General features: G+C 36.3%; 2 protein-coding genes and 1 pseudogene across 5 annotated transcripts; 1 reads left to right on the plus strand and 2 right to left on the minus strand.

Moving 5' to 3' along the window:
- The first annotated feature begins 11,001 nt into the window (after positions 1-11,001).
- COL3A1 (collagen type III alpha 1 chain) lies at positions 11,002-65,592 on the plus strand. Of its 4 annotated transcripts, none has more exons than XM_043577272.1 (51): positions 11,002-11,391; positions 21,669-21,871; positions 22,133-22,183; positions 22,561-22,674; positions 23,990-24,070; positions 26,085-26,138; positions 26,777-26,830; positions 27,624-27,677; positions 28,327-28,380; positions 28,548-28,601; positions 29,295-29,348; positions 29,765-29,809; positions 29,948-30,001; positions 30,466-30,510; positions 31,076-31,129; positions 31,531-31,629; positions 32,174-32,218; positions 32,374-32,472; positions 32,668-32,721; positions 32,811-32,918; positions 33,132-33,185; positions 33,788-33,886; positions 34,198-34,251; positions 34,410-34,508; positions 34,891-34,944; positions 35,053-35,106; positions 35,438-35,491; positions 36,271-36,324; positions 36,653-36,697; positions 37,285-37,383; positions 37,471-37,578; positions 37,838-37,891; positions 39,625-39,678; positions 39,765-39,818; positions 40,511-40,564; positions 41,137-41,244; positions 41,677-41,730; positions 41,957-42,010; positions 42,186-42,347; positions 42,462-42,569; positions 43,495-43,602; positions 44,757-44,810; positions 44,906-45,013; positions 45,448-45,501; positions 45,872-45,979; positions 46,279-46,332; positions 46,429-46,536; positions 47,399-47,693; positions 48,752-48,939; positions 49,435-49,677; positions 50,431-51,528. In XM_043577272.1, exons 1-51 carry the CDS (start codon positions 11,310-11,312, stop codon positions 50,575-50,577), a joined length of 4,401 nt encoding a protein of 1,466 aa, XP_043433207.1. In that variant the 5' UTR covers positions 11,002-11,309; the 3' UTR covers positions 50,578-51,528. The 4 variants fall into 4 exon arrangements, with proteins under 4 accessions (XP_043433207.1, XP_043433209.1, XP_043433211.1 ...); XM_043577274.1 differs by lacking the exon at positions 50,431-51,528 and adding an exon at positions 65,548-65,592 and having other exon boundaries at positions 11,123-11,391; XM_043577276.1 differs by lacking the exons at positions 40,511-40,564; positions 41,137-41,244; positions 41,677-41,730; ... (1 more) ...; positions 42,186-42,347; positions 42,462-42,569 and having other exon boundaries at positions 11,123-11,391.
- Positions 65,593-72,904: 7,312 nt separating this feature from the next.
- Positions 72,905-219,811, minus strand: COL5A2 (collagen type V alpha 2 chain). The gene is made up of 54 exons (XM_043577277.1): positions 219,495-219,811; positions 147,371-147,595; positions 144,129-144,142; positions 139,760-139,792; positions 138,405-138,437; positions 137,390-137,443; positions 132,156-132,266; positions 130,512-130,589; positions 128,116-128,160; positions 127,113-127,166; positions 126,420-126,473; positions 125,293-125,346; positions 122,349-122,402; positions 119,140-119,193; positions 117,923-117,967; positions 117,431-117,484; positions 114,450-114,494; positions 113,303-113,356; positions 110,729-110,827; positions 110,184-110,228; positions 109,968-110,066; positions 108,694-108,747; positions 108,289-108,396; positions 107,159-107,212; positions 106,499-106,597; positions 104,804-104,857; positions 103,992-104,090; positions 103,830-103,883; positions 103,666-103,719; positions 102,220-102,273; positions 101,397-101,450; positions 99,048-99,092; positions 98,393-98,491; positions 97,277-97,384; positions 96,879-96,932; positions 94,392-94,445; positions 94,120-94,173; positions 93,647-93,700; positions 93,131-93,238; positions 92,960-93,013; positions 92,374-92,427; positions 91,492-91,653; positions 90,505-90,612; positions 88,842-88,949; positions 87,322-87,375; positions 85,325-85,432; positions 84,774-84,827; positions 82,595-82,702; positions 82,172-82,225; positions 81,046-81,153; positions 78,864-79,155; positions 77,959-78,146; positions 75,445-75,684; positions 72,905-74,605 (listed from the first exon to the last, which is right to left on the minus strand). Exons 1-54 carry the CDS (start codon positions 219,589-219,591, stop codon positions 74,459-74,461), a joined length of 4,500 nt encoding a protein of 1,499 aa, XP_043433212.1. The 5' UTR covers positions 219,592-219,811; the 3' UTR covers positions 72,905-74,458.
- LOC122481556 lies at positions 120,146-122,342 on the minus strand (annotated as a pseudogene).
- Positions 219,812-251,303: the final 31,492 nt, after the last annotated feature.

Below are 251,303 nucleotides of genomic sequence, written 5' to 3' on the forward strand. Positions count from 1 at the left end.
TTCACTTGCTTCTTGTCACTAATAAACATGTAAATCAAAATGAAAATTTCTCTGAAGAAAAAATTTTCTTTGAAGAAATTGAAAATTAAGCAAGCTCTTTTTTGAAAAAATGATCAAGAAAGAAAGTGATAAAGAGAAGGTCTTGAGAAATGCTGGAAAAGTCTAGGGAATTCTGTTGTAAAGAAAAACCTATGATCCTTTGGAAATATTTGTCTAAGTATGTCATTTCGGGACAGCTCCTGCCACATATGTAAGTTTGCTGGAAACTGTTCATTTCTGCACTGTCAGGATGGGATCATCTTGTACAGTTTACAACGTGGACAGGGCCCGAGGGGAGGAAAGGCCTAATTTTTCACTTTCTGGTTTTGCTTGGCTAATCCTAGCTTAATATTGACTACAATAAACTTGGACTGTCCTAGCAGATTCGGAGAAAAACAGAAATGGGATTAAAAATATATCATTTGGTAGAGGAGTGAGACTCTTCGCACAAACAGACCGCTCATTTTACAGACGTCCTCATTCCGACGTAGATTCACACCATCTCAATACAAGACAGTAGGTTCAAAGAACTATTAGACTGACTTAAATTCCACAGAGCACTGAGATTTTTTTTATCCTTTCTCTCCTTTTCTTTTTACTAACACAACAGAAAGGATACATCTTTGACTATATCCTCACATTATTTTTTAGAAAAAACACTTTTGGATCTACTCTATGGGATTATCTTTGGAATAATTTTAGGAGACACGCAAGAAAGTTGGAACTATTACCTTATATTCACATTAAAACAAGGTTTTTAAGGTTTATTTATTTTTGAAAGAGAGAGAGAGAGAGAGCATGAGCAGGGTAAGGAGCAGAGAGAGAGGAAGACACAGAACCTGAATCAGGCTCCAGGCTCTGAACTGTCAGTACAGAGCCTGACACAGGGCTCGAATTCATGAATCGTGAGATCATGACCCTAGTCGAAGTCAGATGCTTAACCGACTGAGCCCCCAAGGCGCCCCTCACATTTTGTTTTTTGGTGCAATTTCACTTAACTTGTTTACTCCCATTTACTCATCAGAAATTGCAGCAAATTGTTTTTGGTAGTCTAAAAAACAGAAAAAAAAAATAAGCCTGCCCTTAATGGATCCGCCAATGGAAATATTCAAAATAATATATTTCTAACAAGTATGCAATTGAGAAAAAAAGCTGAACTAAATATAGTTACCCAAAATATTTCATTGAAGATGAAAACACTCATTTCAAGTTTCTGATCTCTTTCAAAGAAATTAATACTACTCAATTCAATATAATATATGGGGATAAAAAGAAGGCATTCCAGAACCAGACTTCACAGGTTTGAATCTTGCCTTTGTGTTCACTAACCGGGTGATCTTTGGCAGGCTATTGTACTACTCATCTGTAAAACAGGTATAAAAGTATATGCTCATAAGGTGGTAGTAAGGATTAAATGAAATATATATAATATTTTTATATATTATATCTGAAATAATTTAAATATAAATACAGTAAAACCTTAGAATGCAAGTACCTTGTTCTGTGAGAGTTCTGCAAGATGAGCAAACATTGCTAATTTTAACTTGATGAACAAGGGATGTCCTACAAAATGAGTGGTACATGACGCCAGAAGGCAGATGACAACTGAGCCAATGGTTCTTGAAATTTACTTTGATACACAAGTGCTTTGGATGACAAAAATGTTTCCATAATGAATATGCCTGCAAACCAAGGTTTTACTGTATAAGAATTGATATTATTATTTTTATTAAGAAAGGCTTTGTTTATTGTTTTAATTACAGACAACCATCCACAATTATTTTTCCCTGACAATACCCTCCTTCGTACTAATAAAATAAAAACGTGTAAACCTGCTTTATAAGTCATTCATTAAACAGATATTTACTGAGCACCTACATGCCAGGAACTGCATTAGGCATTAGACATTTAATATTTTTCAGATTTTATTATGAGATGTTTGGAGCTCTCTGCTTAGTACTTTTTGGGGCTAAGTGCTTAGACGACACTGTCAACAACAATTTCTGAGAATATTTTCATTGTGGGAGACTTTCTTCCTCTTCTTCACTCAACCCCATTCTTGCCTTTAACTGTGCAAACCAGCACTAAAGGGCCAAGCTTTTTCTTATAAGGCTTTAGAAAAATTATCTCTTGGATACAGATCCAAAATAAACAGTTCAAATAAGATATGCTTTGGGAAAATGTTAATAAACTTGCCTCAGGCAAATTATTTGAGTTTCCTTCATTTCTTCCATTTGGCAGAGATTTTACTTGGGATTAAAAAAAGAAGAAGAAGAAATGAAGAAAAATGTCACTAGATTTTATAGATGAATACTTTTATGCTAAAGTGATGACTTTCTTCTAAAACCACTATTCAAGGTTGAGAATTGGGAGGTCTTTAATTTAAATTTAAATTTAAATTATATAAATGAGGCCGGAAAAACAGTGAAATCACCAAAAAGCTTAGAGTCATTGGCATTGGACTAGATTCTCAGCATCTCCTCAGTGTACAGGTTCTTAGGGAGAGCCTTCCCTGTGAGGCTGTGTGCCAGGTGCTAGAGAAATGATGACCACAAGAACAGGCACAATCCTTTCCCCATGGAGCTTGGTTTTGCAGGAAATATAAAATAATAACTATGAGTGATCAAGTAAATTACCATAATAAATAAACAAATACCAGAAAATAAATTAAGCAGTTTTGGAATGTGATCATTCAATATGGCACATCCTTTGGGATTCTTTCTCAATACCTCAAAATCCTGTGTCTTACAATTTCTTTACCCCAAACTTTTGATGCCGATTTCCCCCCAATTCTAAGTTGTTGAAAAGAGAAAACAAGAAGTGTTGCCCTTATCTTTTTTAGCTGAAGATGAGAAAATTTAACTGCACCAATGTAGTGCTAGGAAGAACAATAAAGAAAGGGAACACCATGATGGGTACACAGAGACACTAGAGATGGCTGACATGACTGCTGTTGTTCCTTTCAGTTCACTTGTCACCCTTTCTTCTTGTGAACAGCAAGGAAGGATTTTGCTAACTAGTATTGGCCTCAATCATTAACAATTTGGTGAGGTTCCAAAATCCACAGCCCCTAGAAATTTTCCTGGATCCCCTACTTGGAGAAGCACTGCAAGCAACTTACAGCACACTAAATCAGAAAGGTTGGCCTGGAAAACCATTTATGTAATTTCTCTGCCTTTGTTTTGGGGAATCTTCCAAAAGAAGTGTCTAGAGAATCAGATATAATTTTGAGCAGGGTATGCTAACGTGGCTTCAGCAATGATTTTACTTTTCTTGTAATTTTGCACTCGACATCATTTTTTCCAGTGGTGTGTCCCAAATGCTGTCCCAACTGACTGTCTGGCCATATTTTGCTCCATTGTTTGCTACAGCAAAAAGTGCAGATATACAATTGCCTTCTTCAACCTGATGTTAATTTCAGTGAAATCTCCCAAGATGTATCCTCTCCCCTTTTCCCCTACTAAATTTACATGATTTCAAAGAGCCCATCCGTTTTTTATTATATTTTGAATAGGAAATAATAACTCTTTGGTATTTTAAAACAATCCAAGAGACTTATTTTAGCTATGGATTTCTTCTTATTAACTAATCATCGTAACTAGCAAACATATTTTTTTCTTTTTTCTTCCTTTCTCCAGCATAAATGTATGTTGCTTACACCACTTCAAGCCCGGAGATGGAGAGAGTCAGGGAATTGTCACACAACCCTACTCAGTTTAATCACATACTGACTCCAGCTACTAACCATTAGCTGCTGGCTTCCCATTGCCAGTCACACCCTAAATGGAGTTTTAGGAGTGACTGCCTCAGTTCATACCACCAAGAGTGATACAACGCTGACGCGGAATCTAGGTCAAAGAAGGTGCCCACTTGTGAGTTAACCTTGCCCCTAACGACCAAGAACTGGATTCCAGTTCCCACACACAAGGGACCTCTTGAGAATACCATTATCTGACTTCTAGCTATTTTTCGGCGTGCTCAACTAACCATACTGAAGTTTCCACACTGCTCCATGGAATTTAAACCAATAGAGCAAGCAATATAAAACAAAGAATTAAACAGTTGTGTTACATTTTGTGTGGGTGTTTGGATTTGTGGCAGGAAAGGGAAATTTCAGTATTTTGATTTGATATTTTACACTTTTTTTTTCCTTTTTAAAATTTCAATTGCAAGGAAATTGAGTCAAGGGAAGTAAAACAGCTCAAACAAAAAAGTGTGAGAACTTCTTTTTCAAGTATTTTGTTCTTATGATACTCATTTATATGCCATTTTTTTTTGTTTTTACACCTCCCCCCAAAAAAACACGTTAAAATTGTGATGAATTTCTACTTCAATTATTTAAATTCATTGTGAAATGACGTATGGATTTTCTGTCATTTTCTCTTACAATCCTTGGTAAATTACCTGTGTTTCTTTCCATTGTACAAATTACTTTTTTTTAGTGGTCTCTTACTTGTAATACTTTTGGTAAACACAGAGTTTGACTGCTTTCCATTTGTTTGCTAACCACTTCTATTGTTTATTTTTTCTTATTCTAGAAATAAATTAATAACATCTGGAAGTTTTAAAAATCCATTATAAATCCAAAGACTTCCTTTGCTGGAAAGAGTGACCTTTCTTCTTTCAGAGTGATAGAAATACTGGGAGTTATTAGCTTTTTGAAAATTACATGAATTCTAAAAAATACAAAGGAAATAGAGTATTTCATATGTATTTTGTTGAATTAAGTGTTTCCTATTTTAAATCACATGTCACTTGATATTTATTAATCACCTACTGTATGCAAGATTCTATAACAACTGCTATGGGGTATAAAAAGATGAACAAACCTAAATCTTACCCTAGAGTAGCTTTTCATTTAATAAGGAAGATAAAAAGCTGTAAATCAAAAGAAACTAACAACCATGGGAAAGATCAGGGAAGTTAGGGGAAGAGGAAAATATTTCAACAGGGTGTATCAGAGAGATTTCCTATATTAGGTGATCTGTGGGTTGAGTCTTAAAAATGTGGTAGAGGAAAGATCATACAGAGATGCATATACAGATATAGGAAAGATCATGTCAGACAGAAAGGCAACACAAGAAAAAGCATGGAAACAAATAAACATAGGTTAGGTATTAGAGAAAGAGAGCTATTTGATCTAAGAAGGTAGTGCCTAAATCAAGATAAATTGCAGATTGGAAACTATCTAAGAGAATTTGCCTCTTGTTGGGGTGGGGATGGGAAATGGAAAGGGTAGATGGACTTGAAAGAATAGAAATAAAGTAACAGTAATCTATTCAGTATCATCATCCAAAGATTAGCGCTTTGCATAATCATGATGGCATAATTTTTATGTGGAAACTTTTTACTTGGAGTGGTTATTTTCATTAGTCAGATGTTTTGATTTAATCACATCATGAAATGTATCTAACATCTGTAAAACGGTGAAGGGTGGAAGCAAATTCTTAATATGATTCCTATAAATTTTAAGAAATACTTACATTATTAAACACCTAAAATTTTTCCACACTTTTATTTATTTACTTTTCAATAAGTTTAAATCCTTGAGGGGTGCACCATCATACAGATTCTGTGTCCAATGACCTTAGCAGGAAGATTGCTTCAGAATTTGGCAGGAACTATGCCTCTGTTTTTACTGGCACCTCTCCCCAGATTACTTTGATTTTGTTTGGTTGGCCACCAGAAGTCACTGTGTTGTCCTTTGTGTGCCTAAGAACATTTCTTGTCCAAATAGAATTCAGTTTTATCTCAGGGATAAGTGCCTTCAATTTAAGAAGAGCTATGTGCACCTTCTGGTTCTGGAGACTCCACTTAAGCCATCTAAAATGGTCTTGGACCATACTCTTGCAACCATACTTTCATTTTAGAAATCCTGTTCCCAGCAGGCTTCCATAGGCCCCAAAATGGCAGGAAGAGAATGCCTAATATTTTAAATACTTCATTCCAATCCCATAAATTTTTTTCACATTTCCCAATACCTATTATGTTCAAGGGACTGTGCTTGCTGTTGTGTACGATTTTAAAAAGAAGATGGGGTAATAAATAAGAATGACCTATACGTAGGAATAAAATAAATACATAAATAAATGTAAATATAAAGCAAAGCTATTAAAATAGTGTTGCCACATGAAAGCTAAGATTCCAGAGGGCTGAACTTGGATCCTTGAAAACAAAAGGAGCCCATTTGCCATAGCTCCCTCCCACCAAGAATTTAATGTTGGTATTATTTTATAGACCAATAACATACCTAAATACAGAGCTTTTTAAAACTTGATTTAAGGCACAGTCAAAAATAAAGTCTTTAGACAATTAAAACAGGATATTTTTTACGTGAACACTATAACCTGAAGACAGGTTAGCTGTATAAAGTAATAGTCACAAAGTTAAACAGAGAAAGGCCACATTTTCATTCATTTTGGGAGAGGGAGGCCAATGGCTGAAAATCTCTGTGTCCTAAAGAAGAATTATTTGGATTAAAAGATCCTAAATCTGGGCCCCATCTCCCCTAGTGAATATCTTAATATAAAAATATTGATAAGAATTAAAGTTAGTCTGCATTTGAAGCATGCAAATCCAACAAGTTCAGCTTTGGCCTATCTAATGCTTCTATCTGTAGATCGTGATTTGGGCCTCCTTTTTTTTATCTGTAGACAGAATTGGCTACGTTTAAAAAGCTATTGCAGCTGTGTTGGATATTGCTGAAAATTCCTAAGTATGACTCAAATGACAAATTATATTTGATATAGAGTCTAGTGGGATTTGCAGAGAAGAGCTTCAATCATGAGAATGATTAAGTTAACTGAAGACCCAACAGGGAACTCCTAAACTACAAGATGTTGCATCCAAGCCTCTGTCACCTTTGTGGCAAAATTTATAAAGTAATCACACTGTTTGGATGAGTCAGTGTGTTAGGTAATGAGATGAATTTCAGTTTTCTATGAATTTTCAAATATAGTTACTATAATAATTATGATGGCAAATGAATCATCACTGAAACACAAGTATATAAAGACTTCATTCAAGAGGACATACTGACAATGCTTCAGAAACTTTCACCTGAATTAAAATATGTATATTAAGGCAATTTCCAGGAAATTGCACTTGCTCAAATTTTTGTCAATCCTTAAAAGTGTGTGTGCATATATATATACATATATATGTGTGTGTGTATATATATATACGTATATATATAAACATACACACAGACACACATGTAAACACACTCAGACACACGTGTGAATTCTCCTGCATGTCCTAAAATTGGACCCCATCATTCAGTGTAATGGGGTTATACTGAATATAGTATACAATATTTACTCAAAAATTTTTAAATTATAGCAATGCTGGAAATTACATAAAATTACATAAAAGTTAATGACAAGCCAGAAATCAGAAGAATAGCAGTTTTTAGATTGGCTATTAACTCTCCAACTTCATTCTTTCTCTTCTTTCCAAACTTTTACAATCCTCCATTAGAAAACATACAAAATTAAGTGCCAAATTTGTGTTCACCCAATTCTTAAATTGCATAAAAATATCTTTACCACAATCAGTGACTAATCCAAGTGGAAAACATTTGAAAAAAAATTGGAAATTGTGCTATTTAATTCCAATCCCAATGAGTAATTTTGAGAGTCGTGTAACCTCTTTGAACTTGGGATGATTTTCAGTAGAAAAACATAAGGATAGAAATGCAGAACCTCAGTCAGACCAACAAAGGATATAAAAATAATAGATTTGAATAAAGCTATTTAGTGTTTCCAAAATGAGCGTGTGGTAGCACACTTCATTTTACTAAACGGCAAGGAAATCTGAGTCTTGTCCAAAAGTAAAACTTCAAGGCTAGAAAGAACAGGTTATCAATATAGTTCAATGGGAACAAGAATAAGAAGACAAATAATTCTACGTTGTGCACTAACAAGAAATTAAAGAAAGGAATCTCAAAGAATTAGTCTTAGTAAATCACTCAAATATTTGTCTGTCATGTGCCCTACCAATATCATTGCTTCAATCTTGGATTTATCTATGGTTAGATATGCCCAAATTCTTTATCTACAACATGACATTTTTTTTAACATTTATTTATTTTTGAGAGAGAGAGACACACAGAGACAGCGTGCGAGTGGGGGAGGGCAGAGAGAGAGGGAGACACAGAATCCAAAGCAGATTCCAGGCTCTGAGCTGTCATCACAGAGCCCAACACGGGGCTCAAACTCATCAACAGTGAGATCTTGACCTGAGACGAAGTCGGACGCCAACCGACTGAGCCACCCAGGCGCCCCACGACATGACATTTTTCAACCATATTTCTAGCTCAACTACACACATAGTGTGTATTTGTCCAAAAATTTTTTAAAGGGAACATAACTCTCCAAATGTGTTTTCACACAGGTAAACTAAATGAACTGATCCATCTCTCCATAAATAGCAAAGAAAATCTGCATTGTGTTTTACAATTGGATTACAAATTACCCTATCGTAGGGTGCAATTCTGCTATGGATTCGGTATGTTTTTAAGTGAATCCCAACATAGATACATTTTAAAGGACCTTACAGTGATTTGAAAGCACATAGAAAATGTCCATAAAAATCATGTATCTCCTTGGCTTAGAAAAGAAAATCACACAATGAAGCAGTACAAGTAGGAGACAGAGTTCTCCTCCATGTGTTTCTCATGATGGAGATAATTGATTTTCTTATTGCAATTGTAGAGAGCACTGCTGACATTCACTGGTCTACTGAGTTCATCACAGCTGTGTTGATGCATCTCTCCCAGGCTGCCTTTTCCACTGAACTGGAAAAGATTTGAATTTTTGGTTGATAATTTGCCACACCCTCCTTTTGCCTCATCTTTCCAGTCTCTTTGTTAAAGGAGAGCCACACTAATCAGTGCTTTGAAGGGTACAGGTGTTTAGATTTGTGTTAAAGCTCCAAATGTAATCCGGAGAACAAAATGACATGTCTGTGTGAGCTGGTTAATATCAGTGGATCCAGGGATGTATGGAAAAGAATGATAAAATACAATAGAAAGGGTACATATAATACCTGAAATAAAGCATAAAAAGCATTATTTAAAAAAATAATATAGGGGCGCCTGGGTGGCACAGTCGGTTAAGCGTCCGACTTCAGCCAGGTCACGATCTCACGGTCCGTGAGTTCGAGCCCCGCATCAGGCTCTGGGCTGATGGCTCAGAGCCTGGAGCCTGTTTCCGATTCTGTGTCTCCCTCTCTCTCTGCCCCTCCCCCGTTCATGCTCTGTCTCTCTCTGTCCCAAAAATAAATAAACGTTGAAAAAAAATTAAAAAAAAAATAAAAAAATAAAAAAATAATAATGATATAATTTTTCACACCGCAAAACGATTTTAATGAAGAAATTAAACAAATTTCAACTTTTATTGACCAAAGCAGTAAGATAATAAATATAGATACATGAATTTTTTTTCTGCAAGTGTCAGGGGCACCTAGAGAAAGATGAATCACATTTCTGGCTTAGTTTGAATGCAAGGTCTTTTTTGTTCTGTTTTGTTTTTATTTTTTAAGTATAGGGTGAAGGTTATTGGAAGACACGAAGATGTATGTAATAGTCTTTTCCCCAACATCTTCACAGTGATCCAGTAAAACAACTTATTTTTTTTCCCTGTTTACTTTTTTTTTCCCCTCAAGTGGTGATTCTCCAATCTAAAATCAGAAGACTCACAAGAGATTGGTCCAACCGGTTCTCTTTTCCTGTCATCAGATTATGTCATCTACACTGGGACATCTCTGTGCTTTTTGTAACTGGGCCTGGGATTCAAGCCTACCACTCTTCATCCTTACAGAATAGATACATACCTGGGAATATACATATAGCATGCAAATTGAATAAAAATTGGGCAACATGAATCGAGAGAAAGAAAGAGATGAAGGCAAGTTTAAAGAAGGACAGTTTTGAGCTGGGTCGTAGAGAAGTGACTTCCATGAATTGGTGTGAGATGGAGAGAATTTTCTGGGCACATGCACACATGGAAATGGCCACAGTTGAGTTAACATGGAAAAAATAAAATTAATACAGAGGACCGTGACTAGAATTGAAGAACCAAGATAGAATATACAGGTGACTGGTGATTAAGGTGTAAATAAATGTCCTTCTTACTAAAAATATCTGGATACTGCAGACATGCATGTTTTTCTGGCAAAGATTTATCAAAGACTTGCGGATGGTATTTACACCTCTTTCAAATATGACCCAGAAATCACTCTTTAGATCCAGAACTGCATTGAAAAGCTATGTTAATGTGGCCTGGAAATTGTACGTATGAACATCTAAATTTAGAAACTTATGCCCATCTAGATAAAATGAGAACTTCTACTGGTACTCTTTTGATATTCCATGAGATAAGCCCTTTCCCTTCCTTTTTCTTACAAAGTCAAATCATGAAAAAGCTAAATGTTTCTCTAGAAAACTCTGTTCTGGCTTTCACAAGCAGCATGAAAATTTGAAATCTCACCAGAAATCACTCTTTGGCTTGCCAGAGACATTTGTGAGAAATAGAAACAGCTATTGGTAAGTATCTTTTAAGATGCCACGCAAACATAGCTCAGATACTTAGTCTTTTGACATTCGCCTGAAACTGAACTTCTAGGACCCAGAGTGGGTGGATGAGAAGGGACAAACAGAGGCTTTTCTTCCAGTTAATCTCTTACAGTTCCCTATTTAAATTGAATGAGGGTGGATTCTGGCAAAATCCCAGTATAAAAAACTTCTAGGAAGATAAGATTTGCAAATTAGCCATGCCCAAGAAAAGGGCATCAAGCAATTTCTCAAAATCAACCAGTTGTTAATGTTGTCAGGGGAAATGAAAAATATATACATTTAATTCTTTCATCAAAACACAGGGCAGAGCATGTGGACATACATTCTTAAGTTATACAAACATATATGTATATGAATAAAATATGTAGCAAACTTGTACACAAACTGATGCACACAAACTCCAGATGTATTCTTTTTCTTACTTTGTGGGTTGTGTCTTCTATAAGGGGAAAAAGACATATTAATCACTTCTTTTACTGCTAAGGGGATGGGTGCTGCTCTCATATTTCAGAAAGGGGCTGGAAAGTGAGGGAAGCCAAACTTTTTCCTATTTAAGGCCAAAGCAAAGGAATCTCAGTGGCTGAGTTTTATGACGGGCCCGGTGCTGAAGGGCAGGGAACATCTGATGGTGCTACTTTGAACTGCTTTTCTTTTCTCCTTTTTGCACAAAGAGTCTCATGTCTGATATTTAGACATGACGAGCTTTGTGCAAAAGGGGACCTGGTTACTTCTTGCTCTGCTTCATCCCACTGTTATTTTGGCACAACAACAGGAAGGTGAGTAGGTACTGCTTTCAAGAAACTTCATGCGGTTTTTGTCTTTACTTCTCCGTACAAACAGGTATAAAGGGGAAATTAATCTCCGAGAAGTTAATTGCCTCTGTAAGCTCCTAATTGGAGAATGTAGAACGGACTGTGATGGTGCTTTTTTAGACTTGCTTAGAAAGAATGTTGTCATTTTTGTATTTAAAAGTTTTCTGGTTGTCTAAGATAAAGATGTTCTGGTACTAACTCATTTTCATGTCAGCGGCACTGGAAACTTTTTAAATGGCTTTTAAAAAAGTGCCCCTCCTGGATTGTTAACATCTTGGAATGCTTCCTTAGGCAGTCTGGAAGTTATTGGTCTCTTGTAACACTTTTACACTCTTTTGTATGCTGGATTCTTTGTAAGGATAGAATACTGAGCATTGTTTTCTAAATAAGATAATGCATTTTAAGGACAGCATGCATTCAGAATAATTTAAAGGAAAATAGGCACTATTAAAGTTATTGAATATATTTCTGTAAAATGGCAACAAGTGAGTATCTTCAGTGTTCTTTAAATGGACTCAAACGGCTAAAAATGTTTCATCATTCCTAGATTTATTCTGTTTCAAGCACTTACACGGTCGATTAATACATGTTTTCTAATAATTTATTGCTAAGGGTCTGGTGTTTTCCACACGTCCTACATTTTAACTGCATTTGCATTAATGAAGAGAATATTTAAAAAAATGTTTTCAACAGGAATGTTTGACTTTTCTGCAAACAAGGTAAAAAGATACTGGTACTGTTTGACTGCAAAAAGTTGATTTGTTTTATTTTCTAACAATTGCAAACAATGGTTTTTCTGCTCTAATTCCCCCCAAATCACATTTGTTTTCATTATTTGATTGTGTGAAAATATTGCTTTCAATTCACGTTTCTCATAGTCATGAAAATACTGGACGCATTGGGATACAAACTTCCACAGAAATAAATATTTAAATGCTAAATTTAAAGATGTTAGAAGAAATTATTACACATCAATTTCTGTTTGCACGTAATCAAAAGGATTAGTATTTCAATCTAGTTTTTGCAAACATGTGTCTGAAAATAGTTTTTGTGTTTAATTTCAAATCTTTGATGTCCGTGAAAGTCATATATAAGTGGGGGAGGGGGCTGGGGGAGGGGGGGGGGAGACACCCAATGACATCTCTTCAGTTACAATCAGCCTGTGGCCACAAAAGAAAAGAAACATCCATATTGCTTGTTCCTCTCATTTCCTCTCCCCCTTATTCCTCTTTTCCCTTTCTGTCCCCTCCTTCTTCATCTCTCCACCCCTTTGGCTCTTTTGCACCTCCTCCCCCTTTTCATTCCTTCACTAGTCACCCCTCTTTCCTAGGCAAGCCCATGTTTCCTCATCTCTCCTCCCTCTCTTCCTCTAGCACTTCCTCCCTGGTCCCCATGTGTCCTCCCTGTGCCTCCATCTCTCCTGTTTCTTCTTTCCTCTTGCCCCCTCCCACTGTCTTTCCCAGGACTCTAAGTCCTCCTTCCTTCCTCATTCTTCTCTCCTCCTCCTTCCCACTTTGTCCCTCCCAGAACCTGCTTCAGCTCCTAGTCCTTGGTGAGGGTACCAAAATGCCTACTGCCACATCCCTAGCCCAATAAAGACATTTATCTCTTTTAAAGCTCTTAAGTTCTCCTGATTTGGTGGGGGGAGGTAGGTAAAAATCACAGAGTTGCCATTTATTGGAAAGACTAACAAACCTTTGGTGTTTAGTTCAAAAGACTGACAAAATATTTGCAGTTGCCCGGTAGTGACAATCTTATATCAGCACTATGGCTGTTTTTCTTCTCCATCCAACTTTAGAGGGAAAATAAGTGTTTAATACCTTTGTTATCTCTACATCACACAAGTTCTTTGCATTTTTCCTTTTCTCTTTAGCTACAGAAAACAACAAATTGTTATGAAATTTGCCATTATATTTGTGTGCTTTTAAGCTCAAAAGAAGTTGAGAGGGATTTTGGTCAGCTTACGATTTTTATTTGTCATGAAAAAAAGTTTAAGTATTTTAAGATAGTAAGTACTTTTTGCATTCCCTATAAATTTAACAAGAAAATTCTGCTGGTAGATTAGCTTTGGGGACAGTACAGACGGTGGCTGAATATACAGCAGGCTGAGAACAGAAAAATACGGTTCTGGGATATAGGTTTCTTATATCTGCTCTGAGAATTTCAGAGACAAATAGCCCAACCCGAAAGAATACTAACTTCTAGTCCACTCACACACGTTTTCTGGAGCATAAAACATGTCCCTCCCAAAGAATTTTGGTCCCTTTGCAAATTATAAAGTTCTATTTAATTCATGTATTTTATTCCACCAATGGAGAAATGTGGTCTGTTTTATATTTCCTGTAGTTTATAAACATGCCAAATTTGTAGCAAAAAGACTCGCCACCTAGTGGCTGACAGTGTTACCATTTACACAACCAATGCCAACATAAATGTTACACAGCTGGATTCCATATTTTAGAATGAGATTTAAAAATATTACATGTGCGAATTTTAAATATGAAACATTACTTTCCTAAGGAAATAGTGTATCACTGATAAAATATTGCCAAACACACATACACACAAACACATGGTAGCAATAGTCAAAGACTGGAAATGAGCTTGAATGTTATGGCCATTTTCAAAATTCCATATGTAACTATTCCACATATAACATATAACTATTTTTTTAATATTTGTCAAGTTTTTTATGTAGTCCTTATTTTACATAAGTATTTTAGTCACTTATTAGATGGATAAATTAATAGATATTATTAAGTAATATTGCTTCTTTAGGGTAAGGAGATAAACTTTATTTTAATTAAAAAGGTTCTAATGATTGAACTTATATTTTGCTACCCTGATAATTCCACTGTGATAATGAACTGTGGGACTTTAATTATTTTAGGATTACAAAATAAATGGACTTAAGAGAACCAGTTCCTCATTACAGGTTATGAGAGTCTATTTTCCATTATGCTTAAGGAGAGAATTTGGAACCCATAAAGTAGCAATCAAGTTTTCTGGTTGGTGCTGCTCCCCAAGTTAAACCTATCTAATAAATAAAATATGGCATAAAATCACAAGAAACACTTCTCCCTTTAAGAGGAGAGAAAGCATAACTGCTCATGCATTTCAGGGTCAGTAATCTCACATGAATTTAGTGCTTTAGTTGAGATTATACAACTAGGAAATGACAGGGTTAAGACTAGGATCAAAACTCTGTTAAATCTTAGGCAATTAGAGAACACAAAACATACATTAATTCTAGAGCATCTGACTTTGCTCATTCTTGTAACTTTGTCATTGAAAGGGAATACTAAAAAATTGTATATTATCCTAGAAAATATATGAGAGAATGCATTTCTAAAGGGGAAAAACAGTAGATTTTTCTCTATTTAACACTCAACGTTGAATTGGTAACCCTATTTTTAAACAAGAGAAGCAAAATCTCAGTTATGATTTAACCAGAAATTATCTTCCGTTCTGTAATAATATAAATTTTAAGTAAATAAAGTATTGATACAAAATTTTGTGTTTTTCATTCATGATACCTTGCATTTTTTACCATCCACAGAGTATTCAACATGAGATGATCTAAAGACCTATGGGTAATTAGATATTCTGATTAAATTCTGGAATTAAACAACTCAGTGTCATAAGCAGAAAGAGCAAAGCTGCTGGAACAATTCTGGGAAAGAAGGAAATACTGTGATAATGTGCCTAATTTAACTAATTTAGGTTCCTGGTTTGATGTCTTACCTACAGGCTTATATTAAAAGGTTAAGAACTGTTGGCTCCAGGAGTTTTCCAGGAGTAGAGTTGAGACAAAATAAAAGAAAAAGCCCCTGTTTTACACCTACAGAGTCACTTGCCAGACCTTGAGTAGTCATTCAGAGAAGAGTGCCATCTACTGAAACCTCATGGTTTTCATTGCCGATGACTGGTGCAGAGTTCCAAAGGTTTTGTAGCCCAGTCTTGTATTTTGTAACATCAAATGATATCACCGCCTTGAAGTCATTAAAGTGGATTGCTTAAGAGTTAAAGTTTTAAAGATGAAAGATGTTATTGCCTTTGCTGGACATGAAGAACATTTGTAAGGTTTCCAGGTCTGCAATAACCTTCTGGAAACGTCTCAGTGGACTGTTTCTTGTAAAACAGTCTTCCCTGGAAAAAAGCTCAGTCCCATTGTTTTCCACACTCAAAAAAGAAAAAAAGAAGAAGAAGAAGAAGAAGAAGGAGAGGGAGGTGTAGTGTAAAAAAAAATCCAGAGTTTTCAAAGGGGAAACTGCCTGTTTCATATCAAAATGACAACGGAAAAAATGAGATAGTTACTCTTACACAAATCATTTGTTAACTGCAGCTTGAGGAGTTACATGAACCACTAGAATGTCTGTTTGTGTCTAATGAAAACACAGCAGAAGTGGATTCCTTTCAGATTAACTAATAAAACCCTTGTATTTTCCATGGCTGAGGTCAAGAACTGCCATTTAAAATGTAAATTAATGAACAAAATGAAAAGTTCAAAGAAGAAGGCAAAAGTTAAAATGCCCAAAAGATCTAAAAATCAAAGACAAAGGATCCAGAACCTATTAAAAGTTAAATTTGCTTTAAAAACTTGCATTGAGAAATTCCTGTTTCAGTGAAATGGCATTTATTTTTCTGAAACTATGCTTTCTATCGTATTTGGTGTGGAGGATGACAAACAGGGAATGTGTTTCTCAAAATTAATTTAAATCAGAGGAACGTTCTTTGGAGCTGAAGAATATGTTCATAATGTTTAAGCTTAGAAGGGAAGCTCTAACGAAGTTAGGAGTTCATCAATATGAAACATTTAGAAAAAATAGATTTGCAGAATCATTATCTTAGTGAGACACCCTAATTATGATTTTTTTTTTTTGCACTGGATACTTAAACCTTATCTGTTTGTGGCTTTTGCTGTGAGGATAAGGCTTCTCTGTATACAGTAAAACGTATGCTGGGTTTCCCAATCACACATTAATCGTGTTGGTGGTCTGCATGTCATTAGGGTGGCCTTGGAGATATATCTCTTTTTCCTAAGGTCAGGAGAAAATAAACATCAGAATCGAACTCCAGATGCTATCTTCTTGTTTTGAGACCAGATAGAAAAATATTCTGCAGAAGAATGTTATCCCTTAAAAAAAAGAAAAACAAAAACAAAAACACTGTCTTGTTAGACTCTGCTTTTAAGCGTGCAGGGCTTAGAAACCATAATGGGATAGGGTTTGGAAGTTGCCCTTGAAATTGCAGGAAGAGTTAAGAGTATCAAATTTAGAGATAGCTTTTCCAGTTTCAACTCTTAGCTTTGCTTCTACCATGTAACCTGGGAAAATCACTCAGCTTCTCTGGGTCTCAGATCCCTTATCTGTAAAATGAAGATTATAACAGCACTCAGCCACAGGGTCTTGGGAAGATTAAGTAAAATAGATGTGTAAAGCACTCAGAACAGTGTCAGTGACATAGGCAATACTATACCCGCACTGCCTAGTATTAGTTTTACTGGTAGTGCAAAATAAAATTACTGTAAGGAATTAAAGCACTTAGTGACTTAGTGATAAGTAAAGTAAGATATAAAATCTTGGTGATGAGATGCAAAATTTGAAGATGTTTGGCAACTGTAATAAAATAAGTAGAATATATTTTCTTCAGTATTGCTATAATTTGTCACTAATCAGTTTATATTATGATGAGATTGCTGATTGTTAGATACTTTTAATTCTAATTCTCTAATTATTTTTATTTTTCACAGGACAAAGTGTTAATCACCTTAAAGGAAATTTCTAATGGGAGACATAAAAACTCATATATCTATAAAGAATAAAACAAGGAAACATCTAGAAATGATGATTCATAAAGCTTTTTGTTTTGTGGTTTTTCTGATGGGGACAAGAATAATCAGGATCCACCTTGGCCATGTAAAACAACATTTTGAAATTGAAGTTACCCACCTATATAGGTGTATAGATATTTCCTTGAAGATCTTTTTGTTAACTCATCTAACATATTTTAAAATATTTTGGTAGATGTAAGCAGCAGAAACATATTTAATAAAAATGTGTGCTTTCCAAAAAGTATCATTTAATAACAGTTGGAACATTTAATAACATATTTCAGTTGGAAACTATATAAACTTTATATATTCACACCATCTTCAACTTTCTCAAGTAACAGGGAAATAATGTTATGATAATTTGCATATCACATCTGCTAATTTTCAGATTAAAGAACACCTTTTCACAGAAAAGAATTCAGTAAGAAGAGAAGAGAAAAAAAATGAAATCTATCATTCAGGCTAAATTAACAATTTGATTGGATGCTTTGGGACATATTACTTTTACTCCAAAAGTGGAATTAAGACAAACATAGTTTACCTTATTTTTTTAGTTACAACAATAAAACTCTAGCAAATCATCATAAATTAATGTTTACAGAATGGAAACAAATATAATAAAAAGGAAAGTGTTACACATATCTAAAAATATTAGATTATGTTACTTGATTTTTTTTTCCTCTGGAGTTTTGAAACAGAGAGCTAAGCAATAAAAGAAGCTAAGAGTGGATTATGTCGTTTACTAACTTCATTTTGTTTTATAATTTTGATCCCAATAAGGAGATGGCTTAGTCTAATGCACTGCGTGTGTGGCCACAAATGAATTTATTTGAAGACTGTGCTTTGTAATAAGGAACAGAAACATCAAGTGACATGAGAGGTGGAGTTTAAAATTAATTACATATTGAAACAGGGAGACTTAGTTCAAGCAATAGCAATAAAGGAAGTAACTGGAAAATCTATTACTTGTTCAGTAGAAAAATGAGATTATTTGTCTTTGATTTACCACTTTGAATTTCTGAGTCCCATTTTCTAAATGCTGCAAGTGACAAACTAGAATATTTTATTCCTCTTGAAAACAAAACATTCTTTTTCCTGACTCTCCCATACTTTCCCCACATACAATTAAAAAAAGGTACTAACATTGAGGGTCTTGAGTCATCTGTGTAAGAGGTTTAGCTTCTGGGAGAACATATTGCCAACCATATTTTGTCATGCACGGAACAAGAAATTAAAGGAAACTGCACAAAAGTCTCCATTCTTTCAACAAAGGTGATTGAGCTAGAGCAACAGAGAAAGGTCTTTCAACCACGTTTCTATAGAAACTGACTTCAGGAGAGCCAAGTTTCTTTTAAACAGATGTGAAATAAGTTATGGCAATAAACAAATTGCATTAATTCTTATTTTTCAAACATCCCAACTTTCTTCTTTTTCCTTAGAACAATATCACTTATAAAAAAAAAAGAGATGTACAGTAAGGTAACTCAACCTTTATATTGAGACCTCTGTGTTTTAAAAAGCATAATAAGCATAGTTTCTAATAAAATTTGGAAAAAAGAGGCAAAGTAATAATTTTCATTTAGATAGCATTGGGTTTAACCTAATTCTAGCAAATTCATATATACAATTTTAAGAAGTCAATATTGTGCTTAATAGTTTACAGAGCAAAAGGAAAACACTGTATTTTTAGTGATGTGATGATACTTTCTTTCAATGAGACATAAACATGGGAGGATGAATACACAGGGAAATTTTACGTTAATTTTAGGGCAGATTAAGAACATAAGAAAAGATATTCAAAATATGAGATGCTTGACTCTCACTTTAACTGTTATCATTTGTGTTTAATAAATCATTAGTATTCAATATCTATGTTTTGTAACATAGGTCCTGTGTTACATGTAGAAAGATATTCCTGATCCAGAGACAAAGACTTGAAAGAATCATTTGAATAAATTAGTAGTATTCTTTTTTTTCTCCCCCGCAGTTTTATTGAAGTATTATTGACAAATAAAATTGTATGTATTTAAAGTGTACAACATGAAGATTTGATAAAAAATATACACTGTGAAAAATTACCACAATCGAGTTAACTGATAGTCACCCACATAGTTAGCTTTTTTGTGTGTGTTGGGTGTAAACGCTTAAAATCTACTCTCTTAGGAAATTTCGAGTATACAATACACTATTATTACCTGTAGTCAACATAGTGTTCTACACTATGTGGCATTTTCAAGAAGGCTGGGGAGCCTGAAGTCCACATTATTAAAAGGGAAATCTTGAGCTAAAACTAATCTTTTGGAATGTGACACATAATGTTAATTTAGAGAAAGTTTTAAAATGATTCATGTGAAGAATGAGAAGCCAATGCTAAAACCGAAGAATGCATTTCATGCAATTTTGCTAAACAATCTTCCATCTCATTAAAACATTCAGACTTTTTCTGAAAAATAGTGAACTTAGTCCCTAAATATAAAATGTCAGTTCCACTTAGAGAAAAATGAGTTTGATACCTCTATCCTTTAATATTATTATTGTTCACAATAATATGAAAAGGATTATGCTTTTCTGAAGCATATCTTTCATAACACCATTTAAATAGACCTACTTCATTTGCATTAGGTAAGCATTTTGGCATTCAGCTTTTATGCTCACTAAGTAGAAAAGAATGTTCCTCCAAAAGCTTAGACAATATTTCTTTCCAATATTCTCATATATCTGCTTCAAACATGGAGGAAGAACTAGAATAACTTTTTAAAATAAACAGATTCTTGCCTTCTTAAAATTGCAATTAAACAAACGTGCTTTCTTTTATTAGCTGTAGACCACGTTGGGTAATTGTAACACATTGAGAACAGACTTTTACACTTCCTAAATTGATCAAGGATATTGCGCAAGATCATGAAAGTTGTATCTGCACACAAAAATGGAAAGGAGGCATGGAGGCAATTTCAGTATTCTATAGAATCTATAGGTTCTGCGAGGACCGTTTTTTGTGCGTGAACTTTTGCTAAATCAGCTAAACCTCTGAGCCCAAAGTATTTAGCATGAACCTAAATCAATATTACTTCAGATATGAGAGGATGTAGAAATGGGAACTTATCAAGGTGATCTTCATGGCTGTATGCAATATCCAGATGGAAAAACTTCAGCAGCCCCTCAAAGGCCTCTGGGCCACAAGGCAGCAAAAAATATGGTTGTTAAACCACTTGCTTCCTCCCAAGCGGGCCTCTTTCAGCAGACATTTTAAAGCTCTTGGCTCTCAGAAAATAAAATTTCACCGTTTTACAAAAATATAAATCCTGAACAGTACATCATTTGTTGTTTGCAAAAATTTTTGCAGATGTTTAGAAACTTCTTACTTATTTACTCAAGTACTGGCAAGCTATCACAGTAATCCTCAAGAAGTGAAGTTGTATTTAACCACAATCCACAGCTAATGCTTTAAGAATTGAGAGCAGGTTTTGTTTTGGCAATCCCTGAGCTGATTCATTGTTAATGGCTGCTGAAATGTGAGTACCTTACATATAATTAGGAAATAAGTTTAAAACTTTGGTTGAAGCAAATTTTTGACCATGTTAAGCCACAAATACACATGGTCATGATTCATATGTTTCGCTATTATTCTTACTCATTCCTTGCCCATATTTATTTTTTAAAAACGCTATTTATTTTTAGTGATTTGGAAATCTCTTTACATTCATATGGGATATACGATATATTATGTCATATCATCTTGACCTACTAATGCCCAGTGGAGTGGCAGTGATAGTCAATACATACAATAAGCTTTGCTAGAGCTTTCCCAGGAATCTGGAAGAGTGTTGTGAAGCCAGGAGTATCTGTTTTCCCCTGGATTTCCTAATTAGCTTAATAAAATCCAGAAAGTTTTCAGAGTTAGTGACAAAATCATCATTATAGTTTAATACTCTTATCTACTGTTAAAGCAAAGGATAGTGATGGCTAGAAAGGCTTGTTTTCAATCACACAAGGAATAAATAAATGTTTAAGTGCTTGGTGTGATTTCCATTGGTATTAAATTCTTAACTCTAATTGAAATTGAAACACTTATTGGCCTTAAGGAGAATTTACTATGATGTACCATTTTGAGATTAATAAGCAGATTTGGTATTTTAAGCAATCTCTTACCAGTTAGCAAATTATGTAGAGAGAATGTGATGCTCTTGGTAATTTAATGTGTGGATTTTCGTGTTTTTTTGTTTTTTTGTGTGTGTTTTTGTTTTGCAAAGGCATGCTTATAAGAACATACAAGTTAGTTTACTAAAAGGAAGAAATCCTTTGTTTCAAACTCTCTCCACTTTGGTTATTGGAAAATCATGATAGTGTAACAAAAATCATATTTCAGCAAAACATAAGATAACAACACACCATCTAACTTATTTTCCAGCTGTTGATGGAGGATGCTCCCATCTTGGTCAGTCCTATGCGGATAGAGATGTCTGGAAGCCAGAACCTTGCCAAATATGCGTCTGTGACTCAGGATCTGTTCTCTGCGATGACATAATATGTGACGAACAAGAATTAGACTGTCCCAACCCAGAGATCCCTTTTGGAGAATGTTGTGCAGTTTGCCCACAGCCTCCAACAGCTGTGAGTTTACCAAAAATCTGTACATCTTCAAGATTCGTGTTTTAATATATGAATAGTTCTTATATCATAGGAGCCTGAAAAGAAAAGAAAGTAATGTCTGCCAAACAATCATGTTGGTATTACAAGTAAAAGGTGAACATTCTGGCTTAAAACTAGGGATTGGATGTGATTGGGATAAGAAATTAATATGCAAATTGGGGCACACTTCGTGGCAAAGATGTTCTTATGTCTTATTTAATATATATCTTTTCCATTTATTAGCCTCCTCGCCCTCCTAATGGTCATGGACCTCAAGGCCCTAAGGGAGATCCAGTAAGTAAACATTCTTCAGGGGATTGAAATGAGTTCCTTAAGTAGTTTGCTTTTTTTCTTCTTCTTCTTCTAACAGCCTTTTCATATTTGAGCTTTCATCATTCAGATATTTCCTTTACTACCATATATTTAAATGACACAAAAGAAGGCAAACAGAGAATCCATAATTGTACATGTGAATATTTAAGTTTCCCAAACTTTAATAATGTCTTCATCCCCAATATCAGTTTAGATAAAAGTGTATGAATTCGCAAGAAAATATGTATCACGTATATTGATTCCTCATCTTATAAAGTAGAGAGGCTACAATTCGATAATGATTCTGAATCACTAGAATTTTGCACTGTTTTATGAGTTTTTGTCTCTGATTCTTTTAGGGCCCTCCTGGTATTCCTGGGAGAAATGGTGATCCTGGTATTCCAGGACAGCCAGGTTCCCCTGGTTCTCCTGGCCCCCCTGGAATCTGTGAATCATGCCCTACTGGTCCTCAGGTAATAAATTCCAGGACAAAAAGATCCTCCCCTCTTTCCCCCTTTAAAACTACCTACTTCATTTTCTTTTCTTTAGCCTATGTTACATCTCACTTTTGTGGATTCCTTATATCTATTCTCTGACTTTATGTATTTAACAAATCCTTATTTACTGTTTATGAGTGAGGAGCAGTATTTTAAGTGCTTCATAGATTTTACTTTTCCTCATAATGTCAATGCTGCTGCTATTATCTTTGCAAAATTTCCCAACTTCTCAGCAGGCATATAATATATCACTATGGTTGTGAAATGAGCCATTAACTCCCAAAATAATTAACCTAGAGTATTTAGGAATTGCTGCAACTGTGCCTTATTCTATTCATAACCTCAATGGTGAAGCCTCTGAAAGTTTGGACAAAAAGCAGTTGAAGAGCTGCAAACACTCCTTGTTGACTTCAACAGGATTATTCAAGCTTATGCAGCTACTCTTGCCAAGGCTTCAGAGCACATCCTGCTCCTCCTGAAAAACATGGCAACCAACTACCTCTGCATTTAAAGCATCTAACCAAAACAAATAAATAAGACAAGATTTCTGCTACATGGGGTTAGGAGAAATAAGAAACCACATATGCACAAATCACTCTGAGTGCAAAAAAAAAAATGCTGTACAAAAGTCAATTCAAAAGAAAGCAAAGCATACCATCTAACTTATTCTTATCCTGGTACCAAACATAACCCATTTGTAGGCCTGGGATTCAAAACAAAATAATCTGCAAAGAAATCCAATAAGCACATGAGCTTTTCTATTATTCTTGTGCCTATTTTCTATGGGGATGTTTACTTGGGGAGTAAATTTGTTAGGCATACTAACCAGAAGCCAGGCAACACAAATTTTACTTGCATCATTAAATGTTGGTAAAGTAATTTGACTTCTCCATTTTTTCTGCTCAAAATGAGAAGATCAGACTATATGATCTCAAGACTCTTTCAGCTTTCAAATAGTCTGTGATCCTATGTTTCTAATGCTGCAGATATCACTTAGAAATAATAATTTGAGTAAGACCATATAGAAACAAGTTATTTGGAATTAACATTGCATAGAGTTAGTTGAAAGATTTGTGCATTACATAAGCAAGTATTTCTGTAGGGTATCTACTATCTGAAGCTACAGACAGACAGGATAAGCAAGATAATTAAATAATGCATACCACATCCTCTGGCATGCAGAAACTTTTTATCAGTGAATAATAGATGTTACATGCACCTCTTCTAAATGCTTTTGGAAACAACTATAATCTATATGTCAAAATGATCATATCTGTTCTCTTTGCTGCAGAACTATTCTCCCCAGTTTGAATCATACGATGTCAAGTCTGGAGTAGTAGGACCAGGAATTGCAGGCTACCCCGGGCCACCTGTATGTACAAATGTTTCTCAGCATTTTAGAGCATTATTTCGCTTCCAGTTTGTTAATTCTTGAATGGTTGTTTTTCCAGTAATACATTATTATTGCATACTTGTACAAAATAGCTCATTTTCCAATAAGGCTGGGAATGCACATGGTAGGATTATCACAATCCTTCCATCCTCGCTCTTTTTTCCTCACTCCCTTTCATCCCGTGCCTGTTTTGCCACCCTTCCTTCTTTACACAAGCACTCCTACCAGGGGCCCACCTGCCTTCACGATTAGGTCTCAGACTCATGTATTTCCTCATTTTAACCCAGTTTTGTTATTTTTCCCTTTCATTTTCCCTTTTTCTCCCTAAATTGTTCAGAATCTTCTTTTCATGAGCTTTCATCAGTTAAATGCTCCCTTCTAGATGACAATCCGAGTGATGAATTGCCCAAGATTACAATCTGCCTCACCTCAAACCCTAAAATCTAATACAAATATTTCCAGAATGTATTGAGCCTTTAAGTTCTTCTATTACAAATGGTAGCTATTCACATTGAACCCAAATGGTTTCCCTGAATGTAAATGACCTAGAGTTTTAACAGAAGAAAATAGAAAAAAATCACTGAAACCTGGGCACCTTGACATGATGCATAGTGTCCCGGGTAAATGACCCTTATAGTAGAACAGGCTGTCAGGAAAAGCAACGTGGGGAAGATTATGGTTTTACTGCCAGTAACAGGTATGTAAGTGTAAATGAAACATGGCACTGGATTTTCAGGGATTATGGAAGATTGCCCACCGGATCATTAGACACCACGTTTGTGACTTCCAAAACTACAGAAGACAAAATTTTAACTAATAGATCCAAATGACCGGTTTGGAAAGACCCTTAAATTTGATATAAGTTATAAAAAGAGAATTTTACAAATCTCTGGAGTTTTGAGGAATGTGAATTTTGTTTTTGGTTTTCAAAGCCAGAAGGAGACCTATTTTTTTTTAAGTTTATTTACTTATTTATTATTGAGAGAGGGAGAGAGAGAGAGAGAGAGAACACAAGAGGGGCAGAAAGAGAAAGGGGGAGACACAGAATCCCAAGTAGGCTCCAGGCTCTGAGCTGACAGCAGAGAGCCCAATGCAGGGTTTGAACTCACAAATCTTGAGATCATGACCTGAGCTGAAGTTGGATTCTTAACCAACTGAGCCGCCCAGATGCCCCAAGATGGAGAACTATATTAACAATATAAATACCTGGTCTTTCTCAGCTACATTGAAATTATGAATTCATTTTTCAATCCTATATACAGTTTTTACTAAAAAACAAAAACTAAAAAGAGAACACTACTTATTAACATTCCAGAAAAGCGGTTACAAGAGAAAGTTTAATTATAGCCTGTAGTTTTATATCTTTAGTGTCAGTATTTAGATACAGCATGCTACAAAACTGAAGGTTTTCTAGTGTAAACTATATTTCTGAGAAATGATACATCGATTGGTTATAATTGTAATGTGTCATTGTCCCATGTATGATGATTCTCAAATACACATTTAGACCTTCATATCAATATAATTCAGTGACGTAGTTAAGAACTTCTGGGTTGATTTACATCATTAGTTTTAGAAACTTGGATTTACAGTATGCAGATAAATATTTTTCCACAGGGAGTTGGGCTGGCAGGCAAAAAAAAAATGCTTCTTTCACCAGTACCAGTTTAATCTTAATATTGCAGGGACTCTCTTAGCATTTTACATGGATTTTTCCAGATTTTGAATCCCCTTTTGGAGGGATTAGCAATAATTTTGGCAATGATTTTTATTGATTCTGTGGAAATTCCATTTAGAGTGATGTTTCTAGTGATATCTTTACTGTAAACCTAATAAAATTAATCATATCCTTGAATAGTTACCATATAACAAGGTATGCTATTCTCATTGTTTTAAATGTATCATTTCTAAACAGAGGCATCTCTTTAATGCCTGAATAAAGTGTATTTCAGATGCATTTATTTTGTATTTATCCCTCAAATTTACATTCCAGGGTCCCCCTGGCCCTCCTGGTCCTCCTGGGACATCTGGTCATCCTGGCTCTCCAGTAAGTATAGCCATTAGTGGTGCTTTCTATTTTCAAGCATATTATACAAATCAAGGTAACACGGATCTTGCTGTAATTTCACCATTCCAGCATGCATAGTCACAATTAAGTACAGATATCACATCCAAAAGACTATCATTTCTTCAAAGATGTTGGAATTTCATATTTAATTCCGTTCTACCAATACCTACGAGCAATTAAAACCTTTGTAAAATTAAGCCATAGGCTTTTCAAAGCCAGAAAGAGAATTATATGTTTTTTTTAAGTTTATTTATTTATTTATTTATTTATTTTTGAGAGAGAGAGAGAGAGATTGAGAGAGAGAGAAAGCGCACAAGTGGGAAAGGGACAGAGAGAGAGAGAGAGAGGGAAACACAGAATCCAAAGTCATAGGCTTAATGTGCATGTGTTATGGCTCCAAGTTCAAAACAATTCAATTTCAATGGAATGGAGTGGATAGAATGGAATAAATATGCTTTATTCTAATCTGAAAAATTTTGGTTTCAGTATTTATAAAATGGAATAAAATTCACTGAATGCCTACACGAATTCTGATTTCACACTGTCTTCAAGATATAAATGTCTGGTATGAATATTACATTACTTTTAAAATATTTACACATTATTCTACTCATTAGGGTTCTCCAGGATACCAAGGTCCCCCTGGTGAACCTGGGCAAGCTGGTCCTGCAGTAAGTAACAATTATATCTACATTTAAGAAATTGACAATTCTACATAGAAACCAGCTTCATTTTCTGAAACATAATCACTATAATGTCCTATAATGTATAGATTGAATTTAAGCTCAAATTTTAAAATAATAACTGATATTTTCTTATGAGAGTTGAACTGGTTTCAAAGATCTTTTGGACTCATTTAATGGTTTAGATTTCTTAAGGATACTTGCTATTTATCTAAGAATTCCCTGGCTAATTAGCCACCACAATAGTTCCCCTCCTAGTGTGGATGCAAATCCTCTATCTCTTAAATATAGATTTAATTTTTCTGTAGCCACTCAGTTCACCTTAATATCTACTCAGATATGTCAGAAGACATATAATTTTTAAAAGAAATTTTTAAAAGAAATAAGCACAATCTAATAGAGCCCTGTGAAAAAACATGCTGTGTAAACAAGCAAGTGAGGTGAAGTTAGTTTAATACTTCAAAATATTTGGAAATACCTAGATATCAAAAATTCAATCTCTTACAAAATGTAAAAGTGCACATTGGTGTATAAATACTTACATGTGATGTAAAATACAGGTATGTGATATTTTTAATTCCTATTAAAAGTAAGTTCATTAGAGAGTAAAAACTTGATATAATATAGGTGTAATATTAACTCAATGTGTCATTATCATAATGAAAACTGTTGAGAGAATTTCCTAAAAGGAGGTTCCTTTGAGGAAAACGCATAATATATAATCATAAATTGTAACAGAACAACCTACAGATATATTTGTATTTTATTTCCTTATTTTCAGGGCCCCCCAGGACCCTCTGGTGCTATAGGCCCATCTGGTCCTGCTGGAAAAGATGTAAGTTTTTATAGATTGAATGGGGATATGGCAAAATTCAAGGTGGCATATCGTAAGTGGCATATGGTGTGTACTAGGCTCAGAAAAACCTCACTCAAAAAATCATTGCTATCCTAGTGACATTTTAGCTCATATTAATCTTTGGACGTATAGTATTTGTATAGCTATATATACATCATATTTTGAATTCCAAACTAACAGAACCCCTACATGTGCTTCTTCACTGTCAAGAGGGCCCATCCAGTGAATATATCACTCAACTGGAGGAGAAACAAGTATCTTCTCTCTGCCTCTTGTAATGGAGAAACTGATATCAATACTTTATGAACGTGGAAACTTAAAAGCACCTTCAATATTGTGCCATTCTTCCTTTCCCATTTCATTTCCAATGGCAAATTTTTCTCAGTGGATTGAGAGAGAGTCATAATGTTTCAACGAAGAGTAATGCCTGCATTACTCACAAGTTCATATGGAGACAGGAGAAGCCCTCCCCGTTCCTTCTACCAGGAAAGCTGTCCTAACAACATATGCTTAGCTTCACTTTCATGAGTCTTTGGGGAGAAAAAAAGCTAAGCAATTGGTTTGCTACTTGGCTACAATGTGTTTACTCTTACACAAGCACCTATGTATTTTTTATTTCTCCACCTAGGGGGAATCAGGAAGACCTGGGCGACCTGGAGAGCGAGGGTTGCCCGGACCTCCAGTAAGTCTTCAGCATCTAAAGAAATAGTTGGAGTAATCACAGTGATCTTAGCTTGAAAATTATGATATAATTAAATGGCATTAAACTTAAAAATAGAAGACATCTTACTACTTCATTGTGATTCTATTTGAAAATTCCTTAATAACTTTTCTATTCCTTATTTTTAGGGTATGAAGGGTCCAGCTGGCATGCCTGGATTCCCTGGTATGAAAGGACATAGAGTAAGTAGAATTTCCAAATTGACTATAAACTGCTTCATTTCTCTGTGTTTACTTGCTTAACCAATTTTATTGGGCAATTGAATATGTGTCATATATATATATATATGTGTGTGTGTGTGTGTGTGTGTGTGTGTGTATGTTTGACGACCAGTTGATTAGATTTTGTAAGTCCATCAACTTTGTTGACCAAACCAACTAATTATTTTACAGATAGTAATGGGACCAATTTTAAATGTGTGAAAAGGCTTGGGAAATAAATATTTAATTTTCTTATCATCACTGTCAGAAAAAAATGAAAATATATTATTGAGAACTATATGTTATTCATGGACTTGGTAAATGTAATTTACACTTGAATCAAGCAACTTTATTCTATGCAAGCATTAGGTACATTCAACCAACCGACTCCCAAATCTAACAACTTAATAGAATTAAATCTATGAAGCTGATATTTGTTATAGTTAAGGCAACTTCCTAATTGAACTAAATTGTACTTGCTAATTAGTTCAGATTTTTTACTATAAAATCAATGTCAAATGTCTTCAATCAATTTAAAAGAGCTTTAAATTATTTATGTCAGTGTTGAAAATAGTGCTGAGTGGTAAAAACTAGTTATGAAAAATTCAATGGTTTTCAACCATTCTGGATAGTTAACAGATCTTAATATTTTTACTACTTTTATACATTTCCTAGGGCTTTGATGGACGAAATGGAGAAAAAGGTGAAACAGGTGCTCCTGGATTAAAGGTAAATCAAAACAAAATCACATTTTCATAAGCAAATTCATTTAAATGTTATAGCTATAATTAAGATTTAGATTTTGGGGTAAACTTTTTCGAAATTTACCTGAATTTTGTATTTTAGGAGCTGAATAACAGTGACTAGTTCAGATGGTCTGTTCAAGCTTCCATTAAAGCAGATAACTTGAACTGTCTAGATTAGAAATGAATGTGCATCTCTGAGTAACTCATTGATTACTTCTGTTTCATCCTCAAGTTTTCAAAATGCTGACTGGGATTTATGATAAATAAAATGCTAACAAAAGTTTGATACTGCTAAAACATACATCTTTTTCTTAGGTTCTGTAATATTCTTTTTAATACTTCATAAAACTATAAATTCCCTGTTCTACAAAATGGTAACATATTTTTACATATTTCTAGGGGGAAAATGGCCTGCCTGGTGAAAACGGAGCTCCTGGACCCATGGTAATTGTATTTCTCATGTAATTTTCAGTTTTATTTTCTTAACCTCCATCTAAAACTAAACTCGCCTTACTCCTTCTCCAGCTGTTCTTACACAGGTCAGGTTTAAAGTACCACCATTGTTTCTGTCTTATTCTATAGGGTCCAAGAGGAGCTCCTGGTGAAAGAGGACGGCCAGGACTTCCCGGAGCCGCAGTGAGTATAGCCACCCACATTGCACAGTTCCAGCCCAGAGTCACAGATAAGGGTCTCAGCCAAGTTTTCAGGCTGTGACAATCTTCAGGAAAATCTTTTCTATAAAATAGCACTTAAAGACGCCTCCGTAAAATTTTAGTCTTAATGGTAGGGAAACAAACAAAGGTTTTATAGTTATTCTCTCTTTTGAAAAAAAAAATTTAAGGGTTATCTTTGCATATGTTGTTAGAACCATTAATTCACATTCAGTTCTGTTAAATGCAGAATCCAGTTCTTCCACATCAGATCATCTCTGTAGGCATCAGAATTTTAAAAATTTGACTCTAAACATATATAATTGGTAAGCAGATTTGAATACACTGGAGGAAAAGTCAACACAATGGAGTCAGCATTTTAGTCAGAACATTATCTGTGACTAGCTTTTCAGAATTAAGAAGATATTTGAGACAAACTTCTCTTTTTAGGGGGCTCGAGGTAATGATGGTGCTCGCGGAAGTGATGGACAACCAGTAAGTAACTTTTGATCTAACCCTGAGTTGCCTCAGGGTAATGACAGATTACATGGTATGGAATGTTGGAATAATATGAACCGTAGACTCAAAGCTCAACACTGTTTATAAACATTTCACTCAAACTGACACTAACTCCATAAACAAAATCTAGACACAATGTAAAGAGACTGAACCCATAAATAGAATTCTGATACTTTCTATTATACTTGGCCAATTACTAACATCTGTATAGTGCATACACAGTTAATAGCCAGTACTGGACATGACAATTAAAAGGGCCCTGCAGAACAGATAATAGTGTTACCTCTATTTTATAAACAAGAGGACGAGAGCCGAGGGCTAAGAAAATTGCACAAAGTCACAGAATTTGTGGCAGAAAGATTTTACTCTCTAGTTTACCACATTGTTTCTCCACATCATATTCATCCAAGAGTGACAAATACTATTTTGTCTGCATAATTGTCTTCTGTACTGTGTATGTGCTAACTTATTACTTACTAGTTGGTATAGTGTTAGATTTTGTTTACTCAAGAGCTCTTGAAATTGTATTTAATTTTTTCAGGGTCCCCCTGGTCCCCCTGGAACTGCAGGATTCCCTGGTTCCCCTGGTGCTAAGGTAAACATGTATTTCTATAATAGAATATAAAATAGATCTTGGAGAGGACAACAGAAAATCATTGGATTGCTTCTTGAAAATAATATTTTCTTTGTTACCCATCAAGTAGATATATTTTTACCAATTCAGCTTTTTAAAGCCTTATGTTTTTATTCCAAAAAGGGTTATCCCTGGCATTCAACTATTCTGATATTTCTTTTCTCTTTCCCCAGCCTCTTTCTAGAAAGCAGATAACATAGTCACACACATAGTTACCATTTTTCTCCGCCTTTGTGATTCAGGATTCTTTGCTTGTGATAAAGTGTATTGTCCTGCTACCCCAGCCTTTGGGAGATGGGTTTGAACTAGCTTAGTGATTAGAAATGGCAAGAGAAAATGACTACTCGGGGTTTATCCCCTAGGGTGAAATTGGACCTGCAGGATCTCCTGGTTCAAGTGGCTCCCCTGGACAAAGAGGAGAACCAGGACCTCAGGGACACGCTGGTGCTCCAGGTCCTCCTGTAAGTAACAAATACAGCCATTGCGAAGAGTTGCTACACTCATTTCATGGAACCATATGTTTTAATGTTGCTATCAATTAAAATATTTTTTTGAGAAAAAAATGTTGCTTGGTCCTCTGAAATGACTTTACTGTGATAAATACTGATTGGATCAGTGCTAAAAAACCATGTCTTCTGAGGTTTAAGCTCTTCTAGAATTTATGAATTATCTGTTTATACGACTAAGTGAAGTTGAGGATGTCGAGTTATCAGATACTTCAAAGAATGTGCCCCAACTAATCACCAATTACAGAACTGCAGAGAAGAAACAGCATTAAAAACCGCTTCTATGTATTATTTAATAATTTAGACCATATACATATGATCTTTAATTTATTCAGATTATGATAATTCTTTTGCCTACATTTTATGTGTTGTGCTGTAGTTGGAAGAATCACGAGGAATCACCGAGTCTCTATAAAGCACAACACCCACCAATATATTTACTTTACAAATGTATATTCACTATTTGCATTATTTTTAATATGCTATTTTTCCCCTCTAGGGCCCTCCTGGGACCAATGGTAGTCCCGGTGGTAAAGGCGAAATGGTAAGGTGCCCTCACCCCTCACTCTCCTTTCGTCCGCACACATTATTGGCCTCCCTTTGCATTTTGCATGAGAAGACATTTGCGATGTTTAAGTTAGCTATTCAGAAAAGAAAGTTCAAGTTTGACTAATATTAGTGTCCCTCGGCTATTTTTAGGGTCCTGCTGGCATCCCTGGGGCTCCTGGACTGATAGGACCCCGGGGTCCTCCTGGACCATCTGGAACCAATGGTGCTCCTGGACAGCGAGGGGCTGCGGTAAGTTGCCTATTTTTCCTTCATTGCCTGACAGGTTTAACTCCCCCAACAAAAATACAAACAGCAGACTTTTTGTACTTGTTCAGCTGAATTTATGTTGGTTTCACGCCGCTTTTATAATTGGATCAGCCGTTGCTGCTGCTGACTTGGTTAGTCTACTCTCCCTGTTTTTACACCAAGATTTTGTTTCACTAGGGTGAACCTGGTAAAAACGGTGCCAAAGGAGAGCCAGGGCCACGTGGTGAACGTGTAAGTATTTCCCCAACGGAACTGGTTATTTCTTACTTCGGATGAAAATTGAGCAACCAAATTATCCCTTTGGTGATATCCCTTCATAGGGTGAAGCTGGTTCTCCAGGTATCCCAGGGCCTAAAGGTGAAGACGGCAAAGATGGTTCGCCTGGAGAACCTGGTGCAAATGGACTTCCGGGAGCAGCAGGAGAAAGGGTATGTTTCCCAGGAACATCTAAAAGGAGAACAACATCAGTATCATCCACATAGAATTTCACCTTCATGGTGAGACAACCGTGATTTTTCTCAGTACTCTATCTCAAATACTGGTTTTGAAGCATTGTGTGATATGGGAAGATATCGCTACTCAAAAACTGTGAAAAATGTTTAATGCTTTGGGCTGAAACATTTGCCTGTCACTATTTCCAGGGTGTTCCTGGGTTCCGAGGACCTGCTGGAGCGAACGGCCTTCCAGGAGAAAAGGTAGATAATTTATTTTCTATTTTGTAAGTGCTGCTACTACAAATAGTTATATTCTTCCGTACAGTTCCCCATTAACTGAAACCTAAATATCTGAAAGAAATATATTAGAGTTTAAAAATAATAAAAATTCCCAATATAAAACAATGATTGCAGCCCGGCTCAGCCGTTCTCCTAGCTTTGTAACTAAAGCAAATCACTTAACTTCTATGAGAATTCTTGAGGTTATCTGAGAATCATTTATTTCAGTATGATTGCAAGAATAAGAGAAATTAAAATGCCTGAAAGTTCTTTGAAAACCCTAAAGTGCTATACAAATATGACTTTACAACATCAAAGATATTTGACTTTATATGCACAGAAATATGTCGCTATGCCCACTGAATATTGCTGGCATGTGATGTGCATCAAAGTTGCCTCCAAATATTCCCACTATGATCATCCAAGCTAATAGATAACAGTGATTTTATACAGGGCATATAAGCAGCATACCAACTCTCTTTAAGAGACAAAAGGAAGTGTTCTAGTTATAACACCTAAATATGGTCAATGTCCAGGTCAATAAAAGTTCTTTTACATATTTGCTGATTTATCTCACCTCTTAGGGCCCCCCTGGGGAGCGTGGTAGTCCAGGCCCTGCAGGGCCCCGAGGAGCTCCTGGAGAACCTGGCCGAGATGGTGTCCCTGGAGGTCCAGGAATAAGGGTACAGAGAAACACTCATTTGATTGATACAGCCATTTAGTAAGAAGAAAGGCAAAGAAAGGATTAAAGGCAAATCAAAGCAAACTGTACTTTTATAGCCTCAAAACAAAGCAAAGTACTCTTAAGATAACTTAAGGTTAGAATTGATGGAAGAAAAACGGAAAATAGAACACTTGACTGAGACATTTTATAGGCAGAAAAATGTGTGTGAATAAAAGGCTGCACATGAAATCTCAGAATTTTACAGGTGGTTATATATATTTTTTAATTATCCTTTTAAAATCACCTGACTGACTGACTTCTTCAATTTAGGGCATGCCTGGAAGCCCAGGAGGACCAGGCAGTGATGGGAAACCAGGACCTCCCGTATGTACATTTTGACATCTCGTTTTATAAGCCCAGTGAATAATGCAATGCACAGTTTGGCCTAGCCTTGATGTATATTGTATAGCCTTTATATGTATATTGTGTATTTTGATGAGATCTTTATCAAACCTCTATTAATGTAATTTTTTTCTCATTAGGGAAGTCAAGGAGAAAGTGGCCGACCAGGTCCTCCAGGCCCATCTGGTCCCCGAGGTCAGCCTGGTGTCATGGGTTTCCCTGGTCCTAAAGGAAATGATGTGAGTTCCTTCCTTTATTTCTTCAATAAATATTTGACAGAAGGCTTTTACTTTCCATATGGGAGTGTGGAGATGGCCAAAATGTGATCTTCACTTCAAAGCACAGAAGAATATATGAAAATCAAAATACCATGTGAGACAGGGAGCTTTGTGGGGTTTTCTTTCTTTCTTTCTTTCTTTCTTTCTTTTTTTCTTTCTTTCTTTTGGGGGGGAGGGGGTTCTGGGGGAAGAGTGGCAAATTTATGGAAATCAAGTTCTGGAAAGTTGATTTTGGTTATGGATGTATGTATGTGTGTGTGGAAGAGGCAGATCGAAAATAAAAGGGAACAAGACAATGAATGATTTCTTTTTGAGAATTATTAACACCTGGCCACTTCTTTAGGGTGCACCAGGCAAGAATGGAGAACGAGGTGGTCCTGGAGGTCCTGGCCCTCAGGTATGTAGCTTTCATTAACTTCTTTCCAACTTTCTATCGATGCATTCATCTCCAACCTATGAGTTCTATTATCTTTGTGACCTCTTCCCTAACTGCTTGATTTTTTAGGGTCCTGCTGGGAAAAATGGTGAAACTGGACCTCAGGGCCCCCCAGGACCTACCGTAAGTTCACTCGCAGAAGGTGAAGGAAGTGAGTGGGAGTGGGGCGGGAAAAAGACCGCGGGAATTGTATAATCTTTGACACTAACTACATCATTCCAGTTCACCAGAGCAGTTATGAAGTTTGGTTACTTAGCTAGCTGGATGCTGAGGGACTAGAAGTAAAGATTAGATAACATGTCTCCTTTGCATCAGTTCCGCAGAGCAGACTCTGGCCTGCTTCCCTCCATTAAGTTTTAAATTAAGTAACGAGCCTGTTGAAAGGAAAACTGTGTCCGTTAAATATGAAAGGGTATTTTGTAATAGAGCTTCTCATTATATCTTTCTACATTAGGGGCCAGCTGGTGACAAAGGAGATGTAGGACCCCCTGGTCCACAAGGATTACAAGTAAGAACTTGTTATTTAAATATCACTGGGCTCCTGCTTTAACCAGACAATTCAGTACTTTCCCTTGAGAGCTATATCTTTGTTGAGCTAATTGAGCTATTTTTTTGTGACACTACTAGATTGTAATACATCTGAAGATGTGTGGGTCTGTTTTCCACCTTGAAATAAAATGACAGCCAATGTTAATAGACAGGCAAAACTTCCATGTCTATTCCAGAATTATTTTTTTTAATTACGAATGCATAATTCTTTTTTAAAATATTTTTTTAATGTTTACTTATTTTTGAGAGAGAGAGAGAGAGACAGAGTGTGACGGGAGAGGGGCAGAGAGAGAGGGAGACACAGAATCTGAAGCAGGCCCCAGGCTCTGAGCTGTCAGCACAGACCCCAACGTGGGGCTTAAACTCATGAACCGTGAGATCATGACCTGAGCCAAAGTCAGATGCTTAACCGACTGAGCCACCCAGGTGCCCCTAAGTATGCATAATCCTTTATGCTTATACTTAATTTTATCATAATTTAAGTTCACATAGCTAAATCCATTTCACCATACTCATTAATTCATTTTTATATGCAGGGAAAAATTAGAGGGAGATAAACATAAGTTTGGAAGATATGATTGTCACATCTCTGCCATTGAATTTTGAGAGCCACAAATATCCTAGTCTTAAAAAGATTGCTAAAGCCATTTTGAATACCTTGCAGAAGCATACATATGAGAAGCTTTTCTGTAAGCAGTGTTTGAAGTGATTACACAATACAAATATGATCCCTTGTAGGGCTTACCAGGAACCAGTGGACCTCCAGGAGAAAATGGAAAACCTGGAGAACCAGTAAGTTGCATGCCTTTTTTTCAAAACTCAGAAACCAAAAGAATAAATCATAATCATTTATCAGTTATTAACTTTTGCATTTTCTCATGCCACGGTTTCTGAGTTTTAACATTAAGCTTTTAAATATTCATTAACAAAACAAACACAAATTACTTAATCATAGCTATCACATGGAAAGTTTCAATTTTACCATAAAATAAAAGAAAGACTACATAGCTCAAGATTTAACAAATTGTACAAAATGCAAACAAATCAAATGCGTACTTTACTTACATTCATGTAACATGCATTCTGATATAGGCCTAATCATATAATGCCAATCTTCTAGGGTCCAAAGGGTGAAGCTGGTTCACCCGGAACTCCAGGAGGCAAGGTAAATATCTCTATTTACTTTCTAATTTCGTCAGCCTGTTATAGAGCAATTGATTAGTGATTCATTTTTAGTATATCAAGTGAAATAGTCTTTTTTTTTTTTAGAAGCACAACATTGCAAATATTTGGTGAATACATTCTGGGTAACTCAAGACATTTCTAGTATATTAGATTTGCTTCATCTGGAAAATCAAATTTTCTGACATGAATAAATGCTACAGAAGCAACTAAGGGCCTGAAGTTGCAAAAGAAAAATCTTTCCAGTGCATTGATTCTGCAGAGGAAAACTGTTTTGGTAGAAAAACTTTATTAAATATTCGCCCTTGTGAATAAAGTAATAAGAACATTTTTAGAGCAAGCTCATCAGATCAGGAATCAAAGTTACCTCGTTGACACAGACTCTTTTTTGGTTTCCATTTCTCATTCAGTTGATCAAATGTCTTTTTGTAACTATAAAAATTTCCATATTGTTCAAAAATATACAGTAAGAAGCGAGCGGTGTGCATCAGAATAATACAATTCGGGGTGGTTTGGTTTGGTTTTTAGCATTGGGCTTTCTAACAGAGCTATTCCATTTTCCTCCCACAGGGTGATTCCGGTGCCCCCGGTGAACGTGGGCCCCCTGGAGCCTTGGGGCCCGCTGGACCGAGAGGTGGAGCTGGCCCCCCTGGTCCCGAAGGAGGAAAGGTAACTCCACATCGTTCATTTTACCTAGATTTCACAAAATGCACTCGATCTCCTTCTTCTGGTTTACTATTTGTCCCTTAATTTCAGGGGCCTGCTGGTCCCCCTGGGCCACCTGGCCTTGCTGGGACTCCTGGTCTGCAAGGGATGCCTGGAGAAAGAGGAGGTCCTGGAGGCCCTGGTCCCAAGGGTGACAAGGTACCGACATATCTGCTGTTAATTATGTCATGAAACAGACTTCATAGTTTGAAGGAAAGAAACATTGTTGTAAAGTAACCTCTTTTCAAAACTAATGTTACCGTTTTAATAGTAAATGAAAATTGAGATGTATTGCCAGGGCAACTATTAATCGGAACACCTACTATACATCACAGCAGACCATAAGGGTTGCTCTTCTTCTTGACAGATTTTCATTGAGGATGATTCTAATGGGATGACATTGGCTTTTATTTGACAGGGTGAACCAGGCAGTTCAGGTACTGATGGTGCTCCAGGGAAAGATGGTCCAAGGGTGAGTATTCGCACTGGGGAAAAATAAGACTTACCCGTATGTGACAAGGAATAGTTCCTCTCCTCAACCTGTATTTGCTCTAAGAACTCATCATGATAACTTATACCATGTTTTGCCATTTTCTGGCCATTAGGAAGGCCCAAATGACTTGACTGTTAAAATTCCTGTTTTATATCTATCATTAGCTGATAGTTCAATAGTGACCTGAGAATAGAAAAATCTCAAAATTGTGATAAAGGTTACTTACAAACTAAAGTCATAGTGACTCACTAAAATCCAAGATAATCAATACTGCTCATGATTTTATGAAAATTATAATTCTGTGGTATAGTCATACCATGGAATACTACTTAGCAATAAAAAGGAATGAACTAGTCATCCATGCAACAACTTATACAGACCTCAAGGACACCATGGTGAGTGAAAAAAAGTCAACCTCAAATGGATACACGCTGTGTGATTCCATCCATGTAACACTTATGAAATGACATAATCAGTGATTGCCAGCAGTTAAGAATAGGGGAGAGGAAGATGGGCGTGACTAAAAGAGGTGATGTGAGGGAGTTTTGCAGTGATGGTACGTTTGAGTATCTTGATTATGGTGGTAGTCGTATAAGGCTGCACTTCATAAAGTTGTGTAGAGCTTAGGCACACCCACCCTCACAAGTGAGTGCATATAAAACTGCTGAAACCTGGGGGTGCCTGGGTGGCTCATCCGGTTGAGCATCAGACTTCAGCTCAGGTCATGATCTCACCACTTGCGGGTTCAAGCCCTGCGTCAGACTCTGTGCTGACAGCTCAGAGCCTGGAGCCTGCTTCAGATTCTGTGTCCCGCTCTCTCTCTGCCCCTCCCTCGCTCGTGATCTGTCTCTCTCTCTCTCACACAAATAAATAAAACATTAAAAAAAAAAACTGCTGAAACCTGAATAAGCTCTATAGATCATACCAACATCAGTTTCTTGGTTTTGATATTGTATGATGATTGTGTAAGATGTTAACATTGAGGGATGCTGGGAGACAAGTGCACAGGATTTTCCTGTAAATTCTTTTGCAACCTCCCAGGAATCTATAACTACTTCAAAATAGGGGTTAAAAACAAACAAAATGAAAAAAAGTTACCATCAATTATATTCACATTAACAAACACATTGTAGAAGACTGCAGCAAATAAGCACCATAATTAAGTCATTGCATAGATGTTACATTTACTATAGTTGCCTTAAAGAAGTTCATAAAAATTTCACTTTTAATAGACTTGGGTAAACCATCATCCAATTAAGAAAAAACTAGTGTCTCATTTATGTAACATGAGTAAAACTTCCATATTTGAAAATGTCAATCTGAAAACTTTAATATGTGTATTTATACTCTGAGTAGTTAAATTAAACATTTTGTATTATCAAGCAGTTGTATAAGGCAATGTACCTTAATTTTAAAAAGAGATTACTGTAAGATCTTACAGCACATCATTTATCTTCTGCAGTGGAAAGAAAAATGAATCAATAAATGGTCACTGAATCTTACAGTCTTTTAGAGGCATCTCCAGAGAATCTTATATTTATTAAGGTCTGCAGTATTTACACTCCAAGTGAAGCATATCATTGGAGTCATAAAAAAAGTCCTACTATCTAGTTCAGTAGATGAATGTTATGTCTATATTCTCTCTGTTTGATTAACAGGAAAAAGGATGCTTTTTATCTTTAAAATTAAAAATGTATTTCTATTTTCTCCAGGGTCCTACTGGTCCCATTGGTCCTCCTGGCCCAGCTGGCCAGCCTGGAGATAAGGTAACACTTAATACTTGCTATAAACAAAAAGAAACTATCCTTGGCTTTTTGGATGCAAGGCAATATTTTTTCCCTCTTGTTTTCAGGGTGAAGGTGGTGCCCCTGGACTTCCGGGTATAGCTGGTCCTCGTGGTGGCCCTGTAAGTGTTAAAGACATCTTCAGTGTGCTTGTTAACCCCACACGGCCAGGCAGCTATGTGGGCTTGCTTCTTTGGCAATTCTGCCCCGGGCCCCTGAATCTCAATGGCGGGATACCGTTTTCTTAGGAATCATACGACATGCCAAGGCCAAAGTCCTTAAATCTAAAATTCACAAGAGACAGTTTTAAATCACACTTTCTCTCCGAAATAATCCTGGAAAAAATATAAAAAACTCACAAGTAATATACATTTGTAAATAAGTATTTCTCAAGCCTACAGGATTGTTGCCTGAGGCACCTTCTAGATCTAAAATTCTCTACCTTCAGAGTTTGCAACTCAGGACAGATATATACTAAATGGTTTTAATTAATTAATCGATTTATCAATTAACTCTTTTACTACATTTTTAAATACTTCCATTGTTTAGAAGTTCTGTGATTACACTTCAAAATTCTCAAATTATTTTTCTTGCAAATAGTAGAACAATCAGAGGCAGAAAGAATCCAAGGTTTTGGTGTTGTCCACTCCTAATGTTGTTGAGAAATGGAAAAGTCTTCACAAGTTAAACCATGTCAGCTAGCTTGGCATACTTCCTGCTTGAAGGAAAGATAAGATGGTACAGAGGGTGATATAGCATTGTCCCTTTGGAAAGATGTCTTCACTGTGACCAATGAGAATATTTTTCACTTCAGGGTGAGAGAGGTGAACATGGGCCTCCAGGACCTGCTGGCTTCCCTGGTGCTCCTGTAAGTATGAACACATATGAGTCACACAGCCCAGAATCACTCTCTTGCTGGAAAACACACGTTTGAATCTGGATTCTAGTCAAGCCTCAGCTGGTCCTTCCCTATAGCGTTATTTTGCACCGCTTTTTGTTTTTCACTTCATTCATACTCTTTAAAAGATGGAGATAAAAATACCTTCCCTGCCTTTATGCCTCATCAAGGAGGCTCCCAAGATACCCTAGATTTTAAAACACTCTGAAAATTGTTAAAGTTATTCTGTTATAAAATGATACTAATTAAAATTCACTCTAAACCTTATCTTTCTCAAATGAATTTAGGGGTGCTTATTTATAAAGCATAATCCTTGGAAAGACTTTCTCCCTTAGGACAATAACATACATCTTAACATTTTCTTGATACTTTTATCATGGAAGTATTTTGATCGGCTTTGTTTTGCCATGTCTTCAAAAAACCTGCTCTTCCAATTCTATTTCACCATCTCTTCCAATTCTATTTTCTGAAGAAAGAGTATGATAGTCCAAGTGTATTGTGAAGGGTGTCAGCTCACAAGTGCTTGTCATTTCTGAATGCAGGGACAGAATGGTGAGCCCGGTGCTAAAGGAGAAAGAGGTGCTCCTGGTGAGAAAGGTGAAGGAGGCCCCCCTGGAGTCGCAGGGCCCCCCGGAGGTTCTGGGCCTGCTGTGAGTATTCTCCTTCAGTGAGCTTTTGAATAGAAAACCCTCGGGTTCCTGGATAGTCTAATACTTCGTACTGAAGGAGATTCTCATGGTGACAAGCTTATAGTCTTCCTTGGAATATAGTTCGGAGTTTGAAGCTTGGCTCCAACAGCCTCAATCAAGTTGCTTTAACCACCTCGTGGTTACTGTCTTGTTGATTTGCGTTTGTTCATTTGTAGGTCTGCTGTAGCTTTTTCCCCCAGTTTTATTTAGATATAATTGACAAATAGCAGTGGGCCAGTTTAAGGTGTACCACACAATGATTTGATACGGGTTCACGCTGCAAAGTGATTATCATTATAAGTAGAGTTAGTGTTTTTCAAAGACCTAATGCTTCTGTGAAATTTTGATTTTGGTGCTATTCTGATCAACCGTGTCTACCTCTATTCTATATAGGGTCCCCCTGGTCCCCAGGGTGTCAAAGGTGAACGTGGCAGTCCTGGTGGTCCCGTAAGTATTGATTCTCTTAAACTGGCATTCTCTAAACTCTTATTGAAAAGCAAGAATTAATATCAATCTGTATAAAAACTGCATTGAAAACACTAGATCCCTGTAGAGGGTGTAAAAACTATAATGCAGAACCTAGCACGTTTCTCACACTTGATATTTGTTTTTAGCAGTTTGTTAGTCATTCTCCTTAACTTCTGAAATTCACAAAAATATTCTCATTTCCCAGGGTTCTGCTGGCTTCCCCGGTGGTCGTGGTCCTCCTGGTCCTCCTGGTAATAATGTAAGTATTTTTTAAAATATTTTTTCTTTATTCCATGAAGAATATTCATATATGCCCAGAATGAGAAACCCACCCTTTGCAACTTTTCTATATTAAGTCCCATATAAAATGTGAGAGGGAAGACAAATCTACTTTTTCATTAGAAAATACTCAAGTTTCAAAATTTTCTTTGTAGGGGAACCCAGGCCCCCCAGGCCCCACCGGTGCTCCAGGCAAGGATGGGCCCCCTGGTCCACCTGGTAGCAGTGGTGCTCCTGGAAGCCCTGGAGTGTCTGGACCCAAAGGTGATGCTGGCCAGCCTGGTGAGAAGGGATCTCCTGGCGCCCAGGGCCCCCCGGTGAGTGGTTTCATTGCTTTCTTGATTGAAAATACTGTTTTCTTTGTAATGACGAATTCAGTAGAGGAAAACATAGTCACACAAAGAACTAAGGCTTTATTATTTGCTCAACAGGGAGCTCCAGGCCCACTTGGCATTGCCGGGATTACGGGAGCAAGGGGTCTTGCAGGACCACCAGGCATACCAGGTCCCAGGGGAAGCCCAGGCCCGCAGGGCGTCAAGGTGAGTGTGGCCATCTCTCACACGACTCTGGTTTCCTTTGGTAGCCTTTGGAGATCGCGTAACCATAATAAGTATGTAATGAGCAAATTTTCCTCTCATAGAAGCAAATTCTTGATCTTTTCATATTATTAAAAGGCTGCAGAACACAAAACCAACACACATCATAGGGCAGCCTTGAACGTTAACACAAATAAGTTGATATCACAGAAAATATCTTGCCATCTTAAATACTTCTATCAGATTTGTGAGCATTCTTTCGTTTGCTGACTGTCAGTTTTGAAGAGGGAAATAGTTTATAGATCTATGAAAGCCTTTAATTAATGCCATTTTTCCATCAACTCAATTTATTTTGCACTCCTAGTGCTTAGCATCTTAAATACCCATTTAAAAATGGGGTAATATAATTCAGTATTATTAGGGCTCACATTTTGACACTTTGAGTACCTCTTCAAGTAAAATGTCATATAATATTGTAATGAAGTTCAGATATAACATTTAAGCGGATTCAATTTATAAGAACATATCTGATAAATGTATATTCTTTAGATAGAGCAAATGTCCAAAATAACCTAATTCTAATGGTTGTTATAAACCTATAATTTCATGATGGTTAATCATTATTTTTTTCTTACAATGGTTATGTCTATTTATACATCTCATATTGGGATGTATTCGGAATAATATAACCATGTAATTACTTAGCTGTTTGGTATCCAGAGTCACTGGGCAATGTGGAAAATGCAGGAAACTTGCTTCCCCACGGCTTTTCCTCAATGGTGGGGATAGTTTTAGGAAAAAAAAATCAATAGAATTTTAATAAAACAAAGTTTTTCCTTGAAAAATAAGGACATCTCATAACATTATATTGATCGATTGCTTAAGATAAAATAAGAAAACAAAATGTCTTTGATTTCTTTGTGCACAGGGTGAAAGTGGGAAACCAGGATCTCCTGGGCACAATGGAGAACGTGGTGCTCCTGGACCCCAGGGTCTTCCTGGTCTGGCTGGTGCAGCTGGTGAACCTGGAAGGGATGTAAGTGCTCTTAGTAAATATCCAATTATCCAGATAGTATTTGGCAATCTATTTAAGCAAGGGTCGAATTGTGCCTTAATGTCTAAGAGTGTAAATATTGCCAAATTCCAGAGTTCTCCTTTCCTTAATAACAATATAACCTTTCTATTACAATTTAGAATAATCTTAAATGCTCATGTTCATTAATATTTACCTGATGAATGATCATTAGTGTAGCAGCATATGAATGCTAGCCAAATAAAGAAACAAGTTGAGGATGGGGAGACCCCAATTTACAGCATCCCTCCTGTGTGAAAACGTGCTGCGTGTTATCCGTGATTAAGGTTCTTCTTAAATTGTAGATTTCCATTATCAGCTTAAATTACTATTTCTCAAGCTTTTTAAAAACAATTTATTTATTTTGAGAGAAAGAGAGAGAGAGTGAGAGAATGTGAGTGAGGAGGGACAGAGAGAGAAAGTGAGAGAGAGAATCCCAAGCAAGCTCTGCACTTGTCAGCGCAGAGCCTGATGCAGGGCTTGAACTCACAAACCATGGGATCATGACCTGAGCTACAATCAAAAGTCAGATATTTAACCGACTGAGCCACACAGGTACATCAGCTTCTCAAGCTTTCTCTATTATCTCTTTCCTAGGGATCCCTTTTAGACATTTTTTTCCCTAATCACTTCTCCCCTTCTCATCTGTGAAATTTTAGTGACATAGGTATACTGCTTATCTATTTACACATTGTGACCCTTTGAAGCATCATAGCCATTGGAATATCTAAGATTTTTCAGTCCTAAGCAAGAACCAGGTTTAAAACAATTTTTTTTTACTGTTTATTCAGTCTTGAGAGACAGAGAGAGAAAGAGGGTGAGCGGGAGAGTGGCAGAGAGAGAGGGAGACACAGAATCCGAAGCAGGGTCCAGGCTCTGAGCTGTCAGCACAGAGCTCAGTGTGGGGATGAACTCATGGACCTTGAGATCATGACCTGAGTCGAAGTGGACCACTTAACCAACTGAGCCACCCAAGCACCCTGCTGGGAACTAGTTTTTATGCTCTTTGGATGCTGTTGCTACCATTGAGCAGCAACTATCCATGGCTTGGATAGTATTTGAATGGTTCCAAAGAGTTTGATTTCTTTTCTCCTTTTTTTGTTCTTTTTTTAAATCAGGGAAACCCAGGATCAGATGGTCTGCCAGGCCGAGATGGAGCTCCTGGTGGCAAGGTATAATAAACCCATAACCCAGGTAATCCAAGTTTGTGTACTTAAAGCAATAACTACTGATCATATTTATTTGGGGTCTGTGAATTTGTCCTCAGGGTGACCGTGGAGAAAACGGCTCTCCTGGTCCTCCTGGTGCTCCTGGTCATCCAGGCCCACCTGGCCCCGTCGGTCCGGCTGGAAAGAATGGTGACAGAGGAGAAACCGTGAGTTCTAATGAGCACTCTCTTTCTTTGCTTACCTCCTTTCCTCCAGATCTGCCAACCAAACGACCTACTATCATTCATTTCAGTTTTTATCCTAGTTGTTCCTTAGGTAACTGTGGTAATAAAGGTGTCTGATAAGTTTCTGGCAGTAGTCAATGAGGAATTCATTAGTAAATTCAAAGCAGCTTTAATCAGACCAATTGTATATTCACTGGGTGAATGCAAGGCTGAATTAACAAGCCTTTCTTGGATTTCCTGTTTGGAGCCCTTGGTAAAGATATACATAGGGAAAGCTCTTTGAAGGAGAAAATGGCACTAACTTTCAATGCTAGTGTGCATACTATTCTTCCATCACTGTGAAACTATTCACTTTTAAAGGAAAGAAACCTATATCAATTAATAAACAATTCCCTGTGTGTTTGGTTTTATTTCAGGGCCCTGCTGGTCCTTCTGGGGCTCCAGGTCCTGCTGGCTCCCGAGGTGCTCCTGTGAGTTTTTTTTTTAACTCATTCCATGGTATAAGAAGTGTTCTATTTTCCAGCCTGTTCAGAAAAGGAGATGACAAAACACGTCACTATGGGACAGAATTTTAAGTTTCCTTTCATGATACAGAAAGCAGTTCAGGATCTAAAAGTTTCTTGGGGCCAAGGACTTATATATCAGACACTGGAGTTTCATGCCATTATCCATCCAGAAATGAAAGTTACAAGAACAATCTTTATTGTTGCATGTATGCAGTGTCGATGGGATCTGTAGCTAATAGAATGTCATCAAATAGACTTAATTGCTATAAATTCTGTTTTGTGTTACTAATATGTATGTGTGTTTATGACCTTAATTTGAAATGTGTTTGTAAAGGGTCCCCAAGGCCCACGTGGTGACAAAGGTGAAACAGGTGAACGTGGTTCTAATGGCATCAAAGGACATCGAGGATTCCCTGGTAATCCAGGAGCCCCAGGTGCTCCAGTAAGTGCATCCATTTTGTTAGAAAATCCCCTTCGGTGTGTGTTAACTGATGAGATAGGCAAATGGTAGAGACCAAAAGTAGAAAAATGCCCATCTTTAAGAGAAGATGCTAACAGAGAGGTGAGAAAGGGTTCAAGGGCTTATCTGAAATAGTAGTTGGCATGAGACAGTGGGGAGATTAAGGAAAGAGAAAACCGTATTCCACCATGATCCCCATGTTTCTTGATTTGATCGTGAGTGTACAGTTTCATAAATCTTTCAGAAGTCTTCATTAATATCCACCCTTCTCTTCCTTGCAGGGTCCTGCTGGTCACCAAGGTGCAGTTGGTAGTCCAGGACCCGCAGGCCCCAGAGTAAGTGCCACAGAATGATATTGGAAAATCAGTGTTTTTAAAATGTTAGCACTGGAGAAAGATATTCTAGCACTGTGATATCATGACATTTTTTAGGGACCTGTTGGACCCAGTGGGCCCCCCGGCAAAGATGGAACAAGTGGACATCCAGGTCCCATTGGACCCCCGGGGCCTCGAGGTAACAGAGGTGAAAGAGGATCTGAGGTAAGACATCTCTTACAAATATGTGCATTTAATGTGCTGCAATCTTCATGTTTCCAGAAACACTTTGCAAGACTTTAAAACTGAGAGAGTGAGTTAAACACAATGTAAGCATCCAGTTTAATTTAGAAAATGAGCAATGGCTTTAAGACATTCTCTACCGCATTAAGACTTTCTCCAGCACACGATAGCCACAAGAGAAAAAACCTTTTTGCAGTTCGATCGGAGAGCAGTTGTTTCAGAATAAAGGCAAAAGCCCAAGTAACCAAATGAACTCTGCCAGTGTTGATTTCACACTAGAGATCTCACAATCACGATAATCATAATAATTTGCAAGCGTGTGGTACATCTCACTTCTCAAACAGCTGCCATGACTCCTGTTTTGCTACTGGTACCGTCATTCCTACTGCCTTCCTATCCTACGTCTTTGGCATAAGTGGAATGAAACCCTTATCCCCCCAAGTTAACACATGTGGTAATTGAAACGCAAATAAGTCATCAGCCCAAAGACACAAAGTTAATGACAAATCCGGGGTCAGAATCTAGGTTTCTGGTCATATTTCCTCTGTCATGTCAGAATTAGAGTTGTTTACATCATTTATTCAGAAGGAAACATGATAGAGTAAAATTTGTGCTCTAACTCCACTGATTCGTATACAGGGGAGCACAATAAATCTCATGGCAACAAATTGAATGTATTATAATTCGGTTATCATTTGATTATAAAACAACTCAAATAAATCTTTCTTAAAATAATTTTGATGACATAACATGACTGTTTTTAATGCATTTTATTGGCCTAACAACATGTTCTTTCAGCAAAGACCAAGTACACCTCAATGATGCCTGTTCTTACCCATCCTAGGGCTCCCCAGGTCACCCAGGACAACCGGGTCCTCCTGGACCTCCTGGTGCCCCTGGTCCATGCTGTGGTGCTGGTGGGGGTGTCTTCCCTAGTATTGGAGGTGAAAAAGCTGGCGGATTTGCCCCATATTATGGAGATGAACCAATGGATTTCAAAATCAACACCGAGGAGATTATGACCTCACTCAAATCAGTCAATGGACAGATAGAGAGCCTCATTAGTCCTGATGGGTCCCGTAAACACCCAGCTCGGAACTGCCGAGACCTGAAGTTCTGCCATCCTGAACTCCAGAGTGGTATGTTGGGGAGTCTTTTGTATTCATGGCAACAGGACTCCAGAGAAAGCTGCTTATATTAGAATTGGGGGAAAAGAAAACTTTCACTGAAAATAGAAAAAATGTTATAGCCAAAACAGTACTTAAAGAATGTTAGTTGAATTGAAACTGCTTGATATTTTAAGAAAATAGAAACTGAAGGTGTACTTTGGCTGTAACATAAATGCCTTCAAAATATTCCAAATGTGGGAAAATTTAAAGACAGTTTTGCAGAAATTTTAATATAAGTCATAGTCTGGTATGTTTCTGCATATCATTCCAAAGTTATTTGAATGATAAAGCAACATATATCACAGTGTTTTCAGGATAAAATTTATATAGCTTGATAACAGACATCATTTGCAATTTAATTTTGCAGTATTTATTTAATGCAATTAATTTTTAATAAATCTAATTATTAGATTTTTCATATTAAGAAACAATGAAATGAAAAATCCCAGACTTATATAAAATAAAATCAAATATTGTAATATTATAAGGTTTTGCATATATTGGGTTAATTCTTTCTGAGAGGCAAAGATTATTTCAGGCTTTCAAGTATCTCGGCAATGGAACATTGTCTTTGTTAGGAGTCATTTCTGAAAATTACTTAAAATGGAGACTAACCATCAGTGGGTTAAACCTACTGGCATAGATCTAGATTAGACCAAAAGCTTACATTAGTTAGTAAACCCACATTAAATAGATAATCATCTTAAAAGAGAGGGAGAGAGTTCAATAAATACAAAATACCAATCAAAATGTCTTGGCTTACTATATCATTATTTTTCAATATCAAGACGCTATATTGTACATCAGTGCTTTTTAATTATCATAGCTAACTCTTTACCTCAAGAATTTCAATCTAAAATTTTCTATATTATATTGTACTATAAAATACAAATACATTAGCAAGTAACATTTTGCATGCCTTACCAGGTAAACAAACAAAATCATTCTGGCCTAAACTTCATTACTGGATTTTATAACCAATTCCCATTCTTTTGTGTGTGTGTGTGTGTGTGTGTGTGACCATTCAGGAGAATATTGGATTGATCCTAACCAAGGCTGCAAGTTGGATGCTATTAAAGTATTCTGTAATATGGAAACTGGGGAAACATGCATAAATGCCAGTCCTGTGAATGTTCCACGTAAGAACTGGTGGATAGATTCTGGTGCTGAGAAGAAACATGTTTGGTTTGGAGAAACCATGGATGGTGGTTTTCAGGTAATAAAGGATATATTTTTTTAACTAAATCATTCCTACTTACCTGACTTTTCTGGTTCCATCTACTTGTTTATCACAAAGCTAAGTTAGTTAATAAATAGAAGAGCCCAAATGATTTTATGTATTCAGGTGACTAATTTTATAACTTTTATAACTTCTCTCCCAAAGTTAGGTTAGACTGAATTATGCTTTTTTAAATTTTAATTTTATTTTTTTAAAGTTACATCCAAATTAGTTAGCATATAGTGCAACAATGATTTCAGGAGTAGATTCCTTATTCTTGTATGCAACCCCCTTTCTTTCAATTCTTAACACCCTTTTTTACTCTAGCGTTATATGTTATACATGCAATAAAACATATTTGTATATAAAATATTCATTCATAAAATATACGAATAACCTACATTATAATGACCATATTATACTGCATGAATCCCTTAGGAAATACGGTTGCAACTAAGATATTCAAGCAGTTTTGTTTGTTCCCTTCCACAGTTTAGCTATGGCAATCCTGACCTTCCTGAAGATATCCTCGATGTCCAGCTGGCATTCCTCCGACTTCTCTCCAGCCGGGCCTCCCAAAACATCACGTATCACTGCAAGAATAGCATTGCATACATGGATCAGGCCAGTGGGAATGTAAAGAAAGCCCTGAGGCTGATGGGTTCAAATGAAGGTGAATTCAAGGCTGAAGGGAATAGCAAATTCACATACACAGTTCTGGAGGATGGTTGCACTGTAAGTAATAACATTTTTATAAGCAAGGGTCACAATGATCTCAGCATTTTTAGTTTAATCATGCTATTTTGAAAAGCAGAAAGGAAAATAATGAGGGTGAACAAAAGATAGCATTTGGTGCAAGTCCCATAGAATCTACTGATTCATTGCAGGGAATGTTCAATACTACACAAAAAAATATATCTTCCCAACCTCCAGGTGAAATCAGTTGAAATGAAAGCAATTGAAAAATTTAAATCCATAATATAAACTTTATCAGATAATCTGGATGCTTACTATACATTCTGCATAATAGCCCTCATATGGACTCAAATCTAAAATCTCTGCTTTCTTCTCAATTTTCAAGGTTAACTTTAAATCTATTCTTTGTTTTTACCATTTATGACCAAAGGGAGAAAACACTTCTAGAATTACAAATTCCATTACGAGAGACCTATCCACTTCTAGTAAACCTGTCATCTACTTGGTAGCTGTGACCAGACAGAACCAGGCCTCCTGAGAATGCACTGGCCTGTAGCGATCTCTCTGCTGGGTTTTCTTTGAAGTTCTATAAGGCTTTTGATGAACAATATGGTTTATTATCTCGTATGATTATAGCTTTAAAATGGAACAGGTCTCATATGCATGGAAGATAACATGGAAAGTTAGCAATTCCCTTAGAGCAAACTATTTTTTTTAACCTGGTCAGTCAGAGGAAGTGTCTGAGTAATTATAATGTCATAATCACTTACATTGTTTTGCTCTTTTTTACAGAAACACACTGGGGAATGGGGCAAAACAGTCTTCGAATATCGAACACGCAAGGCCGTGAGATTACCTATTGTAGATATTGCACCCTATGATGTTGGTGGTCCTGATCAAGAATTTGGTGTGGACATTGGGCCCGTTTGCTTTTTATAAACCAAACTCTATCTGAAACCCCAGCAAAAAAATTCACACCCCATATGTGTTCCTCTCGTTCTAACCTTGTCAACCAGTACAAGTGACCAACTCGATTCCAGTTATTTATTTCCAAAAGTTTTGGAAAAAGTATAATTTGGCAAAAAAGGATACTTTTTTTTTTTGCTGTTACACCAAATACAGTTCAAATGCTTTTTGTTCTATTTTTTTACCAATTCCAATTTCAAAATGTCTCAATGGTGCTATAATAAATAAACTTCAACACTCTTAAAATAACACTGTGTTACATTCTTTGAATCCTAGCCCATTTGCAGAGCAATGACTAGGCTTACCATTAAAAGATAACCTTTCTTTCTGAAATAGTCAAACATGAAATTAGGAAAGACCTCCCTGTTTCAACTACCTCAACCTGGTCAGAAATACAGATGAATTCTAGAAGTCCCGGAAGACGAGAAAAATTATATAAATCGGCAAAACTTATGAATTTCATTCATTCACTTCCCAAAAAAGTGATAGCGTAAGAAAAAAGTATAGCATAAGAATTTAAGGAAATATTTTAAAATCCACATTTGAATCTTGGATACCAACTGCTTTTAAAGGTGCTTTTCTCTTTTCTTGTCATTGCTGAAACGATCAAGATTACTGATATTTGGGAAGGCTTTGAAGACACATATTATGGTGCTAATGTACTTTCACTTTAAAAACTCTAGGTCAGAGTTGTTGCCTTGCCTTCAAAACATAAATGCACACCATCTGTACATGTCTCCTGTCAAAAAGATTTATTGGCGTGTCTCTCCCTTGATCCTGTAAAAGTCAACAACAAGAAACAAATGAGGCTGCTGTTGTCACAGTAACACAGAGAATGTGTTGAAACTTAACTTTGTAAACTTGTATGTGGTTGTTGATCTTTTTTTCTTACAGACACCCATAATAAAATATCATAATAAAACACTCCTGGTTTTTGTCACTTTTCATAGCTACAAGAAATGCATGTGTACACTCATGAACTCTGGAGCATATTGAATTCTTTAAGCATACTTGAAAAAAGGCATATTGAATTCTAACTCTCTAGCTTAGTAATGTAACGAGCTCAGGAATATGAGATAATAATCTCTGTTCAGAAGAGAGATAATGCTCAGTGGGGAATCTCGCAGATTTTTACATCAGATTTTTACATCAGTGAAACTCCTGGGGCATATTGAAAACTGAGGATGTTCTATTTGAGTCATCCTTGGAAATAATAACATTGTAAATTCGACGGTCCCCAAAGTGGGAGTAATCAAGAAGGAAGATGCTGGTAATTTAGCGGAAGAAAGCAGGGTCTGGCAAAACAGACGTTAATATTAAGAATAATTGGAGGTTGAGGCTTCTCTACCACATTTTTACTGCACACTGCCTCATTGCCCTCTTGAGTCAGGTCCTTTTCTACCATCAAATTCTTATTCTTTTAGTTACCATAAGTATAGTCTTGCACATTTGACTTTATAGTTTGAAGTTTGCTTAGTCTATATGATTTATTTATTTAAAAAAATTTTTTTAAAGTTTATTCATTTTGAGAGAGAGCAGGGGAGGGACAGAGAAAGAGGGAGACAGAATCCCAAGCAGGTTCTTCACTGTCAATGCAGAGCCAAATATGGGGCTCGAACCCACAAACCGTGCATATATATATATATATATATATTTGTGACAAAGAGACAGAGACCGAGAGAGAGAGACAGAGAGAAAGCTGAGTTTGCATTATGCATTAAAATTAAATGATGTGGAGTTTTAAATTTAGGCATCTTCGAAGCCAGAAATATTTGGCTAAGTCTTCTTCACATTGCATCACTCTGGCATTGACTCTCCTCCCTCTTTTATTTATACGGATTCTTATAATTACACTGGGTGCAACTTTGACAATTTCTGATAATCTCCCCATCTCAGGGTCAGTTGATTAGCAACCTTAATTCCACCTGCAGCCTTATGCCCAAAATAGCATCTAATGTGCAGTACTATGATGGTTTCACCAGGCTGCTTTTGGGGTATGATTTTGAATACAGCACTGAATGTCAGCATTCTCTTCATTTCTGTTTATTTATGAGCCTGGCTTCTATAGCTTTCTCTGAATTTCCTTGAACTTTGGACAAAATCTATAAATTACATTTCTACTTAAAACAACCAAGTTGATTTACGTTGTTTGTAACACAGAACCCCGACTAGGTCAGCAATTGATAACAGCGGTGATGGTGGTGAACAGAAATTCAGGAAAATGGAAAAACTCTGGGATCAAATGTTTGAGCTGGTTAGGGGTAAATATAGGAAAATCCAATGTGAATGCAGAGATGAGAACTTGGCAGCCTAGGGAGATAAGACTCACATCTGTCATCACCAGGAATAATTTGCACTTTGAAGCTAAGGCTGAAGAGGATGAATGACATCTGCTACACAGCAGGACATTTAAATTTCATGAGAAATTGCAGTCCTGCAAGTGGGTGTGTCTGCTTTATTGGCGATGCACAGGAAGAGAATGACAAGTTCAAACCCCTAACTTCTTGGCTCAAGGTGCAGGAGGAAAGTTTTGGCCTTTCTCTGACTGTGCTGAAATAAGTATATAAATGTGAAAAAACACATTTTAAAACTCATCTATTTGCACAGGTTTGAGATTACCAAAAAGCAAATATAAACCTTAATTTTGCAGATCAGCAAACTTCAACATAAATCTAAATGGATTTTCAAATTCCTTGTTTGACTGATACATAAGTGGGAAATAATAGGACCCAAAAATCCGCATGGGATTTTTGAAAGAACTCTCTTCAAATATTCCTGTTTCATATTAAATTACTCTAACCATGTAAAATAGGACCCTTTATTTTCTGCCTGGTAATATTTTTGCCTTTCTTGAGATGAAAAGATGTCTATAAGAGAACAATTCTTCTCATACTTCACTCCCACCACCGCTTATTGTCTACAGATTTGTAAATAAAGCCAGATCCCAGAATGCATTGAAGAGCAATTATAACAACTAAAAAGTCAATCTCAGGAGGAGGCTTACACATAAAAAGAAAGAAAAAATTTAATTAAACAATTTGTTCTAAAATCTGGACAATATGTGTGGAAGTGGGTTCTGAGGTACTAGACAAAGAAGAATTGTGCAATTCAGATTCGACAAAATGTACCAATATGTGAAAGTTAACAGAAAATTCTAGGTTATAATTATTAACATGGTTGGTTGACTGAACCAGGCCTCTAAGGCAGCCCAAATTAAATGAACAAAATGATTTGAGACATCGCAAAATTCCTACCAGATGGAGAATTAAAGAACTTAAGATAGAAATGTTGGAATGGCTTATCCTATGTGAGACAAGACATACCTTCTAACTATAGTCTCAGGATGGACCACCAAGATCTCGAGAGATACACAGTGAAGTATTGCCAGTGCTTTTGAAAGCCTCCACATAAATGTGTCTTTAGTCTGGAGATGGAAGTGGAAAACAGACTAGCTGAAATAAACTCCTTGCTTCAGTGGAGATGACAGGAGTGAGCAAAGGCCAAAGAGCATCTCTAGATCTCACCAGATCACCAGAAACAAAGTGAGAATAACTGTTGAAAGCTGTTAAGAGACAATAGGGTTAGAATGGTTAAAAAAAAAAAAGCCTAACTGTGAAATATAATATCTTTGGTGATGAGTAATTGATAAAGGGCCTACTATTTGGGCCCTATTAGATGGGCTGACTGTGAGAGCTGGGCTTAGTTTTTTCTAAACAATAATGACAAAAAATTCCAGTGCAGCCCATGTAGAAAGAGAGCTTGGTTGAACAATCATGTAAGACATGACTTTCCACCCAGTTTCCAGACCATGAGACACTTCATACAGCCAGAACCTTGAATGAAATAGAAGTTCAGAACTTTTCAGAAGTTCAGAGGAATTCTCCTACAATAACAACATAACCAATGAGCCAAGCATTGTGAATATGGCCAAACATTGTTCTAGTCACCTTAGACTTATCAATTAATGTACAATTCAATTCTATGAGTATTATTATCTTCATTTTACAAAAAAGAAAAAAAGAAGAAAGAAAAACATCATGAAAGATTAGGTAAATTGCCAAAGGTCACCTAGCTAGTAAGAGGTTAAGATTTGGGGTTAATTTAACACAAGCAATTTGAATTTGTAGCTAATACTACAAATCATGACAGCAGTTTAAAAGTTACCATGCTAGTGGTACACTGGAGAAAGGGTAAATGCATGTCTTGGGGGAAATTCCTTCTCCATCTCTATCATCTTCCTCTCATCAGTCATTACACTGTCATTAGTCTTTCTAATATCTCCCCTGCACAATCTTATCTATGTCCAAAACTTCAGTCAGCACTTTCACTGAAGATAACTCACAAATTTACATCTGCATTTAGTAGAACAAATGAGCCATGTATTCGGTGGTCTAACTGAGATCCCCACTAAAGTTTCCAAATATCTTTCAGGAAGCAAGCAATATGGAGACCTTGAAGAAGATTGCTTCAGACAGAGGGAACAGTGATTGCAAAGGTCTTGAGAGTGGGATGTTCTTGGTGTGTTCAAGGGACAGCAAAGGTAGCATGGTAGGAGCAGTTAGCATGTGGGAGAGTAATACAAGAAAAGACCACGGAAATAGACAGGGAAGCAGATAGTATGGACTCTTAGAGGAAGGGTGACCATGGGTCCGTAGTTCAGCTTTGCCTAGGAAAGCACTAATTGTAAGTATTTTCTGGATGTCTCATGACATTCAGCATCTTAGAACTCTTGTAAGTATTCTGATTTGATGATATTATATGGCCACTCTACTTCTATTTGGCCACTGCAAGGATCTTGGCCTTTGCCCTCAGTAAGATAAGAAGTCATTGAGCAAATGGACAGCATGATCTGATGAACAGTTTTAGCATGTCGCTGTAGTTGCTCTTTTGAGATAACAGTGTGTTGGAGCAGAATCTATGAGAATGATTAGGAGTCCATCACAATAATCTGGACCAAAGATCATGGTAGCTTCCACCAGGATGGTAATAGTGGAAGTGATGAAAAGTAGTTGAGCTTTAGATATATGTTGAATATGGAGGCAAAAGGAATTGCTAATAACTTGGATGTGTGATCTAAGAGAAAAGGAGATGTCAAGCATGAATCCAAAGCTTTTGGCCTGAGTAACTGGAGGAAGAGAGTCGCTAATAGCTGAGATGGAGGAGACTGTCAAGGTTAGAGATTTGAGGGGTTCAAGATTCTAGGCTGGATAGGCTACATTTGAATGCCTATCAATTATCTAAATAGACTTGCTGAGTTGATGGTTAGACAAATTCGGAGGTCAGAGGGGAGGTCCAGGTTAGAGAAACACACTTAGGAGTTTCAGCATATGTATGGTATGGTCTTTACATTCATGGAAGGAGATGCAATCATGAAGTAACTGAGTGTAGAAAGATAAGAGAAAGTGAATAAAAACTGAACTCTGGAGTATTCCAATATTTACAAGTGGGAAAAATGAAGAGGAAGCAGCAAAGAAGATAGAGAAGTAATGAAAGTAAACCAGCCAAGTACCTAGGCAGCAAGATGAAAAAAAGTTTGTTGTTTCAATTTTAAAATCATAGCATACTATGAGGATATTGTAAGCTTAGAATATGTATTCGAAGGTCACTAATCACAGATTTTAAAAAGTGAGATCAAGTGAAGTTCTATCAGTTTTCCGGTGTCTTATAGATTACAGTGATGTGGGGAGTTGCGGCAAGATGGCGGCTTAGGAGGACGCTGGGCTCACCGCACATCCTGCTGATCACTTAGATTCCATCTACACCTGCCTAAATAACCCAGAAAACCGCCAGAGGATTAGCAGAACGGAGTCGCCGGAGCCAAACGCAGACGAGAGGCCCACGGAAGAGGGTAGGAAGGGCGGCGAGGCGGTGCGCGCTCCACGGACTGGCGGGAGGGAGCCGGGGCGGAGGGGCGGCTCGCCGGCCAAGCAGAGCCCCCGAGTCTGGCTTGCAAAAGCGGAAGGGCCCGACGGACTGTGTTCCCACAACAAGCGCGACTTAGCGTCTGGGAGGTCATAAGTGAACAGCTCTGCTCGGAAAGCGGGAAGGCTGGAGGACAAAGGGAGGGAGAGCTGCTGAGCCTCCTGACAACAGAGCTCAGTTTGGTGGGGAACAAAGGCGCTCGCCAGCGCCATCTCCCCCGCCCATCCCCCAGCCGAAATCCCAAAGGGAACCGGTCCCTGCCAGGGAACTTGCTCACTCCGCGCAAACACCCAACTCTGTGCTTCTGCGGAGCCAAACCTCCGGCAGCGGATCTGACTCCCTCCCGCTGTCACAGGGCCCCTCCTGAAGTGGATCACCTAAGGAGAAGCTATCTAAGCCTGCCCCTCCTGCCCCCGAGCACCTTGCCTACCCACCCCAGCTAATACGCCAGATCCCCAGCATCACAAGCCTGGCAGGGTGCAAGTAGCCCAGACGAGCCACACCACCCCACAGTGAATCCCACCCCTAGGAGAGGGGAAGAGAAGGCACACACCAGTCTGACTGTGGCCCCAGCGGTGGGCTGGGGGCAGACATCAGGTCTGACTGCGGCCCCGCCCACCAACTCCAGTTATACACCACAGCACAGGGGAAGTGCCCTGCAGGTCCCCACCACGCCAGGGACTATCCAAAATGACCAAGCGGAAGAACTCCCCTCAGAAGAATCTCCAGGAAATAACAACAGCTAATGAGCTGATCAAAAAGGACTTAAATAACATAACAGAAAGTGAATTTAGAATAATAGTCATAAAATTAATCGCTGGGCTTGAAAACAGTATACAGGACAGCAGAGAATCTCTTGCTACAGAGATCAAGGGACTAAGGAACAGTCACGAGGAGCTGAAAAACGCTTTAAACGAAATGCATAACAAAATGGAAACCACCACAGCTCGGCTTGAAGAGGCAGAGGAGAGAATAGGTGAACTAGAAGATAAAGTTATGGAAAAAGAGGAAGCTGAGAAAAAGAGAGATAAAAAAATCCAGGAGTATGAGGGGAAAATTAGAGAACTAAGTGATACACTAAAAAGAAATAATATACGCATAATTGGTATCCCAGAGGAGGAAGAGAGAGGGAAAGGTGCTGAAGGGGTCCTTGAAGAAATAATAGCTGAGAACTTCCCTGAACTGGGGAAGGAAAAAGGCATTGAAATCCAAGAGGCACAGAGAACTCCCTTCAGACGTAACTTGAATCGATCTTCTGCACGACATATCATAGTGAAACTGGCAAAATACAAGGATAAAGAGAAAATTCTGAAAGCAGCAAGGGGTAAACGTGCCCTCACATATAAAGGGAGACCTATAAGACTCGTGACTGATCTCTCTTTTGAAACTTGGCAGGCCAGAAAGAATTGGCACGAGATTTTCAGGGTGCTAGACAGAAAAAATATGCAGCCAAGAATCCTCTATCCAGCAAGTCTGTCATTTAGAATAGAAGGAGAGATAAAGGTCTTCCCAAACAAACAAAACCTGAAGGAATTTGTCACCACTAAACCAGCCCTACAAGAGATCCTAAGGGGGACCCTGTGAGACAAAGTCCCAGAGACATCACTATAAGCATAAAACATACAGACATCACAATGACTCTAAACCCGTATCTTTCTATAATAACACTGAATGTAAATGGGTTAAATGCGCCAACCAAAAGACACAGGGTATCAGAATGGATAAAAAAACAAGACTCATCTATTTGCTGTCTACAAGAGACTCATTTTAGACCTGAGGACACCTTTAGATTGAGAGTGAGGGGATGGAGAACTATTTATCATGCGACTGGAAGCCAAAAGAAAGCTGGAGTAGCCATACTTATATCAGACAAACTAGACTTTAAATTAAAGGCTGTAACAAGAGATGAAGAAGGACATTATATAATAGTTACAGGGTCTATCCATCAGGAAGAGCTAACAATTATAAATGTCTATGCACCGAATAATGGAGCCCCCAAATATATAAAACAATTACTCATAAACACAAGCAACCTTATTGATAAGAATGTGGTAATTGCAGGGGACTTTAATACACCACTTACAGAAATGGATAGATCATCTAGACACATGGTAAATAAAGAAACAAGGGCCCTGAATGAGACATTGGATCAGATGGACTTGACAGATATATTTAGAACTCTGCATCCCAAAGCAACAGAATATACTTTCTTCTCGAGTGCACATGGAACATTCTCCAAGATAGATCATATACTGGGTCACAAAACAGCCCTTCATAAGTTTACAAGAATTGAAATTATACCATGCTTACTTTCAGACCACAATGCTATGAAGCTTGAAATCAACCACAGAAAAAAGTCTGGAAAACCTCCAAAAGCATGGAGGTTAAAGAACACCCTACTAACGAATGAGTGGGTCAACCAGACAATTAGAGAAGAAATTAAAAAATATATGGAAACAAACGAAAATGAAAATACAACAATCCAAACGCTTTGGGATGCAGCAAAGGCAGTCCTGAGAGGAAAATACATTGCAATCCAGGCCTATCTCAAGAAACAAGAAAAATCCCAAATACAAAATCTAACAGCACACCTAAAGGAACTAGAAGCAGAACAGCAAAGGCAGCCTAAGCCCAGCAGAAGAAGAGAAATAATAAAGATCAGAGCAGAAATAAACAATATAGAAACTAAAAAAACTGTAGAGCAGATCAACGAAACCAAGAGTTGGTTTTTTGAAAAAATAAACAAAATTGACAAACCTCTAGCCAGGCTTCTCAAAAAGAAAAGGGAGATGACCCAAATAGATAAAATCATGAATGAAAATGGAATTATTACAACCAATACCTCAGAGATACAAACAATTATCAGGGAATACTATGAAAAATTATATGCCAACAAATTGGACAACCTGGAAGAAATGGACAAATTCCTGAACACCCACACTCTTCCAAAACTCAATCAGGAGGAAATAGAAAGCTTGAACAGACCCATAACCAGCGAAGAAATTGAATCGGTTATCAAAAATCTCCCAACAAATAAGAGTCCAGGACCAGATGGCTTCCCAGGGGAGTTCTACCAGACGTTTAAAGCAGAGATAATACCTATCCTTCTCAAGCTATTCCAAGAAATAGAAAGGGAAGGAAAACTTCCAGACTCATTCTATGAAGCCAGTATTACTTTGATTCCTAAACCAGACAGAGACCCAGTAAAAAAAGAGAACTACAGGCCAATATCCCTGATGAATATGGATGCAAAAATTCTCAATAAGATACTAGCAAATCGAATTCAACGGCATATAAAAAGAATTATTCACCATGATCAAGTGGGATTCATTCCTGGGATGCAGGGCTGGTTCAACATTCGCAAATCAATCAACGTGATACATCACATTAACAAAAAAAAAGAGAAGAACCATATGATCCTGTCAATCGATGCAGAAAAGGCCTTCGACAAAATCCAGCACCCTTTCTTAATAAAAACCCTTGAGAAAGTTGGGATAGAAGGAACATACTTAAGGATCATAAAAGCCATTTATGAAAAGCCCACAGCTAACATCATCCTCAACGGGGAAAAACTGAGAGCTTTTTCCCTGAGATCAGGAACACGACAAGGATGCCCACTCTCACCGCTGCTGTTTAACATAGTGCTGGAAGTTCTAGCATCAGCAATCAGACAACAAAAGGAAATCAAAGGCATCAAAATTGGCAAAGATGAAGTCAAGCTTTCGCTTTTTGCAGATGACATGGTATTATACATGGAAAATCCGATAGACTCCACCAAAAGTCTGCTAGAACTGATACAGGAATTCAGCAAAGTTGCAGGATACAAAATCAATGTACAGAAATCAGTTGCATTCTTATACACTAACAATGGAGCAACAGAAAGACAAATAAAGAAACTGATCCCATTCACAATTGCACCAAGAAGCATAAAATACCTAGGAATAAATCTAACCAAAGATGTAAAGGATCTGTATGCTGAAAACTATAGAAAGCTTATGAAGGTAATTGAAGAAGATTTAAAGAAATGGAAAGACATTCCCTGCTCATGGATTGGAAGAATAAATATTGTCAAAATGTCAATACTACCCAAAGCTATCTACACATTCAATGCAATCCCAATCAAAATTGCACCAGCATTCTTCTCGAAATTAGAACAAGCAATCCTAAAATTCATATGGAACCACAAAAGGCCCCGAATAGCCAAAGGAATTTTGAAGAAGAAGACCAAAGCGGGAGGCATCACAATCCCAGACTTTAGCCTCTACTACAAAGCTGTCATCATCAAGACAGCATGGTATTGGCACAAAAACAGACACATAGACCAATGGAATAGAATAGAAAACCCAGAACTAGACCCACAAACGTATGGCCAACTCATCTTTGACAAAGCAGGAAAGAACATACAATGGAAAAAAGACAGCCTCTTTAACAAATGGTGCTGGGAAAACTGGACAGCAACATGCAGAAGGTTGAAACTAGACCACTTTCTCACACCATTCACAAAAATAAACTCAAAATGGATAAAGGACCTGAATGTGAGACAGGAAACCATCAAAACCTTAGAGGAGAAAGCAGGAAAAGACCTCTCTGACCTCAGCCGTAGCAATCTCTTACTCGACACATCCCCAAAGGCAAGGGAATTAAAAGCAAAAGTGAATTACTGGGACCTTATGAAGATAAAAAGCTTCTGCACAGCAAAGGAAACAACCAACAAAACTAAAAGGCAACCAACGGAATGGGAAAAGATATTCGCAAATGACATATCAGACAAAGGGCTAGTATCCAAAATCTATAAAGAGCTCACCAAACTCCACACCCGAAAAACAAATAACCCAGTGAAGAAATGGGCAGAAAACATGAATAGACACTTCTCTAAAGAAGACATCCGGATGGCCAACAGGCACATGAAAAGATGTTCAGCGTCGCTCCTTATCAGGGAAATACAAATCAAAACCACACTCAGGTATCACCTCACGCCAGTCAGAGTGGCCAAAATGAACAAATCAGGAGACTATAGATGCTGGAGAGGCTGTGGAGAAACGGGAACCCTCTTGCACTGTTGGTGGGAATGCAAACTGGTGCAGCCGCTCTGGAAAGCAGTGTGGAGGTTCCTCAAAAAATTAAAAATAGACCTACCCTATGACCCAGCAATAGCACTGCTAGGAATTTATCCAAGGGATACAGGAGCACGGATGCATAGGGCCACTTGTACACCAATGTTCATAGCAGCACTCTCAACAATAGCCAAATTATGGAAAGAGCCTAAATGTCCATCAACTGATGAATGGATAAAGAAATTGTGGGTTATATACACAATGGAATATTACGTGGCAATGAGAAAAAATGAAATATGGCCTTTTGTAGCAACATGGATGGAACTGGAGAGTGTGATGCTAAGTGAAATAAGCCATACAGAGAAAGACAGATACCATATGGTTTCACTCTTATGTGGATCCTGAGAAACTGGACAGGAACCCATGGGGGAGGGGAAGGAAAAAAAAAAAAGAGGTTAGAATGGGAGAGAGCCAAAGCATAAGAGACTGTTAAAAACTGAGAACAAACTGAGGGTTGATGGGGGGTGGGAGGGAGGAGAGGGTGGGTGATGGGTATTGAGGAGGGCACCTTTTGGGATGAGCACTGGGTGTTGTATGGAAACCAATTTGTCAATAAATTTCATAAAAAAAAAAATAAAATAAAATAAATAAAAAAATAAAAAAATAAAAAAATAAAAAAAAATAGATTACAGTGATGTGATACAATCCCCCAATTCATATTATCATTTTAAAACCATACTATCACTTTATTATCTCTTACTCGTTGAAGGATTGAATACAACTCTCTTTACCTTCACACTGGCATTTAACAACAACTTTATTATTTGAAGTCAAATTCATTTTATAAGTCCTGAGGATGAAATTTATATGGTCATTGTAACACATTGGGAACATGCAGACAAGTAAGAAGGAAAATCGATTATCCTTGTCCCATACCAGTGGATATTTCCTTAAAATATTTTATGTATATTCTAACATAACTGTGACAATATCACAGAGGCAATTTTGTATTCCACTTATTTCATTTAATTTGATACCACTTTATATAAAAATATTTTTTTGATTTTGGGAATAATTAGGAAAAACACAAAGGCAATTATTTTTAATGAGTAATGGCTTCAAAGTTAGAAATCACACCAAAATGTCTTTACTTTTATCTAGTTTATGCTAAAATTTTACTTGTCTGGGTTCTATCTTAGAGGAATGTGCTTATTTTTAAGAGTGAGTCATAAACTGTGAAAAATGTTTTCCTTTCAGACACAATTCTCCATTGAGTCATAACTCACTGAGTTTGATATAATATTAAGGAAACATTCTACATGATAGAACATAGACAAAAGCTCTCACCAAATCTTTGTGTTTCCCAGTCTGCCACACTATGGTTTTCACAGCCCTTATAAAGAATCACTTGTTGAATTCATGTCATAAAGAAAAAAATATATATATCATCTATGGCCAACATTTTTTTAAACAAATTCTTCTCTGATGATAATTTTGCTTCTCTTTTTTCTTCTCATCTCTTTAAATACTGTCCTAAAACATACTTCCTTTTAAAACTCCTAAATGTTTTACTAAAATGTACAGAATTACTTGGCATCTTTTAATCATATCTGATATGATTCTTATTAACAGAAATCAGACTACCTATTGTGGTCCATAAAACTTATTTCACATCAGTTTAATGATGATCTGAAAACAATGATATGCTTGTTGCAATGTTGAAAATGAGATACTTCATAATTAAATAGGAAGAGGAAACCCCCCCCCCAAAAAAAAAAAACGATTTAAGCTCATTCTTAGATTGAGTTCTCTGGAAACAGACTCTAAACTGGCAAAGTGTGACCAGAAGATTTATTAAGGAATCATTTCAAGAGACACAGAAAAGCAGGTTTGGACAGAAGAAGCTGACCCACATGCAATTGACACTGAGGTTTCAGACAACCCTGTAATAAATTCTGGAACTGAGATGTCCTTTCAGAGTTGTTATAATTCACAGTAAGAGGGATGGGTCTGTGCATCCTTGAGTTAGTCATTGACTGGACCCAGAGGGAATGGAACTTCCCTTCAGTAAGGCAGTCCTGGTGACTAAAAGCAATTCTCAATGAGGGGCATGGTTGTGAATTCTCAGTAACAGGTACAGGTATTCCCAGGTGCCATTGATGCTTTGGCTTTGAAGAGAAAGTATGAGTGGAGCAATGTATTATCTACAATAAGCTCCTACTCTGTGCTCAGCACTCTGCTAAACACTATAGGGGGATATAACAAATAATTGCTTCTCCTTAGGAATATGTTGTCTAGAATTGGTAAGTTGAACTCATATGAAATAATGCAAAAGCATTCATGGTGGTGAACAATTAAGTGCCAAGATGTGTGGGTTCAACTAAGGAGATACAGATATTACATGAGAAAAAGAAATGGTCAGTGATGATTATATTGTCAGTACAGTCTTCAAGAAGATAAAACTTGAGTTGTGCAATAAAAAAGGAGTATGATTTGGGCAAATGGTGGAGAAAAGGGAAGTGATTTCAGACTAAGAAACAAAAGAAGAAGAGAAATAGAGGCAGGAACAATTATTCTATGCCCAAGGAATAGTGAAGAATCCATACTACCTAAATCCATTCATTTGAATTCAGAAACATTATTGAGCAATTATTTAATGCAAGGCCCAGAACCAAATGCTCAAGAAGGCTCAAGGAGAATGAGAGACCATGAAGTTTAGAAAACACAAGACTCAACATAATAAGTTGTGTTAGAGAGACATGAGGTACTAGAAAGGCACAGGACGGAACAATCATGTCCACTTAGCAGAGCTCATGAAAGGTTATATACAGAGGGTGGCCTTTGAGTCAGACTTTAAGTAACAGAATGTTTTCAGGGAGAGAGAGAAAAGAAGTTCACAGGAAATACTGTAAAGAAACAGGTGCAGAGTTATGGGGTGTATTTGTTGTTTAAATTCATCCAGTTTCAGATGGAGCATGGGTTTCTTGTGATGCTGTAATAAGATAAGGCTGAAAGTATAGTCTGGACCAAAGAACTTAGAAAGGTAAGGGGCCAGGGTTTTTGTTTTTGTTTTTGTTTTTGCTTTTTATTTGATTCTTAATGTAGAGACTTATAAAGGTTTTAATTATTGGAAGACTATTGCCTGAAGAGAGTACAAGACCAAAGGAGGTGTGGGGGGACAGGATCAGATTTACAGGCAATTAAGGAATATCTGTTTTGAAGAAGGAAGAATGAATCACCATTTTAGGGAAGAAGTGGATAAGACTAAAAAAATTTGACAAAAAAAACCAGAGTACTTTTTTTTTTCAAAGACTAGACAAACGAGTCACAGAGAGTAGACATACTTGATGGGAAAACTGGGTTAAGAGGAGAAAAAGGGGTCAGCAAAAGGAGGACATCAAAAGTCATGCATGAGATGTTTCTGTTTAATAAGGGAGGACTAAGTGGAAAGTTACACAACTTTCTACGTGGCAGTTCAACATAACAGTGATTCATCTGGAAGAGTGGTTGAACGTGATAAAATGTGTGACTGATTGGAGAATACTAGGTCAGGGGCGGCTAAGTAGATTTGGAAATTATCCTTCTACAGATGGTCGATGAAATCATCTGGCTCCAGATGAAATCATTAGGGAGCAAAACTTCCAAAGGAAAGGGGAAAAGGTCAGCATGGTGTATACGTGGTGGGAGGGAGGCTGTGGAGAGAGCATCAGCAAGAGTCTCATTTGGCATCCTGTAGCTTTTAATGGTTGAAGAAAAGGAGGATTTAATTTTAAGAGCTAAGATGAATTCAAGGGCTATGAGCACAGAAAGGAAACTGAACAGAAGGCAGGTATTGTTAGTGTTGTTGATAAAAATGATTTGGGCCTGATTTTCAAATTTGTCTTGAATTTAAGCCACCTGGAGACTATTCTCTGTGGAGGCAACGAGAGCACATATTTGAAGGAATTAAGGCATTCACTGCCTGGAGGAACCCACAGAGCACAGCATTATGTAGCGAAACACGTCAGATGTCCCAGAGAGGAGCGTGGACTGCATTGCACCTTCCTATCTGAATCTTTGGGGCTTACATTTTCATTACAGATGTCTTCCATTTCTGTTATTAGTGGCTAATAATTGTTATCATTCTGTATCTCCAGCTGCCTTCCCTTGTATGATCTATCTTAGAACAGCTTCAACTGTTGGGAAAATTGTTCACATTGACATTGCTGTTCTACCTTCCTCTGTTTATTACCATTGAATCTGTATTTTTTATTTCACATACATGCAGACAGATCTCTTATGATACCTGTGGCATTTAAGCATAATTGCTTATATGCATAGGCTTTTGGTGTGCTGTCCTTGAATGGTGGTAAATCATATTCTTTGATTCAAAGAAATGCAGTTTGGGTTTTTGGTTTTTTGCCTTGTAAGATAGTCACGTGGTAAGGCATTAATATGAATTAAATATCATTTGAAATGCTTCTTGGTGGCATCAAAATAAAATTCATCAAAGACTTATAAGCATAATTTAAATAGAATTTTTGGGGCTCCTGGGTGGCTCAGTCTGTTGAGCATCTGACTTCAGCTCAAGTCATGATCCCAAGGTCAGTGAGTTCAAGCCCTGCATCGGGTTCTGTGCCGACAGCTCAGAGCCTGGAGCCTGCTTCAGATTCTGTGTCTCCCTCTGTCTCTGCTCCTCCCCTGCTAACACTCTGTCCCTCTCTGTCTCTCAAAAAAAAATAATAATAAAACATTAAAAAATTTAAAAAATTATATAGAATTATGCTGAATTTCATCTTTAGGGCTTCATATTGTAACAGCCTCACTGGTGTCTTTGCCTACATTGATTTTCAACCAGAATTTTCATCCACATATTTTCTTCTGTTGGGCCTTCATGGTTTTAGTCATGAAAGTGTAAAAATGAGAACAAGAACTGCATTACAGCATCAGAGGTGGCTTCAAGCTCTCTTTTCCAAAGTTTGTGGTTACTTTTAACAACTAAGTTTCAGGATGCTGTAATTAAAAAATAATACTGGTGGTAATAGGAATATAACTTTCCTCTTTCTCTTTTTTCCCCCTTAAACATCAGTGTTCCCAGTGATCTGTCCTAGTTCACTGCTCTCCTTTTAATTCCTTCTTGAGTGATCCAAAGCTTTAACAGCTCGTTGATGGGAAGGCTCAAATATCGTTAAGTATAATACCAGCCTACGTCCAGCTGGATGTTCCGCAGGCACAGTGCATGTGTCCTCGGCCTGTCCCCTTAACTACTCCCCATCTTAGTAAATGCCACCATCTTCCATCCAGCTACCGAGCCTAGAAACTTGAGAATTATCTGAAATTGCTTGCTGCCTCACCCCCTTCTTTTTCATCATATTCTATTGATTCTATTTCTTAAATATCTCCCAAATCCATCCCTCTTTCTCCATCCTCAGTGGCCTTGACTTATTCCTTGTTTCTTTTTCTCCAACATTGTTCTAACTAATCTCTCTATTTTCAGTCTCACTCATTTTGAAATTTCTCCCTTAAGTATTGTTTCCAAGGTGATGTTTCTAATATGCAAATCACAATATGTGTCTTCCTTTCATTCAGTACTTTTCAATAAGCATTCTATTTATATTTTGGATGGTTTCGATTTTGTTCAAAGGGATTGGCCTGCATGCAGGATATTCAGCATCTTTGGCCTATCCACAAAACACCTAGAATATCTCCCAATTTTTATGCTGAGCACAAACACCCTCCTCACACACTTCCAAGGGCCTTCTAGACGGTATGCTTACACTCTCCGCTGAAAACCAAAAATAGTTTCCTAAAAGAAACTCCTCCAGGATAATTTTCATTCTCTTTAGCTTGACACGCAAGCTTCTTCAGGATACCTCTTTCTGCTGCTTTTATTTATTTCCCAACAACTGCTCTCATGCAGCCTATGGCCATGCCAGCTCACTTGGGGCTCCCCACACAGGCCACATCTTTTAAGAACTCCGTGCCTTGATCTATGTTGTTCTCTATTTCTGGTCCCTTGCTCAAGACAGTTCTTATCCTTCAAGACTCAGGTATCCCTCGGGGTGCCTGGGTGGCGCAGTCGGTTAAGCGTCCGACTTCAGCCAGGTCACGATCTCGTGGTCCGTGGGTTCGAGACCCGCGTCGGGCTCTGGGCTGATGGCTCAGAGCCTGGAGCCTGCTTCCGATTCTGTGTCTCCCTCTCTCTCTGTCCCTCCCCCGTTCATGCTCTGTCTCTCTCTGTCCCAAAAATAAATAAAAAACGTTGAAAACAAAAAAAAAAAATTAAAAAAAAAGACTCAGGTATCCCTCTCTGCTTTCCCTTCTTTGCAAATTCCTGCCTAGTTTAGATGGCTCAGTTCTGTGGTTCCACTGTGAATACTTGCTTCATCAAGATCAGCTGTCACCACATATTTATCCAATTCAGTTGCTGGGTTGTTCTGTTTCACCCACTTAACGGTAAATATAAAGCTTGAAGTGGCTTCCTGTAGCATCGGCTGGATAATCGTTTCACATTCCAAATTTAAAAAGTGCCAATATCCTTACATGAAATACACATGCAAATCATGCACCCACAACCAATTCCTAGGCTATAGCCTAAATCAGTCTGCCACCATTGTAAAATTGCTTTTGTCATGTGGATTTTAAGTTCCACTCTGTTCGATATCTGTTCTTGTAATTTTTACAAATGATGCTTTAAGTTACTTGTCATCCTGTAAAATTGATGGTCCTGGAAGATACCCCATTGTACACCTGCTCTTTCTCTTCCCTGCAGATCACATCTGGCCACAGCAACTCTTCACATTAATAGGAATCCAGATAAACCAATTTGAGAAAATGACTTCCACATTCAGTTAAAAAAAAAACAGACAAAAAGTATGTTTTCCTGCATCTTCTTTTACACCTACTACAATCAGACATTTTAAAATTTGTCACATTCTGATAGAATTTAGTATCTTACTGTTTTCATTGCATCTTTATTTCTAATAATATGAAATATCTTCCACATATTTGTTGGCCTTTATATTATGGACTCTGTGAATTATCTAGATAGGATTTTGCATATTTTATTTGCTTTTTTCTTATTGATACCTAAAAACTTTCTGTAAGTAAATCTATTAAGCCCTTTCTGTCACGTTAATTACAAAAATTTTCTGGACACCTGGGTGGCACAAGTGGTTAAACATCCAACTAGATTTTGGCTCGGGTCATGATCTCACGGTTTGTGAGTCTGAGCCCTGCATCGGGCTCTGCCCTGACAGTGCAGAGCCTGCTTGAGATTTTCTCTCTCCCTCCCTCATTCCCTCTCCCTCTGCCCCTCCCTTGTTTGTGCACTCTTCTTTCTCTCAAAATACATTGTTCTAATAAATGTTCTAATGTTAAATATATATATACATATTTATATATATAACATTAAATATAAATATATATAAGTATATATATATAATTATAAAACTTTTCCAGTTTGAACATGCATGTAAGGTTTTATAATCTAGATGTAAAATGTCTTTGAGAATCTGATCTTCCAATAGTTTATTATTTATATATTTGTTTTCACTCCCATTCCAAGATTATTAAGCTGCTCAAAATATTTTATTCTAATATATTTAGAGGTTTTTCTTTTCAAATGGAAATATGCAGTTCATTTGGGAAATTTCTTGGTATGAGGATTAGAGAAGGAAACATGCTTTAAAATTATAAATGTATATTGGGTGCCTGGGTGGCAATCATGATCCCAGGGTCAGCGGGTTGAGCCCTACGTTGTCCCCTGCACTGAATGCTGTGTAGCCTGCTTAAGATTCTCTCTCTCTCTACCTCTGTCACTTCTCCCCCACCTGAACTTTTTCTCTAAAATAAAAGAAAAATAAAATAAAATGATAAATGTCTATCAAGTGCCTGTAATATCTTTTAGTAAATGAGAATTTAATTATGTGTTAAATTCTAATATAGATACATAGATTCATTTCTGAATACTCTTCTTCCACTGTGGCCAGTAGCTTTTTTTCTATATTTTTCATCTAATTTTATCTAGTAGAGCCAGTGACCCATCTTTACTCATTTCTGTTTTGAGAGGGATTCCTCATCATTTTCTTGCATATTTTTTATTCCAATGAACTTTAGAATGATTTTATCATGTTCCACGTTTTTAAGATTCTATAGGGATTTTGAGTGGGGTTGTAATTAATTTAGACATGAATTTAGGAAAAACAATTACATTTCTCAAATACTGAGCTTCTCTATGTCAGAATAAGTCACATTGATTCCCATTTTAACCTTATTTTACATATCTTAGTCAAATGTTATAGTTTTTCTAGTCAGGTTCAACAAATTTATCATCAGGTTTAGTTTTTAGTGTTATATGCTGCTATTGCCATTGGAGATAGAATCATTTATTTTTTTGTGTGTTTCCTATCCAGTAATACTAATAGAAGCAGTAACAATAATACATAGTAATAATTATATATACTTCACACCAGTAAATCAAGTATTAATACTCTCTAAATGTACTTTTCCAATTACACAGTATATAATTTATCATCATTCAATGAATATATTTTGGATAAACACAAATACCAGGCAGTATGTTAGATCCTTATAAACAGCCCCTGCCCTTGTAACAATGAATAGAGAAGACTGACACTAACTGAATAATCATACAACTGTATAAAGCATTGTAGTTGTGCTACAAGGAAAAGTACAGAGTGCCAAGAGAATTTATAACAGGGACTTTATTTAACCAGGGTGATAGTGAAGGGTGAGGATGTATCTAAACAGAATCTAAAAGATGAGTACAAGTAAACTGAGCAGAAGGAATACATATCCAATTAGATTTTGACAGGCTGGGGAATCAGCCTTTCAGGAAATGGACATAAATCCATTGTGTGTGGAGCAGAGAGTAAGGCTGATAGTGGCAACATGAAGCTTCAAAAGTCAGGTGTCAGGTCATGGAAGAGTCTCAGAGTTTAAGGATTTTTATCTTTATCCTAAAAGTTTCTACTAAAGTTTTTTTAAGGGGTGTGTGTGTGTGTGCATGCACGCATGCACGTTGGAAGGAGCAAGGGAGAATGAAGTGACATATTCAGATCAGTATTTCAAATTGACCATTCTGGCTCTTTGGGAAGAATGGATCAGAAAAACACAACAATGAATACCTGAAAACCTATTGGAAGGCTACTGAAGGAGCCCAGGTGAGAGATAATGATAATGTGGACTAGCATAGTGGCAGGGGACGCAGAGAGAAGAATATGGTTTTAAGAAACATTAGGCTGACTTAAAAAAAATACAAAAGCACCAGTTATTTTACTCAAAATGAGTTTATTTGGAAATAGCAGAGGAATTGCAATTCGGAACCAGCAAACTACTGTGAACCCATAAGCCATAGCAAGTCTGGAGTCTTGTTTTTATAGCTGAAGGGAGGAAGCTGGGAGGGACTGTTTCACTGAATTCTCATTGGTTGTGCTGTTGCTAGGCAAAGAGAAATTCTTCCTTCCACCTGCTGGGGTACATAAATTATGCTTCTTTCCTGCTGGGAAATTCAAGATATACTTCTTACAACAAGTGGTAGTTTGTAAGAGCTCTCCCTTCAGGGCTTCCCAACTCTGTTATAAATTAAGTTTCCTTTATTTTCACAAGGCAAAATTGAAAATACTTAACAATGCCAGAATTCTGGCTTGGTGAGGGAGGGAGGTGACAAGAACAACTCCCAGGTTTCTAGCCTGACTAAATGGATGGATGGTGAGGCTATTGTCTGAGATAGGGAACACAGAATATAAAACCAGCTTTGAGATAGAAATATCAAGAATTTTTTTTTAAGATGCTGAGCTACACGTACTTCTGAACACTGAATGAAGATGGTGAGTTAAACATTTATGTACGCATTTCTCGAACTCCAAGGGATTTGTGCTGTGTATATGCATTTTGGAGCTACTGACACATGGTAATTAAAACTGTGAGCATAGATAATGGCCAGTGATGACAGAATATTGTGTGTGAAGGTAAAGAGAAAAAGACTGATCCTTGGGGAATGCCAACAATTAAATTTGGATAAAATGATGCAAAATGGGAAGAAAAGCTGTTCTTGGGTAATCCAGCCATTTGATTAAAAAAAATCAGCTTATGGACATGCCTTGTGCTCCACAGGTTTTTGGTTGTCATGTGGTATCATTGCCTTGGTTTACCATTGTTGGAACTCTGCCCCCAAAATTACCTTTTAAGAGATTATTCTTAGTCTTTCCTGAAATCTTCATAATTTCAAAGAAAAATGTTATTTTAAGATGCTCTTTTCCATGGTGTGATAGGGACTCTGAGGTAGTTCTAATCAGTGTTCTTTTTCTCCTCCAGTATATTCTTGCATCTGCTTTCTGCCATATAATACCACTCTATTGAGAAGGAATTTTGACTATAATTTCTCTGAATCTCATTTCAATTGGGAATAAATTATTCAACTTGGCCATAATTTAACACATTTTATGAGTTTGGGACTTTTTCAGCATTCTTTATGCTTTCTTTGCTATTTTTTTTTCATTTCTGTTAATTAGGCAAATTTTCACTTGTATTTTTAATAAATTAATATTAAATTAATGTCACCATCCTCCCCAGCTATAGATTAGTTCACTTTTGATCATGTAGAGTTTGAAATATCATTTAGAAAGGTAAAGAGGTCCATGAGTCTAGTGGGACCTATCGATCTAGAACTCAGGCAAGTAATTTGAGGGCTTTTGGAATTGTCTGGGGCAAACTTTAATTCCTGAGCTCCAAATAAGAGCTGGTATTTCTATAGCTAGAGATTATTTAGTGTTTTCGACTTAAGAGAATCACCACATATTTCTGGTTTATCTATCTAAACTTGTACAAGCTTTATAGGTTGGATTTGAAGGAAGTTTTAATACAAACAAAACTCACAAATGTCCTTAGGTATATAAATATTCAAATGTAAGATGTAGAGCTCAAATAATAACCAACTTGGGGAAAAATAAAGTTGTGAAATAAATACTGAAAATAAAACTCTGAAAACATTTAGGCTAAATTCATATGTGTTATACTTTGAAACAGACATTTTATTACCACAGTTTATTCAACCATGAAAAACCAGTTGCATTTCTCTTTTTATCAATAATACTACCCGAGATTTTTAAGGGCAAAGACAGTGATAATTAGTGTCGTGTTGCCTTTGTGGGTGATTTTAAAATTGATTTTCATTTCTAAGCCAGTATGTACACAATGGGAGGTATTTGTTGTTTTATCCTTTAAATAAATGGCAAGTAAAGAATACCACAACACTTTACTTTTCACTATTGGAAATAAAATGGATCTAATATGTTCAAAGGAATTTCACAAAACGAAAACCATTGACATGACAAAAGCGTGCATTTAATTTGATGCTTTGCAGAGATACATGACTAAAGTTGCGTGCATGGCTTGTCCTTTGGGATGGTCCCAGCTGTTTATTTTTAAAGAAAAAATAAAAATGGAGCCAACAAATGCATTTAAGGGGGAAAAAAACCTTGAGACACAAGGGGACCTACATGTTCTGGTCTAAGAAACATGCAAGTATCACAAAACATTCCAGATACAGTATGACAGAGGAACAATGAAAAGGCACTGGAACAATGCTCCTTCTTTCAGAAATGGGAAGTCTAACAGTTATTTTTTCACAAATGGTATTGGTGAAACCATCTTTATTTTAAAAAAAAAATTATAAAAGGAATTTTAGCACCATCATTAGAGGAAAAAAAATAATACATTTTAGCCCTGCCTATCTCCAGTCTTGGAATAATAACAGAAGCATAGCACCTTTTAGTATCTAAAATATAAACAAGAATAGTAAGTCCATCCCAGCTTCTAGAGATGAGGTAGCTCATGCTAAGAAATGTTGGGTCACTTTTCCTATGAGAGTTCAAAGGCCAAATGTTCTACTTCCAATCATCACATTTGATTAGAGTCAGCTCCACCACTTGAGTTTCTAAATCTTTTTCTTCATTATAGCCTTCAGGATGATGAGATTGTACATGTGGAAGACTCTCGACTTTGGGTCCTGGACATATGTTTATAAAGTTGTACATGTAAATTATTTTTCATTCAATGTCTTCTTAAACAAGAAAGTGCAAATGTATTCAATGGTATATTGATGGTAACTTCTATCTATATTGATAGACTGAGTCAAGAGGGAAAGGTACCTTTAAATTTGAATGAGAAAAAGTCTGAACTTACCACCCTTTACAAAAATTTCAGATCACTTTGTTTTCCAGAAATTCCAATGAATGTATAGTATTTAAAAATTCCATTTAATACAGTGAGAAATTGATGGGGTTTTTTTCAAGTTCTCTTTGAAGAGTCCCTATGGTAGTTACACAATCTCTAGACATGCATGCGGGTTTCAATCACAAGGGTAAACATTCTGATTTCATTTTTAATTGATAATTTGGGAATGAGAGGTCACAAAAGGGCACTACTTTGTATTTTTCAAACTACAGTCAAGTGAAACAAACATGTGTTGTGGTTTTACATACCCCACTCTTTAAGCTACCTGCCAGGAAGAAGAATTTTCTCATAAATACTAAGCAACTTTGTCATTACATTGAAATAAATTGAAGAAAACGGAGATTCATTTTATTCAATCAGTTTACTTTTTTAAAAGGTGGTCAATGTCATTGGTCGTCTTAAACCTAAACTGCTGTATTGAAAAATATTTTAAATCAATTAAAACTTGAGGATTGTAAGTAAAATAAATATTCTGAAGGATAAGGAGGCCAGGCACTTAAGACCATATATACAATGCTGATGCAGGATCAGCCATTACTTCAAGAGTCTCAGGATCAGCTTCAAACAGTCAAAATTCTTGTGAATGGTGGTGGTCATTGATGGCGGGGGTGGTGCTCATTGTCGATGTATCTTGGCTTGCTTTACACAAAACAAACTGGCCCAATTTCGATGCCAAATTCTTGGTCTGTGCTGCCAACATCCACAGGGGCAAGATCTATGATGGGCAAGCGTGCCACATTCTGTGTTCTATATTCAAAGATGGTCTTGCCCACATTTCCATTTCGTTTCTAGAATTAAATGGTGCAACAGGTTAATAGTATATACAAATTATTCCAAAGATGTTAGGCATAAATTTCCAAGCCAAACTTGATAATGTGAAAGCAATTTCTTTTAGTGCACTACTTGAAATTAAGAGCACTGTTAATATCAAGCTGTACTGGCATAGCTGGAGGCATTTCTTACATACTTTAAATTGAGAAAATGCCTTTTGTTCTTTTGCAGCTTCCCAAATGGTCACTAACAACATAAACTGTGAAAGCCTTTTTTGCTTTTCACAAAGGAAATAATTCACCATGAAATATTTTCCTTTTTTATATCTATATATACAAATGGGGAGACATACAAATCAGTGAAAAATACAAGGAGTATCTCAGATTGATTATCTGTTTTAGAATCAAGGAATTTTAAGCATGTAACTGAGCTGAAATAAAGTGACTTGCAGGAGAACCAAAGTGAGTTTGCAGAAGAGCTGGGTTGAATCCCAAGGATCCGGTCCTTTGTTAATTATCGTATTAAAACTTCTACCATGCTTCATGTACTAATACACATTCACATTTATGCTAAAGAGTATAAGTGAAGCTTCACTAAGCTATAAGCTTCACTAAGTATATATATATATATATATAAGTATATATATATAAGTATATAAGTATATATAGTGAAGTATAAGTTTCACTAAGCTATACTATACTATTCACTATAGCTATACTAACTATAAAAAGTATAAGTGAAGCTATTATGCATAATCATATACTGGGTAAAATTGCCCCCACTTCTGCCAATGCAGCATTTTTAACAAAATACATTTTTACTCAACCAGATCAATAGATAGATTAAAAGTACTTACAGAGCAAGTATCTTGAAGAACTATGTATCTGAATCTAACATTTCCCTCTGCTTTGATTTCCAAGTCATTTGACCCTTTGAGAACCACAGCTTTCTTGAGGTTTTTGGCTTGATCATCCATGTATCCTACACTGTTTTTACAGATGTAAGTAATGTTCTGGGAAGCTTCTTTTGATAAAAGGCGCAAGAAGGTCATTTGAGTAATGGCTGCATTAGGTGACCGATGGTCTCCATAAACAAACTAGAGAAACAAAGAGTCTTTGTTATAGGAAACACTGAAAGGTTTTAATAAGTGCTGTGTGTGTGTGTGTGTGTGTGTGTGTGTCTGCGTCTCTGTGTGCATGTGTGATTTCAGACATCAATTTCGAAGAGTATTACTTTTATTCTTTCATATAACAACATACTCTACCTATATATAAAAATATTTTAAAACTTCTATGAATACTTACAAGGGAGAACCTCTGTCTTTATTACTCCAAACAAAAGGTAATGAAATCAATGACAATTACAACTCAGTAGAGAAAATATAAGTATTTTAGAAATCTGCTTCTGTTTAAAAAAATCTTGCGTATTGCTTTTTAGCAGTTATACCTGAGCACTAGCTCAATCATGTATCAAAAATAACTCACTGTCCTTATTGCTAATTATAATAAGAATTGGAACTTAATTCTTTAAACCCACTGTTACATACTTACAGGAAATATGAATTACAAGCTTTCTATCAGCTAACAAAAACAGATAATCAAAAAAATTTGAAACATAAAGAACCTTCTTTTCTGCTCCTCTTCTCTTTTAAGCTCTATTTTCAATGCTCCTATTTAAGCCTTTTACATAATATATTGACTAAATTACATTTCAATTGGGTGTATTTAAATGTTAAAATTTCCTACCCATTAAATAATTGTAGATTCTAGTATATCCTGTACATACCTATAATATCTCATTATGTTTACTAGTAACATGAATTCTGAGGAAAGGTCAGAAGCAGAGTTGAGAAGAAAGTTTCAGAGTTAGGCTGCCATAAAGAGATCCAGAATGAAATATTCTTATTATAATAGGAAATGGCAAGGCTGGTTGAGAATCTAAATACAGGACCATGAAAGAAACATAAAGGAAAAATATTAATAAATTCATATGCAGTTGACCATGAATAATATGGGTTTGAACTGCATGGGTCCACTTACACATAGAATTTTTTCAACATACACAGTACAGTGCTGTGAATGTATTTGCTCCTCCTCCTGAGTTACATTTTCTTTTCTCTAGCTTACTTTATTGTGAGAATAGAGTATATAATCCATATAACATACAAAATATGTGTTGATCAACTGTTTATGTTATTGGTAAGTCTTCCAGTCAACAGTAGGCAATTAGTTGTTACGTTTTGGGGGACTCAAAAGTTGTATGCAGATTTCTGACTGCACAGATTTTTGACTGGTTTTTGTCCCTAACCCCTGTGTTGTTCAAGGTTCAAGTGTAATTACAAAGACACCTTAAGTTTAAATAATACTACAAAGCTTACAAAGTGATTTAATTATTAAAAATACTATTACAGTGATTATCTAATATTTATTTATAGCTTATCATGTACCAGATATACACAGAGACTGCAATATATTATCACTTTCACTTTAAAATTGCAAAACTGGGGGCACCTGGGTGGCTCAGTCAGTTAAGTGGCTGACTTCGACTCAGGTCATGATCTCACAGTTTATGAGTTTGAGCCCCAAGTTGGGCTCTGTGCTGACAGCTCAGAGCCTGGAGCCTGCTCCGGATTCTGTGTCTCCCTGTCTCTCTCTCCTCCCTTCCCCAGCTTGTGCACTCACTCTCTCTCTCTCTCTCTCTCTCTTTCTCTTTCAAAAATAAATAGACACATAAAAAAATAAAACAAAATAAAATAAAATGAAATGAAATAAAATAAAATAAAATAAAATAAAATAAAATGGCAAAACTGGGGCACCTGGTGGCTCAGTAGGATGAGCAACCAAGTCTTAATTTCGGCTCAGGTTATGATCTTAATGGTTCATAGGATCAAGCCCTGTGCTGCGCTGTGAGCATGGAGGGATTCTTTCTCTCTCTCTTTCTCTCTTCCCCTCCCCGTTCATCCTCTGTCTCTCTCACAAAATAAATAAATAAAACTTTTTTTAAAATGCCAAAACTGAGGCTCCAAAAGGTTAAGTGACTTCCTGAGGTCACAATGTCAGCAAGAGATGCAGGTACTTGTCACCAAGGTCTCCTGACACTAAGGATAATCCCTGTCTTTCAACTCTGGCAAGATCCCTTTAGATATACTCCACAATCAGTGTCACATGCATTAAAGGAACTAATATTAAAAATAGTTACTTTTCCACATTCCATGCAAAATTTGTCATGCAAAATTTATGTTAATGTAATTTATAGTAAAATTTGTTTATGCAATAATAAATTTGGTCAAAAATAATAGCATAATCCTAAATAAAGTACAATAAATAATGAAAAGCAAAGAATACAATTTTAGGTAAGCATATTAAATTACCTGAGATCCTCTATTCATATCAAGACCATACCAAACAGGCTTATGGTCAGAAGATTTGCTGGCCCACCAGGTTTTACGAGGCACACTGGATGGGTTTGCTGAAATACATGTTTCTCCTGTTTCCATGTTGCAGTAAACTTTGATTGCATCTTCAGCAGATCCCTGGTTAGGATCAATCCAGTACTCACCTATTTTCCAAAATAAAAATATTTGCCACATAAAGAGAATTTCAAGCATGATTACGAGTCTCTAGAAGAATTAACAGAGGGTTTGAAAATATGAATTCACTGATTAAGGACTTTTTTAAGAGAGAGTATCTCAGTTAAGAAAATACTCTGCAGTTAAGGAAAAAGTAACTGGTACACATTTGAGTCCTTTCTACACAGGAAGCACTGTTCTAAGGCACTTTGCCAAATCATGTGCTAAAGGCTCAACATATACATGGGAAGGAAACACCATAATCCTCATTTTATAAATGAGAAACCTCTACCAAAAAGAGATAATCCACCATAATTAAGTGGCTTTGCCAAAATGGATGTGTTCTCATGAAATTTACAAGGATAATATTTTAAAGCAAACTATAATTGGAATGTAATAAAATAACATATTGTGAAAACTATGAATAAAATAAGTAAGTGAGTTGAAATACAATTAGAATGCTATAAATTATCTCTGTAACTACATGAAAATGGATCAATAGAATATGTCCTCTTTTGTAATACTTATCATCTTATCTTATAATTTTTCATGTCACTGACTGTCCCCACCACTAAAGCATAAATTCTGTGATGTCTGCCATTTTGCCTTTTGTGTCTAAGTAGAGAGTCAATCAAATATTTTGGGATGCAGTCGAGAACATAATGGGAAACAATGGACTTTGCTCAAATGGGCACGTGTGTACTCACCGCTCTGCTTTGCAGAATGGCAAAGCTTTAAATCATCACAAGTCCGGGCTGGATGCTTTTTAGAGCCATCAGGGCTGCGCATAGTTTCAATCTGACTACTGAGTGACTTCAGGGTAGCATGGACCCCTGGGTCAGTTTTGTTTTTGTCATCAGGTGCTGCCTGATCTTCAGTAAACTCTGGAAGTGGATCTGGCATGCTCTCATCGTAGTGACCCATGATATCCCCAAGAGCAGCAGTAAGGTGGCCGGGGGGACCCGGGGGACCAGGTGGACCAGGCTCACCAGGAGGACCCTAATTTTTAAAAAAACATCAGAAATACAGTTAATATGTTTTTCTGGTTTTTGTTTTTCAGCTGGACACAATGGCACTGATGGGACTTGGTGCATAGGGAGTTACATGGCTATACTGCAGTCTGATGGCACTGACCGATCTATGACCTCATGACGTTTTAATAAAACTAGATGGCTCTGGCCTGCCAACCTCTAACTTCCTAAGGATGAGAAATGATGTGTAACTTTTATCAGACAACATTATCTGCAAGTCAGCATCTGAGATCAATAAAAATCAAAGTGCAAAACATTTGCTCTTAAAGATGCAATATATTTTGTGTTAAGAATGTATAGATATGTATATTCATTTCCACACTATTTGGGGCAAAGCACAACTAAAACGTTTTAAAAGGATTTATGGACACAAGCTGAAAAAAGGAGATGTAAAAGAGTTGTGGGTGCTAGTTCTTTAAGACCTCACATCTCTATCAAGGACATACCCACAAGAAACACTCACAGAAGAATTCTCCCCATCTTCCAATTACAGGGGAAAGTATAGAAAGTCGTTTTATGTGCATTAATTGGTGTGTAGATCAAAATTCTCTGTACTAAACAAAACTGGAGGAAGTTCTCCTTAGCCTTTTTATCAACAAAAGTAAACAGCTCTCTCTTTCTCTCTCTCTCTTTTTTTTTTTTTCCAAACAAGAACTATTGGAATAGTAGGGAGATAAGCACAAAAAGTTTCAGGGGCTTGGAAGTGGATCCTCGCCATCAATCCTTTCTGCAATTTCCCAAGGAAGAGCTCAGTGACTTGAGAGAATCAGCTGACAACCAGAAGAGATGTGGCATCCATGTCTCCTGTGGGGAGCACAGTCCTGGCAGTCAGAGGGCTGGAGCTCTGAACTTGCCATGCCACTCGTCAAGTGGCTCTGGACAAGTTGCTTCACCCTTCAGTGCCAACCCTGCTTCATCCTCAACAGACTGTTAAACCGTTTTTTCTTTCTTTCTTTCTTTCTTTTTTTTCCCCCAGTAAGGTCATATCATGATTCTATGCATTCCTTTCTGATAATGAGGGGAAGAGTTTTTTGTTTTTTTTGTTGTTTGTTTGTTTGTTTGCTGTTTTTTCTATTAAGGACTGCTGACCCACAGAATAAAGTCAAACAAGAGCCACATAAGTCAGAGGTATTACAAATCTGTAGCTGTTCTCCATGCACAGAGAAATAATTAGGAAATATTCCTCTTGACCATAGAAAAAATAAGGCTATTCCATTCATATAATAAATAATAAATATTTAATTTAATGATAATACCAGTAAAAGGAAGAGACAGGATAAGGAGGGAAAGGTAAATAAGACCAGAGAGGAAGAAACACCAGAGAGGGATGCAAAACTCGTATACATACATGCACACACATATACATGTGCATGGCAGATATATGAGGATGTTTCCCGAATTCCTGCTGTTTCCCAACTTCATATTGTTGGAAATTTTTTCAAAAAAGTTTTAATTTAAATTCTTTCTAAATGTCATTTTCAATAGAGAATAACTTTTAATTTCATACTTTCCCCTTTCTAACATTTCCATGAATGACTATATTTATCAAATCTCACATTTAGCATATTGCCATTGAAAGCAAAGCAACATTTTCATAATTTTAATTATAATTGCTCTTTTCTCTCCTTGATGTCACATGAAGTCAAGTTACATTTGGTAGCTTGGACTCTAATTTTACATACCCTGAATAATCGGTATTAAAATATTTGAGTTACTTAGACAAGCTCTTGTGTGACTTTTAGGTTTGTTTTCAGAGTTCCTTAAATCTCTCGTCCATCATGCTGCACAGATGTTCCCTGGATAGAATCTAAGCAATGGGAACCAATAGCGTCACCTGCATGCAAACCCCTGTGATTACCTCAGGTCCTGCTTCTCCGACACTGCCCCGCACACCAGGAGGCCCTATAGGCCCCAGTGGCCCAGGGTTTCCTTCTTTACCTGAAGGACCAACTGGGCCTGGAGGACCCTGCCAGAAACAAAGACTGTATTTTAGATTCTATGAAGAAAACGTTTACAATGACCATCTAATCAAAGAATTATTTTCCTTATGGAGTTGTCACAAAGGCTTCTCATGCATATTCCTAACGACTAGTCAATAGAGTTCTGGCTCTCTAATATTCCCTGTTTCATCATACATGAACTCCCCATCATACAAACTGCTCAAAGCATTCAGCTTTGGTTTTAACCAGCATTCAGTTAAAAACTTTAATGGACTGGTTATCTACTTTTTTTGGAAGAAGACTGTTTCATCAAATCTCATATATTGGAAAGTTAATTAAAAACTTAATTAACTTAGGACTAAGAAAATGACAGAAGTTATAGGGATTGATATAAGTTAAATTTGTGTGTATCCCCCAGGATCTCATCACATCTCAGTGTTATGTATGATTTGTTTACACTGTATTTAGACATAGCAGAAATTTTTTCCAATGATTTTTTAAAATAATTATGTATCAATTGTCTTATGACATTAATTGGAGGCATATTGGAGGCCTATTGGAGGCAGGATTAACACTAATGTAGAATTTTTAAAAGCTTCAAATATTGGTTTCATTTTATGATTTGCTTCCAAATTAGGCTTATGCAAACTCATACTTTCTGGGAAAGTATCTCACTTACTTAAAGAAAAAAAAAACATATCCAGCCTCAAAATCTGTTTCTACTTCATGGTAAGTCCTATTATATATTCCCAAAGAGTACAAATGTAATGGAAATTTCTATGAACACAGAGTAAGAAAATGAAGTAACAGATGAGTATATGCACACTAGGTACTTCATGGTTCCATGAAGTAATATGTCATATTTCAGAATATTTCTACGTAAAGGTAATTGCTGAATGGTTTGTCTCATGTATTTGCTTCCAACTGCAGACAGCCTGGGCCTGACTCCTGCTTCAATGCCATGAAATGATACTGAAGGCCAGGCATTTTGTTACCAACAGCATTATTATTTACACCAGCAACCTACTAGGCTTCGTTACTTACTCTAGGGCCAAATGGTCCAGGAATTCCAGCACTGCCTTGTTCACCATTTGGACCCTAAGTAGGAAAAAGTAAAAAATGTTGCCAAAATATTTACACCTACATTTTGCCATTCTCACCTTTTAAAAAATGTGCTCTCATTGACTTTAGCAGCATATGCTAATTTCTTAAAGTCTTCAGTCTCTATGATGTATACATAAGTTGACAAATACTAAACTGTAGGAGTAAGGGAACATATATCCTGACATATATACATATTGGCAAATTATAATGGGCAACTGGGTAATTAAATATTCATCAAGATATGCTTCAAAATGAAAATAAGATACAAAAAGTCCAACCATTTTATAGACAAATAAATATTCATGTCAAGATACCTGTGTATTTTCATATAGCAGGCAAATAATACTTCAAGGAATAACTTACAGGAGGTCCAGGAAGACCTTGAAGACCAGTGAAACCTCTGTGACCCTTCTGACCTCGGTCACCTCGGTCTCCATGATCACCTTTGTCACCTCGAGGTCCTTGAGGTCCCTAGAAATAGGGTCATGGAATGGATATTGCTTGTTAAGATTACAATTTACTACAATTTTAATTTTTACAATTGTATTTAGTACAATCTTACAGTAGTCCCCCCTTATCTATGGGGGATAAGTTCTACGATCCACAGTGGATACCTGAGCACTATATATACTATATTTGTTCCTATACATACATACCTATGATAAAATTTAATTTATAAATTAGGCATGAATTAAGAGATTAACGATAACTAATAATAAAATAGAACAATTACAACAATATACTATAATAACAGTTATATGAATGTGGTCCTTCTGTCTCAAAATATCTTATTGTACTATATTCGCTGTTCTTCCTGTGATAATGTGAGATGATAAAATGCCTATGTGATGAGATGAGCCAGGTGAATGATGTAGGCCTTGTGACGTAGTATTAGGCTGCTATTGACCTTCTAATAATATGTCAGGAGGATTAATTGCTTCCTGACTGCAGTTAACTATGGGTAACTGAAAACCCACAGAGCAAAATAGGGGAGGAGGGACTACTGTATGAACTAACATAGTTACTTATAGAATTAGACCTAGAAGTTTTTGTCCTTTTTTCTCAAAAAATGAAGGTGATCGCTAAAAACATAAGATATATAATACTGCTTTCCTAATGATTCAGTTTTTTCAATGTTTATCCTGCATTACACTAAAATGATGTATTTTTTAAAAATTTAATGTTTATTTTATTTTTTAGGGAGAGAGAGACAGAGTGAGAGCCAGGGAGGGTCAGCAAGAGAGGGAGACACAGAATCCAAAGCAGGCTCCAGGCTCTGAACTGTCAGCACAGAACTGTGCTGAGAAGCTGTGCCTAGAGAAGAGGTGGGAATGAACAGATCAGTCTGATCAGTCTTGGGCCTCCCTTTTATTTGGTTGTTTTTGTTTGTTTGTTTGTTTTTTAAGTCTTAGGAAATAGAAACAGCTCCAGGGGTCCAGTGGTTCATGGTAAATGGCCAAGAAGCATAGGGTCACGTACTATATAGCAACAGCTTCTGCTCTCTTTAGTTTTCCTAAAGACCATTCAAACTGTCAGTCTGACTTCAGAGAATGAAAAATATCATCAAATAGACTGGCTCTCAGGTTAATTTTTCTCTGAATATTTCTTGTTCTTATTTTTTTGGTTCTCCCCCTGCCCTTTTTTAAATTTGTACATCCTAATTGTCAAACAGTATGTGAATCTTTTTATAATAAAATTAGTTCTCACTTTTACATATTCTATATAACAATACAAATTTAAATACTAAAATCAGCCTGAATACTTTCATGTTAGAGAGGTTCTTTTATTTTGGGAATGCCCTAAAATTTTTAAAATGAAAATAAACTAAACCAGAAAACACCTACTTAAATTATTAGCTAAAATTCATTTAATCATGAAAAATAAATCATGTTGTTTTTGTAACTAGTTAGAAAATCGTTCACTTGACACGCTATGTAACTATGAAATTTCCAGTCAGGCTCAAATCAAAGCTGAGAAATATGAGTTAATAACATATCATGAATTTATTCTATAATTTTTCTTCATCGATATAGAGATTAATTCATATAATGAGTGTCAAAGGAACATGGCCTATTAGACTGCCCATCAGACATGATTCATTCATTGTAAAACATTTATATAATAATCATTAACCTGGAGGCAACTGCAAATAGCAAAAAGATCAGAACATGGGCAGGGTAGTCTAGCTGAAATTAAAACATATTTGGCTAGCACATCTCAAGTTTACAAAGAGATTTCAAACCCGTTTTCTATGTGATTCTCAGAAAATCTCTGAAAAAAGGGCACTATTATTCCTATTATTTTGGGAGAAAACTGTGACTCTAAAAGTCTTCATTGACCACTGAAAGAATTAACAGTGAAACTCAGAGGACATATGTTTGAATTATAGAAACAAATACAAATTCCTGGGTATTAAATTAATATTTTTGTCCAAAGTTTGAAGAACTCGCTGATTTTCATTGATGAATCTTAAATTGTGCTTCTTCGGCAGTGTATTTTGTGTGAGATGACTTTTATTTTTAAAGAAAAACAGAGAACTTACAAGTAAACCACGTTTTCCAGTTCGACCAGGTGGTCCTATAGGACCCCGAGAACCCTAGAAGAAATTTTCACAAAAAATGGTATGTAAAAAAATATGCGTATACTATATAGATATAGGATTCACAAATATGTAAATTGTATATCTATGTGTATACTCTTATGGCTAATTGATTAAAATCAAGCTAATGTCCTTAGGTATACAATGACACTTACTTAGTCCATTTATTAATTGACTTCACTGAATGAAGATCACCTTAGTCGACTATGGTAGGACATTACTTGCTTAAATTTAACACAATGCATACTTACTACATTTCCTATACATCACAACATTTTTAGATGTTGAAACTCAAAACATCAGGATTTTTGAATATCTATTAGAAACCAAATGTTTTCCATTAAGATTTAAAAAATTAAATCATAATTGGCTGTCATTCTTTGTATAGAGTGCTTAATCAAGTGCACGTGTATGATTGTATGCAGGCGTACCTGTCGCTCACAATATGGCCTCCTGATATTTATAACTGTCAGTATGAAATTGACTCTCCTTACCGGATCTCCTCTTTGTCCTGCATCTCCTGGAGCACCGACAGGACCAGGAGTTCCAGGGGCACCCTGAGAGCCTGGCAGACCTGCAGGCCCAGGGTCTCCACGATCACCCTGATGAGAAGATCCATGGCATTATTCTTTCGATATTTATTCTAAAATAATGGCATTCTATATGCTCATGCTATTCATGAAAATAAAATATATACCTCTTTTAAAACTCATTTTTACTATTCAACTTATACTTTACTTAAATATTTTACTTACATTGACTTGTTAACCCCAATTTCAGATGTCCTCCCCCCCCTCACTCTCACCCTACTCCTCCTATAGTCAGGACTGCTGGAGCATAGCAGCGTCAGCTCCCGAATTTACGTGTTTCTTACACCAGCAGTCTTCAAGTGTATCCATTAACTTGGGGTAAACAGAGACTTTCCAGAGTGTGAAAGCTGAGAAAATTTTAAGGAAACCACTTTCTAGATTTTCATCTCCATAAGTGATATCTCAGAAAACTGATCTGAAGCATCCTTCCCTACTTCCTCTTTAATAATTACTCCTCTCCCATTTTATGAAAGAAAAAACAGACATTAATATCTGTCTGCAATCTTTTTATGATGCAATGCCCCCAAGGAGTAAACACCTCAGGGCACAAAACTAAAGACTTTTCCAGAATTCATAGTTCTCTTGAGAATAAAGCAGGGATATTTGGAAAGAAAGAGGATGTTGCTTATTTTATCCAGGTGACCCAACTATGACAAGGCTCCAAATCTTATTGTCTCCTTAAGAAAGTCAGAGATGAGATTATTATTATTATATAAACAATGTTATATCATAATTATTTGACTTGAAAAATGGAGTCAGACCTATTTTGCTGACAGAAATTAAGTCTTATTGGACTGATTAGTCTGGCAACAGGGATAAACCTTGGCCGTTAGGTTAGAGAATGGACATATAATACATTGAATAAGCTAAATCGGCAAATACAAGATTTTGAAAAAAAAATACTGAAAGCACATAAACATTTAGAATTTACCAGGAATTACTCCTTTTGCAACTATTTAAATTTAGAATTAAAATAAAATGTGATGACAACTTAAATTGTGCATAGGGTTTCACAGACTATCGAAATTAAACCAGGGAATGCATCAGAAAAATCTTTGAAGATTATTGCACTGCATAATGTATACTGACCAAGGGAAAAACCCAGTTGCCAAGAGAATTTGCATTCTCTGGCTTTATGGTAGATGAGGGGAGGGGCTTACTCCAAGAGTCCTCAAAGCTCCATACTCTAAACATGTTATTTAAAGCACAAATGTCCAGTGGAATAGGTATTGATCATATTTAAAGCATTTGAAAACTGTCGTTCCAAAGATTTGTTCAAGACCTCATTGCCAGTAACTTAAGGAACTAAGATTCTACTTGAGGTCTGTCTGACTGCAGACCCCATTCTGCTACATGATGAGGTCTCAGAATGAAAAGAGCCGTTGTGTCATAATAGACGTTAGAGGAGGGATTGGAACTTCAAATAAAGTTGGTGATATTTTCAGCTCAGCAGTCATGGGATTTCAAATACATCATGAGATATATAAATATTTAGGTAGCCACATGGCTTATTTCCTCATGGGGTATTCACTTTAGGAGATGAGTAGAGAAATTTAGATGTCACGCAACTCTATTTCTGCGTCCATACTTTTGTGAATGAGTTTGCAATTTAGACTACTTTATCTGTATCCTCATCCAGAACCTTCATTTTGCACCAACTATGAAAGCAATTTGCTTTCCCATAGTTAATAAGAAATGCCATCTCACTTTGTTGCATATTCAAATCTCATTTCATTTACAAGATCTATCTAAATTATGACATTAAAAAAAAAGTAGCTACTATCAGAAAAATCAGGGCTGCCCCGAAGCTATGAAAGAAAAGGCAGATTTTACTCTTTAGTATTACAAAAATTTTAAAAATACATGACTGCAGATTTTCTAATTAGTGAAAATGCCCTTACACGTTCTCCAACAGCACCATCCCGTCCCGGAGTGCCATCATTACCAGCTGGACCCTATAAAGAATCATATTTAAAAAATGAGTTAACTGAGTAATGCAAAAAAAAATAATAATAATAACCCACCAATTCCAATTGCCAGAAAAATTACAGCATGTTTTCCACTTCTCTTCTATAAACTATAAATTAGCACTTATGGAAATTTTAGTCAAAGAAAGTCTTCTGACATCTTTTCTATTACTTGGAATTGCTTGTAAAATTATTAACACATTCTTACTTTTTTGTGCCAACTTTAATACAGTTTTATTGAAGACATTGCATTTTCCACTTACAATACAGTGCTTATAAAGTGTAATGTTATTACCTTCCCTGTGCACATATTCCATATTGAAGCATGAAGAATGCCCAGTTATTTACCATGGCAGCTAAACTTTAAAACTACCATGGAATTTGTTACAAATTTGGGTCCTTCAGTGTCTTGTGTGGAACAATACTTAATCTATGCTCAGGTTGGCTTAATGATCTTCTTCAATAGTGGGGCTAGAGGGGGGAGTGCCAGAAGGAGGGAGGAACTCTACCAGCAGGAACCACCCACCCCCTCCAGACACTCCTGGCATGCCTCCTGCACTTAATCTAAATTCTTGATGTCTATTTTTTATTTTAAAACAGGGCAAGGGGGATCCTCAAATCCTTTGAAATACATAGGCAACAATTATATTCTTGCCATTTTATGTTTTGTCTGTATTGCCAGTGAATGGTTTTCCTTACTTTCATATCTTAAGTTTATCCAAACAATACCCTTAGAGTTTTAAAATAAAACAACTACGTTTAGATATTAAATAACTTGGTGAAATATATGTTCTTTATTTTTTTTTCAGAAGTCTGTTTTTATCATTTGACCAAAAACTGCTCTGAAAGGCATTGACTTTTTCAAGACAATGCAACACTGTCCAGGAATGACTCATTAAAGCACTGTACAGAGGGGATTCCAACCTATAACTTCTCAAATCACCTTTCAAAAATTGAGTTCCTCTCAAATGACACTTGGGGATCAGGACATGCATCATGTTACTTTAGAATGATAATTAAATAAAATTCTCTTACTTCTCTGTTTTTGCAAGCTGCAATAGTTATATTAATCCTATCACCACAGAACTTGGCAATTTTGACAAATATGCCATTATAGAATGAAATAACAAGGAAAGAGATTAATGAACATGTCCTTTCCCCTTCAAAATAATTTGGCAACAACCTAAATCAACTAAAACACTTGGCTCTAGACTAGATGAAGGGTCAGTGCAAAGTACCAGTCTTATTACTTTCTGTTTTTGTCATCATTTAGTCTACTTTCCTGAGAAATAAAGGACATCAAATAACAACACTAAGAAACTTCCTTCACATCACATGTGCAATCAATTTCTAAATTTCTAAATTGATTTCTAAAACAAACAAACAAACAAACACACAAAAAATTGTCCCCATGACACCCAGATAAGGAGAGTTATTTTCATTGCAGCACTCACTTCCGGTCCAGGTTCCCCTACGGGGCCATTTGAGCCTGGGGGTCCCACAGGTCCAGGTGGACCTTTATCTCCGGGTGCACCAGTAGGTCCTACTTTTCCTGGTGTGCCCTGAAATCAAAGTATAAACATGTCAATGGCTTCTGAATAAATGTAAAAATGCCAGTTCACACAAAGGCTGTGTTTTTTTTTCAAATGGCACTTCAGTCCCTCCTTCTCCACAGTGATTGTCCATTATCCCACAACATCCACATCATTGTAGTACCTCCTTAGAGGCATGCTCGCTTATTATCACAGTCATTCTGACATATCCCAGTGACTAAAAAGCATCCTTTGCCATCAGTTCAGGTGTGTGGTTTGGATTCAAATGTGTTATATAGTCAGTTCTGGCTGCTCTAAAGGAATCTGCATTGCTGGTAAGACATGCTCATCCACATTCACTTCCACTTTGTTTACTCACTTTATTTCTGTATCCTGGCACTTTGATCTCACTATGAGGAGATTTTACTTCTGGGCTTGGCTCACTTCTTTTTTTTTTTTTTTTTTTTTTTTTTTTTTTTTAGGGAGGGAGAGAGGGAATGAGCTGCGGAGGGGCATAGGGAGAGGGAGAGAGAGAATCTTAAGCAGGCTCCACGCACAGCGTAGAGCCTGACTCTGGGCTTGATCTCACAACCTGAGATCGTGATCTGAGCCATAATCAAAAGTCAGACAACTTTTTTTCTTTTTTTTTTTTTAGAAAGAGAGCACATATGTGCATGAGTAGGGTGGCGGGCAGAGAGAGAGAGAGGGAGAGGGAGAGACAGAATCCCAAGCAGGCTCCATACTGTCAGCTCAGAGCCCAACACAGACTTGATCTCACCAACCATGAGATCATGACCTGAGCTGAAATCAAGAGTCAGAAGCTTAACCAACTAAGCCACCCAGGCGCCCCTCCTTGGCTTACTTCTGAAACAAAAAAATATCCCCTAACTCCTAGTTTGCTGGATTCAGACCTCTATCCACATTCCCCCAGTTCCAAGGTCTCAGCAGTACATCTCCCTGTCTACATTCCATATAAAAAACATTATTTCTTTTCCACAAGCATGTAAGCTTTCAGCAGTAAAATTTAGTTTCTTCAAAGCTAACAGTGAGGCAAACTTTTATCCACATCCCAGGGAATATGAAGTTCTTAGCACCCTCCAGGGAAGAGGAGATTACTTTCAGAGTCCACCTTTATAGCTCACCCCACTTTCACCTCCAATATTACTTTAGCTCAACTACTCTTCCCTTTGATGATTTATGAAAACTTACCCTCTGAACTGTGAAGTATGAATGTTTTTGTCAGGCATGTTTATTCAAAAAGCAGCTACCTACTCACCAGAGGAGATTATCCCCCTTCCTTAGCTCCGTGGATATTTTTAATCTTTGAAGAAAGCTTTAGAGTCATCAAAAATCCAGATCCTTATTTGTCTACTTCTCTAGTCCCAGGGTTAAGTAAATATATTTTTCAAAATTGTTGTAAGGTACTTAAGTAAAGAATTTGACATTCAAAGTCAAAGGTTTTTAAGATAGTCAGAATGTGTGTCTAAAAAAGACTTTAAATCTACTAAGCACACACTCACACCAATAAATTCTCTCTTCACAAATTATATAATCAGATAAAATACTGACCAACACAACCACTCACCGCTGGGCCTGGCAGGCCGGGCATGCCTCGCTCTCCACGCTGCCCTGGCATTCCGACAATTCCTCTTTGCCCAGTAGTTCCGGCTGGACCAGGGGGACCATCCGGACCCTAATTGTGAGGATAAACTATAATTAGAAATTCTCTGGGACTTCATAATAGATCACGGCTTTATAAATTTTTCAGTAGAAGAAAAAAATTCTCTGTTTCATAAAACCATATGATACATGAGTAGTCCTAATTTATACTTCACACAGAGCCTCTAACATTGTTTCGAGGTGAAAATGGCTCATTAGTTGCAAAGAAACATGAAGAGTGATGTGAATATTAATGGAATAAAAGAGATGCTATTCACGCAAATATTCTTCCTCTTTTTAAAAAGATAAAGAAAATTTTAAAAATAAAATAAATAATGACCTATCTAAACACATTAGTGTTGAGACATATAGATATTAAATAAAATAATGTACTTTTAAAAAGTTTATTTATTTATTTTTGAGAGAGAGAGAGAGAGACACAGAGAGACAGACAGAGAGAGTGCACAGCACGTGGGGGAGGGGCAGAGAGAGACAGAATCCCAGGCAGGCTCCACATTGCCAGCACAGAGCCCTATGCGGGGCTCGAATTCACAAACCGTAAGATCATGACCCGAGCAGAAATCAAATCAAGAGTTGGATGCTTAACCGACTGAGCCACCAAGGTACCCCTAAAATAATGTACTTTTTAAAAATTTACCTTATCCAGTTCAGATATTTAACAAAGAATGTTTTCTTGTTTGGTTTTTGAACACCACATCCATTACTGTTATATTTTATACTTACACTTTTTTTCTAGAGCTGAGAATTGTAAATTAAAAACATATAGGGCATAAGGATTTATGAAAGGACCCAGGCCAATGTATAAATAGCTTCCTTGTGGCAGTGAATATTATGGATTTCTATTGTAAATATCTCTATTCGAGGTGGCCTCGAACAAAGATGCGAAACTTACAGGTTGCCCATCTTCTCCTGGGTCTCCTTTGTCTCCTGGGCCACCAGGGGGACCTGCTGGTCCTCGATCTCCCACTCGCCCATGAGAGCCAGGGTCTCCACGAAGACCTGGGGGTCCCTCCTTCCCAGGTTCCCCTAAGGGCCCTGCAGGTCCTGGAGCTCCCTAGTATAAGACAGAAAGAAACCCGGGGCGGGGGGGGGCAAAGTGGAAGTCACATTAGAGGACTTGATGCTTGATGCAAAGGCCTCTCGGGTCCATTTTTCCTGTTAGATAATCAGTCATCCACTGGATTTAAATAAAATTAAACCAAACACAGCTGCAGATTCATTTCCCAGGATGAAATCTAAATTATTTGCAGACAATTACCTTTGAGTCAATACCAAAAGTGTGCTGAAATTAACTTGACTTTTCAAACTTCTTAAGGTTCTGCTCCATTAATAAATATATAACATTTAATTCTATCTGGTCTAATCTTATAATGAAATAATATCATTTATTTAACTAAATTCCAGAGATGCCGCCTAACTTAAGGAAATGATTATTAGCACACCATACTGTTAGTATTTAGTACCCAAACGGAATAATGGTAAAACATTGGGGCTAAAAAGGACTTTTAAATGAGCTTTTCATTTAAAGATGATTAAAGATGAATTTACTTTGACAAGATACCAGTATGTATGAATTCTTAGGATAAGGGTTGTTTACATGGGTTAATCATTAAGAGATTAAATAAAAGAATGAAAAATAACTCAATATATATATATTTCTATATAATGTGTACATATATGTGTGTTTGTGTGTATTATCGTGTGTGTGTGTGTGTGTGTGTGTGTGTGTGTGATGGCTTCACTACTAATGATCTGAATTACTGAAGTGACTTACAGGAGGGCCTGGAGGTCCAACTCTGCCGGCAGAACCAGGAAACCCTGTAGCACCCTAGAAATATAATATCATATAAGACATTTTAAAATAACTATTAATTCCATATTCTTTCTGGGATCTAGTTTTTCACAGGGATACTTAGGCCTTTAGATTCCCTTTCTTGTTGTAAACAATAAATTTATTCTTTATCCTATACAAGAATGGATCAGAATTAATCGGTTGGAAAGATGCTATTTTTCTCTTTCCACCTTCCATTTATCTTGAACGTATACAAATGTGCGCAAGACTAGAACTAGAATCACATTAATATTTTGCATAACAGAGTTCTGTAAAGCAATTCCCTGTTATTCATTACCTACGTCTTCAATAGGTAATATATTATTTATGTTACATATGAGGTGGCTGGGTCTCCAAGATCATAAAACTAACTATAACCCAGATCTCCATTTAAGTGCCCTTTCCATTATAGTTTGTTATCCAAGTAAAAATTTGTTGTTACAGCTTCAGATGAACTTTTATATGGTCACAAAGTGCCACGTATCTGTGACTAGCTGCGTGTAATTCCCAGAGCTTCAAAGCAACTTACAGGTGGACCCTGAGTTCCTCGACCACCTTTTAGTCCAGGAACACCATTAGGACCCTATATAGAAAGACAGAAACAAAAGATCACTATAGTAAAGCAAAATGGGCTAAAGACAAAGTCTAAACATTGGGTACTTCACTCAAGTTTTTGGTTTTTATTTTTCTTTTAACTTACATGAGGGCCTGGGGATCCTGCTAGACCTTGTGGTCCAGGTGAGCCGGCATCTCCCTTCTGCCCTGGCTCTCCAGGTTCACCTTTTACTCCAGGCTGCCCATCAGGACCCTATATCAGTTGTATAAATAAGCAACTGATTATAATACTTGTAGACAAGTTATTTCACAGTAATTATTACTAACATATCACTTAACCTTATATTGTAAAATGGTGCTTTGTGATCGGTATTAAAGCACAGAAGGAATAATGTCCTCGTGGGATCTTTGAAGACAGTCTGAAAAAATAAGTTATCCCACCACATTTTTATTAAAACAAATAAGTATAGAATTTTAAATAGTGCATTTTAGTGCCACTCATGAGAAAAATGTATTGAAAATGAGAATATTGCCCAGAAACCTGTAAACTTCCCAGAATCTTTAATATATCTTCAGTACATATCACAATGATGATTAATTAAATTTATTGCTATAGCAAGAGGAGTGCCCACTGTAAATTAGAGATATTTGGAAATTATACCTGAGGTCCAGCAAAACCAACAGCCCCAGTTGGGCCATTTTCACCACGAGAACCCTAGGATAAGAGAAGTGTTATTGTCGTTTTCACACGTTATTCTAAATGGGAACAGTATTTAAAAATATAATTATATAAACTTGTAGGATCTTGAAATGTATATGTAGATGAATTAGACTTATTTCTTAAGGAAGACTTTTAAGGGTGAGATAGAGATAAGGGCCATATAGCAAAATTTCCAATGTCTGAAGTCTCAAAAAAGCTTAATTATTTGGTAAATGAACTGCTTAGTTGGATTTAATAGATTGCATAAAAATTACAGACTGTTAAGTTTTTGAGTCTCCTGTAAACACTGAAAACTAGGAAGTTCTAAGTAGCCTGACCCAACAAGCAAGGTTTTATATAAACATCAATACAAAATGATGAATTGTTTTTCTGCTTAACCCCATTCTAAAGAACATCAAAATACTGTCACTTACAGGATTGCCACGGGAGCCGGGAGGCCCAACTAAACCTCGAGGGCCAGGTTCACCCTAGAAAGCAGATGTCAGATGGTTATGGTCCAAAGCAGGAACAAAACATAATACACCTGGGGGAAGCTGAGCCCTGTGTGTAGGGCAGACAGTGGGGGAGAACTCTGAGATGATCTGGCCCAACTACTACATATTAGGAAAGAGAAAACATTATGAGAAAGAGCTATCATCCAGACTCCATGATTCTGAGTCCACAAAATACCAATTTATGATACTACCTTTTCTCCAGTGGGACCTGCAGGACCTGGAGGGCCCAAGGGACCTGGAAGACCCTGTTAATGAATAGAACATAGGTATGTTGAGGAAAAGAATGCATGGAATTTCCCACGATTATACAAACATTCAAAGAATGTATTATTTTGTGATTGCTTTAGTTGCCTTTGCAAAATATTGTCTACAACAAGTCATATAATCTGTATATTGTTAAGATTTTTCTAGTTACTCTAAAACAACTTCTGGAATTTTCTCCACAAAGTGTCTTAATCTCTTTCATCCATACATAATACAATACTGTGTTCAAACATTAGCTCTAAATTAATGTTATTTTTCCACAATATTTCTACGTTTCTTAGCCTATTTAATATTGAAATTTGCGAACAGATTGAAAAAAACTTTTCTTCTTTTGTATAGAATACTATATTCTTAAATTATACAAACAAAATATCACTCTATTTTATTTTTTTAAGTGAAATTCTGATAAAGCATTGAGTTTTCTACACTCTCCTAAGACCACAAGGAGTGTAACTACCCAGCCACACTGAGGCTGAGTCCTTTAGGCTCAGAGCTTAGGGCGCTATCACATGGGGGTTCAAACCATGTCTTCTTGGTATGTGGTCACAATCTTTAAACTGCTTGACTGTATTGGAGGCTTTTCTAAAATGGGTTTTCTGGGGCACCTGGGTGGCTCAGTCGGTTAAGCGTCCGACTTCGGCAAGGGTCATGATCTCGCGGTCCATGAGTTCGAGCCCCGCGTCGGGCTCTGTGCTGACCGCTCAGAGCCTGGAGCCTGTTTCAGATTCTGTGTCTCCCTCTCTCTCTGACCCTCCCCTGTTCATGCTCTGTCTCTCTCTGTCTCAAAAATAAATAAACGTTAAAAAAAAAATAAAATAAAATGGGTTTTCTATCTGATATTTGTGCATTGCCTCTACATATGCAGACTAAATATTCTTTTGTCTTTTAATTTTTGTATGTATTATGGAAGAAATTTAAAAAACAAAAAATTACTTCATGTTTTTATGCTCTTATAAAGACATAAGAAAACTGTGATCACATGTTCTCTAGATCTATAATGGAACAATAATCTTTCAATAATCTCCCTAATCTATTTCCTTAAAGAATTGGATTAAATATGAGGATCACTTCATTAAATTCATTTTTTTTTCATGCAGAGAAAGCATGTTATTCATTTTTCCCCTTTACTATGAGATTACAATAAATGGTCTGCTCTGCTTCCTCCCTAAAGCAATGTATTGTCATTACTAAAAATAAACCAGTCATTGCTTAAGTCCTGTTCCTATCACACTGCATTTTCAAAGTTAGTTCATAGAAACAATAGATATGTATTTCAGAATTCACCTTAAAATACAGTCAATGCAACATGCCTTCAAACAGTACTGCACTACTTTACTATGCACTATAGAACATCTATGACATAAAATACAAACAATATGCCAGATTTACCTAGACCATTTTTGAAATATGAAGTTAAACATTAGAGTTAACTAAAAGGGAAGAAATATCTCGTGTTTGTAATTCGTTAAATTAAGCGTGTCACGCTTAAGTAGATAGTTAGAAAAAGAAAAAAGGGTTAAATTACCACTAAGACTAAAACTTGTCTGTATTTTACTTTTTTTTATTAAAAGTTAATGTAAACAATGTATTAACAGTGGCTCAATGTGCAGCATCAATATGTTAATGATGGTTCGATGTGAGCTCTTTCTGTATGACACAACTGCTCTTGCCAGGGCACAGCGTGACAACTAATAGCAAACCATGTCATCAAATATCAGGAATTACTCCAGGGACTGTTGAATGTCTGAGCTCTATCTTACATGAGAGAATCATGTCATTAATGTCTAAAAAATCATATTCAGTCTGTCCTGAGAATTGCAAATGCATTCTATTTTTGAGGACCTAAAGCTTATTAAAGGTCAATTTCTCACATGACATTAAACAATGCCTTGGTATCAACCATCTTTCTTTACATTTCACTTCTTCATCCTCTTTATTGATGAAAGAATTAATTCATTGGGCAGTAATTTTGTAATCCTTAAATATACAGTATATCGGGAAATATTTATCTCAACTTGGCTGCTGTGCAAAACTCTAAGTGCCTGCCCTGGAATGAGGTCTAGAACAGCTCATTAGATCAACACTTTAACAAAAATAAACACTGCATGAGAAATAAAAAGATGATAGAAAAAGATAAAGAGGGCCCCCCTGCTTAAAGCACTGGTCTCAGATGCACAGGAAAATGTGTTTTATTTCATTCCCTCAACAATGACTGCTTTTTGGCTTGCTCTAATTCAAAGTAAGCAAAATGAGTATCCATGATTTTTCAACATCAAATCTCAAAATTCATCATTTTCCAAATCCTGACTATTATAGAAACACAATGAACTTTATTTTGGAGAGTTCAGGCAAATTCACATAATAACGATAATATTGATTCCTTGCTTAGCTGGGAAAGGAGAGATTTCACTTACTCTTGCTCCGTCATTTCCAGCTGTGCCTTCAGCACCTTTCTCTCCTATGCCACCCTGGGAAAACACACAAAACACCATTATTCATTTAATTGTGTTTTTTCTCTCATTTGCATGGATGCTTCATGAGGGCAGGGGCTTATCCCTCCTGTTCATAGATAAATCCCCTTGAACCTAGAAAAGTGCCTGGCATTCTGCGTTCTGCATTCTGAAAGAAAGAAAGAAAGAAAGAAAGAAAGAAAGAAAGAAAGAAAGAAAGAAAGAAAAGAAAGAAAGAAAAGAAGTAAGGAAGACTGATTGACTTGTGACCAGGATGGTAGAAGTAAAAGCCTGCCCAGGAAATCATTTTCAGTAGAAACGTAGAAAGTCTAAATGAATGAACTAAAAAAAAACAGACTTACCCTGTCACCCTTGGGGCCAGGAGTTCCTGCGATTCCTCTTTCTCCTGGCATACCTTGAAGACCTGGTGGGCCTGTATCTCCAGGGGTCCCAGATGGGCCTGGACTGCCCTAAATAAACCAACAATAAGTGACCTCATCACTATAACATTAAAATTCAGCCACATTAAATTCCTCTTCTGGTAGGCCCAAAATAGTTGCATGTCAGCAATTTCATATGGTTCAACTTAGGCCTTACATTTTTCATTTGTGAAAATTGTCTCTGAAGTGATATTTTGAAATAAAAAAAAGATTTTGCTGTTTTGATTTTTGGTTTATATATTCAAGTTTTTTCTTTGGGGAAATTGAGCATCGATTCAAATAAAAATAATGGTTGCCTTTCTTTTTCTTTTTTTGACAACATCATGGGGATCCTAATAAAGAATGAAGACATTACATTTAGAGAGTATTTCACTCTCTCTCTAATGAACCCCCGATATTAAGCTTGCTTACAAGCTAATTCAGTGATTAAATTGAAGCAGATCCTATGTAATCACTCTGGACCTTGAAGATGATAAAGGATCTAATGTTATATGAACATGAAAAATTCTACTTTAATTGTTTACACTTAAGTTGTCTTCTTGTCTTCTACCAATCTTAATATGGCACCCAAACCAAATAGTACTGATTTTTGCCTTATGATGTATTCTACTTTCATAATTAAAATACAACATCCTTGCATATGATTAGTAAGCAGAACTATGGAACCTGAGACAGAAAAACAATGGAACACATAATTAGGAATACCTCTTAATAAATTATGCAATTTTCTATTTATTGCTTCTGCTTATTAATGGAAGTCACTAGTTAAAGTTACACAAACACATATTAGGAATGGATTTCTAGATGAGAATGTATTACCATGTACACTAGACCATAATTTGCATCACAGAAAAGAGGCTTCTTTTCAACTGATTCTTTAGCGCCAAGGAAAAAGCCTAGTAGATATTCACTCAATATTTGTTGAAGAGGAAAATCATATAATCAAATTATGTTGGAACCATAAGGGAAACACATTCTAGTTCTGTCATGTGTTTACAGAGCAGTAGTCTTGGGACATTTGGTCAGGGCCATACTTACTTTTGGGCCATCAGGGCCATGTCCTCCAGCCATTCCCTTCTCACCAGGGAGTCCGGTTATTCCTGGTTCTCCTCTTTCCCCTGGATTTCCGCGTTCTCCCTAGTGCAACATTGGGATGTCAGACAGTCTTAGCAACTGATCTGAAAGTAGGTTAAAAAGGTTTCTGGAAATCTGCAAAACTGCTTCTACTGGAGAAAAATTGAGAAATGAGCAACTATTGAGGCTCAATTTTCCTTAAAAAATTTTTTTAATGTATATTTATTTTTGAGAGAGAGAGGCCGAACACAAGCAGAGGAGGGGCAGAGAGAGATGAAGACAGAATTCAAAGCAGGATCCAGGCACCGAGCTGTCAGCACAGAGCCTGATGGTGGGGCTCGAATTCACAAACCATAAGATCATGACTTTCGCCGAAGTCAGACGCTTAACTGACTGAGCCACACAGGAGTCCCGGGGCTCAATTTTCTAATTTAGTGTTAAGAAATGAACCTGGAATAAGGATGTGCTAGTTTCACAGCACAAGATTTTCTCATAAGACTGATTTTCATCAGGTTAAAGAAGCTGCATGCTTAAAATAAAGCCCAGTTTATGATGAAAGATGCTTTTTAAAACTAAAGCCAATGGAAACAAAGTTAATGACGAAGGAGAAAATACTTACTCTAGGTCCTAATGGGCCAACTGCTCCAGGATCTCCAGGAACACCCTATAAGATATAATTTTAAAAACCGGAAGAATTGCTTTGAGCTAAATTTTAGGTATTTATTACAAATCTTTCCATATCACATGCCTAATTTCTTTTAATTTAATATTAGAAGTTTTGACTAAGCCCATACATTAGATGGAAATATTTTTCTAAAAAAAAATGTTTATTATACTTGAACATTTGATTTTGGGCAATGAAACATGCAAAATATTATCTCAGAAATATAATGCATTGGTTTTTTTAGAGACAACAAAATACACAGTAATTTTATTTCCTAACGTGAACAAATTTTAACAGATGAAACTGAAATAAAAAGCAATAAAGAGACTGATCTTTTAAACAGAACCAATTCAATTTAATAAATATTTTTTGACTATACACTATGGACAATGTACTGGGAACTGTGGGTTCAAACTAGTGCAGTCATGATATATTACAAGTTTCAGTTTGTTCTTAACTAAAGAAAATTTTGTCATGAAGTTCAAAACTTTTCTCTTTGATTGAAAATAATAACTAATGACAAGGAAAGATGTTGTGTAGAAAATCATGGTTGTCAAAGAGTGAGATGAAAAGTAATTTAGAAGTTGGGTTGGTTCTGAATGAAGTTTTAAGGATAATTTAATCAAATTATTTTTCTTTCATTTTCTTTTTAGGTATGCTAATGAGTGATATATGGTTTAAAAGAAAATCTAAATATAAACAAATCTGAGGGTTCTTTCAATAATATTTTATCTTATAAGAAAAATATTTTATCTCATAGTTTAATCAGCTTTATGTGGTATTTTTTAGTGATATGTAGTTAATGGTACATCTTGCAATTACTAAATATAATATTGCTTACAATTTTGTGGTAGATAGTGCACTATTCATAGTGTCTTGATTTATACCATTACACCCTGCAATATTTTGAATAGAGTACTTTTTGTCAAAGTAGCATATTTCTGGCAGTTTGGAAGGTGACAGATAACTATGGTCACTACAACCTCTACCGTCTATGTTTACAAAATCACAAATGTTAATCTCAATATATTCAGTTATGTTTGCTTCCATCATAATCCTCCATCATGAGAAATTTTCATTTGTCTGCTAGAAGAATTCTCTTGGGCATATGGATATGTCCTAACTTTAGATAAGGCATCAGTGTCCACCTTCCGTCCCCAACCCAGGACCTTGCCAGGCAAAGTGAAACATGAAGAAGCGTAAGCTGTCCTTGGATGGTAACTTCGCATCCTCTGAAATGGAGGGCTGGCATTTCCTGTGCATTTAGCACCAGCACATAGGCTGGTAGCAGCCACACTAGAACGTCACTGCTACTACTGACTTAGGGACCTGCCTCTTATGTAAATTCCTCAAAAAAACTTTGCCTTTTTCTAAAAACATGAAACAAAACAAAAACTGTATCAAGTGGGCCGCCAATCTGAAATGTATTGTTCTTCATGTGGTGTGGTCTTCATAAAACCCAAATCTAGTCATACTACTCCCTACTTAAAAGCCTTTCATCATCTTCCATTAGAAGAATAAGAGCAAATAATATTCAAATTCAGACTTTCTATAATCTGGCTCCTGATTCACCCACCAGCCTCGTCTCTACCTCAAGTTATACTCTGCATTCCTGACTTACCAAATTTATTCAGTGCCTTAATTTGATCAGCAAAACCTTTGCACCTGCTGTTCCCATTTCCCGGAGTATTTTATTACCTTCCCTTCTCCTCCCTTACCATCACTCATCCTTCAGATCTCATAAAATATATTACCTGGTCTGGGAGACTTTCCCTAAATCCCCAAGTCTGAATTAGGTGCACCCATACACACAGTGCCTCCCCAGAAACTCTATCTCATGTCCATCTTGTTCAACTGGTGGGGGCCAGGTATGATAAATATTTGTTGAAAGGTTAAGTGAATGAGTGAATCACTCACAGAAAAATAAATTAAACTGATGTCTTAATAAAATAATAGAAATAAAATGGTCAGTATCTGTTCATAACCATTTATAAAGCCTCCAGTAAACTTCTGTAGATATGACAAGACATAGACTTAGGGATTAAGAACAGTCTTGGGAAGCACACTACCAGGATTCAAATCATATCAGCTGTGTCACTTTGGGAAAGTTACATAACATCTGTGTGCCTCATTTGCCTCATCTGAAAAATGGTTATAATAATTATATGGATACCTAGATATATAGGGTTGCTTTGAGGATTAAGAGAGATAAGGCAAACCAGAACAGAACCTCAAATACAATAAGTGATATTATGAACCTACAATTTTTAGTATTGTTATTGTTACTATTACCTTAAAACTTACCTGATCACCTGGCTTTCCACCTTCCCCAGGAGGCCCTGGAGGACCAGGAAGCCCCTAAAAAAAGAAAAAAAAATTGTAGATTTGTAAAAGTTTAATAGGCCACTAGCATTAACAAGTTACCTTTTATATATCATGGAGTCTCCATGACTATACTTTTAAGCAAAATATATTGTTTAAACACAAGCAAAACAGAATGAGAAAACCATTATCTTCTATGATAATGCAGCAGCCAGTCAGCTTCTAGGTTTAGATTTTCATTTGCACACCACTTAGCAAAAAAAAAAAAAAAAAAAAAAAAAGAGCTAAGACTCTAACAGGAGATTCTTAACATTGGTCCAGTTTTTATGGGTCAGAAAGCAATATTTTAGGCTGCTAGAATAATAATGATAATAATAATATTAAGTCATTCCTAAAGGTTTTTTTTGCCAAATTATGATTATCCATGCTATTAAATAATAAACAATTTCCCACACCAAATATATTTAAATAAATCATGAAAATTTGTTCAAGAAAAATTTTAAGACATTTTGTCAATAAAACTAGATAAACCTTAAAATAGTTCAATAAAACTTCTTGAGGTATCAAGAACACCTAAAAATTTTAATTTGTTAATAATTTTGGATTTTGATCCATTTTGCAGGGGAAATCTATTCCTTCCCTTTGAACAAAAATGTTGGGTTTTATCCAAATCTTTATTTACTAAAAGAGGGATGACTTTTTTAAAAAATTGTGGAATTTCACATCATTTGACCATATCTTTTTATATTAAAAAAAATCAGTTTAATTAATGGTAGAATACATGGAAAACTGAATTATTACATACCTGAAAGCCAGTGGGTCCTGGGGGTCCCTGTTCTCCTCTCTCCCCAGCTAGACCCTAAGTCATAAAGGAAAGAAAATCACGAAGAGAGACAGATCTTAACACCTGCTTCCTGTTTATGTGACCCACTGGAAGTATTGATATTTGCTTTTTTTCCAATCACATGCTTTTCACTTTAGCCAGATTATAAACTAGCATTACAAATAGTTTAATGAGATTCTTTGAGGTCCCTGCTGGTAAGAAAATGTCTTCTAAAGCCAGAAAAGAGACTGAGGACATATGTTTATTTTTTGATCCAAACATAAAATTGTCTGGAACCAAACACAAACTTCTGAGGAAATTGGAGAAATTGAACATGGAAAAATTCATTACTTTCATACATCGAATAGAAATAGGTAATACAAGTGTCCCCTGCTCTTCCAAAGTTGGCATTATGTCACTTTGCTTTCATGAAAGACCTGTATTAGTACCTCTTTGTGCTAACTCAAAGGACTCCGAAGAGAATTTTTGCCTTTATGAAAAAAAGGCAAAAGGCATTCAGAGTTTGTTTTGCAGTGAGCTGTTATAGAGGCAGTGCACACCCAACTCTTTCTGGGGAACTAGACTTAGCATCTCAGCGTCATCTGTGTCTGTGAGCATCTGTGCTTTATCTGGATTTATTTTGCGCATCTGTTAGAGCAAGATATAGCCTGAGATATGTCCTAGGATATGCCAGAAAAGCCTAAAAGACGTTATTTTGGGATTCTGGGAATCTTAAGAAATTTTTCACATAAATTAATAATTGCTTCTTTGCTTTACACCATTTTGGCTTACAAAAATTTTCACAGGGACGCTCTAATTTCTGTTCCAATTTAGTTCGCAGTGTTAGAAGAACTATTAATCAGGCCTTCAACACTAGAGCAGCTGAAGAAAGCAAAGCTAACATTTTAGAAAGATATTTAAATTGCCCCATCATAAACAAATAAATATGCCAAAATATTTCTGATAAATATTTAATTTTAGAATCCTAGGATGCAGATGGACCTCAAAGGACAAAATACTTTCTTTTTTAGTCCCTCTAAATAAAAATCAGCTAGCTTAGACAAATTTATATGAGACATTATCAGAAGAATGTAAGTATAGTTCAGTACTTATATTTTTCAATAAGAGACAGAACAAAGTATTTGTCAAACATGATTCTGTTCAGTTGATATGTTCCTTAACTGTGACACATAAGGACAATGAGGTTGCTTCTGCCATCAGCATTTTAAAGAAGTTTAAAATGAAAAGTCCAATCGCTCCATTTAAAAAGGCAGAAGGTGCTGGCACAGGGGTCAGAAGAAAAGATTAGAATTCTTCAATCTTGCACTTTCTCATTACTTCCCCTGAAACTTACTCATAAGTAAAGTCTTAAACAAACATCATCGAAAAGTGCAATGTGAATGTAATTATCGCTAAAAGATCACATACCGGGGGGCCCACAGGACCAGAAGGACCAACTTCACCATCTTTTCCAGGAGCTCCCTAATATCACACAGAGATAATATGTGAAGTAAGGCCGTGAGACATTTGGGTCATTTCATATATATTTATATATATTTCCTCCCTTTTGGCAGAAACGTTTGTATAGTTACCCTCTGCCCAGGAACACCAGCATTTCCTGCTTCTCCAGGTTTCCCAGGGTCACCCTAAAAGAAAGAATAGAAAACTATCTTAAAATTCAATCAGTTTGCTCATAACATGCCTACTTCAGGTGAGGATGATGATGAGATAGCAAACATATGCACTGTACTCACACTGCTACCTTTGGGGCCTGGAAGACCCATACTCCCGGGCTGCCCTCTGATTCCTATGGAGCCTGGAGGACCTGGCCGGCCATCCTCCCCCGGAGCACCCTACAAAATTGACAGGCGCAATGTAAGTTTTACGTAAATTCTCTCTGAATATCAGGTCACCCAAATTGTCACTTGCCTTTCTTTGCTTACTTATGAAAGTTATATAAGTTTTAAATTATCCTTCATCTTTTTCTCAGTGAATCAGAACAGTTGAGTGTTTTAAAAAAAAGTGCTGAAGGATGCTGAGTATTTAGAACAGAGATTTTACTCTGGTTCTACACATGACCCTCATCTTCACGGCTCCTTACGCTCTTCTATTCCTAGGGGAAATTATCCTTTTACTCTTTAATTTACTCTAGCTTGCGGTAATGAAAATTTGGGACTTCATTTCACATTTTTTGGTATAAAGGAAGGGCCTAGAATACATAAGTTACCAAAAGTCATACCTACTTATCTCTTAAACCTATAAAGTTGGGAGGACACTTATGAAATGAGAATGTTTCCAGTAGACAAATTTCACCAATACTGGAAGAATACATAATTTCGACTTTTTCCCCAGATGTTAGAGAAGCAACTTCAATCTCAAACATTTATATCAATTAAACTTGATCAATTTTTAGTGAATTTTAAAATATGAAGATCCTATGAATTTGCTTCGGCATTTTAAACATGTAAATATGATCAGCACTCACATGATTAAAAACATTAACCTCAAATAAACATCTTACGTTATATGTCTATCATGGCTATGGATTTCTGTTTATGTCACTTACCAAAGGCCCAAGCTTTCCTTCAGGACCTTGAACACCAGGATTTCCTGTCAGACCCTGAAAATTAAAAGTGATTGTCATTTTGTTGCTGACCTGCAACTGAGGTAAAGATTCTAGAGAGTAGGGACACCTGGGTGGCTCAGTCCGTTAAACATCCAACTCTCGATTTCGGCTCAGGTCATGATCTCAGAGTTTGTGAGTTTGAGCCCCATGTCAAGCTCTGCGCTGACAGTGTGGAGCCTGCTTAGGATTTGCTCTCTCCCTCTCTCTCTCTGCCCCTCCCCTGCTCACTCTCTCTCTCTCTATCAAAATAAATAAATAAATAAGCTTTTTAAAAAAAGATTCTAGAGAGTAAAAATAGCACTTCATTAAAAGGATCCAGTTCCACTATGCAATGCCCATTCTCAGTGGCCTTAGGCTCCTCTAGACAAACTTCACAGGCTAATCATGGGCCTCCCCCAGCCTGGTTTTGGAAGGATACAGGGCAGAAAACACAGCATGCCAACAGGCAGCATCACGTGGGACTCTCCACTGGGGTCAGCCCTCACAGCATGGCCTCCAAGGGCATCATCTAAGCCTTCTACAATGGACAGGCCAGATGTCAGGAAATGAGTCTACATGGCGGGGACAGGAGCCATTTTGGCTTAGAAATCTCAGGTAACCAGTATTTGTAACAGCACCTCGAACGCAGTATACTGATCCTGGCAAGGTGAATGTGCAGGTACCAGTTTCTCCAAACTCAGGATGCCCAAAGTCATGCTCCCCTACAAGGTTTTTATAATTCATAGTCCTCCCAGGTCCAGATGTGGTCTACAGTCGGGCATCATTTTTACTATAAGCAATGCTGACTGCTCATTCACCTGGCATTCCAACTTTATTAGGTATCTAGGGAAGAAGTTCTAAGAAAGTTCCAGTTTCCTACATAGAAGGAGAAAGGGCTGTAGTAGACTTTTATTCATATATTTAAAAACACTGGGTATGGGGTACCTGGGTGGCTCAGACAGTTAAGGGTCTGACTTTGGCTCAGATCATAATCTCAGTTTGTGAGTTCGAGCCTTGCGTCGGGCTCTGTGCTGACAGCTCAGAGCCTGGAACCTGCTTCAGATTCTGTGTCTCCCTCTCTCTTTGCCCCTCCCCTGCTCACACTGTCTCTCTCTGTCTCTCAAAAAATGAATAAATGTTAATAAATAAATAAATAAATAAATAAATAAAAGTGTTGGGTTCAAGATTATGTGGAGCCAAATGTATATTTCCATCCAACAACTTTTTGTATAATTCTTTTCTTTTTAAGGAGCATTGTGGACAACTGAATGTAACAGCAATTACACACTTCAAATGAATTTTCAAGTAACATTTTGTTCAGGATGAAATTTATCAGGAATTCTCTCTGCCAGAAGCCAAACAGGTTTTTGTTAGCAAGTAAAGAAAAATAAAAATTGGCAAACAGGATTTTTTTTTCCATGTCAAGTGGCAAAACTATTAATGCATACTCCTTTGAGAAAGGGAGACTAGCAATTACCATGTTTTTCTATATGTCATGAAAATAACAAAGCAGTTTTTTTAAAAATAGTAAATCAGGTCAAAATCGTAAAAGCAAAAGAAATGATCCAACTTGTAAAAGCTAGCTTAATTAAAAAACACTTCACTGAGTACCGACGAGCTGTTCTGGGTCGATGTAGCAAACTGCTGTGTTCTTACCCGAGCACCTGGAAGGCCAGGTTCACCTGGACGTCCTGGGTCCCCCTGGCCTCCTTTAGGTCCTGAAGAACCTACAGGACCCCTCTCTCCTTGAGCCCCCTGTTCCAATGCAAAGCAGAATGTGTCAGAAAACAGAAACAGTGCAGGAAGATAAAAGCAAGTGAATATCAAAATTGCCCGTTACAAATCAAAGCACTAGAATAACATACAAATACTTTGTCAAAGTGATTACAAAGTTACAAAAACTATCACTACATATTTTGTTCTAACTCCTAGTTCTTGTAGAATAATGGCTTTTCATTATTAATAAAAATTGTATTTAGATTATCACTCCAATAATCTAGATTTGGGTGAGGGGGAACACCAAAATTCTAGAGTCTAAATTTCTAGATAAAGGAAAGGTCTGTGACCTTTTGTTCTCAGCTGGGTCTCCAGGAAGTCGAAAACAAACTCCTACATACTTGCAACCATTATCCTTCTCCCCTAGCTATCTATAATACATAAATTGCACAAGAGGGATTTGGCATTAGGCTTGACATCTGTGTCTGACTCTTTTCTGGATCTGAAGCCATGTGGACCAAAGCTAGATCACCATTCTGGACAACGGCATCTTTTGGGGCACCACCCACATGAATGTCAACATGGATGGGATAACCTCACCTTTGGTCCAGGTAAACCATCAGAGCCTGGAAAACCACGATTGCCAGGAGCACCCTACAAATGACCAAAATGAGATTCTTAATTGTTGTTGATGTTTTTGTAATATATAATGAGTGGGTAATTTTTATTTTTGGCATTACAAGGTATTAGGAGTTGTGATCAAGCCAACATGGCAAAAGATAAAGTGTAAGGGACAAAACCCTAACTACATAGAAATATTTAAAGATTTTAAATTTTTGAGAATATGTAAGTATCAAGCCAAAAAATTATTCAAATTAAGAACTATCCTAACAATTAATTGTAAAATAAACATAGAGCAAAATGGTATCTAGATAAGCAGCAAAGGAATGGCACCATCTACCATGATCAAAACGTCAGTGATGACATACATTAGTATTGTCTTGTATGTGAAGTACTGTGCATTCTTTGAACGTCTCTACAAATGTAAGGTGATATTATCATTGTCCCCTACAGACCTGTTTCATTATACTCCAGTCACAGCAACCTCTTCTAATCTCTAAAATCACCAAGCCCTTGCTGGCTTTGCGCTAACCATTTCCTCTGCTGACAGTGTTCTTATTCTTATAAGGTCTCTTGCTGGTTTGTCCTCATCTTCAGGTATCAGCTAAAATGCCATCTTCCCAAAGAATCCACTTCTTAACCACCTAATTTAATGTCACACTACTATCACATACTCAAAGCTACTCTCTACCACATCACCCTGTAATTTCCTAAGTGTATATGGAGCTCATTAAAATGTATAATTATATTTTTGTTTGCCTGTTGACTTGTTTATTGCTTACCTCCCCACTAGAATAAACTGTTGCTTACTAGCCCCCACATGAAGGCTGGGACCATAGCCTTCTTGTTCACTGATGTATCCTACGTACCAATATATCGAATTGGCACAGTGTCAGTGTTGGCTGAATGAATGAATGAATGAATGGGCAATAATTATTAGACAGTTGGTTCCTTTAATACACAGTTAACCATACTTAACTGTGCAATGCATTTGCAAGCAATTCTTTCAATGACTCTAGCTTTCCTTATTATCCCCAAAGCTCCCCACATAATCCGCCCCCCACACACACACACAACTCTAAGAATTTATCTTATTATTCAAATTTTACCCTTTCTCCCATTGGGCCTGGAGGACCAACTGTTCCTGGATCACCTCGGGGACCTCTTTTGCCTTCTTCACCAGGTGGACCTATTGGACCCTGAATACCATGTGGCCCCTATTAAAAACAGAAGGACAGTTACCAGCAACAGCCATTTGACAACTGAATTATAATCAAAAGCTTCATTTAAATAAGTCAATTACAAATTTTAAACTATATTAAACTATTTCCATCCAAAGTAATGAAGTCAGTTACAAGTTTAAACTAAAGTATTGCCACTCAAAGTTATATTTCTCATTGATATTATTTTAAACACTTGAGCATTTTGACCTGTGCACTGCTGGACAATATTCATGGTCTTCTTATCATTGAAACAAACAAACAAACAAACAAACAAACAAAACGAAGACTTACTGGTTCCCCTTTGGGGCCAGCTTCTCCTTTGAAACCTGGAACTCCTGGATCACCCTAAAATAAAAGTATCAATAGTTATAAAACCCAGGACTTTTAGCCAGTCCAACTTGCTTTAATTAATTACAGTTAACAGGCCCTAAAAACTTTCTGCAGCTGAGTCTGTATTAACATTTTTTCTAATTTTGCAAATCTTGTAGAATGTATGTGAAATTTTATAAAACCCAGTATAAGTAGTTTATAGAAGTCTGTCTATTTTACAGTGGTCTTCAAAGGACTTATTTTTAAAATCTTGTGTGTTTTATCATGCATACTAGGAAAATTAGAATTATTCAGTTATTCCAATTTTATAATTAAAATTAGAACTAACAGTGACAACTTTTACAGATAAATCTATTTAGGGTATATTTTAGGAAGTAGAGTTATTTACCCAGAATCAAAATAACTTTATATTTATGTTCTACTTATTGAGAGTTTGACAAGTTCAAATTCAGCATTTCATCTTCGGAGTGTTCTAGGGTTTTGGTGTGTATGTGTCTTTAAATACCAGTTAAACCTGTGGGAACCAGGTGGCTAAGAGAACATGATAAAATCAAATGTGAAATATCAGCAACACTCATGTTTTAATAAATCTGCCACCAGGATTTAAAGGGATTTATTAGCATAACTAAGTTACTTGGAACAGAATCTAAAATATTTGTTTTAGGTAGTGCTAAGAAAGAAAGTTTTAATTTTTATACAGAAGCTAAAAATATATAAGCACAACTTCTCAATGTGTTTATTTCTTATGGGTTTAGCATAACATTTTTTCTAATAAATAATTTCACAAAATACGGAAATTTCATTCAATATGAATAATATGGTGGAACCACTCTTCAAGATAACTCTCAAGAAATAGCTGGTGAACCCATTTTTAACCAAATCGTCATTATAACCTCCACATTTCTTCACACTGGCTTGGAAAATATTTTTATAATGTGTACTATTCAACCACTCATAAATATCTATGAGATAGACTATAAAGTTATGACCTTATTATTTTAAATTTTAAAAAACCACTAAAATTTAACACAATGTAATAATGTTCCCTTTTGAATTTAAACACCTAAATTGTACATTAACATGTGGCTTCCACTTTACAAAGATTCCTATCTTCACTTGCCTCACTCAGATATGTCCCATTATCCATGTTTCATTGGCTCTCACTGAATATTATTTTGCGTGGTGATCTTAGTTGGATTATACTAATGGATGATAGTTATTTGAAAGGACATTACCGGTTGGCCTCGAATTCCTGGAGGTCCTGTGCTACCCTGAGGTCCTGGAGATCCAGGGGGCCCTGCTAAGCCAGGAGGACCAGAGGTACCTGGAGAGCCCTGTCAGAGTAGAAGAGTGACATGATGAGCAGAGAACCCAGTAGAAGTCTACTGTCAATGTCCAAAGGATTGCACCCATTTGAACTTCACGTGGCATTGATGCAGTTAGTTACTCACCGTTGGGCCTTTGGCACCAGGTGTACCATCAGTTCCTACTGCACCCTAAAAGATCCATGAAAAGTTTACAAAATATTAAGCCATATCTAGGATGCTATCCAGATGTCCACCCACATTCCAAAAGGAGGCAGAAAAATTATTGTAAAAACAACCACCGTGGGGAACCTGAGTTCGAGCACCATGCCAGGCTCTACGCTGACAGACAGCTCTAAGCCTGGAGTCTGCTTCAGATTTTGTCTCTGTTTCTCTCTGCCCCTCTCTAACTCACACACACACACACACTCTCTCTCTCTCTCTCTCTCTTTCTCAAAAATAAACATTAAAAAAATCAACCACCATTATATCATAAAACTCACTTTATGACTAATTCCCTCTTCCATAAAATAGATAAAATTTTGCAGAGTTGACAAGAGAAATAGGTTTCTTTAATCAGTTGGAAACACTCATTCAGAATTCAAAGAGGATATATTAAAACTGTTCTGACGTTATAAAAGATGTCAAGCTTTCTGTCAAGAACACAATTCTTAAATGTACTGGGAACTTACGGGAAGACCTTGAGAGCCCACTGGACCTGGTGGCCCAGTTTCACCTCTTTGTCCCTGGGGACCTTCAGGGCCTCTTGCCCCAGTGGGACCCGCTTCTCCCTAAATGGGTACAAAAAGAAATGTTATAAGAAAAATATAAATGTGGTGTCATTCAAAGTTTATTGCTTATTTGGAGCCCTACATGCTATACTCAAGTATTTTTAAAGGGTGATGAGCACTAATCAGTTTATAAGGGTTGTGTATGGAGTAGCTTAAGGAGTAGCTTAAGGAGTAGACTCATTTTCCAACCCATCAAGTATGATAATATCTTCAGTATTAACAGCAGAGTAAAGTGGTCAAGGTAACCTGATATCTACCCTTATTTCAACCCATGAAAGTAGTCCAGATAGTAAATAAAAATAGATGCCTCGTTAAGTTTTAATTCAGATAAATAACAAATAATTTAAGTGTAAGTTTGTCCCAGGCAATATTTGGAACATATCTATATGAAAAGTTTATTCTTTACTTATCTGAAGTTTAAACCTAAGTGGGTTTCTGTATTTTATCCAACATATTAGGTCCCAATGTAGATCTAATCCTAGAGAAATCTGGACCTAGAATTTCAGAACTAAAATTCTAAGCCTGAGGAGGTTCATTAGTGCTAATAAATATATAAAATCCCTACTGACTCTCTGAAATTCGAAGAACTGGATATGGAAGTTTATTTTTCATCCAGAGAAACAGAGACCATGGAAGTACTTTATAGGTATAGCAGAATCGTGGCCAAAAATGAAGATCTGGAAACTTTATGCTTGGCAGGGGAGGATGGTAGGATAGGCAAACAATTTCTGAGAAAACCAGTTTTGCTAAGCATTTGACTTTATTAAACAGTCTTTAGTAGCCAAAAGCCAGTACTAGAAAAACCCAGGAGGAGAAGGAATTATGCAGAGTGAGCTGTTATATAAATTGCCATTGCTAATGAGGTCTTCACTAGATGCCATAGTAGGAGCAGAAACTACTTTCTGCCAAGTCTTAGTCCTGGGCATTGTGAGTATTCTTTCCTTAATTCTCTGGCCAAAGCTCAGTTTGAGGGTAGAGGGTCTCACAGGAAGGAGAGAAGGAGTTTTGTATATTTTGATGGGAACATGGGAGGTTGGGCCCTCCATGGCCAGAGTCAGTGGTGGTAGGATTAGCACTTCAGGGAGATCAGAAACAGAGGGATCTCAAGAAAGTCTTATCTGCTTGAGTGCACAGTGAGCTCTCAGTGAAACAAGGGACTGGTTGATGAAATGACTTAGGGACAGCATCATTTTAAAGTAGCAGCATTCCTGTGGCACAGAGTTTAAAGACAGTGTTAGAGAGAGCCCGAAGAATAATTTAACCCGATGACTCACATTTGAGAGTATTTGAAATGTTAGCTATGGACTTTTTGTTGTTTTTGTTTCACAGTTCAAAGCCCATTTGTGTAGCACTACCAACGAGAAGCAAGGACCTATATTGAGGGCATCCTCTGCATCAGGCAGTATTAGAGTTTGCATTGCTCTCTCATGTAATCTTCAACAAAATCCCATGAGAAAACAAGACTTACAGAAGGAAAGTGACTGCCATGGCCACAATCATTTTTGTACAGCAGAATCTTGTGAGTAAATCCCTTTGAGATGAAGAAAATTATGGCCAAGGGAAACTGGGCGTGAGGGGTAATCCAATGTACTGTGTTGTTTACAGTGTGAAAACAGTGTTCTGAATGTATTCACTAATTTAGCTAATATAATCTTAATAACCTCTTACTGTAATCCTTGAATTTATCACCCAAAATACTGAAAGAACACATTGTGACTCACTACAGATGTAAATCATCCCAGCAGAATGCTTTAATCCAGTCCCCTGTGGAAAGCCAAATAGCCTCCCTGCCTATTCCTTTCATGGTTGTGTAAATGGTAGGGGGCCTGGGTTGGAGTGAAAGCCAGCATTGTGTGAAAGAACAGCCTTTTGACAACCTTTGATTTATTTTAACCTCCTATTGTTTAGAACACTCTGCTATTTATTACTGCCAGGCACTGTATCCAAGAGCAGAGTTCCAATTCAGATTAATCTCTTACTCTTTGCAGCTGTTACAATTGTCTATTTTAGAGTTCTAATGCAGTGGAATCTTTGATATTACAATTGTATGATTAGCAGTAATTCTCCTTTAACTACATATTGCATAGTAATCTCATTTTTAAATTTATTTCTTTTCCTACCATTATACACACTGAGAATGCTCTAGGTTTTTTCCTTTGTTAAGAGTGACTTCCAGGGGCGCCTGGGTGGCGCAGTCGGTTAAGCGTCCGACTTCAGCCAGGTCACGATCTCGCGGTCCGGGAGTTCGAGCCCCGCGTCAGGCTCTGGGCGGATGGCTCAGAGCCTGGAGCCTGTTTCTGATTCTGTGTCTCCCTCTCTCTATGCCCCTCCCCCGCTCATGCTCTGTCTCTCTCTGTCCCAAAAATAAATAAACGTTGAAAAAAAAAAAAAAAGAGTGACTTCCATACAATTAATGACATTCTCATATCATCAAGTAATTCTTATAATCAAGAGCTAAATATATTAACATTTTACCTTCATTCCAGGATTTCCTGGAAAACCGGAAGATCCAGGAATCCCAAGAGGACCCTATTAAATGAAACCAGAAAAGTGATCAGATTTTTAAATTAATATCTAATTAAGTCATCTTTTATTCTTTGACAACATTCTGTATTTTGACACATGAGAATAATCCACTTAGTACTTTAACATCACAAAGATAATGTAATTTTATTATAGAATCTTCCAACATTGATATGAAATAGTGCTAAAAAACTTGTCCAGTGGTATTAAACACAATAGAATTTCTTAGTTGTACTATATGAGAGTAAGTCCATCAAAACACAAATTGTTTGAAATAACTGCTTCTTGAGAGATGTACTTTCTTTGTATTAACCAAGTAATACAGTTTTGAGAAAGTTATGTTTTATACCATAATCTAGGTCTCTTTAAAAAAATGATGCTTAAGAATCATTAGGATATTTCAAAGTGATTTTTGAAGGGCTAATATGTGGATATTTGTCACCATCCTACATTTGGGAAGACATGCGCAGAGTTTAAGCCATTGACTTAAAGGTCAGATTTAAAGGAAATGAGTATAAGAGGAATTCCATTCTAGGTTATCCTGATTCTTCTCTGAGGATTTGTTTTAATTCCATCAGTTTTTCAGTAACAAAATCTCTTTTAAACTATAGTCATTCTTTTTCTCCCTTCTTTTGTTTCCTTTTTATGAATAACGAGGGAGAAAATATCCTAAGGGCAAATAATTCAAATCTGATTTACCCTCCTAGTATTCCCCTGAACTCATGTTTTTTTCATCTATCCATCCTATATACCATGCTATATTCCTGTTCATTTTATACACTCATCTTTCAAATCTTAGCTTGAAAGTTACTCCTTTTAAAGTCTTCCTTGATATATTTATCTCACTATAAACGTAGGTGCAGGTACTCCATACCATGTTGCACTCTATAGCATAGCAGTTAGCAACAGCATTATGATACATTATTAATCGATATATCTCTCTTCCTTGATAGATAAGGCAGTTCCCAAAGATAAATTCTGTGTGTTTATCATCTTTTTATTCCAAGTGTCTGAGATACAGTGGGTGCTCTGTAAATTTTAATGAATGTACAAATGGAACAATAAATAAATGAACAAATATGAAAGTCATATAACTCACCATTGGCCCAGGTTTTCCAGGCATACCATGTGTACCTCGTTGTCCCTAATTAGGAGAAAAAGGGACAAGATAAAATTATATTTTCTACAGTATTTGCTCATAATTAGTTTTATGAAAATTTCCATGTTAAAAACTGAAGAATAAATATTTAAAGTTAACCAACAACAACCTTAACTAGGTCAAAAGCAATTCAAATACATTTTTGTACAACAATAAGGTAGGAATAAACACATCTACCCTTATAACAATAACAAAGAACAATCATGACTTAAAAAATGAAACTGATTAAAATGATTCTTCTTACTTGAATGTATGACTTTCCATAAAATGAACTCAAAGACAATGAAATTTTGTACACCTCAGTCTTTTTAATAAGCAGATTAACTCAGAGGAGTTAAGACCCTCCCACAAACTGCCCTCAGCTAAGGTAGCATTCCCAAAATTATGCCTCTTCCAAGGTCAATGAAGCAGTACAAAGGATTGGCCCTCATTCAAGACAAGTCTGAAAAGCCATCCCGGGCCCATAGTTCTCATGGAACAGAAGACTCATGGAGACTGGGGTCTTTGTTGTAATTATAGTACAGTTTATATTCTCCATGCAACAAAGCCTGTTTTTTATTCATTTCTTCACCAATGTAGTTTCTGAGAGCACTCCCCAATAAATTTCCTGCACACCAGTCTTTGCTTTGATGCTGTTTCCTGGGAAACCTGAACTGAGACCAATACCATTGGTACCAGAAGTAGTACAAAAAAAGCAGACTCTAAAATGGAATTTTAAAGCTGGATTCCTCACTGACCAGCTGGTGATCAATGAAGTCTGATTCACTCTTGACGTCTGGTGGTAATGCAGCAATAAATATTGCCTCCAATGGTAAACTAAGAGAGGGCACAAGTGTAAGAGAAAGGGCTATGGGTACAATAGCTCAGGCACTTGAAAAGGTTTAGAAGAAATAGCAATTATAAAGTTGATGGAATTGCATGAACTTGTTGAATGAATACACTGGAGAAAGACTTTGAAAGGCTAATCGTGATTAATGATCAATATAAGATTCCTTGGAAGCATTTTAAAATCTTGTGATCTTCTACAGTCTGAGGGAAGAAAATCCTGAAGGTTGGGCCCAGGGCTTGATAAAGGTTCAAGAGTTCTTGAGAAGGTTGAATTCTAAAACATGGAAAGGCTGTTATGCCATGGTCAGGGGCTTTGATTAGAAGGAATGTAATTTGACATTGGGATATCTTAAGAACTTTGAAATCTCAACCCTGAAGCCTATGGGCCTGTAGAAATTCTCACCGTTCCCACCTTTAACAGCTTATACTTCTCCCTTCCTTAAAGATGTTGCAGAAGCCTCTACTTTATCGGACAACATATGCTATCACCACCACCACCACTTGTCCCTGCTCGTTGGCCACCAGACCAATAACTAGCATCAAGTCACAAAATAACTGAGTTGAGGAAAATCTTCTTCTGATAAAAGAGGGAAAATACACCCCAAAGGAGCTTTGAGTCCTATACATCATGTAGAGCCAGAATCCAAAATAGAATGTGTGGGAGTAGGTCCTGAAGGTACTGGATCGTGAGGGAAAGGATATAAAGTGGAGAACTTTAATGATATGGAAATACTCTCCCATGATACACATTTAACACTCTCATAAATATCCTGAAAGATGGTATTAACATGGAAGATGGTTCTTGGAAACTCAGAAAGAGCAATGCCCCACACTAAGTGAGGTAGAAATGCCAGAACTGTCTTGGCAGACAGCAGAAGAAAGCACAGAGAAATGAACATACTAGATCGGATATATTATGTAAGGATGGATACATCAACAGTTGACTATATTCTACAATATTTTCTATGTTTCCAGAGGACAGTCTATCTTCAAGGGGACAAGGATTGGCCTAGTGAGAAGGTCTCACTTCTCCCAAACCAGGGCCCTGACTTTGACACCATTGAGAAACTCTAAAGTGGTTTTCTTCTGTAGGCTAAGGGTAACATCAGGGGATGCTGTAAACCTGAGTGAGATTCCTAATACTAATGGGGATGATAAATGTAAAAATAATAAGAGGCAAGGTGGCAGTCCTTAATTGAAAACAGGTAAATGAAACAGTCCAAATGAAAACAGGTAAAATATAATGAATTGCAAGGTTGAAATATTAGCTGCCTAACCTTCAGAGATCTATGAAGAGAATTAATAGAATATTCCCCCTTTCTAGCTAGGTTCAAGGTACATAGGCAGACAGTAAAAGTATTTCTCAATCTATGCATTTAAAATAAATCAAAGACAAGGGTGCCTGCATGGCGTAGTTGGTTGAGCTTCCGACTTCAACTCAGGTCATGATCTCACTGTTCGTGGGTTCGAGCCCCGCATTGGACTCTGTGCTGACAGCTCAGAGCCTGGAGCCTGCCTCAGATTCTGTGTCTCCCTTTCTCCCTGGCCCTCCCCTACTCATGCACTGTCTCACTCTGTCTCTCAAAAATAAATAAATGTAAAAATTTTTAATAATAAAATAAATCAAAGACAGATGATAAAGAAACTCAGCTCTTGTAAGGGTACACTCAGTACTTACCTTTCAGGATTGTGATGGATATAAAATAAAGATAATGGAAGAATGCTTGGCATATAAAACCTGCTTGAAAAATGTAACCTATTATTATAATTTTACTACTATTCCCAATTTCATATTTTCCCATGGACTATATTCCATGTTGCTGTAGGTTTTTATAGTTTTCTTAACTTCAGCATTCAGATAAGTAAGCAACAAATACACTGTGGTTATATAAGATGTTAACATTAACAAAAGGTAGGTGAAGCGTACACAGAAACTCTCCATAGTATCTTTGCAACTTTTCTGTAAACCTAAATTTATTTCAAAATAAAAAATAAAGATAAAAAAATAAATTTAAATGTAGGCAACCAGTACCATAGTCTCATTTAAAAGACATGTTCAGTTCATTTGAGAGAGTTGAAATATACATACTTACAGGAGCACCCTGTGGCCCAAGTCTCCCTCTTTCTCCTGGCATTCCCCTTGGACCCTACAGATGAGAGAGGGGAAAAAAATATCTTAAAGCATCTTATTTGAATTCTAAGGTAGTTTGACTACACCACTCAACTCAATCGAGACTCAATATTATTAGCTACCAAACAATATGACCAAACAAGGAACAACTTCAGGTTTGAAACTCTCTACCTGTGGGGATACATAACCTACCACCTCTTACCTAAACAGATTTCACTTTATATAGCTTCAATGGGCTAAGTCTATAATAATCCTGATTTAAACACTAAGAAACAAGAAACTTTTTCTATTCAAAGGGTGCAATTCTCTGAGTGTGCTGGTCTGCCAGCTGGTAATCAAGATTACTTCATCAGCTATCATATTTCCTCCATGTTTTTTTTTATTTTGCATTTAAACATTCACTTAATATAGTCTAAAAAGCAAAAAATGCTCTAAGTATTAAATTGATACATACCATAGGACCCATGGCACCCATTGGACCAGTAGGGCCAGCTTCACCCTAAAGCAAAAATGAGATTATAGTACAGTATAAGAAACCTACAATTGATATTCACATCACTTTTTCTATGCGTATGTCATTTTAAAAGTATATTTTCAAACTGGCTATTTGAAAGGCATACTTGAAATGACGGACCTCAAAATTCTGCTGTATTACTTTTTCTCAAAGAGCGATGGCAATTTAGTTTCTATGGAAATAAGTATAAAATAAATTGAGGATATAAACAAGATTGATGGAACTATCACATCCGCCCACATTAATTAGTATCAACAAAGTAATTATATGTTTATGTCTGATGATACTTAAGCTCAAGTAAAACTTTATATAAAGTTAAAATTGATTAATATTCCTTTAAGATCTATTATAGGAAGTTCAAAAATTAAAAATTTAAAGCCAACACAAACACACACATACATATATGTATGTACATATATCTCACATTTATATATATTTCACATGATGCTTCCCACTAAAAAGTCCTCTGTATTTCTTCTATGGTCTCTCTCTCTCTCTCTCTCTCTCTCTCTCTCAACATAAACACATCTTGGGAAGAAACAACAATGGCTAGAAGGCCCTGGAATCGAAAGGGTACTTTAAAAATTGAGCTAATCGGGGCGCCTGGGTGGCTCAGTCGGTTGAGCGTCCGACTTCAGCTCAGGTCACGATCTCGAGGTCCGTGAGTTCGAGCCCCGCGTCGGGCTCTGGGCTGATGGCTCGGAGCCTGGAGCCTGCTTCCGATTCTGTGTCTCCCTCTCTCTCTGCCCCTCCCCCATTCATGCTCTGTCTCTCTCTGTCTCAACAATAAATAAACGTAAAAAAAATTTTTTTTTAAAAATTGAGCTAATAAACTACCTAAACCTCTCAGATATTTTTGAAGGAGAAAAAAGAGTGAATTCGCAGTACCATCTTCATCCACCCATCTACACCCATCCTACAGGGGTATAAACCCAATGCCATGGTGGCTACTCTTAGGGGCAAATTTAATCCATGTCACGTATCCTGCTAAACCTATTGCCACTCATCTATGAAAAATTATATTTATCTACTCAACTATCCCTTTTCTATACTCCTCTTTCCTCCAGAATTTAAGGTGGTTCTGAAAAAACTGGTAGGGACCTGACCGCAACCCTGAAAGGCAATTGTGGGATTAGATTAAGCTACTGTACAGTTACCTTGGAACCAGGTGCTCCAACTTCACCTTTAGGGCCTTCAAGACCTTTGTGTCCCTAAGAAGAAAAATATAAATTTGTGTTTTTCTGCTTTTTTTGATTATTAGATGTGTAAAAGAAGAACCAAAAATAAGCTCACAGAAAGTGTCTTATAAAAACAGATATTTAAAGTCGTTACCCAAAATGTTTACAAATTCTCAACATTTTGTGAAAGCCTATTCAAAGAAAATTAAATTAAAGGTTTTTTGAAAGCCTATTCAAAGAAAATTAAAAAGGTTTCTCCCTTCAAATAACATTTTTAATTTATGATGTTCTCACCCTTTAAATTTTTGTGACTTCATAGAAATTTATTCTATAACTACAAATGAAAAACTTATGGTGGCTTTATAGAAGACAAGTAATTATAGAGTTTATATACTTACAAGATATGGGTTATAGCCGGGTTGATGTTCAAAATAATTAATAACTAGTAGAGCACCAAGCATTCTAATCAGAAACTCACTACTCAAAACAGAGACCAACCAGTATATACTTATTAAATATCAGCCATGCTTTGTGATAGATAGATGATAGAAAGATGATAGATGATAGAAGATAGATAGATAGATAGATAGATAGATAGATAGATAGATAGATCTATCAACCTGCAATTTTTGGAATTTTGAGATTTGCTTCATTTGAAGGTAAATATTAATGCTGTTACATTCACAAATATGCTAACTTAAATACCCAATTCTATTTATCTAAAACACACATTGCAAACATACAAATATCTATTCTCTCCATATGTCAGAGCGCATTCATTTCATGGTTTAAATGCAGAGAATAGACTCCCCTTAAAACTGCAAGTCAGGTGTTTCTTTACAGTTAACTTTAACAAAATTCATACAAACTAGTAATTAACAATGATCTTCTTTACTTGTTAACTCACAAGGAAACACATTCAAAACTGCATTTTGTTAAAGTTTCTGTAGTAAAATGTAGAAAAACTGAACTATGCAAATATTGCAAAGTTAAAAATTCCTGAATATTTTGTTCCTGGTACCACTACCACAATTTACTAGGCAACATACCTGATGTAATGAAAGACAAAGACAAAGACAAAGCCACAACAGATAAAAGACCTCAGGAACATACATCAATTTAACACCACGTTGCATTAGTCAGTAACTGCACTGTTTGCAAACTGTGGCTATGACAGACGTGAACAAAAAGGGTTTCCTGTTTAAGCTGAAATAACTTTTCTGACTATGGATCATCACTCCTCTCTGGCAGATTTTTACAGTTCCTCTCAAGTATTTGGGATGACTGCCTCAAAGTAACCTGCAGCTTTCCTGACAACTCCTCGCTTTCTCTCCTGCTAAGAACTGTAGCTTTTCCTTCTGAATTATTTTAGCAGCTTGTACCACCATATCCACCACTTCCACCACCAGATCCATAACCATTACTGTAGGGACAAGCCCATGTTTCTTCCACCAAAACTGCCCCCTTCATGAGTCTATAATTTGATTGCTATTGTCCTCTATAATTTCCAAAATCATTATGGTTCCCACCACCACCATAGTTGCCTCCAACATTTCCTCCTTCATGGTAAGCATTATATCCTCCACCACCAAAGCCAAATCTGCCTCCTTGGTTTCCATATCCTGGTCCACCACCACCATAGCCTCCTCTACTATTGCAACCAGGACTACCCTCATAGTTGCCACCATCACCTCCAAATACACTTTATCCACCATCACCTCCTCCAAAACTACCTCTGCTGCCATTGTCTCCACCACAATAGCCTTCTCTTCCACCAAAGTTTCCACCATGGCCAAAGCTACCGCCACCTCTGAAGTTTCCTCCACGACACATAAAGTTGCCAGATCCAACTCCATGACCTCTTTGTGATCTAGCAGACTGCATTTCTTGTTGAGAAACGGCCTTTTCCACTTCACAATTATGCCCATTAGTAGTATGGTATTTCTGAACAACAATTTTATCAACCTTATCATGATCATCAAAAGTTACAAAAGCAGGGGTGCACTGAGTGGCTCAGTCGACTAAGGGTCCAACTCTTGATATTGGTTCAGGCAGGTCGTGATCTCACAGTTCTGTGCTGATAGTGCAGAGCCTGCTTGGGATTCTCTCTCTCCCTCTCTCTCTCTCTGCCCCTCTCCTGCTTGTGCACATGCGTGCACTCTTTCTCTCTCAAAATAAATATTTTTTATAGAAGTTATAAAGGCAACCCTCTCTTTTTTCCACTCTGCCTGTCCTCCATAACTTCTATGGTTTCAATCTTGCCATACTTTTCAAAGAAGTTTCTCAGGTTATACTCTTGTCTATCTTCTGTCATGCCACCAGTGAACACTTTCTTCATCGTTAGATGGACAGAATCCTCTCTAGAAATATCTCTCTTTGGTTCCCCTTCACACCCATCAACCTTTTGTTGTTAAGCACATATTGCTGTTGCCTCCTCCTAACACAAGAGCAATTCACAAAACCCAAACCCCTGGGGTCTCTCATCACCACGAAATCTGTGAGTGTGCCATGTCTCAAAATGTCCTCTGAAACCATCATCTGTAGTTTCAAAGCTCAGACCACCAATAAACAGTTTTCTCAACTGCTCTAGTTCCTTTGGATCTTCTTCCTCCTCCCCCTGCTGGCAGCAGCCACTGCTGAAGTCAGGCTGGGGGCTACTGGGCAGCAGTTTTACCTCCATTTTGAGTGATATGTAATTTCCATATATGTAGATAATATATAATAATTACATACTAATTATCTTGAGTTATAAAGACAGAAGCATTCCATGCCTTCCACATCGGGGTTGACTGGGCCCATCCTATGTTTTAGTGCACTTTCTAGTATCATGTCACTTATTTCATTATGGAGCAGTTATTTTTTCTTAACTGTAAACCTTATTAGCCTGAAGCTGACAACCATGGGATTTTTCTCATTCACCACTATGTCTTCTTTTGTAGCACAGTAGCCAGCACGGGGGTAAGAACACAAAATATATTTGTTATAAAATCAGATAAAATTCAAAGGAAATAGAAAAAAGCATTGTGAAGTTGGTGACCAGAGATGAATACTGACACTACAGCCAGTTAAAGACAAATGACAAATAGAATTGTAAAGATGTTAAAGGTAATGCCCCGCCCTCCCCCCCCCCCCCGACCCTACTGGTATAAGCCATGGTATCTGCAAGGATTATAAAGGATTGAACTTACTCGGTGACCCTTCAGGCCTGGAAGACCAGGAGCCCCAGGAAATCCTCGAGCTCCCTGTGGAAAAAATAGAGAAGGCATTTGAGAGTCATTAATAAGAACAGGAAACTGCTTAATACACTTTTTGTTCAAACTGAAAATCTAATACATAGTTTTCCACTAACATACCAAAGAAGAGAAAGGGGCAGTGTACTTTTAATCTGTCGAAATACACCTAGATGATCAAAAATTAGCAAAGCAAACTCACTGTTAGGTATGGAAACATGACTTACACAAAGGCATGGATTAATGCCAGGTATTGATTTGATGACATTTCCAAATTTTGAAATTATATCACTGCTTATAATTAGTAGCAAAAAAAAACCCCACAACATAGAAAAAACAAACAAAAAACAAGAAAATAAGCCTGAATCAACATGTTCAATGTCTGAATCAACTACGTCACTGTACATGGAAAAAAACCAGAAAAGTAACTTAAGGAAAACTATGCTTTCTCTATATTGTGCTTTATTTGTGGCAGAAGAATCAATAAACTTGTACACACCAATGTGTTTTATTTTCTCTGAACTACTAAATATTGGTAGCAGAATATGATTGGGGAGATTGCATTAAAATGTGATCAGAAATTGATTTCAAGTAAAATGTTCAGAAGCTTTATGGATTTGTGATTGTTTAAAAGATTAATTGAAGAAATGAAATATCCAACAGAAGGGATGGTCAAAAATACAGAGAGATGAAGTTGGTTCCTTGACTCAATAACTCCTTAATTTATGCTAATTTTATGCATCCTCCACCTAAGGATAGTGAATAAAAAACAATAGAAATCAAACAGAAAATTAAATCCAAATGATATGACTACTTTGAAATGATGCTTCAAACTTTTTCCTCATACCCTCTTAAAATAGATAAGGACCTGGTGACTTAATTATTCAGTTATTCTCATTGCCTACATTAATTTGGTTTTGAACTGAATGCTATTACCACTGGTACCAGTCGATTGAGTACACTGATAGCAAAGGTTGCTGTATCAATTATTAACAATTATTACTATTAATCTGCATATGCCTGGCACTAAGCCTTACGTGAGTGGGCATTCAAGGAATAATCATTGTATAAACAACTGAAGAAATGGTTTAACATTTCTCTTAACACTCAAGCACTTTTCCTAAGCCTTTCCTAAGGAACTTCTCTTATTCTAACACAATCTTACACAGATGGAAAAGTCTTCTGTTTTGTACATCATAGCCTTCATTCACTGTTTCCTAAATGAGTGAATACTCCTTAAATGAAATTCATATGATAAAAGCAAAGCAATCATTCCTCTGTGACCTCTTGTAGGGAAAATGTCTCAGTAGTGCTTTAAGGAAGGATTATAACAGTCAGGGCACATCAAACCACGTTCTCTGGACAAATAAAGTTCCACTAATTCTTCTGTTTACACAGCCCTGCTTAGGAATTCCTCACTTCAAGAACTTCCTTTAAGTTTTTCCACTGGAATGCTCCCCTTTACGTAGATTTGCTCCCCCTCTTTCCTGAGCAGAAAACACAGTACACTGAGCCTATAGGAGAATTACTGAACTATGTTATTTCAAGTAATTAGTTAACTTTGAGTTTTTGTGGTCTGCAAGGAAATTCTCAAGTGATTACATATCTCTAATGCAACAAGAAAATGAACCAGATGTACCAGTACTCATAAAATTTTCTCTTTCTGCTGACCCAAGACTGTCATCACACCCCAATCACATGTCATTGCACAGCGCTCGCAGAGTGCATCTGTGACATGCTGGCAGGGCCTGCTTCCTCCCCATGGAGGGCCCACACTGAGAGGATGTGCAAGAGTGCAGCAGGGTGGGAGTTCAAGCCTGGACCGGCTGACGTGGACATCTGTGCTAATGACTAAACCTCATGCCTTCGTCTGCACTGACTCCCCAGGCTGATGGGGGAGGAAAGGAAAGAGAGAGAGCAGGGAGCTGGGAAATGGGTTTTATATTTGAAACTAATCCTTACAGCCCTGTAAATTCCCTTAAAAGATGAGCACTCATTTATTTTAAAAAACTCCAAGCACTGAACCTCAATACTTTTCAGGAAGTAAATGGAGACTAATTCAGCACTATTGGTTGTATTGATTGCAAGAAACATTAGAAAATCATAGGAAATGCAGGGAGTAGAAGGTTAAATCCATTTAGAGGATGCCAGACAAGAAGAAACTTTAAGAGCAAGAATGTTAAGAGGGTTTCACTTGCTGATCTCTAATTTTCCCCATTGGCTGCGTAGCATATCCTAGGAGAGGGCCTCTAAAAGTAACATGAGTGAGACAGAAAGGTGGGTTTAGAATATGGCCAAGGGGCTCAGATCCTGAATTCTGGTGGAGCGCGTCACCAGGGACGTGTCTCTGTAGTAAACCAAGGAGGGAAAAACAGCTCTGTTAGGAGTGCTGGCCATCAGTATATCTTGTCATAAGATTTTAGGGTCCAGAACACCAATTAAGGATTTCAGCCAACATTAGGGTTTGGAGAGCAGCCAAAGAGGCATAATTTATTGCCCCTATCATATATAAAAGACAAATCAATAAATTTTCAAGCTGTTCTTTTTGATATGTGAACAACAAAAAATAAAATATTAAAAATATAAATGGGATTAGGATGTTGGGAAATGTAAAGAGGTCAGGCTGGTGACTTTGCAAATTTGAAAGTAAGTTTGGAGAGTATCCGTATTAGGTTATAAAATGACTATCTGATGCCAATTGTTCATATGGGGCCAATGCAAAATAGGAAATTGGAATTAGCTATCACTCTGGCAAAATGTACTGCTTCACGATGACAGAAGGGAACATATGTTGGTGAGAGCAACTAGTCCACATGCATAGAATGAAGCACAAGGTAATTTTAATGTTCTTTGCCTTTCAAAGTTGGCCTTCATGGCATTGTACTGACAATTATAAACTTACTGGAGATCCTGCAAATCCCACTTCACCAGGGTTTCCATTTCTACCAGGTTCACCCTTTAAGGTAAAAAAAAAAAAGGCAAGGTGAGGGAGAAACAAAGAGGATTCAAATGTTCCCTTCTAAGACTAGATGACAAATCAATTGCAGACAAAAGACGTTTTAAGAAAGCTCATGCCCAAAGCTCTAAACAGTATAAAAGTACTGGCTCTACTCCTGATGGCAATCCATTAGAGCAAGTCAGTTTGTGAAGTTCTCATTAATTTATCCAGAAGAAGAAATTAATATAAATTATACTAGTCTGACCTAGCTTACCATTTCATAAATGTCAAAATTTACACACATGTACACACAGAGACATATGCTATGAAATTCTATATCCACATGTGGCACTGAATTAAAAGTTTTTAAGAGTACTACTTGTCATTTCTTGTGATAAACTAAGAACTACTAGACATATTTTCCTTATGACCAAATTCAATGTAATCTCCTTAAATAAATCTCACGACACACAAGGAGAAAGTATTTACTTGGTGTAGTATCACAGAGAAATTAATGATTTAACCATGGTTTTATCCTCAACTTTGGTACAACTAACAAAAAAAATCCAGAGAAGCAAATCTGTTTTTGCACCCTGTTTTTAGATCACATGTTATTACTGTTAAAATCTGAAGTTGAGTCTCAACTTTGAAAATGAGGAAATGGCTTTTTCAGCATTGGAGAACAATATTGGCACTATACTATCAGCACGTTAAAAAACTCCATTCAATGAAGACTTCGTGATGATGGTTAGCCATCAGAGCAATGTATTTTTCTTTAAATTCATTTCAAAGGTTCCACCAGCAAAAGTTGTGGCTATCATGACAGCAATTCTAGTATCTTACAGAGAAATTATAATGGACAAAAAAACCTGGGGAATACAAGGAAAAAGAGAATACCTAATGATATAAAACCATCAAAATTAAGAATACTTATAGATTTTGTAAAACCACACTCTGAGTTCTCCAGTTTTGTGTGCATTTAATGGAAGCTAAAAGTGGAGAAAATAAATTGGGAATTAATGAATAATATTCATGTAGCTCCTTCTTAACTTCTGCAAAATTTCAAAGCAAAATGAAGGATGGCAGCTTACATCTTCACCAGGTTTTCCAGGAGGGCCCTCTGGTCCACGCGCACCTATTGGGCCCTAATAACAAAATAAAACAAAAGGAAAAAAGAAAATTTACTTATATTTACCTATACCTACCAATGAGATAACCTAAAATATTGTTGAGACAAATGAAAAATATCACAGAAAATAGGTTTATTAATATTCTGAATTTTATGTTGCATGCCTTGATTAGGTACTCAAAGGAAAGAATTTTAATTTCATGAATGCAAATATCTCAGCATGGTCTGCTAACCATATTCAAAGCCTCTGAACTTAAATACTCTACTACAGGGGCACCTGGGTGGCTCAGTTAAGCATCCACTTCAGTTTGGGTCGTGATCTAGACATCTGTGAGTTCAAGCCCACGTCAGGCTCTGTACTGACAGCTCAGAGCCTGGAGCCTGCTTCAGATTTTGTGTCTCCCTCTCTCTCTGCCCCTCCCCCACTCACACTCACATTCTCTCTGTCTCTCAAAAAATACATAAATATTAACAAAATTCGAATACCCTGCTATAAGAAACATATATCTTAAGCACTGTCCATAATACAGGCCTCCTGAACTGGACTGTAATTTCTTGCTACTTTAGGAAAGAGCTGGTAAAATAAAAAATTCACAACATTATTATAATCCTGGGCCCATATTTAACAGGGTCTACATGCTTACTTGACATTTACCATTGGTCCAGGTTCACCAGGTTCGCCAGGAGGTCCTGTAGGGCCAACACCACCCTAAAATTGAGAACAAATTATGTAAATAAATATAATTATATGTTTATTATATACACAAACCAAAGAAAAACAGAATAAATTAAATTGTTGGCTCTACCACTTTCCAACTTTGCGTGAGTCACTTAATCTCTCTATACCTCAATTTCCTAATCTTTGAAGTGAGAATAATCAAGCTACCTACTTCATTAGGCTGTTGTAACTCTCTTAATAACAAATGCATGTTAAGAACCTAGAATAATGCTTGCATAGAGTGTTCCATCGATGGGATAGTTATCATCATGATCATGATTGTCATCTTCTTCATCATCACCAACAACTACATTTTCTATTCACCAATGGCAGTAATATAAAATGGCGTAAGGTAAAACTCCACACACATGATAATGACAAGACGGTAAGAGCTAAGAATTCTTTCTTTCCCTTTCTCTTGAAAACTTATTTCCTACTGCTGGTTAAATCACCACAAAAATTAAAAGAGTACTACATTACTATTTTATTGGTATTTGATATGCTATAGAAAGAAAGTAGAGTATTATATTCTTCTTAAAGATTCCATGGATTGATTACCTTGACTGTGATTTCTAACACCACATGGTAGCTTCTGTGATCTGATTTCACAGCCTCAGAGTTAGCACATAACCAATTATGAGAATTTTCATTATGATGTGAGATAATGATCTGTTATTTCAGAAGCGAAGGTACAAAAATTCTTTGCATTGAAGGCCAGTCACATAAAGAATCCAGATGATGGAACTTCAGTCCCATGAAGAAACTTGAAAAACATATTGCATATATTTCTGAGCAGAAGTTAATTAAATACAGCCTGTTCAAAGTGAGCATTACAATATGAAATTTAAAGGCTGGCCAAAAAACACTCATGTCACAGAGACCTTATTTGTATTTGTTTCTTTTTTGCTATAGTATGTAGTTTAATCATAAAAAGACTTACTTGCTGCCCTTGTAAGCCTTGAGGTCCCCTTGGGCCAACAGGACCCTTAAAAACAAATGAGAAGAGTTGGATAGTGTTCATGACAATTAGGCCAAACATTTCAAAAATGTTGAATCAGTCTTAGAATCTGGAAAAGTGAAGCTCTGACAGCAGAAGATGATGACATTCTCCATTTGTACTCATCTGGAATGCAGCTAAATTCAAGAAGATTAAAGTCTGGACAACATTTGGGATGATTTTATACATACTTTCAGTCTCATAAAGGGAAAAAAGGATATGCCTGTATACACCCAATGTCTTTGGAACAAGAGCATTTGCATGCATGAGGGTGGTTCTGTTAAGCCAGAACAGCCAACAAAAGAAAAATCTTGGCAGGCATTATCAAACTGTCTATATCAAACTGTTCTTCAGCTTCATGGCAGAAAACTTGTGAGCACATCGAATTAAAGACTTATGAAGCCATCAACAATATTGACTAGATTATAGTAAGTGTTAATTTACAATTATCTATGGCACTGAGATTTCTGGATTCTTTTTGTCTTTCATAACATACATTTAAAGGATCAACACAGGCTTTCCCCTATTAAACATGAAATGATTATACCAAGGTATGACAAAGGGAAGAAAAGGAAAATGCAATTTGAAACATTTTATTAATAATATATCTTGGGGCGCCTGGGTGGCGCAGTCGGTTAAGCGTCCGACTTCAGCCAGGTCACGATCTCGCGGTCCGTGAGTTCGAGCCCCGCGTCGGGCTCTGGGCTGATGGCTCGGAGCCTGGAGCCTGTTTCTGATTCTGTGTCTCCCTCTCTCTCTGCCCCTCCCCCGTTCATGCTCTGTCTCTCTCTGTCCCAAAAATAAATAAACGTTGAAAAAAAAATAATATATCTACCTAATTTTACCTAATTTTGTAAATGTCAGGGAAAGTGAAATCAAATCAAAACCATTTGTTCTTATGGCAAAAAAATTAAACTTTTATTCTGAATTGATCAGATTTTTAGCTAGTAAGAAAGCAAAAGCCCCATTAAAAAAAATAAGCATAGGGATGCCTGGATGCCTCAGTCGGTTAAACTGACTTTTACTCAGGTAGGGATCTTGTGGTTCCTGAGTTCAAACCCAACATTGGGCTCTCTGCTGTCAGTGCAGAGCCAGATTTGTATCCTCTGTCCCCTTCTCTCTCTGCCCCTCCCCTGCTCTCTCTCTCTCTCTCTCTCTCAAAAATAAACATTTAAAAAAATTAAAAAAAAAAGATTCTCCCTCTCACTCCGCCCTCCCCTGCTCATACTCTCTCAAAATAAACATTTAAATAAACAAACAAACAAACAAACAAATAAATAAATAAACAAACATATATGCAATTGAACTTCAAATGGATGAAAACTCATATATTTCAGAAAAATATCCCAAGATAATCATTGTATGAGCCCATACTGCTAGTGACTTAAAAAGTATACAAACAATATTTAAGTCACTCATAATGCTGGCCTTAAGGATGGGTAAAGGGGGTGGTTCTGTGGTCTAATTTTATACTTGCTATTGCCTTGAAACTCCATTAATCTGGGATGCCTTTGAATTATGTTATGAACAAGAAAAGCATGGGATTGTTGGTTTGATAAGTATTAATTCATTCAGTGAGCTTGTTTTCTCCAAATACCCAGGTTAAAGTACTTGCCCAGAGAAAATGGGACTCTTTTTGGCAGTTGAAGAAATTCAAAAGAGAATGGGAACGGTTAGCAGGTCCAGTCAGGAAACTTCAGAGTTGTTGGCATAGGCATCCAGAGGATATTACATAGGAAATAATGAAAATTAAAATGGCAAAATTTCCCATGTCAAAATTTTGCCACATCACTGTTTCTAACACCATTAAAAGTACAGTTTTTGTTGTAGTAGGTTATATGTTTAAATTCTTTATTTTCTTCCAATTTTAAATAAAATATATAGGCAGCCCTTTATTAAAGTCAACAAATACTTCACACAGTTATGAATGGAACACCCACTAGGCTTTTTTAATTGGTGCATGGCAGGATTTGATACATAAATTGAATGAATTAATGGGTGGATTTATTTAAGAAGACACATATTACTTCTTGGGGTGCCTGGGTGGCTTAGTCAATTAAGCATCCCACTTGATTTCAGCTAAGGTCATGATCTCATGTTTGTGAGATTGAGCCCCACAGTTGGCCTCCAGGCGAACAGCATAGAGCCTTCTTGGGATTTTCTCTTTCTACCTGTCTCTCTCTGCCCTTTCACCACCAACCCCCACCCCTGCCCCAATCTCAAAATAAACTTACAAAAAAATAAGACACATATTACTTCTTAATTAGCAAATTCAAACCTTGCTTTACAAAATGTTATTTTCCACAAGAACCTTGATTATCAGTAAAATTTTCACTTACCACAGATCCAGGCATCAGTCCTACTTGACTCCCAAGTCCAGATTTTTCATCCAATCCAGCCATCTGAGCTGAAAATGGCTATAAATGCAATGTCTTCATGTTATTTCCAAAGTAAGAGACATATATCAACAAACTTACATTCAGAAATGCACATTCTCTGGGATTCTTATAGAATGGCTCTGTTGAGAATCATTTGATATTTTAGACTTTAAAGCACAGAAAAAGATTCAAATTCTTTTTCATTGTATGTGTTTCTGATTGAACAATCTTCCTTAGAATATTTATGACTATGTTGCTTCAGAATAACGACTTCAATGGGACAAATGTCTCATACTTGGTAAAAGCATGTATCATTCTTCCAGTCTCATCGATTTCAGCTTTAAATCTCTTTATCTGATTTTCTCCCATGCCAAAAATCTGAACAGAGCCTAAGAGATGCTTTTAAACATATTCCCTAAAGATTCCAGTTTCAATTTGAGACTATTTTACTTAGATGGTATTCTTGTTTCTTTGTTCATGACCAGTAAACTTTACACTGTATTTATATAAGTTGATAAAGATTTTATAATCCTTCTAATCTTTGACTATTCCAAGAATTGGCAACAGTTTTACCTATTTTCTTTCACATCACAAAAACTCTGGTAACCCAACTGACCAAAATTGTCCACATATATTCCCGGAGTTCTTTCCAGATTTGGGGGGGTAAATGTGTATATTATTAAAAAAATTAATTGGCAATTACTTCTATAATCAGTTGAGAAATAAATGTATAAATTGTTATAAAACAAAAATCATATTTCAGGGCTCCATATGTTCCCTTGTTTTGCTATGCAATCTACTTATAAATCACCTATGTCTGCCACCAAGAATTCAAAGAAGCAGGTATCGAAAGATATTTTGCTTTATTTTATTTCTTGCAGGAAACTAAAATTTGGGAAGTAATCAGATAACATTTTTAGTGTCAACTAGGTAGCCTTTCTATATACATCATAATGGATCTGTCATCCTCCCTTCTTGTGGAGGAAATGACACAGATTTTGTGACCGTTCTGAGCCTAAGAACAGCAGAAGATTAGAGATGTTTCCCTTTTCAATTCATATTGGGAACAATATTAGCAGTCCTTTAGAATCAGCAGAAAGAACCAAACCAGTTCCAGAACTGACACTGAGAAATAAGTCATTCAAAGCGGTACTTTACAAAATGCTCTTGTGAATTTTCTGACAATTCTCTGTGGGTTTCTGAGTTCACTGCATTCACTTAGCTGCTGTTGCAGTCAAGGGCCAACTTCTGAACTAAGACAACTTAAACTCTTAATAATGTATCAAAATTTTGGGTGAGGATGGGCAAAATAGGTGAAGGGGATTAAGAGGTACAAACTTCTAGTTATAAAATAAATAAGTTACTGGAATGAAAAGTACAGCATAGGGGATACAATGAATAATATTGCAATAATATTGTATGGTAGCAGATAATAACTATACTTATCATGGTGAACACTGAGTAATGTATAGAATTATTGAATCAATAGGTTGTACACCTGAAACTAATATAACATTGTACGTCAACTATACTTCAAAAATAAAAAAAATTTAAAAACTAATATATATAATAGAAATATAACAGTCAACAATATATAGAACTTACCCTGCTCATGCCATCAGGTCCTGGGTGGGATGGATGTCCAGGAGGCCCAGGGGCACCAGGTTGACCAGGAACACCTGGTTCTCCATCAATTCCCTGAGGACCACGAGGACCCTGGAAAAACAAGCCCATGCTCATTAGAACCCATTGCCAAATATGTACTTAAGTAGAATTCTAAAAGACAGACTTCTTGATGGAGAGGAAGTGTTCATTATGTTTAAAATGAATAGCCATACTGTATGATTCCAATTCTATGACATTCCTAGAAAAGGCAAAATTAGGGAAACAGTGAAAAAGATCAGTGGTACCCAGGGGTTGGGGTGGGAATGGGGAGATCAAAAGGCAAACCACAGGAGAATTTTAGGACAATGAAAACACTGTGAATGGTACTGTGACGATGATGTATGTATAAGTATACACAGAGTGTACACCACGAAGAGGAACTCTAATGTAAACTATGGACTCTGATGGGAGATGTCGATAATGGGGAAGGCTATGCATGTATGGGGACAGGGCATATATGAGAGCTCTTTGTGCCTGCTTTGATTTTTCATGTGAACCTCAAACTTCTCTAAGAAAAATAAAATCTTAAAAAAAATAGATTGCAATCCAGCCAACTACAGCAATTTCATCAGCTCTGCTGACACTGCTGACTTCAGCACGGATCACAGCCTCTGCTTAGGGGCATGGTATATTTTGGGTAAGAATTTTAGTCTTGATGTGTTAAATCCCCACTAATGAGCTGTCTTGGAATAATTATAAAATTTTATTGAGTTCACCAGTATTCTAGAATAAGCTTCCTTATTTGGTTGGTTTTGTGGTATTTAATCAATAAGCTCTAAATTCACATGTCTGTCTTAGATTATGGTTAACTATATATGTGCTTGCTTAACCTCCTCCTACTGAAAATATATACATATATATATACATACACATATATACATATGTATGTATGTGTATATGTGTGTATATATATACATATATATGTGTGTGTACATATATATAGAAGCTCCTTGACTGGTATGCTCCTTGACTGGTATTTGTGGCTTTTTTAATCTTTCTAATATTTTGATGTTTTGTATAGTTCTTGGCACATAGTAGACCCTCGATATATACTTATTACATCTTCACATTTCAATCCTCTTTATTCTACTACTTAAGTTCTGGCATGCTTTGTTTTTCTTACCACCCCTAAAGGTGGATCAGACCAATGAGAAACAGAGGAAAAGGCACAGTGACCCAGCCAAGTCTAGTTCTCAGAGAAGTGAGCAATGATTTCTAGCTGCCAAATTCCACCCTCCTCCCAACCCACATTCTGAAGGCAGCTTGGTGAACAGCCACGTCCTCAGTTCTGGAAATGTTCTGTCCTCCAACCTCATCATTCCCACAAGTCTTGTGAAGTATTTTCTGTCTGTTTAACCCTGAAGAGTCTTAACAGTCTTCAAAAAGAAAGAAAGGACCAAAGAACTCAAAGTCAATATGATTTTTATAGTTAGAAGCAGGGATCAAGAAAAATATGATAAGTGAATTGGAGTTTAAAAAAAGAAGCTTCTCCTCTCTAAACATGAGAACACCTCCTGGCTTACAAAAGTAATTCAAATATGAGCTGATACAGCTGAAGGAGGACATATAAAACAAGATGAGGTGGGAAAGGGGGCAGCTGGCATATGATGGCTTTGGGAAGGGTGGCATAATTTAATTAATATATTCAAATATTTGTATAGATTCATATAGATATATGTATTTCTTAGAAGAGTAGAAGATAAGCAAATGCATCTATTCAAATAGAAGTAGATAGTCTGAAAAACACTTTGAAAACTGATTTCTCAGGAAATTATTCTCATCCTTTATCAAGTCAAATGCTTTCTGACTCTTAAACCACTGTAGAGTCACTTAACTCTTTTCATTAGACATAAGAGGCTGATGTAAATTGCTGTCTAGGATTCCTGATCATACACATGAGAGCAACATGAGCTGGAAATTCATACTGTCAATGGTGGCACAGACAAAGTTAGTAGTATGATCTACTCAGAGCCTTGTGTGGAAAACTTTTAATGTGTTTCTGAAATATGAAATTGCTAACTGATAACCAGGTATCATTGTATACAAAAAATGAACTAAAACATCTCTCCTCCCAAAAAGATTTCTAAAGACAAAACCAAAAACTACATTTAGTTTCAATGAGAATAGAGAGAGGTTTGGGTGGTATTGATCCTCAATAATCATATGCTTTCTCCATCCCTCTGTGATTAATTAATCTGTGATTACTGCATGGCCACCACCCTCCACCGTGATTAATTAATGTGAAACATTAATAATCATGTTTCAAAGTCTTGTTCTGAAGACAGCCCACTTTTCTATTGACTTCATGATGCATTCAGTGTCTCCAAAGAATCTCCTATAAATAGCCTACATGAGTTACACTTCTACAAATTGAGATTAAAATTAATAAAATTTTTTTAAGTTATCCAAAATTAAGTGAACATAATTATAAGTGAAAGTAAGAAAAAATATAATACATGAGCAGTTTTACTGATAAACATTGAAAACAAAAATATAATTTGGGAACACATTAAAATATATACGTTCATATTTCCAAGTGAGATGAATTACATACATTTTATATTAAGGTAAATATTCTATTTATCATCATTCTCTTCCATTCCTCAAGATACTCTAGTACTAATTTCAGGCAGCCATTTACAATACAAAGTACTTATAGATTACCACTAGGTGGCGACCTTTAAACATTCACAAATAGAAAGGACTAACTACCCCAGTCGTCAAGAACTTTATTCACTACACACACACACACACACACACACACACACAAATTATGAAATGTTAGAGTGGGTAAAATATAGCATATTTCCCATTTTACATATATAGAAACAGATCTACAGAGGTTGAGTGTCATATGCAATTAGAACTCAGCACACCCTATCTATCTCCTGACAGATTGCTAGTTTGTCACTATGAAGTTACTAGGATTATTTAGTTAAAACTAAGGACGTATGATAAGAGACAGTCCTGGGGGTCACTGACTAGTCATGAAGACTTCCGGAGAGTATTTATATCACAGTAGTTCTCAATCCTGAGCACTTTTGCTCCCCTCCCCTGGAGACATTTGGTCACATCAAGAGACATTTTTGTTGTCGCAATTGTATGTGGGAGGAGGACAGGTGTTGCTACTTGGCATCTAGTGGGTAGAAATCAGGAATGCTGCCAACCATCCTACAATGCATAGCTATTACGTGGCCCCAAATACCAATAGTGTTGAGGTTGAGAAACCATGCATTACATAGTGAGCATTCTGTAGTGTCTGATGGTAACGGAAGCAGGAGGAGAAAACGGTATTTATGATTGCAGTACCACCGTATGTTGTGCAAGCCACAGCTTTAGTCTAGTTAAGCAGCTCCTGCAAGTCTTGGGACCTGAGGCAAAATGCTCTACCAATGGATATTTTGTAACATCATGCCAGTATCTTGCAATTGGCCATAGTGGAAGTATTTACACCAGGGAAATCAGCAAAAGTATAGGCACATTTTTTTTTAATGAGACCATTGTTAAAAACTATCATCCCACTGCTTGCTAGGATTAACAGAGGAACAGATTGCCTATTTGGGCAACTGCCAGGATTGTTTTTGCTTAATTCCAAATAAATAACTACTCCTCACTCTTTTAAATACACACACACACACACACACACACACACACACACACACCTAATTCCCATTGATTATCTCAGGGCTAACCAAGATAGGAAGGGCAGCATATCACATACTAAGTCAAGAAAAGAAGACATGGTGATAGCAGACTCACTGAATCCTAACAAGGAATTCTGAAAACGCAATCACTATTTCTATAGTAACTTCCACCTAGACCTAGGACTAAGTGTTATCAATTATCCTGGGCACAAGTACATTGATGCACAATGTTACTGGATGGCCACCACCCTCCACCTAATTGAAATTATCTTCTACCTGTTTATGTCATTCTAGACCCTTGGACAGGCATCTAGAGAGCTACTAACAGTATTCAGGTCACCGGTACTCGTGAGACAGCTCAGTAGAACAGCAGTGAAGAATGAATAACAGCATAAGATAATCAGAACATAGCATTACTGCACACATATACGACTATGCCCCATTTCCCTGGGGTGCTGTCATTTACCTCCATGCCTGCCAATACCATCCATAACTCCAGCCCCAATTTTGTAGTACTGTCATCATGCAATACTTGGTCAAACGTATTCAAAGATGAATCAAGAGGCAAGAGTTCCAAGCAACATTATCTAAAATACATTTTTCTTTATTTATATATTCAAGGTTGTCTGTTGCTCTCCTGTTCATCTATTTCTCCCACCTAAATATGTATAAATACATATTGGGAAAGCTAAAAACCTAGAGAGTTAAATTTAGTAGACATTAGACAGAAAATTAAACAGCACAAGTTTTCTAATTAAAACATAAGATAATGATAGCAATACAAAAATTAAGCGAGTTATTTAATACAGAAAGACATTAGTTTCTGAGGGTAAGATATAAAAAGAAACAGAATCGCTATCCTAGGACTTGCTAATAAGAAAAAACATCTGGCATGTGTTATATAATATCTTCATGTTTTATCTCCAGGGTATCAAGTTGATCATTTAAATTTAAAGGTGTTCCCTTTGTTCTGGTAACGGATTTGTTGATTTTTAAAATGACTCCTTTGATAGTTCTGCAGCAGCTGCACAGTGAAAATAGAGTGTTATTTGGGAAATAAATTCATTGTACAACCACTTGAAATAAAATTTAGTCCTCTAATAATTTTTTTTTTCCTTTATCCAGTTTGGTTATCCCTGCAGCAACCACAGATCACAGAACTTTGGTGTTTTATCTCAACAGTACATTCCTGGCATTGTTCACTCATGATTTACAACTTCTGAAAATAACATGAGGTATTCATTATGTTTCCTTAGGTTTTCTACTTTATTTTACTTTGACCTCACGAGGGACAAAGAAATGTCATTTGTGTTACCTAAAAAGATAATAGGTAATTATTACCATGTGATACTTTCCTCTGAATCAGAAAAGACCCACAATCACTTCATGACCTGAATTCTGTCACATTTAATAGAGATGAGAGAGAAACAGTGCCACCAACTCTTTGTTGCATCCAAAGAACGTGGTATAGACGGGCTTACCCGGTACATGGTACACTTCACTGAAAAGGGAACTCTGCTGTCAACTTACAGGTTTTCCTTTTGGGCCTCTCTCTCCTCTTGGTCCTTGTGATCCTGGAGGCCCCTGAAATGGAAAGTGGTGATTAAGCCTGCAAAACACGTATACTTCAGATGTTTTTATTTTAAATGTTTGCTTGATCTAAGAAAATCGGAAAACAGAAATATCACTTTTTTTTTAATTCAGTTCAGTTGAAGACTGTAGAAAATAAAGCCATGTGCGTATAAAAGCTCTGTGTACACAGAAAGGCTATTTATATTAGCAATGAAGCTTAAAGGTCTGTAAAGAATTAAAGAATTAAGTGTTACATTATAGCATCATGGAGCTCAGTGAGCTAAATATATTGCTTGAATGATAATTACGAAGTTTATGAGGATCATTTTTGCTGTCTTGTCCTAAGCAAGCCTTTGTCACTACATTATGGCCACAAACACCTACAGTTTGGATTTTTAGAACTACACAGATGTGCAAACCCTAAATTATCAATGATCTGAGGGAATATATGTATGTGTTTTCTGTCTAATTACCTAGAATGCTACTGCTAATCCAAACCTGAAATCAGTAGTCTTTTGTGCTACCCAGTAATATGCTATTCTGCTGTATAATTTCTCAAATTCTATGGAAATACGATTTAATTTCATTAACAGATGAAATTAACAGTTTGTTTCATTAAACAGATAAACGTAGTCTATCTTTAATTATTGCCAAACAATAGGTAAGTGTGTCTTAATGAGTAAAGCTAATCTAAAATTAACACTGTAACAATTTTGGCTCTCACATAGTCAATAAAAACACTAACATGGAGGAAAAATAGGGTTCATCAATTTCAGAACGAAATGATCTTTTATATATCGTTCATTGCTGCAAAGGAATGCTTACACTTGAAGATGTTTCAAAACAAAACGTTTCCAGAAACCAAGCATCATGGTTTTCATTCTATTGTCTTTTGATGGATATAATATTCATAAAGATGTTCAGTAACTGTAAGAACTTAAGAGTACCATGAATGTTGGAGGAAACTACTTACTGCTGGTCCTGGACGACCACGTATGCCTGTTACCTAAATGATAAACAAGATAATCTGTAAGGATGAAGTTTCGATAGAGTTTAAGAAAAATCAGTAGTCAAACAAATAAGAATAACAACAAAAGCCCCAGTGAATTTTTTTTGAGCAAACAGATGTTGTCAATTGATGCCCATGTCCTCCTTGCTTAAGCCTTAAGATGTTATCTAATTTAAACTCTCATATACACAGGCAGGACTGCTATAGGGATTAAGAGCACCACACTGGAGCCAAGAGGCCTGGGTTCAAATCCTAACTCTATCCCTTACCAGTTGTCTAACTTTGGACAAATTACTTATTACTTTATGTTTTCATGTTCCTCTTCTGTAAAATGATGATGATGATTACGAAATTACCTCCTTCACAAAGTTGTCATGAAGACAAATAAATATTTGTAAAGCACTTAAAATAGCATGTAAGACATAGTAAGTACACATAAGTGTTTTTAAATGAAAGACAACAATATGAATGGTTTACTTTTTAGGTAATCTTTGTTAAAAACAAGCCAACTTCAAGGCAAAGCAAAAAGTCAAACACTGCCAAATAAATCAACATGCATATACTTTTCTTCTGACAGAGTGATGATAACTCCTTTGAGATCTATGAGACTGATGGCTGAAGAATTTTCATCCCACTTAACAATATACTTTTTGATCATGTACAAGTCTAAACAAGTCTTAAGAACTCTTATACAATATGGAATTTCAATCAGGAAAATGACAAGATATATTTCCAGAAGTGTGGAATATTAAGTCATGCCTTTTATTTGGATTACATGACTATTTATACCACAAAAAATAGGGGCACCTGGGTGGCTCAGTCGGGTAAGTGTCCACCCTTAGTTCTGGCTCAGGTCATGATCTCCCAGTTCGTAAGAACTGGAGCTGGGAACTGACAGTCTGGAGTCTGCTTGGGATTCTCTCTCTATCTCACTCTGCTCCTCCCCTGCTAGCACTGTCTCTCTTTCTCATAATAAATAAATAAACATGCAAAAAAATATATATATATGTATATATATATATATATATATATACATCTTAACTATCACTTTACATCTATATATAATATGCTTAACTTTAGAAAACCCTGATTTCCATTTATAGTAATGGGACAATAAAAGTCAGGAATATTGTAATAAATAAACATTAAATAGTATATTAAAGAATTAACCTCTTTTGGTTTGTTTGTCTTATACTATAGCTTGGTTATACCATAACTAACATCCCTTTTCACAGAGTGTGTATATATGCAAAACTTTACAACTATACTATAGCTAAGTTTATTAAAGACACATGAAAACAATATATACATATACTTACAACAGGCACTAATCCTGGTTCTCCTTTTTGTCCCTATGAAGCAAAAATTTTTCAATTATCAAAATATAATAGCTTGGTGAGGATAGTCATATCATACTAGAATATTCCATGTAAACACTGAGAATTTCTATGTAAGAAATGTAAAAAACAAAAATGAGAAAAGAAGCAATATTTATAGTAGTCAGACATTGATGAAAAAAATTACTACTTATCTGAAAGACACAAAAATATCAATCCAATGTTTGAAATGCGTAACTTCAGTCTTTATAGTGAATATCTAAAGAACTGACCAGACCAAGAAATACTTGTGATTAAAAGGATGTAAAGTCAAAACACCATAGGAAAAACTACCCAAATACTGAAAACTCAGAGAAAATACAAAACTTGGATATGTTGAATTTTCACACTCATATTCTATGCCACCTAGTTTTAGTAACTTATCAGATGCCATTCCTAAAACTCTTGCCACCTTTTTTAAAACTCATGGAAGAATCTGAGAAATAACAAGAGGTAAGTTTTCTCATCTTCAAAAGGAAGAAAGAAAGAAAGAAAGAAAGAAAGAAAGAAAGAAAGAAAGAAAGAAAGAAAGAACATACTTATATTCGTTAGGTAATTCTCAATATCTGAAGAAAATCAAGAAAAAATATTAACTGAATAGGAAGACAAAAATAACACAAAAAACAATCATAACATAAAGGAAATAACACTGGACAATTTAATTGCCTTTTATAATAGATGTAGCAAACATAACAGATGTAGATGGGATTCTTAGAACTTTCGTCTCTCAAAAATTATATTCTCAGAGCATGATTTCAAGTACATAGGTAAAATAATATTGGATGAATTCTACCTTCATATACCTCTATTTTACCTTGTATCTACTTGTATTATTTATTTTTGAATTTGTCTTCCAACAGATTTTGGTCTCCTTAAGGTTATGATCAAGTCTACTTTACATCCTCGTTTTGTCTAACAGAAAACCTCAATAAATTCTTGACCATATTAATTTCCATTAATATAGTATGAAATAATGCTTTTTACTGGTTAATTGCAAAATATGACTACATTAAGGATTATATCCAAAATGTAGAAGAAGCAAGAATAATGAGTTCTAGGGGCACCTGGGTGGCTCAGATGGTTAGGCGACCAACTTCGGCTCAGGTCATAATCTCACAGTTCATGAGTTCGAGCCCCTCATCGGGCTCTGTGCTGACAGCTCAGAGCCTGAAGCCTACCTCAGATTATGTGTCTCCCCTCTCTCTACCCCTCCCCTGCTCACGCTCTGTCTCTCAATAATAAATAAATGTTTAAAAATTTTTTAAAAAGAATAATGAGTTCTATTTTATTTAATTTTTATTTTCACATCTATTGCTCTTCTATCTGATTATAAAAAGTATATTGGTTAACAGGGAATTTTGAAAATAGAGGAAACTTACAAAAGAAATTAAATATTATACCCAACACCCAGGAGATAACCACTTTTAACACTGTAGTATTCTTAGTTTTCCATTGTTTACCTGAACTTGGTTTACTTAATCAATGCCTCAGTATTTTACTCTTAGATTATACTTTCATTTTTACAATTAAAAATATCATTACAATGAATATCCTTGTTTATAAATACTTGTGTAGTACCTCTAACTAATACCTTATGGTGTATCTCTAGAAGTTGAAGTTGTAGGTTAAAGATCATACATATTTTTTGGGTGTTTGATCCAGATCTCCTAAGTGTACTCCTGATAGGTACAATTTAGTTATATCCTTCCAGTAGTATCCCACCTCTGACAAAATTTTGTAAAGTGATATTTAAAAATTATTTTACAATCATCATAGTCTTAATAATGGATTCAATAGCAGAACAATACCCTGATCATCACTGCTGATTCTACTGCCAAGGTTAGGAAGTCAGGAATAAATTGATAATTCAGCCCTGGGAAATTTCTCTGCAGAGGCAGGAGGGAGATCTATATGAGTTAAGTTCAAGGTAGAACACAAGAGACTAAAAGACAACCTACAAAAAGACTAGAGAAGAAAGGGATGAACACATATGGTCAGTAAAACAGAGCAGGCTTATCTCTGCATTTCTAAGTCTCCTAACTTCTAGCTTGGGTCTTTCCATTTATAACATAATCTGAAAGTAATAAAAATTCATCTTTTAAGAGCTGTAAGGGCTTTCTTTGAGATGCTGAAAGAATTTGAATTATTTAGGAAGGGTAGGTAAATGTGTGCCGAACACCTAAAGGACTTTATGAGAATAATGCTGAAAAAAAAATCTTTATTTCTGGAATAAATTTAGAAAAAACAAGTAAAAAGTGAGGAGAAATTATTTCAACCAAAGAGAGAAAAATGAAATAGTCCACTAAGAATGACTGGGAAATCTCCATTTTATGAGACCAGCAATTACAATGCAGCCTTTGCTCTTACTTTGTGTTTAGGAGAATGGTATTTGCTTGTACCTTTCTCAACTAAATTGTAAGTTTTTTGATGTCTTATTACAAACTTTTTATTGCTCCACAATACTTGATATGGGATTCGGTGTTACATTATCAGGTTCCATGATAAATTTTTCTAATGATTCTGTGATAATTCTTATTTTGGAAATAAGCCACTAATGTAAGTATTTGTTGCTTTTTTTAAATATGGGCTTTGAAAAAATAAAAAATAATATGGGCTTTGAATAAGTTAATTTATATGCAATGAAGATTTATCTAAACTTTTGCTAAATGTGATTTTCATACTCACTGGGAAAGATAACATTCAAATACTCTGATTCAGATGTGAATTACAGTTTAATTTTACCTCTTGTCTGTTACTTATCACTTAATGCCACATGGACATGCCTCGCCACTTTTCTAGGATGCCATTACCATGGAGACAGTCACAGTGTTTTGCCCACCATTGCATCACCTGTATCATTTGCCTCATACAGGGATATAACAAAGGCTCAGTAATTATGTGGGGGTTAACATGCATGAGAGAATAGATTATAAATAACACCAGTATTAATATAAGCCACGCACAAAATACATTTTTATAACATTACTCTGCTCTGAAAGTTCTGATGGCACATGATAACAAATGACAGAGTCATGAATATAGTGGCACATAACTAGAATGTGGTAAATTGGCAGCTGGTTTGAGTGTCTTTCTCCCAGCTGTCCCATACTGCCTTTGGAAAACTTCAGATTTAATTTCAAATGTAAATATATGTAAGCTGGTATTTGTAGACCTGTTCATTTGACATATATTCAAATCTAAATAGCTTCACTGATATTTATTCCAAATAAGACAATTTTTGGTACTGCCTTTTTAATCCAAAAGTATAAAAGTAGCCAGGACCTCCCTTGATAGCATCACTTTCATTTACCATGAAGGTGTAGCATTGCTTTATCACCTTACTGAAGTTCTACTGTATGCAAAAGTAAAGGCAATTTAAAGTCGCTGGTAATCTGCCTAATATCTGCCATGAAATTTGGGATGACTTCCCATTTCCATTCCTGATCCCTGTGCCCATCCCATCTGGATAAGACTGAAGCAAATGCCACAGTTTTTAAATTACCTAGAAAACTGAGAACAATTCCAAGGGAATGTAACTCTCTTCACTCAGGGGGATTACCCATATCCAGATGACAAGTGGCTAAACTGGCCAGCTGTATCTAGGCTCATAACAATATCATACATTGTCCTCTTGAGTGTAAGGCTTGCCTCTGGGATTAGATCTTAGGCTCCTTGAAATGGCAGGAGGGGAGGGAAGAGAAGGTGATGTGTGTTTGGTAAAGTGTTCAATTAATTCTTTTAGACATACCTTTACTTCCCAACCAATAGAAGCAGGACCACAACCCCACTGAACAACAGCCATCACCCACTCACCTACCCTTCCTTCCTTCCTTCCTTCCTTCCTTCCTTCCTTCCTTCCTTCCTTCCTTCTTTCCTTCCTTCCTTCCTTCCTCCCTCCCTTCCTCCCTTCCTTCCTCCCTTCCTTCCTTCCTTCCTTCCTTCCTTCCTTCCTTCCTTCCACTAAGCAGTTACTGCACTTCTAATATGTGCAAGGTATATACTAAGTACAGTGATACATATAAGTAATTCAGAGGCTCATGTGGCACAGTCTCAATCCCTAAGAGATTTACAACCTTCTAGAAGAAATATCTATAAACAAAAATTAACAAAGTGAATAAAATAGAGGCAGTTGTAATCTATAAGCAAAGTAGCTGAACTGTGTTTATATATTTTTATTTATATGGTATGTACTTACAAAAGACTTGTACTTTACAAAAGACTTTCAAATACACAAAGCACAGTCCTGTGTGAACAGTTATCATAGAATAAAAAAGAAATTTATGAAAATGGAACTATGCAAAGTAAAACTTACCTTTCTTCCTCTACCTATAAAAGGGAAAGAATAAATATGTCATTTTATGAAGAAACAGTAATTGAGAATCTCCTAAATATTTATTTTCAATAATAGGTTTTTTGGGGAGTCAGAATTTAACCTAAACAGGTTTCCCTATTACCAGTAAGCAAAACTCAAAAGTTGTTTTTGATCAATATTTCCATTACAGGCAAAATATGCATCCCTTTGGAAAATTCCAACATTACTTGAATATTCTTCACACCATTCATATAGCATTTAAAGTTCACTAAATTATAAAATTAACTATTAAAATTGTAATGAATTTTCAATCAATATCCTATATTTTTTTATGCTTTTTTGAGTAAGCTACTCATTCATATGGCTGAAAAACCAAAATACATTAAAGGTATACAATTATAGAGTGAAAATATCTCCTTCCATCTTGCCCCTTTCCCCTAGTTCCCACATTTCACCCCCACCCCAGAGTGGGCCACTATTACTGTTTTTTTTTTCTATTATTAGTCTTACTAACCCAAAACATAATGGGACATTCAATTTTTTCAAGTTGTTATTTGAGTTTGTAGTGTTTTATAGTTTTCTTTTTTTAAATTTTTTTAATGTTTATTTTTGAGAGAGAATGAGAGTGTGAGCGGGGGAGGGACAGAGAGAAAGGGAGACACAGAATTGAAAGCAGGCTCCAGGCTCTGAGCTGTCAGCACAGAGCCTGACATGAGGCTCAAACCCACAAACTGTGAGATCATGACTTAAGCTGAAGTCAGAAGCTTAACCAACTGAGCCACCCAGGCACCCCTGTTTTATAGTTTTCTTCAAATAGATCTTATACATCACATGTTTATTCTTAGCCATTTTATCCTATCTGTTGCTATTATAAATGAGGTATTTTTTATTCCTATTATTTATTCTATGGGGTGACTGTATATAGCAAATTTATTAACTTGTTTGTTAAGTTTACACTGCACTTATTTTTTTAGTATTTTTTACCTCATTCCCTTAAGTTTTATAAGTACACAATTATATTCTTTTTAAAAATTTTTTTTTTCAACGTTTATTTATTTTTGGGACAGAGAGAGACAGAGCATGAACGGGGGAGGGGCGGAGAGAGAGGGAGACACAGAATCAGAAACAGGCTCCAGGCTCCGAGCCATCAGCCCAGAGCCCGACGCGGGGCTCGAACTCACGGACCACGAGATCGTGACCTGGCTGAAGTCGGATGCTTAACCGACTGCGCCACCCAGGCGCCCCAGTACACAATTATATTCTATGCAGCTAATCATTTTACCTCCTCTCTTCTCATTTCTAAACCTCTATTTCTTTTTCTTATCTAATTGTTCAGATATTAAATTGTAATGGTAATAATGGATATCCATGTTCTATCTCTGAGTTTGGAGAAAGCAATTCTAATATTAAATATTATGAAGCTTCTATGCTGACATGTAAATATTTTACCATGTTAATGAAATGCCATTTGGTACTAAGTTATAAGCATCTTTATCAAGAATACTTATCCATCTTTGCCAAATATCTTATTTCAACTTTTCAACCAAAAGCCCTTTTTTCATAGATCTGCTATCTATGTTATGGCAGTATCGATTCTTCCTGTGCTTCTTCCTATGTCATCTTCATTTCCCTATGATGGTTTTTGGTTTTGCTTCCACATCCTTGCTCATCATTAATTTTTGCTGTATTTGTAATGTAGGCCTTTCTTAATAAACTACTTCATTAGGTTTTACTTAGTTTATGGCAAAATGGTCATAATTTTTATCCATTTTGTGGTATTTACCAGCATGTTATTTGGTAAATTTAGCCAAACTCTCCCACCTTTTTTTCCTGAGAGTATTTTTGTATCAGTGCTCTTGCTAACTCTGTTTTTATTATTCATTTTGGAATAAACTGGACTTTTCAAACCCAGCTATTTGTAGAATGTCACATATTTTGCTGTTTTTTTTAAAGTTTTTATTTATTTATTTTGAGACAGAGATAGAGACAGTGCAAGTGGGAGAGGGGCAGAGAGAGAGGAAGAGAGACAGAGAGAATCCCAAGCAGGCTCCAAACTGTCAGCACAGGGCCTGGTGTGGGGATTGAATTCATGAAACTGTGAGATCATGACCTGAGCCAAAATCAAGAGTCAGACACTCAACCCACTGTGTCATCTAGGTGCCCCTATTTTTTTTTTTAATTTGCCACTATTGTCCCAAGTTATTATTGACATATCTCTACAGGTTTAGTTTTACTTTGTTCCTGGAGCTTCGTTGCACATTGCATCAGCTTTGGATAGCCCTTAGGTGTCTTGTTTTTAATCCTTTCTATTATACCTTCTTCATTATATTGCTAAACTTTGAGTTTGGTTATTTATTCAAGGCATATTGTTACTGTTGAATGATATCCAAGAGGAGAGTTGGTAAACTACTCTCTATTTTTCCATGAAAATATGGTTAAATACTTCATTATATTTGTTGTGATTTGCAATGGAATTTTTGGCCAGGGGAAATAAAGCCTTGACACTATGTTGACAATGACACATGCATGTCACCACTCAGGACTCCGCTAAAACAAATAACCTGATAGTTTAATGCTAATCTTACCTGGTTCACAAAATATGAACTTATTTCTCTTATATGTAAGTGTCTTTAACACATGTATTCAAATACATAGTCTATATTAAACACAGGCATTTTTGTCCAAAATAAGTTTTAAAAACCAGTAATTTATATCAAATTTTTCTCCAGAAAATCTATCCCATTCTCTTGTCTTTCTGAACCATCATTAAAAGCATTCTGCATTTGTGAGCGAATGTAAGAGAGGGTACTCTAGCATTAAATTACATTAGAAATAATCATTCCATTCTCAAGAGCAAATTTGGCACAAGAGAAGATAAGCATGTTTTCTAGATCTCCTCTTGGACATTAATGTACCTCATAGAATACCAACAAATATCTTGGAGGCACCCAGCATGGATAGGGTAACAAATGACCATCTTAAGTGGTATAAGACATTCTCAAATTAGACATAACAACACCAAATTCAGCAAAAAATTCCCCTGGTTTTTAAGAAGACAGCGAATTATTTCCCCCACTCTCACTAATGTTACATAAAGAGGGTGAGCAAAACCATTAACCCCAAACGCCTCTGACTAGTGGTTTAATTATTCTCTCTGGTTGCTGAATTCTGAGAGCAGAAACCACCGCAACTATAAAGATGAGTCACTGGACCAGCTCTGAGTTGGCCTCGAGCATTCTTACCAAAATTGGTATTGCCACCTCCAGTTGTGTGTGGACAGACAGGACAGCATTCTCCAGGGGGAGTTACAGGGTCAGCACATTCAAGTACATCCTGGCACTGTATCTTGTCACAAAGGATGGCTCCATTGTCACACACACAGATTTGGCAAGGGGCAGGTTTCCAAATGTCCCTGTTTAAGTACATCTGACCATTCTGAGTGCAGGCTATTTCTTCACCATATCCTTCTAGAATAAGAAAAAAAAGAAGGGGGGGGGGGTTGGGAAAGGAGGTTAGTAATCTTTTGAAATTTTGGAATCTGGGAAATACTTAAGAAGGGGAGTCATCTTGTGGGTTCTAAAAATTCTGCGCTAAGCAGTAACCTACCAAGGAGGCAATATACAGATGAACTTACTTTATTTGGTATTTACATACAAAGCAAAATGCAATTCACAATGAAATGCTTATACTTCTAGCCCAGCATGATGGGGGAAGAAAAAAAAGTGATCAAAGGAGAGATATTTAATCAGATAATGCTTCCCAAAAGATTTCATTTGTGAAGGTATAGATAACCAAACATAGGAATATCAGTAAGAAGAGATAAAAACAAACCATTTGAAAGGGGGGGGGGGGGGAAGAATAGTTCAAAAGGGAATATATAACTTCCGGGTTTGGTGAACTTTTATGTGATTTTCAATTCCCTAGAAATTTTTGATTAGTAAATCCCACAACAACAGAAGATGATATATATTCCTGCACTGTGAAGAAAAACTTTAAAAAGAGTGTATGGGTTTTCAAAAATTAGTTTTTTGAAAACGCTATTAAAAGAACGCTATTTTGAACCCTATTAAAAGAATAACAGCGTTCCATTTCATGGACTGTATTTGCTAAACTAAAGGTGTTTACTCAAGGAATAGCAAAGCTTAAAAAGGCAATGCAGTAATTATCTTTGCATAAAAATTAATTAAGGGGAGTCCTGACCACGACAATATGGTAAGTTATTATGTAATATCTGCCAAATACTTTTCTACACTTAGATAAAACCTTAATGCAGATTTAGAAAATATATACACACATTTACACACATAACAAAACAATACAATTATAAGATAAATATAATTTATTTATTATAAGATAAATATATATATTTAACTTTGTGACTTTTAAGAAACAAAACTATAGTATTTTAAAACACAATGTGGATCATGTCATATCATATCATACCATCCTAGTTTAACTCCTGTAGAATGTTCCCAACTACTCAAATTCTAAAGCCCAGAGATTCCTCCCTCCCAGTCCTTACACAACTTTGCCCTCCCTCCTTGAAGGCACACAGAGTTCACTATTACATTTTGCTTACCGTCACCTGCCCCCACAGTTCTCTGACTACTCTATAGAAGTAGATCTCCCTCCCCCCACTCGTGCTCTCTCTCTCTCTCTCTCTCTCTCTCTCTCTCTCTCAAAAATAAATAAACATTAAACATTTTTTTAAAGAGACCTCCTTTATCCAACTAGTATGACTCTCAGTACTTTTTGAAGAACTCAGTCGTCCACCCATCCATTCATTAATTTTGTTTTATATGCCAGCTAATTAACCAGTTTCTAAAATGTGAACAGACAGGCAAAAATCACAGCCCTCATAAAACCTATCACAAGTAATATTAATTTACCATTTTTACTTTTTATTTTTTATCTCCTTCACTAGACCATAAATGCCATGAAAATAAGGACTAGTTTTTCTTTTTCATCATGGTATTTCTAAAGCTTGACTCCATACCTTGCAGGGAGACAACATTCAACAAAATAGATATGAATGAATGAGTGAGTGAATCTGAATTATGGTTCACTAACTTAATTGCACCAGCATTAATGTATACTTTACAAAAATAAAACTGAAACTTAAAAAATGCATTAGTTTATAAGATAATTTATCATTTTTCTTTATTTTAATGAAGTATAGTTGATGTACAATATTATATTTTCAGGTGTAAGACATAGTGATTTGACAATTATATATACTATAAAATGCTCAGCACGATAAATGTAACCATCTGTCACTATCCAAAGTATTGCAATGGAAAGAATTTATCATTTGCCATATAAATATACTCAAATGATAATGCAGACTACAGATAAAAATTTCAGTGTAGGATAAAGACATTGGCCCATATATCCATCTTCCTAACTTTAGAAAGCTTTCCTTGGATAACATTCTTTTCACTGCTCCATGGAATACTTGGCTTCACACATCTAGCCCTTCATCACAGCTATATGGCAAATGGAAAGTTCCTTTCAAAGCGTGACACCACATCCTGGTTTCTGTGTCATTCACAAGGAGATTCTAAGACACTAAGTTTCTAATCTGTTTCATTTTCATCAAAAGATGTTTATCACAGAACACACAGCTAATCAACAAAACAATAGTGGCTCTGTGTACCTGGTGCTGTTTCACGAATTTTAAGCCAGGGAGAAAATAGAATTCCTGCCTTAACATGTAATACAGGACTATTCTGAAACAAAATAAGAAATTTGTACATCAAATAAGCCCTGTTACTTTTGTTTATTTTGTTTGTTTGTTTCATGTCTTTATTGACAAAAAAAAAAAAAAAGGTCACAGCACTTCAGACTTTATTCAGATACACAAACCGTACCCACAAGTGATAGGCATGGTCCCTAACCTCTGGGTCAAAGGCCATGCTGGAGGGTGTGGGTGTCCTCTTGGCCACTGCCCCAACATCTCTGTCCCTTCCTCCCCTGCACCTCGCTGACACCCCTGAGATCAGTTAACACTGCAGAAACGAAGCCGCTCTAGAGGTTGGGCTGCGCTCACTGCCAAGGAGAAAGCAGGTTCTGAGGAAAGACAGAAGCATGCTATTACAGCATCTCCTAGGAGAGGCCAGGCTGCTTCCCCAGCTGGGCCTGCATTGCCCCCGGCCTCAGCCCCAGCACAGAAGAAAGAACACATTCCCCACCTGGCAGCACAGGGAAGCTGGAGATTGTGGGTCACTGGCCATGTGACACCCCCAAACTGATGGCCAGACCTCCCTCCAAAGTCATCCACCGGACTCTCTCTCCCAAGGGGAGAAGGCTTTCAGTAAAATAGACTGATCTGGTTCATAAAGGGCTGGGATGGATACTTTTCCAGAAACCTTAAGAACTGAATCATCCATGGGGGCACCTGGGTGGCTCAGTCGGTTAAGTGCCCAACTTCGGCCTAGGTCATGATCTCAAGATTTGTGAGTTTGAGCCCCACGTTGGGCTCTGTGCTGACAGCTCTGAGCCTGGAGCCTGCTTCGGATTCTGTGTCTCCCTCTCTCTCGTTCGCACTCTCTCTCTCTCTCTCTCTCTCTCTCTCTCTCTCTCTCTCTCTCAAAAAGCATTAAAAAATTTTAAAAAAGAAAAGAACTGAATCATCTTCCGATTCAGGAGCATTGGAACAATCGTCACTGGGTTGCTTTGAGGAGGGGGACCTGGAGAAAACCAGCCCTCTAGGAGAGCAGAAACATCACTTGCGTTTGTTTCTCAGAGCACCCAGCATGGGGCTCAGCAGCCTTTCTACAGGATCCACAGTAGGACTCTGAAAAGAGACATGAATAACAATGCATTCCTGAGGGGCCTGCCCTCAGCTGCCCTCTGGCCACCTCACTTCACTCCTTCCTGCAGGCTGGGGAGCACAGTCTGAGGACCAGGCATTCCCCAGGGGAAAAGCAGATCTGATTGGGCTCAAGGCCCCAAATGAAGCTGCTTTCCCTTGTTAGAGTCACATATGACTTTTTTGAATAGGCCAACGAGCATGTCTTCCAAAGTCCTTTGTCCTCCCCAGGTCAGAGCAGCTTTTCCCTGATACACTCATATCTTGTGTTTTCCGAACGATCATAGGAGGATGACTGTGACCTTTTTGGAAGGTGACTGCTTTTACTGTAGGGGGCAGTTCCTCTACCATTTTATAGCTGTAGAAATTGTGGGCACAGGCCAGAGTTCTGAGGTGCCCATGTCAACAGGCACACTCACGCTGGTGTGTAGACACACGCGTACCAGCAGACACCCCTGTACACACATTTCTATCCTGCTCTACACACAGAGAGATAAGGTCAAAGTGTGAACCCTGGAGAAGAGGGGCCGTCTACGCATGGGCAGGTTACAGACTCAAAAGGCATTTAGCACTGTCTGTAAGTCAGTCCCAAAAGTTGCGGCCCCAGACCCACCTCTTAAGCACTGAGCTATAGAGCAGAGAGAACCTCACTGTGAAGGGAACCAGGAGTGAGTGGTGCAAAGTGGCTGTTACAGATGGAGCGTTCCCCAGAGGCACCTTCCCCTTCCCTGGGCCGTTTGCCACACTAGGAGAAGTCAGGATTCTCCAGTCCTTTGCGTTCAATGACTGCTCACCAAGACTCAAGAGCTCAGGGAGAAGGTCAAGACACAAGCTCTGCGGCCCCAGCCCAAAGGAGGGCTTTCTTCCCCTTCTTGGTCAAACAAGAGTTTATTCTCCATGACATGGCACTCTGCAGATAGCAGTGATGGTAAGGGGTGGGCTCAGAGACGCGGGGAGTTCTCAGACTGCCCAGCAAACACATACACCCTACCGGGAATGGTGTGGGGTCACCGACACGGCTACGAGGCAAGTTTGCCAAGGTTAGAGCCCAAGAAGAGACCGTGGAACAAATGTCGATCAAAATTTCAGTCAAGGCATTTCCCAGAAATAATCACAGAAATAGCAACACTTTTGGATACTACAACAGAACACATTTGGCAACTTTCAAAGAAATAGATGTCCCCACCCCAAGCCATCAGAGGGTACAAAGTCCCTTTATCTTTGGTCCAGTTTAAAAAGTCAGGGAAAGAAGATGGGCCAACAGAGGGTGAACAAAGGCTGCAGACCATTTGTACCAACTACCTGACGCTCCCATCTGTGTGTGACACAATGTGGGATGCCGCCTGCCTCAAACGAAAGCAAGCTACTGGAGGGTCAGAAGCCTTATAAGTTTTAGGTGAAAAGTCACGTTGAAATAATGCAGTTTCATCAGGAAGTTACATTTCTATATGTAGCTATATAGAAATGGACTTATTTCTATAGTCTACTGAAAAGTTCAATTAGGTAAATACCTTAAGAATAATTTTGTTCGTTAAGTTTTTTTTCAAGTTGTTTCTTTAAATTCTGGTTAGTTAGCGTATAGTGTAATATTGGTTTCAGGAGTAGAATTTAATATTCATGAAGTTTTATGATTGACAATGAAATAATCCAATAACACTAAATGCCATTGGCTGAAAATGAGATTCACCATAAGATCAAGTAGCTTGGTTCTTCCTTTCTCCACCCTAAGGGGACAAAAGTGTTTGCACATATTTACTGAGAGAATTAAGTGGGTATGTGCTTCCTATTGCATGTGCAAAATACTGAAAGTATATATGTTCTGTTTTCAAAAGTTATATATTATTACTGTAAAGTAGACCTCAGTTGCACCTATGAAACAATTAGATATGTGGAAACAGAGAATATGAAAAACAAACAAAAATCAAAATGACATGCAATAAAGTTGCCAATTAGATATCATTAAAATGTGTGAGAGACCTCTTCCGGGTGAGTTATCCTGTTCTCTATGGCTTCTTTGAGGTTGCAATAAAAAGATACATTCTCTCTTTTGTGTTAACTCATAGAAGATCACTTTCTTCCTGAAAGTTTAAGACAGCATGACCTCAACCCAAGGGACAAAGAAGTGAGCCACTATATTACTTTCTTTAAATGACAATGTTAAAAGTTAGTTATATACTCTGAGTCATCACTGGTCCTTTTCCCCAGAGAATTTATAATTAAATTTAAGATGATGTGGAAAGTTAGTTGGAATGCTTTTAAATGGCAAGGAGATGAAAAACCACATTTGCTGCTAAACCCTGTCTTCTCTTCCCCCGCACAAGAATCCATACACATTACAGAGGGCACAAAAACTCAGTGAACTCTCATTGTTCATGTCTGAATGAAAGACATGTACAAAGAAACACTGAGTAGAAAATACAGGGTGTCTTGCAGCTCTCGGGTTTGTACATGGTAGTTGTGCACCTTATGATTAGTTTGTCCCCTCTGCTTTCTACATAGACGTTCACGTAAATGAAAAGAAAAGTAAAATGGAAAGCAAAATTGTAGACAATTTGCAGTGGAGTTGTCATGACACAATTATTTTATAAATGACAATATTATAAAAAAAACAAATAGGAATTTTCATATGACATTCCAAGACATTCAATACTATCTTGACTCCTTTACCCAAATCATAAAAATTTACCCATGCTAACATTAACTTTGATTTAAAGCCTAGAACTTAAACAATTATTGGTTTTAGAGTACGTGGGTAAACATTTTTTTTATAAAATCTGAAAAAAAATTCCAAAACTGCAATATTGTGACTCTTGTATTTTGCTATTTATGTTTCTTTAACTTTCCTAAAATTGAAGAGGACTGGTGGATGTCTGATAATTTTGCCATTACTTTGTAATCTTCTGTGGTGTCGTAACTTCCAAAAATTTTGTCTCCAAGCTATGGGGTTCTTTTAGCCTTACCAATTGTTCCAACAAATTGAACCAATCCACTGTGAAGTCATCACCACAAACGTCCTGGCACTGATATCTTAGAGAGAAGAGATGTACTTTATCTATCCATATTTTATTCAAGAGTAACTCAATTGTCCTCTGTTTCTCCTACATCCTCATAGATTTGTCTTCTCATAAAGCTTTTGTGTGCTTTTAAAAGTAGCTGTAAGAATTCAGTTCTTAATCACTAGATGGCAGACCAAACCCACCATCTTATTATAACAGATTATTAGAAATTCAGTTATCAGAGCTGTGGCTGACCTCTGTGCTATGCCCCAGGTCTATATCCCTTTATATAATTGTACAAAAAAGCATGCATAGGAATGGCCATATTGAAACCTTTGACTGCTCAGGAAAGATGTGATTCTCTTTGTATATTAAATGATTGGGGTCTACCTAAAAACTCTGGAAAATATATGGAATAAAAATCCCTAAGCCTATGCGGAATATTCCTAGACATTAACTGAAGTTGTTCCTTGCAGAAAAAACGTAGAGTTCTCACATGTCACAAAAATTTTGAATCTCTTTTCCAGACAAGTGTTCGTTCAGATAATTTCCCCCACCGGACTATGAGCTCCTTGGGAGCTAGAGCTACATTCATCTCAGTAACCTTCACACCCAATGTCATCTAATCCACCTTTCATAAATGTTTGCTGCATGAATGAATGATGAGTGAATGAAGGAAAGAAGGAAGTGTCCAGTAATGTACTTATTAAAAAGATAGCACAGGAAGCTCTCCTTCATTCTTCCCTAAACTTCTCAGAGAAGATATGCACTTGGGACTTCTATTTCAATGAAAAGGAAACAGGTCACTTGATGCTTCCTGTCAGGTGTGTCCCTCATATCTAGACCTCTGTGTGACCAGAAAGGAAGAAGACTGTGTCAGTCAAAACAGCTCATATTTTGGAACAATTTTCAGAAAGTGAGAGCAGTCTTTCAGCTTTCCTAACCCAGCTGGCCACGGCCCCTTCTGGGGTTATGAAGGTCTGGGCTAACATTATTTAAAGTTTCTCTGACTGCGCAAGTCCTTAAAACACTACAATCATAGCACTGTTGGCTGCTGCTCTCATTAAATGGGCAGAGAATGCCTTATGCAACAAATGAAGTATCCGCAGGGCTGTCCCACGTGTCCCCCTGGACCAAACCACAGATGCTGCCTTTTCCAGTGCACGGCACAGCCCCAGCTGCTGGCTTTGGTTCCAGAGAATCTTCCAAGGAACTCCCCCCTCTTCCTTCTGCTCTTGGGCATTGTTTATCATAAGAGAGAGACAAAGAGGTTAGAGTATTCGAGACCTTCCTTCAGACTTTTCTAAGTAAATGCCAACAATCCCACATTCATCAATTTCCTTTCCTCATCTGATCCCCAACATTTAAAAAATTAGATACATATGAAGCCATTGGGGATAGTTGAGGGGTATTTGTCTCATATTTGGACAATATTTTTCTTTCTTTACTTTTTTAAATGTGTATTTATTTTTAAGAGAGAGAGAGAGTGCGAGCAGGGGAGGAGCAGAGAGAGAGCGGGGGACAGAGGACCCAAAGTAGGCTCTACACTGTCAGCAGAGAGCCTGATGCAGGGCTAGAACTCACGAACCGTGGGATCATGACCTGAGCTGAAGTTGAACATTTAACCTACTGAACCACTCAGGCACCCCTAGACAATATATATATATATATATATATATATATTTTTTTTTTTTTTTTTTAATCTCAGCCTTGCAGTCAGTGAGAGGGTCAGGGGGTAGGTGAATATGGAGCAGGCCTATGGAGTTTTCATCTTTTGTTCTTCAATCCATTACAGACTTTCCAAAGAGCTCTCCAAATTTAAATCTCCTTTTAGGATGATTATCTAAATTTTTACTTTTGTTGTACCTACCTCCACTTTTTTATTGCACCAACTGAACAAGAATAGACATTCAATGATTATTTGAGCTGAGTTAAATTTCTATATTACAAAGAATAATCACATTTTATATTCTAAAGCAACAATCTTGAAAAACTACCTTGAAATCTGAGAAAGTAAAAAGAAGACAATTCATACACAGGATTTCAATGAAGCATACAGATAAAATGAAATTAGATAAACTGTCTAAAAGGTGATTAGTTTCTTCAGTGCAGCCAGTAAACATTCCTCAATCTCATATGTAAAGGCTTTTCAGTTAACTAGTAAAACTGCTGTTTTCACTTGAGTTAAAATGGAAAAAAATTAAAAAAAGGAAAATCTCTCATGTTAGGTACTACTTAAGTTTCTTTCCATGTATCATTGGGAAATCTAAGTGATTGTGGCCAAAATGTGAAACTACAATTACGCATAATGCACATGCAATGCTCATCTACAGTTCTGTCTGGAAAACCAACTTACAGTCTGCTAATGCATTTGACATGGATTTTTTTTTCTCCACCAACATGGCTCAAACTATTGAATAGCTGTAAAGACAGGCCTGCCTTGTGTTGAATACACTAGAAATTTCGGTAGTAACTTCTATCACAAACCCTAGTCCTTTTCTCAAATGTTAATCCTCATGAACAAGCACAATTTGTGCTATGCCAAATGTGTCTGCTGACCTAAATGCATAAACAGCTTTGAATTGCTTTGAATCAATTTGGTCTACTTAATCTCTCCCCAGCATGATATTGCTTACAATGAAGAGGGGAACCAAAAATCTGCTTAGCTATTTTTCTGTCAAATGAGTGGTATCGTGACTTTTATATATACAATCTGGAGATAAAGTAAGTAAATAAGCAGCAAATTCTGGCCAAGATATAGTGCTCGCATTCCAGCTTCCCATCATTTCCTTCAAGTCTTAGCTCAAATGTCACCTTTTCCATGAAGCAGCCTACTCTGACCACATTACAAAAAATGTAAAAATTCCCACACACATGTCACTCTCAATCCACTAGTTCCTACTCCTTCTTTTTTCTTTTAATATAGCTCTTTCTTATCACTTTTAAGCCTACTATAATACCATATTTATGGTTATTATTTGCCTCCCCATGATAGAATAATAGCTTTATTAGCACAGATATAATTTATTCTGGCTTGTTCATTGATATATCTCAATATCTTATAATAGTTTCAGGATCCAAGTAGATGCTTAATAAGTATTTGATGAATTAACTTGTTGAATATTCAATTGTAAGAATACCAAGGAAAAGATCTAAACATTTATTTGCTTTGATCCTGGGATTATTACATAATTTTTTTAAAAGCTTCATTTTTCACAACTATTCAGATGTGGGCCCTCTCTACAGGGATTTAAAATAGCTGGCATTGTGGGAATATCATGTGTTAATGTTATTTATTCCAGATATGATGCCCTGAAAAGAACATATATTTTTATAACTAAAAAGAGTTATTTTTATATTTTGAGAGAATCTGGGAGACTCAGATGGGTGATGAATGGTAGCTATACTTGCAGTGAACATAGAATAACGTATAGAGTTGTTGAATCACGACCCTGTACACCTGCAACTAATGTAACGTTGTGTGTCCACTATACTAAAAAAAAAAAAAAGACTATAAAATTAAGTACTTTACATGATGAAACATTTTTAGAATGATTTCAACTCTTTATCTTATGATTTCTTTGCAGCTGAATTTTGCTTTCTTTCCTTGTCTTCCCTAACACAGAAGAATAGTTAGGCCTCTAGAGAAACTCCAGACGTTGTAGCCAGGTTATGTCTTCTAATTTATTTTTGACTGACTTATTCTTTATTCACTGCCCTTGCCCTGACCAAACTGAAATTTTGTTCACAATCAACCCAACATTCTCAATGGCTCTTCGATCGCATTCATTTGACTATCAAATATTGTAAAATATCTTGAAGCACTCTTCCCTCGGGAGTTCATTTCTGGGGGAAGGGCCTCCCCGCCCCCCCCCCCCCCCGCTTTCATCCTGAAGGCATAATTTCTAATTTTATCCACATGGGTATATTTAGGGACTTGAATTAATCCTAATAATACCTACTTTTGTCCTGATCTACCTAGGTTTAATTTATGTCTATTTTGTGGCCATTACAAATTAGGTGATTTCACTGAAGAACATAAACGAAAACGGATTTTACGCTTATTTCTGGCATTCCTTACTCAAGTCACTTCCAGAGCAGGTAACAGATTCTTTAAAACAAGACTAAAACCATTATTTCTGAATCTAAATCCATCTCTTCGTCCTCATGTTCAACTGACCTTCTATAATGCACATTCATGGTTGTATGCTGGCCCTCTTATTTGCTGCAGTTTGAAGATCAAGCCCCAATATGCACCGAATTCAATGCCAGACAAATACCACAGTAATATTCAGGAGAGAAAGAGAGACTGTTGCTTTACTGAAAACTATATTAATAACTTTCTATATTCACTGGGAAATTTCTGTGTTTGTAGGGGGAACAATAGACAAGAAAAGCAAAGAAAGAAGAAGAGGAGGAAGAAGGAAAGGAGAAGGAGGCTGAGACCAAACAAGACAATATTTTCCCCCCTATATACTTTTACTACATTGAGAAGGAAGATTTGCAAGTTTCTTTAGCAAAACATAGAACTCAGCTAGGAATATCTTGTCTTATGATTGAATAAGAAAAATTAAAAAAAAAATGGAATCCAATATTTTGATCTGTAGATGTATGTGCTTTTGAGAGGTTATTTCCCTTAATAAGTAAATGAATGGAGACCAAATTAAAACACTCTTTTGTAGAGGTAACATGAACATGACAAGCTTTATCAAATTTTAAAAGCTTTAAATTATTTATAATTGCTCAAAATTATTCCTTTTGGCTCTGTTAAAACTCTGAATTTTATCATTATTGTTTAATTCATATGTTAACTTCTTAAAACATGGTGGCCATGAACATATGCAAAAGAAAAGAACACTCATTACCTTCTTAAAATATCTGTAGTGAGATTTAGAGTTTTCAAAACTTTTAATTATTTATTCAATCCCAAATAGCCATGGAACGCTTATTTTGTGCTAACAGTGACTAACAGGAGTTAAGATCAGAGAAAAATGTGGGACGTTTGCTAACCTATGGAATGTAAAATTTAGGCTGTACAAAAAGAGTAACTGGGTTATTTGCTTTAGTAAATGGAAAAGAAGACTCAGTGTCTCTGTTTATCAATGTATAGGAAAAATAAAAGTTGAGCCTTCACTTTTAGGTGAAATGAAATATTCTGGGATATCACAAGTATGTTTGCCTTCAACTGTTGCTAAAAGTTAATCTAAATAAATTAGTCAATCTGGCACAAGGAATGGAGGCATTATTTAATCCATTTAGTCAATATTTAGTTATATGGCAAATTTTACTGAATACTTGTCTAGTACAAGAGTACACTGTGGATCATGAAATGAGACATTTGGAGCCCAGCTTCCTTGCCAAAAACAATCAAAATATACAGAAGCTACAAAAGGTAATGAAACTTTCTTGTAGGAGAAAAATAAGTTTGCGTATATGTGTATTCCAGCAGCACATTCCGGAAAATTTGCATACACATTGAAATTTTATAAACTCAATTCTGGATATTTTCCTCTGTGTTTTGCAAGGTCTTTGCCTAATGCTATTCATTCTCATTAACCAGAACTAATTATCAGGAACATCAACCTGAGGATTTTTTTGAGTCTGAAGCAAAAATAACCTTCAATCATATAAGGGGGAAAGTTATGTTTATAAAAGCAGACTTCAAGTAAGCTAGGAGTAAAAAGAATACAGAATTGCAAATAGCATTAAATTATCTTAGGAATACACTGATCATTTATTTGACTGTCCTTCGGTGTCCTATTTGGTAATAAAGTGTATTTCAAATTCTAGGGCAGTCTGAATACATATCAGTGAAAGAGCAGAAGCCCACACATGCATACCACCTAATGAGTTCTCATAATACAGCAGTCTTATGCCAAGGCCAGTTATGAGATCTCCTGTGTGGGTTTCAGCCTTCTTTGTACGTTTTAGTTTCCAGAGTCTTTGGCATTAAGAGTGCTTTCAAATGATAAAGTAAATGTACTTACTCTAGAAGCAAACATAAAAATAACATAATGAATACATTTTGATAACATAAATTTATTCATTCAACAAATACTCATTATCTATCTGTTACTTTGTCAAATATTGGGAATTCAGAAATAATGAAACAAATTAACTACAAAGAAAAATTTCCAGAATGTACTGCTGAAATGCATACATATGCATTGTTTTTCTTCTCTCTTTTTCTTTGAGTGAGAAAACTGAGATCCAAAGTGGTTTCTTCCAAAAACTCACTTCCGAGCCATATAATATTGTCACTCCTGGCTCATTGCTGGTAACTGGCAATGGACTCCTTCTCTTTGCCAACTGGCCAGGATGGATCTGAAGGAGTACAGCACTTCCTCTCCCTCATTGCTTCCTATTTTCATTTATTTTTGCCACCTCTTCTCTTGCCTGAGGGTAAAACAACAGCACTCTTGTTTCTAAACCTCCTAGCGCCTCCACAGCTAGGTGCTTTGGAGAGGACTGGAGGCACAAGTCATCAGTCGCAGGGCCAACCAGCTGTGCAGAAGCCAGGACCTGGCTCACAGCAACATGGGAGGATCCAGTTGCCCTAATGACTAAGCCTGGCAATGCTGAGATGAAGTAGAAATGCGTTTTTCCAGGTCCAATTCTACAACCATTTGGAAATTGGGCAAAGCCAAATTTAATACCACTTTTAAAATTTAGATACAGAATTCTGAATTATATGGCCTTGGCATTTTAGGAAGTCAAACATAGCTGTATTGTCTAACATTTAGTTTGAAAGACACTGAATTTCATCCATGGATGAATGCAAGTTTATAATTTAGAAAACAGTGAAAAATAAGGTATCAAATATCTATGCTAGAAGTTCTTTATGTTATTCCTGGCAAACCCATTCATATCCATTTTCACAGATTTACTTAAGGTAGCAAATAATTTATGTAAAATACTAGCTTTGAAAAATTATGTATAAGAAGTTTTAAAAGATGGGATCACTATGAGCTGGTATTATCTGAGAAAGGATGAACAGAAATGGGTTTAAAGTAGGCCTTGAAAAATGCAAGGTGTTTGAGATGGTGAAGGTAAGGAAGACTGCCTGAGAAGGGAGAAGGGGCCACCGAAAAAAAAGCATGGAGAGGAGGGCAAACATGTCATATCAGAAAAGGATGGTTCCATCTAGAGTAATGTGAATTCTGGGAAGAATAATGCTTCTACCTCTAGAAGGATTCCATGACTTGCCCCTTCCCTATATGTGATTTCTCTTCTCTGTGCTCTGATTTCACCTTGCCCATACATCTAACAAAATATCTGCAACAATCTATCAAACTTACTTGTTTGCTTACATGTAAACTCTACCAGAGTATACATTTGTCCCGGATAAACATTTCTTTTACCTCTGTATCATTAGTGTAGAACAATGCCTGATGCATAGAAGATGTCCAATAAATGCTTGATGGGTAAATAAGTGAATGAATAGAAGAATATAGAAGTAACCTTCAGGAACATTAACCTATAAACAGAATTGAAGATGAGCTGGAGGCAGATGAGACTAAAGGCGCCTGGGTGGTTCAGTCGGTTAAGCGGCTGGATTCTTGATTTCAGCTCAGAATATGATCTCACAGTTTTGTGAGTTCAAGCCCCACATCAGGCTCTATGCTGATGGTGTGGAGCCTGCTTGGTATTCTCTCTCTCTCTCTCTCTCTCTCTCTCTCTCTCTCTGCCTTTCCCCTGCTCTCACTGTCTCTCTCCAAATCAATAAATAAACTTAAATTTCTTTTAAGTAAAGGCTACCAGTTGAAAATGTTATACTGTAGTTAGGAGAAATAGTTATTCTGGGAATGAAGAAAGAGGGGTAAATCCATGAAACACCAGATATGAAATATGCAAGGTCTGATTGACTATAAGTGGGACAAGATATTAGAAAAAATTTAAAAATGACATTCAAGGTTCAAGAATGAATGGAGGAAGTAACACCTATTGGATATGGTTGTGAGTTGAATTATGTGCCCTAAAAAGATAGGTTGACCTTATTTGGAAATAAGTCCTTTGAAAATGTAATTACTTGAGATGAGGTCACATTAGAATAGGGTGGTCGCTTAATCCAATATGCCTGGTGTCCTTATAAGAAGAGAAGACACAAAGAGACACAGACACATGTGATGGAGGCAGGGGCTGAAGTGCAGCTGCAAACCAAGGCAGTGAAGGACTGTGGGCGACCACCAGCAGCTAAGAAGAGGCAAGGAAGGATTCTCTGTCTACAGGTTTCAGAGAGACCATGGCCCTGCCAGTATCTTGATTTTGAACTTCTGACCTTCCTAATTGAGACAATAGATTTCTGTTGTTTTAAGCCACCCAGTTTGTCATACTTTGTTCTACAGCAGCCTAGGAAACTAATACAGATACCTACAGGAAGGAGAATGGTGTAGACATAGAATAAAATAAAAGTTTTTGGAAGATAAATTGGAAGCTTGATTGGAAAAGATTCTAAATTCGATTGAGGCATATTAGGATGAATATGTAAGGAAAAACAACCCAGTGTAAATACTAATAGCTATGGGGTATTGTGTTGTGAGAGCTATGCTAAATGTCATAGGGAAAGTTTATACTTAATCCTTACAACCACTTGGGGAGAGGCTTGGAGTCGATCGCCACAAAGTCAGTGAGTGACAGAGCCAAGATTTGAACAACCACACACTCTTAATGACTACATTCTAAGTAAGACAGTTGCACTGCTACCACAGAGAGAAAATAAAGGGAACACAAGTTTTTATATATAAAACTTAAAATTCACACTCTGAATGTGGATTTTGCATAAGTAAGAGTAATAAACTGATAGTCCATATGAAGAATGAAGAGGAAGAGGAGTCTGGATTAACTTGAAAGGAGAAAAAGAGTAAAGCATGGTTTACCTTAGAGATAAGAAAAGAGAGACCACGATGTTTTGGGGTTTTTTTTAAGCTGAATTTTTTATCAAAGGGAAGCAAGTGAAACATACTAAGAATGTAACTCCATTCTTTCTATTCAGTTCCCAATTCTAAACAGTCAATATTTCATTTCCTGATGTTATGTCTGTGTAGCCACCAAATGTTACCATCCTAATATCCTGTGAAATTTCCCCTAGCTTTCCTGAGGCTTCACAGGATATTGATGGGGAAAAACTATCTCCATGACACAAATAAGCCTTCAGGCATCTTGATGAGTATGAATAGTAAATGACTGCATACCAATATTACTTAGTCCCTTTTAGACTCTTTTATAGGACACAGGAAATGAAATTTTCCCCCAGAAAATTCAGCTTACACTGTATAAATATGACTCCCCTAATAACAAATATTGTACTTCATTCTACCTACTTTATTTAAACTAAAGAGGTGATGCTGAAAAGGGCAAATGGGAAAAATTCGATAAAATTCAACACTGAAAAATACAATTTAAAACAAACCAATAACCACTAGCTATACCTTATTCAGGTTTTCCTTTCCTTTCATTTTTCTGAAGTCTAAAATAGTCTTTACAAAAGCTCTTAACTGTTTTCTTCTTTTTTTGAAATTTAATCATCTGTTAATTGAGAGCTTTGAAAATAGAAACCTCCCTCCAAGGACCAAGGTACAATTGCAATTTTCTCCTGTTCAGTAATGATCAGTTCAGTCACAATTAATCTGAATGGCAGTAATGATTAGAAATAAAAGCAAACAATGGAATAAGTGTGGCTGCTCATTTTGTTTTAAAATGGGGCATGTGATCTAAAAAAAAAAAATTTAACCTGATCATTTGCATGCTGATTTAATGGGAGGTAACTGGATGGAAAGATATTCTTATGATGTTAATGGAATAGCTGTGATTTAAGAGTTATTTAATGCAACTCTATAGGTTAAGTATCAACCATAAAAGCTAATGGAATTTATCATGAGCTCAGCTAAACTTTTCATGACTGGCCCACATGACCAAATGAGATGACAAGATGGAGAAGATACTTAATGAACTTTAAAAAGAAACTTAAGGGGCGTCTGGGTGGCACAGTCGGTTAAGCGTCCGACTTCAGCCAGGTCACGATCTCGCGGTCCCTGAGTTCGAGCCCCGCGTCAGGCTCTGGGCTGATGGCTCGGAGCCTGGAGCCTGTTTCCGATTCTGTGTCTCCCTCTCTCTCTGCCCCTCCCCCGTTCATGCTCTGTCTCTCTCTGTCCCAAAAATAAATAAACGTTGAAAAAAAAAATTTAAAACGAAACTTAAAACATTGCTAACCAGAACAGTAAATTTAGAAGCATTATTTCATGCCTATCTATATTGACCAATTATCTGGGAGTTAGGAATTCTAGGAATAGACAAAATCATTCTCCATATGCATAACAAGCAGCTTGTACACCAGAATTCATAAAGTCAACATTATTCTACCTCATTCACAAAATGATGGACCTCCCCACCTTTGTATTCCTTTAACTATCTAAGAGTGAGTAAAGAGTTTATCAAGAGCTTATAGGAATATGAAGTATACAGTGATGATGCTCTTCCAGACAGGACTTTAGGCTAATTTGTGCCAGCCCATATATGATGAACTACAAACTCCACTATTTAACATGCTAAAAATGTCAGCATCTTTAAAAATTTATTTTTATACAGGACCTATATTATATTTAAAATTATTTGGGATTAATTTAATCATTCAGTTTTTCCAGCTTAATAGTTAAATAATTTAAAATATCAGTAAAGGAAAAAAGCCAATGTGACAAAAAGGTAGCAACGTGTCTATAATCTAATAGTCAATATAGGTAGATTCTTTATAATGGTAGTATTTTGTATGATGGAAAGAGACTATGGCAAATTTTCTCAGTTATCATTGCTAAATTATTATTTCTTACTTTTATGAATATTAATACTTAAAAAGTATCTTATTACCAAAAGAAAGTACTTCTGTTTCCTAATATCAAAAAAAATTATAAAATTTTCTTTCTTTTCATGTTGCTATACAAGAGTGGATTTCAAGAAAAGTAATTTGGCAGCGAGAGCATATTAGGTCGGACATTCTGCAGAATTTCTTAACAGGAAAGAGGAAATCAGCTCTTTGGCAATTATAGTAAAAGGTCAAAGAAATCCTAAAACTCGGGAGGAATAGCATGTTTTTTAGTAAAGCATGTATAAACAAAATAATGCAAATCAAATATCATTTCCCCTATTAAGTGACCATTTAATAAATGACCTATATAAAACCCAGTGTGCTGTGTAGGGGCCTGGAAAGGTCTTGGCAAGGTAAAGGGATGATTTAGGGTCTCCAAAGAAATAATCCACAGAAATACTCCAAGGAATCCTAGGGACATGAACAGGGAGAATATGATCTTTATCCATCCAATAGATGTTGAGTCCCTACTATGTGCCATTTCCCCACTGGGTACTAGAGTTGAACAAAATAAAGGACAGCATTCAATTTCCAAGTAGCTATAGCCCAAAGAAGGAAACAGATAATCAAGCAATTAAAGTCCATAGTAAGTACCTTGATGGAAATAAATATAGGATTTCAAGAGAGCATACATAAGCCTTGTTTAAGGCATTTTGCAGGAGAGGTAGGTTAGTCTTGGGTAGGTGGAAATGTTGGGTCAACTGAGAATTGAGAAAAAAGTAGAATGTATCCAGGACCTATATGGAATTCACTACTGTTAGAAGGAAGAGAGAGAGAGAACAGAAAGCAGGGGAAAGAGACTGAGTGGTGGGTAAAGGGACCGAGCTAGAAGAAATGGCAGATTGGGGGTTTGGAGCACAGATTTCTGATGCACTTCAGGCCTCTTACTTTGCCTTCAGCTTCAGGGTAAGTAGCACTTGCTCATTTACATCAAGAGAACGAAGAATGAGAATGAGAGGGCAAACGTGCAGCTCTAACTCAGACACCTTTCAGTTGTACTTTGACTCTTAAGCTAGCCACAGGGACCTCCTAAAAGGCAAAGTGATGTAGGGGAAATGGAAATTAAGGAGTCAGGGAAACCTAAGCGTTTTGTTTTATTTTGCTTTTTTAACCCTGGCACTGAAAATCCCTTGTTATACAACATTTGGCAAATGGCAACTTTTTTGAACCTCAAATTTTTTCATCTAAAAATGGGAGTGATATACTCCCCCTTCAAGGTTGTTTTGAGAATCAAATAGATGTGAAAGTGCTTTGAAAAAAATCATTTTTTTGTGTGTTATTTAAACACAACCATTATTATTTAGCACAGAGGTCCCAGACTTCTCTTGCCTGCCTCAACCCCACTTACATGTATATCAACAACAAATTCATGCTCACTTCTCTCCTCTCTATGGGAACCTATCAGAATCTGGAGTAGGGTGAAGGAGAGATAAATCATGCACTGCCTTATATTGGCAGAAATCCATTTGTATAGGGCTATGATGACAGTGGAGGAATCCTGTTTCTCCCACAAAACACCCTGAGGTCAAGTATTTACTCGCCAGGCTTTGGGTCTGTCCACATAAATAACATCCCAACATAGGAGTGTGCTCAGATTTCAAGTGATAACACATAGGGAAGAGAGGAAATAGGGCAAAGGAATTTTTCTGAGTTAGCATATTAGACAAAGCCATTGTAGTAATTAGTATGACCTGTTAATGCCACAATACCTGAGCTACCTGCCCACAGCGATACACCTGTGTTTAATATAAACACAGATGGAAAGTTTTTGAGACTAAGTATATGGTATCCTTGACAGGAGGCTTTTTAAACTGTCACAGAATATTTAGTGATTTCAGCCAATATATCCACACCTTGCAAGTTATGTTTTTATAAAGTAGGTGGCATTGAGCCTGCAGGGTTGGGAGGCAAACCCCAGTATTATCTTTCAGAGCCACTGAAAGCTTCAGGTTATTTTTATGATCATATTTTATGATCTTTCAGTTCTTCCTCCATTCAAAGTTTTCACCCCAAATCAGTCCCATGAAAATTATATGTGTTTTGTGACTTTAAATGCTATGTATTCCTCAAATTGTAGAGTTTTTTTTAATTTAAAAAAATTTTTATTTTAATTTAATTTTACATTTCAGCCTTGATTCTGTTTTAAATTCATGCTTCTCAAATCTGGCTGTGCATCAAAATCCCTCAAAGAGGGGCGCCTGGGTGGCACAGTTGGTTAAGCGTCCGACTTCAGCCAGGTCACGATCTCGCTGTCCGTGAGTTCGAGCCCCACGTCGGGCTCTGGGCTGATGGCTCAGAGCCTGGAGCCTGTTTCCGATTCTGTGTCTCCCTCTCTCTCTGCCCCTCCCCCGTTCATGTTCTGTCTCTCTCTCTGTCCCAAAAATGAATAAACTTTGAAAAAAAAAATTAAAAAAAAATCCCTCAAAGAAATTATTTAAAAATATCATCTCCTAGACCCTACCTCTTGTGATTCTGATTTTGTTTTGCAACTGGAAATCTGTATTTTTTAAAAGCTTCTCTAGTATTTTGATGCCAGATTTGGGTATATTACTTTAGTCATTAAGGGAAGCACCTGCAATGATGCACTGCTTTCTTTAAATGGAAGAAACAGCAAGAAAACTATTGTTTCTTAGAAAGATCATGCATATTTGGGGACTTGCCTTCCTTATGTCCTGTGGTTAGAAAAGAACATATTTTCTGCTCCTTAAGACAACACAGATAAAAGCTAAATGGCACCCCCCCCACCCCCAAAGGAAAATTTACCACTAAAAACTACCACAAATCTGAAATCTCAATAATCTTTTTTTTAAGGTGTAAAAACTCTTAAATTAAAATCACTCTAAGAACAGCATGACTCCTTGGTAATTTCAGAAATCTATCTCCCTGGAAATAGATCTAGCCCAAATTAGATCAGAACGGTGAGATTCTGGTGCAAGAATCAGAAGTCACAAAGCTCCCCCAGAATCCATTTGTGCCTTCATGATCCACTAGTGAGTAGAATCACTGGGTAGAAGTCACAGACCAAAAAAAGAAATCTCAAGAAAAACATTTCACAGGGAGAATTTAACAAGAAAAAACAACAACTACCTTATAGGAAACAGATGGGTAGCGTTACCAAAGCTGGAGGCTGCTAGCTGCGCCTTCAGTCTGTTTTCTGTGCTTTTATAAATTGGCAGGAAAAAAATCCATTACATTTTACCAAAAGGGGCCCAGTCCATAAATAATTCACTAGAGAAATAAAAAAATCCATATTTCAAATATGAAATATGTAAAATGATTGAAGAATGACCTTTTAGTTTCTTTTCTTTTGAGAGATGATCTTGAGACATTCCTTAAATATGCAAGAATCAAGAGAAAATGATGTGGACCAAATAATAGTTTATATGTCAAGTATCATTTTTGTTTTTATCTTTTAAAACCCTGTTCTCTGCAAAAACTACTAGGTGATGTTTACTTTCAGAAATCACCTATTTAATCCAAAAATGGACAAATTATAGTATGTGGCCTAGGAAATTATTTTCAAGTTAGGAATTGAAGGGTGATTTAACTGTATTATGTGCATCAACTCAAATTTCATTTGTGCTAGGATTTGGAGACAGTGGTTGGATTATAAGTTAGCCACTTATTAAATAAACACATTGTACAGCTACAATATAGAAGACAGTGTGCTAGGAGGTTTATAGTGATATCAAGTTCATGGCCTCATGTGGCATGAACACTTAAGTTGTTTCAAATTGTGCTCTTTTAATGGCTCTGTCTATGGCCGTTAGAATTTTATGCCCAGAACTGACCCTGAAGCAAAGAGAGAGAGTCTTCTAAAGAAATGAACAGTTAACTGAAGTAAGATGCCTGTATTGTGATATTCTAGAGATCATTGTGACCACAGAATTAAAGTATTTTTCCCTCCTTATATTCCTTCAGTTCAATTTGACAAAATGCATTTTCTGTCTTCTCTGTGCCAGACACTTCCCTGGACACTGGTGGCAGAGTCATGGACAACACATTCCTGAACTTTTACTTCTGAAAGGAATTGTCCCACCTGATTTTGCATGAGAATTTTCCTTTCTCTGGTAATTCATGGCAAGATGGCAGTATTTTATAGGTAGAATCTGTGTTGTATGTTTTTGGGCAATTTACCCCAAACCCTATTAATCACAGAGAAATTGTGAGATGAGAATCTATTGAAAAAAACAAGTTTGACTTTTCACTTACAGAAATAAATTAAATTTTGATTTAGAATTTCTGTAAAGTTTCATTTTCTTCATTAATCTAACAATTATTGAGCACCTAATACGTGCTCAATTTCAAAAGGATACTCACTTCTATAAAAAACTGACCATTTTCACCCCTAATTTTGTTCTACCACCTCCTAGACTGCACTCTCCACTCTGTCTTGGGTAGCATGGCAGGGTATCTTTGTCTTGTTCAAGGCTATATCATTGACACTGAGCAGGGAATCTGAGACATAGTGGATGTTCACTGTAGAGCTGCGTGAACTGTAAGGGAAGGAAGGAAATAAAAACAGAGGATTGCTACCATACTTAAATAGCCACTTTGGCTTTGAGAAGATTTTACACATATCTATCACCTCTTCTACAGGGATAAGTGTCCATTTCATTTTATAGATTAATAAATACTCAGAAGATAAACCAATCTACAATCCTGCCTTTTGCACAAGTAACTATGAACTATGAGTCCAGTTTTTAAATCTCTAGTCACATCAAGAAGTTCAATATATTTCTTATTCATTCTCTCATTCTTATTCATTCATTCAATGTATTCAATGTACCTGCTATACATTAGGCACCATGTCAGCGTTAGGAATGTAAATGTGAACAGAACAGGAAAAGTTTAGTCTTTAAGGAGTTTACACACTAGTAGAGGGAGACAGAAAATAAGTAAATAAACACAGAATCATATATGTCTAATAGTGACAAATGTCACAAAGAAAACTGCAGAAAGGTAAAGGCAGAAAGTGCTAGGAGAGAAATGAATTGAGTGGGGAGGAGAGACTAGGGTTAATTTTAAATAATCAAGGGTAATCTCACAGACAAAGCAGACTGAGCAGAGATCTGATGGAAATGGCATATTTTTATTTATTTATGTATTTGAGAGAGAGGGGGAGAATGCAAGCAGGGGAGGGGCAGAAAGAGAGGGAGGGAGAGAATAGCATACTATTTTTAAATAGAAGAAATGTCATCTTTAAGTATTATCATCATGAACAGCAATTTCAAGTTCTTTCTTCAGTTAGAGGAAATGATTTTGACAGCTACGTACATTGTAAAGTTTATGTAATAAGATACTTTTCCAATGTAACTTAACAGCAAATATAACACAAAGCATCAAATATAACAGCAAATATAACACAAAAACACAAAATATAACACAAAGAATGGTTTTGCCCTTAAACCATTCATGCCATTTCAAAAATTTCATGAAAATATGGCAATCATTCAGTGAAAAAATTTAACTTTTGCTTAGAGTTCTCAGCTAAAAAAGAAAAAAAAATGTTTAATAAATTAGATGGTCTTAAGACACCAAGATAGTCTTAGGACACTTCATTGAGCAAAAGATTTGACTCAAAGGTTGGCTTTGAGCTGCTATTGGACATTAACAGCCGCTATAAACACTTTGCTTAATCCATAGAGAAAGGTATGCATCATGACCAGTGGGTTTCTGTTGGGCAGAAACAGTGAGCAACTAGGTTCGGAACTCACAGATGAGACACTCAGCCTATCTGGACCTGGAGAAAGGAAAATATATGATGATTCTCCATGCAATTTGGCTTCAGGAAATCACAATGATGATACCCTCCTTAGCCCAAAAAGGTGAAAATTTAGCAACTCTAATGAAATATGAATTTAAGAACTGAATTGTTAGGGTGCCTGGCTGGCTCAGTCAGAAGAACATGTCGCTCTTGAACCAAGGGTCATGAGTTAGAGCCCCATGTTGGGTGTAAAGATTACTTAAATAAATGAAAAATAAAAACTTTAAAAAGTAACTGAATTATTGACAAAAATAAATATTCAACTATGCCTCAAATGTTCCTTCCAGAGTATTTCATCATATGCGTGTGTGTATGTGTGTGTATAGCCTTTAGCTACACTCACTTCTTGTACTTAGTAAAACAAATTAGAGAAGAAAAGGAGAAATTCTATGTGTTAATAATCACATACTTCTCATGCTAAATTTTACTATTTTGAAAAAATAGTTCCATGTAATCTAATTGATAAAATTTAAAAAGGAATACTGAAGTTTTGATTAATTCAGAGCATAACAGATTTTGATTGTGAAGTATCAGTTCATCCACTGAGGTTTATGTTTTCTTGTCTTATACTAAAATGTCTGTTATTTGAAATATTAAGTCACTGAGATATACAGACATGTGATTAAACATGCTCATGGCAAGGTTCTCTGACCTCAAGAGGCCAGAATAGCCACGTTTTACATCTATTTTTATGATATGTAATCATAGCCTACTTTTTAGAGACATAAGTAGAAGTTTCCTACCACATCAACATTCCAGAATAACAGTATCATTTTAGTACAAACAACTTCAGAAAATCTGAGAAAAAAAAGAGAACTTGTTTTAGAAAAGGTTACAAACCTGATTATATATTAAAAACCTTTGTAAAAAAAAAGAACAGCTTTTGTTAATAACTATAATTAATTTTGTGTGCTTAAAGGAGTTGTAGAAATTTATTAGCCCTTGCTTCAAATATTTAGTAAAAGCTATCGTAACTTTTCAATAATTTGACAGTACTTCTATGTAAACCAAAGTCAATTTTAGAAAGCATAATAGAATTGAAAAACAGTGAATGAAATTCAAATAACCAAATCAAAATGTATAGGAAAAAAAGGTGTATAATTTTAACTATCCATCTAATTCATTGTCAGACTTCAATAAAACAAATTAGTTGAGCACTCACTGCCTGTGAATGTCTGGCTAGGAGCTTTGGCAATAACAACTGGGAAGATACTTAAGCAATTACTCAGAGATGGGGTGTGCTTGGGGAGCATACTCAGATTTGGTTTGTCTCATACTGAGTATTCCATCTAGGGAATAAGTGGAAGAAATGCCAGAAAGTGTCAGTTGCCTCCAATCATAGAAATCCTGAACACCAACTAACAGTGTTGTGTTTAACTGGGTTGATGGTAATGTGATAGCATTGAAGTCTTTCCCTTCATTGAGCAGCAAAAGGAAAGGAGGAAGATTGAGTCTTCTGAGATTGTAGAGTAAGCGGGGAGAATCATAGAGGAGAGAAAGATTCCATGCAGCAAACCAGATAAGTAGTCATTATTCTCGTCCTAGTATGAATCAAGGAGGGTTCAGCCTAAGGACAGAAGGGGAAAAAAAAGAAAAAAATTTAGAGAGGCAGGTGAAGCCTGATGTTGGTGACAAAGTCAGAGGAGTTCAGAAGTTCCATTTCTTGCAAAATGGAGATTTTCTGGAGCATTTGTCCTGCCTTGAAGAGTGGAAAGACAATTTCTTTCAGTTTTCTTTCAGGTGTCTATTTCTGAACAAGCAACTGGGGAGATATGCAGGAAATCACTGCCTTGCCCTCACAGACCTTACAAACTAGTAAGGACATAGCCATACAGAATTGGTTCACCATTCCAGAAAGCTCTTCTTTCGCCAATAAAAAAAGAAACAAGTGTCAAAAATGGTACGCTGATCAATGTTCTTTTGTAGTGAGACAGATTCCTAGATCTAACATCTTCTCCATGCCATTCTGAGGGTTATTTAGTACCTCTAGACCTCCATTCTGTTCCAATGTCAGTCACTGCAGCAACTTTTCCTGTCACCAGCAAGGAAGCTTTTACAGAGTTGATAGTAATCATAACCTGAGCCTGAAAATTATTCTATTAAGGTACCTGAAAATATAAACATAACAATCCCTTGGCAATTTGCTGGACTGCATTGGATTACATCATTTTCAACAGTCTCACATAAAACAAATTCAAATTTGATGAACTATAAAGTAAAAAAAAAACTACTTAAAAAAAGATTTTGGAATTTAGGAGTTACCAAACACCAAGAAATAAAGGGCAAATTGTATCATAAATGGCAATGCAAAAAGTTCTATTTATATCTCTTAAGCCTGGCCAAATGAGGGAGATGGGGTGGATAACCAGTTTTAAGATTTACAAAATGAAATCCCCCTAGTTCCAATTAATCCATCATTAGTGAAAACACTACCTCCTACATGCCTTATTAACCACATGAAATTAGTACAACCTGAGAAGTTATAAGAGGGATTATTTTCAAAGCCATCTTGCCCATCTCTCCAGGTCCACGACCTAGGGTTAGCTGGAATATGTATAATGTATATAATAGATCTTCAATTTATTTCACAATTTTCCTTCTACTTCAGTTTTTCATTTCAGCTTATGTTTATGGCTGAAGTCAAATAATAAAAGCACAAGCTTGATTTAAAAACAACTAACTTCTCATTCAAACCAACCAGACAGCAAAAACAAAACCTACCACAGACAAGTCATGGATTTCTAGATTATTATCTCAACCCCTTAGCAACTTTTTTCTTGGATAATAACATGGATAATAACATGTAATACGTAATTTATAGTGAAAATATTTTATGACCAAATATTGCCACACAGGTAACTGTGTGTTGTTTATAGTAACACACACATTTTCAGTGCTCCATGAAACCGTAGAGTACCTATCTGCTAAGAGAAACACTACCTAAGCTTGCAAATATAATATCTCAATGATTTCTAACAAATCCTACTCATTTGTGTCGTAAATAGTGGTTACCAACAGTGATCTGAAAAGCTAAAGGCAGTTTATTGTTAATGATAATCTGCAGGGCTAAAGTGTTTCAATTGTTTCCATTGTTTCCATTTCAAACAGTTGCAAACATTATGACCATACCTACACACTTATGGAGGTTTCCAGACTGATGACAATGAACTAGTGACTCTGGAAGTTGTATATTGGCCTTTTTTTAAAATTTATTTTATAAGAGTTATTAAAATAGAAGACAATTCAGTCTAAAAGGACTTTCTTTACTCGATAGCTGTCATAGTAGTGGTAGCTGAAGTAGCCATCGAATATGGCTTTGAATTGAGTACTTTATGTGCTAATACTGTCCAGAAGTTTTATATACTTGATCTCATGAAATCTTCAACAGAGTGTCATTCCCATGATGTGACAGTAGTGGCTCACAACAATTAAACAGCTTGTCCTGGGTCAAGATTGCCACACTTTAGAAGTGAGAGGCCCAGATCTGAAACTAGACAGTATTTGTAGGTGTGATCTTTTCCATCAGGAATGAAGATCAACAGAGAAGTAAGATTTTGTTAATCATCCATTCTTCATCAATCACATTCACTCCCTAGATGGGAAGTGGTCAGGTAGATATTATAATAAAATCACTGTTAGCATGGAATCTGCTGAGGCAGAGCCCTGATTCATTTTCTGATTTCTCAGCACTGAAAGTCTAGAATCTTAATGTTTCATCCAAGCTGTATTCATCAAATTTATTTTTTAATGTTAATTTATATGGCAAATATTCCTAAGAAATTATATGAAAAATCAACATATTCTGCATACCAGAAGTTTCCATTGAGTTTATTATCATAGTCTAATTGAAACATTACTGTTATATATGTAAACATATATAAGAAATATAGTTTTGTATGTACGTGTTGTGGTTATAGATATTTTCTTTTATAGAAATGGTTATATACCCTCATATTAGGCACTTGTAAATCTTTAAAATAAATACATATATAGACAAAAATATTACATATCTATAAATATCAAATTGTGTGTTTATATATTCACACATACATGCATATAGACATGCATAAACATGATAAAACTTATGATGCCAAAATTACGCCATGATACTGGGGGGAGAGGGAGGTGGTCAAATTGTCAAACTTGGTTTATTTTTTTACGCTCTTAAATTTTATTTTACACTATATTTATTTTTATACTTAAAATTCTACCTAAATTCACTTTTATTCCAATAAGTATAACCTTTTTTTCCTTCTTGCCATAAGTTCACTTTCTTGATAAATACATTTAATTTGGTACAACCAGTAAAACATGGCAAGCTTCAAGCTTCCAGCCACTTGTAACCTAGACTTTATTTTCATTTAGCCACTAATGGATCAGACATTTTATTTTCTCATAATGTCATCATTTTGAAAACAAGACAAATGTCAAATAAAATGCTTAGTCCATATTCCATCCATATCTTTAGCATACTAGAAATCTATATTCTACAATTAATAACTTCTTTCTTTATTCATGTCCCTTCTGAATAAAACTAACTGAATAAAACCAACTGGACTGAATGAACAGACAAAATCACAAAGACAGTACTTCAACATAGCAGTAAAATGTCATTTTTAGATCTTGGGTAAATTATTTTTTATTGGCCTTTTACACAAAATAATGTGGTTCAAGATTTATAAAAACTTTCATAGAAAATAAGAACATAGAGATGGCTTCTAAAGATTTAAAACTAGGTCACATAATAATGATATATATATCAAGTCCACATCAAAATCCAAACTCTGTGTTGGATCATATTACTTTATGAAGTCACTTTGTGAAGTGGCAGGAAGTTTTATGTTCTGATCCTTATTGGAGAACGAATTTACTGGTTACGGTTCATTTTGCATTGGAATTTTAAGCAGTATTACTTTGATACAGTCACATTTTGCATATTAAGCAAATAGGGATATTTCCTACTTGCATAGAGAAATATGTGTTCTCTCATTTTACTTAAAAATCTATATCTATATCTATATCTGTGTCTATATCTATGTATCTATATCTGTACCTATATCTATATATGTTACAGACTATAGATATATATATGTTATAGGCTATCTTTCACTTTCCCACTGTGTTATCCATGGATTCAAAAAACATTTTCCTCTCCTCCTCACCATGGGAAAAACAACAGTACATGTGGGACGGAATCTGAGCTGGCTCTTCCGTATCCAGGAGAAAAAACGGTGGGGGTGGACAGGAGCTTGTGCAGTCCTCACCAAGATTTGAGCCGCTGTTCAATGCAAGGCGATTGGTGAATGAATAATGAGGGTCTAGAGTTTCTCAGATATGATAAACTTTTAAAGAGAACCTAGAAATCAATATTTGGGTTTTTTTTTGTTTTTTTTTTGTTTTTGTTTTTTGACATCTCTCACTTTTTTTAATGTTATGTAATTCAAAATGTTTTAAAAGCACTGTGTGCACGAAACAAAACATACGTGCAGGCCTTATTCAGCCTATGAACTCCAGGTAGGATTCTCTGGTTTAGGGTATAATTTTATGATATATTTCCAGACTTTGCTTAGTTCTACCTTTAATTATTCATTAATTTGTTCTAATTTGCATCTATTTTATATGATACCCCACACATGGGAAGTTTAGGAAGGAATGCTGTGAATGCTGTGAATGAATAGAAACATAATTCATTAAAATATTTATAGGTATATGTATATACACCTGTTTGTAAAAACACATATATTTCCTTGCTCTGTCAATTGAGATGGTATAAACAAAAAATGACTCCCCAGTAGCAGTGAACATATCTAGGTCCCAGATTGTGGTTTCTAATACCATACTCCAATAAAAGAAGGCTCTTTGGAGAAAACACAGATTTTATGACCGAAACAGGAAATATACAATATATGCCTACAGCGTCTTATAATGCTAAAAAGTAAGCACTAACAAAAGAAAAAAGAAAAAAAAACCCACAATGAGGGTATAACAAAGATATACCACAGCCACTTGGAAGAATTCCCAATGACCAAAGTGGGAACAATTTGACCAACAACAAAAAAAGAAAAGTAGCATTAAATTATTACCCAAAGTTTAAAATAAATACCCATGAGTACACACTGATATAAATAAACGAACAAATGAATGAATGGATGAGTGAATGGAATGTGCAGAATTCCAAATAATTTATGGAGATACTCCACCTCAAGGAGATGGAACATAACTCTCACTCCTTAGGTGTGGGCTGCACATAGCGACTCTCTTCCAAAACAACAGTAAATTTACAGTAGAGACAACTGACAGACACTACTTCAGCCGGGGAAGGAAGTTTAACATCAGTAGAACAAGTCATGTTGATGGTTGAGAATGGCACTTTACCTCTGAGGATGTCCTCCCCCAAATCCACAACCCCAGTCTAATCATTAAAAGAAAACTTAGACAAATTCCAATTAAGAAGCATTCTAAACTGTCAAGGTCCTGGAAAACAAGGTAAGTCTAGGAAACTCTCACAGCCAAGAGGAGGCTAAGAAGACATGACAACTAAATGTAATATGGTATCCTGGGTGGAATAGTCCTGGAACAGAAAGAGCTCATTAGGTAAACCCCAAGGAAACCTGAATAAATATGAAATTTAGTTAATAATAAAGTGTCAATATTGGTAATTTGTGTTAATGTAAGATCGTAAGAAGAGGGGAAATTGAGTCGGGAGTGAATCTCTACAATTTTTCTGTAAATCTAAAACTTCTAAAATAAAAATGTATTTTAAAAAATACATTTAATACATAGTTAAATTATGCCAAAATAGAACTGTTTAGCATTTCTATAATTACCAAGTATAACAAGCAAGAATGAAAATAAGCATCAAAGTTAAGAAAATCATTTATACTAAGAAAGAGAATTCATTTTAACATATATACATACTCCATTCAACACTATATAGAATAAAAAACAAAACAAAAGTTTCCCAGTATATTAAAACACAAAGAACATGCCCAAGGCTTCAAAGATAAACACAGTCCTCTGACTCTCACTCCAGAGCCCTTGCCTGGGGAACAAGTTGCCTTCTTTCCTTTACTCGGTCTTAGATTAGAGAACTATTGTGAACACCAGTACATTTTAAGCCAGGAGGCACATTTAGCATTTGATCATGAAACAAAGATATGTTTATAGAACGGAAAGCTAAACATAGAGATACCACTGCATTTCAGCAAAACTAATGATAAGGATACAGAAAATGTATGGATATGTATGTATATACAGAGAGGAAGACAGAGAATGGGGAAGTTTATCTTTGCTCAGATTGTAAAATGCCATATTGTCAGAGCTTTAAATCTTCATAGTCCTTTCCTTTTAGGCTGTTATCTGTACCCTTTCTGATTTCTGTAGTAAGTCTTATTTTTCACTGTAGAAATTTAGTACATACTAGGAAAAACAGTGTCTTGTATCAAAAGAGCCAGGCTTAGTAATTACTAGCAGGGACACCTTGAGTAAGTTATCTATTTTCCTAAGGCTCAGTTTTTTCTAATTTAAAAACTAGGTTTACTAATTCTCACCTCAAATAAAATGAGATAATTTACATTAAAAAGAGTAAACTATTAAGTATGACTTATTTTAATATTTTGTTAGTTGATATAATTCAAATATTCTATCCTAAAATGTCCTAAAAAATCATACCTTGCCCATTTGAGATTTAAAAATATTTTTAATAATAAATAATTATTCTTTTATGAAAGGAACTTTTAAATAGCCAGGTGTATTCCTTTTAATAGAGATGTGCTGAAGTAAGGCATTTTGCGAATTAAAGCAGGATTGACAGGCAGAGAGATGGGAGTTGAGTAACATGAGCTAAGGAAATTAGCTGGAAATATAGTGTGAAACCGACGAATGAAGACATTGGTTAATTCATATGCATAAGGTCACAGTAATAATAAGAATCATTTATTAAGTGTTTACATTATACAAGGCATTTTTCAGATATTATCTGATAAGTGTTCAAATTTTTATTTGAGGTAGAAATTATTTTCCTATTTTCCCGTATTATAGATAGAAGGACTGCAGCTCACAGAGGCATATGATTTCCCCAAAGTAGTAAAGAGTCACTTTTCAAAGCCTTATTTACGTGACTGCAGAAGGTGTGTTCTTCATATTACTTTAGCTAACAGCTATGTTGTTAATATACAGTAGAGTGCCCTTCTGACTAGGATGATTTATTTGTGGCTCTGGTTAAAGATTTCCTCTTGCCCAATAAATGAAGTAAGTTTATAAAGTCACATGGGTCACATGGTTAAAGCAATATTTAAAGTTAACAAATTCTCATCTCTCAACTTTCCCCTGAATTTTTGAAATCTATCAGTGCTGCAGAGAAAGACTGAAATGCACTGCTAACTTTCTTCTGGATTCTTAGGGTATATTTTGACCTGTAAATAAAGTTAACTGGCCAGTTAATTGGATCAAAGTGATTATAGGATTTAGTAGTAAAGCTATCTCTTTTAAAATCTTTTTAAAGATCCAGTTGTCCAGTAATATTTTAGTTATTTAATTTCATAATGAAGTTTATGTCAAGAATCAAAGACCAAAAGTTAAGCTTCATGATACTGAGGAAATAAATTGAGATGTTTTATGGATAATCATTGTATAGATACTATTGAACTCTTTTCTGGAGTCTCTTAGGTCTTATGCTAAGTGACAATATAAATTTGATGTAATTTTTCCCTTATCTATGTAAATATTGAAAACATTGCATAGACTTGGCAAACTGCAGTTGGAATAGATGCAGACTAGTCTAAAAGATTTATCTTTTTAGGTTTATTTATTTATTTTGAGAGAGAGAGCAGGGGAAGGGCAGAGAGAGAGAGGGAGACAGAATCCCAAGCAGGCTCCACCTGTTAATGCAGAGCCCTACTTGGGACTTGAACTCATAAACTGTGAGATCATGACTTGAGACAAAATCAAAGAGTCAGATGCTCAATCAACTGAGCCACCCAGGCTCCCCACGGCTATTCTATAAGATTTAAATTAAAACTACATTTTGATAGTTGAAAATAACTTTAAACCAAAAATCTCTTCAAAATAGTAAAGTTATTTCTACTACTTTCCAACTAAATATGTCTACTACTTTCCAACTAAAAATGTCTAAATATGTCTAAACATTTATAATTCGCAAATTCCTTTTTTTCTCATTTTTGAGATAAATGCCTAAAATCCACAAGTAGACTGTAGACTAGGATTTTCCATATGGCAGTCAACAAGCTCACCATAATTTTAATTTTTCTAAATTAGTACATACCACATACCATTATTTCTATATATTTTCCATTAAAATCTATTTTAAGGCACCTGGGTGGCTCAGTCAGTTAAGCGTCCGACTTTAGCTCAGGTCATGATCTCACAGTCCGTGAGTTCGAGCCCCGGGTCAGGCTCTGTGCTGACAGCTCAGAGCCTGGAGCCTGCTTCAGATTCTGTGTCTCCTTCTCTCTTTGCCCCTCCCCTGCTCATGCTCTGTCTCTTTCTGTCTCAAAAATAAATAAAAACATTAAAAATTTTTTTAAATAAAAAAATTTAAAAAAATCTATTTTAAGTTGACTCTTCCATTTTTGACCTTTAAAACTTTAAACATAGTTCTAAAAAAACCTCAGATTTGACAAACTATATAGTTTTTCCTAATATACATGTAAACATAAAACCTGCAAAATATAAAATGTTATATGCTACCTAAAATTATCTCATGTACCATCAAGACTAATGTCTTATGTTAGATCATAGAACTTTAGACTGTAATTTTTAAAGTTAGCTTATAATCATAAATGGTTTATATTTTAAGGAAAATAAATCATCCTACAATTAAAAAATACTTTTTAAGTTTATTTATTTATTTTTAGAGAGTGGGAGAGAGAGAGAGGCAGAGAGAGAATCCCAAGCAGGCTCCACACTGTCAGTGCAGAGCCCCATGCAAGGTTCGAACTCATGAACCATGAGATCATGACCTGAGCTGAAATCAAGAGTCAGATACTTTAACTGACTGAGCCACCCAGGTGCTCCTAAAAAAGAATACTTTAAACCCATGCTGAGGAGAACATATTTTTGAATGCCACCTAAGCACTATGTACTTGCTTTACTTGTAAGGATGCACTGTATGTAGGTTTAATAATTGAGTGCACATATTAAGAACTCAATAAACCATAGTCTCAAAATAATAATAATTATTATTGTTATATTCATGAATATCCATTAAGGAATAATAACTTAAATCATTATCCAATCCATTTCCTCAACTTTCAGAGCACTCATCCTCAGATTTTATACTCACATAGAGTCAACCAGAAATTTCTCTCCATACTTCACCTTGATCATTTCCCTTTCTTTCTACTTTCAAGATCACAGACATCCGGCAGATTTCTTTCTACTATTGCTACCTTGAAATCTATTTTAAATGCAGCTACTAAAACTGTCTTCTTAAGTGGCACTCCAACCATGTCACCTTTCTCAAACCTCAGCAGTTGCCCTCAGTTGCACTCTGTCCCAGTAACAAATTTGTCCACACCTTCAGAATTGAGTCATTTTCTACATTCTGATCATTGTTCACACCTTACAGACCTTATCTGCTGTCCCCTTACCTGTCTGTGAATTGGCCTATTCATTCTCTTAAATGTTATTTTGTATGCTAATTAAAAACCTAGATTCTTACATAAATCTTTCTCACATCTCTCTCCCAATTTGTGACCCATAATATTCCCTGGGTTCTTAGCCTCTAGTTTTGTGCCATGGAGTATGCCATACAGAGTAAGTACTTCCTAAACTACCAAGCTTCCTATACTTGCATGCGTCATCTGTACCACTATTTGGAGAGCTGCTGAATATTGTTTGCAATTTGTACACTTCATAAAGTCTCCAACTGGGGGAGCCAGTGGGACCTGACATTCCTTCCAAGCTCCCCTTGTCACGCTATAAGCCCTAGTTTGAAGGCCGCACCTACTGGAAGAAGGAAGCCCTTTTTGTTTGCACAAGGTGCAAGGTGTAGTACACAAGGTGTACTAGTTGTACAACTTGTACTACTATCTACTTGCCTAGGGTCACCGAGAGGTGATGCCTTCTCTAATTCATACAAAAGCTATGTAAAGGCTAGACTTGGCCCTGTAGTCGAGGTTAATATTTCACAATGTAGAATTTTTCCTAACTTAATTTTTTCCTAACATAGTCGCTCCCACATTCTGTATTAGAGTGAGGCTTCTTTGATGGTATTAATGCAGTCTTTATTCAACAACTAGGGCCTGAATATCCATTATGTCCCTTATACTTTACAAAAAAAAAAAAAATCTTGTTATCAAACGACTTAAGCTCTTATTGGAGAACCAAAGCACACACATGAAACATTCAAACCAACATACATTTTGATTTCAGTGTGAAGACCAGTGCTCCAGGCAATGAAAGAGAGATGCATGAATATTAGATTAACCCTCCAAAACTTCACAGGGGAAGCAAGTCTTAAACCAGCCTTTGAAAATAGAGTAAGATGTGGCTAGGCTACAGAAAAGAATGAAGACATTACAGCACCATGGAAAATGTCCTACAAATGGAATGTCACATGTATTGTGTGTTCAATCTTTAAAAACATATAGCTGAAGAAATTAATTCTTAAAAAATTTGACATGATAATGAAGATTAATATTTTAGGGATCAACAGGGTAGAATTTTAGGTCCAATCTGGTTCCCAGATCTTTAGGGAGAGAAAAAAAGCCTAGTGTTTGTATTTATCATCTGCAAACCAGATGGTTATGGAAAGGGGTGCAGGCTCTCAAAGGCATTCTTCCTCTGTATGAAGCATGTTGCTGTGATGTAAGACTCTTGAGCCTCTAAAAACAGTAAACTCAAAAGCACTTGAGGGTTTTCTGAACAAATCAAATAATCAAAAGATAGATAAATAAAGAATATGCAATGTGATACAGATTAAAAATAGGAATCTCTGTTTCAGTAAGCAAGTACCTAGTTGGGAATTTGCTTACGTTCACCTCGTTAGGACAGCAAAAGCTTTGTTTTGAGTAACAGTTTTCTTAATGGAGAGGAAGGAAAAACAAATAATCAGTGCTTGTTTATTATAAATGTTGAATTAGAAAACTGTACAGTGATTTTATAAATATATCCTTAGCTTCATAAGGACTCAGTAGGCTGCAATGTTCTTGTTGTAACTATACAGTGCTGAAAGATTGGGACCAAATGAAAATATATGACCAAACATAATATATATGATCATTTTTCAGATAATCTGACTGGATGAATTTCATGAGGCGTCTTGTTAAATTTTAAAAATACACACATTTTTAATCAGGCTTTTTTTAATTGTAATGAACCTAAGAAATGAGAAAGTGCTTAAAATCCCAAGTAATGTGAAACACTAGATACACTATCTAGTCTGTATGAGTAGAATATCCTCAGTGGTAAGTACAATTTGAGTACTGAGCAGCCCTGACTTGCTGATGTGAATGAAGAATTCTCCATTTGGTTCTGAGTAGGAACAGATGCCTCCTCTTCTTTTAGAAAGGAAATTACATTCTACATAAGAGGAACTCTGCACTGCCAAAATAATAAGATAAGAGATTTCATCATCTCCTGGAGTACATTAGCACGCAATTTCCCTACTATTACTCTTACTGAACTAGCTCTTCTTTGAGTTTGGAACCTCATGGAATGCTGAACACATTGCTAGTGTTCAATGCTAGTTCAATGCTAGTCCACAAACAGCATTACCTTCAGAGCATTGTAGAACTGTTTTTAAATCTCTACACTATGGAACACTGGAAGCCATGTGCTTACTTACCCCAGACTCTGAGTAAGTGGTGTATAAGGGGATATAAGGATTTTTGCATATAGAAAGCATTAGAAATACTACATGGGTACTATTGGAGCACCTGAGTGGCTCAATCTGTTGGGTGTCAGACTCTTGATTTCGGCTCAGGTCATGATCTCACAGTTCGTGCGTTTGAGCTCTGCACTAACAGTATGGAGCATGCTTGGGATTCTCTCCCTCTCTCTCTCTCTCTCTGTCTCTGCCCCTCCCCTGTTTGTGCTTTCTCTCTCTCTCTCTCTCTCAGAAAAAAGAAAAGAAAAGAAAAAAGAAGAAAAAAGAAGAGAAGAGAAGAGGAGAGGAGAGGAGAGGAGAGGAGAGGAGAGGAGAGGAGAGGAGAGGAAAGGAAAGGAAAGGAAAGGAAAGGAAAGGAAAGGAAAGGAAAGGAAAGGAAAGGAAAGGAAAGGAAAGGAAAGGAAAGGAAAGGAAAGGAAAGGAAAAAAAGAAATACTACAATACTATGCAGGTACCATACATCTAATAGATATCTTACTTAAATAAGTAAAATAATGTGAAAAAATCACTTACATCAGGAATTAAGAATAACTTATTCCTTGAGCATCTTTTTCTTGTTTAATATTTTTCCATAGGTTCATGGCAGTGTTCACTGAGTTTCCTATTTAATAGTAAAAATATGGTAATGCAGATATATTATAGCTCACTAAAATCATGCAACTAAGCTGAAAATACAAGATTCATTCATACAACCCCAAATATTTATTGAATACTTATATTGAATATTTATAGCATACTATGTAGGTTTTATACTGAACTCCAAGAAAACAAAGTGAATTAAGACATCATCCCTCCTTTGAGATTTACAGACTAATAGAGGAGATCAATTCACAAATAATCAGTTATAATAGTACATGGTTACATGTGAAATAGAAGTATGTACTAGATGCTGTGGTATCCAGAGGAGTGGCATCCAAATCAAAATCAAACTGGGGATCAAAATCAAATAATTTATAATTATGTACAGTTTCTTGGATAACATACTAAATCAGAAACTCTATGAAGGCAAAATGTTTATCTGCACTTACACTACTGTATAATCAGTGCCTACTACATTACCTAGATCATTGTAGGCATTTAAAAAATTAAATGAGCTAAAGAAGATTTCATTCAGTAGAATTTCTATGGAAAATGTACAATATTTTAAAGAAAAGTATATTTTCTGGGGTGCCTGGGTGGCTCAATCTGTAAGCAGCTGACTGTTGATTTCGGCTCAGGTCATGATCTCACGGTTTTTGAGTTCAAGCCCTGCATTGGGCTCTGCACTGACAGTGTGGAGCCTGCTTGGGATTCTCTGTCTCCCTCTCTCTGACTCTCTCTCTCTCTCTTCAAAAATAAGTCAAACTTTTTACATGTAATATAAATATATGTAAATATATAATATATATTTGCTAAGTTGCCTATCAGAGAAATTCTGTAAGAAAGGTGAGTTCAAGCTACAAAAATATATAAGATAAGGAAAAGTTTTGGTTTTTTTTTCTGAGAATGAAGATCAGGAAGAAAAAAGAGAGTAGAGATATAGAGGTAGAGAGAGAAAAAAGAGAGAGAAATGGGGAGAGAGAGAAGAGTGAGGAAGGATGGAGAAAGAAAATATTGAAATCTTATTCCTTAATAATGTGATCTTTGTCTAGAACCCTAAATCTTCAATTCAATTATTAAATCTTCACAGGCTTGGCATGAATGCCCTTTATTGTGTATGAGTGAGGTGCTGACTCTCACAGCTGGAATCACATGTGTCAAGACAGTAGAATTACACAGAAGGCAAAGGATCATGGATTTAGGGAAGTTACATGCAATTTAATTGGAAAGTGACCTACAGCTAACATTTTGATTATAGTGAAGACATCTTGATCTGATTTGAATATGTATGGGCAATGAAGAAGATGGGGAAAGGTATTCTAGGAAGGTCTTGGAGAAGATACAAAATTGTGAAATGATACCACTTAAGAACTATGCTGGGAAAGAAAAGAAAGCATTCATGTGGGCAGTAAGTGAAGATAGCATAATTAGGAACCAAATTATTAAAGGCCCTGGCTGTTAACTAAAGAAAATGAACCTTATTCAATGCTATAGGGAACCATTTTAAGAAAAATAATCAGAACAGTACACAACAATTAAGAAAGTGGAAATATCTAACACAGTAATAATAATGTGGATTTATATTGTCATTATCTCAAAGGCAGATGGTATGCATACTGGAATGCAAAAATACAGGCCATTACAGACATCTGCTTGCTAAAATTGAATTTTAAGCATCTAGACAGATTTGAGCAGGAATTGATGCCGGCTGTATCATGGGTGCTTATTTCTGTCTACTAATTATTTACAACAATTCAACTTGGCATTTGGGTAAAAGAAGGAATGCTATATAAATCATTTAATTTTAGGAAAGGGAGCTTAGGAAAATGTGGTCATTATAAAAAAGTAAAAAGGAATAGTTTAAAACAAAATAAACCACAGAAAGTCTGGAGACTATTTTAAAATACACCATTAGAAGCCCAAGATGAATTTTTTGTCATGAATCATAAAAACAAGCCAGATGCAAAAAAAAAAAAAAGTAAAAAAAAAAAAAGATGCTTTCACAGCAAAATGTTACAGTAAAAGCTGACTTCACAGAGCAATAGGCATAAATTGTAAAGATTTCCAAATCAAAGGGAAAAAGGGAAACTTCTTAAAGGTGACAGATCAGATACAATTAGAAATTAAGCCGACCAGAAAAATATTTGTGAAACTATCATATAAGAAAATTCAAGGACAATAATGAAAAGAATCCTTAAAAATGTCAAAGAGAAGAAGGAATCCAAGTCCAGAATACATAGGAATCCTAAATATAAAATCATACATTGGAGTAATACTCAAATAATGTTTAGTTATTTTCTATTTTGGTTTATTCATTTGAAGATTTCAAAACTTTACTGTATATTGAAGTAGGCATGCCACAGGTACTGAATTCAAATTGCCAAAAATGCATTGTTTTATTCCTTAGAAAATCTGGCCCAGGTAAACATCTATGAGGCAATAGCATCTACAAAAAAAATTATGAAAGAACTTAAAAGTGAATAGGGAATCAAGGCATGTTATCTGTCAATAACAAATTACACCAAGCCAGAAAAGGTAAATTGTCAACATGACCCTCATTCCAGAATCCATTGAAGACCTTGAAAATCTAAGACTCATTTCACCCAGTCAATTCAATGGACTCTGTTATAAAGTGGGGGATAACTATGTTCTTAATACAACAGAACTCACTGGGAATGGTCCTAAAAGAGGAAATGATGCTTGACTAACCTATTAGAGTTGTCAAGCAAAGTAAGCATTTGGACAGAAGACAATTGGTGAATATAATTTATTTATATTTTCAAAAGTTCTCTGACAAGGTTCAGACCAAAACTACTTGAATGTTGAGTCACCATGGGATTTAGGAAGATGTTTTGACATGCATAAGGTGTCAGCCTAGAGTCAGGAAACAAAAAATAGGGCCGATTAAGTACTTCTTCAGGTAGAGAAGTTCAAATGTCAGAACCTTCCAGGGAGTAGAGTGTTATAACTTCTTTAGAAAAAGCAGTGCCTACAAAATTCTCTGGACTTATAGATAACATCAGAGTGATTTTTACCTTTGAGTCTGACCATAAGACTTCCCCAAAATTCCAGCACCCCAGCAATGTCTCATGAGTAAGGCAATGAGAGGAGAAGAAGAAGGAGTGGGGAGGAGAAGAAGATTTATCTCCTCTCTGGTACTTTCGGCTCCTCTATCAAATGAGCTGCTAGGAAATTTCTTGAACATTTTATCACAAATCCTTAGAATCACTACTGGACAATCCTAAACTCTTCTAGGAATTAAAAAACCAAATTGTGAGTGATTATCATAAAAAAGTTCCATGATGCTCTTGGTAGATAGATAAAGGACTAATGAACTTCTTTGTGGAAAATATATTTGCACAAAAATAAATTTGTATCCATTTGGGGGCTGGGAGATCCAAATTTCCCTTAGATGACAAGTTACATTATGATGGGAAAGACTCAGAAAAATAATCTGAGTTCTGCATAGTTCATCCTTAAGATAGTCCAGCAAGAAGCTAGTTTAAAAAGCCAACATATTTGTGAAGAGAGAAAAGTATACAAGTAAAGTAGTATGATACTTTACAGTCATAAATAGCTGAGCGTAGAATATGTCATGGGACTTGGGTTGTCACATCTAAGGAAAGATCAATAAAGAAAGAATCCAGTGAAGGACAGGCACAGATCCAAGGCAGGTAAACTATCTGAATAAATCCACAGAGAAGATGTGGGGCTTCCAGGCTGAGAAGATGAGATCAAGAAGAGTGTGATAGGCCAGCAAAATATACTAAGTCTTGGAGGGTGTAAACAGACTGGAAAGATGTAAATAGAGGATTAAAAACAGAAGAACATTATAGAGTTTGTATTAAACAAAATCCATACCACTCTCCAATATGATGCTAGAAAATTATAAAATACCACAAAAACCAAGATTTAGCTAAACCTAGGAATAGTAGACAAGGTATAAGATACTTAGGAGTACTTTTAAAAGTCTTTTACCCTTACATATTCTAGAATCATAGATTTAGCTGAGTCTTCATTTTTTTGCAAAGAATCTTCACTGTACAAACTTGATCCTACATACAGATTACTAGTTCATACAGACCATGGCCTTAATCAAAGATGAAATACCAAAGATATGTGAATGCTAATTAAGCTAATTTTAATTGTGATATGGTTTTCTATAAGAAATACTGATTGCACTCTATAAACGTTGGAAATAATGGAAAATGTTATCCCTCCATCAAGGCAATTTCACTCTCTTTTTATCAAAAAGAAAACTTGATACTAAATTTTTGTGAAGATTTTCTCACCGTTACATCTTCAGAAACTAGTGATGAAAACAACTAGAACTAAATTTCTACAAACTTCAAACAAGACTGTTTTAGAAGTGAAATAAATGCAGTAATACTTGCTGATTAATAACATTGTAACAATATTTGATTGATTACTAAAGTTTTTGGCTTTCCCTAATGTGAAATATTTACTAATATACTTAATATTGGATCTAAATTCCATTTATTTCTGAAAGTCTATGATACTTTTAATAGCCACATGAAATGCAATTTCATTGGCAGAAGTCTAACAGAATCAAAACAAATGTAATACTTTATGTTAAAAAAATAATAATCCACCACACTATTAACCAAAAAAAAAAAAAACCCCAAATTACACATGATAAAGGTTGATTACAAAATTAAATTAGACTTGGCTAAATATCAACATATTCTGAAAATGCAGAAAATGAAGAAACTATAAATGCTTAAAAATGACTGATTTTTTTAGTGAGTTAAGATCTGCACTCTACATTTCCCCTTTGCTTCTTAAGTATTTAGTGGTTTCAAGATAGTTTGGAAGGTTAGCATTAGAAAATTCCATTATCAAATCATTAACCTCCAGAATAAAATGTGACCTTCTATACCAATATTCTTTTTCCATAAACAATTTTTCTAGAGAAAAAAACTCCATGGTAACACTTATTAAAATAGAACCTTTTATTCAGTGTTCTTTGTAAAGTCTTAGTAGAAACTTAAAACATACACTTTTCAAAAATGATGTATGTCCTATATGGCTATGTAATTTCAAGCTTAGTGCAAAGCAAGGGCTTTAAAATCCCTCTGTGAAGTATATTTTATGTGTATCCTCAGTTGTTATGGTTTGCTTTAATTTATGTAATTATGTATGAGGTCAATATGGAAAACTAGCCCTCACTCATTACTGGCAAACATTCCTGAACAATCTGTGTGCCTCCAGGAATCAAACTAACAGACTCACAGAACACAGCAAGGTCAAATGAAAGCAACCAATTGTTTAGCCACTAAACGGTTGTGATTGTTTCCTATTTTACAATTGTACTTTGGAGATGGCTTAACAGGCAATAAATTACATCCAAAATGCTCTCAGATGACAAGCAACAGCAAAGGAAGTGAACAGAGTTCATGCTAATTGTCACATATAAGGCCACAAACACAAATCTCATTCTGTTAGGTCAATATAAACATCCTTGAGACACAGTGCACAGAAGAGGTGTCTATTTGAAATTTAGTCAACTAGAATTCTTTGGGACAATATTTGAAGATGCAAATTTTAAAGACCCATAAAAGTTCTCAAAGATTAAGGGGTGCCTGGGTGGCTCAGTTGGCTAAGGATCCGACTTTGGCTCAGGTCATGATCTCACAGTTTGTGAGTTCAAGCCTCACATTGGGTTGTATGCTGACAGCTCAGAGCCCTGAGCCTGTTTCAGATTCTATGTCTCCCTCTCTCTCTGTCCCTCCCCCACTCATGCTCATGCGCTCTCTCTCTCTCTCTCTCAAAATAAATAAACATTAAAAAATAAATAAATAAAAGGTTTCAAAGAGTAAAACATTAATTTGAAATGTAAGTTGTTTCTGTGGTTTACCATTATTTTTCACTTTAATCTAAACCAGGCTTGGGGGGCGCCTGGGTGGCTCAGTCGGTTAAGCGGCCTACTTCGGCTCAGGTCATGATCTCGCAGTTCGTGAGTTCAAGCCCCGTGTCGGGCTCTGTGCTGACAGCTCAGAGCCTGGAGCCTGTTTCGGATTCTGTGTCTCCCTCTCTCTGACCCTCCCCCGTTCATGCTCTGTCTCTCTCTGTCTCAAAAATAAAATAAACGTTAAAAAAAAATTAAAAAAAATAAATAAACCAGGCTTGGATTTCATCACTTCCATTAAAAAAAAAATCTTTAAAAGATAAAGAGTTTCATATATTTAATAAATGTTCCATGATTTTTGTTGAAAACTCTATCGTCCATTCTTTTTTCTGGAATGAACTTATGGAGCTTGTCTTTGGCTTCTTGAACATGAATTCATTTACACAAATCATCAGAAGAGAACAAGAAGTTACTTAGTCCAATTTCTTAGGAATTCCTTCTGAGCATCCCTAAGCTACTATAAAGCCTCTGCTTGGTTGCTTCCAGAGATGGAAAATTTACCACCTTGATTGGAGCCCATTCTATTTTTAGTTAAGTCAACTCATTACCAAGATCTTCCTAGGGAATTCCACATGTCATTTTAGAGAGGGTTTCTATATATAAATACTGAGCAGAGTCCTCTTTAATGTAATTTAATCGACATTGTATGCACTACATGGCAGCCAAAATTGACCTACCTACACTTTCTACTACACGGAGCTACCTTGGTCTGTTAGAGTTATAAGAAATAAATCTAATTCATTTCTACACAGAAGATCCCTTCAAATATTTTATAAGACACACTAACAGGGACCCTACCTTGTTATCTTCCCTTCTTATCTTCTCTAATATGAACTCAATCACTTCACCCTTTGAATTACAAAAGAATTATCATATTCTTCCCTGGACATACTTCCAAAACATACTTTCTTTAAACTAAAATGAACTCTATGGAAAATGGTATTGTAGTCAGTCCCAAAATTATTTTATGTTTATATATAATAAAGGCATAATGACAAATGAAGCAATCTTGAGACTGAAGACACTTATAATCTAGATAACAGATCCTCTCAAGAAAAGCAATAATGAAAATAATTGTGTTTTGACTGTCTTATTTTCTATTATATCCATGACTAAAGACATGAATGCATGTAAAATGCTTAAAGAGAAGTGATGGTCTAGATAACCTGCAAATTAAATAAAAACCTGACATATAGCCATTGCTTTTATAAAATGCCATATCACTTAGCTTACTCTCCTTCCGCAATGGATTGCCAACATGTATTTAAATTAAAACCTTAAAATCAAAGTGTGTTTTAATTAAATTAAAAGACCATAAAAGCATATATTCCTCTATAACTTTTTCTTACATTCTTTTTTTTTAAGTTTATTTATCCATTTTGAGAAAGAGAAAAAGACAGACACAGAGAGAGAGTGCTGAAGCCAGGGGAGGGGCAGAGAGAGAGAGAGAGAGAGAGAGAGAGAGAGAGAATTCCAAGCAGGCTCCACACTATCAGCACAGAGCCCCAATTCAGGGCTCGAACCCACCAACCCTGAGATCATGACCCAAGCCAAAACCAAGAGTCGGACACTTAACCGACTGAGCCACCCGGGTGTCCCTTTTTCATACATTCTTAACTTCAAAACCACTAGAGTACCTTCTCAAGTTTTATTCCCTATTATTATTTTCAAAGCTCTGCTATAACTGAGTTTTTCAACTGACTGCACACATCTTACATGCTTCTTAATAGCTTTGGTAAAACTATATCCTAGTAAGAAAGGACGTAAAAGCCATTTTTATTTTAAAAGCCATTTTGTTTTTTTAAAAAAACATCATGCAACTATGAAGTTCATCTGAAAACTGTATCCTTGGGTCTATGATCCTAGTATTTACATTAAAAAGAAAACAATGCCATTCAGTGTTTACTGAAGAGCCTTAAAAAGATAAAACCTTATAATTCAAGGCATAAAACTGTTTTCAAACTTCTAGGAGAAAAAAAAGCATAATCATCTAGTATAGAAGAAAATTTGTATTAGGTTACAGAAAATCTCATTGGTCACATTTTTTTTTAAGTATTGAGTACCTATAATAAAAATAAACCTGGGTGCCTGGGTGGCTCAGTCGGTTAAGTCCCTGACTCTTGATTTTGGCTCAAGTCATGATCTCACAGTCAAGAGATCAAGCCCTGTGTTGGGCTCCACATTGAGTGTGGAACCTGCTTAAGATTCTCTCTCTCCCTCTCTGCCCCTGCCCTGCTAATGCTCTCTCTCAACAAACAAGCGAACAAATAAACAAAAGCTAAGAAATTTTGTAAGTTTAATCCATACCATGAATTGGGTTAAATGCTTTAGGTGTTCTCTGATAAAGGAATTAGGTAAGCAGTAACCCTCATCCCATTTTACAGATGAAGGAATTAAGACTTAGTAAGGTTAACTGTCTTGCTCAAAATTACATACAAGGAGGTAGCCTGAGATGTGGATTTGTTGCAGCAAGACATCAGGGACCCCACTCATAAGAATGTTCCATATACCTCTCCTGGACCAAGCATATGCTAGGTATTGGGGTTGACACAAATACACAGAAAAAAAATTATCTCCCCTTTAGTCACTAAGGAGAGAGAGTCAAGTAATTACAATGCAACGTGGACATATTAATTCAAAACTTCAGAGAACTGAGATGAGAGTCATCTACTTTGTTTTATGTACTTTGACGCACATGATTCATTCAATCGTCATACACTATAAAGTAGTCAGAACAAGTATTTTATATCCTCTATGTTTTATAGATGTGAGGTCCTGAGGTCAATGTGCATGATTCAAAATAGAAGATCATGCAACTAGTAGATGGAGGAGCTAGGATTTATGCTAAAAACTTCTAATTCCAAGTATAATAATAGGCAAGGTCAGCATTCTATGATGAAGTCATGATACCAAAAATTCTGAATTGTATCTCTGTGATGCTTCTTCAGAGAAATTAGGATGACAAAGGGCAGGGCAACTAATGTGCTAATTTGAAGTGGCAAGCAGATCAAAACACAATGTAGCTCAATTCAAAATTTAGACTTCAAAGCTTCCCCAGCAAATTCACAGTGGAACACGGCCAGATGTCCAGGTGTGGAATGAGCTAATTCCCCACAGGATCTCTTCCTGTTATCCTGACTCCCGTTACTCCACCCCTTGGGAAAATAGTTGGAGTATGAATTAGGTTTTTAGGTTCCAACTCTTGCAGAGGCTGGCCTTTTGGAAGAATCTGGCCTTTTCTGGTCTGGGACCAGGTTTAGCATAGAGATTGGGAAAAAAAATCTCTATTTCAGAAAATATCTGGTGAAGAGAATGTGATAGAGGGAAGGGGAGAAATCAAAATGATTTAGAAATGGAAGTCCAAGATCTCACCAAGATATGGAGGCAGATGGGAAATTTCATTATCTTGAACTGCTTGGAACTGGTTGACTAGTTTGGGATGACAATTAACAGTCTACTTTTTAAAGTCAACACACAGGTTAAAAAAATATTGGAGTAAAAGAAGCACAATGGACATCTGGTGTGTAAAAGGAAATACTCCAATGAGGATGGATGTTTATTTTCCTATTTTCTTCACCTTTTAGGAAACAATCCCAAAGGAATGCCTGATATGTAGACAGAATACCTGGCTGCCTATGTGATTCTATTACAAGAGCTTAGAAAAAGCCAACCTGGCTAAAAATATCTGATCTATGAGTCTGCCAACATTATATTCAATTCTCAGATGTCTTCTGAAAATGTTTTTCCTAACTGGACAAAAACATGTGAATTCTGGAGGTTTGTTGCCAGTGGGGGGGGGGGGTGCAGATAGGAGGAGAAATTTATTTATGTGTGTACCTCACATACATTATTTCATTTGATTCTCACAATAGGACTTTGGCAATGAAATTATAACCTCCCTTCTATAGATGAAAAAATTGGACTGTTTAGGGGTTAAGCAATTCAGTCAAGGTCACCCTGGCAGTAAATAATGAACTCAGGATTTGAAGACAAACATGTTTAACTCCAGCCATGCATGCTTTACAAACCCCATAATATCTAACAAACAAATTAGCTGGGAAGAGTTTCCATGATTAAAATATTAACATCAATTTTTACATGAAAGATAATGAAGGTAGAGGAAGGGGTAAGTGAAGTGTATAGCAGTGATAAGCAGGTGTGTAGATCCCACGACAGAAGCAAACATGCTTTCACTACATGCAACTAACTGGAGTTCCAGATCTTGTTTTCTTGGCTCAACTATCTTCCCTGTATCTACACTTTCTGGGTTCTGCTTGCTTTGCTTGCTGTGTGCCTGATCCCTCTTACATCAGTGCTTCACATCCCTTCTGGTTGTTCTGGCAAGACGTGCTTCAGTTTTCTGTAGCAGTTGCCAAAACAAGCATTTCAACATCTGGAAATCATCTTCCATCACTTTCACCGGTAAGATGCATTCGCCTTAAAAGGTAGTTCCCATATAGACCCCCTGAGATTCCACATTACCTTTGAGTAACAGCTTTCCAATATTCCCTGGTTGTATTGGAACCCACTGACTGCAAACTCTGGCACTTTCTATCACGTTAATAATTACATATTTTATGAATCAGTGTTATAACATCCTGAAGTAAAAGAGTTTAAAAGGAAAAAATTAAAACAAATGATCAAACACTCAAAAAAGCACACGTGTGAGCACACACATGCACGCGCGCGCGCGCGCGCGCGCGCGCGCACACACACACACACACACACACACACACACACACACACATTCTCTGGATTCCTTAAAGGAGACAACCATCCCAGAAACTCTTTTCTTTTTTAGTACATAAGACATGATCATTGAAAGTCAGTACACTAATGTAAACTGCAAAAGAACAGTGAAATGAATATATAGCAACAACAAAAAACATGTACTATCAAGATAAAGTTCTAGTTCAAGACTTATTAGTAGCAGGACTTAAAGTTTACTAGAGATGAACCTCATTTGCTGGGTGAACCATAATTCATGACTCCTACTTTCGCTTCTTCCATTGATGTGAGTTGTGTTTTTGCCCGGGTTAATCAGTTCCACAAAATGACCAGGCACTTATGGCTTTGCGTTTTGCTCCTTCAACCTGCAGTGCCCCTCCCATGGCCCTTCACATGCCCAATTCCCTCTTATCATTCAGATCTTCACACAAACTGAATCTGCCTTATGCAAAGTAGTGCCACTCTCCAGAACAGCACTATCCAAGAGAACCTTCTGTGATGACGGAAATGTTCTACCATCTACACTATCCCATACAGTAGTCACTAGCCACACTGATAGCCCTTAGATTTTAATTAATTTTAGTTTAATTTAATTTAAATAGCTACAAGTGGTTAGTGTATATTATACTGGACCACAGAACTCCAGAACCCTACTCTGTTTTAACTCCCTTATGCCAATTATTATCAAAAATTATCTATTTTTTAAAGAAATATTTTGTTTATATATTGTCTTATCCTGTTGTCTTGATTTTCAATTGTTGCTTTTAACAAACTATCACAGACTTAGTGGCTTAAAGACAACACCGATTTTTTATCTAAAGTTCTGGAGGTTAAAAGTCCCAAATGAGTCTCACTGGCTAAAATCAAGGGGTTGGCATTCCTCCCGTGGGCTTTAGTGGGGTAATTAATTGCATTGCTTTTGTCAGCTTCTAGAGGTGGCCTACATTCCTTGGCTCCTTGTCACATCCCAGCTTCAAAGCCAGTGACATTAGGCAGTCCATCTAGCACTGCTGTTTCTCTGGTTCTTCCAGCCAATTCCCTCTTCCTCTTTCATGTTGTATTAGTTTCTTACTGCGGTTGTGACAAACAACACAGATTTGTTATCTTACAGTTCTAGAGGTCAGAAGTCTGAAATGAGATACAATGGGCTAAAATCAAGGTGTCCTCACGGCTGCTCTCTCTCTAGACGTCCTAGAAGAGAATCCATTCACTTTGCCTTTTCCTGCTTCCAGAGGCTCCTTGCATTCCTTGACACGTGGACCCAGCCTTAATTTTCATAACCAGCAGAGTAGCATATTCAAATCTCTCTCCTGACTCTGACCCCTGCTTTCATCGTCACATCTTTTGCAACTGCATCTTTTCCGCCTCCTTCTGATTGCATTGGGCCCACCCAGTTAACACAGCTTAATCTCTCTCTCTTAAAGTCAGCTAATTAGTCTCCACAATGCCATGTGTAAACTTAATTATCCCTTGCTGTCTGAGGTAACACATCCATGGGTTACAGGGATTAGAACTCGGGCATCTTTGGACGGCTTTTATTTGCCAGCCATACCCTTCAGGAGAATTCCTGTTCCATGTGGTCAGCAGCCTATTCACTGTTGTATCCCTGGAACTCAGGAATGTGTCTGTCACATTACACTCAATAAATATTTGTTAAATAAATGAATTTTAACTTTCCTTTTTTAGGGAAACAATTTTTGGCTATGGATTTTGAAGACCATAGGACTTTAAAAGAATAAAAAACACCATAAAATTATAATATATATTATATCTGGAAACAAGCCAACATATTGTGTCTTCTTTTCAACATACTTCCTTTTCACAAGGACTTGTCAAGACTTGGAACTTTCAAATATGCTCAGTTTTCTGAGATGTATTGATGGCCTCACCCTCATATATTAATTCTGAAAGAGTCTGGTTATTTTGCTTTGTTAGAGACTGCCCCAGTGAGACATATGCATTAAATAAGCAGAATGTTATCACACATTGATGCATGAATAGAAAAAAATAATGTAATTTTTGTATATCCCAAGATATATATTGATGTGTCCCAACTATATTTTTGTACCAAATATTTCAATCTGTTATCTAAGAATAGATTCCATTAAACTGACAGTGTAAAATTACATTATCATCTGAAACTTCCAAAACAGCTAGAACAAAATCCAGTATTAATTTACACCAGGGAATATAATAAGCATATGCTCTATTAAGTTACTCTAATAATTTGCAATAAAATAGTGAAAATATGATTGAGGATTAGTTGCCATGGTAGCTAAAATATAACATCTGGTAACAAAATGGAAATTCAGCCGAGGCAACTGTTAATATGACTATGTAATGGCTCTGACCACCTTGTATATTTTTCATCCATCTCCCCAGTGGACAGCACTCAGCACTCAGGCTATAATGAAGCAAGCAGTTAAACATTCTGTACCGTTTAATGAAAATTATATACAAATAGATACAGATCTCTCTCTCTCTCCCCCATATGTATAAATATATATGTGTGTATATAAAGATGTAAATACAAACAACTATTAAATCACATTAAAAGCAGTACTAATTTGGTAACTTAAAAAAAATTGTTTCTTCTGTGTTTACCAAAGCATATGCAAATAATAACACATCTAGAGATTTAACCCAAAACAAAAGGAAAAAAGCCCGCAACAGTGGTACAGAAAAATTTAAAATATTCATTGACTAATTCGAGCATGTTAAAGACATTTGAAAAAAGGTCCAAAAAGAACAGAAATATAATTTTATCATTCATCCTGGACAATAATCACACAGGATTCTGCTATCTTCTCCCACTAGAAGTGACACTTGTACCACTTTGCCAACAATGACTGGGCAGAACAGGCAACATAGAACCCCAACCCAGACTATTGTCTACTTCAAAGTGGATTTCACATGTACCAGTAACAGAAAATTTGGAATGTAATGTGCTTTTAATGACAAAAATAAAATGTGGGCTAATTCTTCAGTGAACTAAATGTTTTGTGGTATTCTTGTCTGAAATAAAACTTTGCCAAGACTTTGGTCAAAATGCCCTATTCTCCCTGGTACGTCCTGGTTTGAAGAAACAACTTACCATTCTACCATCAATGAAATCACTGAAATAAACTTTTCATCTGATATTAACTATAATATGTGACTATTTCTTTATCTAACTAAGAAAAAAAGTTTGTTCGTGACAACTTAATTTTTAAAATATTCACATTCTATATACTGGTTTTCCCTCTCTCTCTTGACTATGAATTCAATGAGAATAACGAATGTGTCTCAAACTGTGGTATTCCCATAGCCTTGCACAATACCTGAACACATGTCCAACAAAATGCTTGTTGAATTTTAATTACAAAGCCACAGTTTTTAGGTAATCATGTCAGTAATTAATAGGAGGATCTCTGAGAATCTGCATGGTAATACTGAAGGTATGTGCATTGACTTACTCCATAGTAATGACTTTATTGACGAATCTATGGAAATTTGTGTTAGTTTAAAACAAGTATTCTTATCACATATAGATTAAATATCATCAATCCAAGAAGGATTTTATGTAATTTTCAAGTATAGCCCATTGGTCACAGTCCTCTACTTTTGTATAGTACCTCATCGGCACTACAAATTATTTCTTAGCACTAAAAGTATTAACATTATGGGAACACCAACAGATTGGACACTTCATTTCATTAATAATATCCAGTAAGTCCTTTAGAAAAAGTATCAACTTAAAAAACAGAAAGAAAATGGTAAAGAAATAAATTAGCTGATTAGAATTTTACTTCAATATATGACTTAAATAACTACTATATGAAATTAGTTCAGAAATCAATATATTAGAATGTATAAGAAGTCTAACCTCTGCAAATTTTGTTTTGGTTCCTAACTACTTGGACAACTATTCTCTCAAAGGTCATCAGAACTCCATACTGCCTGGTTCCCTACCTTTCTTCCTTCACCCTTCCCTCAGACCTCTGTGACACAATTACAGTTACTCTAAGAACCTTTCTGTTGGCTTTCACAACACCCTATTCTCCTGCCTGCCTCCTCTCTGAAACCTCTCATTTTATAAAAGCTCTAGCCAACATTTCCCTTTCCTAAATTTACTCCAGGCTTATTTTCAAAAATTAATGTATTTGTGTTCAGTGCTTATATATCCTATTTCTTAGCTTAATTATTTCAAATGGTTACTTTGAAACTACATTAGAAACTTCCTAAGGTTAGGAACCACAGCTTCGAGTTCTGAATTTACTACTAACTAACTATATAAGTTGAGTACACCATATAGCACATGACTTGGTACACAGAAATCAAATATTTGTTACTATAGTTTGATTAATTATCAATGGGCAGCATTTACACTTCTAGTTCGGAATTTGTTACTAAATACATAGATTAAGTACACTATAGTACATGGCTTAGTACACATAAGTCAAATATTTGTTATTATAGATTATCAATGGGCAGCATTTACACAAATGTAAAACATTTCTGCAGGTGATTAAATTTTTAACTGATTTGTAACTACCTTCATGGAATGGTGAAAAAATATTATGATAAAAAATGTCACTACAGAAGGAAGAAAATATTTTCATTTTTTTAAAGGAGAAATCAAGTTTTTATTGCTAAATCTCTCATGAGTAACTTTATTTTTCAAATTCTTTCTTTTTTAATGTTTATTTATTTATTTTGAGAGAGAGACTGAGAGAGTGTGAGTGGGGAGTGGCAGAGAGAGAGGGAAAGAGAGAATCCCACACTGTCAGCACAGAGCCAGACTGGGTAGTGTGTGTGTGTGTCGGGGGGGGGGGGGGGGAGGGTGGTTAATCTCACAACCAGGAGATCATGACCTGAGCTGAAATCAAGAGTCAGACGCCACCCAGACACCACCCAGACGCCACCCAGGCAACCCAGAAGGAGGAAAACATTTTCTTAGCAAATAAACATTTTCACTGGAGATCCTTCTACCGAAAACGTTTGGTGTAAATTCTGCTTTGTTTTTATTTTGACAGAGAGAGAGAGAGCAGGGTAGGGGCAGAGAGAGAGAGAGACAAAAGATCCAAAGCGGGCTCTACACTGAGAGTGGAGAGCCCAACGTAGTGCTCAAACTCACAAACAGTTAGATCAAGACCTGAGCCAAAGTCAGATGCTTAACTGACTGAGCCACCCAAGCTCCCCTAGCAGATGTCTGGTTTTTATAGATTTTAACTAATTTATAGACCAGCGTAAGCAGATATGCATGCATGCTGTTCCCTATCTATCAGTTCTCTTTACAAAGTTTTACAGCTGGTTGTATCTCCCATATTGGGACTCTGTAAGTAAGAAGACCATTTCTTATTTTTCTTTCTACTTCTAGTGTCTGACCTGGCACTTAGAATCCAGACACTGAGGGAGCGAGCACACAATAATATCTGGCCAGTGACTTTTTAAAATTAATTTTATAATAAATGGACTATATAAAGCCAGGACAGAAAGCCTAATAATTAGAGGTGTCTCAGTGAGTGCTAAACTTGCATATTTTTTTTCTTTCCAAAAGTCATTTTTGGCTCTTACCCGATAGCACATCTTGTGATTACATCTGTTTTCATCTCTATGCAAACTCCTGCTTACAAGGTTTCCTATTTCATCTCAAGTAACATTTTTAGTTGGGTAAATTAAAAGTCGCTTGGTTATTTCCTCATTATAGGTCTCCATGAAAATCCCCAACTTCCATGTCTGAAAAAAATAAAATCTAAAAAAAAAAAAATCTAAACTTCTTCAAGATCGAAAAATACTTCCCCTAATCATTGCCTGCCACAGGTTTGGTCTCACTGAGGTCTCTAAGAATCCAGCACTAAACAAAAATGATTTCCATATAGGGTGGGGTGCTTGTCTTGTTGACTAAAACTTTCTCACTCCCTTCCTTTTCTCCTTTCTATAAGATACAATTGAAAGAGCCATGGATCAGGAGTGAGAAAACCTAAGTTCTATAGCCCTGTCCAAAATCCACTGCATTATTTATCTGTTGTGAGTCTCAGTTTTCTCATCTGCAAGCGAAGGTACTTGGGTTTTATGTGTGCATCAAATGAGTAAATGTACTTTGTGAACTGTACAGTCCTACCTATAGTGTGATATTACTTATAGAGGCAGAAAACTCTACAAACAAATGTCAACTGAATATAGACCACTGGCCAGTACAGAAAACCCTAGTCTAACCTCTGAGAAAGTGAATCTCTTTTATCATTGGGATCTAGTAACATGCAATGAGGGCAGGTAGGGGTAGTTAGGGACTGACAGAAAGTTGAAGCTGACTACCCAAAAGAACAGCACGTCACCCAGTTGGGAAAAGAAACATTATGCATCATCATGCAGAAGCATTTTGAGCAACTCTCTGACATTGAACCAACGTTCTCAAAACAAATAATTTACTGATAATTTAATCTTCATCATGTTAGCACAAACAGAGCAACAGTTAGAATAGTCTTGAGGGACAGTCCAAGATATGTAATTTAATTAATTACATTACATTAAATTAATTTTGTATTGAATTACATTGATGCATTCAAGTAACTAAGCATTGAAATAATGTAGGCAATAGGGGCGCCTGGGCGGCTCAGTTGTTTGAGAGCCCTACTTGGGCTCAGGTCATGATCTTGTGGTTTGTGGGTTCAAGCCCTGCGTCAGGCTCTGTGCTGACAGCTCAGAGCCTGGAGCCTGTTTCAGGTTCTGTCTCCCTCTCTCTCTGACCCTCCCCCACTCATGCTTTGTCTCTCTCTTTCTCAAAAATAAATATTTAAAAAATAAAATAATTGAGGCAATAAAAATAGTTGATGTATCAAGCATGAACTATCCCAACCTTCCACTCCCACCTCTGCGACCCCCAACAGACTGCTTTCACCTGAAGTTACATCTGTATCTTTGCATCCTTGCATCTAGTGTCAAAGATGTAATATCCCCTCATCTCTTTGAGGCTAACCTCTCTACCTTTACACCAAAACTGTGCCTTTCTATATCCTGGTCAATCATCATTGCCCTTTCTTTCTGTATTTTCAAGATCTCTCTGTCCCTGGGACACTTTCTTTCAGGCTATAAACATCCCATTCTGTCATGTGAAAATAAAATAACACAAACATCCTCACTTGACTCTACCTCCTATCTCAACCATGGTTCTATGTTTCTTCATCACTTCACAAGTCAGCTTTTTAATGGCTAAAGGAAAAAAATAATAATCTTTATCTGTTACCTCTACTACTATTAAATACAGAATTTATAAATAATCAATAAATTGTCTAAAAAATCACATTTTTTAAAGTTTATTTATTTATTGAGAGAGAGGGAGGGAGAGAGAGAGAACGAGTGGGAAAGGGGTAGAGAGAGAGGGAGAAAGTGAGAATCCCAAGCAGGCTCCATGCTGTCAGCACAGGGGTTCGATCTCACAAACCATAAGATCATGACCTGAGCTGAAACCAAGAGTCAGATGCTTAACCGATTAAACCACCCAGGTGCCCCGCCTCAAAATCATATTTCTAATAATGAATGAGATGATTACGGCTTCCATTCTATGCACCAAGACAGGAAAGTAGCTGCAGTTTTCTGCAGTTTTCCTGCAAAGAAATGCTGATTAATACTTCTTAGTATTTGTTCATGTCTTTTTTCCCCAACTAGATGCACCCTCTTGCTTCTCTCTTGTCTCCATTCTGCTGGTTAGCACACATCCATCATTTATGTTTGGGGTCTCTCTCCTCCAGGAAACCAACCCTTGCTATATTAGAGTAGATACCTCTATGCCATTCTTTTTCACCAAATTTATTACATTGTGTTTCACTTTTTTGTTCATATGTTGATCCTCCTCATCATGGATGTTCCTTAAATACCAGCTAGTGTGTTAAATCATCTTTGTGTCCCTAAAGCCTGACTAAAGTCACTGTAAATAGATAAATTATAAAATTAACTTTTGTTTCTATTTTGTACACAATATGTAGGCTTTGAAGTATGTATTTATATGAGGCTTCAGACAAAAAGCCACCAAATATAGCTAACCTATACATAAAAGCTGATTCCACCTAAGTTTACTATTTATATAACAGCTTAGGCAAGATTGAGTAATATAATTAGAAAACAATCTGATAATTAACTGAGAGAAGCCACTTGATTTTGAACCATCAAAAAATATATTTTGCTTGAATTATTTTTTTAATTTTTTTTTAGAGAGAGAAAGAGAGAGCATGTGAGCTGGGGAGAGGGGAAGTGGGGAAGGGAGGGAGAAAGAAAGAGAAAATCTTAAGCGGGCTCCACATTCAGTGTAGAGCCAGATCCCACGACTCTGGGATCATGACCTGAGCCAAAATCAAGAATTGAACACTCAACCGACTGAGCCACCAAGGTGCCCCTATTTTGCTTAACTTATTAATCACAAATATTTATTGAGTATCTACAATATGCATAGTACTGGAAATGTATTTAACTTTTAAAGAGGTTAGAGTGGGAGAGAGCCAAAGTGTAAGAGACTCTTAAAAACTGAGAACAAACTGAGGGTTGATGGGGGGGTGGGAGGGGGGGGTAGGTGATGGGTATTGAAGAGGGCATCTTTTGGGATGAGCACTGGGTATTGCATGGAAACCAATTTGACAATAAATTTCATATATTGAAAAATTAATTAATTAATTAAGAGTCAATAAATAAATAAATAAATAAATAAATAAAACTTTAAAAAATAATAAAAAATGTATTTAACTTTCTGGGGTTTGAGAGATTGTCTTCTTCTTCTTTTTTTTTTTTTTTTTTTTTTTAGTTTTTATTTAAATTCCAGTTAGTTAATGCACAGCGTAGTATCAGATTCAGGTGTACAATTTAGTGATTCAATATTTACATACAACACCTGCTGCTCATCAAAACAAGTGCCCTCCTTAATACCCATCTTTATTCTCAAGGAGCAGATGATAAAACTAAAGATCAATAACATCTATTGATAAATGAAACTAAAACAATGGACAACACAGAAAAGTTTCTTTCGAATGTTAAAGGTGTCATAGAAAGGGGAAGTGCTGACTACTGTCATTTAGGCAAAAAGAACAAAGATATCTCGGATAATCAAAAAGGTTTTCAATGGGGCACCTGGGTGGCTCAGTTGGTTAAGCATCCGACTTCAGCTCAGGTCAGGATCTCAAGGTTTGTGAGTTCGAGCCCCGCGTCGGGCTCTGTGCTGACAGCTCAGAGCCTAGAGCCTGCTTCGGATTCTGTGTCTCCCTCTCTCTCCGCCCTTCCCATGCTCATGCTCTGTCTCTCTCTGTCTCTCAAAAATAAATAAATATTTTTTAAAAAGGTTTTTAAGAGAATGCACATCAGACCTGATTAGGATTTGAAGGATTTGTGTGTATGACAAACAGGATGGAATGCAGATGAAGGAGATAATGGAAGAAACACACGGGAATGACTCTGCTCCGGTGTTCCCTCCCTCTTCCCTGACCTCCCATCCCAGCCATCCACCTCTGAGGTATTGAGTAGTAGGGGTGTCTTCCTGGTGCCCCTAGTATCCTCTGTCTATGTCTCAGCACAGACCACATGATATTGTCCTTTATTTCCCTTGTGCCCATTAGATGATTAGCTCCCTGGGGACAAAGATTAAATATTTGTTTCTGCATCATTCGGAAAAGTGTCTGGTAAACAATAGGTACTCAGTAAATGTTCACTGAATAATAAATAAATGAAGGAATGCAAGTAACTGCCTCATCGGTGTGTGGTGAGAATATCTTCTTCTGTAGAGAAAAGCAAGTCAAAACCACCAGCAGCATTATTTGTTTTTTAAAAAAAAGTCAAAAATTTCAGAATCATCTGAATTAAATTCTAATGTCACTAACACACTTATAATGGCCTTTGAGGGGGATTTATATTCCCCCCAAGAGTAAATTATGACAAGTGCTATAAGATGACCAAGTGGATCTCACTTATCGAAGAGTACATTCATCTAGAACCTGACAGTTCTTTCCCACTGGCCTCTGTGATTTGAACATGGAGGTGAGCATTTGTGAGTATTTTAATCTTTTCAGATTTTTAACCTAAATTTTTCATGCACCTGAATTAGACACATACTTCTTATAGAGACATTTTTAAAAGGGCTGTTTTCTACCCCTAGGATATCTGGGAGCAAAATTATAGCAGGACTTGGGGACATAAATGTTTACAAGACTCAGTCAGTGTTGTTGAAGGAAGGAAACTGGGAAAAGAAGCATAATCTTGTGTTCCCTGAAAAAAAAGGACATGCAGCATGTTCCAAAAGTCCTGTGTGTGAGAAATATCAATGGGACAAATCAAATCTTCTAGATATTCAGACTAAACATGTACCTATCTCCCAACAAACATAATTGCAAAAAAATAATAAGGACTCCAGAATAAGTTTAAAATATGGACTCAAGAACAAGCATGACTACCCCATGATCTACTCCTCAGGTGAAATCCCATAGCCTCTTAATTCTTCTTCTCCTTTTTTTCCTTGTTTTTAAAGTCTGGAAAGAATAGCATTTTAGTAGGTTCAATTGTCAGGAAAAGTAGACAACGTTCCCGCTACAAAGACAAATCCATCAGTTATGAGATTGAGAGTATAGGATGCTGCTTAACTTTGACCGCCTATTCCACCAAAAAAATATCTAAAGAACATGGAGTCTTAATGGTTGTAATGGTGTAATACAATGCATGACTCATTTACACATTTTCTCTGTCGTTGGAAAGCTCAAAATTATACGAAACCCACACAATTTGAGGCCATAGTACCATAATTTTTTTCCATAAGCTCCTTTTAGAAATTTTGCCTGGAAACTTTGCTTTTAGACACTTCTCTAGAAACTTTGTTGTAAAGCCATTCACTAAAAAGCATACCATTTTCCAGAGTTATAAATTGGAAGTTGTATTCCTGAGATGAACCCATAGTTAGGTGAATAACTAGAAACCTGGATAAGAACTATCAAATCTTAATTTAAAAGTACAGCAACACATCGTTTACAGAGACTATGCGTGATACCTCAATCTACCAAAAGAATGCACAAGAGTCCTCACAGTAGAGCACAAATCTGACCTATATGAAGTAACTTTATGTAAACCTTCTACAGTCACAGATTTTCAGGGCAGGAAGTGTCTCTGGGTAATATATCACAGGTTTTACAAAGAAGGAAACTGAGGCCCAGAGAATTTAGGTCACTTCCACAAAATCACCAAGTTTGTTCATGATAGAGCTGCAATTAGAATGAGATTTCCTGTCCTGCTCCAGTCTTAATCTAGAAGCTTTTCTTTAAAATTACTTCAACAATTTATTCATGAAAGAAAGTAACAGTCTATTTAGTTGAGGCCCTCATCTCTTTAACTGCATGTTTCTCTCTGTACAAGTAGAGAGTCTTAAAATATACCAGAAAGTAGACAGGCCTGAGGGCTGATGGAACCTTTGTCTAAACACTTGGCTCAGATTGTTGTGGATATTTGTCACCAGTTTAAACTTTTAGTTCAAAGTCACCTTCTGACCTAGGGAAAAGAGATACCATGCTACAAACAGGCCCTTAGAGCTTAACTTTGATTTTGAGACAGGCTTCCTGATGAGAGATGAATAGGGGAAAAGTAATGATAATAGTGGATTCAGCTTTCTGCCAGGAAGCTACATTTTTGCTTGTAGAGAGACTACAGTCCAATTATATTACAAGAATCATGGTGGGGTTTTTTTTCCATCTGATCTGTTTACCCTCACATCAAAGCCTCTGTTCTTATTTTCTCCTATTCTGGGGCTTTGGGAGGTTCCTGGATAGTTATATAAGCAGGTATTTCACTTTCCTCAATTTGAGATTTAAAAAAGAAAAAACACTAACTTTGCTTTCTTTCATTTCTATGGAGAGTCTTATATTCCTTTGGAGCATTAACATGATCATTTGCTTAAAAGAAAACATTTAGTCTGCATTCAGCTAACTGTTCATCACAGCAAAGGCATGCTAAGATAATAACACTACCCTTATATTGGCCTTTCTAGCTAACCATAGAATTTCCGCACATACTATGAATTCTTTATTTTGAACCTGAGAAGTGATAAAATCAAAAATATTATTCCTGCTTTATAAATGAGGAAATTAAGGCTCCAAACGTTGTATTTATAAGAAATTTATAAGCAAAGAGTCAGGATTTTATTCCAGTCACCAGCTCAGGGCTAGAGCTCTCTAGGTCCCACTGCCATGTTGAGTTAGTAGAAGCTGAGTGACACACACACAGCGCCTTCCTTACCCTTCAGTGGCCACCCAGGTGGAGGCGCCTGCTTTCCCTCACAAAAACATTGCCCAGGGTTCAAATAAGTATGCCTTGACATCAGTAAAATTTGAGGAAAGTAAACAGAATTGTTATATATTAAGGATAGTTTCACTTTTCTTGAACAACTCTACCTGAACCAAATCTGCAAACAGTTGCCAAAATCATTATATTAGAAAAAAAAGAATAAAATTAAATGAGTATGTATACTGCCAAGTTTGTGAAATGCATCCTGATACCAAAGTATAACTTTCAGGGTTTTTGCTGCTTTGCTTTTCCTAACTTGCTTTGTGAATAATCAAGAGTTGGGCACAGTCCTGTCTCAAGGGAAAAACACGAGATAAATAAAAATTCTTTATTGCCCTTGCAAGCCTCCCAGTTATACCTCTCCCTCCTAACCACCTCTTCTGCCCCTGCACCCCCCAACCTTTTTCCTATCAAACCTAGTAACTGGGAACAGATTGATGGAAATTATTTCAGTTATGGAGAAAGCAGTCTGCAATGGCCTAATCAGGGAATCTATCCAAAGTATTAATAATATCTGTTTTTCTTCAGTGCCTATAAAGTGCCATGAATTTTAACTCAATTCTTCAATATGCAAATGAAAAAACTGAATCTCAAAGATGAGCAACCTGCTAAAGTTCGCAAGGTTACCAGGCAAAGTCAGGACTCAAATGTCAGACTCCAAAGACCCATGCCCTACTAACTGCTTATTGAAAGTGAGTGGAAAAGGAGAAATTCGAAGCATAGAAATTGTTAACTGTTAAAAACCCTAAGTATTGAAAAATGGCAATACGTGGGAATTGAGGGAATTTCACAGAATCAAAAAAAATCTCACTATGAAACAATGACCTATTCCTTTTTGTCCATAGGCTTGTTTGATAGTATATATGCTATTGGCTAAAAAAAAATAGATATAGTATTGTGGTAGTGTTTATTTATTTTATTCTAAAATGGCTACATTTGAGGAACATACAGTAAAAAAATAGAGGAATTAAAGAACAGAAATTAAGAGATATCGCAAACTTCCCCAACCTCTTTAAAATTCTAAATAAATCTCACAAGACATGATACAATCATGAAGTCTCATGTTAGCTTGGTGCCTGACACTTCAGTGCATTACAATGAAGTTAATTGGCACCCTTACATAACCACAGAGAACCCATCCTTCCATGCTTTTATGCCTTCCATAGGATGCACTATCATAGGGTTCTATCCTGAAGAAACTCAAAGTTCCTCTTCAGAAACAATGGGAATCTGGTGGGCAAATTTCCACTTTGATTATACTAAGGCAACTTTTAGTTTCTATTAGAATGGATCTGAAGTGATTTTAATGTCTTCATTGTGGAACCTTCCATGGGCAAGTACAGAATGTCCAGGACAGCCATGTTTCATCCACCTAAAGCGTGAGTCTCAGAGTCCATCTGATGATACTGGAGTTTTCATCCACAGCCATGATGTCCACTGATTCTGATGGCCAGAGAATAGTGAAAAAAAAGGTTGCAAAAGGCAAATTACCATATAATTGGCTCTCATTATAAGGGAGTAATATTACTAACACTATGCATTAGAATAGTAACTAGGGGAGCATGTGTTATATATTAGTTTCCTATGGAGTAGGAAAGTAAAGGACAACAAACAGTAAGTTCTGATAGGAGAACAGGCTCCAAGGAAAAGTCTGTAATTTAAGGCAAAATTTGGGAAGGTGACATCCAGGTGGAGTTGCAGTGAGACCCTGATTTTCATGCAGAATTCTGAATGCTTTCCCTTCAAACAGAAAGGAGGCTGAGAGCGTATTTTCCTAAAACAAAACAAAGCAAAATAAAATAAAAGTCATCTATTTCCAAGTTGTTTTTCTAGAACTGAACCTGCTCTTTCCTCTAGGACTTTGCAACATTGCCTCCATAGAACAGATGTGGAAAGAAGACAAGGTAGCTCAGGTAAGTGTTCCTTTGGCAAGTTTATGGAACATACTTATCTATATGCTGCAAATGCCAAAATAACATTTAAAAGTACAAGTTTAATTATCAATATTTTATCATCCTCTGTGTACCAAACCATCACAAGCCTTGCCAATGGAACTTCAAATGCATTCACTGATTAATCTCTACAGCACTAATTCTGTTTCAGTTTTGTCTCTTTCTCTACATAAAGGAATTACCCCACTTTTTAAAAAAATAAAATAAGCAGGTTGCAAGAAGACTGAATTCTTCCCAGGCTAATGAGAATTCCATTTGTTCGGGAATTTATTAGTTGTTTCTCAGCAAAATCCAGTTCAGTTTTACGATGCTTGAGGGAGAAAAATAAAAGCACAAACCCTTGCCTAATCTCATCAGTGGACACCACGACTTGAGGGGATATGGGAAATGGTTGGAGAAAGAAGTGACATTTTGTATGAATACTCAGAAAGAGATAACACTTACAGCACCTGAAGGTCTGAACACAAGAACTCTGATGAAGTGTTCAGTTGTTCCTCCTTCAAGGGCCCAAGGTTATTTTTTTTTACCAGTATAAACTTGTGTAAAAGAAAGTTCTTATATCAGAATCACTCATTTACCTTGGAATGACCAGTACCCTTCTGCCTTCTCAAAATAAAGTATAAGGCTTGTTTATAAAGCTTCAGAGATTTAGTGTTTATAGCCAAAGACCTGAAAACTAGGCAGGTTTTTTGCAGTTCATCTACTATGACAATCAATTAACTTCACTGTCCACCAGCCCATCCTACCAGAAATTCTAGTTCAAAAATTAGCACTAACATGAAAAACATGGTGTTCTGAATTAAACTGTAACTTAATCATTTCTTCAATATAAAGCTCTGCAAAGAATGAGACAGAAATGTCTTAAAAGTAATTTCAAACTAGGGGCATCTGGGTGACTTAGTCGGTTAAGCGTCTGACTTTGGCTCATGATCTAGTGGTTCTTGAGTTCGAGCCCCGCATCGGGCTCTGTGCTGACACCTCAGAGCCTGAAGCCTGCTTCAGATTCTGTGTCTCCCTCTCTCTCTGCCCCTCCCCCACTCATGTTCTGTCTCTCTTTCAAAAATAGATAAACATTAAAAAAATAATTTCAAACTAGCATAAATGAATCGGATAGGTTCCTCTACCTCAGGAGCAAGTAATAAGCATACAACTACTATTTAAGATAAATAAAAAGATTAAAGCTCTATAAATGAATTTATTTGCTATGGAAACCATCCATATTTTTAGAATTCCATAATGAAAAAAAAAAATCTAAAGCTGATGGCCACAGAACAACCATACTGGATAATAAAGATTTAGTTAAAGAAATTCATAGCTACAAATTATCTGGTAAAATTCCATAAGCGTGCCTCCCTCTAAGTCAAAACTATCATTTTATTAAAGTGTGAAAAACTGGGAAGAATGAAAAGTGCAGCAAAGTAGGGAAAGCATGAGTGTGAATAATGTGCTTACTTCCTACACAGTTTCTGCTTTCTGGAGTAAACTTCACAAAAATCTCCCGGGAGTAGGAGTGAAGAAACCAGCAACCTTTGGAAAATGAAGAGACTTGCTGTGAAGTCTGGGAAAAGATGGGTCACCCCACTTCTGTATCCAAATAGTCCCGGGAGCTGCCTTGTAAATCCCTGTGCAGTGAAGCAATTCCTCTCATTCCAAATGCAACCCAGAGCAATGCAGTTCGGAAAATAAGCTTCCAATTTTTAATATTTTTATGACTATCATATTTTCAGAGAATAAACTCTGAAATAGACATAGCTGGTAGACAGGCATGAGGTTGCACTGGGGCATGGAATGAATCGTGCTTGGCTTGCTCACACACTGGAAACCATTGCACAGAATGAAATGTGTGTGGGGGGGGGGTGTGAAACAGGAAGTGGGGGGTGATGCTTCAGACCACATGGCCATGAGACAGTCTCCAGTCTCCAGTGGAAAGATGTTTTTGTTTCTTTTGTTTTTTCCCATAGTAAACCTATATAAGGAGCCAATACAGTAAAACTCTACTGTTTGAAGAATAAAAATTTTAAATAGGTTTAAAATATAGCCCAATTAGAAATCAGGTAAATACATCGATGTATTATCAAAATGACCATAATACAATGGTAGGTAAAATTTGCATTTTAAGTTTTACACTAGACGTTCATCTCTTTGAGAACAAAAGTTGTTTATTTTTCCATACTAACAGTTTCATCGTCATAATCACCCAATAAGCATTTATTATTATTTCTATGTTATTAAGTAGTAATGGAATAATAATATCAACTATCATTTAATGAGCTCCTGCTATTTGCTAGGAGCCATACTATATAGGTGGTTTATATGTGGGATAGTGTTCATAATAATTATTTGAGGTAAATATTATCATTCTAATTGTATACATAAAGAAAATAAGAGAGAGAAATAAAAAAAAATTGCTCAAGAACATGCAAATTTGCAAAACCTGAGTTTGAAATAAGTGCACTGATACTTGAATAAATGGCAGGGGAAAAAAAAAAAAAAGAAGGGCACCTGGATGGCTCAGTGGCTTCAGCACCGACTTTGGCTCAGGTGATAATCTCACAGTTGGTGACTTCGAGCCCCACATCAGGCTCTATGCTGACAGTGTAGAGCCTGAAGCCTGCTTTGGATCCTATGTGTCCCTCTCTCCCTGCCCCTTCCCCTGCTCGTGCTCTGTCTCTCTCTCTCTCTTTCTCTCTCAAAAATAAAATAAAGTAAAATAAAATAAATAAATGGTGGGAAATTTTTTTTAGATTTTAAAAATTAATATTCAACTGGGATATGAATGGAATAACTATCATGTACCTAATACATAAAATGAATTCATAACATGGAGTGGAATCTGAAAAGCAGAGGTAAAAAAGGAAAAGTGCATGTGTGTATGTGCAGTGGGAGGTCAAAACTACAAGCAATTTCTTATTTTGAGACATGGAGTTACAGCTGATCTGACTCACATTCTAGAAACAGGCCAGATCTTAGAAGGTCTTGTGTGCCATGCTTAGGAGCTTGAACACTATTCTTTCTCCAAATTATTGGAGTCAATGGAAGGTTATAGGGAAGGTAATGATGTGATCAGATTTTAGGTTTTTTGATTTAGATTTTTATATCACAGTGGCAACAGAAGAAGTCTATACACATGCAAGTGGGAAGTGGCCACACAGGAGGCAAGGCAGGGAATTTAAATGCTACTGCAATTATCCAGGGATATAATGTAGGCCTGAACTGAGGTGTTTGGAGAAGGCAGGGAGAAGAGTTATACTGAGGAAATATTTAGTGGATAAAACGGAAGAATTTAGTAATTGATTGGAATTTTGCTGGAGTGACCAGGTAAGATGATGTTGCCATTAACTGATATAAGGAATACACAGGAAAAATGATCTTGTCTTAGGGGAAAGATAATGAGTTGAGTTTTGGAACTTGAAGTGGTTATGGCCCATCAGTGGAGAATTCTGAAGTTCATGTAGAAGTTCAGGATTGGAAAGAGATTTGAGAATTATCAGCAGTTAGTTGTTAAGCAAAACCCTGAGAGTGATTGATTCCTAGATGGATCTAGGAAGAGAATTTACAGGGAAGACCAGTGAACTAAATCCTCTGAGAAAACAAAGTGCTAAGGGAAAAAAGGAGAGAAGGAGCCCATGCTGAGAAGAAAAGGTAAGGTAGCTAGAGGAAGAACTTTCAGAGAGTAGTCTTTCAGGAAAGCTGGAGTGGTTAATTGTATCAAATAAAGGTGAAAGGCCTGATAAGACAGGTAAAAGGAGCCCACTGGAAACATCGCCATTTTTGTCTTCATCTTACTCCACTAGCTTAACTGGAATGGGGCAGGGAGGAGGCAAAAGTCAGAGTGCATAGGGATGAGTGAGGGCATGGAAGGAGAGACAGAAAACTATATTACTCTTTTAAAGCAGGCAGGGTAAGAATTAAGAAAGGGTGGGAGCCACACAGGGGCTCTGGGAGAGAGCTGAGATTGTTTATAAGATAGCGGGAAAAGCACCAAAGAAAGAGAGTGGTTGTAGTTATAGAAAAGAGAATATGATTGATGGAGCAAGTTCCTCTGGGAAATGGAGAATAAAGAAAGTACAGAAGAGGAACAAATCCAGAAGTTTTCTCAAAATAAATTCAAAGATTAGGTAAAGTAAAAAATATACCACTAAGGTTTGTATCAGTGATGACTGAAATCAGATTGTAATGTCACTCTCTGTGTCTCATTTAAGTGCTCTAAAATTACCTTCAGGTAATTTTCCCAAATGATCTGCCTAGGAGTCCCATCAGATTGACAGGGGTGTGTACATCATCCCTGATTTTAGATGAGGACTCAAAGGCTTGGTGAGACTAAAGGACTCTCTGCAGGTTGCAAAACAGCTAAATAACAGAGATGGACCAGAACCCATGTGTTTTCCCAGTGATTGTTGGACTGGGCTTCCTTTCCTTACTACAGTATGCAGACTGCAATAAGTCTATCATGCTTATGTTGCAAGCAACATTTCCACTGAAAATATATTTGTTGCCTCTTGAAACTGGGTTTATAACTCTGATTGAGCAGACACCCAAAAAAGAAAAAAAAGAAAAAAGAAAAGAGAGAGAGAGAGAGAGAGAGAGAGAGAGAGAGAGAGAGAGAGAACTGTGAGCCTGTCTTTTCTCCTTCCCAGGAGAAACTTAAAAAAAAAAAAAAAGGATGCAAACATTTTTGAGTTTGAACATTATACCATAGAGCTATAGGGACAAGTTTCCATTAATTCATTAATCTTAATTTATTAATATTGTTAATATCACTACCTTCTCCGTAGAAGGCAACATGGGGATAAGCAAAATCTTGCATTATTGTGATTTATCTTATACACTGTTCCTTAGAGAATATATTATGTATAAGATGAAAACAACTTGATTTCTTTGGAAGGGCTTAGTTTTGAATATCAATAAAATATAATAAAAACATCAAAGCTGCCAATGTGGCCACAATTTTAAGGCAAAATATTCCATAAGACAGTCTGCTCCTCTCATCAAGCAAATGCAAGAGTAGATTAAAAATATTGTTTTAAAAATATTGATTATAACAGCTCAACAGTCTTAAAGGAAATTTACATGTAAAACTTACATGGAAAGAAATTAGGAGGAAAACTGAATTGTCAATATCTTCCCAACTCCATTGTTTTATACAAACTTGTACAACTTGCCCAAATTTATATAATAAAATCTATTAATAACTAATAATTTTAGTCTTTTCCTCTATCATTACTACATCTTTCATATGTAAATCTAAATTTTTGAATGTTATGATTCAAAACAAAACATAGTAGGTCAAAAAATGACTGATTTTTAAACATTTTATGAATGTGATAAAAGGCCACTGATGATGTATGGATTGTCCTTCAAGTAGGAGAACATTGTTTAAAAAAGATTTTTTTCTGTGGCCATAGATTAACATTATTCCAAACTTGTAAGTCCCAGCTACTCAAAACAAAGATTTCTCTTTGTGTTTTTACCTCACAGTCAGCATTATGTGCATTTCTAGACTGACCAATACAATGAATTTTAGACCTGTGATGAAAAAGTGTGCTAAAAATGTGAAGACAGGAAGCAAGAGAGAAAATGTAAATTATATAACCACCTGGAAATATATTTTAATAAGATGTACTCATTGCATAGTAGAATGATTTACCTAACTGCCATGAAGAAGATTTGGGCATTGAGTTATTTTTCCAGAAATGATGGTGAATTTGCCACAGTTTCTCTTCAAACTTTAATTAGGCAACTTTGTAAGTGAAAGGAATAAGTAGAATAGCAAGTTATTTCCACACCACAGTTGTGTAGTCTTGGAACAAGAAGCCAACTGGTCCACATCAATATCAAAAGGATGTTAGGCAGAGATGCAGTATAGTGGTTAACCAACAGGAATCAGAATCACCTAGAGAGCTTCCCAAATCCCATCCAAACCATCTACATCAAGATATCTGGAAAAGAGGGAAGCCTAGAATCTATATGAGTAACAAGCTCTTCAGATGATTATTCAGCCAGGTCAACGTGGATCTGTGGATTGCTTACCCACTAACCTAAAGAGTCATGGTCAAAGCACATGTTGTTCTGTCGATATATAAAAAATTATCTGTATCGGGGCGCCTGGGTGGCGCAGTCGGTTAAGCGTCCGACTTCAGCCAGGTCACGATCTCGCGGTCCATGAGTTCGAGCCCCGCGTCGGGCTCTGGGCTGATGGCTCAGAGCCTGGAGCCTGTTTCCGATTCTGTGTCTCCCTCTCTCTCTGCCCCTCCCCCGTTCATGCTCTGTCTCTCTCTGTCCCAAAAATAAATAAACATTGAAAAAAAAATTAAAAAAAAAAAAATTATCTGTATCTATCAATCTACCAGTCTACATCTATAGAGAGAGATATAGTCTTCAAAATAAAGCCTCACTTTAGTTTGGATAAAAGTTATAGGTACTTCTAAATGTATTTTAAAAGAATTAGAAAGCAAAAAGCTGCAGTCTAATTTAAGTGCCATCCAATGTTCTTGGCTTCATGGACTACTTGGAAGTGACCAATAACAAGGGTACATCTGGTCACACAACTATATCCTGCCCAGTGAAACTAGATCTATTCCAATGAAAGTGGGTGACAGTTACACTCATTGCAGTTGGGACTATATTTGCCTCCTAACAGCTATTCTCTCTTTTATTTCTTTCATAACATAATTCTATTCAGTAGAGTACACTGCTAGTGCTACTCACCTAAAAGACTGCATTTCCCAGCCACCCTTGTAGCTTTGTGTGACCATATGACCGAATTCTGGCCACAAGTAAGTTGAAATGGGATGAAGACTTAATAGTCTCCATGAATAAAGAGAGAATCACAGCCTTCGTCTCTCATCCTCTATCCAGATGCCTGGAAAGTAAATGTAACGGCTGGAAATTCAGCAGCCATCTAAGACCATAACATCAAGGATTATACCCCAGGAATATGAGAGTAGAGAACTAGAAAGAGATGGAGTCTTTGATGACTTTGTAGAGCTAATATACCAGCCTTTCACTACCTAACTAAAACTTTCTTTTATTAAAAAAAAAAAAAAGCACTTTAAAAAAAAATTTAAACAATTGCATTCTGGTATATGCAGCTGAATCTAGATTAAAACATCCACTATGAAAGAAAAGGCTGTATGTCCTACATAATCCAAAGTATCTATTTCAATAGTAATGAGTTTAAAACAATTTATGAGTTTTCAAGTATCTTAAGCTATGTATTCATATTCTCTACTTCCTATAAAATGATCCAATCCAAGTACTACTTAGTAATGTACTAAGTACCATTTAAAACGATCTGGGCCAAGTAGTACTAAGTAATGAGCACTTGTGTCTTCAAGTTTGTATTATAATAATGAGATAAATGGTAGATGTGACATAAAAATGGAAGAAACCATGATATAAAAAGGACTCTGAGCCCTTCATCTCTTAGTAATCAGAAGCTGGCTTGGGTCCAGGATATCAGTGTAGGGTTGCAACAAGAGGGTTGCAAATTTATGGTCCATGAGCCAGACTTGGCACTCAGAGATATTGTATTTGGCTTATGCCATGCTTTCTGGAAAACACTGGTTTTGAATGCCTTAAAGTGGGCATACGCATCTTCAGTTCTCCACAGGTCCATCATCCCCCGTTGATACAAACACTCACTTGCTTCACTTGTTTATGTCACCTACCTGGTCTCTGGAAATAAATGGTACAATGCTGCACCTTTCCTTCTCCCCATTCTTTCTCTGTTGTTGAAATCAACGATTCATATCAAAGATTATATTCTCAGATTAAGTCTGTCCATTTCTAATAACAAAAATGTGCATAACTCAATAGGTGTTAGACCTTTGTTTAGGAGTATAAAAATTACTATAAATTCATAGTATTTTCTCCTAGAAAAAACAAATGGGGAACCTTTTAAAGCATCCCACCACCACCATCACAAACACATATACCCCAAAAATCATGAAAAGCTGGTTTTGTCTTCTTAACTCTGCTTCTTGTTACTGAATAGTGTCAACTAAAGTTAGCCCAACTTCCCTTCAGTTCTTAGGAATGTGAAAAATTAATTCAGTTCTTATATTTTTGATAGGTAGTAATTATCTGGGCCTATATGTCCCAAAACTTTATTTATTTACTCTTATCTCATCATTCATAAGTATTTCTATCAGGCAGACACTGTGCTTATGTTGACATTTCTGGTAAATAAACATAGTCAAACAGATAAAAAATATACCTTGAAGTCTTGAAAAGAAAACTATACAAGCTTGTAAACATGTAGTTACCTGTGATAACACGTGTCTACATTTCAAAGGGGACATATTTTTACACAAAATCACTACCACATTATATCACTTAGTTATAGCCAAAATTTGAAAAATATACTTGTTTTGCCTGTGAACCTTAGCTTTTCTTTAGTTTAAAGCATTTACTTGAACTTACTCTTCCCCAAACTTAAAATCACATGGAGTTTCAAAATTCTGACACTTTTATTAAGCTTGTGTCAAGCCTGAACAGGGGGAATAAAGTATTGCCAAGTATCCATTCAATATAACTGAAACCAAAATATGAACAGTAAGTAAGTACAATACAAGTTACAAAATTCTGAATATACTAGATTCTGGAATTCTTGTGTATATTACCTTTAATTTGGGCCATACAACTTTCTATTGCTATTGAATTTTTATCACATATTTTCTCCTGGGTTGAGTAATAAAACAGAGGAATTTAAGTTTTACCATGTGTATGTACGGAATTATACTTTTTCTGTAAAATCTGATGTTTGGGATTCCGATTGCTGTGCTGTTTGGTTATATAGGGGGAAGAGGGGTTGGTATGGAGATGGAGACTGTTTTGCACCAAATATAAAATTTCTAAAATTTAGGTAAATTAATATTAGAAAACATTAAACTCTCCTTATTTTTCAATAACACCTACAGAGTAATTACAATTATTTGGGAAAGTCTTTTAACATATGCCTATTCCATATACCTTATGAAACACTCTTTTCGTTTATTCATATGATCAATTATTTCCACACTTTATAAAAGTAAGTTGTTTATTTTAAAGTATATTGACATGGAAAATTGTGTTAATTAAGTTTTAAACTAAAGTTGTTGATTGTTTTGGTGGGGGAGGGGAGTGAACTGTTCCTTTTATAATTAAATTTGCTATTTCTATTGTAATTTTTCCATATTTTTTCCTCCCCTTTCCTGACTCCTAGTACCTATTCAATTATTTTCGCCTCCCCTCCAAACAACTAATGTTTTTCACACCATTTCAAAGAAACTCAACAGTTTTACCTTTTATGAATTGCCTCGTTTTTTAAAACATAAAAAGTAACGTAAAAAGTTACAAGATTTTAGAAAGTGCCCCCTCTATGGGACTCTGGACAGATTGTTGGGTATTCATCTCACATTCTTATTTTCACTCTTTAAATGATTTTTAGACCTTGTGGCCTGTAGATTAATTTTATGAACATCTTCATAGCAAAAATACACAGAAGCAGGTATTAAAAAATGTACACACACATATGCATATATCTGTATATATATATATACACTCAAAATATATATAAAAGACAATAACAGAAAAGTTTCAATGTGTTAAGTTTTAAAAGCTTGAGTTTGATGTTAAATAGTTATGAAAATGTACATGGTCTATTATGAAAAAAAACATGTCTGGAGAATAAGGATTTAATAACCAGTGGAACCAATTTAAATGTTTTCTTATATTCTATAGCAGCCATGCGTTTTTGCTTAACCATACCATGCCACCCAACTCTAACCATGAGCAAATTGCATAGGAAAAAAAAAATCGGTAACCAGGCAAGATTTGCCTTAAACCAGAAAAAAGAAATGAAACTTGTGTCTAAAGGATAATGCCCATGCAAATACTCCATGATAAATACATTATATATAAGGCATGCCGATTTGCAGCCTTCCGCCATCCAGCAGGGAGCCACCACTGTCCTGATAATCAAGTCAGTAGGGTGGGAAAATACCACTGTTTAAGAAATCTGGCTTCTATCAGCCTCTGTCACGGACAAGTAAACGAGACTGTCTCTCAGTAAGCAAAAGTGGTTTAAGATCACAAATGAAAATGGGAAAGAAGTAAAAGCCTGTAAAGAGAAAAGAATAAGGAGCCAAAGACAAAGAAAAATCAGTTATCAGAGTGGCTGCAGAGGTTTTTCTAAACAAAGAATTGTATGAAGCAGCTGAAGTTCCGTACAAAAAAAGACTCCACCCTACCCAGCTCCTGCTGCGACTTTTCCTTGCTCTGAAAACTCCAGCCCACAGAACAGAACTCCTCAGGCTAAAAGTGCCTTTAGTGCTCCGTTTTAAGCACTCTCCATTTCTTTTAAAGTTCCCACTGTCCACATTCAGGCAAAAGGACTTCTCCTAGGGTTTCCCAGAAACATGCAGCCCAACAGCAGATGGAGAAGCTCCGTATTTACAAATATCCTGATTGTCTTCCGAGAGAGAGCCGTTTCCCAGGTGCAAATCTGTCAGCCCCCTTCTCAACTTCAAACCAGAACTTCCTCTTCACGCTCTTCCTTCCCGAGGCTTAACATTCCACCTATTTCCCAAACCGTGCAGTAAACACCACAAGCAAAGCAAACAGCAAACTCACCATCCTCGCCTTCTTCCTGGGCTTTTATTGAGACAAACTGCCCTAATAAAACAGTAAGAATGAGGAGAGGTCTTGCTTCCACCCAGTTTGCCATCATGTCTAAATATTAGACATGTGGGTCCTCCTGGGAGTGAAAAGTAGATTCTAAGGTTATTGTAGCACCATGAAGTCAGCTGCGGGCTCTTTTAGCACCAGCCCCAGGGCAGCCTTTGCAAACCCCCTTTTTCAGCACCAGCTCCAGCACAGTCTGAGAAACTTTTTTCAAGCGATGCAGCTTTAAATAGGAAGAATGCTGCCTCCACTTCTTTTCCTGCCCCTTTTCAGCTTGTTCAGGCTCATAACCATCCAGTGTCTGCCAAGCAACGGTCTGATTGATGGTAAACAACCAAATCAGAACACGCGCCTCTGTGCCTTGAACTGTCCCTACTTCACTTATGTTTTAAACACAAATGAGGGCTTAATCACAGGAACAAATGTTTATTTCTCTTTCTCTTTCTTTCTTTCTTTTGTTTTTTAACAGAAAGCCTGTTAGAAGGAAATAGTCCTATTCTCCCCTCCCTAATCCTTCCCCCAGACACACACCCCTTCCCTTTTTTCCCTATAAGCTACACAGCCTTTTTGCCTACTCTTTGGTGTCTGGATAATTCAGGACTCTTGTCTACCTTAAACTTTTAAAGGATCAAATTTTAACCCTTTCTTTTCACTGAAGAGGAAGTATTCTTGTCTCCTTGACAGACTGTGTTTCTTTTTCCAGATTCAGTTTCTTTTCCCAGATTCTGGAAGGGGACTATTAAAACTGTGCCCAGGTAAGCTTCAGGTGAAGGAAACTGCTTGAGACGAATGAATTTGTGATGCATCCTACTTTGAATTAAGATGATCTCCGCATTTCTCCACATCTCTTGTTTAGTGGAACACATCTGCAGATCCCTCTTGGCCCAGAAAGTTTTATTATGTAGAAAACTAGTCGACTATGTTAGTGTAGAGGAATGGGAAGTATACTGCATTTGGATCCAGCAAGTCTCATTTTCAACAACAGCTCTGCCACTTACCAATTTCGTAAACACAAAGTCCTTTATCTCTGGGCAGTCCCATTTTCTCATTTGAGAAAAGGGCTCTGCCTTGACCAGTGTTTAAGGTTTAGGGACACTAAAATGAGTAGTGTATTATTAACTAAGTTCCAAATTGCAAAGAGCTACATAAGAGTCGATGGTGGAGTTATTATTCCTACACCAGTCTTTCAGGGACTGTGGTAGTCCCAGTTGCACATGCCCTTTAAGAGCGATATTCACGAATTTTTGTGCCACCCCTCTTGCTTGCCAAGATCTTAATGATCTCTGAGTGTTGTACATGATCTAATACATTCACTGCCTTGAGTACACCTAGACCCAGAATGGCTGTCCTATACAATACAGGTGAGTCAACTGCTTATAGTAACTACGCAGCGATCAGGTACCTTGCACCATACGAAGCACTGAGGGAGAAAACAACACGAAATAACTGAAGGCCTTGTCCCATTGTCATCAAGGAACACAAGTAGATGCTAAAAAAGATACATTTACATGAAACAAAGAAACATAAGCCAGAGCATATAAATACATTGGGGAGTGCATTAAGGCCAGTAGAAATACAGAGAAAGGACAGATTATAGAGTGCAATTAGCTAAGTAATACATGATCACTTTTAATAGAAGAAATCCAAGAACCTTTTAATTTTAGCTGGGAGCTAGAATCTCTGGAGAAATATTCCAGAGGGGCTCAACTTTCCAAGCACCTTGAGCCCTGGATGTCTCAGTTTAATTTTTCACTTTTACAAGAAAGATTAAAAATGCAATTCAGCCTCTCACGGTTCCCTCCAGCTTCAGCCTCTTCTTCCTATCAAACCAAAAGCACATGGTATGATGGGGACACAGCAAATATTCTCAGGACAGCTGTGATAAATTAGCTCGTCTCTGGGAGCTTTGTGACTCAGGCTTTTCCTCTATCATCTATTAGGATCCTACATTATGATTTGCAAGAGTAAAACGTACACAGGTGTTCACCAGGTGTGTCTGTTTTATAGATGCGGTTGCATTCAGGATAGAGGACTCAACCATTTCTTAGTTCTTGAAGAACTGATTCTAGGCCTCAGTGCTTACGTGGGGAGCTCATAAATACATCTCAATTTCAGTGAAGCCCTTCCCAAGTATACACATGATAATAATACACACCTCTTGAGTAAGCATTTACCAATTCAATTTCCACAGCAACCTTGAAAGTTATTATTTTTCTCAAATCATATATAAGGAATTATGATTCAAAGAAATTTACCTGCTCAAGTTTGCTCAGCTACTAAGTGGTAGATTTAGGGTTTAGGGTTCTATATTAGAGATGTCTGACTCCCAAGTGAGTATGTTTATTTCTTCCTACGTCTTAGATCTGCCTGACACCAATATTTCCAGTCTCCAGAGAAAAGATGTCTCAGCACCCTCACAGTTGATCATTCCCTTGACACTCCTTTTTTTTTTTTTAGTTTACTTATTTTGAGAGAGAGAGGGAGAGAGACAGCAAGAGAGAGCATGAGCAGGGGGAGGGACAGGAAGAGAAGAAAAGAGAGAGAATCCCAAGCAGGCTCCATGCCTTTAGTACAGTTCAGCTTGAACTCACAAATTGTGAGATCATGACCTGAGCCAAAACCAAGTGTCAGACACTTAACCAACTGAGCCACCCAGGCACCCCTCCCTTGGTCCTCTTTATCCCATCCCTTCACATCTCCTGCAGGACATTTTTCTGTGTCATCTCTATCCTCAAAAAAGAAACAAAAAAACCCAAAGATTTCCCTTAAGTACTCATCTTGTGTAGTCTCTTTTTCCCCTTCTACTCCCGCACCCCTCAGTTATACTTCACCCTTTGCATTAGAATATCATCGCCAGCAGTACCAGAGACATCCATATCTCTATTGATAAATCCAAAGACTTTTCATCTTCCTTCCTTATAGTATTTGATACTCTGACTATTCCCTTCTTACTGAAACTCCTTCCTCTCAAGACTCCCTGGTCCTACATAGTCCTCATATTCCTTGCTTTTCTGGTCAAACATCCTTTTCTAATTCCTTTCAGAGAGTTATTGTGTTTTTCCAACATTGTCCCATCAGCATGTTACCCATGCTGCCCATTCTCTTGGGCTATATTAATTATTAGCTCCCTGGAGTTCATTTTCATTTACATGCTAAGGACTTCCAGTCAAGGCTTTCTTCCTGAATTATAGATCTGCAGACTTGTATTTCTTTTTTTTAATTTTTATTTTTTATTTTAAGATGGTGCTGCATACACAAGTGGGGGTAGGGGCAGAGAGAGGGAGACAGAGGATCCGAAGGGGCTCATCGCTGACAGCAGTGAGCCCTATGTGGGGCTTGAACTCATAAACAATGAGATCATGACCTGAGCCAAAGTCTGATGCTCAACCTACTGAGCCAACCAGGTGCTCTTGCAAACTTGTATTTCTAAGTGTCTGCATTGAACATCTTCCTCTGAACAAGTTCACCAAGCTCAAAGAGTCCAAAATGAAACCATTATCTCTCATTGTTCTTTGTACCCATTAACACTGCCACCATTATTATAGTCCCAAAGATCAGGAACATAGGAAGACACCCTTCCTTCTCCCTCAACATACATTCAATTGATTGCCATGTCTTGTTGGCTTTATTACATGTTTCTTCACTCAATTATTTCCCCCTTCTAAGAAAAAAAAAAAAAAACCTAAACTACATTAACTCCCAAGTACTTACAAGATATAGTGACATAATATTTTAAAAGAAGAGGGAAGGAGGAGGAGGGGAGAAAGGAGGGCACAGGGAGGAGGAAAATGCCTACTTCTTGGTTCCCATCTCTTTCTGTTTTCCTCTTTTGGCTTCAGCCATTGGAAACATAAATTTTCCCAGGCACATAAGCAGTTTCACACCTCAGAATTTTGCTCAGGCTCTGACCTTTGCCTGAAATAACCATTTCCCTTGTCTAGTTCATTCCCTCATTCAACAAATATTTGTTGAATACCTATTATTTGCCAGGTTCTACTCCAGGAACTGAGGATATATCTGTGAACAACACAAACGAAGTCCCTGATGCTGGAGAGCTTATAACCTTGAGTGGAAAAACAATAATAAATAAGTGAGTAAATATGAAAACAGGTAATTCCAGACAATGATATGCCATGAAGGAAATAAAGAGTGTGTTGTTTTAGAGTTGTTCAGGAGGTGGTGGTGGGAAGAATGCTGAAGATTAGGGCCATCTGAAAGAAGTAACAGGGAATCTGAGACCTAAAATTTGAAAAAGGCTCTATCACTAGAGAACGGGGAGGGCGGGGGGGGGGGGGGAATGGCATTCTAAACAGAGGTAACAGCAGGTGTATGTGGCTTGGAATTATATATTAATTTTCTATGGCTGCCATAAAAATTATCACAAACTTAGTGGCTTAAAATAACACAATGTACCATCTTATAGTTCTGTAGGTCAGAAGTCTGGGTCTCATTGGGCCAAAATCAAGGTGTCAGCAGGCCTGCATTCCTTTTTAGAGGTTCTGGCAGAGAATCCGTTTCCTTGCCTTTTCAACATTCTAGGGGTCACTCACGTTCCCACAGCCTCTTCCTCCATCTTCAAAGCCAGCAACATAGCATCACTCTGACACTATTTTTGTGACCACATCTTTCTCTGACCACAGGCAAGAAAGGTTCTCTGGCTCTTAGGACACATGTGACTATACTGTTTCCACCTATATCATCCAGGATAATTTCTCCCATCTTAAGATCCTTAATCACATCTGCAAAGTCCTTTTGACATGAAAGGTAACATATTCACAGCTTCTGGAGATTAAGACATGGACATCTTTGGAAGGCCATTATTGCTCCTATCAAACATAGGAATAAACTTTGAATATGCAAAAATAAAAAGAAAGCCTTTATGGCTATAGTCTGTTGGTAAAGTCTCACAGGTCATGAAGAGGAGTTTAGATTTTTTTCTAAATGCAATGAGAATCTATTAAAGAGGGTTTTTTTTTAATTTTTTTTAATGTTTTTATTTACTTTTGAAGGAGAGAGAGAGACAGAGCATGAGCGGTGGAGGAGCAGAGAGAGAGGAGACACAGAATTTGAAGCAGGCTCCAGGCTCTAAGCTGTCAGCACAGAGCCCAATGCGGGGCTCAAACCCACAAACTGTGAGATCATGACCTGAGCCAAAGCCAGACAGTCAACCGACTGAGCCACCCAGGCACCCCTATTAAAGAGTTTTAAACAGAGGAATAACGTGCTCTAGTATTAGTACTGTTTTTTTTAAATCTAAATGACTTATGAGAAATATATTTTAGCAAGGAGAGAATGGAAGTGAGGACACAAGTTAGGAAGTACTTTTACACCAAATGAAACATGATGGTTTCTTGGACTAGGGAAATCCAGTGAAAATAGAAAGAAGCAGAGGGATTCAAGATGTATTTTGGAAATAAAATCACTGGGAAATTAGGTAAAGAAAGTTGAAAGGACACCTCTGCCAACCAAGAGGATGATAGAGCCGGCAAAGCTCAAATTTTACCACCTCACCCTCCGCGCGGACAAACCAGCCTGTTCCTTCATAGAACTGGCCACCATGTTCTGTACAGACTACTCTAACACCACACTATATTTACATGTCTGTTTCCCCTATCAAATTGAAAGCTCCCTGATATTATAGATATTGTTTGGTTATTTATATTTGCCCAATGATTATTTGTTGAACCCATATTGTTTGGTAAACAATCAGTAGAACTTGATGATTGAAAGGCCATGACAGAAGTGGCAGTGAAACAAATGAAAATGATTCTAAGAAGTCAACACAGAGCACTAGGAAAATGATGGTCCTGGTGAAAGGAATAGCTCAGCTAGGAAGAGCAATGGGTAACAAAGTAGAAGAACGGCACAGAACTGATTAGGTGGATCTCTGCACATATATGCTATGAAATACCATAACCATAATTTCTGAACAGAAAAAGCCTGCATATTATGAATATACTTTCTTTCTGGCAGAAAGTCACTGAAAATAATAACCATAACAATAGTAATAATGGTAAAATGTATTAAGTACTTGTTGCAAAAACTATGTAAGCATTTTATATGTATTAACTTAATCCTTAAATCAATGCTATGGGGTAAGTGCTATTATTTTCCCTGTTTTACATATGAAGAAAGGAAATTGAGGCTCATAGAAACTAAATAACTCATGGCGTGTCATACATCAAGAAATTACCAGATCCAGGTGTAGAACTCTGGCTGCACAGTCTTTTCATAATAAGGAGCTGAGGTTCAAAGACATTATATGATGTTTATTTCCTTAGCTTAAACTCCATCACTGATTTTTTTTTTAAACAAATGACAACACTGGGAGAATCCCCTGAAATGTATTTAGCACCACATTTTTCCAAGTAAACAAATATATGAACCAACGTATTTAGTCACGAATGCTATCCGTATCCAAACTTTATAAATATAGGTTACCTCTAGCTGAGTATTTGTAATAAAAATACATCTTCCTACACCTAGGCATAATTAGAAATAATTTTTTGGTATTGGAAATTGTTAACTTCTTATGAACTTTCATTTTCATGTAAATATGTTTCAGAGTAAGTCATATTTTGAGAAAAGTTTGCAATTTTACATTCCAAAATACAGTCTTATCTCCTGAGGCAATCAATAGTCACATTTCGAAGTTATGGAGCGTTCTGTGTGCCAAAATTGTAAGTGGCCTGATAAATAATGTTGGCTTGTGTGGCGTCCTACCCTTTACATACCATTTGAGTACATACATATTCTTTGAGACTCACAATAACCCAGTAAAGTAATATGGTCAGGATAATCACATTTTATACTGGGATTCAGAGAGATTAGTGACTTTTCAGAAGTTACACAATGCAAATAGTCTCAAACATAGGCTTCCGAGTCCTAGCACTCTATCCATTGTACTTCATGATAATTAAACTATAATTCAGATTTTTACTAACTGGAAAGGCAGTATCAAAAAAGTCTGCAGAAATGAGATCTGATGTACAGCATAGTGACTATGTATAATTGAAATTTCCTAAAAGAGTAGGTCTTAAATGTTCTCACCACACACACAAAAAGATTATATGAGATGATGGATGTGTTAATTAACTTGATTATAGTTGTTATTTCACAATGTGTATATATATATATATAAACATATATGTGTATATATATATAAAATCATCACTTTCTACACCTTAAAGATACATAATTTTATTTATCACTTATACTTCAATAAAGGTAAAAAATATATAATATATTTTGTTATATAAAATAATAACAATAGTAACAATAAATTCTGCAGAAGTGTAGTGGTTATGAGCACAGACTCTGAAGCTGGACTGACGGTGTCCAAATCCTGGCCCACTACTTACCGGCTAGGTGACCATGAAAACATTGCATATCTTCTCTGCATAGTTTCCTTGTCTGCATAATGAAAATATAATATTGCCTACCTCACTGGGTTGTTAGGAGGATTAAATAGTTGATATTTGTAAAGCTCTTAGATAATGTCTGGCATAAAAGTAATATCTAAGTGCCAGTTAAATAAAAACACATAACCTCATTAGTGCTTCTTTAAAAAAAAAACACATAATTTCTCATTCTATTCTCATCTAATTTATCATTACAATAGTTTAAAATTTAACTATTGGGGAGCCTAGATGGCTCAGTCAGTTGAGCATCCTACTTCAGCTCAGGTCACGATCTCATGGTCCAGGGGTTTGAGCCCCGCCTCGGGCTCTGTGCTGACAGGTCAAAGCCTGGAGCCTGCTTCATATTCTGTGTCTCCCTCTCTCTCTCTGCTCTGTCTCACCACTCGTGCTCTGTCTGTCTCTATCTCTGTCTCAAAACTAAATAAGTGTTAAAAAATTTTTTTAATAAAATTTAACTGTTAATATATATATAATGGAATATTACTCAACCATAAAAAATGAAATCTTGTCATTTGGGACAGCATGGATAGAACTCGAAGATACTATGCTAAGTGAAATAAGTCAGACAGAGAAAGACAAAGACCATAACATTTCACTTACATGTGGAATCTAAAAAAAAAACAAAACAGGGGCACCTGGGTGACTTAGTCAATTAAGCATCCAACTCTTGATTGAGCCCTGCATCAGGCTCTGTGCTAAGCACAGAGCCTACTTGGGATTTTCTCTCTCCTTCTTTATCTTCCCCTCCCTACTAGCTCTCTCTCTTCTCTCTCTGTCTCTCTCTCTCTCTCTCTAAAAATAAATAAACATTTTAAAAATTCTTGATAAAATAACATTTAATTGTTAACATTTATATAAAGATGAAAACCTAAGGTAAAGAGAAGGAAGTTTAATTATCCACAACAGTATGCTCCACTAATTCAATCCTCATTCTTTTTTTTCTTTTATATTATGTTTATTAAGGCATGATTTATTTTTTTAAATTTTTTAAATTTTTTAAAGATTTTTTATTTTTAAGTATCTCTACACCCAACGTGGGGTTTGAACCCACAATCCCAAGATTAAGAGTCACATGCTCTATTGAGCCAGCCAGGTGCCCCAAGGCATGCTTTAAATAGAGCAAGATTCACCTTTTTAGGTGTACATTTCCTTGAGTTTTGACAAATGCATACAATCATGTAACCATCTTCACAATCTAGAGGATATTTTATTACCCCCAAAAGTCCTTCCATTTGGAGTCAATCTTTTCCCATCCGCATCTGGGAACCACTGATCTGATTTCCGTCCCTATAGCTTTGACTTTCCAGAATATTATATAAATGAAATTACACAGTGGGTAGCCTTTTTTGTCTGGTTCTGTGATTTCATCCATGCTTAGCATGTATCAGCTGTTCATTCCTTTTCTTAAATTTCTATGTTTATATTTTTAAGTTTATTCCTTCATTCTTAACCATTAATCCATTGTTTACTAAGCCTAATAAATCCTAAAACATGGATAATTGTTTGTATTGGAATAGACAATTCTCTGTAGCTAAAATGAGAGTCCATGAGTCAGGGCTTCCCCTGAGGGAAACTTTTTAGATGGCAGGGCTAGGTACAGGCTACAAAGGAGAAATTGTCCAGAAACTCAATGACACCAAAGGCCATTTATACCAAATGAGCTTGTTATGTTCCATATACTCCTTTTAAAAAATTAAAAGTCTCAGAGTCAAGTTGCTTCTCAACAAAATAAGGAGTCATTCAGTCCATGAGACTCAGTTCTTACATTGTTCAGTTGACAATTATCTGGCCGTCAGAGGTCTGGGAATTGTGTCCTTGGGATGGAGAGGGAAGTAGAGGGCAAGGAAATTAATGTTAACATATTTTATCACCTTTCCCAAGTCCATCAGCACTTTGTTTAATATTTAAAATTTTCCTGTGTATTGGGGCAAACTACTGCTTCAGCCCCTTTAGTAAATTCAGTGCTATCTGCTGAGCTGTGGAATTCTCTGCCTTTGAGACAATATGCAAGAAGTTTTTGTAAATTGGCTCTTAGGAAAGAATAGCATTCTATATAAAATTGCCATTTGAAGTTCATTTATGCTGTAGTTTTGTTTTACATTTCATATTTGTGTTCAGTGTTTGAATAAAAAAAAATACCAGTTATCAATATGTCAGAAGCATTCCAACCAATATCTTTTAAGTATTTATTTTTGACAGAGCGAGCACAAGCCGGGGAGGGGCAGATAGTGAGGGAGACAGAAGATCTGAAGTGGGTTCTGTGCTGACAGCAGTGAGCCTGATGCAGGACTCAAACTAATGAAAAGTCAGATGCTCAACTGACTGAGCCACCCAGGGGCCCCCTCAAAATGATTTTTTAAATACTTTTTTAGATAATCTGTGAGTAATAAAAAGATTCATCCCATCTCTCTCTCCCCAGTGTAGATATATCAAATGGGAAATGACCATTAGTAGTAAGTCTTAAATCAATGTTGAAAAGCAGGAATTTCACAACCCCTACTATCAAAATTATTTATAGTATGCAAGTACTTTAATAATCATTAATAAGATAAGATGACATTATTGAATACAAAATATAGGGGCGCCTGGGTGGCTCAGTTCGGTGGGCGTCCGACTTCAGATCAGGTCATGATCTCACAGTCCGTCGGTTCAAGCCCTGAGTTGGGCTCTGTGCTGACAGCTCGGAGCCTGGAGCCTGCTTTGGGTTGTGTGTTTCCCTCTTTCTTTGCCCCTCCCCCACTCACGCTCTGTCTCTGTCTCTCAAAAATGAATAAATGTTTAAAAGAAATTTAAAAAAATATATGATGCACTTGGATTATAATTTTTATTTAAATATCTTCAAGTAACAGTGAGCTCATTTTTGTGTAAATACAGTAAAACCTTGAATTGGGTTAACTTATTCTTGTGAGTGTTCTGCAAAACGAGCCAACATTTCTAATAAATTTTAACTTGATAAATAAGCATGTGTTGCAATACATACAAGTGGTATGTGATGCTGAATGTCACATGATCACATTTGAGCCAATGGTTCCTCCCTCTCTCTCTCTCTCTCACTGCAGGATTGTGGGTGATCATCTCCCCTGCCCGAATACTCAGTCTCAGACCATGGTGTTTGGCAGAAATCAGTGATTATTCTGAACCTTGGAAGGTGCCCACAACTGGCACTAGTGTATTTTTTGTCACTTCAAAAAATACAGTCCTTTGCTTTTCCATTCAAAAGTAAGTTTAGGAATGCTTTGTTTCATTCTAGGTCAGGCTGCCTACAGATCCTTTCCTCTGCTGCCTTATTGCCAGTTACATTAAATATGGTTTATGACAAGAGTTTACTAATACTGCACTGTAGTCAACATCTGTGCGAACATATACAATGGCCCCCATGCAGGAAAAGATTCCATTGAGTCAATAGATAGCAGTGATTCTGTCAGTGATAGTGAAAACCAGGAAGGTTTTCAAAGGTAAGTGCAGGTTAATTTGTTTTTCTTTACATTTTGTATTTTCTTTGTTACTTTGTATTGTATTATAGCATTGTAATCATTTTCCTATAAATATTTTTGGGTTGTGGAAAGAATCATTTGAGTTTCCATTATTTCTTATGTGGAAATTAACTTTGATATACAAGTGCTTTGGATTACAAGCATGTTTCTGGAATTAATTATGCTCACAAACCAATGTTTTATTGTATATAATTATGAATTCAGATAAGCTCTGACCACAGTAATTGAAGTCTTAATTAAATATTAAAAATGTGTCACTATGTATCCAAGTTTTTCAATGTTCTTTTATTTCCTGTTATAATTTTTTATTTAAATTTTAGTTTAGTCAGTTAAAATTTAGTTAGTTAACATATAGTTTCAGGAGTAGAATTTAGTGATTCATCACTTACATATAACACCCAGTGCTCAATACAACAAGTGCCCTCCTTAATCCATCACCCATCTAGCCCATCTCCCCACCCACCTCCCCTCCAGCAATCCTCACTTTGTTCTCTATAGTGAAGAGTCTCTTATGGAATGCCTCCATCTCTTTTTTTTCCCTTATATTCATGTTCCATTGCTTAAATTCCACATATCAGTGAAATCATATGGTATTTATGTTCTCTGACTGACTTATTTCACTTAGCATGATACACTCTAACAAATGGCAAGATTTCATTCTTTTAGATGGCTGAGTAATATTCCATTATATACCACATCTTCTTTATTCATTCATAAGTTGAAGAATATTTGGGCTCTTTCCAATGTTCTAAACACCACAAGTACCCCATGGCTCATTGATTATACTGCTTTGAAATCAGAAACATCCTGTACATTTAGATCATATTGCCATAATTACTATTTAAGTAAAATATGTACATATTCATACATAAAAATATACACCCATACAAAGAGAGTTGGTGAAAAGTCAACTTATAAATTTCATTTTGCGTATGATATGAAGTTACTACACTCATATAAATCTGAGTCCTCCTTGGCACCTAAAGATGGGAAAATCAAAGCCTCCTGTGAAAACTTACTACAAAAATTGGGTCATTATTCCTAATGCATAGAAAATACTAACACAGGCTTCACTCACTAGTTGCAGAGTATATTATTTTAATTTTTTTTAAGTATGTGAATGATATCGTCTCCTGAGGTTTGGAAGAACACATGGACCTCATTTCCTTGTTTTACACAGACTTACTTTTGTTTTCTCTGGAATAATTGCAATCATAAGATATTATTCGATGAGTGAGATTTTATAAATGTGCCTTGTCTTCCCTTTCAGCATCATCTCCACTTCCATGATTTTGGAATGAGAGGAATCTGGAGAATTATCCCTGGAACATCTGGAATCTCTTTTTCCACAAATATTATACCTAGCTAAAACAATCAAGGGACACTTAGAACTTTGGCAATTTCTCTCCCTGTTACCTTAACTACAATTAAATGTATACACATTTAATTATAAGAAGAGATTCTTTATTAATTTGCATCTTATAGTCGATCTCTAAGGCCCATTAGTTGGCTCCAGAAGCTATGGTGCACTTAATTTACTAAATTTGTTCTGGAATCTGTTCATTTTTTAATGAATCTATTAAACACTCTCCAAATTATTTCAATTATTTGGGACATGGAAATCATCTGTTAAAGAAAGAATTAAGAAGTTATTGTGCTCCTCAGGCACGAGCATTGGCCACCACACCCTTGTTTCAAATGTACTTGGCTCATCCTAATATATCCATCCTACCTACTTAAGGAAGTGAGGATTCTGGTTTCAAAAGTTATATGCAATTCAAAACAATGCACATTTACTGAGATATTACTTCCATGATGCAAACATATATAAGACATAGTCATTGCCTTCCACGGGCTCACCTGATTTGGTGGTAATAGATACAAGCACTGATATCCACATCAGTGATATCCACATAATACCAGGATGAGTTCTATTATAGAAATGCACACAAAAACAGATAAACAGGGTAGGGTAAAAGGACATAGAGTCATAAGGAATCTGAAAAGAGCTTATGGATGTGGTAGACTTTAAGCAGACCTTCAAAGAATAGATGGGACTCCAACAAAGATCAGCTGAAGGGAACTTAGCAAAGACAGAGAGGAAAACATTCAAATGGCTTAAAGAAATTGTTAGTAGCCTAGCAGAGTTAAGTAATGGGTCACTCAATAGTACAAAGTGGGGGAATAAAACTTAATATTTTAAAAAGCATATTTATATTTTATATTTTAATACTTAAAATCTTCTTAAGTAAAACACAACATTTTAAAAGCTTAAAGTATTTACAGTAAAGGAGATGAGAAGAGGGGCCAGGAAATATTTAAAAGCCAATTACAATAAATCCCAACTTTAATAATACTTTCATCTTTTAATAGCCTAGTCAGTATTTCAAGATAATATCTATGCTAATTATTCTATTTCAAGGTACTATGGTTTTTTTTAAATGATTTCACTAAACTAATATACTACTGGACTATATTCTCCAGAACCCTCTGTCAATAGAGAGGTGCAGAAAGACATCAATAACATGCCTACATCTTTATTCTTGTAGAAAAAAAATGTATTTCTAATATTCTGTGTGGTTTCCTTGTAGAACCACACCCATATCTCTGCTTCCAAAAGAAGACATAGCTCGAGAAAAAATGTGCATGAATCAGTAACCATACATAGATTTGAATTCTGTTTTTCACATAGCAACCTCATCTCCTTTCCTAGGTTCACTCCAAAATGGTTTTTCAGCAGCCTGAGAGTCAACACAGAAAAGAGAAATGGAAAACATATCTTTAAGTCCCTCTCTGATGCAAGTCTGTGAGTGTTACTAGCCCTTTAAAGTATTTAGAGAGATGAATACCATTCCAAATTCCAAATCCTGAAGAAAGGGAATGAATTGCAAGTATAATCAAACTAATTTTAGGTTCAAAAAAAAAAAAAAAAAGGAACCTAACAAAAACTCCTTTATTGTCATTAAGAACTTGAAGTGTGATTTCTCTGAAAGGACTGTTCTACCGAATATTCTCTCTGGCAATACTGGGCCATGGGAAATATGTGCTCTGGTCCTGGGGCAGCCTCTGACTAACCACTTGACCTAAGGAGAGCTCCATACATCAGCAAAGCCCAGTTCCTTGTTTGGGAAATGAGCAAGTGAAAGCCCCTTCATATTCCAAAGTATTACTACAGGAACCATTCATGAATGAGTTTTATAAATTCTAAAAATTAATGAAATATAAGCTATCATTATTCTTACAAGCAGACTGTTTGAGAAGAACCTTATTCAATTCTTTGCTTAATAATGGACAGTGTGGGATCCTGCAGTTATTTTTAGCCATTAAAAACATATTTTCAGTGGGTAAAAGGACAAGACAAGTGAGCAATCCCTTAGTTTGGCAGGGTTCCCTTCAGACTGCCTGAACTCGGAAAGAACTTCCATCTGAGCGCTGATCAAATAGAATGAACTAAAAGGAGAGTGCTTGTAGAGAAAAGATGGGAAAGAATAATGAAAGTGTCTGATATCCTCCTGAAAAAAAAAAACAGACTTTCCATTTGCCTAAAAGTAATGTACATAACTAAATATTATTCCTTTACTATCTATGACTATGAGAGTTTCAAACACAACTATCTATAAGAGATTTTATTTGGTTACATAGAGAAAACACAAAAAACACAAAAAACACACAAAAAAATGACCTATGTGGATTCCCAGGTCTTTGTTTTGATACTGCAAAGGACTTTCACAACTACACCCCATTGAATTTTCTCAAACATCTAGTGGGATAAGAATCTCATTTTATAGGTAATTAATATTAAGTGCAGTAGGGTTAAATGACATGCAAAAGTTAAACAACTAGTAAGTAAAGCATGCAGGACTAAAACCCAGATCTGACTTCCAGTTCATCCCTACTTCAGAAGGTCTAAGCATTCCTGGGTGCTCATAAGATCTTCTTTTTTTTGGGTGTTACCGGTGAGTCTGTGAAGTTTTCCCTTTTCCAAGTACATATATAAATGAGGCCAGATTTTTTCATATACTTTAACCATTACAACAAATGGCAACAGATTGAAATCAGATGTAAATATGAGAATCATGCTGTTTGCTTTTAAGCCTGAATATAAAGAGATTTGCAAAAATGTAAAATAGTGCCACTCTTTTCATTAGCTTGTTGTTCTGTTAAGTATTGCTATTTTCATAATAATACACTATTTGTGTTAACACAAAATGGGTATATTATTATTATTTTCAATTCATTGATAACAAAAAATTTCTTAGTTTTAATTTCTAAAATAGTGAATATCAATAAGTATAATCTACTAAACTTTACTTAGGATCCTCAATAATTATAAAAGTACAAAGGGCTCCTAAGACTGAAACAATTTGAGAAACACTTATTTATACCATAGTCCAAGCATGTCCATTTTTCTTCTACATGTTTATACAGTATTTAATGTTCAAGTTTACAAAGTAGGACATGCTTTCCCTCCCACACTAGAGAAGAGAAAATGCAGAAAATATTTTAAAAATCATTTCTCTATAAGCCCACCACCCACCTTAATACAATCATTGGTTAACATTTACAACATTTATTTCTCTTCAAATACTTTTTATTCAAGAATACATTTTAATCTCTTGCTTAATATACTGCTTTTTTCCCAGTTAACATAAAAATTTAATGCATGCTACTAAAAATTCTATGAACAGCTTTTAATGACTGTATAATACTCTATCACATCCATTCTATAACACATTGAGCTATTCCCTTATTATTAGTTACTTAAGCTGTTCCCAATCTAAAATATTACAAATAAAGGAAAGTAGAGAGAGTTCCTAGTAAGATTCTACAGCTTCTGGATGATAAATGAAGGCACCTGGAGGCACACACATACTTTGTTGTGGATGTTACAGCTGTTGAACTGGCTTTAAAATAATGTTTATTCAGGTTTATCTATTTCGTTTATTAGTGATATTTAAGCTGAACATCAAATGACAAACATAGCTAGCCATGAGAATTTCCAGGGGAAGACAACTCCAGCAAAAGCTCATACAAGTGCATGAAGACTGTATTTGCTCAATATATTTAAGGAATGGAGATAACCCATATGGGATTACTGCTTTTCTCTTATGTGGGAAAAATTTTCCATAGGCTCTTGTTGGTTTTTATTCTGCTACCTTAACCTTTAAAACCTTGGTATGATATATATTTAGATCTAGGACTTTATTACTCCTCCCTGGAAGAAGTATATATTACACTTTATCCTGCCAATTTTCCATATGGAGGCTGGGATGATGAATGTTATTTTTATATAATAAATATAACTATATATAGCTAAGATAATTAATGGATTTATAAGTATATAATCTAGTCTGGCAATCATTCATATTTTGTAGTACTGCTGGAATAAAGTGAGCTCTTACCACCACTCTGTGATTATTTGATTATGAGCAAAGGACCTTATGAATATGAAACTGTATGAAGTTCATTTTTTAACTTGGATGACATATGGATAGTAAAAGAGGAAATATGTGGTAGGAGATACCAATTTTGTAGAAATCTAGTGGTAAAGAAAGACAGGATAGAAGGCTTACTAGAAAGATGGGAGGGACAAGAAAAAGTTTTATTTATTGGTTTGTAGACCTATAGGCTAGAATCATTTATTTTCTTCAATGATATGTGTGAGAAGTCAATTTAATCGTTTGAAAATTGCTTTCATAATAAATGAAAAGTAAATTACAGGTCTGAAAATTGAGCCTTTACCTGTCATTTCAGAACATATATGTCACAATTTTGAGGGGTATAGATAAGTAATAATAATAAGTTATCATGAGAAATGATGGCCAACACGAGGATGCGGAGAAAGAGATCTCTTTTGCACTGCTGGTGAGAATGCAAACTGGTACAGCCACTCTGGGAAGCAGTATGGAGATTCCTCAAAAAATTAAAAATAGAATTACCCTATGACCCAGCAATTTCACTACTAGGTATTTATCCAAGGGATACAAGTATGCTGTTTTGAAGGGGCACATGCACCCCAATGTTTATAGCAGCACTATCAACAATAGCCAAAGTATGGAAGGAGCCCAAATGTCCACTGATGGATGAATGGATAAAGAAGATGTGATATATACAATGGAGTATTACTCGACAATCAAAAAGAATGAAATCTTGCCATCTGCAACTACTTGGATGGAACTAGAGGGTATTATGCTAAGTGAAATTAGTCAGAGAAAGACAAATATCATATGACTTCACTGATATGAGGACTTTAAGATACAAAACACATGAACATAAGGGAAGGGAAGCAAAAATAATATAAAAACAGGGAGGGGGACAAAAACATAAGAGACTCTTAAATATGAAGAACAGACAGAGGGTTACTGGAGTGGTTGTGGGAGGGTGGATGGGCTAAATGGGTAACAGGCACTAAGGAATCTACTCCTGAAATCATTGTTGCACTATATGCTAACTAACTTAGATGTAAATTAAATAAGAATTTAAAAAAAAGAAATGATGGCTAACATTAGGCCAATTTTACCCTAATATATAATTTATATATATTATATATATATATATATATATACATTCATCAACTATTTTATTTAATCATTCACTCATTTAACCAAGTTAATACTTTTCCTTCTCTAAAGTCCTATGCACCTATTAACCTGAATAGTTAATTCCCCACATGTAATATGGTGATGTATATTATTATGTATGCTTTCACATAATGTTTTATCTCTTTAGTAGACTATGGCTAGGAGAAAGAATCAAGATTAATTTTTTTGTAACCTTCTGTGAGCTGGATTCCCATAAATATGAATTGTTGGGCAGGCCTATAATCAAAAAGGAAGATTGGGTACTTTTTTTTTAAGTTTATGTATTTATTTTTGAGAGAGGGAGAGAGACAGTGCAAGCAGGCGAATGGCAGAGAGAGATAGAGAGAGAGAATCCAAGCAGGCTCTGCACTGTCAGTGTGGAGATCACAAACCATGAGATCATGACCTGAGCCGAAATCAAGAGTTGGACGCTCAACCGACCCAGCCACTCAGGCACCCCTCTTGGGTACTTTATTAATTTTGTTCTTACTCAGCAAAGATTTATATAATCCACATATGAATGGTCATTAAACACTTAAATGTAAAAATATCTGATTCATGCTAGCAAAAAATATGAACCAGGGGACATTGCTATAAGTAACTACAGAGTAAGATTTATTAAGGTAACATTTAGTTTTTTCTCTTCTCTTTAAAATGTTAAACAACCTTCAAAATTGTTTTGAATTAATCAAATCACAAAGCTGTAGAGTAGCCAATTAAGAAAATAGAACTCTAAAAATTCAGTTGATAAAGGTTGTTCAATTTAAAGTCTAAATTATGTACAAGTACAGCTCTACAGAACTTTGTACAGTTAGAGTTTCTATCCCAATATAATAAATTCCCAAAGGAAGCAACAGATTACTTGGTTTTCTCCTTTTGCCCCTTCAGATTCACTTGCCATCCTTTTTGCACATCTCTTTGCCCCAAGAGGCTGAAATTTATAGGTTGCATCAGCAGACAATCTTGTCCTCTGGCTACTTGTTATGGTTTGGCCATTGGGAAGCACAGTAGGGAACTGGAAAGCAGGAAGAGAATGAGGTCAGAGTATTTATTCTCCTGGCCCCCTCCTGCCAGGCTGTGGTTAGAGAATGGCTACATTCCTGTGGAGTAGCTTTTTCCTTCAGCAGTATTTCTCCAGGTTCCAGTAACTTCTCTCCTCTTTTTCTCCTTTAGGATTAGAGGTGATAAAATCAGGTCCTGGGTGCTTTACCATTTGCTATTGGTCTTACTTTCCTTCCCATACCTTTGTTAAGAGTGCTTTCTTTATCCTCCTTTACCCCTTTGGAGGATTTCATTTCTTGTTGGCCAGGATCCTGATAGATACAATCTATCAAAAACAGAATGCATCTAAGTGTTGGTTGGATACAGAAGAGTATTGGTGAGAGACATACAAAATGATAACAGAAAAAATGAACCAGGTGAGATCAAGGCAGATATTTGCTTTAGCAACTTGTGGATAAGGATTTCACCCATTTAAGAGTGCTTAAAAGCAAAACCATATAATGAAAATACAGAAAAATTACATTTCTTGAACACTTTGTGCCAGGCATTCTACTAAGTGCTATCCAGGCATTATATCATTTAATGCAAACACTATCCTGAGATAAGTTCAAAGATAAGAAAACCAAAACTTAGAATGGTTAAGTATAATCAGCCAAAGACAGTGGTTGGAATTGGGTTTCAAACCAGTATTTTTTTATTCCAGAGTTCATTCCCTCAACTACAATGCACTATCACCAAATAGTAGTTATTCAGCCATATAGTTTCTACTTTTTTCAATAATTATATCTATATATCTATATAGATATATGAATGAGGAGGTAGCATAGCATCTTAATCAAATGATCTTTAATATTTACCAGATCAAAGCTCAAAAGTCTATGGGAAAGGATGGGTTGGCAGAAAGGAGAAGGAGAGCTTCACTACAAATGTCAGAGTCAGTCATGCCAATCGTGGATCCTGAGAACTAAGTGAAGATGGACCCTGACAGAGTGTTCAAGAAAATAAATCTCAATCAAAGCTATAGACCTTTCTACCTTGTTTCTTTGCTAATGTTCTTTCTCTACTTTTCTACAATTTCCAGCCCTGTTAATTGCCAACATGGAAACTAAAAAATAAAAGGAGAAAATAAATGCAAGCAGAAGGCAGAGGAAGAACAGGATAACACATAAGAAAACAAGGGACACAGTTTACACAAAGAGTTCTTCAGACTCTCAACAAAATTAGTATATGCTATTTCTATTAACAAATCACACAATAAATTATGAGACCAAAAGTTTATATATTAATAGGAGATATAAAATAAGTTTATCAATATTCAAAAAAGAAATGGAAGAAAAAATTAAAAATATTTAACACAAAAGTCATACGTGAACATAAAAGAAATGTAATAAATATTACTGAAAACAGAGAGATAGTAAACAAGTTAGAGGTCCTTACACAAAAATGAAGTGGAAGATAATACAATTATTCAAATATACAAAGGCAATGATAAATATTAGATGACTAGAGAAATCAGAAATTCCATATATGCACAATTGGTGCTCTTGAATTATAAAACAGAACAAGTGGAGGGACACGAGGGTAGCTCAATCATTTAAGCATCTAGCTGTTGGTTTCGGCTCAGACATGACCTCATGGTTCATGTGTTCAAACACTGCATCAGGCTCTGTGCTGACCAGGTGGATCCTGCTTGGGATTCTCTCTCCCTATCTCTCTCTGTCCTTCCCTTGCTCATGTGTATTCCCTCTCTCTCCCTCTCTCTCTCTCAAAATAAATAAACTTTAAAAAAAATAGAACAATTGAAACAGAAAATATATACAAAGGTATGAGAGAAAAGAACATTTTTAATGAAAAGAAAGAACATCTTAAGTATACATATAGAAAGAGTACATGTATCATAACAAAGTTGTTACTGGATGATCAACACCAGGTCATATCTTGTTGTATTTACTGAATTTTCATGATATATAAAAATTATATAAATATTGAGGCAGTTGAAAGTCCAATACAAAGGAGAAAAATAAAATTGGCTTGGAAAATTTTTATAGTAAAATTCAGCACCAGAAAAAAAATGGAGTGATGTCCACAAAATACTGAGGGAAATGAAAAGTGGCTCAATAATTAATCTTTAAAAAAAACCTGCAGTGGGGCGCCTGGGTGGCGCAGTCGGTTAAGCATCCGACTTCAGCCAGGTCACGATCTCGTGGTCCGGGAGTTCGAGCCCCGCGTCAGGCTCTGGGCTGATGGCTCAGAGCCTGGAGCCTGTTTCCGATTCTGTGTCTCCCTCTCTCTCTGCCCCTCCCCCGTTCATGCTCTGTCTCTCTCTGTCCCAAAAATAAATAAACGTTGAAAAAAAAAATTAAAAAAAAAAAAAACCTGCAGTGATCAAATTCAGCTAATCAAAAGATGGCTTTAAGTACAGTAAAATGGGGATTCCATGTGAAAAGATTTTGCATGCTACAAACTGAAAAAATTATGACTAAAGGAAAAGAAAAACCATGTGTTTTTGATGGCCTAAATAACAACTAATCCAAATTAAGGAGCTGGAGAAGAGAAAGGAAAATAAAATGTACTAATTTTCACATCTTCCATCACTAAAAGTCATTACATACTATCTCAAAATGAATTTCAGAAGAAAAGGGCATCTCACTTCTAGGTAGGAAGTAGAAAGCTAACAAGTGCACTGCTCCCATTCTAATAATAAATAAAAGCCAGATAACCTTCACAATCATATTTTTCTTTAACCCAACAGAAGCCTGAGGTTACAGGGCAGCCAAGCAGGCAGGATTCCAACAATATGAAAAGAAGATGGGGTTGTAACACAAATTGAAGAAAAAAGAGATAATGGGCAAAAGTAATGCTTGGGGAGAGAGTGGATGAGAGTTTCTCCCAAACAATAAAATATATTAAAAATATTGATTCAAGGAACTCAGAGAACACCGAGCAGGATAAATACCAAAGAGGAAAAACAAGACACCTAGCTATATTACATTCAAACTTCTGAAAACCAAAGGTAAAAGGGAAAATACTTAAGGCAACTAGACTAAAAACACAGAAGACAATAGAATATCATTTTTAAAGTAGTGAAAGAAATAAAAAATTCTTTACCTAGTATAAACATCTTTCAAAATAAAAAAGAAATAAAGATCTTTTTTTAGACAAACAACAACTGATAATTCATTACTGGAAGTCCATTACTGGAAGCCCTACACTATAAGAAAAGTTAAAAAGAATTAGTCAAGCAAAGCAATAGAATAGAAATATTGTGTGGGTCCACACAAAGAAATAAATATCTCTGGAAAAGGTTAAAATAAAAGTAAATACAGAAGATATTTTAGTATTGTTTTTTACTCTAAAATACAACTGAATGTCTAAAGCAACAAAAATAGCAATTATAACATATGAAAAAGTAAACTATATGATAAAATAGTATAAAAATGGGAATGAGAGAGTGGAATTATAGTGTTGTAAAGTTTAACACTGCATGTGAAGGTTGACTTTGATTCAAAAATATATATTATAGGGGCGCCTGGGTGGCTCAGTCGGTTAAGCGTCCAACTTCAACTCAGGTCACGACCTCGCGGTCCGTGAGTTCGAGCCCCGCGTCGGGCTCTGGGCTGATGGCTCAGAGCTTGGAGCCTGCTTCCGATTCTGTGTCTCCCTCTCTCTCTGCCCTTCCCCCGTTCATGCTCTGTCTCTCTCTCTCTCTGTCTCAAAAATAAATAAACGTTAAAAAAATTAAAAACAAAAACAAAAATATATATTATAAACCCTAGAGGAACCACTCGCAAAGTATTAAAAAGAGGTATTATTCATAAATTCATAATGGAGATAAAATGGAATCATACAAAATATCATAATCCAAAAGCAAACTAGACATAGCTAAGGAGAGAATTTGTGAATTGGAAGACATAATTTAAGAAAATATCCAGAATGCAACATAAAAAAAACAATAAAATAAGAAAAATAAAAGGGACATTAAGAGGTATAGAGGTTAGGGGCACCTGGGTGGCTCACTTGGTTTAGCATCTGACTCTCTTTTATTTTAAATATTTATTTATTTTTGAGAGAGAGAGAGAGAGAGAGCACAAGTGGGAGAAGGCTGAGAGAGAGGGAGACACAGAATCTGAAGTAGGCTCCAGGCTCTGAGCTGTCTGCACAGAGCCCAGGATGGGGCTTAAACTCACAAACCATGTGATCATGATATGAGCTGAAGTTGGATGCTTAACTGACTGAGCCACCCAGGCGCCCCAAGCATCGGACTCTTGATATAGTCTAAAGTCTTGATCCCAGAGTATGGGATCAAGCCCCACCTAGGGCTCTGTGCTAAGCATGGAGCCTGCTTAAGATGCTCTCTGTCTCTGTGTCTCTCTCTTTCTCTCTCCCTCTGCCCCTCCCCCACTCATGCATGCTCTTTATCTCAAATTAAAAAAAAAAAAAAGGATATACATGTTAGAGTAAGAAACTATAACATATATCTAATTAAAATTCCAAAAGAAGAAAATCAAGAAAATGGGAAAGGGGCAAGAGTTTAAAAAGATAATGGCTAATAATTTTCAAAATTGAAAATTAACCTGATCCTTAAAGTTAGAAAATGTTAAATAAATAAATAAATAGATAAATAAATAAAGGAAAAGAAAAACTGAAGTACATTATATTAAAACAGCAGCACACCAAAGACAAAATACTATAAAGGCAGCATTAGAAAAAGAAAGGCAAATAACTGTGAAAGGAACAATAAATAAACTAAAAGCGGCTTTCTCTACAATATAAGGAACCAGAAGTCAGTGTAGTTACTTTAAGAATACACTTTAGGGAGAAAACAAAAGTTATCTCAGAAAAGAAGTCTGAGATGCAAGCAAAGAAAATTTTTTATGTATGGGAAAATCTAAACAATTATTCACCATATAAAACAATTTCTAAAAAGTCAGATGGGTTAATAAAAATAAATCAAAACTAAAACTGTATATACCTGTTGGGATTGGGAAGTAAAGCATTCTAAGCTCCTGGTTTAGTTGGTAAGAAGTTAAAAATATTAATTTTAGATTATTAATTTTAATATGTGCGTGAAAATATCTAGAATAATAATTAAAAGAAGAAATAAATTAATGTATAAAATACATTATAATTGGGGATGGAGGATTAAAATGTGAATAAAAACTAAACTCTATTAACCTCTTCCCTGAAAAAGCAAGAATGGGAAAAACAGAAAAAGTAGGGTAATCAGAAGAATAAAATGCAATGTTAAAAATTAAGTTGTAGTAAATGTAAATAAACTGAATTATGCAGTTAAAAGCTATACGTTATCAGACTGGGTCATGAGGAAAGGTAGGGTTTGAATAAAGGGGAAAGAGGTGAGAAAAATAAGTGCAAGGAAAGTGTGGAGGATGGAATAACTTTGACTTAGTCAAGAGGCAATAAGTGAACTGGCCAGAACTAGGCAGAGGTTTCATATTCAGAAGCAGGAGAAGTTAATTTTTCCAGGTTTAGAATTCATGTGGTAGAAAAGAGAGCTGCTGAGCAAAATAAAGAAATGATACAAGTAGTATATAAGCATGTAGCATAAATGAAGGAGATAGATTAGAATATGAGATTCCACCATTCACTTTGAGGAATGATTCGCTTTAAGGAAGATTCACTGTGGGCATAATGAATTTGAGAATCATTAAAATCATTATCTTTGTTGGACGATTTGGCCAGAAAGTATGAATGAGAATGAGGATAAGGGAATTTGGGATCAGAGACATAATGGTCATTCATTAACCTTTCCTAGTGAACAATTTCAATAACTCATATTTCACTGCTTGTTATACTTAAATTTATCAATGTTTAAATGAAATCATTTACTCTTTAAAGAGTTTTGTTTAAGAGCTCAATTGTTTCCAGAACCATATTATTACAGATACACTCTAAGCTTCTCATCTGCTAAATATTTTTTTCTCTAGTATCATGGAAATATGTTAAAATGCTAAGAAAGAAATTTAAGCTCAGTAACTTTGCACTGGTACAGATAAAGTATAAATCTGAAATGGAGTTTTTAAAGTATATTTTGGAAACAAGAGAAAAGATGTCCTTCAAACATACATACAAGTCAAGGAAATAAAATGAGGATATATCATGACTATAATATAATTATTCTGCCTTATTTTTTTGCACCCTCCCAAATCTAAAAGCGGCATTGCTTTCAAGTTCTAACCAAAAGAGAAAAAAAAAAAAAAAAAAGAATGAACTTAAGTACAACGTAGTCAAGAACCAAACACCAGAACTCTAACTTACAATCAACACACCCATCCCATAAATACAGGAGAAACTCTGGTGGCACAGTAGAATTACAGGGAGCAGACCAGTATTTGCTTTGGCAGATGTGGGGTCTGTGCAAATAGGAACACAGCTGTATGAGGAGTATTTTAGTGTTTCTAAAACTGCTGAATCAGACATAAAAGAATATCCAAAGTTGCAATGTATCAGCAAGTTTAGAGAACAGAGTGCCATTCTGAGTATTTTTTTTTTAATTTTTGTAGATTAAGTGACCTACATTAAGCATTTTTGTCACCATGTCAGTCTTAACATAGTACTTCCAGGTTCAATATTGAGGGCCACACCTTACATGACTATAGTTCTTATTCCAAGTTAGATATGTTACTATTTGCCACAAACGTAGCACAGGCAAACTTCAGAAGAGCTGGTGATCTTTTAACCTAAGAGAGACTTAACTGAATGCATAATCAGTTACATATGTCTGAGAATTTTAATAAAAGTGAAATATCTCACGTTGAAATTCTGAAGAGCAATGCTGGAAAATTACTGAGAATAGAATTGGAGAACTTGGTCCACAGCTCTCCCTGTCAACCTTAATTCCACATAAACGTTATTTCTCCAATTTAATAATTTATGCTATTTTATGGAGAAGTTTAGGTCTTTAGCATTTCAAAATGGAAATAAAAAAAAGAAGTACCTTTTCATTTACCAAGCAGGGCTTTGCCCAAAGACATTTGCTGAGTGAATAATGACCAAATGGTCCCTTAGTGCTTTACTTGTCCCATTTTTGGAAATCTTTAGGACTTCTTTCTGGACTAATTAACCACAACCTATTACACCTTACCTTGTTTCTAAACTACATGTTCATGTCTGTCTGACTTCCCTACTGATTCAGTTTTAGACCTATTTGCACTTCAGTAATTGTCGAATTGGCTTAAACTTACTTTCAAATTATCAAATTCATTTCATCTTTAAACTTGAATCTCAGCACCCTAGAATATTTCCCTACTTTATTTTTCCCTTTATATTTCTTGTCCCAATACTATTTTCTTTAATGAACATTTCACAAAGACTACAAATAGACTTCAAAAGACTTCATCCTGTGGGCTGACTCCTAATTGATTGATAGTGACCACCTGGAACATTTTACTAGGAAAAGCTTTAGGACAAATCTTTGCATTAAGCAGGAAATAATATTGTGCTGGGTTAATTATGTCTGCTAGGACTTGGAATGGTGGGGTGAAAGTGATAGAATACTTGCCATTCATTTTCTTTTTTTTTTTAATTTTTTTTTTCAACGTTTATTTATTTTTGGGACAGAGAGAGACAGAGCATGAACAGGGGAGGGGCAGAGAGAGAGGGAGACACAGAATCAGAAACAGGCTCCAGGCTCTGAGCCATCAGCCCAGAGCCTGACGCGGGGCTCGAACTCCCGGACCGCGAGATCGTGACCTGGCTGAAGTCGGACGCTTAGCCGACTGCGCCACCCAGGCGCCCCATTCATTTTCTTTTTTTATGGAAATCAGTTTCCTTTTTATTGAATTATGTTTGACATAAAACATATAAATTTAAGGTATGCATGTTGACTTGATAAATTTGCAAATTTTAATATGATTACCTTTGTAGTGATAGTTAGCACCTCCATCACAACACATAATTGCCATTTCTTTTTATGGTGGGAATAACCAAGATCTAGTCTCTTACCAAGTTTGATGACTACAATACAATATTGTTGTCCATATGCTGTATATACTATGCATTGGAGTTCCAGGATTTATCTGATTACTAGTTGCAAATTTGAACCTTTAAACAATATCTCTCCTTTTCCCTCACACCCTGGACCATGGTAACCATCATGTTACTTTAGGTTTTTGTGAGTTTAGCTCCTTTATACTCCATATATAAGTGATGTCATGTAGTATTTGTCTTTCATTGCCTGACGTATCTCACTTTGCATAATGTCTTCAAGGTTTATCCATGTTGTCACAGATTGAAGAATTTCTTTCTATTTCATGTTTTCTTTTTAAAATTTATCTTGTTTTTATCTTGTACTTTAATTCCAGTATAGTTCACATATAGTGTTAGTTCCAGGTGTAAAATAATACCTATTCAACAATGCCATACATCACCCAGTGCTTATCATGACAAGTGCACTCCTTAATCCCCATCACCTATTTCACCCATCCTCCCACCCACCTCCCCTCTGGTGACCATCAGTTTGTTTGTTCTCAATAGTTATGAGTCTGTTCTTGGCTTATCTCTCATTACATCTTTCTCTCTCTCTCTCTTTTTTCCTTTGCTCGTTTGTTTTGTTTCCTAAATTCCACATAGAAGTGAAATCATATGGTATTTGTCTTTCTCTGACTGACTTATTCACTTAGCATTATTCTCTCTAGCTCCATCCATGCTATTGCACATGGCAAGATTTCATTCTTTTTTTTGGCTGAATAATATTACACACACACACACACACACACACACACATACACACACACACATAGATACCACATCTTCCAATATATATTCCAATATATATGGAATATATGTATATATATACCACAATCTTTCTTCATTCATCTGTTGACAGACACTTGGGCTGATAGACCATAATTTGGCTATTATACACAATGCTTCTATAAACACAGAGGTGCACGTATCCCTTTGAATTAGTGTTCTTGTATTTTTTGGGTAAATACCCAGAAGGGCAATTCCTGGATTATAGGGTAGTTCTATTTTTAACTTTTTGAGGAAACTCACAGGAAGGTTGAGATCCCTGCCTTGAACAAATAGCTTTTTCTAATTCCTATTTTCTATTTTCTATTTCCTATTTTGTTAGCCAAAAGAGAAGAAAGCTATTTTTAAGTCAAAATATCTGAATTAATAAAAGAACAACTCTTTTGTGTTTAGTTTATACCAGTCAGCACCATGCTTTGCATGGATCATCTCCTTTAGCACAAACAATTCTGGAAGGAAAACCTACTTCCATATTTACCATCATCATCTCTAATTTAGAAATGATGGAATTGAGTTTGGGGATGTTAAGTAATGTGCTCAGAGCCTCAGCACAGTGAATAGCAGAGAAAAGTTATGAAACCCAGGAAATCTAATTCCAAATCCTATATTCTTAATTACTATGAGGGCTATGTCTCTAAATGGGAAAATAGGCCATCTCTAAGTCTTACTAAAATTATTGAACTGAATATTAATGTTTAGAAACAGCACAGTATTTGGCCTTGGGTTAGATTTCTATGTCCATGTTGTACTTATGACCTAACCCCATCTCTATGAGCCATTCTTGCCTGTGTGTAAAATGGATATAATGTTCCCTAAATGGTGAAGTAATTATAAAGATTAGTAAAATAATTGCATTATAAGATATTTGACCAATAGTAGATGTCAATAATTATTGGCTGTCTACACTCCTATTTTAATTTCCTATAATTCCTGTAAGTGATCATATCATAAGGGTTTTTTTTAAAAAAGGATATGTAATTTACTAGAGAAGCAAAAGTAATGAACATTCTTAACTATGAATTTGTGTAACACACCAGAATCAAGATATCACATAAAGAAAAACTGGTGGAGTTTTTAAGTAATTACAGGACCAAACTCATACTACCCTGTCAAAATCCTTATTTCCTAAAATGATCTGTTTCAAGTAGAAGAGCAATTACTCCCCTCCCCTGCTACAAACTACTCTTAGCCTCTCCTAAGTCTACAAAAAAAAAACTTTTAAAATGATTATTAGGTGTGTATGTCACACCATGGCCTAGGAGTGGAGGAACTGAGTATGGAGTGGGAGAAGATAAGAGATATGTGGAGATAATGGGCTCCTGACATCACTGATTAGGAATAGAGAAAGAGATGATTCAAGTGAGTTCAGGCTCATTGATGGACCCCATAAGATGGACAAGTGGTTAGAAATATGTCAAAGTCAGGTTATATGACTATAACCACACAAAAGATGGCAAGAGCAAGAATATCCTACCTCAACCCAAATGCTGAAAGGAGCCTTAGGGGAGTAAATTCAACAAAGGAGGACAAGTACAGCACTCAGAATCTTAAGGACATACAACACTCAGCTTGCACAGAGAACACAAGTGGATTCACAGTGGGTATATACGCCCTCCAGGACAGCTACATTCAGAGGCAGAAATAGTAGTTGTCTGTACATTGTGATTTGAGGGGAAATAAGAAGTTTCTTCTCCAAAAATATATCTTGTGATGAATAAAAGTCCTTTGAGCTAAGGAGTAGTTCCCTGTTAACTGAAGTGTTAGAGCCAAGCCTGAATACCATTGAAAAGGAAGGAAAATCCACTAACCTTTGTCATTTACAACACACCTGAAACAGTATTTGCCCAGCATATTAACCCTGACAGCAATTTTGTGGAAGTTGTTAGAGATTAATAAAATGTGGGAGGTGGAGAGGGGAAGAGCTGCCACAGGGGCCTACACAGCTTTGAAAGGTGACATTAGATGGCTTTGATAAGAATGTCACCTACTTGTAAAGTTTGTAGAATTATTTTCAACTATATTGTGAGTAGCAATTCACTAAGCATGTCTAGGTAATATGAAACTTGGAAGCCTAAATTAAGATTCCTTGATTGGAAATATTCAAGATAATTTTTACACATAGTTTAATTTATACTTTTAAAAGTAGTAAAGGTGATTTTGTAAACATAACATTGGATTTGTGCAATTAAGGACTGAAAAATTGGCCATGTGTGCTCCTACAAGATTGGAGTATATTTAAAAGAAACTAGCAACACCATTGCAGATCAAACAAAAACTCAGTTTTCTTCTGTAGTACATGTTAAAATGGAATCAAACAAGGGTACATGTATGACTTTTCAAACTTAAACAAGAGAATGTAGGGGTGCCTGGGTGGCTCAGTTGGTTAAGTGTCTGACTTTGGCTCCGGTCAGGAACTCACAGTCTGTGAGTTTGACCCCGGCGTTGGGCTCTGTGCTGAAAGCCCGGAGCCTGAAGCCTGCTCCAGATTCTGTGTCTCCCTCTCTCTCTGCCCCTCCCCTACTCACGTTCTGTCTTTCTCTGTCTCTCAAAAATAAATAAACATTAAAAATTAAAAAAAAAAAAGAATGTAGACTAGAGTTGTGAAGTTATATTTTGAAAAATTGGCTATATTTTCTAATTGGTTTCTGCAACCCCTATTGTTAACTTTAAGTATACAAAGTATTTTTGCATCATTGAAACACATCTTCAAAATTAGGCCAATAGTAACTCAGGGAAAAAAATTAATAAACATTTCAGCTTCCATTCTGTTAAACTTAAACCACAAAGAGCTTGCTCTGTGCTATGGGCTGAATGTCTGTATTATCCCAAAATTCATATGTTAAAATCCTAATCCCTATTTATTTATTTATTTATTTACCCTGAGCAATTTTATTTTATTTTCTTTTTTTATGCTACTACTGGGTATTTTATTATTATTAGTCCCATTACAATACCCTTTGCATTGGTGCAACTATTTTCCCTCTCTTATAAATACATTGTGACATAAATCTAGGTCAGTTTCATCCTAGTGCCATAAATCAACAATGTATTTTAAAATACTAAGTAAAATGCATGACAAATTGAGACATAATAGAATTATCCCTATGTAAACACAAATTGATTATCAACAAACTTACAAAAGGTTAAGTAAATCCAATAATAAGCAACTTGTTGACTATCAAATGATTTTTGTAATTACAAAACATTTGATTTCTCAAAAAATTGTTTCATAATAACATTTTAATCTAATGATCAATCTGTTTTTAATTTTAAAATAATAAAGCCTCCCCATATATCAAAAATAATTTTAATATATGAACTTCATATTCATTTGACATGTACTTTGATTAATACATTAAAACTAAAATAAATGTAGCACCTACACTAATTCAATTTATTTATTTTATTTTATTTTTTTAATTTACATCCAAATTAGTTAGCATATAGTGCAACAATGATTTCAGGAGTAGATTCCTTAATGCCCCTTACCCATTTAGCCCATCCCCCCTCCCCACCTCCTCCAGTAACCCTCTATCTGTTCTCCATATTTATGAGTCTCTTATGCTTGTCCCCCTCCCTGTTTTTTATATTATTTTTGCTTCCCTTCCCTTATGTTCATCTGTTTTGTAATTTAAAGTCCTCATATGAGTGAAGTCATATGATACTTGTCTTTCTCTGACTGACTCATTTCACTTAGCATAATACCCTCCAGTTCCATCCAAGTAGTTGCAAATGGCAAGATTTCATTCTTTTTGATTGCCGAGTAATACTCCATTGTGTGTGTGTGTGTATATCACATCTTCTTTATCCATTCATCCATCGATGGACATTTGGGCTCTTTCCATACTTTGGCTATTGTTGATAGTGCTGCTATAAACATGGGGGTGCATGTGTCCCTTCGAAACAGCACACCTGTATCCCTTGGATAAATACCTAGTAGTGCAATTGCTGGGTCGTAGGGTAGTTCTATTTTTAGTTTTTTGAGGAGACTCCATACTGTTTTCCAGAGTGGCTCTACCAGCTTGCATTCCCATCTTAATCCCTTTTTAAAAGGTATCACTAGGTGGAGCTTTGGGGAGGTGTTTAAATCATGAGGGTAGAACTCTCATGAATGGAACCTCCTTAGTAAAGAACCTCCAAGGGTGCCTGGGTGGCTCAGTCAGTCAAACACAGATTCTTGCTTTCTGCTCAGGCCATGATTTCATGGTCCTGGGATCGAGCCCTGTATCAGGCTCAGCATGGAGCCTGCTTGGGATTTTTTCTCTTTCCCTCTCTCTCTGCCCCTCCCCCGCTCATGTTGTCTGTCTGTCTGTCTCTTTTTCAAAATAAATAAATAAACTTAAAAAAAGAGAGAGAGAGAGAGCCTCTAGAGAGATCCTTAGTCCCTTCCATCATGTGAGGATACAATGAGAAGTCTGCAATGCAGAGGAGGGCTTTCCCCAGAACCTGACCATGCTACACCCTGAACTTGGACTTCCATCTTCCAAA

This window comes from Prionailurus bengalensis, chromosome C1 (assembly GCF_016509475.1).
Source record: "Prionailurus bengalensis isolate Pbe53 chromosome C1, Fcat_Pben_1.1_paternal_pri, whole genome shotgun sequence".
Taxonomy (NCBI): Eukaryota; Metazoa; Chordata; class Mammalia; order Carnivora; family Felidae; genus Prionailurus; species Prionailurus bengalensis.

Excerpts from the sequence above, each read along its gene's own strand:
- COL3A1 (XM_043577272.1), top strand. The coding sequence starts at position 11,310 with ATGACGAGCTTTGTGCAAAAGGGGACCTGGTTACTTCTTGCTCTGCTT. Across the intron at positions 32,473-32,667 it reads CTGGACAGCGAGGGGCTGCG|GGTGAACCTGGTAAAAACGG; the intron begins GTAAGTTGCCTA and ends TTGTTTCACTAG. Across the intron at positions 46,537-47,398 it reads GAGGTGAAAGAGGATCTGAG|GGCTCCCCAGGTCACCCAGG; the intron begins GTAAGACATCTC and ends TACCCATCCTAG.
- COL5A2 (XM_043577277.1), bottom strand. The coding sequence starts at position 219,591 with ATGATGGCAAACTGGGTGGAAGCAAGACCTCTCCTCATTCTTACTGTT. Across the intron at positions 103,720-103,829 it reads CTGGTGTTCCTGGGCAGAGG|GGAGCTCCTGGAAAAGATGG; the intron begins GTAACTATACAA and ends GTGTGATATTAG. Across the intron at positions 81,154-82,171 it reads CTGGACCATTTGGCCCTAGA|GGTCCTCCAGGCCCAGTTGG; the intron begins GTAAGTAACGAA and ends TGTTTCTGGCAG.